Source organism: Prenolepis imparis, unplaced genomic scaffold (assembly GCF_030444845.1).
Source record: "Prenolepis imparis isolate NDT839.2.m4 unplaced genomic scaffold, iyPreImpa1.0 SCAF_8, whole genome shotgun sequence".
NCBI lineage: Eukaryota > Metazoa > Arthropoda > Insecta > Hymenoptera > Formicidae > Prenolepis > Prenolepis imparis.
Window position 1 is genome coordinate 11,187,046 of NW_028141166.1, and position 243,793 is coordinate 11,430,838.

Consider the following 243,793-nt stretch of genomic DNA (forward strand, 5'->3'; position numbering starts at 1 on the left):
ATTGAAGAATATTTTAGCCGAGAATAACTAGGACTTTAACAAGATTTTCAACTTCTATATTTTCTAAGAAAACAGATGCAGGTTCATTCTTGAGCACTGACGAGATCAAGAATTTCTCTCTCATATACTCCGAATTAATTATTAACTAATGAAGATGGCACATCAGAATATTATTAGTGCTTAGATGGAATTGAAGAATATTTTAGCCGCAAATTAGACTTCGAATTATGTTTCTTGATTTAACAAGATTATTTCTGCGCTTTTACACTCAGTTTCATTAATTGATAGTAATTATTTACGATTCACGATTGAAATTTTTGGCTTGGTTTGCAACAGCTAAATCGACTACGATCGCGATGTCGGTGATAGATTTTGACTGATGGTGGTCCGCGCATTATCTGACCGATCGCGAGTTATCGCTCTTCCGTATCCGGTCCGTATCCGAAGGGAAAACACACGTCTTTCCGCCTAGGTTGAGCCGACGGTGATGATGGGACTTTATACCATGATGGAACGGCTGTCCGAGTCCGGTAGATCTCACTGTCGAAATCGTCACGTCACTAACAGTTACCTGTGTTACCAGTGTTACTGGTTAACGATACGCATCTCTCCCTCTTTCTCGAACCGCGCCTCTTCTTTTCTTTTTCTTTCCCTCCTTCTTTATCGCCCATACTCTTTCAGATCCGTAAGCCAAATGACATCTTGTATACCGCATAATGGACTACGTTAGAAGAATAAATTATACGACTCTGGAATCTTTTCGAGAAGAAGCCCGACGTCCGGCTACGCGCTTCCCGGGGTTCTTGTTTACAAATATATTTGTTTATGGTGATAAATGCTCGTCAATTAAAGTTGCCAGATTTCGATTTTGTTGGAAATTGTGCTCGAATTGTATGACTAATTTTCCTCTGGAGTGTTGCGGAAGAAATGCATTTCAAGAACGTAACAATTTTTTTATAATTTGTATAATTAATAATTCCATCAGTTGACAAAGTTACATTTAAAACATTTTCAAGCAGCTGTTTTCCTGTAAAATATGAGACTCGTTATCGGAAATATGTATGTCGATACACGAACATTTCATAAGCTGTACAAATCATCTTTCGAGTTACAAACTACATCGTCATTACACCATTTCCGATTACCAAGAGAATATTTTCTCGCGTGAGAGATCTCGGTGGCCTCGAGGGAATTCGGGTTATCTACATCGCCCGTCGTCGACTTCCAAGATCAGCCGAATCTATGGGCATGATCTCAGTAGGAAGAGGAAAGCGATGCAGACGCGCGTCTAGTCGGACAAAAAGCGAATGGCGCTCGGTAAAGAGAGAGGCGCGCTTATAGTTTCGCGCCGGCTGACAGCTGGACAATCGCCAGGAGGGAAGAAGGGATTATAGAAACTGAGATTACCGTGGAAACGACTCGGCTCGCGGGTGCTTAACGGTAATTGGTGAGCGCGAGTAAATGCGCCGCGAGTGCGTGCACGAGCTCGCATCTACGTGCGTAGCTAGGGCGAGACTGTCTGAGAGAACTAATGAAAGTTAAGCTCTCTCAATTCTAATGTCCAAGATTTCCGCAGATTAATTTTATTTAAAAATTGTTTTTATTACGTACACTAGATGGAACAATTTTCTTATTTGTATAGAAAAGCTATTAGCCTCTCTATTTTTTAAAATAATGTTTCTATATTTAAAAATGTTAGAGAAATATATATTTCTTCGCGCGTTTCTCTTTAGAAAAAATATTTTTTAAAAATTATATTTGTTTTACTACAATTTTGTATTATTAATATAAAATTATGGCAAAACAAATTTTTAAAAAATGTTCTAAATGTTAAAAAATTTTCTAGAAATATATATAAATAAAAAATAATATAAAAAATATATATATATAATATTTTATAAATTCAAATAGTAATATGTATTCTTGCGCTGTTTCAAATCTTGAAAAGTCACCAACCTCTCATCCGGTGCCTTCCGCTCTCGTGATAGTTTCTCTCTCCGTGTATACGTCAAATAAATCGACTCGCAATGCGATATTCACTCACGTACCACTTTCCTTTCATAGCGCGTAAGCAAGCAAACGTACTTGGAAGTATGGAAAAATCGAAACCGTCCATCTGCCGTGTCGAACTCTGACCTACGCGCCTTCGCTTTCTATACGTCGCTACAGGTACCGCGGATCCGAATTATCCATGGTGAGCAGTCGGATGTCCGTTCTGCGGAAATAAGGCCTTTGACGAGGTGTTTATATCGCGCGTTGCCTTTCTCCCGCACGTATAATGGCACGTACGCTCATTACAATATGGACAGGATCATAATTGAGTCGCTACCATTGAAAAGAAAGAGAGAAAGGGAGAGACAGATCATAATGTTACATGAAATAATGAATAATATTTGAGAGATTATCGGAAAAGAATTTCCTTTTACGTAACGATTATTTGAAGAGAAAGTTATTCACAGATGTTTTATATATCATTTACGATGTATTATGTATAAATGATTAATGTGTAAATATTTTAGACGCTTGTATGCATGCATTCTATATTTCGCGCAGAAGTTAGTCATGATCCCGACGTCTCGTGCTTCCAACGGAAACCAGACAAAGAAGAAAAAATAAAAAGCGGGGCAAAATGTGCGAGGAAGAACTGTCATCCCGATTCCGTAAACTTTGACCCGTAACCGAGCTCGATTCTCGACAGTGATGCATCGCATCCTGTCGTTGTCCTGTATTCCACGGATGAGTTTTCTTCTTCTTCTTGTGCTCTCGCCCTTCTCCTCCTTTTTCTTTACTTCTTCAAGTGCGGCCTCTTCTCATTTTTGTTTTCCCACTTCCCTCGTCGAGTGCGTGGCGAGTGCACTGACTCATTGTCAGAAGGAGCGAGGGGCCTTAGTCAGTGGCTGGCATGCGTACATGAAGAAGAAGAAGAAGACGAAGAAGCGGCAGCAGCAGCAGCATACGAAGGTGAAGAAGACGAAGACGAGGAAGAGACTATTATAATAGAGGGACTCTGTCCGCCGGGGCGTAGGCGCTGCTTTTCGATTCTTTTTCTCGTCGATGCTTCTTCGGTCCGCCTTTACTCTGTATGTGTGCGTGCCCTCGTTCCATCTTACTCATTTTTCTACCCATCTTTTGCCCCTTTGTCTCCGATCAAGACTTTTGATAGTCTTTTTGGGTGAGATGCGCCGGTGGCGAGGGCGAAAATAACAGGCGCGAATGCCGAGGAAGAAAAGGAAAACCACGGAACAAACCCCAGTCCCATCCAAGGACTGTTTACCAGCTTAGCGGATCGAAAGATCAACTAAATATAAACGGATGATAATGTGATCAAGCGTCACAATGCACTTTAGCATTCCTTTCGAGCTCTCGCGTCGATTGGTAGAATGCAAAGTTAAATTATCATGACTTTAATGATGAGGGAATTTCGTAAACACGTTCATTAAATCTCTTCGGAATTTCGATAGTACGATGATTCAAATGGTATAATAACACATTAAATTGTAATGTCTGAGAAACAATTTAGTAAGAGTAGTAAATAAATATATGCTTTAAAAATCATTATTAAATTTTAGTATTTATGTCACCTTTCGCGAATTCATACTTATTTATTATAAAGAATTATTAAAGGAATATAACACGTATCCTTCAATAAATCTTATAAATAAACAAAAATTTGATTAATTAATTCCTGCACATTTTTATTAATTTTTTTAACTCTGCGTGATGCGACATTAAATAAAATACACAATTAAATGTAATATTAAACGCGCGCAAGAGCACTATTAGCGTTTAAAGTGAAGATTACCGAAGCTCGAACTAATTATTCACCACATCGTCTCTTCTTCAAATCGCATCTTACATTCGTATTTATGCGGACGTTGACGCGTCGCGGAGATGCGCGGCCGCCGAGCCGCTAATAAATGCGGTTGCACTTTCGCGACAGTGTTTTGCGACGCGTTTGCGACGTACCGGCTTAAATCGACCGACGAAAGAATACGGATCACAGAATTATTACCTACGTGGGCCATTGTTTGCGCTCTCATTGGCATTCATGGAGTACGCAGCCTTGCGTCCTATCAATGGCATAATACCCCGATGCTATTATGAGTTATCGCGCTATTGTCTATTCAGCAACGTATACCCACTCTCGGCGTAAAACGCCTTAATACGTTTTCCGGATTGCTTTGAATAATTTGGAGAACTCCTATAAGCTCTCGCAAGTATGTTCTGCGACGAATGCATCTTTTGCGATATGTTGGGTAATAGGTGCTTGGTTGAGCGGAATTTTTATCTTGATTGTCTCTTATAGTCTATATTTATATATTTGTCTAGGGTTATTTCGTGAGAAATAAAATTTTGAAACTGATTGCGCTCATAAATTTTTCGATTTAATAGATTTTTTCCACAAAATGTCATCTGGTGTACTTGAACATAAATTATTATCTTCAGTAATTGTTTTATTAATTATTTTATTTTGTACCGGCATTGGTCTTAACATTATATATACATTACATTTTTAATATCATGTGGCAAATATACCGTGTCCAAGTGTCATAGGCTATTTGCAAATTCATTTCATTTTGTCTGTTTCTACTCATTATTATGTGACATTAGGAGATAATTTTAGTATTGTTGCCAATCGTCATAATAGCGTGGCGAACAATGCGGAAATCGTCAGGAAGGTGCCACGGTAGCGTCGAAAGATAGACTAGGAGCTAGAGAGAAGAATCGCTTACAGAGTATGCGGTCGTTATCTCCGGAGAAAGAAAGAGAGAAAGACAGAGAGAAAAAAGGATAAACTCGTAAATCGCTGGAGGAGCCGGGAGCGAGGGAAGTCGCGGGAAAAATAATCACGCACGCAGTTTGGCGCACGCACAGGAAGGGAACAGTCTTGCATCAGGGAACAGTTACGTCTTCTCTCGCGAGAGAGACGTTTAATGCACGCGTGTGCGTTACGAGTCGTCCTCTACCCCCTCAACCCTCCAGCCCGATCGCGCACCGTGAATGCACGCCGGGGACAATTGCGTTTTGCGGCGCAGGGGAAAGGCATATCTGCATACACACGGCATAATACAATTTGCGATGCACGTTGTATCCTCCGCGACCGCGCTCTCGCCAACGCGCGTGACTACTACGTGCGTTACGCCGCGGCGTTGCGGTTCGCCGCTTGATGGAAAACGCACTTTTATCTCTCATCTCGCGGTATTACGCCTCCCCTGACGATTCAGAGCCCACCGTCTTTATACCTACGGCGCACCGCACGTGTCGAAGACCCGACACGAGCGTTCTCACGCATACGCGAAGATTCAAGCCCGGCGATAACTGGTCGCACCTCATTGTGCGCCGCGTGTGACACCGTGTGCTGTCATATTAATATATGACATATGTAGCTGCTGACGCGAGTTTCATATTCGTCCAGATGTTTCAAAGATATTTTGACAGTTCTATAATTATATCCAGTGTTATGTCAAAATCTGCTCTCATTATATGCTTAAAAATAATTTTTTAAATTTTTGGATACAAAAATATCTCTAAAAACATCCCCTTGCATTATTAATGTTTAATTTCCTGTTTATTTATCATTATAGTTCTCAAGACTATCAAAATTTAATTTTTATTTATGTGCAAAATTAAAAAAAAATCAAAGAAATATATAAAAAATACAGATTAAATAACAGCATTTATAGTAAAAAAATCAAAGATTGTATGAGAAAAAGGAGCAATACATTAATAATACTAAAATATGACTAAAAATTAATTTAATTTTTAATGTAATATAACTCCAAAACAAGTATATACATTATAATGTGCATTAAGTCTGAAAGGGTTGATCAAATAGACCTGATTGCAGAATTGCAAAAGCTTTCGGCTACATGTCATCCTGATATAAGAAGCAAGCGGTAATACCAGCGTCTAGGTTTTCTCGCTGATAATCCAGAGACGTATTTTCGGGATATAGCTTGCAGTCGCTATTACTGATTATACATGCCTTTCTCGCGCAAGGAAACGCTTTGTCAGGGTGTAGCGCCAGAAACAACGGGGCTGCCTCTTCCGTCGGGTCGGGTTGAATTATACACGTGGAGGCTACTATTCCCATTAGGTGGTCGTTACGTCGCCGTGGAAGGTAGCTCTCCTGTATCGCCGCATATAGAGATACGTAGATCTGCCGATGGAGTGATTTATAGATAAGTAAATTGATACGTAAGTAAGTAGATAAAGAAGAGACTGGTAATAAAAGATAGGTATTTTCAGCGCTATCCAGACGGTAATGATGCAAAGCGAAACGACTGTAAGACACGGCTCTTAGCGGTATTCGACGAGATTATAAGCAAAGCAGGGCTGCAATATGCAGAGGTTCGATGCACTCGCACGCTATATTGTCTCTCGTTGCTGTAGTATGTCGTTACGTGGTACAACAAATTTATCTTTATAGCGTGAAAATTGTATCTTTAGCTTACAATCGCATCTCTAGCGTTGACAAACTTGTATTCGCGTGAAATCTCTCGCTCGCTCATCAGAGGAAAAAATTTCTTCCCTCACCTGTAATTATAATTGAGTAAATGGGAGATTTACTTCAATTAAAGTCTACATAATCTTCATTTCTTTGTGTATGCAAGTATTCTGCTTGTACAAGATACGAAAAGTCATATCGTTCATCGTAACTATGTAGCGAGCAGCTACGTTATCTGAATCGAGAGACTTTTCAAGAATGCAACCTCCCGTGACCATTATGTACACGTTATCTTCTCCGCGTTTGCGCACGTTTTGTCTAAGAGTAGGTGTCTCGTTTCTCAAACTTTCGAATTTCCTTTCTAAAATTTTCACCGCGCCCGATTATCAGCGTGAAATAATAAGAAGTATAACTTATACGACACACTTCTCTCGATACTCGCGTGAAATCTGCGTAATGCCAGAGATATTGAATAATTTCAGAAATAACAATCATAATCGCGCGATAAAATAATGCAGTAAGCAGGCGTGCTGGGTGGAAAAGCTATTGTCTCTCATTCCGTCGAAATGCCGAAGATACTCGAGCGCCCGTCGAGCCTCTCTGCCCATGTCGGACGAGCGAAGATACGTGGGGAGAATGAACGAGGAACGCATCATAATCTTCAAACCGCATCGCGAGTATAATTCACCCTGAAGACAACAGCGCGAGAGTTGTTATGTAGTACGCGACGGCATCGTCCTGGCCCATCCCCCCGTATATGCGCGCGATCAGGTGGATGTTCTTCTCGAGGCATCCCCCGCGGCGACTTTAACGAGACAATTGGGACGCGAGAGGGCAGACCCCCCTCCGGGGGGCTCCGAAGTTCGACTCCTACGCATCGTCGACGAACGGTGGCGACGCGGCGTCGCTTCAACAGGGCTACCCTGGCGTGTCGCGACCAGGCGTGTACGCAATTTGTCTCGTCCTCGGATAATTACGCCATTATGCCTACCTTCTTACCTTCCAGTCTTCTACCCTCGTCTGGTCCCCTCTTATAAGGGATCACGCTAGCCGTCCACCTCCGTTTCGTCCTCTCTTTTTTCCTCATCCTCTATTGCTCTCTTCGTCTTCCTCTTGCTCGAACACAAAAGCTCCTTGTCCTTTAAATATTTTCTTCTCCGTCGCTCTTCCCACAAGTCTTCTATCTGATTATTCGTCTTCGTCTACGGTCGTCCCGAGGCACGCTATCTTAATTAATACGAGGGACACTTAGCTTGCTGCTGATTTATGCCATTCGTCTATACTTTATCTTTCTTCTCTTTCGTCGAGGATGATGTCATTCGTCGCCTTCGTATTAACGACGCGTTAATAACCATAGCTTAGAATTATCGCGGATTTGTCGCACGAGTTTATATTTGAACATATCACTTGTGCCCTAACAATACTTAATCTACGTAAGCTTGCTTAATTTTATTTCACAATTCTCTCTTTGATAAGTTGACAAGTTTGTGAAATTTTTTTTACATACATTATTACAAGTTATGAAAATTTTTTCGAGACCTTATTATTGCTATTAGAGAATCAGATGTTTACAACAAATGTTTTCTTTGTCCGTCGTGATTTGTATTATAAAGTTTGAAATAAACTATTCCAACAATCTTTGAACTATAATCTCATTTTTCACGACTCTCGCGATACTGATATATCTTTGCATATTTTTGTACCAATAATATATTTTTTCTTAGATATAGATCTGTAGATTTTCTTGCAAGCATTTCTGTACTGCATCGAAAGACTGCGCGTGGATTGAAAGAATAAACAGCTAATGGTTTCGACATTGGAAAGACACTATGTCGAGATATTAAACTGGCAGATTCGATGTATATGATAGCGCGAATTCCACCTGTTCGAATAACATCAAAGAAGGCCGTTGAAATAATTCGTGATTCGCGGTACCATTATTATGCGACGATTGCTCATAATTTTACGAGGTGTTAAAATCGGGGTGCGAATCTATGAACTGAGCCGCGAATATAATAATGCGCGAAGATCGTCGTAAAATCCGCTCTGCCCGGATACCAAATAGAATCGTATAAAACCGTATGGAGACATCTTTATTGGAGGCTCTATAGGACAGTTTAGAGATATCCTCAATCCTGCATAAATGTCGACTGGGTAAAATTTCCGATGAGCATAGCGATCTCTCGATAGCGGCGTTTGCGGCTAACGATGTGACGATCCTTGAATTACGAGCAGCGACCGAGCAATAAAATGTTCTTTCGAAAGAGTTAAATCGCGTGTGATGTAATCTCGCGACGCGTACAAGGGTTGATGACCGTATTAATGGGATAATTAAATGTTAACGGTACCTCACCAAGAAGATATATTCACGGAAATCGTAGAATTATTGGTTCTGCTTGAGATTCAGGCGAAACATAAAGTTACGTGTGAAATGGGATATCTCCCATTTGAGAATTATACATATATAATGTGAAATCTCGCTTTGCCATTATATTTTTAACATTTCGCATACTGAGGCGTTAAAAAAAATTAATAATGATAATTGCGATAATATTTCAAATTTTTACTTCCTTCGATTTAAGAGAATTAACTTTGAGTTTCAGTTTTGGACAAGTTTTAATTATAATTGATACGCGATTCTAATCATGCGCTGATTCGACTTCAACCCAGATATGAGAAAATTAATGACCATTACAAAATACACAGTTATTCATTTACGCGTTCATAATGAAATACAGACTTGGCGGACATTATTAAGAAGCGTGTTAGATCGTTAAGTAACAGCGGGGCGACTATTAATCCGGAAAAAAAAAATATCTCGCCTCTTTGTTCCTGGTGCGAGGTTGTCGCGGAATTAGGCGCGGTATCTGCCGTAATTAGGGATTACTACATTTCGCCAATTATCTCACTACGGTTAGGAACGACCTGTGTGGCGAACTCGGCGAGACAGGATTTATGGTCGTCGTGAACGCGGCCGTAGAGGAACAAGGTTCCTTCGTGCGAGCATCTAAAGTCGCACACGAAGAGAAAACGCGGCATTCTCTCTCTTGGTGTGCTATACGACCGGTCGGACCGATTCTTCCGCGCCGATAATACACATGTAGCGTCACCCTGACGTATTAAGGGCGCCGATTTCGGCGCGCGAGGTAACACGTGATTCACCTTGATGCACCACAGACTTGATGCCGTCATAAATCGTGAGTTATGGTATATCCCGCAACAGACTCCGAGAGTTTGACAAATTGCTACTTTAAAGTATTTGTCCCAGCGAGGGTTTTTGTGGTTTAATTGATAATTACAATAATTATTAATTATCGATAATATTCTCACAATAAATTAATGTACATTTTATAGATCTGCTTTTTAAAAGGGATGATAGATATTTCCCGAATACATCAAAATTCCAAAGTAGGTGTAAAGGACTCAAGTCCGTGTCTCGGCCGTATTAATTTTCCCTGACCTGTCGAGGTCAAACTCCACCTGTTTCACCTACCTACGTTCGATGGTCGGGCTCCGAATCGAATGTGATTTTGATTTCTCCGCTTTTGTGCACCGCTTTGAGCGTGGGCGAGGATCCCCGCGGTTCGCCAAGCTCGTCGACCTTCGTCGGTTCCAAGAAGTCGAAACGTGCGGCCGTATCTCATGCGAGAAAGGGGGATTTCGTGCACTTGGGGGCCTCTCTACGAATAATGTACACCGCCGTTGCTCATCGTCCAACCCCACGACCCCTGGGGATAGAGGCGATACCACGATTAGTAATCGCGTGTTACCACTCTCTTTCGTGCTCTTTCTCTCTTCCTTTTTCTGGCCTTCACTCTTGCCGTTCTTATCATTCCGTGTATGTCTAAAATACGTCGAATGTCCGCGACAAATCGTCTCAAGACAATCGATAAACCAACTAGCTGCTTACATGCATCTTTGGATCTTTCGGTATACTTGAACTTACGTACGAAGTATTAAAAATGATAAATTTATAATTGAGAAAAGAGAAAAATCTTAAGCTGTCAATTTTATTTTTGATATAATCATAGAGTTTGAAGGGGTTTTACAAAAGAAGATTGCGAATTAATTTATATTTGAGATTATTTATTATGATAGAGTGAAATCTCTATCATTAGTATTTATTATTAATTTACTATTAATTTGTAAATGAAATTTTGAATTTTAATTTATTTAAAATTCTTTAGTGATAGATACAAGATATGTAGAATTATTATAATAATATCTGCTAGTAAATGCGTCTGTTATGGAAATGTGTAATTACCACTTGTTTAAGAAGAGTAAAATTAAGCTTTGCAGAGGCGAGGCGCTTTTAAATTTGCAATTATCATGTCTCCCGCTGTTCGTCCTTCTGGATGGAACTCATTCTCGGAGACACTCATGATATGACCGTCTTGTTTAGCATGCACCAAAAAGACGGATGATCACAACCATATTTATCCACAATAGAGCCAATCAATGGGAGTTAATTATCGCGGACATCGAAGCCGCTTAACTCGTTATATCGATGATAAATCGGTGTCTCAGTATCAGAAAGCCGTCATTTTTTCTTATATAAAATCGCGTGTTTATGTCCTTTTATTCGTGACTTGATGAACAACGAAGGAAACACAAAGAAAAGCGAATGTATGTTTCTCCTACATTAATATAATGGACTGCAATTTTTCTGCATTATTATTTTTTCTTAACATATTCAATATTTTGATTTTCTTAGAATTACAAATTATCATAAAAAAATATATTGAGAGATGCACTATCTCCTGAAATATTTAATACATTTTAAATTATCGTTGTTAGATATTGTCCAAAAAATCTGAAATTAATTGAGGATGCAATTCTTGAAAATTTTGCTTTATGCGGACTAATAGTATGTTCGAAAAATTAATCAATGACTGAGCTTCGATTTTTTTACCAAAGATTGAGTGATGAGGGAAAAACGGAAGAAAGAGGAGATCCGCGCAGTCGCGTATATCTTGTAAATAGACACGTTTACTCGGACAGACCTTGTTATTTGCCAAAGCCCCTTATTAAAGGCCTTAAAGATCGTCGAGCACGCACTAAACCACTGCCTCTAAACTGTTCGCGCGATTATCGTTCCGTTTTGCAGCCGAGAGTGAAATACCTGATTCCGTTCAATGGCAAAATCCGACGATACTGAGCGAAATCCTCTACAAAATGATAAATCTCTCGGAACGTAATTGATAGATCTCTCGGACTTCCTCAAGTATATACGGCCGATTATATTAATTGAATATCAACGCGATGGATTTAATGAAGGCCCGGATATATCCACGTCGAGCGTTATACGAATAATTCGGAAAATGTCAAATGATTAAATGGATCTTAACAGACTTAATCCTTCAGTTTTACGGAAATATTTTAACGTTACGGAAATATACTATACTTATTGCGATTATAGGACGCTTTTATTGCGACGACTTTGATTTAATAAAACTGGTAATGGGGTTTTGTGATATATATCTTTCTATATTTCTCTAAAAATTCATACAATTGTATCTTTAACAGACAAGTTTTTCTTATTCGATGAAAAAGTAGCAATATTGTATCACTTTCTCTGTCCATTAAATTTAAGTACATTCGTATCTCTCGTGTGAGTTTACTGTTCTGTCTTTCGCGAAACCGGCAACGCCCGTTTTACATGCCGAAGTAATGAATGCCAGGACTGAAGCTTCGCACACATAGGGTCTCTTTTCTTTCCTTTTTTCTCTATTTGCGTCCTCGCCGCGTCTCCGTTCCCCTTCTTCGTTTCTCTAGCCATCTTTCTCTCAAGACTCGAGAGGTTTTTACCTTAACGCGAGAAATGGCATCGCGGGCCCTACATGGCAGCAAGTCGTTAACGCGGTGTCGACGGTTTTCTCCTCTTGACAGTCTCTCGGTATTGTTGGCGCCTACCTGCTTGGATTGCAATGACACTCCACCTATCAACCTCACCCTCGCTTCTCGGCCTAATAAGGCGTTCGTGAACATGAAGAATGCTTTCTGCGACACAGATTTCTTAGCGCATACAGTCACTGTCAGCTGCCAAAAATGTCTATTTTATAACGAATCAATAAGAAAACATTTTTAAAAAATAATGTATAATATGATACAGAATTAATATTTCGCATAGAAATATTTCTACCACATTTATAAGCAGCTGCTATCTTTTCATTCTACATTATACATTATTTTTTATACTATCTCAATATCCCTCAGTATCGATATATCGTCAACAATGTTTAACAGAATTTTTTAATTTGAAACCGACAATCTTCGCCAATTCAAGAATAATATACGCTGATTGTGTAATTCCAATAGAGTTTGCTGATATAAAACCATGTATTCAGGATAGAATATTCGCCAGAATAAAATCGCTCATCCATATTAAATTAAACAAAACGGTATCCGAGGTGAATGCAAGTGGATCACCTTTTCGATATCAATCTCCTAGTTCGACCAATATCCGTGTCTCAACCGTTCACTTAATGCATGAATATACTTCCATCATTGCAAGTCGCGATTAATGATGCGAAGTGCCGCTTTTTCGCCCTGTTAGATTTACTTAAGATATCCTCATGAACGGAAATCGTTAGAGTGATTTTTTTTTCTTAACATTATTGTAATTTAGCATAAGTATATCAATTTTTCAGTTTTTTATCATATCGATATATCTTTACTTTTATATATATTTTTACGTCGGTTTATGTCACTAATGGTATATAGACGCGATCATTTACTCTATTAAATCAATTTATTTATCTACTTTGTGAAATCTCCGGATTACAAAAAATGATCTCTTTCAAAATATAGACATAATACATCTAAATTATATATATATATATATATATATATATATATATATATAATTTATACATATATACAGAGATATATTTATAAATTAAAATCTACTTTCCATGTTTTTAATATTTGATATAAAATACCCAATATCGACTAAATTTAAGTACAGGATAAAGACATTGATATAAATATATTAATTAGAATATAAAATATATACACGGATATCCGAAATATAGAAAGATCTATTAGACTCAATATAAAAAAAAAAATATTCTTATTCTTATTTTTATCTTTTATTTCACAACACTCTCATGTACTTATTAATATAATTAAATTTAAAATTTGCAAAAATATTAATTCGTACACCAGCGAATATTTGTTTCGCGATCTTTCCTATTAATTTATCATATTAATTCATTATGCAATCGCGGGACTCGAAACTGAATCTCGATCACTAGACCTGGTGTCTCATAAGTCTTTGCTTACAATGTAAAATACTGCGACATTGGCAATAAGCATCATCTTCACAGATAACTAGCCAAATTTTTACAGTCGCTTTTGATATAAAAGCATAGGGTGTTAATTATCTTCGATATCAAACCGTGTGTTTGCCGCATATATTACGCAATACTACGTTAAAGATATTGTCCGATGATATATATATATATACATATCCTGGATCTAGTTCTGAGAGTTAAGGTACGTGCTTGCTTAGCGTATGCGAATGACTGACCGCTTATGCGATCTTGGAAAGGGCCCCGAAGGCCGACTAGAAGTTCTTTTCCTCGTTTATCCGCGAGTTATAATTCGTTCGGTCGTACCATGCGCGGCTCGGTGGCGGCGCACTTAGACGCGTTAGGTCCATCAGGGTCCACACAAGGCCCCAGCGGGGAAGCATGTGCATGCGATACGCTATACGCTAACCAGCGTGAAGAAGAGCATGAACGTTTCGCGTTGCACGAGATTGGAGCTCTTTGTACCAGGATTTATCATTATCATCGCGTTGGCAGATACGGAGGCGAGGCGGCTCTAAAAATTCCGATACGGACGTCATAAATTGAGGCCTGCTCTGCCTTTGCCGAGATATCCCACCGGCTATCGCGAGGCTGCTTTTACATAATTTATACAGTCTTCCTCTATTCGCTTATTCAGCATTATTTGATAAAATATTTTAGCGACGCGCGAACATGAGAAGCTTGAGCAATATTAATTGATATTTTATAATTGAGGACTTTACTTTAATTAAGTTTAATTATTGAAATTAATGTTGACATGATTTAACAAGTAATGATTTTACATTTTCATACGCATTATTCAAATTAATTTTCTTATGTAATACCAATATAGGATTAAAAGTATATTAATGCAGTACGATTACGAACTTTTAATACTAATGTTATTTTAATATCATAATTTTATTTTCTTGATCTGATTTTATTATATTTTACTAAGCGTGAAAATAAATATTTTTTGAACGAGTTACTTCTTAATAATAATCTTAGAGATATTAATGTTTCTCTTGCGACTAGAAAATTGACGAAGAGATAGATGTATTTTATAGCAGCTGGTCCGGAACAGACATAAATGCAAGTTCTTTTTCCTAGAGGATGACGTCTCAGACGCGGGTAATAAGCCGCTTCTACGGCTATTGGTTTCAATTTAATTAACGGCCGCCGGTATGCCGTAAGTCGCTAATTGCAAGGTACGAGGTGGCCAAGAGCACCGCGCCGGAGACACGAAGGGCGGATCGTTGAAAAGGATCGCCGATCGATCTTCCCAACGCTCGCGATTCCTTCTTTTTTTCGAGGCGCGATTCACCTCTTACTGATCTTTCCCGACTCTTCTTTACGACGACGTTCTTCCACCGACGAGTCTTTGTAAAGGACGAACCTTGTTCGTTCCAGTGCGTTCTCTCGAGTTTACCGCGACCAATAATTGGAATCGGGAGATACAATAACAGTGATCGGTCATGAATTACGCCAACGCGGGAAATAATTATTGGATCGTCAATATGTTGATTTAATAATTAATTCAGGCTCATATTTTAGGAAAACTTAGATTATCGGATTAATGTTTTAAAAATTATATACTTAATATATCACTTGTTTTTAATATCACTTGCCTTTTTTTCCTCTCTGTGTCTGGATAAACCGATGCAAGGACCGCGTGTGGTCCTGTTCACTTTTATATTAATTGCAAGCGTATACAAACTGACTGTGCAAGGCACATGTTCTAATATAATTATAATTAATATAATATAGTAGTATATATATATATATAGAAAGAAAAGCATCGCGAAATATGATGATATTAAGGCAGTTATGTAGCCGAGAGCGAAAAGAAAAAGAAAAAAGGATAAATAGGAAGAAAAGTAATGAGCCAAGTAATGAATTTCATTAAACACAACTCGCCTACGTAAAGACTTCGTAAACGCGGAGACTTATGCGCTAACTTATACTGTTACTTCGCATTGTGCTACTTCCGTTCGAATGTTGTTTTGCATCGCATCAATGCTTCTCTATTCTGAATGTATTTACGAGCGTCAACCATTTACTAATCTCCACGCTGGATTCGAGTTAAGTTCGACAATATTAGCATAACGCTAATATTGCAAATTATGTAATCGCGAGTGCAAAGATTACGGGATGCTAATAAAGATTGTCGATTTATCTCTACTAATTAATCGATCGATTGCGCGACAGATGTCGATTCGATGTTTGGTCGTTGCGTGGTTTAGAAAGCTAGCTGCTGTCTTCCACCACAATGATAATCGAAATAGAGCTTACAGATACACACACACACACACACACACACTTATATGATGAAGGGAAAGCAAATAAACAACCAAGATACACGTATTGAGATTGTAGTTTATAGCAAGCTATAACGTCGACATTTTTAGAGAATAATAATTAAAAAATAATTAATATTTAAACATAAAAACAAATTAAGATGTAGAATATTATAAAAAATGAAAATCTATAAACAAATCTTAACAAAAGAGCGTTTTCTTAATCGTTATTAAAGTATGACAAATAACTTGTATTGTGATTTTCCACTTCTATTATAAGTTGTCATACGTTAACATTGAGATTTTTCTCTTTTGCGCAGAAGCATGACATATCATATAATCGTATTAATTATTCTGCTAAGGGATTTATAAATAACGTGGCAAAACTCGATTAGAAAGAATGGCTCGCTGAATACGGATAAGATTATCGAATAAAAATCAATGTTAATCAGATAAAGGAAAAATGATGTAAGAATTCCAAATTAGCCTTACCTTAATAATTACGAGCCTTATGGCTTATCGTGGATTTAATATTTCAAACATATACTGACAATATCCTCGCGTTATTATTACGCGCGCTGAATTTCAAATCGCCGGAGGAAATTCAATAATTCTATAAATTATTCGAGTATATATTGGTATTATAAATTCACTCACCCGTATGCGTGGAAATCTCATAAACGACCGAGAGAGTCTCTCGAGAGCAGTTGCTTCCTGTCAGGCCGTCGTTCGCGATACACGTTCACCTTATTCGACGTTTTATAACTATTGACCACCTGCAGGTATGCGTTCCGGTAAATGGAATTGATATACCACCACAACACGATATCATAAACCATGTTGCGATAACAAAACGCGCTAATGCGTAACAACGTTCTCGTTCGACGAAATAAGCCTGTCTCGTCATTATATCTCGAAGTGAATGTGAATTTTACAGACTTGGCATAAGTAGAAATATAGTTCTCCCTATTTATGTCGTATGTGTTAGATTTTAGATAAAAATTACGTTTTTAATTTGTCATTGTGTTTTTTAATTTGTCATTTAAGAAGTGCATTTTTTTTAGTAATTGCAACATCTTAAAATAAAAATGCAAATTGTATTAAATTTGCGAAGAAATATTTTACTTTTTCTATATAAACATTATCGTAATTTTAAAGAAACGAACAAAGCAATCGGTTCATCCGATGAGTATTTCTTGGAGAACGCAGATTATCGAGAATGACAGTGAAAGTACGTACGACTTACTGGAACTAAATCTGATTGATCGATTTCTAGACATCAAATTGTATCGAAGAACGACGCAGAGCGCATTTCGTATTACTACACGAGTCGTCAAATCTTTGTAAATTAAAAAAAAACTTGTTTTTCCATTTATATCCATAATGTCAGTCTGAGTGTCAATCTCGGCTATATTTTCACATCGTAAAACCTGTCTCTTAATATTTTTCGATAGACCTGGGGGCAGCCTGTATAAATCATCAGATATACTTTTCTAATATGTATCTAATTTTTATTCGACCAGGTGTCACTCTAAACATTTTCATATTACGCTTCATAAATTTGAAGTTGATGGTCTATATCCGTAATAATGTGTGTCATATGGCTATGACACCTCGCGAAAATCAAATCAGCGGTCCAAGAGCGATGAAAAACCGATGATAAATCGATGATCTGCCAACGGGTTATTGGGAATATGCATTTCAGTTGCAAGTCCGCTCGAATTTAGAGCGACTATGCGAACGCATGTTCTACCTTATGCGCATTATTTATCGCGACGGATATATCGCCGATGAGAACAGGCGAGTCGTAATTCCTCGCTGATCGCCGCATGCGTGAGTGCACGAGTGCGTGAGTGCACGCGGTGCGGGTGGGTGGTAACACACCGCCGGGGAAAATGCCAGTGAAAGTCTATCCAGACGATCTCCTCGCTCCTACAAACGATTCTCGTCCCACGTGTCGCAGTCGGGACGACAATCGCTTCCTGATGAAGCGAGCGAGCGAGCGAACCATTCGATATCTCGCGCGCGGGCGGTTCTGCCGTTCAACGCTAGAGAGTCGTAACAATATATAATAGTTATCGTAATAGCGCCGTAATACGTGCCCGCTATTTTATGCCCGGCACTATATCACCGGTTATAGTTATCTCGCGTAATGATGGATTTTATATTCCCCGCGATCGTGTTCAATAACTGTTCCTCGAGTCGTAACCGCGTTGCGACACCGGTATCATTCAGAAGCACCGTATTAACATAATAGTCACCGCGACGTAATTACAACATTGTGAGAGATTGCAATAATTTAGACGCGAAAAATTGTATTCGCGAACAGTGCGCGAACATAGGACGGTACGCATTATGTCATTTTTTCCAATCGATCAGCTGAGACGAGATTGTTCGTATAACGACCAGGCTGATTAAAGAAAGTGTTAGAGATCAATATTTCGCTCTCAATTTTCAATTATCTGTAATATGACAATTATCTATATGACATAGATGTATCAGTAAATCGATTTAAGATTAAGAAATAGATTATTCCCCTTTTTATGAAATTATATATATTATCATTTTTTATTTACATACCTTTTTATATCTAATTATATTTTTTTATATCTATCTATATTTTTTATTTATATAATTCTTGAGTATTAATTAATATTTAAATTGTCGAATGCTATTGATTTTATACACGCGCAAGAAGAGTATTTTAAATTATAAAAGAAGAATATTAAAATAAAATAGTATTAGAGCAGTAAAAAAGAAATTAACTGTTGATAATTCTAGTAAAAATAATCTTTAGTTTAGATTTATGTAATAAGTAGTGATATAAGAATATCACACATATATTCTTTTTTTTTAATATCAAAGTATGTTATTTTATATAATTACTATAGCCAAAAAAAAATTAATTTTCGTTTGGTTGATTGCGTGGTTCTCTCGCGAATTTCGAGCTGTTTCCGAGAGAAATAATCAGCGTCTCAAATATTCGTAAGTGAGCGCGTGCGATAGGTCACAAACTATAAATAGTTGCAACAAAGAGATGTCAGGAAGCTGGGGCCGTGCCCATGTGCGGGGCTCAATCGGGAATTTTCGTCTGTGTATGCGCGAGCGTGCGATTATCTTCCTGGCGGGTTTGCGCTTCTAGGCGGGCACTGCCTAGTGCGCTGCTTCGTGGGTAGGCAGTCAAGGTGGGCAGAGAGTCAGGAATTCCTAGGTGTGCGAGAGTGTGTCTGGCACACATCGCCGCATCGCGTCCCTCCTACAGCCCGGAAACCCGGCGAGAGTTCTCCTCTCGAGGCCGTTCGCCGAGACTCGCAAGGACGTTACTGCTCTCTCTCGTCGAAGGAGAAAATACCCTTGGCGAGAAGCGGGATATCCATCCGGTAGCGTCGCTTATTAGCGGTTATCCTGTCCTAACATTAGCGCTTGCGTAAATGGATCTCCATCTCTTCGATTTATCTAGGTTTCGATCATCAGATCATCGCGATCCACTCTCTTAAGATTATAATTCAAAATTCTATTTTATAATCCCTTAACTATGGTTTATAGGTAGCCCCAAATTGATGCAATTTGTGAAATAATAATTATAATTATCTAACAAGCACGAGAGTTTTCTCTATCATCTCCTTTTTTAAAGGAGATCTTCTCGGATCTACCGTGTCGACAATAAATAGTCACGGCGAACATAAATTCTTCAGGAGGACACCATGCGTCATGCTAGATTGGTATCGGAGACGTGTTATCGCTTGGCTTTTTTTTTTACGGTAAAACCTTATGCATACTTTACGCGTGTATCTAAAAGGCAACTTTTCCGGCCCGGTCGGACGCGGTACCTTGAAATATATATCTTTCGGGCAAACAATAAGTCTTACAAGTTAGTTTAAAATTCGGATGGAAGAAGAATCTCTAGGAAAAAATTTGAAAACGCATTAGGTGAGTTTCCGAAACAAGCTTCTTTAAGTAAGTTACGGGACCGGCGCTCTTTAAATAAGCACTTGTCACTGAAATGGCTTGCCATGTTACTGTCGAGAAACTGAACGGGAGTGAATCAAAACAAATATCAATTTCATCTGTCACGTTTACGTCTTGTATCTTGAGCAACTTGATGGTATCTTTAACCGAGATAAATACACACTCGAATCTCCAATAGCGCACAAAGAGAGAAAGAAAGAGAAAAAAATCTTCGTTACGTCATCGTGGCGATATAAATAACAGAAAACGAGCCATAAATTATTCAATTATTCATCTTCATTCTTTAACTGTCAGGCATTAAAAAAGGATGTAGTGCCATTCGAATGAATGATCTCTCAGAATAATGCTAATTATTGTCTCTAATAAAAAATAGGAAGAAAGATCGGCACACACATCAATATATGTATACAAACAAATTATAAAATTACCCAACCAATTAATTCATAAATTGCTTATCAAATTTTATCGTTAAGATAAAAAGTTGTCCTTCCAATTTATATAGACAGATACTGTCATTCCGATCCGACGCGGCTAAAACATTTTCAGGTATACAAAGAAGAGAATTCACGCCGCAAAGTTAAGTTAATTGGACGAGTTAAGAGAACGCGCATCTTTTGGCCCCGCGTTAAAAGCAGATATGCAAGCATCCCCGGGGTCGAGGGACCAGAATTAATCGACATATTCGGCAAATCGAGAGCTTCGGCGGCGGCAGCCGAATGTTCCTCGCGGTGGAATTTCTGGAAGCCGTTTGCGTATCCCGGCAAATCGACGGAGATGGCAAAGGACCCCTCGAAAGAGAGGGAACCGCGTTTTTCCGAGCCGCGGTCGGATACAAAAGCCGACGTCAGTTACGCCGATAGAGAGATTCCATTGAGCCTTCTCGGGTCCCAGTGCGCTGCCGGCTGCGCTGGTTGCAATATCGACGAGCGACGATCTACCCAATTAGTAACCATCGCGAGCATCCATTAGCTCGTACCAAGTATCGGCCAATCTGCTGCCGGCTGCAGGCACGTTTCGCTACCTGTGCGTCCGTCATCGAAAAGCGCACACTTTATTGCATTATCTTTTATTACTGGTTATAATATTTAAATTTTTTAAACCCCCGTCTCTTTAATACAGTCATTCGTTGATATAAAAGTCCGGAGTCTTTTAGTATAAATTATACGAAATATGAAATCAGATTATCCAAAATAAGACTGCATCTTGTAACTCTGCATTTCAAGTATTTTTACGTAAATTCTTTATAGTCTTTTTTTTAGAAAGGTCATGTTTTATAAAAAAATATACTATATGCGAGACAGCATGTCGTTTTAAATATATATTTTCACGTTCATATTAATTAATATAACAGTCATTCATTGATATAAAAGTCCCGATCTTTTAATATAAATATATGAAGTCAGGTTCTCCAAAATAAGACTGCATCTTGTAAAGTATTTTTTATGTAAATTCTTTATAATCGTTTTTTAGAAAAGTCATATTATATTAAAAAAATTAAATACTGTATAAGAGACAGCTTGCAATTTTAAATAAACAAAATTTTTGCGTTCATATTTAGATGTGAACGTGCGAATTAATATTAAAACAATATATCTTACTATACACAATTAACACAAATTTACATATAAAAGGATTCTAATTTCGTATGTAATAATTAATTGCATAAAAGTGCAAATTTACGTGAATAGATAGGTTTCGACAATTATTGTGCACGCGGCTTAATTCCTGGCATGGCGGAAGACGGCTTTCTGACGCAGGCTCCTTTCGCCGATGCATCCGCTCTGCCTCTTGCCTTACCAGATTGTTGACCATGATTGCAATTAGTAACCCAGCGGGGGCCCTCTGTGCCTCGGATAGCCTCCGACAAGTTCCCCGGACCCTTCTTACCCCTTCAGCGACTAATACGAGTGGCGGCGTTTCTTTCCGGCCCTCACCGCCCCCGAGCACGTCAATCGGTAACCGAGTGCGAGCACGAAAAGTCGGAGGAATCGACGAAGACAACCGTAATGGACATTTGTTAAGGGAAGAAACAGGCGATAGAGGTCGGAACCTCATCGGGAGACATCGAGATATCGAATATATTTTGCGTAATCATCCGGCGTAAGATGCTGCGTTGCTCTTTTTTGCATTCCTTACACAAAGGATACATATTGTAAATAATTTTCCAACTTAAAAAGAAATTATATTATAAATTAATTTTTAGATGAAATTTGAGCGAGTATGTCCATTCTAGATTTTCGTCCTATTTGTGTGAATAGAATTCAATATATTATTTATATACATATGTTATTAAAATTAATTACACAAATATTAAAATTTTATACAAATTTCTGTGCTATAAATCTGTTTATGTCAATAAAAATTTAGATTAATCTCTCTATATAGAGTTCTGCAAAAAAAATGTTACACGTCTCGCAAATCGATACAGTAATCATGTATGGACAAATATACACAGACAGATCGTAAAGGAAGAGAAGGATCGGGGCAAAGTAGAAAACGACGTTGAAGAAGACGATATGCACGAGATCGTCGACGCGCGATACGCCGTATGCCTATGGATTAATTAAAAATGCAATAAACGCAGCACACACAGATGCGCAGGGTAAGATAATGAATAGCCGGAATATCTCTCTCGGAGTCGAAATTGCGAATGAAGATCTAGAATGGAGATCAACGGAGAGACCGGGGCAGACGCCGAACGATCGGCTCCCGCTCATCGGCTTCTCCCGAGAAATCGATTCGCCCTCGATATACATATACACACACGATGACTTCACCGCATACCGCCCGATGAAATATCGGAACGGCCTTTTATATGCAACGTCCCGATGGGTAGTTAACCTCCGTCGATCGTGTACGTATGCACTCGCGTGCACTCGCGACACGAATATATGCGCATACGCACGCTTCGTTTGCGTAGGCAGCGGTGGTAACGAACAATCAGCGATGCCCGTTATAACCGTGATTTTATGTTCCAATTTGCAAACGCGACTTTAAAAGCTCCCTGGATGTCGACAACCACATGGTACCACCATCATCGTCGGTTACCACCGATCTCGCCCCCTCAGATACCAATCGTAACGAGAGATTACGATAGAGCAGCGGAATATCGTTTATCGCGAAAATAATATTGCTCCTTCAATAATAGAAACTTCTCTGTCGGAGAACTTGGAAAAATCTTAAGAACATCTTTAATTAAATCTTAATCTTTTACAGTAAGGATGGGTGTTTTTCTATCGAATATTCCAATCGCATGGATTTATACTCTTTATATAAAATTTTAATATTCTGCATTCTTCGAATATATTCTAATATATTATTAATATTATGTTGGCTATATAATTGATAAATAATGATCACCTTTTATTATAAATTTTGTTTAATTTTTATTTTAATATTTTATTAATATTTACTTGTTAGCAGTTCTAGATTTCATTTTCTAATACTTTCAAAAACTTAAAAGGCAAACGAATAAATTTAATACACATAAATTTAAACTTCTACAAATATAAAACATTTATGTTTTATATTATATATATATATATATATATACATGTATACATGTATTTGTAGTATTTTAATTTAGATCGTAGCAATCTGATAATAATAACTGGTTAATTATTAAATCAAAAATTTTATGATTGTTTACAAGATATTTAATAAGGAGTCGAATATTGATTATGTAAAGGATTTTTATCGTTTAGAATTTATTTAAAAACGGTTGAATCTAAATTTGAAAAATAAAATTTATATTTGTTTATTGTGTTAAAAAAATAAAAATTATTTTTTGTTGTTTCGTTATTTTTATTGTTTTGTACAAATGTTTACATTTCGAGAAAAATAACACTGTATAATTATAATATTAAAATATAACTGTGTAATAAATAAATAAAAATAAATTACTACTTTTTGCAGCAATTTATTTTTATTTTTTTTTACTTACTAAATCTACACAAATTATTTATGATGTATTAAAATCACACAATTTTATTAATCTAGAAACTTATCAATTTTGAAAAATAATGCATATTTTGCGCTCATAACTATTTCCTCAATGATGTCAATTTCTTTATACATTAACAATTATCATTTATCTTAAATATTTAATTTAATTGTAGTTTTTCCTACAAACCATATATTTTTAGATACTGTTACGATTAATAAATGTGAAGTACGATATAGGCATACAATATTTCATTTATTTGCTACAATATTTTAATTACTACTCCTGATAATTAAACAGAATCGAAAATCTTTATGTAAAAATGTTGTAATTATAATTATTTTTTAAGTTACAAGGTCTCTTGTCAGTTATTTATTTATGTATAATTTTACATTTTATATTATAGCAACTTGCTGACATTTACTTGTTAATTATTAATAAGTTTTATGATATAAATGAAATATATAAGATTGTGTGTTATGTATATAAATAATTTACTAAAACATTGAGTAATTAATTAATTACTTATAACTATTTTGTAGTTTATAATATTTTTTATATTTAATGATAAATCTAGATGTAAGAAATAAAATTTAATTTTTGTTAAGAAAACAAAAAATATTTTATTATTTCTTTCCAAATTTTTAAATTTCGACTAGAGCAAAACTGTGTGATTATAATATTAAAAAATAAATGTGTAATAAATAAAAAGTAAATAAATTACCACATTTTTAGCAGAAATTTAGTATTTTTTCATATATTAAATTTACACAAAATATTTTTTATTGATTAAAATCACATAATTTCGCCAATTTTGAAATTTATCAATTTTGGAAAAAATCTAAAATATGAATTAATTTACTTGAAATTAAATTAATTAACAAGTAATATTTTAAATTAAAATACAGTTAATTTTTATTTTTTGAATAATTTTAAATTGTTTTGAATTATTTTGATAGAATGACAAATAAATATTTGACAAATTTTTATGAAGATAAAATAAATGTAAAATAAATGAATAAAATAACAATTTAAATTTATTCTGAATTATCTATTTCCTAGTATTAGTTAATTGCTGTAATATACAGTAATATTTACACATAAGAAGCTATGAATTAAAATTATTTAATCAGTAACAATATCACTGCAATAGATTAAAAATAACAAAGGTTACAATATGTATGTATTTAAGTACAGTTACAAATTTGCAAGTTCAAATTGTGCGTTAATATTGGACAACTCTGTTGATTTATAACACAAATTTGAATTTTGATAACAAAATACAATGATTATAATTATTTTTAATTATTACAACTACTAAGATAATTATAGCAACATTTTTAAAAAGATCTTTGATTACAATTAATTTGTAAAGGAAATTGTTAATGTATGATATCGAATGTTTTAATCTTTAGAGAGAAAGGTACATTCACATATGATCACCTTTTTTATGCTTTTAAGTTTTTTTTTAAATTTATAGCATATTTATGCATTGTCAGAAATTTAGATTCGATTTTAATAACGTACTTATGATATCTCATGAATATCATAAATCAATAAATTCTAGTGGCAGTATTCAAAGCATCAATATTAGCTTATCGTATCTTAATTCTCTGGAGGCTGTAAAATTAGACATATTATTAATATTAGAAATATAAGAATAACTCGTATACATATGTGTAATTAATAAAAATAAAAAAGGAATTTTGACACCCTCCTTTAAAAACATATTGTATGTACTTATTGTATAAAAATGAAAGAATCATAAAATCATAGGTTTAGAAACTTTTTCTTTTTACATTATTAACTATGTGTTTACGACAAACTTTATCGAGAACGTTAAAGGAAAGTGAATTTCTTAGCAGAGTCAATTTTTTTTGCTAATTTATTTAATTCTATCGACTTAAAACTTTTTGTTTAGATTTTTATTTAGATTTTTATCTAGAAAAATATCTTACAATTTTTGCCTATTCTCCTATTAACAACTACAAATATATTTTAAAATCATATTATTGCTTTGTATCACAAAATTCAAAATACTTAAATTTTTGAACATTTTCGACAATCCATGCGACAGTGGTACGAAATATGGATAATTAAAAAAATATATTATGTGCATCCTTTTTTTTAATGAAGTGTTCTACCCAAACTCTAAACAAACATATTTTTAACTCAAAAAAAGCATTTCTGAATTCATATTAAATCGAATCTTTTTAATTTTTATGAATAGAATATTCTTCTTCTAAAATTTGGCCATTTATTTCGAAACATTTTGTGTTTATAGCTGATTTGTACATACATATTATGCTTATTTTTAGTATGTCTCAGAACAAATATATTTGTATCGAGTTGAAATAGACTGTGTATGATTTATTATCTATATTATATTTACCTGTTGTATTTCTTCCACAAAAATAACTTCTCTGTTTTGATAACGGACTTGCTCATTGTTCTCAGCTTGAGGACGCGGATGAAAGAAATTTCTAAATAAGTTTTGCAACCAAGTGAACACAGTATTAAAGAAATTACGTAAGATATTGATAATTCTTCTGATGCCCTCAAGACCACTGTTATAATAAAAAATCATAAAATAATATTAAAAAATGTTTATAATAATGAGAATACTTGTAACAAATTATACAAAGCTTTCTATATTGCAATTAGTATATATAATTATTATATATAATACATATAAATTCAACATATTATATTCATTATAATTTTTATCAGCACTTTTATTATAAGACAATATGACATTTTGTTTAAAAAATTAAAGGTTTTGATTTTACTATCATCGAAAAGATAAACAATTGGCATTTATTCTTATTTTTTGTTCTTATTAGTTTGAATCAAAAACAACTATTCTCTCTATATTGCATTAATACATATACGTATATGTATTTACACACACAAACAGCACATATGTACCTACATATGTGTGTATGAATGTATGCAAACATGTATGCATATATGTATATCACACATTATAATTTACATCTGTATTTATCTAATAATTTATCTATTTTAATTTTGGTAATTTTTCATTATTAAAATAAATTATATATCGATAATAGTAGATAGATTTATGACTATTTTTCTAATTCAAAAATTTTTTTGTTTCCACAATTACCATTATTAATTGTTTCTTGAGTAATAAAATTAGTAAGTAAGAATATATAATGTAATAAAAGTTATTTTAATTTGCCCAATTGTGAGTTTTTACTAACAATAAATATAGTCTTTGTCGACTATGCATTGTTTATAATATATATAAATATAAATTTAGTATGAAAGTATTGACATTAATGTTAAAAAAAAATCGATTTACCGACATATCAAGTATGCACAAAAATACCCTGTAAGGATAATTATTACCACACTGCCGATAATTGTCAACCATATTTTTGTGCCATGGTCGTATTCAAAAAAAGGGAATTTGTTCGATTGTTTCAGTTCATAGTTCTGAATGTCATCTTCTGCATCGAATTTAGTATGTGTCTCATCAATTACTCCTAATACCGTAAAGACTAAAATATAATTATTAATAATTCAATAAATAAATTGATAAATTATTATCAATTAATTTATTTATTAATAATAAGACTACACAGATAATTATATATAGACACATTATTAGTAAAACAGGTTTGTATGTGTGTGTAATAAGATATATTATTATATTTTCCATAAACTCTTATTGTCAGAAGAATTATATAATATACATATATTGTTACGTCCCTAAATTTCATCCCTTAAGTGTATCCAGGAAATGGTCGCCAGAAATCCAGGAACGTAACATTATATACATATATGTAAATTGTATATCTTTTAACATTACATATAATTCTTTTTTTATATTTATTTTTCGATAAATGTTAAAAAAATATAGAATTGTAAGAAGCATGCAAACAATCATTAATTTCCATTTTTTATGATTTAAATTAAATATATTAATTTTAATTAAATAAATATATACAATATATATTTTAGTATTTTTATTAAATGACTTGTTATCTTACCTGATATGCATAACATAAAACCAATAATAGCTAATAACAAATTTAACCAATAGAAAACTGGTTTTAAAATACGCATTAACCTAGTAAAATGCATCGTGGACGTTTAATAATTTCCTATTTAAACTTCAGTGAGATTCGAGATTGCAGTATTATTTATCCACAATCTTTTCTATTCGGCTTTCGTTATAAATATCTCGATGTTGTATTAATCGCCTGTAAAAAAAATATTTGTTTTATATTTATATATGTTTTATATATTTATATATGTACTTGTCCAATAGCTCAGATTTTAAACAAATTGAGAAAATAAATTTTATAACGATGAATAAAATTGAGAAAAATATTTATGGTAGCATAAAAATAATCAAATAAAAGAATATATAAATAAGACTAAAAATTTGGATCAAGAAAATTAGAGAGAAAAAGAAGAATACAATTTAATTTCGTAAAACTTGCGAAAAGATTTATAATGTGAAAATCAAAGTAATCGATGAGATTTAATCATTTCACAATTTTTACTTAATAATAGGTAATTAATATTGTATATCATTGTCATTTTTTTATATTAAATTTTTGGTTAAAGCATAGACAATAATTGTCAGAATTAAAAGTGATAACCTATTTATGAAAATTAAAAAATCAATAATAATTTAAGCTTTCTTTCTAAATGTCTGTGAAATTGTGCGAAGGACAAAATGTATATTTCTGCTTTTGATGCTTAATAAAATAGCAACAACAACATGTATAAAAGTCATGGCAAAAACTTTTTGAAGATTCTCTATTTATTTTCGATAAAGCCGTTATTTTCCTCTTGAATTTCTTGCGTATAAATTATAATGTCTAGTACTCTTACAAACAATCAATATTATAATTTTTAATTAATATGACAAAATAATATGATAATTGTATCATATATAGATGATTGATTTAATTCCCAATCTCGATATACATATATGTTCAACAATTTTTTTACACATAATAAAGAAAGTAACAAAATTACATTAATAAAATATCGCATATTCTAAATAATATGTGATAATTAATATATAAAGTATTGACAAGTATCGAGTCTTTAGATTCGATATTAGAATATACATAGATTAGAATTTATACATGAATTTATACATGAATTTATACATGAATTATAAAAAATCGCAGTAAATTCATACTATTTTTGTATGATTTTATTGTACCAAAATTTATAACAAATATTATAAATTGCAAGAAAGAGACACTGAAGAACAACTCGACGATATACTACTATGTAAGATATACTAATAATTAATAATTAACTTTATAATATTATAATTTAATAATCTTACCAGATTGTATTTGAAATGATTGTCTCTAAGTTTGTTACACGTACAACAATGAAACTATGACAATGACGAACTCGCGTATGACTTTTTAAAAATATAAACGAGGTATTTATAAAGTGTTGATCCATTCGGCTGACTCTTATTGGCTATAGCACGAAGCTGTTTATATCTAAACGCTCTTAAGTCATTATCATCATATATCCTTTTGATAGAAATCTTGTTATTATATTGAAATTTTCTATTTTGTCGTCATATATATATATATATATATATATATATATATATATATATATATTTGCAGATTTTCTCTTAAATATTTTCATTCGGCCGCAACTCCATCGAATTAGATTATTGATATTCACATAAAGAAAGTAGAACATATCCGATTCTTTTACTATCAAGAAAGATGATAAAATTATTCAACAAAGATAACGTAATGTTTTATTATATAAATTACAAATTATTTGCAAATCATACAATAAAGAATTATTAAAATTTTTCATTTTGTCTCTTGAAAAATTTTATGTGTATGTGTAGGTATGCGTATAAATTTTAAATCCTTTAAAATTGTTTTCTTGAATTATTGATTTCTACATAATAACAGTTTTTTACATATTATATGCCAACTATACAGATAAAAAATACTAAAACTATTTTACAACAAAGAAAAAGTTTATACGAATAAAGATTATTTAATAAGCAATATTGAAAATTATCTTATTAATATATGTATATTTAATATTTAATATATTTAATATTTATATTTAATATTTACATATATATATTTAATATTTAATAATTATTTATTTTATAATTAATTAAGTTACTTTTAAATACTTATATTGCAGTCATCCGCCTATTGCGGCTCAAAAAATAAAACATTTAAATTGTAGATATTTTATTACTTCGTTTTTTATATATATAATTACAAAAAAAATATATAGATATATATATACAACTTGTCATTATTTTGTATTACCTGCATTATACATAATATTTGTTGTTGTGCATTGTTAATGTGACTGCTCTCATGATTAGTTATAGTGCGTGATACTAGTATCTAGATAAGTATAACTTATTGTTAGTATATGCATATTCAAATAATAATATGGAAGTTACTTGGAATATTTAGAAATTGAATTGTCGAGAGATATTGAATGCAAATTTTATGTCTTGTTTTATAATATCAGTAATCGTTTCTGTATCGATAATTATCTTTTATGTGTTATTAATTATGATTATTTTTAAGTCACGATAATATTCTTAGTTAATTAATTTTCAAAATTGTATTAATTATAATTATGTAATTCGAGATCCACTTAATTTTCACTGATTATCTTGATGGATTTTAATATCGATTATGATTATTTCATATTGTTTCATTTATTATAGATATGTACAGAATTTTTTACTTTTTATTAAAACTATTGTGAAATGTAAAAACTATTAATTATACCTAAAGTCTTCATCTTACTTATTTTTAAATTTCTGGAAACAATAATTTATATATTGTGTAAAATTGTGTAAAACATGTAGAAATATAATTTACAATCTTCTGTAGCAATAGAGAGGTTTGCATAAGTAAAATATAATATATAAAAATAAATTTACATAAAAACGAAAGTATATTGATATTAAAATTCTTAAGGGTCGCAAAGGGTTAATCGCCACTTCAATCGTTACTAGCGCTATTAAGAATTATCATGCTACCGACGTTCACTTTCGTAACGTAGAAATTACTCGCGAATTGAAAGTCGTTCCTGCATGATTAATGGACGATATACTATCGATCGTTGCTGGTCACGCACGAATTATATCCGTGACGATATCGCGGAACGATCTTAAGTTCTTTTCGGCGAGCGGAGAAGGATGAGCTTTATTCGCGACGAAAGAAAATTATAGAAAGAGGCGGTGGTTAAAGCATTCCATTAATGGTGTATAATTTACACAAACCATAAACATCAGGATCGAACAATAAACGTAAATAATTACCTGTATTCTTAAACTGTCATAATAAATTCCGCGCATCTATCGTTGCGCGACTCATTCTCTGTTCGCTCGTTGTTTTGATTGCGTTCTTTCATTGAATCCCCTAGGAATTTCTTCACGTTAATGTTACGCCTGTGTATTCTTTCTTTCCTTCTTTTTCTCACGCTTTGTTAAATAATTTTTAATATTATATTTTATAACGTTTAATTGTGCGCTGATTACGGAGCGCCTCGCATCACTACTATCCTGCCTTTAGTGTCGTTGCATGAATGATAATAAGACCGAGGCACATCAACAATATATAGTGTGCTATGTACCACAAAAACCAAACATAATGTTATTAGTTATTACTATTGTTACCGAAATGTTTTACGTACTGTATCATATATGTATGTATATTCGTGAAAAATTATAAAAGTATTTTAATTATAATTTTAATTATAATTTTAATTATAAATTAATTATTCATTAAACAATTGATGTATTACAAAGCTTTGTGTTGTGCTAATTATTCGATCTTGCGATTTGATTGTTTTACTGCGTGTTTTCGATCCGAAAAACAAATTTATACATTAATATAGATTTAAATCGACGAGATATTTAAAATATCGAAATATATATTTGATTTCAAGTATCGTTAAGTATCGTAAGTATCGAAATTACTGTCTGTAGAGATCGTAAGAAATAATAATTTATAATTGTTATTTCTATCGCTTCTATTCCTAGTTGAAATTATAAATGAATAAATTGCGAGAAATATGTATATACTTCGATATAAAATTGTCATTGCGATACAATTACAGTCGTTTTCATTTTGTATATAAAAAATTGATTTTTAGTGAATTATATAATAAAATAAATTATAAAAAAAGAGATACACGATTCATATTTCTAAAGAGATATTCTTTATCTGATACTCTCCTTACGTCACGTTTACGACCTCCTACGATACGGTATGCACCTGAAGAAGATCTAGGAGGAATTCGGGAAAGAAACTAGAAATGCTGCGCAACAAGATCTCGCGCGAGATTCATTTAGATCAAAGACTCAGAGCTGACCTGCGACTGACAAAACTTTGGATTTATTATGACGTCGACGACCTGTTAAGTAAAACCGAGCATGTATATATAGTCGACAGTGCAAAAGCAACAGCGGCACAAATTCAGGCGTAAATAGTGATTTAATTATTATAAATAAGAAAAATACTTGCAAAACTTTTTATAAATATTACTTATATAAAAAAGTAAGTATTTAATAAATATTTCTTTATCTTAATATTAATATGCGAAAAAAATATATGGACGTACGTATATATGTATGTGCTTTGTGTATATTACTCTAATTGATAAATATACATATTTAACAAACAACTTTTTCCACACGATAACTGTCGAATATAAAGTTACGAAAATTATAAAACTTTCTATCGAGGCAGCGGTCAGCACGTGCCTCGCTTCCGAATTGTTTCGGAAACTAATTTCTACGCAGAACAAGGAGCACCATCATGGTTGATACCGTCGTAACCAGAACCTTCCCGGAAATGAGATTAGTTCAGATGTTCGTTACATTCTCCACCTCGTTACCACCGCGACACGCTGGTAGAACTCACTCGGGGATTACATCCTGACATGGGGGAGATTTCCGATTATTTTTTTCCATCGGAAAGAGTTGCGCAGTAGAATAGCAGTGGAATTTAGATTATCACGAATACATTATCGTAACTTTGCTCCAGCGAGATTCGGATTTGATTGCACCGACAAATAATTTAAAAATTTAGAAAGTATTACAAAATATCAGCTATGTGGGCGATCTGTCACTATCATCTTACATTTGTCATTTGCTTTTAATGTGCCATTTTATATTAATATTGTATAATAATTTTTAAATTTTATTTATGTACATATTTAATAACATTAGTATTATTATTTGAATAAATATAGTATCTAATGTAAAAATCATTTCTTTTTCATTTTCAACGAATTAATAATTGGTGAGAAACAAACAAGTAAAGATGCAGCGATTTTTATATTTTATATTTTTTTTTATAGGAATGCAACTGTATAAAATTAAATCTTAGATTAATTATAATTTTTGACAAAAAAATTTAGAAGAAAACTTTTACAAGAAAAAAACATGTGAAGAAATAAAACGCACATACTTATAGAAAATACATAGAGATGTATGACATATAAAATTATAAATAATTATTTGTCTTAAATTTTCTGTTGCAAATTATAGATCGTTTTTAAACTGAATTCTTTATTGTGTCAATATATTTGTAGAATTGAAAAAACATTATTTATTATAATATAATAAAAAATATAGATTGAAGCACTCTCTGTGTATATGAATGATACAGAATACGTTCGATGACAGTTCAACAATGAACCTTAATAAGTATATACGATTAATAGGGAATATTGTTTATATAATTGTGACGAAATATTATTCTAGCATATATCGCATATTATGTGCACAGGTTGTAAATACGTAACAAATGCCACGGATGGGATTGGTTCGTTTGCGCGATGCTCGCGTTCGCATTCTTGCACGTGTAAGTATGTAACCAGGCGAACGTCGTTGTAACGCGCCACGCGAGATATCGCGTCGTTTAATTATTGTTACAATTAACAGCGGAGCGTATACTTTTTTTGCTCGCGAACGCGCGGCTATGTGCTATGCATGATAAATCGAACGCGCGACACGCAGACTCGTTATCGCTCCTCTCATCCCGGACGCGCATTTCGTCTCTCCTATAGGAACTGGTTTGTAACCGGTACAGCGGACGTAAACGACTTGGTCGCGTCCTATGGTCGATGTAAACCAACTGCTAAACTAGTTCCGGCTGCAGGAGAGCCGAAGGGTTCGCGGTGTAATCAAACTCTTGAATCGGGAATTCTGCATAAACCACGAGATCGGATCTCCGGCTGAATACGATGGCGAGCCGCCAGGACAAAACGCGCGTGCAGGGCGTGTAGACGACAGACACACGAACAATCCGATAATTACTAGTGTCCGAAAGTTTGCTGCTGTATAATTATGCGGCACGCCGCTGTGTGAAAAATCCCTGATGTAATGTCGCGTCTTACTCACAGCCCGGCCTCACACGATGAGATCTCGCGCGTGATGCAAAGTTGATATTACAAGCAAGATTTGTCGCCGATCTATTTGCAAATGAGATGTTTGTCCGAATATTAATTTCTCATTTATATAGTTTCCGCGGGAATATTTTCTATTTCTCGTGGGATTGTTTTTTGACCGCGCCATTTACATAAATCAATTTTTTTTTAAATGCAGGAACCTGTAATTATAATCCATGAAAGCTACTCTTCCTGAGAATATTAGTCGACTGCTTTTATCAAATTTAAATTCTTAATGCAAATTATTGCTCGATTATTTTTTAATTAATGGACAATTTTCTTTCATTCATTTTTCGTATTCGATAAAATATTTTGTTATGTTTGTTCAATTAATTATATGATGTATCGTGTTTGATATTGTATCGAGATTCTCTAATTTTTTCTTATATATATTATTTTTATTTATCATGTGTGCATGTTCTTCTTTATTATTTTTTAACATTATACTTATATTTAAAGAGAGAAATTTTCATCCACCCTTGAGCATGTGGAATTAGTACATAGTATATTCTAACTTATCCTACCAATATTTTATATTGTGCATTTTATCGATTCACCTAGATTCCGCGACTAAAATGTCCATCCCACCCGTCGCAACTTAAATAGAGTTTTAATGCATTCATCAATACTTTGCAGCGTCGACGAAACAGCAAGTTCGTCGCATCGTTATTCGAAAAATAGATCTTCAGTCCCCAAGATCGGCGATAAAGTTGATGACGATTTATCCGCGACTTACGTACGCTTGATTATGCTCGGCCATTAATCGATTAATCAATTAAGCAGCCGATTAATTATCGCGCGGAGAGACAGGGAGCGATATATAAGATACCGGTAATTAAATCGTCGCATCGAGTCCAATCGTACTCGAGAGAGATGAGAGAAAGCCGGAGAGTAGCAGCGCCCACAAATGATTTTGTCGTTACGACGTGGGACATCCCGGACCGGCCCTTGTACCCGGCTAATTAAGCCTTAGTCGTATTCGCGTGCTCCTTTTGCTTGTTGACGATCCTTCCGAGAGGCAGCCGACTTTTGGATCGGACGCGTCATCATCAAAGTTGATTTACATGGAACGATATCGGAGCGCGAGCGTTTGGTGCAAGAGTTTGACGAAACATTATTAAAAATTTGTACATCTTGTCGCGGCTTCATTGCATTTCTCGTTTTAATTGAACTTTGCGTTTTTTTTTTTAAATAATGCATGCTGGTTCTCTCTAGCTGCGTTATCTCTTTTGGGATTTGCGGGACCATTCCGATGCAGACTCGATGCTATATCGACAACACACGGTGTTGTGAAAAAAGTCCCGTAATTGCACATAAAGAGGGACAAGAAGCAAAACAAGTGTTGTTGCACCGCTAATAAACGATAATTGAGCTGCTCGTGCGCATCGGAAGCATCGTACATTGACTTATTAGCGAAATGTCTCTTCCAAGTATTTTCTAATGCAATAAAGTAATAAATATGTAATTTCTCGTGCTTATCGATGTTTACGCGCGATTAAATTTGAAATGAATAAAGGTGCGCGCTATTCACGTGTGCGTGATTATTTTATTGCTGTCATGTTATATTAGAGTTTAAAATTTTTCTGTATTTTTTTCCACATTTAATGATTTTGGATGCAATATTATTTTACTCTTTATTATTACTATATATATTGTTATATAATATCAATATTGCTTTGATATGCTAATGTACGTTATAACAATATTTGTTTACTGTTTGGTTAAAATCGTTACATTATCAGAATTTAATTATAATAAATTAAAATGTTATTGGAAGAATCACAAACTAGCAATTAATATTAATTAATATTAATTAAGAAATTGATACTTACTAACATATATATTTATTGTTAATAACAAGATTAATTATTCACACGTCTCGTATAACGAGTGTAATTCAAACAATATTTAATAAAATATCTTAATTGCAAATAAAGTACATTTATTTAAAAATTATCACCAACATGCTCAGATCCTTACCTAATAATTAATTATATACACAGAGTTTGCAAATTTTATTTCTAATTTGTAATAGAAACCTCATTATTGCAATCTTATTATTTTTTCTAATGCATAGTGCGATAAATGATAATGTTTGTTATTTTTTTTATGATATGATATGCTGAGAACCCCTGTCTTAGTAAAGTAAGACGATGAAGGGGGATCGTGTGCTCCAGTGTCGGCTATCGCGATAAGTGATAGCGCGCGAAAGAGCGTCGAAAAATCCACGTGTGTGTACAGTGTACATACACGGAGCTGTGCATGGGCGGGCGTGGGAACCGCAAATAAGGGCCTTATCGTCCTAAGAATGATAACGATTTTTTGCTGTCGGCAGCTCCCGAAGGGGAAATCGGCGCGAATCATTTAGTCGGGCGATCTGCGAATCCTCCCTGTCGTCGTCGTCGTCGTCGTGATGGAATTTCGTGTTTCCCCCCTATCGATTGTAAAAACGGCCGGAATATAAAACCGCGGTGTGCGAGCTTTCGTAACCGTCGGCGAGAGATCGATCGATCGCATCGTAAATCGACAACGCGACGTCGTTGTTACCGTTTCTTTTTTTCCGCCGATACCGCCGTTATTTGCTGATTTCGGCGCGCGATACTTCGAACAGAGAGGAGTTCATGCGTGAAGAGCGTTGTCCTGTTCCTTTCACCGCGTGTGTTCCTATATCCCTCCCATGGGAAAGTACACAAATTCGAAAGTGTAATGCGACTTGGATGTGTATCGCGGGCGATTACGCATGTGTATGTGCTTCCCATCAATGTCACACTTCCGTGGGATATATTCGGTATTTCATCTTCAGCTTCAAGGTAGCGTTCTTTTTTAGAGGCATCAAAATACGGAAATAAAATGTCACAAACACATCCCTTTTCATCTACAAAAGAAAAGAGGCAATTGGTAGTCTAGAAAATTATTGATAGTTAATCCTTACTATTGATAAACGCTTTATCTGTGGAATAAATCTTTCTTTATATGTAATGTATTTTAATGTATCTGGAAAGCATAAATGGAACATTCTGTATACGCAGTACCGTTACATATTTTCTGAAACTCTACCAAGATAGATGTTGCATGGTTTTATGGTCGTAATTATCTGATTATTGCGTATGAATCAATTTAAATTTACACACACATCTTTATTAAACCCTAATTGCTCCGTAATTTTCTCAGATCTTAATAGAAGCAGTTAAATGTGCGGGTATACATATATTGTACCTGTATATATTCTAAATGGCTAGTTCTCAGCTCGTGTACGATAGTCTAGCGTGCGCATCAGAATTGGCAGCGTGATTCGCTCGATGCATTCGGTGCATCCATCCGTGTAGCAGGCGTTTGGCCACTCGGCGAAACGCTCTCTAATTTACAAAAAAGCGCGAAAACGAACTCCACCATCTGGCGTCTGCCACTCGGGATTTGCGTACTTGAGAGCTCTCGTTCGTCTCCTCGGGGTCGTGGAACGAGGAGACCATAGGAGAGAAGACACACAACACTGCCTTGCTCGGGGCCGCGGGGCCTGTGATGAATTTCTCGCGAAATGTCTGACATTAAGCTACGACCAAGTTCAGCGCCCAGGGCGCGTGCCGTGTGGCACGTATATTTGTAATTCTAATGGAGAGAACGCGCTCGTGTGGCAGGCCCCGCTCTCGATTCTCTCTCTCTCTTTCTTTTTCCTTCCCCTTTTTTCTTCAGCACGTAATAGTCGAGCAGGAATTCGGGGCCCAGGGCTGCGGTCCTCCTGGAAAAAGGTGGGCTCTCTCCGAGATAGGCGCGGTGCGCCTCCAAGATCGTCCACGACGTCCACACCCACCCTTTAGCCCGGGATCCGCTTTTAAAGCCAAGGGCCGAAGCTGCTCATCAGCCGCGCCAGATCTATGTCGGCGAATCAATTCACGCTGCATCGTCTGCATCGCGTAACGCAACATTATACGAATCATGTCGCGCGTATCATAAATATTACGGAGGATTACACGCGATTATAAATGATTTTAGTAGCGCATGCTCCTGCCATGCACTGTCATTACTGTGATTAAGCACGAGATATATTGGAATAACTACGTTCTTAATAAAGGTCCTTCCAAAAAGAGATGTTCTTCTGCTGTTGTGTGCACAAGCTTCTTTGAAAAAAAGGAATGATCGAGGAGTTGTAAAATGCGAATTTCGGTTCTCTTCAAAACACTTTGTATAAAATAATTAATCGTCTTTGAATTTCAAATTATCGTTCTTTCACAATAACAAAAACATTGTTCGCGTTAAACTTCTAAAGACGTCGGCTAAGTGATCTCGAACGTGCAAAGTATCATTCGTCTCACGTATCACAATGTTTTGCCAGCGTGAACGATGCTGCGGAATCGCTTATCATCCGCACGAATACGTAGTGTAATTGAGCATGTAATTAAAAAAGGGCTTGATAATAGTCGCACGATAAAAGTTTCTCAAAGCGATCGAGCGCGCTATTAAATCTTGTAATTGAATCGACCAATAGGCGGGAAACGATTTCCACTCTCTCTCTCTTGTACCTTCACACTTATCTATAATCTTATAACGGCGAAAGACAGTCTTTTCGAAGCGGCTTCAATTTCAACGCGAAAGATCGCTCTTTAAGCCGCTGATAAATAAAAGATTATTGTGCCCTATTCAGCACGAGTGGCGAGCTCCGCGGGATCCCCGCTGGATAAGTGGGACAGCTTTACGCAAGTTTTTATATCCTCGGCATTGTCACTTGGGCCCCTCGTACCATCTCGTGCGGAGCTCTACCTGCCAACATCGCCGTTCCATGGATCTTCCTTTGGGCCGACCATTGATATACGTCGACCGTAAAAGCGCGCTGCCGCCTGATAATGCGCGAAGAGAACCATGCGGAGGTAGAGAAGGGCGAGAAAAGGGCGAGAAAGAAGATAGAGAGAAAGAGAGAGACTAAGAGACTGATGTAGGGTCGCGTCGATGATGGTTGCGGCGACGACATAAATAAGGGTCGTTGGTACGTGCACAGGTATAACTGTTCCCAAAGTGAGTACACACCGTCATGTATACCCCGTTGTCTTGTCTGCCTCCACGTCGTCCGGTGAGAACCGCCAGAGGCGTCTTCCTCGACGCGTCCGAAGATGATGGCGACGCGCCCATAAATGTGAGAGTAAAATGCGCGTTAAATTCCCTTTTGCGAGAGAGCTGCATCTCGCTTCCGCGATTTTACAAATGTAAAAACAAAATTTCGTCCTCGCGCTCTGACATTATAATCTATGCAAATCAAGATTCTCCGGAAGGAACAGTGTTACACAACGTCGTATTGATTTAGCATTTCGATTTTGTAGCTTCGGATGTTGACGTAACAGTTTAACTTATGGATTTATAGTTGCAAAATAATTCTTGAGAATTACGATGACGGTGAATGAAAGTCCAGAGTTTAGACTAGGAATATAAGACAAGCAAAATAGCAAATTTTGATAAACTCAAATTTGAAAGACGCCGTATAAAATTGATTGAAAGAGATATTATATGACATAAAAATTATGTTACACGTTATACACAAGTGCGCAATGTAATATACAAACAATATGCTAAAAATAACGAGGAATCTATAGAAACGTATAAACGCGCATTTGATTAACGCATATAATTTCTCACTCGACGAGCTGCTAGAATTTATTGATACATATCGCATAGTTTGTAGAGTGCGATAATGCGACAATTTACTGACAATGAGTTCCCGGTGACAGAAGCATTCAGTAGGCTCGGCGTAGAATTAAAAGATTATTAATTGGATGTGTGTTGTGTACCAAGAGAACCGCTCAGTGGGAACCAAATGATCATCATGAGCGGCGAGTGGGATGAGATAACGAACGTCAAGTCGGATTACCATATCCCATGGATTTCCATCCGAGTGCTGCCTGTTATATCGCCGACAATCTCTCCAGAATCTTATGAATTTTTTTTTCCTATATCAGTAAGTCTCTCTCTCCCACGAACGCAAGCTCGCGGCTCAAAGCCGCGAACCATCAAAGCCCGCGGGTGGCAACAGTCGCGTCTCTCTCTCTCTCTGTCTCTTTCTCTCTGTTTCTCTCGTATAAATTATGCCCTAATGAGAAGCAACGTGTCGAGCGATCGTAAAGGCCCAAGCCGGATGGCGCGTTACGATCGCGGGGGGAATCTCTCGTGGGATATTCGTGAAATTCCAAGGCGCGAGCGTTGCCAAAAGCGCCGTTTCACGATCCGTTAGTCGAATTAGCACTTGTTGCCTCAAATTATGATTTGACAGCTACTTCAGAGATGCCGAAGCGATCGTCTATTCGACGATTTTACGAGTATTATTACATACTTATAATGTGTTTTATGGAGCGATCGGAAAAAAAGACACGAAAAAGCGGCCTTCTTCTTCGTGTTTCTTGACCTGGTCGCGCGTATTTTGTGATTCTTACCAGAATAAAAATAAATTTTATTTTTAAATGTTTTTTTTCTGAAAACTTTATGAGTTTAATGTTTAAATGGACACACAGTTGCCATCTTTCAGTCGCTCACAAAACTCAGTCTACCATGTCGTGTAGGGTTTATAGTTGTCGGTGAAGTACCGTTAAAGTCAAATAAATTTTCATGTCCAATTTAGTTGGTCGTGATTACACTCAGGTTTTTTTCTAATAATATCAAACATTTCGAAAATGCTACTATCACACACATATAATTATATCTATAAGTTTACAACATTTAAATGGCATACATAAGTTGAAGTTGATTTAAAAACATCAAATACAAATTTAAAATAAATTATGTTAAAATAAGAATAATTATGAGATATTATTTAGAGAAAGATTATTTGAGAATAATATATAAGAAATAAATTAAAAGTTATTCTGATAAAAATTATGAAGACGAGAGATGTGTAAAGTAAGAGATTTTTAAAGTAAAATAATAGCTTTAAATATAAAAAATATAAAAAATTGCATTATTTATTAAACTAAACGTAAAAGTAACAATAATTATTTAACATTGCTCTATCGGTTAATATTTATTTTCAATTTAGGTACACCCGTTAGATGGCGGCAAGATATGTACGCTTTCGTTCAGGTAAGTTACTTGGTAATCTCGCTTCAGCATTCTTCAACTTATCGTATTCTGAAAATATAGATTTTCTGAACTTGTATCAACACAAGATACACAATAAATTATTTAAACATTGATTTTTGTTTTATATTTTCTAAATTTTATGTTTACTATGCGGCTGTAATAAATAACAATCTCTCATCATCATTATTACTGCAATGTGACTCGAACACAAAAGCTTTGAAAAAAAATGTTTCTAGCTTAGTTAATTATTATAGATAAATATTATAAGTACATGTATGATATACGCAAAAAGAATTATTATGATAATCTTTCGTTAAATTATAGAAACTGTTTAAATAAATAAAACGTTAACATTAGAAAAGAATTATTAAATGCTATAAAAACAAGTCACATTATTTGTATCACAAAATAATATAAATTGAAGAAAATAAAGAGGTAAATCAAGGTTAATTAATGTCAAGCCTGCATCATATATCGTTGGAATGAATACACAAAAACATTCGCAGTGAGGACTCCATAAAGAGAATTTTAAATGAATTAACTGTTACGTCCGAGAAGAGTTTCTGGCATGAAACCAAGTGAATCTTTCGAGCAAAGTCAATGTGCACAAGCTTTCACCAGAATGAGTTATACCTTCAGGCTATGATCGAATCTCTTCGTCGCTCTCTTCGAGATCGACTCCTCTGTTCCTCACCCCTTCCCACTCTTCTTCATAACCATCCGCTTCTCTTTCGCACTTTCCACCCGCGATCGAGGCGAGACCGACCTGCTTCCACCAGCAAGCGTTGATAGATGAAAATCATATTGTCATCGAGAACGATATTATCATTGATGCCTTGTACTTAGATCAACGCAGCGCTCTTTCGACAATCCTGTCATTAGGCTCTTATAATTACAGCCCGCACGCTCTCTTCTTCATTTTAACCTTCCTCTATGTAGATCTGCCTGTTTAAAATTACATGTTTCTCAAACGCGAAATGAAACGTTGAGGGAAAATAGAATCAGAGAACACAGCGCAATCAACGTTTCCAGTTCATTTCCGTTCGCTCAGGATTTATTTCAAGTTTATGCTAGAAGTCTAAGAACGATTTTGATTTTAAACTTGTTCTAGCACGCAAGTAAATTACAGAAATAAAGCAGAGAAAATAAAAAGAAATATAAATTATGTAAAATAGAAAGTACTTACTAAAAAGCATTTACTTCAATATCCTTTATATATTTGTCAGAAAAAAAATATTACTCTTATACACAAGGTTATATAACGTGTTGCTTCATCAAAGTCTTCATCAGCTGATCGCGTAGACAAAGTGTCGATTGCTTGCTCTAGAAGTGTATTGTGTTTTAGTCAATTGAATGATACTCAGCTTCTTTCCTCGCCACACGAGGAAAGAGACAACAACATGGCTCGGTCATGGGGTAAGAGAGGGAGAGAAAAAGAGAGAGGATCGCCGGCAGTAACTTGGAGAAGGAGGAGGAAGGCCAGCCAGGATGGTTGGTGATCGGCTTCGGATCCACGAGTGGCAGTTCATGGTGCGAGTAGCCGGCGTACAGTCAGTCACCAATTCCAGCCAGTCGGTATTAGACAAGCAGCTCCATTCGCGGGGCCGCTCTCGTGCCTCGATTCGCTCAGGATTTATTTCTCATTTTTTTACCTGTTTGCCGGAAATTGCGCTCTTGATTTCCGTTTCCGCAACGAGATCAGTTATTCGACTCGAGAGATCTTCGGAGTGGAGCGCGAACTTAGCAGTAAGTGCGCGGAGTGTCTCGATATCGAGTGCTGGATGAAGACACTTGTCTGGTATATAAGTGATAAAGTGTCGGCTGTACGAGGGTTCGAAGAGGTGCTCGAACGGGCTCTTGTTGGAGATATTCTAGAAGAAGCTACAGAAACCTGACTACGGATGGTTAACGTGAGTATTGTGTTAAGTTGAGAATACGTGCGAGAATGCAGTATACTTATTAATGATCTCTTGCATTAAATTAAACCTTAGAAAGATATGTTTAAGTTAATAAATACATATAAATTTTTATCATTTTTTATGTAATATATTAATATAGCTAATATTAATATAAAAGTAATTGATAAAACTAAAATATTTTATTTTAAAAATCTCTACAATGACGATGTTAAATTACATCAGCAGTAAATTACATTACATTAACAAGAAAAAGCATTAACGAACAATTGTACCAATATTTATGTTTCAATCATAGAGTAAATTTTAATGCTTTTTGTTGAAACTAAATAAAACTTTGGTGGCGAAGGATACTTAATAAATGCTTATTATAAAAATTAATTATAAGGCATTAAAAATATTGAAACCACGTGTTACATATACACAGATAAAACTTGAGATCTTTAAATTATTTTTTTTTAAATATTAAATGGTCAGAAATATTGTATTCTATTCTATGTCATTTTTTGTTTAGTAATACAAGTTTGATGGTTATCTATTTAGGCCTTGCTTTGAAAAAACGCTGGCCCACTTTTCTCCCCACTCTCTGTATAAAGATAGTTTCGACTTACGAAAGACTTCTTCATACTGCCCACATATCTCTATTTCAGCGATAGTTTTCTATGGAATTTCTAGTAAGGTGCGGCGAGCTATGTGACTTGAATGATTTCTTTGCGTGAAAGTCATTTCGCTCTGTTTGCACCGAATCTATAATAGCTAGTGAAATGGAAACTATTGGTCCCGCGCGTGGCAATTTTAGCGCGATAAAAACAAATAATATCGAAACAGTGAAACGACAGCAGTTTTCACCTTACTTTCGAGTGTGAAATATTAGCATCATCTCACCTAAAAAATCTTTTTCATAATTTTATTTTTGTTATAATTTCTTATTAGCACATTTTATATTTTTTTATAATATACATAGTATATAATATAAATATACATATTAAGTTTGAAATTATAATATATAATTAAATTGTATATGAAAATATAATTATTTACTAGTATGCTGATTTCAAAATTAGATCGTATTTGTTACATAATGACGGATTAAGGTCATAAATTATTTTTACATGACAGATTACTTATAATATTAATATGAGAAAGCTTGCAATACGTGATTTTGAATTTATTTAAACTTTAGAAACAATAATAAATTTTCTACTAGAATGGTTTCATGGATATGTTACGCTTCGTAGTGTAGTCCGCTATTTTAAACTCTAAATACATATACTGTTTACGATTTCTTTCATAGTAATTTCTCTTCTATATTTATACAATTTCCGATTTGGAAATCGAGTAGTTCTCAATTTTATATGCAACTCTGTTTACATTAATTAGCAGCCACTTTAGAAATTACTTTATTTGTAAAAAATATATTTCAATATGGTAGACTTTCTAAAATTAACAATTTTTTGTAACAATGTTCTATATTGTATATCAAAGCAATTTGATCTACAAAAAGATTTTTTAAATATTTATTTTTTATCTACACCTCTTTTGTTATTTATTTTAAATTAAATATTTATTACGTAATATATTAATATTTTTATTTGCATATTAAAATTTATGTGAAAAATAGTTTATAATATTTAAAAAATAATTATTACTACATCAAAAAAACAAACTGTCGTGAATGATATATCCGAGCTCTTTCATTGTTCCTGTAATTGCACATGAACTCAGTAATCTTGTTTAGCACTTAACTTAGATTACTGCAATGTAATGAGTTGTCCGCGAATGTAAGATATCGTTGTTGTGAAAGAATCCATGCGGCCCTGAAGTATTTTTACTTTCGAATGCGTCACCCATAACCACAAATCTCTACCTACGTTTTCAAACTCCGTCTCGAAGTCCATTAGCTTAGGTCAGTCATCTCGCCTTATAAGCGAAGAACATCCTCGTAGTGTATAATCTATGTAATATTTCTTCCGCCTAAAAAAATGTTGTCCTATAGAAAACGAAAAGAGGCGATTATGACATCTATTCTTTTGGAACACGTTTGAACCATGACGTCTTTATGACACTTATTATAACATCTATGACACGAGAAAATTATAGTTGTTGTTACTTCCGATCTCTTCTTCTTGAATATCATAAAGATATGACATAAAACAGACATAATAGTTGTGTATTCTTAAAAGAAAATTACTACGTTTGCAACGTACTCGTAATGTTTTTGCGTTTCGCTCGATGTATCGCTCGCATGCAATTATTATATCAGGGTGAATTAATTACGCGCTCTTACTCCAGCAATTAGCGCATTGACGTCTTAAATTTGCACAAGTTGCTCGTTGCACTTTCACGGCAACGAAATCCGTGCTAGAAGATAATCCGGTCGTCAAATGAAGAAACAAAAGAGAGAAAGAGAGAGAGAAAAGACGAGTTCACCTGTTTCCCCCCCGTGTGTTCTCGACATGGTCGAGGAACCTCGAAGTCGACCGGCGCCGTTTCTACTTCGTCGCCGCTACGAGATTTTCTGCCTCCCGCAAAACCGGGTCTTCTTCTCTCCACGACCTCGAAACACACAAATTATAAACGGCGCGAATGTCGCGAGTATAGGAACATCGATAGAAGAGACCGGTATAAGAGAGGACTGACATAAGGCAATTTAGAAACATCTCGACCTGCTAACATAAAAATAATAATTCTTGATTAACTGGTTAATATTTTAATATTTTAGACATTAAAATAGAGATACTTAAAAAATCCTTATTTTACATATAGAAACGACCGGAAATCATAAATACTTAAAGGTAAATTTGTCTTACATTTTATGAAAATAAATTATTTTTTTCTTATTATATTTAAAAAGATCTGCCCACTCAGGAGAGAGAAATTCCAATATTTAAATGCTAAAATAATAATCTTTTGAAAAATTATTATTTATATTTTAAAAAAATATTTTTGAAATAAATCTACTTTTAAATAAATAAATAAAACTAGTTAAACATAAATTTCGTACATAAATACTATTTAATATTAACTAAAAAATTGCATCTACTTTTATATATTTGTTAAATTATTAAGACGTTGAGATCTTTTATATAAAAAAAGTTCTTAAATTATTTTATATTGACACGCATATTTGAACGCATATCTCATCACAGCATAACAGATTCCGGTCAAGTCAAGAATTATCCAAGAAAGGATTGTAGAAAGTCGAATTTTTCAGATATCCTCAGATAGAGAGGTGCGTTCTCCTTGTCATTCAGAATTTACTGCTGCCAGACGCGACCCTTCCTCGTTCTCTCCCGCAAGTGGAACCGGCCGTAAAAATGCGAACTAAGAGAGGGCACGTCCTGCATATAGCCTCGAGATTTATTAATCTGCTATACATATATTAGCTGCCTCGCTGTGTGCAACGTATGCGTGTTGGATTACGAGACAAGACGAGCCGCATCATTACGCGACTCGAGTTTTACATTCCTGCGTAGGTGTTGTGGTTTTCTTGGTCGGTCGGAACAATACATATGTCTGCGATATTTATTTCTTCGTATAGTGGAAAGTCATCATATGTTTTAGCGGACGTATTCTCCCTGAGTTCATAGGACGTGCACTTACCTCATTCTTTTCCTTTCATCTAGCATCGCTGATAATTAAGTTTGAAACCAGGGATTCTAAAGTCTGGATATATTGAATTCTTGTATCGTGATATTGTTGAAGATAATTCGATGTGAGCATCGCTTGATGCGAGCAGCAGGAGAAGAAGAAATTGCAATTCGAGGCGAGGAATAAAGTAGAGAGGAATACGATGAACTCGAGACAAATTCAAGGACATTGAAAGATCTTGACTTGTTCTATCGATCCGATGAAAAAGAGTAAAACAGATGCTAGTTTCTCGAAAAGGAAATTCATCGTATATCTTTGCGTTAATAATTGTATGCATCGGAATTTTGCGTAGAATTATTTTGTTTCAATCTAAGGAGTGTTAATTTTTTGATGTAAATGTCCGTTTAAAACAAACAGACTTCTTTTAGCAGAAATTTCACTAATAGGCAACACAATATATATGACAAAATGTAAGATGTGATTGCCAGTCGAATTTTAAAAACAAGGTTAAGAGTATTTTATTGACCAACACTGGCTAAAGCAATAATTCTTTTATTACGACGTTTCGACCCTAAATTGGGTCCTCTTCAGGCTACAAAAATTGATCACAATACAGAGTCGTTAATACATTTAGATAACATTTTTGATTTATAATAGTAATATTGTAATTAGTAATACCTATTCTTTAATGTAACGTGGTAAACCCTATACGCACATGATGTTATGTTAGAATGTGAGTTAAACTTGACAGAATCATAGTCAGTATCAAACTGAGATATGGTGTTTATTTTTGACGTGTATAACTAACAGTAAGTCAGAGACATTGTTTTGAGAGCATTAAAAGTCAAATAATTAAAATAGAAATAAACACAATTACAATAATAAAGCTAAAGGACTCTATAAACCCATAATAGGATATGTATCGAAAGAATTATAAGTAATATTAAAATTGAATAATTAAAGGTAATTTTAATTAAAAATATAATTAAAAAATATAATTAAAAAATGCGTTGGATGGGACTAAAATATATATGTATAAATACTACGCTGAATAATTTTATTATGCTAAATAATATTAAGAATCAAAGATAAGTCATTTTTATAAATACGAAACATTAGCAAGCTTTATATGAAATATTATAGTTGAAACTTTTGACGATTTTTTAAGTCGATAACTAAAGCACACGCGGCGAATCAATCAGTTGTGAGTCAATCGAGTAAATCCGTTAACTTGCGGAAATTATTAGTCACTGGTCTCTCGGACCGTCGAAGGAAAGTGTTTCTCGGAACACGAGGATCGTTCAGGGTCGAAGGAGTCAATTGTAGACTCGAGAGAAGCTCTACGATTCAGGATCTATGATCGCGAAGAGTACAGCAACCTCGCTAGGATCATCAGAAAAATGTCTAAATGATCCCTTGCCGAGGAAACCCGACTCGTTGGGCGAGTCCGCGTAAATCACTATTCGTTCGGGATGAAATTAATGTCAGTTAAAGGATACTATGATGCGCGGTTGGCTAGTGCTGGCTGAAATCGAATTAAGCAGCGCAAGTTTCGCAGAGGATAACGATTTATGGCTTTTTACGAGCACCACGATGACATTTGTATTATTATATAATTTGTCACTCCTAAATACTGTCATATAGTTCACATGTGATTCATCGATTTATTTGAAATAAAAGTTAGAAACATGCTAATTTATATTCCACGATATTTTAATATCAATGACAGTATAATAATATTTTTATTAGAAGAGACATTCTGATTATTTTTCGTCATAAATAAATATATATCTATTTTATAAATAAAATAGATTTTTCTCTGATAATTTTAACGCGGTTGTCGCTCTTTTCGTAATCGTGATCAAATTTTTCATTACTTGGATCTTTAATTTAGAGTTAGAGCTTCGCTCTAGATTAGTCTACAAATGATTACTTTATACATTTAACTGTGCAAATATTATAAGGAAAACTGAAAAATCTCTCTTGATGTAAAAATATGACTTTATTGTTCAACGTTGCATAGCATTGAAGAATTATCTTTTTGCCACTCGATTTGTGGCTTCCTGAAACTAGGAAAACCTTGAACTTATCGAAGGCTACACGAAGTTTGCTATCGAGATAAGTCGGGAGAGCCTTGTCGCTGATACCAGACTTGACATAGAAGTGCATATGTAAAGGCAAAAAAGACGCGCGTGGAAAATCAAGAGTCGCGTTCCTCGATCGACCGAGCGATAATGTTAAAGCGCTTGCATAAATTTCCGGCATTTGCCAAGGGAAGTGGGAGCATGAACATGAACAGTTCTGCTTGCGGGTTGTCTGATTATTGTGCGAGGGGATCGCGAATGAAAGACCTCGCACCAAGAATCACGGGATGAACTATTTTGAGCAGAGGGGGGTTTGAACGATAACATTCAATCTTAATAAAATACTAGGGAATTTAGAGCGATATATGTATAGTTTGCAAAGTTTCTTAATTTCAATTTATATGAAAAATAAAATTTTATAGCTAATAATTTTATAGCTCTAATATCTATTTCGATGATTTTATTATAATTATATTTTTAATTAATCAAAGAATTTGTGAAAAGTAATGCGATAGATTTTGTACGTCTATTATCTCTACTATCTACTTATACTGTCGTGCTTAATGTTGTCCGAAGTGTTTACAAACGAATTTTCACTTTCTATGTCAATATATAACTCTACTGGCATAATTGTGTTAACATCGTACATTGCATCATACAGATGAAGTAACATGTAAACATTGATGTAAATTGTAGAAACAGTGCATAGCAGTGATATGATTAAAAACGTCAAAAAGTTACAGAAATAAATATATCGTCTAATAGATATATTTTATCATTCTATAGCATTTAAATTATCATATATATATAATTATAAGTTAAAACTGTTATTTACTGAAAATAATAATCATTTATTGAATTTACACATTTTATAATATTTAATATTCTCTTTTTAATATGTTTAAATAACAATAAAAGAAGGAAGAGAGAGAATTCTTAAATTTAATCGAAAAAATATAAACGTAATAAAAATAATCTTAATGTACGACATCTTAATGTAAAAATAATCTTATTTATAATATAAAGAAGATATCAATATTCTCTCTTTCTCTCTTCTTGATTATTTTATTTTGTAATTTTTATTTAACGCTAGTTTATTTGAAAACTGCTAAACTTATTGGCAACCTCTGATTTAAATAGCTAAAAACTTTCATCTCGAAAAGTTGCCTCGTCTCAAAAAGATTAATAGTACTCCAGCTCGCGCTCGCCCAATTTTCTGCAACGCCAGGCATTTGAATACATCTCCAGCAGCAACTTTCTAAGTTTCTAGTTTCGCACCGAGTGAAAATGCTGAACCGGGTGGCGTAGAAGTGTCGTGTCTTGAATTTCCGGGAGGGAAATCGCACGCGCACAAATTGTCGATTACGCAAAACCGCTCATGGAATCGTTTGATCCGCAAGAAAAATCGACCGAGACGATTATCTGAGGTGACACTAAAGCGAAACAGGATTACGCCTCTCGGCTTTCAGAGATAAGTCTTGACGTTAAGAAATGCAGCCGCAATCTGGGATATCGCGACGTCTCGAATTGCGTGGAGTCGTATAGACATAAAGTGTACCGAGTGAAGAGAGTTCTCACACAAGAGCAAAAGAGCGTTTGTGCCGAGGAGAGAAAGTGCTTTTGCCGAGAGACAGAACAAACAACAGGATCCGACAAATTATGCATAATCGAAATTACCGTCATTTTCCCTTTTTGTCGTTCGACTTTGTGCTTTAATGGCGCGAAATCAGTCATTACGAACTCCTGGTTTTGTGGTCGTAAACGCATCTGAAATATCATCACATGAGATACGATAAAGATTTAATGAAAATTACTTGGTGTCTTTGAGTGATTTATTTTACTCTTTCTCTCTCTCTCTCTCTGTCCGAGTAAATTTTTATTAATTTTATATTTTATTTTAGCTATATTATATATATAAATAATTTTAAAAAATGTAATTTAATGACAAATGATACGAAAAAATTATAAGTTAGCATGAATTTGAGATCTGAATGATTTATTTCATATAATAATGTCTGTATCTACTTTATCTGTATCTACTTCGTATGTATCTATTTTATTTGTGTCTTTCTATTTTGTTTGTATCCACTTTGTTTATATCTCCTGTGTTTGAACGATTTTATATATTTATCAAAAATAATTAAGACATTATCATAATTCTCAAAAAATTTAGTAATCGAAAAACCATATATTTTAATATTAATGTGAAATTCTTGAATTAAATGTTGCTTCTGGTTAATAGAAAATTATTATACTTCACGATTGTGCTACGTAATAGTAAAGTAGTCTGTTCCGATGTTTTGACGAGTCAGGCAACGGAATCTAGGGGGGCGGCATAATCGTGAAGGAAAAAATGGAGCGGATTATAATAGAGAGGGGAAAATTAGGGTCACAGTTCACGAGGTTACGAAGAGTGCTCGCTGTGTTGAGTACCGTTACATGAACATGCATAGCTGTGGCTTAGTCGTTTTAGCGTCTGAGAAGTAACATAAAGCTGATAAATAATTTTGCCTGTCAAAGATATAAGGTCATGCTTAAGATACTATCTGTAACTGCAACCCGCGCTTGTATCAGAGATAATCTGAGGATAACTCTTGAACATTCGAAGTACAATCTTTTTAGCATTTTAATTATTTTTATCGTTAATTTAGCGTTACTTGCTAATCGATTTATTTATTCAATATAAAGATTGCGTTGAAGATATAAAAATAAAAGCCATATTTACAAAAATTTAATACTTTGTTCGAGAACATAACTTCTTTCAGATTTCTATGTTTACCAGAGTAAATTGAAGCAACAGCTTTTAAGATATTGCTTATATAAAATTACTTGTTGGGATCTGTCATACAATCTAATTCTTTGAATTTATTACTTCTTGTATATTATATTATGCAAAAAGTTTGCTGATGTACGCTCAACTAGTTTGATCACTCGTTGTCGACCGAATGCGACGTTGTACGTCGATCAAACGACCGGTTTTGCTCGTTTTATGGAACAAAGTGAACGTAATAATACGTTTGCTTCGGAACACGTGACCGACGTAAGATTCTTCCGCCCAAGCGAGTCGCGCATTTGAAACGTTCTTACGGAGAGTGACGTGTCAAGAATCCGCGATAGGAAGGACGCAAAAGCCCTCGTATTTCCGCACCATCATCCGCCACTTCGCAGAGTCACGACGAAGAAGCGCGGCTTCTTCGCCCTGCGAGCTCTTCGCTCGAATGCGCCTGAGTCTCAAGGCCATATGTGCAAGCTGTAAAACTTCTTTAACCAGTAGAAAGTATACGATTACTCATCAACGATTACGCATCCCTTTGCTGTAAAAAATTCACCGTCTATATCTTTTCATTTATTCAACTTACTTTCATATGCGAGCTCGTATATTCATCATTAATTCTTTTGAAGTTTGCAACCGCTTATAAAATGTCTCATAATTCTTTGTGATGTAATATTTATCCAAACACAATCAAATAATTTTTTAAATTAATAAGATGGCTATTAAAATTTATATAAAATAAGTTATTTATAGGAGATTACCTTTGTTGATTCAGCGATTATTGAACCGTCTTGCAGTAAGGTTGTAAAAAGTTGCTGATGCTGAAAAAATTGAATGGCCAATGATACGGAATACTAATGCCAATATCCAGTTTTATTTCTTGAAGGCATCTAGGAAGATACATTCCAAGTCCATACATTTCTACGCGGTGAATTCCCGAGCAGCCGTCTTCCGCGAGTGCTTGAGCGATCTACTATACGTACGCCTTAGCTATATGATAGCTACCATACTTTCGTACCGGTCGAACTAGTTTCATGCTTGGTTCTCCAGCGGCCTTGAGGCACACGGATCACTGCGCGATGTATGTGTCGGTGGTTGTCGAGAAGGTCTTTACAGCTTGCCTCACCCGACGTGGACCACAGCGCGGATCCACTCCTTGGCCTTCCGCAATTTCAGTCATTATAACCGTACCTCTCATGCTGTCCTTAGATAAAGCTGCTTTGAGCACAGAAACTTAGATTAAGGGCTTTTTTCAAGATTTATAATGAATAAAATTTCGGAGGGCATTTCGAGATTCGTGTAGAAATGTTAACTTTGTGCTAACTTTTAGTTTCTTATTTCAGCAACAGAAGTGCTAATCTTGAAGAAGAATATTACAAACAATTATTTTAATGTCTTGTTATTAGTTAAAAATTATCTGTTTAAACGCAATGTATATTAATTCCAGAATATTATAATAGAGATAAAAAAATAATTTCAGAAAAGAATATAAAATTGTTGTCATTATTTTTTGTGTTCCATTTTAGCTTGTCAACTTATTTACAACTAATTATATAATATCAATATCCAAATAATTTTTAAAAAATAGGATAGTAAACAATTCCATATAAGCAATAATGATCTTTGGAACCATGTGATATTTTAAGATTATGTCAATGACGAGAAATAAATATTAAACTATGTATGCGAGGCTTGTTGATTTTGAATAATTTATCACGATGTGTGTAATAACGAAAAACAGCTATAGTGCAAGCGATATGTTACGAAAGGAATAGCTCGGATGTATATATGTATAACTCTTTGTGTTGTCGCGCGACGACAAGACACTCCTCAATATGGTATGCCAAGGTAGCAGTAGCTGGCAACAAAACAGGATTGTTTGTAGTACTAGAAAAAAGAAGAAAGAAAAAAACGCAACGAAGTCAGAGAGCGAGGAGGACCGCGTCTCGTGTCTCGCGCTAATTATTCGGCGCCGTTTTATTTTATTACGACTTTAATTGGCGTACCGCCGCGTTTTGCCGTTCGGTCGAAAATTAGCCGGCCTCGGAACAATGCACGATGAAACCGGAACGCGATGCCCCGATGAATGTAATTGACTATTTCGCAATATCGTGACGCTTTCACGACTACAAGCCGTGGGCGCGCACCTTCTCCCGCATTATCGCCTACGAGGTGAAAATATGTTATCAACGGCCGTTGCAAAACTTAATGACGGCGTTATGGTTCACTGAGGCGTGGAGGACATCTCCCTCGTCGTACAGAGAAACGTTCAATGGCCCGTCATCTCAATGGCTAACGTTTGTATATCCCACAAAGAGAGGAAGCGAGGACAGAATCTGTCGTTAAGCGAAAATGTTTATTAAGAAATTTATATAATGTTATTTTTCGAATAAGTAAAATAATATGATAAATATGTTTATCTTTTAAAGTAATTTTTTTAATCAATTTGAGATCGATATCTGAATATTATAGATTGAATTAAAGAAAAAATTTATAAGGCAAATTTACGAACTGCAAAATAAATAAGTAAATAGGTAAAGTTAATCCAATTAATTTTAACTTTCTAAAATCTTAATTTGAAGATTGCCAAAGATAAAATGTATAATTAACTAATTAAAGAATCAGAAATTCTATTGGTTAAAAAATGATAGAATAAAATAATTCCTACATAATAGTATCTGACTAATATTAGTTTATATGACTTAAAGATAAAAGAAAAAAAACATATATGTTCATAATATTTACATAATATAATAAATATGTATATTAAATATGTATATTAAATATGTATATTAAACACATTTCTTTTCACACTTCCTCATTCCTAGATGATTTATCCGTGCGTAAGCACGAGCTACCAGCGGCATAAGTATCGAACGTGTTAATAATCACAAAATAAGACATTAATATTAATGAATCGCCGATGTATGTGTATATTTTACAGGTAAATATCTCGCGCGAATATCCGGCGCGCCATCACGGGATATTTTTTAATTTCGCTTCGGCGATAGTGCCGTATCATTAAAGTTACACGAGCGAGCATCATCGCTAACTAAGCTTGGTGCAAAGTGTCGATACGGATTGCCGGTTATACCGCTAGAAAAATTATACGTACATACAAAGTATAACCGTGGACGTGGCAAGCGAGGCTAATCGTTGCTATTCATTCCGACTGAAGGCTTCACTCGTAAAGAGGTGTCAACGACTTTTTATTTCCTGCCAAATCTCTGCGGTGACAAAAAAAATGAGATATCGATAAACGTTGTCAGCGAAAACTCGACCTGAAGAGAGAGTGTTGATCTGGATGCAATGTGTTCGATGAGCTTGAAACGCATTATCGGCTAGAATATCGAGGTCGAGAGAACGCGCCGTTAAACGCGCGAATAGATATCCGTGAAAGTGATTTGTTACTTTTGTTCGGCTGACAGGATGTTATTAATGAAATTTTTAGAAGCAATGAGGCATACGCTTCTCGAGAGGCAAAATTTTGCGAGTCGCTCGATCGCTCGAGCGCTATCGAGAGATCTATAAAGGTTAACGAGATACGCTCGTGGGAAAGAATACGCGAAAGAATTTTAAATGTTGCCCGAAAAAGCATAAACCAGTATTTCTCTCTCTTGCTGTGGCGAAATACGATTTTTTTCTCGGAAATATCTTGATAATATTTCTTGAAACACTATGGATTTACTATTTAAGACTCTTTTAAAAAATTATCACGTGAGAATATATACGTAAAAAAGAGAAAGGTTTTACATTTTTTTCAAATTTACGAGTTAAATATATATATATCTTCATTCTCTCCCTAAAAGAAAATTTTAAAGTCAAGATTTACGATATACAAATTTTTCGTAATTGGAGACATCTTTGGATTTGTATCTCGGAATATATAGCGAGATTTTAAGACGTATCGTAAGATTATTTTGCGTGAGAATCCTCGGGAAGTTCCTTGTATTATCGTGCAATTTAAACGTCGACATTTGCTAATGCGCATTATTAATCGTCGCGAGAGAACCGCACTGCGGTATTTCAGGGAAGTTTTTGAACATCTCTTACTCTGTTAAAGTTGCGCCTTAATTACGAGAGAAGATGAAGAGAAGAATGAGAATGTGATATGTGGGTAGAGGTACTGTTAAATTCTCACCCTCTATTAGTAATGAACCATTAATATTAATTAGATGTAGCGTAATCTTTTAATTCAACTTAGCTAGGAAGCTTCTTTGTTAAGAGGATATTAAGTCTTTGTCTTTGTCTACATCTAAACAACTTCGAAGTTATTTCCATAAAATTCTGAGTAGTTGTAATTAGGGAATAGCGGTTATGACGCTTTGTTACGCTCGCGAGATCGAGAGATTATTTAAAGATAACTTAAAGTACATTACAATTATATATATATATATATATATATATATATATATATATAATCTATTAGATATAAATATATATATATATATATATTTATATCTAATAGATTTGAGCCTACAAATTTTTTGTTTAATAAACATAATATAAGTCTGTGTTTTATAGGATCCGCGGTTATAAAATATCGATATTTAATATTCTAAACAGAGTCAAAAATTAATCGTATGTTTTTTTAGTAATAAATTATATGCAGATTACTTTTATATCTAATAGATTTAAGCCTACAAATTTTTTCGTTTAATACACGTAATATAAGTCTGCGCTTTATAGGGTCCGCGGCTATAAAATATCGATATTTAATATTCTAAAGAGAGCCAAAAATTAATCGTGTTTTTTTTAAATAATAAATTATATACAGATTACTTATATATCTAATAGATTTAAACCTACAAATTTTTTCGTTTAATACACATAATATAATTCTGCGTTATATAGAGTTTGCGGCAATAAAGTATCGATTTTTAATATTCTAAACAAAGCCAAAAATTAATCGCTTGTTTTATTAATAGTACATTTTATGCAGATTACTTTTATACCAAATAGATTTGAGCGTACAAATTTTTTTGTTCAATACATATAATATAATTTTGCGTTATATAGTGTCCACGGTTATAAAGTATCGATATTTGATAAAAAGAGCCAAAAATTAATCGTGTGTTTTTTTTAATAGTAAATTATATATGCAGACTACTTTTATATTTAATAGATTTAAGCCTACAAATTTTTACGTTAATTGCACAGATTATAAGTCTGCATTTTATAGAGCTCGCGGCTATAAAATATTGATATTTGATATTCTGAAGAGAGCCAAAAATTAATCGTGTGTTTTTTGTAATGGTAAATTATATGCAGATTACTTTTATATTCATAATCTTTTAGCTTTATGTCTAGTTTGCGCTTTTCTACGTAATCGTTAAAAAATTTGCTTCTAATATTAATGTCATATGCGTGTACGATGAATATTTAGTTTTTTAAAATTAATATTATTGTTAACTTATATGATTATTATGATTGTTCCTTTTTGTTTGTCAGGACGTAATGAGCGAGTACGAACGAATCAAGCGTTCGTGCTTGAAACGAGGTGAGCTCTGGGAGGATCCAGAATTTCCAGCAACTCAAGCATCGGTCTTTTATCACCAGACACCGCCGTTCCAGTTTCAATGGAAAAGGCCGAAAGTAAGATCGCGTTTTTCTTCTTTGATTAATATAAATTTATCTTTTAACTACTTTCAATCGCTTTCTCTCTGCAATTAGCAGAATACATGAAAATGTAATTATATATGTACATATACATATGTAATATATACTTTGCATTAATATTTTCTTACTACGTATAATAGTTTATTTAGGAATTATAATTTAGAGAGATATATTCTTTACAAAATTTATCGATAGATATTAATATCTATCAGTTAAAAATGGCTCACACATATTTTTTGTAATTGGGCCACGAACATTAAAAGATGATTTATTCCATTGCTAGCTGATGCCATAAAACTGTTCCTTCGGGAGCAGTATAAAACTAAACTAGCTTCCTCGGTTCGCTCCAGTTCCTAAAGAACGGAAAGATGTGCGACGTAGAACTTAGGAACCGTAACGAAAACAGTTCGCAACCTTGACACGCAGCTCTGTCGCCTGCGTGCTTATAATTGTCTACTGAATAGAGTTATACTCTGCTTGGGGGACAAATCATATAACGGAACTACTCATTCTGCTGAAAGCTCTTATATTACTCTTAATTATCTTACTAACATATTTTCTGCACACATAAAACATTATTATTTCATTATTTATAAATATTTAAGTTATATAATTTAAATATTATATTATTGTAAAATGTTTTCTCCATTGTCTGTTCTTTTATAATTATTCATAAATCATTTAACTGATTCTTTACATAATGAAGATACTTATTTTTGTTTTAAATCAAATGCTGGGTTACCATCAAATTTAGACTTTTCGAATCTCATTCTTTGCAACTAAGAATGAGATCTCTCCGCGAAATAATCGCGATTCCAGGATATCGGAGCAGGGATCAACGATCCTGTGATGTTGGTTACGCAACCTGCACGATGGGTCGAGAAATGAGCGAGCGGCAGGTGAAGTCGGCGACGCGTAACCGCTGGTCTTTTCCGCTTACCGAATGAGACATTGCGTGGCCGTGCACCATCTCGTACGTGTATATATAATGACTAGAAGTCACTGACAGCCACGCATTCCTACGACAAGGTCAACAATTGCGTGAAACGCGTACGTGGCGTGTGTTGCGCTTTTAACACCGTCACCAAAGATTCCCGTCACGATTTTTCTACTAACCGGAAACGCGCGTCGAAAGAGGAGAGCAGCATTACGCCAGCGCGGGATGCAACAGTTGGAGAACAGTTATTTAATGTGACCCCTTTATGTATTGCGAAATATACGCGTTGGTGCTTCGTGTCGTTAATATCTGACATTTCTCTATAAGGTAACATAATTGAGGTGTGCATGTTATTTTATTGGATAATTGTTTCTCCGAATAACTTTCCGATTTTCTGACCAAAACTAACGAAATATAAATATTTTATGGACATTATTAGAAATTTTTTCAATTACAAAATTATAAATAATTGTATTAAAAAATTAAGAAAGCATATATTAATATAGAAGAAAAATTAAAAGTCATTTTGCAAATAAATTTCACTTGATTCTTAATTTTATCCTCGTAACTATTTTACATCGTGTTTTACAATACATATGTTTGTCTTAAAATGCATACCTCAATTGTTATTGAATAAATGATTTGAGAGATGATTTTGTTGGAATTTTATTTTAACAAAATCAGTAAAGCACGAATGATAAAAGATAATGTGAAAATGACTGCAATTGCTGTTGAACTAGCGTATCAAACGTGAGAGTGAGCACGATAATGAAAATATACACACAGTGATATTCGATTCATTCAGAGTCGATTAATTAAGAATAATTGATGAAAATGCAATAAACTAAGTAAACGCGCGCTATCTCATTCGGCTTCGAAGAATCTTCCAGGAAACGTTCATGTAGATCTAATAACAGGAAAGATTTCTGATTCATAGAGTCAGATTCATCAATAGAAAAATATGCATTGAGAATTCTTCATAATTTGCATAATACATAGAATCAATTTCATAACACGATGTTCCATTAAGACATAAATAATCAGATAAATATGTAATAAAGTTTTCGTGCATTAAAAATATTTTTCATTCCGTTAAGTTTAGCTTTATAACGTAACATATATTATATAATTAAAAATGATTGAAAATAAAATCACATTGGATTCTAAATTATTTCTCAATTATAGATTTCACAATTAATAGTTTTTATGAATTTAATGGATGTCTTCTTTTCTCTTTTTCTCTCTCTTTTATTATTGTTTTTATTATCTCATTAATATTTTTTAGCTGAAGTTTCTTGTCTATATTTTTTTTCCATGTTACAAAAATGTATTTTGATGTACAGTCGCCTAAATATAATTTTTATATAATAATTATTGATACTAATTAAGGTAAAACGAATTAAAGATTCTCTACTTCGTTTCAGGAATTGTGCAATCGGCCCATCTTTGTTAGCGATGCGCCTGCTCAGTTCGATGTCATTCCCGGGAAGATGGGTGAGTTATCTGTAAAATAATAATTACAGTTAGTATAATTATAGTAAACAGACTTGTGATTTAAAAAATTCGGGAACACACAGAGGAATGAGATAGAGAGAGAAGTAAGGCTGAAGAACATCTTAGAAACACCACTGGAGTTTAAGCGTGCATAAATAAACGATGCATGAAAGGCACCCACAAACGACAGAACTGGTCGTTCCGCTTTTGCCTTTTCTCCCTATCCTGACAGTACGGAATTCCCTCGATAGACATAATGATACGTTGTGTTCTTGCACGTGTTTGAAAACCTTGGCTTCTACTACCTAACTCCTTTTCTTCTTGCGCGACGAAAGGTTACGTGAGTTCACTACCACGGATCGGTAATCGAATATTAAATCTTCACAGTCGATTGTTCTTGAAAACTCGATATAACGTTAGTACATAATTGTTTATAGATGATTTAAAATTTAATAATATGAAAAGAGATAATTTAATAATATGAAATTGTTGAAAAAAGATACATATTCGAGAAGCGTTCGATTACATTATCAAGACATCAATTTTGAGAAAGTAAATTGATATATTATTATATATTTTTCTCTTCTGTAATAATAATAAAACAAATAGTATCTTTATATATTTTAAAAATATAATGTTATTTTATTATTATTGTTTTAAATAATATTATAATCACAGCTTTTTAATAAATTTATATTTTTATAATAATAGAAAATAATAGGTAATTTTAGCTCCTATAGAGATTTTAAAATATTTCAATATTTGTGCCGGTGAAACATATAATTGTACATTTTAAGATAGAGAAGTGTCATTTGATAAAAATTTGAAATATTTAAAATCAGCAAAAATAATATATCTTTAATGACATAACTTGATATACCTCGATTCACATAGAAAGCTGGAGTTTCTCATTCACAGCTGAAAGAGATGTCACGAATCCTGAAATTACTTCATTTATACTTTTAATGAACGCGAGAAGTAACAGTAATTGTTTTTATGAGCGATACAGGTTGAAGTTGTTATATTTCTTTTTTGTGCGATTCTGGTAAATAAATATCTAGAAGGAGATATATTCTGTTGCTTCGAAAATTGCTATGTACAAATGCTTCGAATTTTTTGTAATAATAAACACACATAAAATAACACTATCATTAACGGTTAAACAAGTTTTTCTGTAAAATGTATTATCGAAGTAAAAAGGACTAAATGTTTTCCTGGCATACTTGCAGATGTTCTAGAAGATTGATTTCTGTAAGCAGAGGAAAAGCAAAATACAGTAACGTAAAAACGTTGGTATTTTTATATTGCACGTTAGCTGTACGTGAGTAATAATTGCACTTGTCGTAGATGCTATCAATTAAGTAATTAAAGAACAGTTACAATTATGTGTGGTGTTACTTTGTGAACTGCCGAATATTATAGTTAAATACTATAATTAAATACACAATAGTTAAATACTAATTAATATATTATAATATATGTAACTTAATATGCAATAGATAATATTTGCAACTAATTAGCATTTGCTATAATTACACATATTAACAATATAATTATAAATCGAAATTTACGGTCGTCATCAGATTCTCTGATAAATGTAATATTTGATAAAATTATTCAGGAAACTCTACATATATTAATTAAATTAGAAAGTTGTACGTTTGTGCCAGATACTTGAACACGAAGTTTACTCGAAAACTTATTATGCTGTTAATTGCTAAATCATGAAAATAGTAACACTTACTAAATGTTACGTATCGTATCAAACGTTAAAGTAATTTCCTTATAATTATAAATGCCTGAATAAGATTAGAATGAGGTGGCAAATGTAACCAAATAAAATATTGCGCTTAAACTTTCTTCTCGATTTCTATAAAGACAGGAAATGAAACTAATTTTTATTTCAGTACTAATACAGATTGACAGCAAATATGAACTTTTTTTGTAATTAAACACTACTGTAATTATTTACAACAAATATGAACTTTTTTGTGATTGAACACTACTGTAATTATCATTACAAAGTTTCACATTCTTCTAAAGAATTCTCTACTTATTTTCAGGCGCACTTTGAATCCATTAAATGCAGAATTAATTATGATTCACTATTTTTTTAGATCACATAATATTTAATCAAAAATAATGTGTGTGCAAAAATGCATATGTAATTTATCTTGCACGAGATTTTTATTTTTTTAGAATTATATATTATATAATTATTACGTACATATTACTATTACAGGCTTTGCGTTATACTTTTTAATTCCATTAAATAACGAAATGTGCTTGTAGCTTATTGTAATATGTTGCAGCAGTGCTTCCGTTTTAAGTTTTTTCCCTGTTCTCGGACATTCACGAACCGACAACCTGACTAAGGAAATTAAAACGGAATACGACTTTACTTCGGACGACGCGAGTTATGTTGCACCGTGGAACGTTCTGCGACATAATCCCCTCTCATAGCTTTGCAGGTATAATTCACGAGTGTTGCATCGCGCCACCGGAAGTCAAGCGCCCTCGAGTAAGCTATGCGGGCGCATTCCTGAAGATATAACTGCGTTCGCTGTAGCGTGCGCGACTTGTCCCGTTAACGTGTATATACGCAACAGACACGCACAGTCAGGCAAAATGAGACATGTAATAATTTCGAATCGACCTATATTGCGACATCGTAAAATTTGGCGATTCATCTTTGCAGCCTTGCGTGTCGACACGCCCGCTTTCTGATCACAATCCCATCAATTTAATCAAAGTTGAGAAACATTTCGAGCATATTTCGAGTGAAATGCAATATATGGAGTAAATAATCATAAAAATTTAAGAAAATTATTTTACGTAATAACAAGAGAAGTTTCTTAACAAAATATATATATATATTTTTTTTAATTTGAACGATTATTATTATGTTTAGTCTCTTTCATAAATATATATTCTTATTTTATTAATCTAAACTACTTAATAAGCACATTGAATAATTAATTAATTTAAATTAATCAGAACATTTATAATGGCAAGATTCAACTATGTCATAATTCATATTTGCTTTAATAAATTTTTCTCTAGGAACTAATCAAAACGTATCACGAGAATTATTATCGAAAGTGGGCAATATGTGCAGTTTATTTTTATGTATTTCTCTTATTTTCTTCTCCTCTCTTGTTTGGAGTGACAAAAAGTTAAAGGTAAAAGCGAGCGCTCGATCAGCGATTAGGCCTTCGAAAACGAAAGTGAAGTGAGTGAATGTAACGAGATAGAGCTCAGTGTCGTTCTTAGATCCTACACAATTTTCTCACGACGTTACGTTCTTACGACACGTTCGATAAACATTACGGAATCATTTTATTTTATATGAAGAACTCATCAATCTTTAAAAAAAAACTGATTTCTCTTGATCGAAATTGTCACTATTTTGAAAAATATATTAAACTAAATAATATTTAACAAGAAAGACTAAATTTACGCATTGTTTATAGCGCTTGGCTCTTAATTAGCCTACTCCTCCTTTGCTTGTGGATGAATGTGCCATAATTACGCATTCATTAAAAATTTAATAATAGAAAGATAACATCATCACTTTGAAATAAAATTGAGCATATATATATGCTTCTTTGAAATGTTTAAAATTTTTCTTAGCCACAGAATATTAAATTTATAAAATTTTATGTGATTTTTATATTTTTTGTACGGCATTGAGTTTCTGTTAAAATTATTGAATAAATAAAGCAAATAGCCTCAAGAAAATATTTACTGCAAACATATTGCACATATTTGAATTATTTGAATAATTTCTCTTTCTCTCTCTCTCTCTCTCTCTTTTTCTCTACTTAAGAATTTCTTAAGACAAAATTCTTATTTTGTGGAACATTTATGTAGATTTTACAAACAGAACTTTTACCAGAATATCATTGCTTTTTGTTAACAGGTGATAAGTGGCTGGTATCGTGTTTGGGCGTGTTGCACCTTAGCAAGGGTCTATTCTACAGGGTAGTACCAGCCGACCAAGGATTCGGCAGCGGTGGAGAACCGCCGGGCTCACCAACCGCAGAATATGCCGGGGTGTTTAGGTTTCGATTGTGGTGGTGCGGCGCCTGGGTGGAAGTTCTCGTCGACGATAGATTACCGGCGGTTCATGGAAGACTGGCCTTCGTGCAGAGTCGCCATAGTGATCAGTTCTGGCCGGCCCTGCTGGAGAAAGCGTACGCCAAGTGAGTTTAATTGATCGTTTCTTCTTTTTTTACGTTCAAACTTTATGGACAGATAGGGTGGACAGATAGATATAAACCAGAAAGATCGTATCTCTAAAAGTATATAAAACACTCCTTTATTGATCCAAATAAAACATACGAGATGGGTTGATGATACTGATCTTCTCAAAATGCTTTCCAAATTAATACAAGAATTATATCTTTCACTTGAGATTGATATATGCACAGAAGGTTCCTTCCAACGTGCTTTTTAAATGACTCTGTGACGAGAAAATGTAGATTGCATTGAAATTTTCCAATTATCCAATTCAGACAACAAGTTACGATGTTCGTCGATCCGTAATCTTTAGATCTTAAGATCATGGGCATGGAAAAACGAGATACACGCGTGTTCTCGCTTTACCGGGGATAGTTTTCGAGCCACTTTGAGACGAATGGCGAACTGCCGTGGGCGGCGTAGGCGTTCACCAGGTGGCCGTTCAAGGTGAATTCGCGTGCGAAGCTCGACCTCGGTGCGTTCGATCGATGAACCTCGATCGCCATCGCCGCGGGTATACGTGAGATTGCGAGTGCGGATGGACCGATAGGCTGGCGCTGGCTAGCCTGCTCCAAGATACTGTTCTAAATTTAGTCCAACTTTAAGCGCGTGTTAGATATTGACATTTTGGTTAATCGTACAAAAAACTGAACTAATGAAACAATTTTCTCGAGTTTAAAAGATATCGCATATATTGCTGGATCTATAAAATAATCCGCGTATTGTTATCAATTGCATATAATTAAATAGAAAAAAAAAGATTTAGAAAAGCAATATTAACTGACAGTTCGAGAAAGTTTATCGGCCTGATTTGACATATAATTTCGCTCAAAATGATCTGGCACGGCTGTTGAGAAGCAATATTTAGCACGATACTCGATCTTATCGAACTTATGATGATGCAGAATGCATCGCAAAGATAAACGGTATATGCTTCGCTCGTCGTGCAAGTTGAAAAGCGGGGAGCAAGCAGAAGTCGAGCGTCCGTCCGGAGGACGGACAGGAACTTCATCTCGCGACTTCATCTCGCGAGGCCGAAGCAATCGAGGCGCGCGATCTCTCGCCACGAGATGGAAGATGGGTTTACGCGGACGGACGAACGACGATGACCGGTTCTGCCGGAGGTCCTTGCTCCTCTTCTTAATCTTCCTCTGATGACCCCCTACTCTTTACCGTCTCCTTTCCCTCGTTATCCCTGTCTTGCACGTATCCTCTGTTTCTCTTTATTTTCTTCTTTCTCTTCTTTCTTCTCTCTTTCTCTCTCGATTTCTTGCACCATCACGTATGAACCTCACTTGGGCGTTGCTCTCGAAACTGCTTGCAAAGTGATGGCGTTGAAAAGAAAGATAATTTCGTCCCTCGTTAAATAAAAGAAAAGAAACAACGATTGAAACTATTATCTAGCGATCCTTTTGCACTATATGTTGCATTTTACAAAAATTTTATTATGCATTTCTATACTCTTTTATTATGCTTATCTTGATTTGTCTATTATATCTTCAGATAATAGCAGTTACTTATTTCGATAAAACAAAGGATGATTTTCCCATCACGTGTATGCTTGGAAAGCAATTATTATTCTAAGAATATTATGTTGTATTGCAGAAATAATATTCCCGTGCCTTAGATATATAAAAGTATAATTATAAAATACGAATATATTATTTTCTACTCTATAATCTTCATTTATCCAAAAAAATTTTTAATAAGTAATATAAAATATTTTTCTATATATATGTATATAATACTAATTGAAAACAATTATAAATTACATTTTTATCGAATCAAACTATGGAATGTTTATATATATATATATATATATATATATATATATGTGTTGTAAATCAAGCAATCATTAAATAGAAGGTATTAACAAGTCCTTAATTCTAGTATAACTTTACGCAAGTTTTACACTCTAGCTATTTAAACAATAATGAGTTTTATGAATATGTGCTTTCGTTACGCTTGAGAAAGATCATGTACGTAAGTACCTGAAATAAAAAAGGACTTTACTGCTTTCTATAAAGAGCACGCTAAGGATATAGTATTTATCTAAATAACATTGATCCGCATAGATCTCGGTGTCTAATAAAACACCATACCTGGCAGACATGATATGCTCCCGGTCCCGGTCAACAACCGTGAACATACTTTGCTATAATTTCATCATCAAACGCGCCACTTTTGCGTCATAATACTGGATACACGTGCGTAACGAAAGATTGACGTGACTACGCTTGGTTTTCTCGGAGAAAGCAGAACAAGACAATGACGGGTTTCGAGCGGAAAAAATTATGTTATCTTCTCAAAGGATATGCATGCAAGAATGCATTAACCATATAAACTTTCTTACCCAAAATTACTTTTATAAACATATTATTATTTTATATTAAATCTAAAATAGAAGGAACAGTTTATTATTTTATCTTCATAGTGTGAATTTCTTATTAATAAGTATTTCTAATATTTTATAAGATGATAAAAAAATTTATGTACTTCTATATACGATGTACAATTCATATCTAATTTTTGTGAATTGTATATAACATAAATTTTTATAAAGCAATTGATATTTATTTCATTTTTATATTTCTGTGTTATTGTTACGCTAGTCACGAAGATGCATCGAGGTCGCGGTTCATTAATAATTAATTGCACGCTGCAAATTCCCCACGACTTCCGCTCGCGTCAGTATCGGAATGTACAGCTGCTAATTAATGATGTAACTCCGATCCTAAGCAACTTGAAAAGTTGCTAAAATAATTTTACATGCGGTAACATAATTTCCTACTGTGAGCGCCGATCGTAATTACGATTACGACGATGATTGCGCGGTGATGGAATATTATGAGTGATTCTACACATGAGTGTTGCAGTATCTACTCGTAGGAAAGTTATGCATGATAAGCTTTGCGCGATAATATTTATCGTGCAAAGTGTGTGCGAGTGTCAGGAAATACCGCATCACTTGTATGTCTGATAGTTTTTACAATGAAAAATTATACGACATAATTCTAGTAATTACAGTAGGGAATAATCGTTATATGCGTTATGTGCGAGCGATTACTGAAATAATAATACAGTCTCAGTCTAATCCTTGCTTGGGGTGTCTCATATCTGAATCGTGTTAAATCGGAGTTGAGTATTAATTGCCAAACACACCTATCGACGACGTAAGTTTTTGTATACTTGAGCTAGATTTAGTTTGATTTTTACGCAACTATATATATATATATATTCGCGCAGCGTTGTGAAACAGATCAGCATGTGAACTATATACGAAATATAAATGTGATTTCCTTCAGTGAATATTATATAGTTATATTAGAGAAATGTTTAATTTATAATTGTATTTTCACCACATTTTCAAATAGATGTAGACATATTTATTAGTCAGACTCTGTAGATATTTCAATAACGATAAATATTTACGTGTTGGTTAAAAGATCATAGAAGATAAAAAGAAAGGAAGAGAGAAAGAGGTTTCGCCGACCTTTTCCTCTGTCGCGATGACCTCACGTTAGAAAATCCGATTGATCCTGAAAGATCGGCTTTATTAAATCAGTAGCGGCATTGAAAATCGGTTAGAAAGCTTCTTCGCATGCCAATATATACAAGCAGTATGCGCAACATGCCTTCTCGTCGATTTCCATTAGAAAACTGCCTGGTGCTTCTTAGATCTTACTAGGTTCATGTCTCTCACGTTCGTTCGTTCATACATTTTATTCGTTAGAAAGTGTTGTCATGTTGGAAAATACCAAAACGCACGAACATGTTCATGAAATGGAAAATTATCATTTCGAAAATATCGTAGTAAAAGTGATTATTTCCATAAAACATTCCATATATGTTTCTATTTAAAATGTTCTATTATGAAATTATGCTTCGATGAAAAATGAAGAAAAAAATCTGTACATATTACATTAATTAATTTTATGTGTACAATTTCATAACTTTTTATATCGTTCTACTTGTATCTTGTATTAATATCAAATTTATCGATTATTATAATGCTTAGCTTGAGCTATAAATATTACGAAAATATACATTTTATTTTAAAGTTTATAATTTATGTAAAAAAATATCTAAATTGTTTAATTCTAGTATAATTTTATAAAGCAAAATACCATACTTATTCTGTTTAATATAAACTAGTTTTATATTCCTTTCTTACGTAAGAATAAATATTATTATTAACGATTAATAAATTAAGATAAAAAAGTGAACTCTTAGCCTTTCTGAATCTAACTTTCCACCTGTTAAAAGTGTACATTTACTATTTTATAACATTTTATTCTTGTAAAAAATGTATTTATATAAAAATAATTAAATTCTCCCATCAAACTCTATTAATACGTAGGTACATATGTACCTACATATGCAATATACATATAATATAATAGCAAATTTCCGCGATGGTTCTCGATAAACGTTTCGTCGGCTTTTTAACTCGCATCGAAGACATTCGACCTGAAAAGAAATCAGGCAGAGATATTTGGCTGTACGTGCTGAACATGCGTGACTCGCGGTACATACGTTATATAGGCAAACACACAGGCTCCGGATACTTTCACTCGGCAAGTAGTCGGTATCACTACTACTTGCCAGCAATGGATCGGAGGTCAGTGCACCGGTGACCACACGGTCCACGCAGTCGTATCCACGCGAAACGACCGCGAAAACACATGATATTCCGAAGGTGGATGATGCTCTCCGGCGCGGACGACGATTATTACGGATCCATTTGATTCGAAACTTGATATCATTAAGATCTGTTCGTCGTTCGCATGTTCGTATATATTAAAATCATGCCGAGTCATGCACGCTAGATTTACTGAGAGAGTCGAGTCACCTCTCGCCGCTTTCTACGCGACGGAGATACGCCGGAGATACTTATGTAAGGGAAAATAGACCGAGTTTGGTCCGGCCGGCCAATAGTAGGCGCGAACGCGAGAGGCTGTCGATCGAGAAATGAAATTTACAATCACCGGTTAAAAGCGCGTGTCGCGAAATGCGTAATACGACTACTTGTCCAATTAGCGATATTCATCTCGATCGTAGATACATAGCATGTTTGTAACCGGTCGACCAACATTTTGCTGTCATTTTTTGGTTTTTACCAAGAGTATATCGCGCGCTTCCTGTTTTTAATTATTATACTGCTTCTCATTTATGAATCTTTGTTTTGCCGCGTATTATTTTTCACATTCAAGTGCTAATGCAATTACAATATATTAGCACCCTTTTATTAATCAGTTTATTTAATTCATTATAAATGTAATAAAATATAAATTCTGAGACCTTTTAAACTTTTTATAAAGAAAAGAAAGTGAATCAATTATTAAAGATATATAATATTATATATATATATTTATTATTATATAAATGTATAATTATTTTTCACATTCAAGTGTTAATGCAATTACTATATGTATATTAGCACCCTTTTATTAATCAGTTTATTCAATTCATTATAAATGTAATAAAATATAAATTCTGAGACTTTTTAAACTTTTTATAAAGAAAAGAAAGTGAATCAATTATTAAAGGTATAAAATATTTTATATATATATTTATTATTATATAAATGTATAATTAATAAAGCATAAAAGAGGATAGATTATCTAAGCTTCCTTTTAAACTTTAATTTCGTATGAGCGAGAGATAAGCAATTTTACATTATTATCTAGTCACGCAACAATCTTGAAAACTTGCTGCTGTGAGTAAGATGCAACGAGTACGTAGTAATAACGAAAAACGATCGACGATTATGACGTAGTGATTGGTAATGGAGCGAAGCAAGAGTGACAATGACGTTGCGTAGTACATACATGCGTATGATTGCATCGCTCCGTTAGACAAACGCGGAACGGAAGTGCATCAACAGGCAAGCGTACTGCTAACCGTTGAGTAACAAAGTGACAGCAGTGAAGTTACATAGCGACCGCGGTGTAGCGCCTTCAGAAGGTACGATGACCTCTCCGCGGAAGCCTTGTTCATGTTGATTCTCCACATTTGCCAAAGGTGAATACTTCGGTCGGTTTGTTGAGCAATTAGCGGCGTTTCCGATGATACGTTCTTCAGATTTGTATCAAATCGAACACAAGGTGTCGAACGACGTAGCATCGCTTTTAGTTCGATCAGTAATTTTTAATCGATTCTCGAATGTGATTCTGCGAATTTAGATCTTCAATCTAAATTATTGTCAGAATTGATTTAATCGTGATTACATTAATCGCAATTATATTTCATAGGGATTAAGAAAATTCTCATATTTTCCTATCCTCAGATTCCAGATTTCTTGAAGAATTTTTGTTCTTTGAATTTTTTGTTCATTTCTTTGATCTCTTGATGAGTGTATTTAATTATCAAAAATTTATTGCATAATATTTATGAGAATGTTTCATAATAATTAAATTGTTATTCTGTTTTATTACACACACACACACACATAACAATAATTAAATTTGTTTTGCATCATGTATCATATATTTACTATTTATTGTATTTATGATGATTTATGATCATGATTGATATACCTTCGATCAATTGTTTGGTAATTATTTTCTTTAATGTATAATCAATCATTTGGATAACAAACTTTGCTGACTTTACAATTTTATGAGGTAGAGAAAAGCGAGTTGATTGTAATACCGATCCATTTATGCGATCAGAATATTCTTCCATAGGTGTTACGTATATTTTCCTTGGGAAAATACCCAGGTAACACGCCTCGATCGTGCGTGTGAATGGTTACGGTTTCCAGATTGGTTCGAATTGTGCGCAAACCGCACGTGCGTTAATAAAGAAGAGGCGTCGACGATGTCTGGAAGGAAGCGCGAGCTCCGTTATCTCCGGAATGCTAATTCCTGCAGAAACGGCACATGCAAGGAAGATAATATCGTCTCTATTCCCTTGATTCTACTTCGAGTTTCGACTGCTCCGCCGAGGATCTTCATGACCTTTTTCTTGCTCTCCTCTCTTTACCATTCCATCCTTTTTTTTATTCGCGCGTTGTATAGGTCAGGAATGATCTCGCATAAAATACCAATTACACGTTTCATCGGATTTTATATTGAAAGCTTCGTTATCGTTACAAGAGATTATTCCGATAACAGAGACTGCAAAAAGTCAATAAAATTATATTCCTCTTCGAGTTTTTTCCGCATAGAATATTGCTCAGAATGCATTTTTTAGTACAAGTATATTCGTTGTACGATATAAATATACATAATTCGCTAAAAAAATGTACTCTTTTTTTCATGTCTATTATATGAGAATTGTAAATAGATATTAAATATAATAATCTATTATATATGTGAAATAAAAATAATATTTAACAGTATCGAGCATCGAGATATATTTTAAGTTTGCCATAAATGAGAATAAAAATCGAGAAATTTCACTGAATATTGTTTTTCACTGGATGTGTATATATAAAAGTCATTACATTTCTTAAGTATGAACGTCTGAGTGTGATATTTTATCATCGATTGATTAAATTACGTTGGATATTTGCTGGAAATATTTATAATACTAACAGAGAAATTATGTTAGCAATTTACTCTTAGATAAAATTTTCAGTCAACAAGTGTATGTAAATATTTTTAGTTGAAAGTTGAATACGATATCGCCATATTTAGACTCCAATTTACCGAAGATTGATTTGATGAAAGCGGTACCAGTCTGTATAAAACAGTCCATAATAGTGCGTAGTGTATACCTTGTCAGCATCAGAGAGGTCACAGATGAAAAAAAATTCTATCCATCCGCTTTCCCTCATCCAGCGATTAAGAAAGTCCACATCGCGTTTTCTCCATAAGTACGTAGTGTGAGAAAATACCGATCAATCTTACCGTCACAATATATTCACGGCTGATAAACGATGGCAATTTTATTATGATTAATGCACATCATTTATTACTGAAGATCGACAAATATTTTTCTGTAATTTATTTATGTAGCCAATCATTTATAACAACGTCTTAGGTGGTCTAACAATAAGTAACACACCTGAAAAGGAAAGATTAAGTATGGACTAAATTATTTAGCGAACTCTCGAGTGTTATAAAATTCTCAACAATTGTGTAGATATTCTGTAAATATTTAATCTCAAGAAATATTTAGATTTTATTTTGTATAAAAATTGCTTTAGGAGAGCATTTAATATTCTTCTGACATATTCTATTGAGTATGCAACTACTGACGTGAAATTCCAGTTATTTACAACGATTACCAGCGTTGCAAGTGACATAAATTGCTACATTTCAACTTATAAAATAATTTTGATGTGTCATTAAAATTATTTTTAGACTTCACGGTTCTTACGAGGCGCTCAAATACGGCACATTGCTGGATGGTTTGTCCGATCTCACGGGTGGTATTACCGAAAGCATCGCGATTCGTCAGGATCCCACAGCCTGCGGACGAGCATTATCGAAACTTCTGGACATGACGTCTCTCATCACGTGTACAGTAAATAATAATCAACAGCAACAGGTAGAAGGCGTTTCAAATATGGAGCACAGGTTCTTCTCAACACTTTGCTCACGCGCGTACTTTTATCGTAGATACGTGCCAGCACGGAGAAGCTCGCTAATGGCATACAAATGGGAATCAATTATAGATTGTATGCTATTGAAAGGGTTAGTATATCGATGGCAATCGTATTCTCCATCAGCATAAATTATAGAAATAAGAGCGACAATAAAAGATATTTAAGAAAAGAAGATATACATATATTGATCCTGATGTTGTATAGGTAGAGACATTCGGAGGGGAAGCTGTGCAATTAGTAAAATTGAGGAATCCCCTTGGACCTGGTGGAGAATATGTTGGTGCCTGGGCGAGAGGTGGCTTGGAATGGGACGAAGTACCTGTAATGGAAAGGGAACGATTAGCTGTGAGAAATATGGCTGAAGGAGAATTTTGGTAAATAAGCGAAAAATTATAATTTATAAATTATATTGCAAATGATATATGATATCAGAAGATTAATTAAAGTTATACGATATGAAGAATTTATATGCGTCATCTTTTATTTTAGATATATAACTTGCAGAAACCTTTTTTTAGAATGAAATATCTCGAGTATATACATAGATTTCTCTAAATTAAATTTTTATGTATTTTTTACGGCTTCCAGGATATCATATTCCGATTTCGTTAAGACATTCACTCATCTGGAAGTAGTGCATCTAGATGCTGAAACTTCGAGAGACGAACCATCGTTACACAGCAAACACACTTGGCAAATGAAATTATATCAGGGAAGCTGGAGAAGAGGCGTCACCGCAGGAGGATGCCGAAATAATCAAGGTTTGATTATAATCTTATTTACTTCAAAAATTTAATCAAGTTGTATATAGAATATCTATATATAAAATAAGTACAATAATATTTTATAGAAACCTTTCATATAAATCCACAATTGCATCTTATTCTAAGTGAGATGGAAGAAGTTATCGTTTCGTTGAATCAGCATTCTATCATGGAGCCAAAAGTAAGAAGTCTTTACTTACGAAAATCGTATGGTTAACGTGTTCCCTTATCAGATAAACTCATCAAACTTTCGCCGTTTTAAGGTGATCGGCTTCACAGCGTACACGTTGCCGAAAAACAGTACCGAGTCGATAAACAAACAGTTTTTTAAGAAAAACAAGTCCTTAGTTAATTCCCAGTACACGAATAGTCGGCAGGTGAGCCACAGGTGTCAGCTCGAGCAGGGTGGTTACTTGTTGGTACCTACGACCTTCGAGCCGACTCAAGAAACGAGTTTTACGTTACGAGTCTACAGTAGTAAGCCTCTAAAACTCAAGTAGGTACATGCGCGCATTTACCGATGTCATATATGCTTTCACAAAGGATCGTATGGCCGAGTCGGTGCATTTAACGTACAGCATATATTAACTTATGCAAGCATATGTTATACGACTCTCGTTCACCTTCAATTATGGTTTTAACATCTTCTTTCGATCATATTTCAAAGAACGCATTTAAGTCGTCTCTCCGAGGCATACGCACTTTTGTGAAATGCAATAAATCGAAAATTTTATCCGCGAAAATTTATTTGCTATCTGAGTATTTTCGATTAGTTTTTCTTTTTGTTCTTCTTTACAATTTTTATGGTATTTATACATTATATAAATATTTTATTGTTATTAAATAATTTTTATACGATATCTCGAACATTTAGAATTTTTACATTTAAAATTAAAGAATGATTGATAAAATTTTTTTATATTCATGTACAATTTTTTTATATCTTAGATTATTAGACACACCGCCATCCTTAATGAAATCGGCAATTGTCAAGGCGCCTCCACTAGAAGGCAAAGGTTTCTCTCAATACGAAGCCGTATTTTTACAGCTTGCCGACGAACATAGAACCGTAAACGCTTTCGAATTGCAGGAGCTTCTAGAAGCCTGTTTACCGAATGGTACGCAATTCATCGTTTCTCTCTGTCCATCTTAAAAGATATAGAAAGTTTTATTAAGCAAAATGCACTAAAATAAAGTGCAATGTCAATCTAGATAAGCGTTTTCCTCTTGAATTTTCAGACTACATCAAAAGTTGTGCCTGTATGGAAGTCTGTCGGCAAGTAGTACTAACTATGGATGTATCCTTTCGATAAAAATTTAACTCAAGTGAATTTCTTAGAAATTATTTTCAATTTATTTCAAACATTTTTCTCAATGCTATATAAAATGTAAATGTGTAATTTATCTATAGATGTATTTGATAAATATTTGATATCATTAAAATATTATATGCTCAAATAATTGAATAAAATGAGTGTACAAATCGAGTATATTTTATCAGAATTTTAGATAAAAAATTTTATCTATCGATTCATCATATATTTGAATGATAAGGTACGTGATAAGAGTAATATTTTTTCCTTATAATTTCTACGTCGATAAACAGAGTTCCGGAAGCGGTCGACTAAAGTTCAACGACTTTAAGGATCTAATGTGCAGTTTAAAGTACTGGCAAGCTGCATTTAAGAATCACACGAAGGAAAAGACGGGTATACTCAAAGCGGAGAGACTACGAGATGCACTGTTGGAAGTTGGTACGTAAGAGAAAAAAAATGTAATATACATACACGTGCTGTGTGTGGAGAAAACATTCTATTTTACTTGCTCATGTACAACGAAGACTTCTCTATCTTAGGTTTCCAATTAAATACGGACGTATTATCCATCTTGATTCTTCGATACATGAGGAAAGACGGAACTCTTCGATTCGGCGACTTCGTTTCGGCGATATTACATTTGAGCGACGCATTTGGTACGTTTTCAGATGCTAGATTATGAGAAACCCTTCTAGTTTATTCGCATGCGCTCTCAGATAATTCGTATTAATGAAAATTACTTTTACATTTACTTAGGAATTTTCGAGAGCAAGGATCCTTTACAAAATGGAACGATAAAATTAAGTTTATCAGAGGTACATAGACATTTTAAAAAGAATATATAACATCTGCTGTTTCTCTATATGTTTATACATGTTATATGTATATATAAACTAAAAATATATTAAATTGCTTACAGTGGCTGAGATCGTCTCTGATGTGTTGAAGTATCAGTCAGCGTAGATCAATGTGTACCTTGTGAATCGTCTGTAAATAACATTCTCTTCATTTCAACATTAGACATAAGTTTTAGCCATATTAACGGTTAGCAATTGTGCCTATCGAATATTTTATATTTTGTATATATTATATATATAGATATATATATAAAATAATATCATTGTTTTTTTACATTACCGCATTGATCATCATTTCCTTATGTAATTATTATACGTTATTAAGAAGATGTATGATACGTCATTTTTTTTGTAAGATAATATCGCAATTGGCTAATAAAATTAAGTTTATTTTACATAATTTCTGCATATCTTTCATTTGATGCACATATTTAACCTATTCAATAAATTATGCTCTTTCTGATATATAATTAATTAAACGTAAGTATAATATAAAATCTTTCCTTTAATATTATAAAAATATTAAATGCATGATGTCGATCTTGAATTAAAAATTACTGTATTATTCGATAACAGAAATCACTCAAACATGTTTATATATATATACTTATTAAATATTTTGGCCTATACGTGTATCGGAAAGAAAGAAATATAGCAAACACACTTACAATAGAAACATTTATTCATATAGAATTCATTCGAGAGATACAACGGAAACTTTTAATATCCTATAATTTATCGCCTACCTCCAATGGCGGAGTGAGGTATAATCCGCGCAAGTTGATTAATTCCTTGTATATGTCGAGTATCCGACTCGAAATCCTCACGCACGATTCCAATCGAGGATTCGTCCTGCGCGAATTATATAATAAGTGCACACGAGACACAGATAGGTGGACGGCGATATGTGAAATTTCCAGAAACGAATTGACGAAAAAGAAAAAAAAAAAACGACTTTGTCCATGACATTCGTCAATCGTTTCAGGCAATCTCAAACATCCCGTCGAAGACTTTAGATGATGCTTTGATCAAGAAGACTACCTTCAACGGTAGATCGCAACATATTCGATATAATGCGTCGAAAAACACGTACGTTCATATCAATCAAGTACTCATCGACACTTGTCACTGCGAGCAATATATGTCAGATTCCATGTGTGCTTCTTGATGATTTAATAAATATCACTCCGAGCGTTGTCTCTCTTCTCATACGAAGCGAAATTTGTGCAAAACTAGAATGGCTCTCGCTGTACAAAATACAGAGTAGTTGTAACATCTCGTGACTTTTTGATATGTGCAAGTTTAAGTTTAAGACTAGCAGATACGGAATTATATAATTTACATTCATCGGCGATTTCAATCATTTAGGAGTATTGCGTTTTTTTTGGTACCTTTATGATTTTCAGAGAATTGTCGAGATAATGTTGGTATATAAACTGATCCTCAAATATATTAATTTTCAAATTATATACATATATATTTCTAAAATAATTGCAAGAAAAGATTAAATATTCGAATACCAGACAACAAGTTTTACGTATTAATTCAAAATTGCGGAGTCATTTAAGTGACTCCAAAATTAAAATTTATAAAAATGCAATCCTATACATAAACATGAAAAAGTATGAGATATTTTAAATATTTTAAAGACAAACGATATCATAATTAGATTTTTTCTAAAAATATAAATAAAATTTCTTAAATAATATATGATTTGTTGAACAAAATTAAGTTTCGATGTTTAAAAAAAAAAATCTATATCATGTAGAAATGTAAATATAAATAAAATTTTCGAAATAATGTAGTGTGATTTGTTAAATGGAGACAGATTTTAAGATTAAGCTACGGTAAATAAAAAATATCTATATATGCAAAAAAAATTTCACAGAGAATTTTGTTAAATTTTATGAAGCTGCTCGTAGAAACACGACGCGTCGATTCCTTCTTCTATAAACACTTCTTCTATAAACACCTTATGGAGTACGTGTTTTTGTCGGTGCAATGAGGGGAAGGAAGACGTTGAAAGGTATACAGCCGGGGTTCATAGTTTCACACACATATTACGATCGTTTCCAAGAGAGGAAGACATCAAAGTTCAGAAAGTTCAGTCGCGATGACGCTTTCTCTTCACGCGAATTATTGGATGGCGTTCCGCTTACCGTTCAGATATTTACATGATCGTGAAGACTCACAGTAGAATAGTAAATATCTTAAAGTAAAATGATCAGCATGTTAACGATTTATTAGTACCGCGGTACTGGTACTGAATAGAAAAGACTGTCTGTGTGTTATAGATAGTTTTACGGCGACAAGTAGATTATTTTAAAATTAATTATCTAATTTGTGAATTTTATAGTTGTAGCCGCTAAAAAAGGCATAATTTAAGCATTGAAAAAAAAATTATATCCAGTCAAATAATAATTAATATCAAATTATTAAATTTACCTTTAATTTTCGTAGATGAAAGGCTATGAATTTATAAAAAATCCTTGTTAATAAGAAATATTTGCTAACAATGTAATCTTTCTGACTACATCTCATTATATATCGCGTGAGAATGCGATATTTTTTTAAATAAAACATAATCGATAGTGGTTGCTCGTCGCCTTTGTAAGACAGGTATCGAGGTAGGTTTATTTTGAGCCTTTGCAAATGTCGACGATGTTTAATTGAGCATCCGCACACGAGGTTCGAAGAACTTTTGCGAGCATACAGGTGTAATCGAGATAATTGAATTTTCGCTTTGAGCTGGCGCTATCGTGTACCCCGGTTGCGGCCGGATAGCACTTGACCGTACCAATCTACGCGGAACGGCGCGTGCACACGTAAGATAATTTGCATGTCGTCGAGTAACCGATCGATCAGACTTCCGTGACCCTCTGCACGGAATTAATATCCAGGGCGCAATTGCCGATCGTGTCCGGCGAATCTGAAAGATACTCCTCGGACGGCGTAATTCCAGCTGTCCTCATGTCATCCCTCACACGTTCTACCTGGTGCAACAGTATTGACATTAATTATTCATATAATATTAATACCTATAATATTTTATAAAACTATCATTATTTACATTTAGACATTTATTTTAAAAAATATTATTTCTCGTTCTATTTTTTATTGCTAAAGATTATTACGGATGAACAGTAAAAGAGAAATAGTAATGATAAGCACATCGCGCGATGAAAATTTGTTATCATCAGTCTTGCCTTTTGCCAAATATTTATGGAAAACAATTTATGATCACTGAGAAACATTGTGTAATCGTGTAATGCAGTGAGACGTAGCGGCATGCATTGCTACGACAGAATTATGATGGTATTAAGGCACGTCAGAACGCCACGGCATGCATATACAACTGTACCTCAGACCTTAATTGACTCTAACCTGTGTGAGAACTCGTAATAAATTCAAGCCGGCGACTTTCTTTAGGTCAAGTACATTCCATTTGCCGCTACGGAGAAGTTCGGAGAACAGTTCGGGATATTTCGAGACGTCTTCAAGACCACGAGGGGTTCTATGAAGGAAAAAATCTTTTATACGAAATTATATGTTTTTTTAAAACAGCTTATCAATTATAAAAAATTACACTAAACACAATTCATTTAAAAATTACTCTGTAGATAAAAGATTAGCTTTCTCCATCGAAGAATTCTATGATTGTTGTACTTTGACAATTGAATTCCGGGTTAAATAATTTTTGTTGAAGCACTATTACATGCAAATTGTTCGAGGGGATCAGAGATATGATATTTGACATTTATTTCGAAATTATTCTCTCATTAATTAATTCGCCTCTTCGACATACTTGTTGATGCCGTCGAAATCCCCGCCGACTCCGATATGGTCCACGCCGATCAGGTTTCTAATGTAATATATGTGCTCAGCCACGTCCGAGACACTGGCTTGAGGTCCGCATTTCACGAAATAATTGTAAAACGTGACCATCACCAGCCCGCCGTTATCAGCCTGGAAACAAGTACGTGATGGTATAAAGAAGAGCCCGTAATTCCAACGTTCCACGATTTGAACGTGTTTCGCGCTGCCGCACCGGGAATTTCAAGCCAGTCCAGCCCGATGAAAGCTTGTGTAACACCTAATTTTCCGTCGGTGCACAGGGAAAGCTGTAACTTGGTTGTACCTTTGCCCCGGAAACGAAACGAGTACGAAACGACAGAGGGATCGATAGAAAATCGACGAGAAAGGAGACCTCGTTAACATGGTATCGTATTCCATACCATCGACTCGGTGCCGTTAATTTTCGACTTTGATAATTCGCCTCGTAACGAGCCGAGGCAAGCCGAGCGTTTCTTAATGAGGCACAAAACTCGACAATAGAGAACGAAATCGTTGCTAGTAAATGTTTCATGCTGCTACTCAAACTTTGGCCGTTGCTTTGGGATAATTACCCGTCCAAAAAGAGAGAGAGAGAGAGAGAGAGAAAAAAATAGAACTAGCAAAAAGAATTTTAAATTTTATCTTCGTCACGTTGTATTGTTCTTTTTTTGTGTCGCCAATTTAACTTTGCGTCTACGAGGTGCGAATTTTGACGCAAGAAAAATTTCCGATGAGAAATTCATCATTCTTATACAATTATTAATGCTATTATTGTACAAACAATTTTATATGAAAAGTATAAATTACAGTATAATAATTTTTATATAATTTTGAGTTTTTGTAAGCTATATCGTAATCGAAAAATTTCTTTTCTATTTCCTTTATAAGAAGCTAGGCAATTTAAAAAAAATAGAGAGAAAATAAAAGTAATGAAGAATGAATTTTATGGATTGTAGAAATGTCTGTATACTTACCAGCTGCTTAAGAATGTCGTCTGGCACATTTCTAGAGGAATTACAAATGGCGAACGCTGAAGAGTGTGAAAAAATGAGCGGCGCTCTACTGACCCTAAGAGCATCTCTCATGGTCGCCCTCGCAGTGTGGCTGAGGTCTATCAACATTCCAAGCCTATTCATTTCTTGAACTACCGCTTTGCCGAATGTCGTCAGACCTCCGCCTGGAAAATATATCAAAGTTATTTCGTTCTTTATGTGTGTTTTTTGTGAAATTATACATGAAAAAAGTTGTGATATACATCTCTCCGAGAAATCAGTTAAATATTATTAATACAAAATAATTATCATATATACTATCTAATCTTTATTTCAATATATAATCATTTTTTCATTAAGTAGAAAAATATTTTAATAGATTTCACGTGAAATAAAAGTTGAAATATATTTCATAAATTAGAAGAGAAAGAGAGAAAATGTACAAGTAGAGAGAAATATTTTAAATTTCCACCAAACTTTTGTTTGATATCTTAAGTAGTTGGGAGTGTTTATGAGATTAAGTTCGCGAGTTTTAGCTCCGCTAATTCTGAAAAGGATGTTTATTTCAAACTCGCGTTCAATTTACCATCTCCGTCGTCGTCTTCTACCGACGAACTTCTCGCCCACGGTGTGTTGCAAGTGTGTGTCAGCGTGAGGTATCGTACACCCAACTGGTAGAGCGTTCTTAAAACGGCTAAACTACTTCCTAGACTATGCCCACCCTCCACTCCAATCAGGGAGGCTATTCTACCTCGCCCGTGAGCTTCCAAAATCTCTAGAAATTAGAAATATAGTTGAATAAAGTTGTCGATTGCGTCAAATTATTTTCTGTAGAACGGCTGCTTTTACGTTCTGTTCTATATGTTTCGCCATTACGGCGAACAATACTCACCCCTCGTCGATGCAGCGAACTGCATGTGCTGGGAATATTTTTCTATGAGTCTTTTAATGAGATCTACCTGTTCTAGAGTCAACTGGACCGCGTTAAGATGCTGAGAATCGCATGGAACGTAGGCGGCCCAAAACTGAAAAAAAAAAAAAAAAATTTACATGATGTTATATTACTTATAGGTTTTTCTAAGAAAACGAACTACAGGACATTTACTTTCTTGCATTTTATTTTCAACAAATTGTTATAAATAATTGTCGAAAAGAATTGTCACACACAGCATATTTCTTTTTGACATATTTAAAGAGAATCGATAAAAACATATTAAGAAAAGTGTGTTGTAGAATGCATATTTAAAAATTTTAAATATATTATTTTACTTTTTAATCGTAGGTTGACAGATCGTTAATTAAAAACGAAAATAATTTGGACTATATATTATACATATAATACATTTTATAAATATATATTATATAATAGAAAAAATGTGCAAAAGAATGCAGTTTTAATATTGCTATGCAATAATGTTTTCACTTGATGTCAGAATGTAAATGATGTGAAAGTTAAAGAACGTTTAATCTTATTTAAAAAAGAAACCTAAATAAAAAATAATAATATAATTCAAAGAAAAAGTAATATCCCATATGAAATTGCAGTGTATTATCGAAATGGCTAAAAATAGTATCGACAATATTCTGGCGCCAGGAGACGCATTAGATCACTATATATGTATATTGGGCCATATGTATGTACATGTATGTATGAGTGTATATGTGTATGTGTGTGCGAGCATGACACGCGCTTAATGCTCGCATCATTCAGACCTAACGAGCTCTTGAGTGCTCGTATGCGACGATAATCGATGCATTCAATCCGTCACGCTCATAATATTGCCGACACCCAAAACCCGTCTCTAGCAGTCATCTCTAGCATAGCTTCCGGAAAATGATCGATAATCCTAAATTGCTTATTACATTGCACAGTGATATAATTCGTTTCTTAAATTACACGGGCGCTAATGCTGCCAGATTAATATTAACAAAGATTATCAAGTATGATAATGCTTTAAATTAAATATTTATATTAAAGAAATTTCGATCACTTATTTTAATTTTTATAATAATAATCATACTTCTTTTTTTTAATATTAACTCAAATTTTTTTATTGTCAAGACATTTAATATTGAATATTAAAAACTGCAATGTTCAATCATGTTTATAGTAATTACCTGACCGCCCACCATGCCTTCCCGCAATCTGACCAGATCGGTTTGACTCCAAGCGCTTTTGCTCCAGGGCGCGACTTGACGCAAGTCTCTGTCAAAGTCGAAGTCCGCCAGTTGATTGTGCAGGAAATTGCGGATGTTCCACGGTAAGTCATTGTGGCCGTCGATCAAAGGCACCTCGGAAAGAACCTGCCGAACGGTGTCCAATCGCTCACGCGGCGATGTCAGGAGCGCGAGCTCCCCATCCGCTGGACGTGGCCCGACTCTGCCCACCCAAGTGCCAATCGACAGTATAATCACGCTTACTGTCCATACACCACTCTGGCCGCTACTCTGAAATAAGAAATAACAAATAATGCGATTAATCTTCAAGTCTTGGCTACTTTTACGCAATAAAAAGAAGAAAAAAATTAATTGTCCATTAAAAAGGTTGTGAAATATGAATGTTTCTTTCATTGATAAAGATATATAGAGTAAATGTAGAGTATGTATTATATAATTGATTATAGTACAAAATCAGATTATTCTTATTTATAAAAACTAGAACAACACAAGCGCGCGCTACGCGCGCGCCATTCTTCAATTTTATATTAAAAAGAATGATATTATAAAAATGATATTTTTATATAAAGTTTGTTTAAATTTGATTAACATTTTTGGACAGAAATCAGATAATTAAAGCGTTAATTTGCTAATTAAATTTTAAAATAAAAATATGTTATAAAAATTAAAAATGTTATAAATAATATTACAAATAATATGTTTACTACTTAAAACTCGAATAATATATTTCATTGTGTGCAGATATAACTTTTATATATATAATACAATGTATTATCGAAATATACAAGCAATAAATTTTTGCCTATTCTTCGAATATCAAAAATCGATATTTTGTAGCAGCGGATCCTATATGGCGCAAACTTTTATTATATATCAAATAAAAGAATTTGCACGCTCGTATCTATTTAGTATAAAAATAATCTGCAAACAACGTACTATTGAAAAAAACAAGCAATAAATTATATTGGTTCTTTATATTAAATAAATACGAGCATGCAAATTATTTTATATAATATACATAATATAAGTCTGCGCAGTGTAGGGTTCGCGGCTACAAAGTTTTATCTTTAAATATACTAAAAAAGAAAAAAATTCATCGCTTGTTTTTTGTTAATAGTTCAACATTGTATGCAGATTACTTTTATACCAAACAGATTCGAGCTGACAAGTTTTTTTTATATAATACACATAATATAAGTCTGAGTTTTATAGGTCCGCGGCAATAAAGTATACATTTTTAATATTTCAATAAGAGACAAAAATTCATCGCTTGTTCTTATTAATAGTACATTTTATGCAGATTACTTTTATACCAAATATATTCGAGCTTACAAATTTTTTCGTTTAATACACATAATATAATTCTGCTTTATATAAGGTTCGCGTTAAAAAAGTATCAATTTTTAATATTTTAAAAAGAGCCAAAAATTAATTGATTGTTTTTTTTAATAGTACATTTTATACAGATTGCTTTTATACTAAACAGATTCGAGGGTACAAATTATTTCGTTTAATACACATAGTATATTTCTTCGTTATACAGGGTTCACGATAAAAAAGTATCGATTTTTAATATTTTAAAGAGAAACAAAAATTAATTGATTGTTTTTTTTAATAGTACATTATATGCAGATTATTACTGTACCAAATAGATTCAAGCCTACAAATTTTTTTATTTAATACACAAAATATGAATCTAAGTTTAATGGGTTCGCAGCTATAAAGTATCGATTTTTAATATTTTAAAATAAGCAAAAAATTAATCTTTTATATATTTCAAAAGTGTAATGTTTGCAGATTATTTTGATACCATAAGCATACCAGAGTACAACCTTTTTGTTCTAATATACGTAAAATGAATTCGCACTGTACGGGGTCCGCGGTTAAAAAATTTTAATTTTTAATATTTAGAAACGAGCCAAAAATTAATCTTATATATATTTCAACACTACATTATATGCACATTATGATGGTACCATCAGCATACCAGCGTACAAACTTTTTGGTATAATACACGTAATATAATTGTGCGCCGTATTGGAACAGCCGCTTAAAAATTTTAATTTTCAATATTTTAAAACGAGCCAAAAATTAATCTTTTATATATTTAACAGTACATTATATGCACATTATGATGGTACCATCAGCATTCCTGCGTACAAACTTTTTGGTATAATTCACGTAATAATATTGTGCGCCGTATGGGATCCGCGCCATATAAATTTTAATTTTCAATATTTAGAAACGAGCCAAAAATTAATCGTTTATATATTTCAACAGTACATTATATGCACATTATGATGGTACCATCAGCATACCAGCGTACAAACTTTTTGGTATAATGCACGTAATTTTATTGTGCGCCGTATGGGATCCGCGTCATATAAATTTAAATTTTCGATATTTAGAAACGAGCCAAAAATTGATCGTTTATATATTTCAAGAGTACATTATATACACATTATGATGGTACCATCAGCATTCCAGCGTAACAACTTTTTGGTATAATGCACGTAATATTATTGTGCGCCGTAAGGGATCCGCGCCATATAAATATTAATTTTCAATATTTAGAAACGAGCCAAAAATTAATCGTTTATAGATTTCAAGAGTACATTATATGCACATTATGATGGTACCATCAGCATACCAGAGTACAGACTTTTTGGTATAATTCACGTAATATTATTGAGCGCCGTATGGGGTCAGCGGCTTAAAAATTTTAATTTTCAATATTTTAAAACGAGCCAAAAATTATTATTTTATATATTACAACAGTACATTATATGCACATTATGATGGTACCATCAGCATTCCAGCGTACAAACTTTTTGGTATAATTCACGTAATAATATTGTGCGCCGTATGGGATCCGCGCCATATAAATTTTAATTTTCAATATTTAGATACGAGCCAAAAATTAATCGTTTATATATTTCAACAGTACATTATATGCACATTATGATGGTACCATCAGCATTCCAGCGTAACAACTTTTTGGTATAATTCACGTAATAATATTGTGCGCCGTATGGGATCCGCGCCATAAAAATATTAATTTTCAATATTTAGAAACGAGCCAAAAATTAATCGTTTATAGATTTCAAGAGTACATTATATGCACATTATGATGGTACCATCAGCATACTAGCGTACAGACTTTTTGGTATAATTCACGTAATATTATTGTGCGCCGAATGGGATCCGTGACATATAAATTTTAATTTTCAATATTTAGAAACGAGCCAAAAATTAATCGTTTATATATTTCAACAGTACATTATATGCACATTATGATGGTACCATCAGCATACCAGCGTACAAACTTTTTGGTATAATGCACGTAATTTTATTGTGCGCCGTATGGGATACGCGCCATATAAATTTTAATTTTCAATATTTAGAAACGAGCCAAAAATTAATCGTTTATATATTTCAACAGTACATTATATGCACATTATGATGGTACCATCAGCATACCAGCGTACAGACTTTTTGGTATAATTCACGTAATATTATTGTGCGCCGAATGGGATCCGTGCCATATAAATTTTAATTTTCAATATTTAGAAACGAGCCAAAAATTAATCGTTTATATATTTCAACAGTACATTATATGCACATTATGATGGTACCATCAGCATACCAGCGTACAAACTTTTTGGTATAATGCACGTAATTTTATTGTGCGCCGTATGGGATCCGCGCCATATAAATATTAATTTTCAATATTTAGAAACGAGCCAAAAATTAATCGTTTATATATTTCAACAGTACATTATATGCACATTATGATGGTACCATCAGCATACCAGCGTACAGACTTTTTGGTATAATTCACGTAATATTATTGTGCGCCGTATGGGATCCGCGCCATATAAATTTTAATTTTCAATATTTAGAAACGAGCCAAAAATTAATCGTTTATATATTTCAACAGTACATTATATGCACAATATGATGGTACCATCAGCATTCCAGCGTAACAACTTTTTGGTATAATACACGTAATATTATTGAGCGCCGTATGGGGTCAGCGGCTTAAAAATTTTAATTTTCAATATTTTAAAACGAGCCAAAAATAATTCTTTTATATATTTCAACAGTACATTATATGCACATTATGATGGTACCATCAGCATACCAGCGTACAAACTTTTTGGTATAATGCACGTAATTTTATTGTGCGCCGTATGGGATCCGCGCCATATAAATTTTTATTTTCGATATTTAGAAACGAGCCAAAAATTGATCGTTTATATATTTCAAGAGTACATTATATGCACATTATGATGGTACCATCAGCATACCAGCGTACAAACTTTTTGGTATAATGCACGTAATTTTATTGTGCGCCGTATGGGATCCGCGCCATATAAATATTAATTTTCAATATTTAAAAACGAGCCAAAAATTAATCGTTTATAGATTTCAAGAGTACATTATATGCACATTATGATGATACCATCAGCATACCAGAGTACAGACTTTTTGGTATAATGCACATAATATTATTGTGCGCCGTATGGGATACGCGCCATACAAATTTTAATTTTCAATATTTAGAAACGAGCCAAAAATTAATCGTTTATATATTTCAAGAGTACATTATATACACATTATGATGGTACCATCAGCATACCAGCGTACAGACTTTTTGGTATAATTCACGTAATAATATTGTGCGCCGTATGGGATCCGTGACATATAAATTTTAATTTTCAATATTTAGAAACGAGCCAAAAATTAATCGTTTATATATTTCAACAGTACATTATATGCACATTATGATGGTACCATCAGCATACCAGCGTACAAACTTTTTGGTATAATGCACGTAATTTTATTGTGCGCCGTATGGGATCCGCGCCATATAAATTTTAATTTTCAATATTTAGAAACGAGCCAAAAATTAATCGTTTATATATTTCAACAGTACATTATATGCACATTATGATGGTACCATCAGCATACCAGCGTACAGACTTTTTGGTATAATTCACGTAAATTTATTGTGCGCCGTATGGGATCCGCGCCATATAAATTTTAATTTTCAATATTTAGAAACGAGCCAAAAATTAATCGTTTATATATTTCAACAGTACATTATATGCACAATATGATGGTACCATCAGCATTCCAGCGTAACAACTTTTTGGTATAATACACGTAATATTATTGAGCGCCGTATGGGGTCAGCGGCTTAAAAATTTTAATTTTCAATATTTTAAAACGAGCCAAAAATAATTCTTTTATATATTTCAACAGTACATTATATGCACATTATGATGGTACCATCAGCATACCAGCGTACAAACTTTTTGGTATAATGCACGTAATTTTATTGTGCGCCGTATGGGATCCGCGCCATATAAATTTTAATTTTCGATATTTAGAAACGAGCCAAAAATTGATCGTTTATATATTTCAAGAGTACATTATATGCACATTATGATGGTACCATCAGCATACCAGCGTACAAACTTTTTGGTATAATGCACGTAATTTTATTGTGCGCCGTATGGGATCCGCGCCATATAAATATTAATTTTCAATATTTAAAAACGAGCCAAAAATTAATCGTTTATAGATTTCAAGAGTACATTATATGCACATTATGATGATACCATCAGCATACCAGAGTACAGACTTTTTGGTATAATGCACATAATATTATTGTGCGCCGTATGGGATACGCGCCATACAAATTTTAATTTTCAATATTTAGAAACGAGCCAAAAATTAATCGTTTATATATTTCAACAGTACATTATATGCACAATATGATGGTACCATCAGCATTCCAGCGTAACAACTTTTTGGTATAATACACGTAATATTATTGAGCGCCGTATGGGGTCAGCGGCTTAAAAATTTTAATTTTCAATATTTTAAAACGAGCCAAAAATTATTATTTTATATATTTCAACAGTACATTATATGCACATTATGATGGTACCATCAGCATACCAGAGTACAAACTTTTTGGTATAATGCACGTAATTTTATTGTGCGCCGTATGGGATCCGCGTCATATAAATTTTAATTTTCGATATTTAGAAACGAGCCAAAAATTAATCGTTTATAGATTTCAAGAGTACATTATATGCACATTATGATGGTACCATCAGCATTCCAGCGTAACAACTTTTTGGTATAATGCACGTAATATTATTGTGCGCCGTATGGGATCCGCGCCATATAAATATTAATTTTCAATATTTAGAAACGAGCCAAAAATTAATCGTTTATAGATTTCAAGAGTACATTATATGCACATTATGATGGTACCATCAGCATACCAGAGTACAGACTTTTTGGTATAATTCACGTAATATTATTGAGCGCCATATGGGGTCAGCGGCTTAAAAATTTTAATTTTCAATATTTTAAAATGAGCCAAAAATTATTATTTTATATATTTCAACAGTACATTATATGCACATTATGATGGTACCATCAGCATTCCAGCGTACAAACTTTTTGGTATAATTCACGTAATAATATTGTGCGCCGTATGGGATCCGCGCCATATAAATTTTAATTTTCAATATTTAGATACGAGCCAAAAATTAATCGTTTATATATTTCAACAGTACATTATATGCACATTATGATGGTACCATCAGCATTCAAGCGTAACAACTTTTTGGTATAATTCACGTAATAATATTGTGCGCCGTATGGGATCCGCGCCATATAAATATTAATTTTCAATATTTAGAAACGAGCCAAAAATTAATCGTTTATAGATTTCAAGAGAACATTATATGCACATTATGATGGTACCATCAGCATACTAGCGTACAGACTTTTTGGTATAATTCACGTAATATTATTGTGCGCCGTATGGGATCCGCGCCATATAAATTTTAATTTTCAATATTTAGAAACGAGCCAAAAATTAATCGTTTATATATTTCAACAGTACATTATATGCACATTATGATGGTACCATCAGCATTCCAGCGTAACAAATTTTTGGTATAATACACGTAATATTATTGAGCGCCGTATGGGGTCAGCGGCTTAAAAATTTTAATTTTCAATATTTTAAAACGAGCCAAAAATTATTCTTTTATATATTTCAACAGTACATTATATGCACATTATGATGGTACCATCAGCATTCCAGCGTAACAACTTTTTGGTATAATGCACGTAATATTATTGTGCGCCGTATGGGATCCGCGCCACATAAATTTTAATTTTCAATATTTAGAAACGAGCCAAAAATTAATCGTTTATATATTTCAACAGTACATTATATGCACATTATGATGGTACCATCAGCATTCCAGCGTAACAACTTTTTGGTATAATTCACGTAATAATATTGTGCGCCGTATGGGATCCGCGCCATATAAATATTAATTTTCAATATTTAGAAACGAGCCAAAAATTAATCGTTTATAGATTTCAAGAGTACATTATATGCACATTATGATGGTACCATCAGCATACCAGCGTACAGACTTTTTGGTATAATTCACGTAATATTATTGTGCGCCGTATGGGATCCGAGCCATATAAATTTTAATTTTCAATATTTAGAAACGAGCCAAAAATTAATCGTTTATATATTTCAAGAGTACATTATATACACATTATGATGGTACCATCAGCATTCCAGCGTACAAACTTTTTGGTATAATTCACGTAATATAATTGTGCGCTGTATGGGATCCGCGCCATATAAATTTTAATTTTCATATTTAGAAACGAGCCAAAAATTAATCGTTTATATATTTCAACAGTACATTATATGCACATTATGATGGTACCATCAGCATAACAGCGTACAAACTTTTTGGTGTAATGCACGTAATATTATTGTGCGCCGTATGGGATCCGCGCCATATAAATTTTAATTTTCAATATTTAGAAACGAGCAAAAATTAATCGTTTATATATTTCAACAGTACATTATATGCACATTATGATGGTACCATCAGCATTCCAGCGTAACAACTTTTTGGTATAATACACGTAATAATATTGAGCGCCGTATGGGGTCAGCGGCTTAAAAATATTAATTTTCAATATTTAGAAACGAGCCAAAAATTAATCGTTTATAGATTTCAAGAGTACATTATATGCACATTATGATGGTACCATCAGCATACCAGCGTACAGACTTTTTGGTATAATTCACGTAATATTATTGTGCGCCGTATGGGATCCGCGCCATATAAATTTTAATTTTCAATATTTAGAAACGAGCCAAAAATTAATCGTTTATATAATTCAACAGTACATTATATGCACATTATGATGGTACCATCAGCATTCCAGCGTAACAACTTTTTGGTATAATGCACGTAATATTATTGTGCGCCGTATGGGATCCGCGCCATATAAATATTAATTTTCAATATTTAGAAACGAGCCAAAAATTAATAGTTTATATATTTCAAGAGTACATTATATACACATTATGATGGTACCATCAGCATACCAGCGTACAGACTTTTTGGTATAATTCACGTAATATTATTGAGCGCCGTATGGGGTCAGCGGCTTAAAAATTTTAATTTTCAATATTTTAAAACGAGCCAAAAATTATTATTTTATATATTTCAACAGTACATTATATGCACATTATGATGGTACCATCAGCATTCCAGCGTACAAACTTTTTGGTATAATTCACGTAATATTATTGTGCGCTGTATGGGATCCGCGCCATATAAATTTTAATTTTCAATATTTAGAAACGAGCCAAAAATTAATCGTTTATATATTTCAACAGTACATTATATGCACATAATGATGGTACCATCAGCATACCAGCGTACAAACTTTTTGGTGTAATGCACGTAATATTATTGTGCGCCGTATGGGATCCGCGCCATATAAATTTTAATTTTCAATATTTAGAAACGAGCCAAAAATTAATCGTTTATAGATTTCAAGAGTACATTATATGCACATTATGATGGTACCATCAGCATACCAGCGTACAGACTTTTTGGTATAATTCACGTAATATTATTGTGCGCCGTATGGGATCCGAGCCATATAAATTTTAATTTTCAATATTTAGAAACGAGCCAAAAATTAATCGTTTATATATTTCAACAGTACATTATATGCACATTATGATGGTACCATCAGCATACCAGCGTACAAACTTTTTGGTGTAATGCACGTAATATTATTGTGCGCCGTATGGGATCCGCGCCATATAAATTTTAATTTTCAATATTTAGAAACGAGCCAAAAATTAATCGTTTATATATTTCAACAGTACATTATATGCACATTATGATGGTACCATCAGCATTCCAGCGTAACAACTTTTTGGTATAATTCACGTAATATTATTGTGCGCCGTATGGGATCCGCGCCACATAAATTTTAATTTTCAATATTTAGAAACGAGTCAAAAATTAATCGTTTATATATTTCAACAGTACATTATATGCACATTATGATGGTACCATCAGCATTCCAGCGTAACAACTTTTTGGTATAATTCACGTAATAATATTGTGCGCCGTATGGGATCCGCGCCATATAAATATTAATTTTCAATATTTAGAAACGAGCCAAAAATTAATCGTTTAAAGATTTCAAGAGTACATTATATGCACATTATGATGGTACCATCAGCATACCAGCGTACAGACTTTTTGGTATAATTCACGTAATATTATTGTGCGCCGTATGGGATCCGCGCCATATAAATTTTAATTTTCAATATTTAGAAACGAGCCAAAAATTAATCGTTTATAGATTTCAAGAGTACATTATATGCACATTATGATGGTACCATCAGCATACCAGCGTACAGACTTTTTTGTATAATTCACGTAATATTATTGTGCGCCGTATGGGATCCGCGCCATATAAATTTTAATTTTCAATATTTAGAAACGAGCCAAAAATTAATAGTTTATATATTTCAACAGTACATTATATCCACATTATGATGGTACCATCAGCATACCAGCGTACAATCTTTTTGGTATAATGCACGTAATATTATTGTGCGCCGTATGGGATCCGCGCCATATAAATTTTAATTTTCAATATTTAGAAACGAGCCAAAAATTAATCGTTTATATATTTCAAGAGTACATTATATACACATTATGATGGTACCATCAGCATACCAGCGTACAGACTTTTTGGTATAATTCACGTAATATTATTGTGCGCCGTATGGGATCCGCGCCATATAAATATTAATTTTCAATATTTAGAAACGAGCCAAAAATTAATCGTTTATATATTTCAACAGTACATTATATGCACATTATGATGGTACCATCAGCATACCAGCGTACAGACTTTTTGGTATAATTCACGTAATATTATTGTGCGCCGTATGGGATCCGCGCCATATAAATTTTAATTTTCAATATTTAGAAACGAGCCAAAAATTAATCGTTTATATATTTCAACAGTACATTATATGCACAATATGATGGTACCATCAGCATTCCAGCGTAACAACTTTTTGGTATAATACACGTAATATTATTGAGCGCCGTATGGGGTCAGCGGCTTAAAAATTTTAATTTTCAATATTTTAAAACGAGCCAAAAATAATTCTTTTATATATTTCAACAGTACATTATATGCACATTATGATGGTACCATCAGCATACCAGCGTACAAACTTTTTGGTATAATGCACGTAATTTTATTGTGCGCCGTATGGGATCCGCGCCATATCAATTTTTATTTTCGATATTTAGAAACGAGCCAAAAATTGATCGTTTATATATTTCAAGAGTACATTATATGCACATTATGATGGTACCATCAGCATACCAGCGTACAAACTTTTTGGTATAATGCACGTAATTTTATTGTGCGCCGTATGGGATCCGCGCCATATAAATATTAATTTTCAATATTTAAAAACGAGCCAAAAATTAATCGTTTATAGATTTCAAGAGTACATTATATGCACATTATGATGATACCATCAGCATACCAGAGTACAGACTTTTTGGTATAATGCACATAATATTATTGTGCGCCGTATGGGATACGCGCCATACAAATTTTAATTTTTAATATTTAGAAACGAGCCAAAAATTAATCGTTTATATATTTCAAGAGTACATTATATACACATTATGATGGTACCATCAGCATACCAGCGTACAGACTTTTTGGTATAATTCACGTAATAATATTGTGCGCCGTATGGGATCCGTGACATATAAATTTTAATTTTCAATATTTAGAAACGAGCCAAAAATTAATCGTTTATATATTTCAACAGTACATTATATGCACATTATGATGGTACCATCAGCATACCAGCGTACAAACTTTTTGGTATAATGCACGTAATTTTATTGTGCGCCGTATGGGATCCGCGCCATATAAATTTTAATTTTCAATATTTAGAAACGAGCCAAAAATTAATCGTTTATATATTTCAACAGTACATTATATGCACATTATGATGGTACCATCAGCATACCAGCGTACAGACTTTTTGGTATAATTCACGTAAATTTATTGTGCGCCGTATGGGATCCGCGCCATATAAATTTTAATTTTCAATATTTAGAAACGAGCCAAAAATTAATCGTTTATATATTTCAACAGTACATTATATGCACAATATGATGGTACCATCAGCATTCCAGCGTAACAACTTTTTGGTATAATACACGTAATATTATTGAGCGCCGTATGGGGTCAGCGGCTTAAAAATTTTAATTTTCAATATTTTAAAACGAGCCAAAAATAATTCTTTTATATATTTCAACAGTACATTATATGCACATTATGATGGTACCATCAGCATACCAGCGTACAAACTTTTTGGTATAATGCACGTAATTTTATTGTGCGCCGTATGGGATCCGCGCCATATAAATTTTAATTTTCGATATTTAGAAACGAGCCAAAAATTGATCGTTTATATATTTCAAGAGTACATTATATGCACATTATGATGGTACCATCAGCATACCAGCGTACAAACTTTTTGGTATAATGCACGTAATTTTATTGTGCGCCGTATGGGATCCGCGCCATATAAATATTAATTTTCAATATTTAAAAACGAGCCAAAAATTAATCGTTTATAGATTTCAAGAGTACATTATATGCACATTATGATGATACCATCAGCATACCAGAGTACAGACTTTTTGGTATAATGCACATAATATTATTGTGCGCCGTATGGGATACGCGCCATACAAATTTTAATTTTCAATATTTAGAAACGAGCCAAAAATTAATCGTTTATATATTTCAACAGTACATTATATGCACAATATGATGGTACCATCAGCATTCCAGCGTAACAACTTTTTGGTATAATACACGTAATATTATTGAGCGCCGTATGGGGTCAGCGGCTTAAAAATTTTAATTTTCAATATTTTAAAACGAGCCAAAAATTATTATTTTATATATTTCAACAGTACATTATATGCACATTATGATGGTACCATCAGCATACCAGAGTACAAACTTTTTGGTATAATGCACGTAATTTTATTGTGCGCCGTATGGGATCCGCGTCATATAAATTTTAATTTTCGATATTTAGAAACGAGCCAAAAATTAATCGTTTATAGATTTCAAGAGTACATTATATGCACATTATGATGGTACCATCAGCATTCCAGCGTAACAACTTTTTGGTATAATGCACGTAATATTATTGTGCGCCGTATGGGATCCGCGCCATATAAATATTAATTTTCAATATTTAGAAACGAGCCAAAAATTAATCGTTTATAGATTTCAAGAGTACATTATATGCACATTATGATGGTACCATCAGCATACCAGAGTACAGACTTTTTGGTATAATTCACGTAATATTATTGAGCGCCATATGGGGTCAGCGGCTTAAAAATTTTAATTTTCAATATTTTAAAATGAGCCAAAAATTATTATTTTATATATTTCAACAGTACATTATATGCACATTATGATGGTACCATCAGCATTCAAGCGTAACAACTTTTTGGTATAATTCACGTAATAATATTGTGCGCCGTATGGGATCCGCGCCATATAAATATTAATTTTCAATATTTAGAAACGAGCCAAAAATTAATCGTTTATAGATTTCAAGAGAACATTATATGCACATTATGATGGTACCATCAGCATACTAGCGTACAGACTTTTTGGTATAATTCACGTAATATTATTGTGCGCCGTATGGGATCCGCGCCATATAAATTTTAATTTTCAATATTTAGAAACGAGCCAAAAATTAATCGTTTATATATTTCAACAGTACATTATATGCACATTATGATGGTACCATCAGCATTCCAGCGTAACAAATTTTTGGTATAATACACGTAATATTATTGAGCGCCGTATGGGGTCAGCGGCTTAAAAATTTTAATTTTCAATATTTTAAAACGAGCCAAAAATTATTCTTTTATATATTTCAACAGTACATTATATGCACATTATGATGGTACCATCAGCATTCCAGCGTAACAACTTTTTGGTATAATGCACGTAATATTATTGTGCGCCGTATGGGATCCGCGCCACATAAATTTTAATTTTCAATATTTAGAAACGAGCCAAAAATTAATCGTTTATATATTTCAACAGTACATTATATGCACATTATGATGGTACCATCAGCATTCCAGCGTAACAACTTTTTGGTATAATTCACGTAATAATATTGTGCGCCGTATGGGATCCGCGCCATATAAATATTAATTTTCAATATTTTAAAACGAGCCAAAAATTATTCTTTTATATATTTCAACAGTACATTATATGCACATTATGATGGTACCATCAGCATTCCAGCGTACAAACTTTTTGATATAATTCACGTAATAATATTGTGCGCCGTATGGGATCCGTGTCATATAAATTTTAATTTTCAATATTTAGAAACGAGCCAAAAATTAATCGTTTATATATTTCAAAAGTACATTATATGCACATTATGATCGTACCATCAGCATTCCAGCGTAACAACTTTTTGGTATAATGCACGTAATATTATTGTGCGCCGTATGGGATCCGCGCCACATAAATTTTAATTTTCAATATTTAGAAACGAGCCAAAAATTAATCGTTTATATATTTCAACAGTACATTATATGCACATTATGATGGTACCATCAGCATTCCAGCGTAACAACTTTTTGGTATAATTCACGTAATAATATTGTGCGCCGTATGGGATCCGCGCCATATAAATATTAATTTTCAATATTTAGAAACGAGCCAAAAATTAATCGTTTATAGATTTCAAGAGTACATTATATGCACATTATGATGGTACCATCAGCATACCAGCGTACAGACTTTTTGGTATAATTCACGTAATATTATTGTGCGCCGTATGGGATCCGAGCCATATAAATTTTAATTTTCAATATTTAGAAACGAGCCAAAAATTAATCGTTTATATATTTCAAGAGTACATTATATACACATTATGATGGTACCATCAGCATTCCAGCGTACAAACTTTTTGGTATAATTCACGTAATATTATTGTGCGCTGTATGGGATCCGCGCCATATAAATTTTAATTTTCATATTTAGAAACGAGCCAAAAATTAATCGTTTATATATTTCAACAGTACATTATATGCACATTATGATGGTACCATCAGCATACCAGCGTACAAACTTTTTGGTGTAATGCACGTAATATTATTGTGCGCCGTATGGGATCCGCGCCATATAAATTTTAATTTTCAATATTTAGAAACGAGCAAAAATTAATCGTTTATATATTTCAACAGTACATTATATGCACATTATGATGGTACCATCAGCATTCCAGCGTAACAACTTTTTGGTATAATACACGTAATAATATTGAGCGCCGTATGGGGTCAGCGGCTTAAAAATATTAATTTTCAATATTTAGAAACGAGCCAAAAATTAATCGTTTATAGATTTCAAGAGTACATTATATGCACATTATGATGGTACCATCAGCATACCAGCGTACAGACTTTTTGGTATAATTCACGTAATATTATTGTGCGCCGTATGGGATCCGCGCCATATAAATTTTAATTTTCAATATTTAGAAACGAGCCAAAAATTAATCGTTTATATAATTCAACAGTACATTATATGCACATTATGATGGTACCATCAGCATTCCAGCGTAACAACTTTTTGGTATAATGCACGTAATATTATTGTGCGCCGTATGGGATCCGCGCCATATAAATATTAATTTTCAATATTTAGAAACGAGCCAAAAATTAATAGTTTATATATTTCAAGAGTACATTATATACACATTATGATGGTACCATCAGCATACCAGCGTACAGACTTTTTGGTATAATTCACGTAATATTATTGAGCGCCGTATGGGGTCAGCGGCTTAAAAATTTTAATTTTCAATATTTTAAAACGAGCCAAAAATTATTATTTTATATATTTCAACAGTACATTATATGCACATTATGATGGTACCATCAGCATTCCAGCGTACAAACTTTTTGGTATAATTCACGTAATATTATTGTGCGCTGTATGGGATCCGCGCCATATAAATTTTAATTTTCAATATTTAGAAACGAGCCAAAAATTAATCGTTTATATATTTCAACAGTACATTATATGCACATAATGATGGTACCATCAGCATACCAGCGTACAAACTTTTTGGTGTAATGCACGTAATATTATTGTGCGCCGTATGGGATCCGCGCCATATAAATTTTAATTTTCAATATTTAGAAACGAGCCAAAAATTAATCGTTTATAGATTTCAAGAGTACATTATATGCACATTATGATGGTACCATCAGCATACCAGCGTACAGACTTTTTGGTATAATTCACGTAATATTATTGTGCGCCGTATGGGATCCGCGCCATATAAATATTAATTTTCAATATTTAGAAACGAGCCAAAAATTAATCGTTTATAGATTTCAAGAGTACATTATATGCACATTATGATGGTACCATCAGCATACCAGCGTACAGACTTTTTGGTATAATGCACGTAATATTATTGTGCGCCGTATGGGATCCGCGCCATATAAATATTAATTTTCATTATTTAGAAACGAGCCAAAAATTAATAGTTTATATATTTCAAGAGTACATTATATACACATTATGATGGTACCATCAGCATACCAGCGTACAGACTTTTTGGTATAATTCACGTAATATTATTGAGCGCCGTATGGGGTCAGCGGCTTAAAAATTTTAATTTTCAATATTTTAAAACGAGCCAAAAATTATTATTTTATATATTTCAACAGTACATTATATGCACATTATGATGGTACCATCAGCATTCCAGCGTACAAACTTTTTGGTATAATTCACGTAATATTATTGTGCGCCGTATGGGATCCGCGCCACATAAATTTTAATTTTCAATATTTAGAAACGAGCCAAAAATTAATCGTTTATATATTTCAACAGTACATTATATGCACATTATGATGGTACCATCAGCATTCCAGCGTAACAACTTTTTGGTATAATTCACGTAATAATATTGTGCGCCGTATGGGATCCGCGCCATATAAATATTAATTTTCAATATTTAGAAACGAGCCAAAAATTAATCGTTTATAGATTTCAAGAGTACATTATATGCACATTATGATGGTACCATCAGCATACCAGCGTACAGACTTTTTGGTATAATTCACGTAATATTATTGTGCGCCGTATGGGATCCGCGCCATATAAATTTTAATTTTCAATATTTAGAAACGAGCCAAAAATTAATCGTTTTTATAATTCAACAGTACATTATATGCACATTATGATGGTACCATCAGCATTCCAGCGTAACAACTTTTTGGTATAATGCACGTAATATTATTGTGCGCCGTATGGGATCCGCGCCATATAAATATTAATTTTCAATATTTAGAAACGAGCCAAAAATTAATAGTTTATATATTTCAACAGTACATTATATGCACATTATGATGGTACCATCAGCATACCAGCGTACAAACTTTTTGGTATAATGCACGTAATATTATTGTGCGCCGTATGGGATCCGCGCCATATAAATTTTAATTTTCAATATTTAGAAACGAGCCAAAAATTAATCGTTTATATATTTCAAGAGTACATTATATACACATTATGATGGTACCATCAGCATACCAGCGTACAGACTTTTTGGTATAATTCACGTAATATTATTGTGCGCCGTATGGGATCCGCGCCATATAAATTTTAATTTTCAATATTTAGAAACGAGCCAAAAATTAATCGATTATATATTTCAACAGTACATTATATGCACATTATGATGGTACCATCAGCATACCAGCGTACAAACTTTTTGGTATAATGCACGTAATTTTATTGTGCGCCGTTTGGGATCGGCGCCATACAAATATTAATTTTCAATATTTAGAAACGAGCCAAAAATTAATCGTTTATAGATTTCAAGAGTACATTATATGCACATTATGATGGTACCATCAGCATACCAGCGTACAGACTTTTTGGTATAATTCACGTAATATTATTGAGCGCCGTATGGGATCCGCGCCATATAAATATTAATTTTCAATATTTAGAAACGAGCCAAAAATTAATAGTTTATATATTTCAAGAGTACATTATATACACATTATGATGGTACCATCAGCATACCAGCGTACAGACTTTTTGGTATAATTCACGTAATATTATTGAGCGCCGTATGGGGTCAGCGGCTTAAAAATTTTAATTTTCAATATTTTAAAACGAGCCAAAAATTATTATTTTATATATTTCAACAGTACATTATATGCACATTATGATGGTACCATCAGCATTCCAGCGTACAAACTTTTTGGTATAATTCACGTAATATTATTGTGCGCCGTATGGGATCCGCGCCATATAAATTTTAATTTTCAATATTTAGAAACGAGCCAAAAATTAATCGTTTATATATTTCAACAGTACATTATATGCACATTATGATGGTACCATCAGCATTCCAGCGTACAAACTTTTTGGTATAATTCACGTAATATTATTGTGCGCCGTATGGGATCCGCGCCATATAAATTTTAATTTTCAATATTTAGAAACGAGCCAAAAATTAATCGTTTATATATTTCAACAGTACATTATATGCACATTATGATGGTACCATCAGCATTCCAGCGTAACAAATTTTTGGTATAATACACGTAATAATATTGAGCGCCGTATGGGGTCAGCGGCTTAAAAATATTAATTTTCAATATTTAGAAACGAGCCAAAAATTAATCGTTTATAGATTTCAAGAGTACATTATATGCACATTATGATGGTACCATCAGCATACCAGCGTACAGACTTTTTGGTATAATTCACGTAATATTATTGTGCGCCGTATGGGATCCGCGCCATATAAATTTTAATTTTCAATATTTAGAAACGAGCCAAAAATTAATCGTTTATATAATTCAACAGTACATTATATGCACATTATGATGGTACCATCAGCATTCCAGCGTAACAACTTTTTGGTATAATGCACGTAATATTATAGTGCGCCGTATGGGATCCGCGCCATATAAATTTTAATTTTCAATATTTAGAAACGAGCCAAAAATTAATCGTTTATATATTTCAACAGTACATTATATGCACATTATGATGGTACCATCAGCATTCCAGCGTAACAACTTTTTGGTATAATTCACGTAATATTATTGTGCGCCGTATGGGATCCGCGCCATATAAATTTTAATTTTCAATATTTAGAAACGAGCCAAAAATTAATCGTTTATATATTTCAAAAGTACATTATATGCACATTATGATCGTACCATCAGCATTCCAGCGTAACAACTTTTTGGTATAATGCACGTAATATTATTGTGCGCCGTATGGGATCCGCGCCACATAAATTTTAATTTTCAATATTTAGAAACGAGCCAAAAATTAATCGTTTATATATTTCAACAGTACATTATATGCACATTATGATGGTACCATCAGCATTCCAGCGTAACAACTTTTTGGTATAATTCACGTAATAATATTGTGCGCCGTATGGGATCCGCGCCATATAAATATTAATTTTCAATATTTAGAAACGAGCCAAAAATTAATCGTTTATAGATTTCAAGAGTACATTATATGCACATTATGATGGTACCATCAGCATACCAGCGTACAGACTTTTTGGTATAATTCACGTAATATTATTGTGCGCCGTATGGGATCCGAGCCATATAAATTTTAATTTTCAATATTTAGAAACGAGCCAAAAATTAATCGTTTATATATTTCAAGAGTACATTATATACACATTATGATGGTACCATCAGCATTCCAGCGTACAAACTTTTTGGTATAATTCACGTAATATTATTGTGCGCTGTATGGGATCCGCGCCATATAAATTTTAATTTTCATATTTAGAAACGAGCCAAAAATTAATCGTTTATATATTTCAACAGTACATTATATGCACATTATGATGGTACCATCAGCATACCAGCGTACAAACTTTTTGGTGTAATGCACGTAATATTATTGTGCGCCGTATGGGATCCGCGCCATATAAATTTTAATTTTCAATATTTAGAAACGAGCAAAAATTAATCGTTTATATATTTCAACAGTACATTATATGCACATTATGATGGTACCATCAGCATTCCAGCGTAACAACTTTTTGGTATAATACACGTAATAATATTGAGCGCCGTATGGGGTCAGCGGCTTAAAAATATTAATTTTCAATATTTAGAAACGAGCCAAAAATTAATCGTTTATAGATTTCAAGAGTACATTATATGCACATTATGATGGTACCATCAGCATACCAGCGTACAGACTTTTTGGTATAATTCACGTAATATTATTGTGCGCCGTATGGGATCCGCGCCATATAAATTTTAATTTTCAATATTTAGAAACGAGCCAAAAATTAATCGTTTATATAATTCAACAGTACATTATATGCACATTATGATGGTACCATCAGCATTCCAGCGTAACAACTTTTTGGTATAATGCACGTAATATTATTGTGCGCCGTATGGGATCCGCGCCATATAAATATTAATTTTCAATATTTAGAAACGAGCCAAAAATTAATAGTTTATATATTTCAAGAGTACATTATATACACATTATGATGGTACCATCAGCATACCAGCGTACAGACTTTTTGGTATAATTCACGTAATATTATTGAGCGCCGTATGGGGTCAGCGGCTTAAAAATTTTAATTTTCAATATTTTAAAACGAGCCAAAAATTATTATTTTATATATTTCAACAGTACATTATATGCACATTATGATGGTACCATCAGCATTCCAGCGTACAAACTTTTTGGTATAATTCACGTAATATTATTGTGCGCTGTATGGGATCCGCGCCATATAAATTTTAATTTTCAATATTTAGAAACGAGCCAAAAATTAATCGTTTATATATTTCAACAGTACATTATATGCACATAATGATGGTACCATCAGCATACCAGCGTACAAACTTTTTGGTGTAATGCACGTAATATTATTGTGCGCCGTATGGGATCCGCGCCATATAAATTTTAATTTTCAATATTTAGAAACGAGCCAAAAATTAATCGTTTATAGATTTCAAGAGTACATTATATGCACATTATGATGGTACCATCAGCATACCAGCGTACAGACTTTTTGGTATAATTCACGTAATATTATTGTGCGCCGTATGGGATCCGCGCCATATAAATATTAATTTTCAATATTTAGAAACGAGCCAAAAATTAATCGTTTATAGATTTCAAGAGTACATTATATGCACATTATGATGGTACCATCAGCATACCAGCGTACAGACTTTTTGGTATAATTCACGTAATATTATTGTGCGCCGTATGGGATCCGAGCCATATAAATTTTAATTTTCAATATTTAGAAACGAGCCAAAAATTAATCGTTTATATAATTCAACAGTACATTATATGCACATTATGATGGTACCATCAGCATTCCAGCGTAACAACTTTTTGGTATAATGCACGTAATATTATTGTGCGCCGTATGGGATCCGCGCCATATAAATATTAATTTTCATTATTTAGAAACGAGCCAAAAATTAATAGTTTATATATTTCAAGAGTACATTATATACACATTATGATGGTATCATCAGCATACCAGCGTACAGACTTTTTGGTATAATTCACGTAATATTATTGAGCGCCGTATGGGGTCAGCGGCTTAAAAATTTTAATTTTCAATATTTTAAAACGAGCCAAAAATTATTATTTTATATATTTCAACAGTACATTATATGCACATTATGATGGTACCATCAGCATTCCAGCGTACAAACTTTTTGGTATAATTCACGTAATATTATTGTGCGCCGTATGGGATCCGCGCCACATAAATTTTAATTTTCAATATTTAGAAACGAGCCAAAAATTAATCGTTTATATATTTCAACAGTACATTATATGCACATTATGATGGTACCATCAGCATTCCAGCGTAACAACTTTTTGGTATAATTCACGTAATAATATTGTGCGCCGTATGGGATCCGCGCCATATAAATATTAATTTTCAATATTTAGAAACGAGCCAAAAATTAATCGTTTATAGATTTCAAGAGTACATTATATGCACATTATGATGGTACCATCAGCATACCAGCGTACAGACTTTTTGGTATAATTCACGTAATATTATTGTGCGCCGTATGGGATCCGCGCCATATAAATTTTAATTTTCAATATTTAGAAACGAGCCAAAAATTAATCGTTTTTATAATTCAACAGTACATTATATGCACATTATGATGGTACCATCAGCATTCCAGCGTAACAACTTTTTGGTATAATGCACGTAATATTATTGTGCGCCGTATGGGATCCGCGCCATATAAATATTAATTTTCAATATTTAGAAACGAGCCAAAAATTAATAGTTTATATATTTCAACAGTACATTATATGCACATTATGATGGTACCATCAGCATACCAGCGTACAAACTTTTTGGTATAATGCACGTAATATTATTGTGCGCCGTATGGGATCCGCGCCATATAAATTTTAATTTTCAATATTTAGAAACGAGCCAAAAATTAATCGTTTATATATTTCAAGAGTACATTATATACACATTATGATGGTACCATCAGCATACCAGCGTACAGACTTTTTGGTATAATTCACGTAATATTATTGTGCGCCGTATGGGATCCGCGCCATATAAATTTTAATTTTCAATATTTAGAAACGAGCCAAAAATTAATCGATTATATATTTCAACAGTACATTATATGCACATTATGATGGTACCATCAGCATACCAGCGTACAAACTTTTTGGTATAATGCACGTAATTTTATTGTGCGCCGTTTGGGATCGGCGCCATACAAATATTAATTTTCAATATTTAGAAACGAGCCAAAAATTAATCGTTTATAGATTTCAAGAGTACATTATATGCACATTATGATGGTACCATCAGCATACCAGCGTACAGACTTTTTGGTATAATTCACGTAATATTATTGAGCGCCGTATGGGATCCGCGCCATATAAATATTAATTTTCAATATTTAGAAACGAGCCAAAAATTAATAGTTTATATATTTCAAGAGTACATTATATACACATTATGATGGTACCATCAGCATACCAGCGTACAGACTTTTTGGTATAATTCACGTAATATTATTGAGCGCCGTATGGGGTCAGCGGCTTAAAAATTTTAATTTTCAATATTTTAAAACGAGCCAAAAATTATTATTTTATATATTTCAACAGTACATTATATGCACATTATGATGGTACCATCAGCATTCCAGCGTACAAACTTTTTGGTATAATTCACGTAATATTATTGTGCGCCGTATGGGATCCGCGCCATATAAATTTTAATTTTCAATATTTAGAAACGAGCCAAAAATTAATCGTTTATATATTTCAACAGTACATTATATGCACATTATGATGGTACCATCAGCATTCCAGCGTAACAACTTTTTGGTATAATTCACGTAATATTATTGTGCGCCGTATGGGATCCGCGCCATATAAATTTTAATTTTCAATATTTAGAAACGAGCCAAAAATTAATCGTTTATATATTTCAACAGTACATTATATGCACATTATGATGGTACCATCAGCATACCAGCGTACAGACTTTTTGGTATAATTCACGTAATAATATTGTGCGCCGTATGGGATCCGCGCCACATAAATTTTAATTTTCAATATTTAGAAACGAGCCAAAAATTAATAGTTTACATATTTCAAAAGTACATTATATGCACATTATGATGATACCATCAGCATTCCAGCGTACAAACTTTTTGATATAATTCACGTAATAATATTGTGCGCCGTATGGGATCCGTGTCATATAAATTTTAATTTTCAATATTTAGAAACGAGCCAAAAATTAATCGTTTATATATTTCAACAGTACATTATATGCACATTATGATCGTACCATCAGCATTCCAGCGTAACAACTTTTTGGTATAATGCACGTAATATTATTGTGCGCCGTATGGGATCCGCGCCACATAAATTTTAATTTTCAATATTTAGAAACGAGCCAAAAATTAATCGTTTATATATTTCAACAGTACATTATATGCACATTATGATCGTACCATCAGCATTCCAGCGTACAAACTTTTTGGTATAATTCACGTAATATTATTGTGCGCTGTATGGGATCCGCGCCATATAAATTTTAATTTTCATATTTAGAAACGAGCCAAAAATTAATCGTTTATATATTTCAACAGTACATTATATGCACATTATGATGGTACCATCAGCATACCAGCGTACAAACTTTTTGGTGTAATGCACGTAATATTATTGTGCGCCGTATGGGATCCGCGCCATATAAATTTTAATTTTCAATATTTAGAAACGAGCCAAAAATTAATCGTTTATATATTTCAACAGTACATTATATGCACATTATGATGGTACCATCAGCATTCCAGCGTAACAACTTTTTGGTATAATTCACGTAATATTATTGTGCGCCGTATGGGATCCGCGCAATATAAATTTTAATTTTCAATATTTAGAAACGAGCCAAAAATTAATCGTTTATATATTTCAACAGTACATTATATGCACATTATGATGGTACCATCAGCATTCCAGCGTAACAAATTTTTGGTATAATACACGTAATAATATTGAGCGCCGTATGGGGTCAGCGGCTTAAAAATATTAATTTTCAATATTTAGAAACGAGCCAAAAATTAATCGTTTATAGATTTCAAGAGTACATTATATGCACATTATGATGGTACCATCAGCATACCAGCGTACAGACTTTTTGGTATAATTCACGTAATATTATTGTGCGCCGTATGGGATCCGCGCCATATAAATTTTAATTTTCAATATTTAGAAACGAGCCAAAAATTAATCGTTTATATAATTCAACAGTACATTATATGCACATTATGATGGTACCATCAGCATTCCAGCGTAACAACTTTTTGGTATAATGCACGTAATATTATAGTGCGCCGTATGGGATCCGCGCCATATAAATTTTAATTTTCAATATTTAGAAACGAGCCAAAAATTAATCGTTTATATATTTCAACAGTACATTATATGCACATTATGATGGTACCATCAGCATTCCAGCGTAACAAATTTTTGGTATAATACACGTAATAATATTGAGCGCCGTATGGGGTCAGCGGCTTAAAAATATTAATTTTCAATATTTAGAAACGAGCCAAAAATTAATCGTTTATAGATTTCAAGAGTACATTATATGCACATTATGATGGTACCATCAGCATACCAGCGTACAGACTTTTTGGTATAATTCACGTAATATTATTGTGCGCCGTATGGGATCCGCGCCATATAAATATTAATTTTCAATATTTAGAAACGAGCCAAAAATTAATCGTTTATAGATTTCAAGAGTACATTATATGCACATTATGATGGTACCATCAGCATACCAGCGTACAGACTTTTTGGTATAATTAACGTAATAATATTGTGCGCCGTATGGGATCCGCGCCACATAAATTTTAATTTTCAATATTTAGAAACGAGCCAAAAATTAATAGTTTACATATTTCAAAAGTACATTATAAGCACATTATGATGATACCATCAGCATTCCAGCGTACAAACTTTTTGGTATAATTCACGTAATATTATTGTGCGCTGTATGGGATCCGCGCCATATAAATTTTAATTTTCAATATTTAGAAACGAGCCAAAAATTAATCGTTTATATATTTCAACAGTACATTATATGCACATTATGATGGTACCATCAGCATACCAGCGTACAAACTTTTTGGTGTAATGCACGTAATATTATTGTGCGCCGTATGGGATCCGCGCCATATAAATTTTAATTTTCAATATTTAGAAACGAGCCAAAAATTAATCGTTTATATATTTCAACAGTACATTATATGCACATTATGATGGTACCATCAGCATTCCAGCGTAACAACTTTTTGGTATAATTCACGTAATATTATTGTGCGCCGTATGGGATCCGCGCCATATAAATTTTAATTTTCAATATTTAGAAACGAGCCAAAAATTAATCGTTTATATATTTCAACAGTACATTATATGCACATTATGATGGTACCATCAGCATACCAGCGTACAGACTTTTTGGTATAATTCACGTAATATTATTGTGCGCCGTATGGGATCCGCGCCATATAAATTTTAATTTTCAATATTTAGAAACGAGCCAAAAATTAATCGTTTATATAATTCAACAGTACATTATATGCACATTATGATGGTACCATCAGCATTCCAGCGTAACAACTTTTTGGTATAATGCACGTAATATTATAGTGCGCCGTATGGGATCCGCGCCATATAAATTTTAATTTTCAATATTTAGAAACGAGCCAAAAATTAATCGTTTATATATTTCAACAGTACATTATATGCACATTATGATGGTACCATCAGCATTCCAGCGTAACAACTTTTTGGTATAATTCACGTAATATTATTGTGCGCCGTATGGGATCCGCGCCATATAAATTTTAATTTTCAATATTTAGAAACGAGCCAAAAATTAATCGTTTATATATTTCAACAGTACATTATATGCACATTATGATGGTACCATCAGCATTCCAGCGTAACAAATTTTTGGTATAATACACGTAATAATATTGAGCGCCGTATGGGGTCAGCGGCTTAAAAATATTAATTTTCAATATTTAGAAACGAGCCAAAAATTAATCGTTTATAGATTTCAAGAGTACATTATATGCACATTATGATGGTACCATCAGCATACCAGCGTACAGACTTTTTGGTATAATTAACGTAATAATATTGTGCGCCGTATGGGATCCGCGCCACATAAATTTTAATTTTCAATATTTAGAAACGAGCCAAAAATTAATAGTTTACATATTTCAAAAGTACATTATATGCACATTATGATGATACCATCAGCATTCCAGCGTACAAACTTTTTGGTATAATTCACGTAATATTATTGTGCGCTGTATGGGATCCGCGCCATATAAATTTTAATTTTCAATATTTAGAAACGAGCCAAAAATTAATCGTTTATATATTTCAACAGTACATTATATGCACATTATGATGGTACCATCAGCATACCAGCGTACAAACTTTTTGGTGTAATGCACGTAATATTATTGTGCGCCGTATGGGATCCGCGCCATATAAATTTTAATTTTCAATATTTAGAAACGAGCCAAAAATTAATCGTTTATATATTTCAACAGTACATTATATGCACATTATGATGGTACCATCAGCATTCCAGCGTAACAACTTTTTGGTATAATTCACGTAATATTATTGTGCGCCGTATGGGATCCGCGCCATATAAATTTTAATTTTCAATATTTAGAAACGAGCCAAAAATTAATCGTTTATATATTTCAACAGTACATTATATGCACATTATGATGGTACCATCAGCATTCCAGCGTAACAAATTTTTGGTATAATACACGTAATAATATTGAGCGCCGTATGGAGTCAGCGGCTTAAAAATATTAATTTTCAATATTTAGAAACGAGCCAAAAATTAATCGTTTATAGATTTCAAGAGTACATTATATGCACATTATGATGGTACCATCAGCATACCAGCGTACAGACTTTTTGGTATAATTCACGTAATATTATTGTGCGCCGTATGGGATCCGCGCCATATAAATTTTAATTTTCAATATTTAGAAACGAGCCAAAAATTAATCGTTTATATAATTCAACAGTACATTATATGCACATTATGATGGTACCATCAGCATTCCAGCGTAACAACTTTTTGGTATAATGCACGTAATATTATTGTGCGCCGTATGGGATCCGCGCCATATAAATATTAATTTTCAATATTTAGAAACGAGCCAAAAATTAATAGTTTATATATTTCAAGAGTACATTATATACACATTATGATGGTACCATCAGCATACCAGCGTACAGACTTTTTGGTATAATTCACGTAATATTATTGAGCGCCGTATGGGGTCAGCGGCTTAAAAATTTTAATTTTCAATATTTTAAAACGAGCCAAAAATTATTATTTTATATATTTCAACAGTACATTATATGCACATTATGATGGTACCATCAGCATTCCAGCGTACAAACTTTTTGATATAATTCACGTAATAATATTGTGCGCCGTATGGGATCCGCGCCATATAAATTTTAATTTTCAATATTTAGAAACGAGCCAAAAATTAATCGTTTATATATTTCAAGAGTACATTATATACACATTATGATGGTACCATCAGCATACCAGCGTACAGACTTTTTGGTATAATTCACGTAATATTATTGTGCGCTGTATGGGATCCGCGCCATATAAATTTTAATTTTCAATATTTAGAAACGAGCCAAAAATTAATCGTTTATATATTTCAACAGTACATTATATGCACATTATGATGGTACCATCAGCATACCAGCGTACAAACTTTTTGGTGTAATGCACGTAATATTATTGTGCGCCGTATGGGATCCGCGCCATATAAATTTTAATTTTCAATATTTAGAAACGAGCCAAAAATTAATCGTTTATATATTTCAACAGTACATTATATGCACATTATGATGGTACCATCAGCATTCCAGCGTAACAACTTTTTGGTATAATTCACGTAATATTATTGTGCGCCGTATGGGATCCGCGCCATATAAATTTTAATTTTCAATATTTAGAAACGAGCCAAAAATTAATCGTTTATATATTTCAACAGTACATTATATGCACATTATGATGGTACCATCAGCATTCCAGCGTAACAAATTTTTGGTATAATACACGTAATAATATTGAGCGCCGTATGGGGTCAGCGGCTTAAAAATATTAATTTTCAATATTTAGAAACGAGCCAAAAATTAATCGTTTATAGATTTCAAGAGTACATTATATGCACATTATGATGGTACCATCAGCATACCAGCGTACAGACTTTTTGGTATAATTCACGTAATATTATTGTGCGCCGTATGGGATCCGCGCCATATAAATTTTAATTTTCAATATTTAGAAACGAGCCAAAAATTAATCGTTTATATAATTCAACAGTACATTATATGCACATTATGATGGTACCATCAGCATTCCAGCGTAACAACTTTTTGGTATAATGCACGTAATATTATTGTGCGCCGTATGGGATCCGCGCCATATAAATATTAATTTTCATTATTTAGAAACGAGCCAAAAATTAATAGTTTATATATTTCAAGAGTACATTATATACACATTATGATGGTACCATCAGCATACCAGCGTACAGACTTTTTGGTATAATTCACGTAATATTATTGAGCGCCGTATGGGGTCAGCGGCTTAAAAATTTTAATTTTCAATATTTTAAAACGAGCCAAAAATTATTATTTTATATATTTCAACAGTACATTATATGCACATTATGATGGTACCATCAGCATTCCAGCGTACAAACTTTTTGGTATAATTCACGTAATATTATTGTGCGCCGTATGGGATCCGCGCCACATAAATTTTAATTTTCAATATTTAGAAACGAGCCAAAAATTAATCGTTTATATATTTCAACAGTACATTATATGCACATTATGATGGTACCATCAGCATTCCAGCGTAACAACTTTTTGGTATAATTCACGTAATAATATTGTGCGCCGTATGGGATCCGCGCCATATAAATATTAATTTTCAATATTTAGAAACGAGCCAAAAATTAATCGTTTATAGATTTCAAGAGTACATTATATGCACATTATGATGGTACCATCAGCATACCAGCGTACAGACTTTTTGGTATAATTCACGTAATATTATTGTGCGCCGTATGGGATCCGCGCCATATAAATTTTAATTTTCAATATTTAGAAACGAGCCAAAAATTAATCGTTTTTATAATTCAACAGTACATTATATGCACATTATGATGGTACCATCAGCATTCCAGCGTAACAACTTTTTGGTGTAATGCACGTAATATTATTGTGCGCCGTATGGGATCCGCGCCATATAAATTTTAATTTTCAATATTTAGAAACGAGCCAAAAATTAATCGTTTATATATTTCAACAGTACATTATATGCACATTATGATGGTACCATCAGCATTCCAGCGTAACAACTTTTTGGTATAATTCACGTAATATTATTGTGCGCCGTATGGGATCCGCGCCATATAAATTTTAATTTTCAATATTTAGAAACGAGCCAAAAATTAATCGTTTATATATTTCAACAGTACATTATATGCACATTATGATGGTACCATCAGCATTCCAGCGTAACAAATTTTTGGTATAATACACGTAATAATATTGAGCGCCGTATGGAGTCAGCGGCTTAAAAATATTAATTTTCAATATTTAGAAACGAGCCAAAAATTAATCGTTTATAGATTTCAAGAGTACATTATATGCACATTATGATGGTACCATCAGCATACCAGCGTACAGACTTTTTGGTATAATTCACGTAATATTATTGTGCGCCGTATGGGATCCGCGCCATATAAATTTTAATTTTCAATATTTAGAAACGAGCCAAAAATTAATCGTTTATATAATTCAACAGTACATTATATGCACATTATGATGGTACCATCAGCATTCCAGCGTAACAACTTTTTGGTATAATGCACGTAATATTATTGTGCGCCGTATGGGATCCGCGCCATATAAATATTAATTTTCAATATTTAGAAACGAGCCAAAAATTAATAGTTTATATATTTCAAGAGTACATTATATACACATTATGATGGTACCATCAGCATACCAGCGTACAGACTTTTTGGTATAATTCACGTAATATTATTGAGCGCCGTATGGGGTCAGCGGCTTAAAAATTTTAATTTTCAATATTTTAAAACGAGCCAAAAATTATTATTTTATATATTTCAACAGTACATTATATGCACATTATGATGGTACCATCAGCATTCCAGCGTACAAACTTTTTGATATAATTCACGTAATAATATTGTGCGCCGTATGGGATCCGTGTCATATAAATTTTAATTTTCAATATTTAGAAACGAGCCAAAAATTAATCGTTTATATATTTCAACAGTACATTATATGCACATTATGATCGTACCATCAGCATTCCAGCGTAACAACTTTTTGGTATAATGCACGTAATATTATTGTGCGCCGTATGGGATCCGCGCCACATAAATTTTAATTTTCAATATTTAGAAACGAGCCAAAAATTAATCGTTTATATATTTCAACAGTACATTATATGCACATTATGATCGTACCATCAGCATTCCAGCGTAACAACTTTTTGGTATAATTCACGTAATATTATTGAGCGCCGTATGGGGTCAGCGGCTTAAAAATTTTAATTTTCAATATTTTAAAACGAGCCAAAAATTATTATTTTATATATTTCAACAGTACATTATATGCACATTATGATGGTACCATCAGCATTCCAGCGTACAAACTTTTTGGTATAATTCACGTAATATTATTGTGCGCTGTATGGGATCCGCGCCATATAAATTTTAATTTTCAATATTTAGAAACGAGCCAAAAATTAATCGTTTATATATTTCAACAGTACATTATATGCACATTATGATGGTACCATCAGCATACCAGCGTACAAACTTTTTGGTGTAATGCACGTAATATTATTGTGCGCCGTATGGGATCCGCGCCATATAAATTTTAATTTTCAATATTTAGAAACGAGCCAAAAATTAATCGTTTATATATTTCAACAGTACATTATATGCACATTATGATGGTACCATCAGCATTCCAGCGTAACAACTTTTTGGTATAATTCACGTAATATTATTGTGCGCCGTATGGGATCCGCGCCACATAAATTTTAATTTTCAATATTTAGAAACGAGTCAAAAATTAATCGTTTATATATTTCAACAGTACATTATATGCACATTATGATGGTACCATCAGCATTCCAGCGTAACAACTTTTTGGTATAATTCACGTAATAATATTGTGCGCCGTATGGGATCCGCGCCATATAAATATTAATTTTCAATATTTAGAAACGAGCCAAAAATTAATCGTTTAAAGATTTCAAGAGTACATTATATGCACATTATGATGGTACCATCAGCATACCAGCGTACAGACTTTTTGGTATAATTCACGTAATATTATTGTGCGCCGTATGGGATCCGCGCCATATAAATTTTAATTTTCAATATTTAGAAACGAGCCAAAAATTAATAGTTTATATATTTCAACAGTACATTATATCCACATTATGATGGTACCATCAGCATACCAGCGTACAATCTTTTTGGTATAATGCACGTAATATTATTGTGCGCCGTATGGGATCCGCGCCATATAAATTTTAATTTTCAATATTTAGAAACGAGCCAAAAATTAATCGTTTATATATTTCAACAGTACATTATATGCACATTATGATGGTACCATCAGCATTCCAGCGTAACAACTTTTTGGTATAATTCACGTAATATTATTGTGCGCCGTATGGGATCCGCGCCATATAAATTTTAATTTTCAATATTTAGAAACGAGCCAAAAATTAATCGTTTATATATTTCAACAGTACATTATATGCACATTATGATGGTACCATCAGCATTCCAGCGTAACAAATTTTTGGTATAATACACGTAATAATATTGAGCGCCGTATGGGGTCAGCGGCTTAAAAATATTAATTTTCAATATTTAGAAACGAGCCAAAAATTAATCGTTTATAGATTTCAAGAGTACATTATATGCACATTATGATGGTACCATCAGCATACCAGCGTACAGACTTTTTGGTATAATTCACGTAATATTATTGTGCGCCGTATGGGATCCGCGCCATATAAATTTTAATTTTCAATATTTAGAAACGAGCCAAAAATTAATCGTTTATATAATTCAACAGTACATTATATGCACATTATGATGGTACCATCAGCATTCCAGCGTAACAACTTTTTGGTATAATGCACGTAATATTATTGTGCGCCGTATGGGGTCAGCGGCTTAAAAATTTTAATTTTCAATATTTTAAAACGAGCCAAAAATTAATCGTTTATAGATTTCAAGAGTACATTATATGCACATTATGATGGTACCATCAGCATACCAGCGTACAGACTTTTTGGTATAATTCACGTAATATTATTGTGCGCCGTATGGGATCCGCGCCATATAAATTTTAATTTTCAATATTTAGAAACGAGCCAAAAATTAATCGTTTATATATTTCAACAGTACATTATATGCACATTATGATGGTACCATCAGCATACCAGCGTACAAACTTTTTGGTATAATGCACGTAATATTATTGTGCGCCGTATGGGATCCGCGTCATATAAATTTTAATTTTCAATATTTAGAAACGAGCCAAAAATTAATCGTTTATATATTTCAAGAGTACATTATATACACATTATGATGGTACCATCAGCATACCAGCGTACAGACTTTTTGGTATAATTCACGTAATATTATTGTGCGCCGTATGGGATCCGCGCCATATAAATTTTAATTTTCAATATTTAGAAACGAGCCAAAAATTAATCGTTTATATATTTCAACAGTACATTATATGCACATTATGATGGTACCATCAGCATTCCAGCGTACAAACTTTTTGGTATAATTCACGTAATATTATTGTGCGCCGTATGGGATCCGCGCCATATAAATTTTAATTTTCAATATTTAGAAACGAGCCAAAAATTAATCGTTTATATATTTCAACAGTACATTATATGCACATTATGATGGTACCATCAGCATTCCAGCGTAACAACTTTTTGGTATAATTCACGTAATATTATTGTGCGCCGTATGGGATCCGCGCCATATAAATTTTAATTTTCAATATTTAGAAACGAGCCAAAAATTAATCGTTTATATATTTCAACAGTACATTATATGCACAATATGATGGTACCATCAGCATTCCAGCGTACAAACTTTTTGGTATAATTCACGTAATAATATTGTGCGCCGTATGGGATCCGCGCCATATAAATATTAATTTTCAATATTTAGAAACGAGCCAAAAATTAATCGTTTATATAATTCAACAGTACATTATATGCACATTATGATGGTACCATCAGCATTCCAGCGTACAGACTTTTTGGTATAATTCACGTAATATTATTGAGCGCCGTATGGGGTCAGCGGCTTAAAAATTTTAATTTTCAATATTTTAAAACGAGCCAAAAATTATTATTTTATATATTTCAACAGTACATTATATGCACATTATGATGGTACCATCAGCATTCCAGCGTACAAACTTTTTGGTATAATTCACGTAATATTATTGTGCGCTGTATGGGATCCGCGCCATATAAATTTTAATTTTCAATATTTAGAAACGAGCCAAAAATTAATCGTTTATATATTTCAACAGTACATTATATGCACATTATGATGGTACCATCAGCATACCAGCGTACAAACTTTTTGGTGTAATGCACGTAATATTATAGTGCGCCGTATGGGATCCGCGCCATATAAATTTTAATTTTCAATATTTAGAAACGAGCCAAAAATTAAACGTTTATATATTTCAACAGTACATTATATGCACATTATGATGGTACCATCAGCATTCCAGCGTAACAACTTTTTGGTATAATTCACGTAATATTATTGTGCGCCGTATGGGATCCGCGCCATATAAATTTTAATTTTCAATATTTAGAAACGAGCCAAAAATTAATCGTTTATATATTTCAACAGTACATTATATGCACATTATGATGGTACCATCAGCATTCCAGCGTAACAAATTTTTGGTATAATACACGTAATAATATTGAGCGCCGTATGGGGTCAGCGGCTTAAAAATATTAATTTTCAATATTTAGAAACGAGCCAAAAATTAATCGTTTATAGATTTCAAGAGTACATTATATGCACATTATGATGGTACCATCAGCATACCAGCGTACAGACTTTTTGGTATAATTCACGTAATATTATTGTGCGCCGTATGGGATCCGCGCCATATAAATATTAATTTTCAATATTTAGAAACGAGCCAAAAATTAATCGTTTATAGATTTCAAGAGTACATTATATGCACATTATGATGGTACCATCAGCATACCAGCGTACAGACTTTTTGGTATAATTCACGTAATATTATTGTGCGCCGTATGGGATCCGAGCCATATAAATTTTAATTTTCAATATTTAGAAACGAGCCAAAAATTAATCGTTTATATAATTCAACAGTACATTATATGCACATTATGATGGTACCATCAGCATTCCAGCGTAACAACTTTTTGGTATAATGCACGTAATATTATTGTGCGCCGTATGGGATCCGCGCCATATAAATATTAATTTTCAATATTTAGAAACGAGCCAAAAATTAATAGTTTATATATTTCAACAGTACATTATATGCACATTATGATGGTACCATCAGCATACCAGCGTACAAACTTTTTGGTATAATGCACGTAATATTATTGTGCGCCGTATGGGATCCGCGCCATATAAATTTTAATTTTCAATATTTAGAAACGAGCCAAAAATTAATCGTTTATATATTTCAAGAGTACATTATATACACATTATGATGGTACCATCAGCATACCAGCGTACAGACTTTTTGGTATAATTCACGTAATATTATTGTGCGCCGTATGGGATCCGCGCCATATAAATTTTAATTTTCAATATTTAGAAACGAGCCAAAAATTAATCGATTATATATTTCAACAGTACATTATATGCACATTATGATGGTACCATCAGCATACCAGCGTACAAACTTTTTGGTATAATGCACGTAATTTTATTGTGCGCCGTTTGGGATCGGCGCCATACAAATATTAATTTTCAATATTTAGAAACGAGCCAAAAATTAATCGTTTATAGATTTCAAGAGTACATTATATGCACATTATGATGGTACCATCAGCATACCAGCGTACAGACTTTTTGGTATAATTCACGTAATATTATTGAGCGCCGTATGGGATCCGCGCCATATAAATATTAATTTTCAATATTTAGAAACGAGCCAAAAATTAATCGTTTATATATTTCAACAGTACATTATATGCACATTATGATGGTACCATCAGCATTCCAGCGTAACAAATTTTTGGTATAATACACGTAATAATATTGAGCGCCGTATGGGGTCAGCGGCTTAAAAATATTAATTTTCAATATTTAGAAACGAGCCAAAAATTAATCGTTTATAGATTTCAAGAGTACATTATATGCACATTATGATGGTACCATCAGCATACCAGCGTACAGACTTTTTGGTATAATTCACGTAATATTATTATGCGCCGTATGGGATCCGCGCCATATAAATATTAATTTTCAATATTTAGAAACGAGCCAAAAATTAATCGTTTATAGATTTCAAGAGTACATTATATGCACATTATGATGGTACCATCAGCATACCAGCGTACAGACTTTTTGGTATAATTCACGTAATATTATTGTGCGCCGTATGGGATCCGAGCCATATAAATTTTAATTTTCAATATTTAGAAACGAGCCAAAAATTAATCGTTTATATAATTCAACAGTACATTATATGCACATTATGATGGTACCATCAGCATTCCAGCGTAACAACTTTTTGGTATAATGCACGTAATATTATTGTGCGCCGTATGGGATCCGCGCCATATAAATATTAATTTTCATTATTTAGAAACGAGCCAAAAATTAATAGTTTATATATTTCAAGAGTACATTATATACACATTATGATGGTACCATCAGCATACCAGCGTACAGACTTTTTGGTATAATTCACGTAATATTATTGAGCGCCGTATGGGGTCAGCGGCTTAAAAATTTTAATTTTCAATATTTTAAAACGAGCCAAAAATTATTATTTTATATATTTCAACAGTACATTATATGCACATTATGATGGTACCATCAGCATTCCAGCGTACAAACTTTTTGGTATAATTCACGTAATATTATTGTGCGCCGTATGGGATCCGCGCCACATAAATTTTAATTTTCAATATTTAGAAACGAGCCAAAAATTAATCGTTTATATATTTCAACAGTACATTATATGCACATTATGATGGTACCATCAGCATTCCAGCGTAACAACTTTTTGGTATAATTCACGTAATAATATTGTGCGCCGTATGGGATCCGCGCCATATAAATATTAATTTTCAATATTTAGAAACGAGCCAAAAATTAATCGTTTATAGATTTCAAGAGTACATTATATGCACATTATGATGGTACCATCAGCATACCAGCGTACAGACTTTTTGGTATAATTCACGTAATATTATTGTGCGCCGTATGGGATCCGCGCCATATAAATTTTAATTTTCAATATTTAGAAACGAGCCAAAAATTAATCGTTTTTATAATTCAACAGTACATTATATGCACATTATGATGGTACCATCAGCATTCCAGCGTAACAACTTTTTGGTATAATGCACGTAATATTATTGTGCGCCGTATGGGATCCGCGCCATATAAATATTAATTTTCAATATTTAGAAACGAGCCAAAAATTAATAGTTTATATATTTCAACAGTACATTATATGCACATTATGATGGTACCATCAGCATACCAGCGTACAAACTTTTTGGTATAATGCACGTAATATTATTGTGCGCCGTATGGGATCCGCGCCATATAAATTTTAATTTTCAATATTTAGAAACGAGCCAAAAATTAATCGTTTATATATTTCAAGAGTACATTATATACACATTATGATGGTACCATCAGCATACCAGCGTACAGACTTTTTGGTATAATTCACGTAATATTATTGTGCGCCGTATGGGATCCGCGCCATATAAATTTTAATTTTCAATATTTAGAAACGAGCCAAAAATTAATCGATTATATATTTCAACAGTACATTATATGCACATTATGATGGTACCATCAGCATACCAGCGTACAAACTTTTTGGTATAATGCACGTAATTTTATTGTGCGCCGTTTGGGATCGGCGCCATACAAATATTAATTTTCAATATTTAGAAACGAGCCAAAAATTAATCGTTTATAGATTTCAAGAGTACATTATATGCACATTATGATGGTACCATCAGCATACCAGCGTACAGACTTTTTGGTATAATTCACGTAATATTATTGAGCGCCGTATGGGATCCGCGCCATATAAATATTAATTTTCAATATTTAGAAACGAGCCAAAAATTAATCGTTTATAGATTTCAAGAGTACATTATATGCACATTATGATGGTACCATCAGCATACCAGCGTACAGACTTTTTGGTATAATTCACGTAATATTATTGAGCGCCGTATGGGGTCAGCGGCTTAAAAATTTTAATTTTCAATATTTTAAAACGAGCCAAAAATTATTATTTTATATATTTCAACAGTACATTATATGCACATTATGATGGTACCATCAGCATTCCAGCGTACAAACTTTTTGGTATAATTCACGTAATATTATTGTGCGCCGTATGGGATCCGCGCCATATAAATTTTAATTTTCAATATTTAGAAACGAGCCAAAAATTAATCGTTTATATATTTCAACAGTACATTATATGCACATTATGATGGTACCATCAGCATTCCAGCGTAACAACTTTTTGGTATAATTCACGTAATATTATTGTGCGCCGTATGGGATCCGCGCCATATAAATTTTAATTTTCAATATTTAGAAACGAGCCAAAAATTAATCGTTTATATATTTCAACAGTACATTATATGCACATTATGATGGTACCATCAGCATACCAGCGTACAGACTTTTTGGTATAATTCACGTAATAATATTGTGCGCCGTATGGGATCCGCGCCACATAAATTTTAATTTTCAATATTTAGAAACGAGCCAAAAATTAATAGTTTACATATTTCAAAAGTACATTATATGCACATTATGATGATACCATCAGCATTCCAGCGTACAAACTTTTTGATATAATTCACGTAATAATATTGTGCGCCGTATGGGATCCGTGTCATATAAATTTTAATTTTCAATATTTAGAAACGAGCCAAAAATTAATCGTTTATATATTTCAACAGTACATTATATGCACATTATGATGGTACCATCAGCATTCCAGCGTAACAACTTTTTGGTATAATTCACGTAATAATATTGTGCGCCGTATGGGATCCGCGCCATATAAATATTAATTTTCAATATTTAGAAACGAGCCAAAAATTAATCGTTTAAAGATTTCAAGAGTACATTATATGCACATTATGATGGTACCATCAGCATACCAGCGTACAGACTTTTTGGTATAATTCACGTAATATTATTGTGCGCCGTATGGGATCCGCGCCATATAAATTTTAATTTTCAATATTTAGAAACGAGCCAAAAATTAATCGTTTTTATAATTCAACAGTACATTATATGCACATTATGATGGTACCATCAGCATTCCAGCGTAACAACTTTTTGGTATAATGCACGTAATATTATTGTGCGCCGTATGGGATCCGCGCCATATAAATATTAATTTTCAATATTTAGAAACGAGCCAAAAATTAATCGTTTATAGATTTCAAGAGTACATTATATGCACATTATGATGGTACCATCAGCATACCAGCGTACAGACTTTTTTGTATAATTCACGTAATATTATTGTGCGCCGTATGGGATCCGCGCCATATAAATTTTAATTTTCAATATTTAGAAACGAGCCAAAAATTAATAGTTTATATATTTCAACAGTACATTATATCCACATTATGATGGTACCATCAGCATACCAGCGTACAATCTTTTTGGTATAATGCACGTAATATTATTGTGCGCCGTATGGGATCCGCGCCATATAAATTTTAATTTTCAATATTTAGAAACGAGCCAAAAATTAATCGTTTATATATTTCAAGAGTACATTATATACACATTATGATGGTACCATCAGCATACCAGCGTACAGACTTTTTGGTATAATTCACGTAATATTATTGTGCGCCGTATGGGATCCGCGCCATATAAATTTTAATTTTCAATATTTAGAAACGAGCCAAAAATTAATCGATTATATATTTCAACAGTACATTATATGCACATTATGATGGTACCATCAGCATACCAGCGTACAAACTTTTTGGTGTAATGCACGTAATATTATTGTGCGCCGTATGGGATCCGCGCCATATAAATTTTAATTTTCAATATTTAGAAACGAGCCAAAAATTAATAGTTTATATATTTCAAGAGTACATTATATACACATTATGATGGTACCATCAGCATACCAGCGTACAGACTTTTTGGTATAATTCACGTAATATTATTGAGCGCCGTATGGGATCCGCACCACATAAATTTTAATTTTCTATATTTAGAAACGAGCCAAAAATTAATAGTTTATATATTTCAAGAGTACATTATATACACATTATGATGGTACCATCAGCATACCAGCGTACAGACTTTTTGGTATAATTCACGTAATATTATTGAGCGCCGTATGGGGTCAGCGGCTTAAAAATTTTAATTTTCAATATTTTAAAACGAGCCAAAAATTATTATTTTATATATTTCAACAGTACATTATATGCACATTATGATGGTACCATCAGCATTCCAGCGTACAAACTTTTTGGTATAATTCACGTAATATTATTGTGCGCCGTATGGGATCCGCGCCACATAAATTTTAATTTTCAATATTTAGAAACGAGCCAAAAATTAATCGTTTATATATTTCAACAGTACATTATATGCACATTATGATGGTACCATCAGCATTCCAGCGTAACAACTTTTTGGTATAATTCACGTAATAATATTGTGCGCCGTATGGGATCCGCGCCATATAAATATTAATTTTCAATATTTAGAAACGAGCCAAAAATTAATCGTTTATAGATTTCAAGAGTACATTATATGCACATTATGATGGTACCATCAGCATACCAGCGTACAGACTTTTTGGTATAATTCACGTAATATTATTGTGCGCCGTATGGGATCCGCGCCATATAAATTTTAATTTTCAATATTTAGAAACGAGCCAAAAATTAATCGTTTATATATTTCAACAGTACATTATATGCACATTATGATGGTACCATCAGCATTCCAGCGTAACAAATTTTTGGTATAATACACGTAATAATATTGAGCGCCGTATGGGGTCAGCGGCATAAAAATATTAATTTTCAATATTTAGAAACGAGCCAAAAATTAATCGTTTATAGATTTCAAGAGTACATTATATGCACATTATGATGGTACCATTAGCATACCAGCGTACAGACTTTTTGGTATAATTCACGTAATATTATTGTGCGCCGTATGGGATCCGCGCCATATAAATTTTAATTTTCAATATTTAGAAACGAGCCAAAAATTAATCGTTTATATAATTCAACAGTACATTATATGCACATTATGATGGTACCATCAGCATTCCAGCGTAACAACTTTTTGGTATAATGCACGTAATATTATTGTGCGCCGTATGGGGTCAGCGGCTTAAAAATTTTAATTTTCAATATTTTAAAACGAGCCAAAAATTATTATTTTATATATTTCAACAGTACATTATATGCACATTATGATGGTACCATCAGCATTCCAGCGTACAAACTTTTTGGTATAATTCACGTAATATTATTGTGCGCCGTATGGGATCCGCGCCACATAAATTTTAATTTTCAATATTTAGAAACGAGCCAAAAATTAATCGTTTATATATTTCAACAGTACATTATATGCACATTATGATGGTACCATCAGCATACCAGCGTACAAACTTTTTGGTATAATGCACGTAATATTATTGTGCGCCGTATGGGATCCGCGTCATATAAATTTTAATTTTCAATATTTAGAAACGAGCCAAAAATTAATCGTTTATATATTTCAAGAGTACATTATATACACATTATGATGGTACCATCAGCATACCAGCGTACAGACTTTTTGGTATAATTCACGTAATATTATTGTGCGCCGTATGGGATCCGCGCCATATAAATATTAATTTTCAATATTTAGAAACGAGCCAAAAATTAATCGTTTATAGATTTCAAGAGTACATTATATGCACATTATGATGGTACCATCAGCATACCAGCGTACAGACTTTTTGGTATAATTCACGTAATATTATTGTGCGCCGTATGGGATCCGCGCCATATAAATTTTAATTTTCAATATTTAGAAACGAGCCAAAAATTAATCGTTTTTATAATTCAACAGTACATTATATGCACATTATGATGGTACCATCAGCATTCCAGCGTAACAACTTTTTGGTATAATGCACGTAATATTATTGTGCGCCGTATGGGATCCGCGCCATATAAATATTAATTTTCAATATTTAGAAACGAGCCAAAAATTAATCGTTTATAGATTTCAAGAGTACATTATATGCACATTATGATGGTACCATCAGCATACCAGCGTACAGACTTTTTTGTATAATTCACGTAATATTATTGTGCGCCGTATGGGATCCGCGCCATATAAATTTTAATTTTCAATATTTAGAAACGAGCCAAAAATTAATAGTTTATATATTTCAACAGTACATTATATGCACATTATGATGGTACCATCAGCATACCAGCGTACAAACTTTTTGGTATAATGCACGTAATATTATTGTGCGCCGTATGGGATCCGCGTCATATAAATTTTAATTTTCAATATTTAGAAACGAGCCAAAAATTAATCGTTTATATATTTCAAGAGTACATTATATACACATTATGATGGTACCATCAGCATACCAGCGTACAGACTTTTTGGTATAATTCACGTAATATTATTGTGCGCCGTATGGGATCCGCGCCATATAAATTTTAATTTTCAATATTTAGAAACGAGCCAAAAATTAATCGTTTATATATTTCAACAGTACATTATATGCACATTATGATGGTACCATCAGCATTCCAGCGTAACAACTTTTTGGTATAATGCACGTAATATTATTGTGCGCCGTATGGGATCCGCGCCATATAAATATTAATTTTCAATATTTAGAAACGAGCCAAAAATTAATAGTTTATATATTTCAAGAGTACATTATATACACATTATGATGGTACCATCAGCATACCAGCGTACAGACTTTTTGGTATAATTCACGTAATATTATTGAGCGCCGTATGGGGTCAGCGGCTTAAAAATTTTAATTTTCAATATTTTAAAACGAGCCAAAAATTATTATTTTATATATTTCAACAGTACATTATATGCACATTATGATGGTACCATCAGCATTCCAGCGTACAAACTTTTTGGTATAATTCACGTAATATTATTGTGCGCTGTATGGGATCCGCGCCATATAAATTTTAATTTTCAATATTTAGAAACGAGCCAAAAATTAATCGTTTATATATTTCAACAGTACATTATATGCACATTATGATGGTACCATCAGCATTCCAGCGTAACAACTTTTTGGTATAATTCACGTAATATTATTGTGCGCCGTATGGGATCCGCGCCATATAAATTTTAATTTTCAATATTTAGAAACGAGCCAAAAATTAATCGTTTATATATTTCAACAGTACATTATATGCACATTATGATGGTACCATCAGCATTCCAGCGTAACAAATTTTTGGTATAATACACGTAATAATATTGAGCGCCGTATGGGGTCAGCGGCTTAAAAATATTAATTTTCAATATTTAGAAACGAGCCAAAAATTAATCGTTTATAGATTTCAAGAGTACATTATATGCACATTATGATGGTACCATCAGCATACCAGCGTACAGACTTTTTGGTATAATTCACGTAATATTATTGTGCGCCGTATGGGATCCGCGCCATATAAATTTTAATTTTCAATATTTAGAAACGAGCCAAAAATTAATCGTTTATATAATTCAACAGTACATTATATGCACATTATGATGGTACCATCAGCATTCCAGCGTAACAACTTTTTGGTATAATGCACGTAATATTATTGTGCGCCGTATGGGGTCAGCGGCTTAAAAATTTTAATTTTCAATATTTTAAAACGAGCCAAAAATTAATCGTTTATAGATTTCAAGAGTACATTATATGCACATTATGATGGTACCATCAGCATACCAGCGTACAGACTTTTTGGTATAATTCACGTAATATTATTGTGCGCCGTATGGGATCCGCGCCATATAAATTTTAATTTTCAATATTTAGAAACGAGCCAAAAATTAATCGTTTATATATTTCAACAGTACATTATATGCACATTATGATGGTACCATCAGCATACCAGCGTACAAACTTTTTGGTATAATGCACGTAATATTATTGTGCGCCGTATGGGATCCGCGTCATATAAATTTTAATTTTCAATATTTAGAAACGAGCCAAAAATTAATCGTTTATATATTTCAAGAGTACATTATATACACATTATGATGGTACCATCAGCATACCAGCGTACAGACTTTTTGGTATAATTCACGTAATATTATTGTGCGCCGTATGGGATCCGCGCCATATAAATTTTAATTTTCAATATTTAGAAACGAGCCAAAAATTAATCGTTTATATATTTCAACAGTACATTATATGCACATTATGATGGTACCATCAGCATTCCAGCGTACAAACTTTTTGGTATAATTCACGTAATATTATTGTGCGCCGTATGGGATCCGCGCCATATAAATTTTAATTTTCAATATTTAGAAACGAGCCAAAAATTAATCGTTTATATATTTCAACAGTACATTATATGCACATTATGATGGTACCATCAGCATTCCAGCGTAACAACTTTTTGGTATAATTCACGTAATATTATTGTGCGCCGTATGGGATCCGCGCCATATAAATTTTAATTTTCAATATTTAGAAACGAGCCAAAAATTAATCGTTTATATATTTCAACAGTACATTATATGCACAATATGATGGTACCATCAGCATTCCAGCGTACAAACTTTTTGGTATAATTCACGTAATAATATTGTGCGCCGTATGGGATCCGCGCCATATAAATATTAATTTTCAATATTTAGAAACGAGCCAAAAATTAATCGTTTATATAATTCAACAGTACATTATATGCACATTATGATGGTACCATCAGCATTCCAGCGTACAGACTTTTTGGTATAATTCACGTAATATTATTGAGCGCCGTATGGGGTCAGCGGCTTAAAAATTTTAATTTTCAATATTTTAAAACGAGCCAAAAATTATTATTTTATATATTTCAACAGTACATTATATGCACATTATGATGGTACCATCAGCATTCCAGCGTACAAACTTTTTGGTATAATTCACGTAATATTATTGTGCGCTGTATGGGATCCGCGCCATATAAATTTTAATTTTCAATATTTAGAAACGAGCCAAAAATTAATCGTTTATATATTTCAACAGTACATTATATGCACATTATGATGGTACCATCAGCATACCAGCGTACAAACTTTTTGGTGTAATGCACGTAATATTATAGTGCGCCGTATGGGATCCGCGCCATATAAATTTTAATTTTCAATATTTAGAAACGAGCCAAAAATTAAACGTTTATATATTTCAACAGTACATTATATGCACATTATGATGGTACCATCAGCATTCCAGCGTAACAACTTTTTGGTATAATTCACGTAATATTATTGTGCGCCGTATGGGATCCGCGCCATATAAATTTTAATTTTCAATATTTAGAAACGAGCCAAAAATTAATCGTTTATATATTTCAACAGTACATTATATGCACATTATGATGGTACCATCAGCATTCCAGCGTAACAAATTTTTGGTATAATACACGTAATAATATTGAGCGCCGTATGGGGTCAGCGGCTTAAAAATATTAATTTTCAATATTTAGAAACGAGCCAAAAATTAATCGTTTATAGATTTCAAGAGTACATTATATGCACATTATGATGGTACCATCAGCATACCAGCGTACAGACTTTTTGGTATAATTCACGTAATATTATTGTGCGCCGTATGGGATCCGCGCCATATAAATATTAATTTTCAATATTTAGAAACGAGCCAAAAATTAATCGTTTATAGATTTCAAGAGTACATTATATGCACATTATGATGGTACCATCAGCATACCAGCGTACAGACTTTTTGGTATAATTCACGTAATATTATTGTGCGCCGTATGGGATCCGAGCCATATAAATTTTAATTTTCAATATTTAGAAACGAGCCAAAAATTAATCGTTTATATAATTCAACAGTACATTATATGCACATTATGATGGTACCATCAGCATTCCAGCGTAACAACTTTTTGGTATAATGCACGTAATATTATTGTGCGCCGTATGGGATCCGCGCCATATAAATATTAATTTTCAATATTTAGAAACGAGCCAAAAATTAATAGTTTATATATTTCAACAGTACATTATATGCACATTATGATGGTACCATCAGCATACCAGCGTACAAACTTTTTGGTATAATGCACGTAATATTATTGTGCGCCGTATGGGATCCGCGCCATATAAATTTTAATTTTCAATATTTAGAAACGAGCCAAAAATTAATCGTTTATATATTTCAAGAGTACATTATATACACATTATGATGGTACCATCAGCATACCAGCGTACAGACTTTTTGGTATAATTCACGTAATATTATTGTGCGCCGTATGGGATCCGCGCCATATAAATTTTAATTTTCAATATTTAGAAACGAGCCAAAAATTAATCGATTATATATTTCAACAGTACATTATATGCACATTATGATGGTACCATCAGCATACCAGCGTACAAACTTTTTGGTATAATGCACGTAATTTTATTGTGCGCCGTTTGGGATCGGCGCCATACAAATATTAATTTTCAATATTTAGAAACGAGCCAAAAATTAATCGTTTATAGATTTCAAGAGTACATTATATGCACATTATGATGGTACCATCAGCATACCAGCGTACAGACTTTTTGGTATAATTCACGTAATATTATTGAGCGCCGTATGGGATCCGCGCCATATAAATATTAATTTTCAATATTTAGAAACGAGCCAAAAATTAATCGTTTATATATTTCAACAGTACATTATATGCACATTATGATGGTACCATCAGCATTCCAGCGTAACAAATTTTTGGTATAATACACGTAATAATATTGAGCGCCGTATGGGGTCAGCGGCTTAAAAATATTAATTTTCAATATTTAGAAACGAGCCAAAAATTAATCGTTTATAGATTTCAAGAGTACATTATATGCACATTATGATGGTACCATCAGCATACCAGCGTACAGACTTTTTGGTATAATTCACGTAATATTATTATGCGCCGTATGGGATCCGCGCCATATAAATATTAATTTTCAATATTTAGAAACGAGCCAAAAATTAATCGTTTATAGATTTCAAGAGTACATTATATGCACATTATGATGGTACCATCAGCATACCAGCGTACAGACTTTTTGGTATAATTCACGTAATATTATTGTGCGCCGTATGGGATCCGAGCCATATAAATTTTAATTTTCAATATTTAGAAACGAGCCAAAAATTAATCGTTTATATAATTCAACAGTACATTATATGCACATTATGATGGTACCATCAGCATTCCAGCGTAACAACTTTTTGGTATAATGCACGTAATATTATTGTGCGCCGTATGGGATCCGCGCCATATAAATATTAATTTTCATTATTTAGAAACGAGCCAAAAATTAATAGTTTATATATTTCAAGAGTACATTATATACACATTATGATGGTACCATCAGCATACCAGCGTACAGACTTTTTGGTATAATTCACGTAATATTATTGAGCGCCGTATGGGGTCAGCGGCTTAAAAATTTTAATTTTCAATATTTTAAAACGAGCCAAAAATTATTATTTTATATATTTCAACAGTACATTATATGCACATTATGATGGTACCATCAGCATTCCAGCGTACAAACTTTTTGGTATAATTCACGTAATATTATTGTGCGCCGTATGGGATCCGCGCCACATAAATTTTAATTTTCAATATTTAGAAACGAGCCAAAAATTAATCGTTTATATATTTCAACAGTACATTATATGCACATTATGATGGTACCATCAGCATTCCAGCGTAACAACTTTTTGGTATAATTCACGTAATAATATTGTGCGCCGTATGGGATCCGCGCCATATAAATATTAATTTTCAATATTTAGAAACGAGCCAAAAATTAATCGTTTATAGATTTCAAGAGTACATTATATGCACATTATGATGGTACCATCAGCATACCAGCGTACAGACTTTTTGGTATAATTCACGTAATATTATTGTGCGCCGTATGGGATCCGCGCCATATAAATTTTAATTTTCAATATTTAGAAACGAGCCAAAAATTAATCGTTTTTATAATTCAACAGTACATTATATGCACATTATGATGGTACCATCAGCATTCCAGCGTAACAACTTTTTGGTATAATGCACGTAATATTATTGTGCGCCGTATGGGATCCGCGCCATATAAATATTAATTTTCAATATTTAGAAACGAGCCAAAAATTAATAGTTTATATATTTCAACAGTACATTATATGCACATTATGATGGTACCATCAGCATACCAGCGTACAAACTTTTTGGTATAATGCACGTAATATTATTGTGCGCCGTATGGGATCCGCGCCATATAAATTTTAATTTTCAATATTTAGAAACGAGCCAAAAATTAATCGTTTATATATTTCAAGAGTACATTATATACACATTATGATGGTACCATCAGCATACCAGCGTACAGACTTTTTGGTATAATTCACGTAATATTATTGTGCGCCGTATGGGATCCGCGCCATATAAATTTTAATTTTCAATATTTAGAAACGAGCCAAAAATTAATCGATTATATATTTCAACAGTACATTATATGCACATTATGATGGTACCATCAGCATACCAGCGTACAAACTTTTTGGTATAATGCACGTAATTTTATTGTGCGCCGTTTGGGATCGGCGCCATACAAATATTAATTTTCAATATTTAGAAACGAGCCAAAAATTAATCGTTTATAGATTTCAAGAGTACATTATATGCACATTATGATGGTACCATCAGCATACCAGCGTACAGACTTTTTGGTATAATTCACGTAATATTATTGAGCGCCGTATGGGATCCGCGCCATATAAATATTAATTTTCAATATTTAGAAACGAGCCAAAAATTAATCGTTTATAGATTTCAAGAGTACATTATATGCACATTATGATGGTACCATCAGCATACCAGCGTACAGACTTTTTGGTATAATTCACGTAATATTATTGAGCGCCGTATGGGGTCAGCGGCTTAAAAATTTTAATTTTCAATATTTTAAAACGAGCCAAAAATTATTATTTTATATATTTCAACAGTACATTATATGCACATTATGATGGTACCATCAGCATTCCAGCGTACAAACTTTTTGGTATAATTCACGTAATATTATTGTGCGCCGTATGGGATCCGCGCCATATAAATTTTAATTTTCAATATTTAGAAACGAGCCAAAAATTAATCGTTTATATATTTCAACAGTACATTATATGCACATTATGATGGTACCATCAGCATTCCAGCGTAACAACTTTTTGGTATAATTCACGTAATATTATTGTGCGCCGTATGGGATCCGCGCCATATAAATTTTAATTTTCAATATTTAGAAACGAGCCAAAAATTAATCGTTTATATATTTCAACAGTACATTATATGCACATTATGATGGTACCATCAGCATACCAGCGTACAGACTTTTTGGTATAATTCACGTAATAATATTGTGCGCCGTATGGGATCCGCGCCACATAAATTTTAATTTTCAATATTTAGAAACGAGCCAAAAATTAATAGTTTACATATTTCAAAAGTACATTATATGCACATTATGATGATACCATCAGCATTCCAGCGTACAAACTTTTTGATATAATTCACGTAATAATATTGTGCGCCGTATGGGATCCGTGTCATATAAATTTTAATTTTCAATATTTAGAAACGAGCCAAAAATTAATCGTTTATATATTTCAACAGTACATTATATGCACATTATGATGGTACCATCAGCATTCCAGCGTAACAACTTTTTGGTATAATTCACGTAATAATATTGTGCGCCGTATGGGATCCGCGCCATATAAATATTAATTTTCAATATTTAGAAACGAGCCAAAAATTAATCGTTTAAAGATTTCAAGAGTACATTATATGCACATTATGATGGTACCATCAGCATACCAGCGTACAGACTTTTTGGTATAATTCACGTAATATTATTGTGCGCCGTATGGGATCCGCGCCATATAAATTTTAATTTTCAATATTTAGAAACGAGCCAAAAATTAATCGTTTTTATAATTCAACAGTACATTATATGCACATTATGATGGTACCATCAGCATTCCAGCGTAACAACTTTTTGGTATAATGCACGTAATATTATTGTGCGCCGTATGGGATCCGCGCCATATAAATATTAATTTTCAATATTTAGAAACGAGCCAAAAATTAATCGTTTATAGATTTCAAGAGTACATTATATGCACATTATGATGGTACCATCAGCATACCAGCGTACAGACTTTTTTGTATAATTCACGTAATATTATTGTGCGCCGTATGGGATCCGCGCCATATAAATTTTAATTTTCAATATTTAGAAACGAGCCAAAAATTAATAGTTTATATATTTCAACAGTACATTATATCCACATTATGATGGTACCATCAGCATACCAGCGTACAATCTTTTTGGTATAATGCACGTAATATTATTGTGCGCCGTATGGGATCCGCGCCATATAAATTTTAATTTTCAATATTTAGAAACGAGCCAAAAATTAATCGTTTATATATTTCAAGAGTACATTATATACACATTATGATGGTACCATCAGCATACCAGCGTACAGACTTTTTGGTATAATTCACGTAATATTATTGTGCGCCGTATGGGATCCGCGCCATATAAATTTTAATTTTCAATATTTAGAAACGAGCCAAAAATTAATCGATTATATATTTCAACAGTACATTATATGCACATTATGATGGTACCATCAGCATACCAGCGTACAAACTTTTTGGTGTAATGCACGTAATATTATTGTGCGCCGTATGGGATCCGCGCCATATAAATTTTAATTTTCAATATTTAGAAACGAGCCAAAAATTAATAGTTTATATATTTCAAGAGTACATTATATACACATTATGATGGTACCATCAGCATACCAGCGTACAGACTTTTTGGTATAATTCACGTAATATTATTGAGCGCCGTATGGGATCCGCACCACATAAATTTTAATTTTCTATATTTAGAAACGAGCCAAAAATTAATAGTTTATATATTTCAAGAGTACATTATATACACATTATGATGGTACCATCAGCATACCAGCGTACAGACTTTTTGGTATAATTCACGTAATATTATTGAGCGCCGTATGGGGTCAGCGGCTTAAAAATTTTAATTTTCAATATTTTAAAACGAGCCAAAAATTATTATTTTATATATTTCAACAGTACATTATATGCACATTATGATGGTACCATCAGCATTCCAGCGTACAAACTTTTTGGTATAATTCACGTAATATTATTGTGCGCCGTATGGGATCCGCGCCACATAAATTTTAATTTTCAATATTTAGAAACGAGCCAAAAATTAATCGTTTATATATTTCAACAGTACACTATATGCACATTATGATGGTACCATCAGCATTCCAGCGTAACAACTTTTTGGTATAATTCACGTAATAATATTGTGCGCCGTATGGGATCCGCGCCATATAAATATTAATTTTCAATATTTAGAAACGAGCCAAAAATTAATCGTTTATAGATTTCAAGAGTACATTATATGCACATTATGATGGTACCATCAGCATACCAGCGTACAGACTTTTTGGTATAATTCACGTAATATTATTGTGCGCCGTATGGGATCCGCGCCATATAAATTTTAATTTTCAATATTTAGAAACGAGCCAAAAATTAATCGTTTATATATTTCAACAGTACATTATATGCACATTATGATGGTACCATCAGCATTCCAGCGTAACAAATTTTTGGTATAATACACGTAATAATATTGAGCGCCGTATGGGGTCAGCGGCATAAAAATATTAATTTTCAATATTTAGAAACGAGCCAAAAATTAATCGTTTATAGATTTCAAGAGTACATTATATGCACATTATGATGGTACCATTAGCATACCAGCGTACAGACTTTTTGGTATAATTCACGTAATATTATTGTGCGCCGTATGGGATCCGCGCCATATAAATTTTAATTTTCAATATTTAGAAACGAGCCAAAAATTAATCGTTTATATAATTCAACAGTACATTATATGCACATTATGATGGTACCATCAGCATTCCAGCGTAACAACTTTTTGGTATAATGCACGTAATATTATTGTGCGCCGTATGGGGTCAGCGGCTTAAAAATTTTAATTTTCAATATTTTAAAACGAGCCAAAAATTATTATTTTATATATTTCAACAGTACATTATATGCACATTATGATGGTACCATCAGCATTCCAGCGTACAAACTTTTTGGTATAATTCACGTAATATTATTGTGCGCCGTATGGGATCCGCGCCACATAAATTTTAATTTTCAATATTTAGAAACGAGCCAAAAATTAATCGTTTATATATTTCAACAGTACATTATATGCACATTATGATGGTACCATCAGCATACCAGCGTACAAACTTTTTGGTATAATGCACGTAATATTATTGTGCGCCGTATGGGATCCGCGTCATATAAATTTTAATTTTCAATATTTAGAAACGAGCCAAAAATTAATCGTTTATATATTTCAAGAGTACATTATATACACATTATGATGGTACCATCAGCATACCAGCGTACAGACTTTTTGGTATAATTCACGTAATATTATTGTGCGCCGTATGGGATCCGCGCCATATAAATATTAATTTTCAATATTTAGAAACGAGCCAAAAATTAATCGTTTATAGATTTCAAGAGTACATTATATGCACATTATGATGGTACCATCAGCATACCAGCGTACAGACTTTTTGGTATAATTCACGTAATATTATTGTGCGCCGTATGGGATCCGCGCCATATAAATTTTAATTTTCAATATTTAGAAACGAGCCAAAAATTAATCGTTTTTATAATTCAACAGTACATTATATGCACATTATGATGGTACCATCAGCATTCCAGCGTAACAACTTTTTGGTATAATGCACGTAATATTATTGTGCGCCGTATGGGATCCGCGCCATATAAATATTAATTTTCAATATTTAGAAACGAGCCAAAAATTAATCGTTTATAGATTTCAAGAGTACATTATATGCACATTATGATGGTACCATCAGCATACCAGCGTACAGACTTTTTTGTATAATTCACGTAATATTATTGTGCGCCGTATGGGATCCGCGCCATATAAATTTTAATTTTCAATATTTAGAAACGAGCCAAAAATTAATAGTTTATATATTTCAACAGTACATTATATGCACATTATGATGGTACCATCAGCATACCAGCGTACAAACTTTTTGGTATAATGCACGTAATATTATTGTGCGCCGTATGGGATCCGCGTCATATAAATTTTAATTTTCAATATTTAGAAACGAGCCAAAAATTAATCGTTTATATATTTCAAGAGTACATTATATACACATTATGATGGTACCATCAGCATACCAGCGTACAGACTTTTTGGTATAATTCACGTAATATTATTGTGCGCCGTATGGGATCCGCGCCATATAAATTTTAATTTTCAATATTTAGAAACGAGCCAAAAATTAATCGTTTATATATTTCAACAGTACATTATATGCACATTATGATGGTACCATCAGCATACCAGCGTACAAACTTTTTGGTGTAATGCACGTAATATTATTGTGCGCCGTATGGGATCCGCGCCATATAAATTTTAATTTTCAATATTTAGAAACGAGCCAAAAATTAATAGTTTATATATTTCAAGAGTACATTATATACACATTATGATGGTACCATCAGCATACCAGCGTACAGACTTTTTGGTATAATTCACGTAATATTATTGAGCGCCGTATGGGATCCGCGCCACATAAATTTTAATTTTCTATATTTAGAAACGAGCCAAAAATTAATAGTTTATATATTTCAAGAGTACATTATATACACATTATGATGGTACCATCAGCATACCAGCGTACAGACTTTTTGGTATAATTCACGTAATATTATTGAGCGCCGTATGGGGTCAGCGGCTTAAAAATTTTAATTTTCAATATTTTAAAACGAGCCAAAAATTATTATTTTATATATTTCAACAGTACATTATATGCACATTATGATGGTACCATCAGCATTCCAGCGTACAAACTTTTTGGTATAATTCACGTAATATTATTGTGCGCCGTATGGGATCCGCGCCACATAAATTTTAATTTTCAATATTTAGAAACGAGCCAAAAATTAATCGTTTATATATTTCAACAGTACATTATATGCACATTATGATGGTACCATCAGCATTCCAGCGTAACAACTTTTTGGTATAATTCACGTAATAATATTGTGCGCCGTATGGGATCCGCGCCATATAAATATTAATTTTCAATATTTAGAAACGAGCCAAAAATTAATCGTTTATAGATTTCAAGAGTACATTATATGCACATTATGATGGTACCATCAGCATACCAGCGTACAGACTTTTTGGTATAATTCACGTAATATTATTGTGCGCCGTATGGGATCCGCGCCATATAAATTTTAATTTTCAATATTTAGAAACGAGCCAAAAATTAATCGTTTTTATAATTCAACAGTACATTATATGCACATTATGATGGTACCATCAGCATTCCAGCGTAACAACTTTTTGGTATAATGCACGTAATATTATTGTGCGCCGTATGGGATCCGCGCCATATAAATATTAATTTTCAATATTTAGAAACGAGCCAAAAATTAATCGTTTATAGATTTCAAGAGTACATTATATGCACATTATGATGGTACCATCAGCATACCAGCGTACAGACTTTTTTGTATAATTCACGTAATATTATTGTGCGCCGTATGGGATCCGCGCCATATAAATTTTAATTTTCAATATTTAGAAACGAGCCAAAAATTAATAGTTTATATATTTCAACAGTACATTATATGCACATTATGATGGTACCATCAGCATACCAGCGTACAAACTTTTTGGTATAATGCACGTAATATTATTGTGCGCCGTATGGGATCCGCGTCATATAAATTTTAATTTTCAATATTTAGAAACGAGCCAAAAATTAATCGTTTATATATTTCAAGAGTACATTATATACACATTATGATGGTACCATCATCATACCAGCGTACAGACTTTTTGGTATAATTCACGTAATATTATTGTGCGCCGTATGGGATCCGCGCCATATAAATTTTAATTTTCAATATTTAGAAACGAGCCAAAAATTAATCGATTATATATTTCAACAGTACATTATATGCACATTATGATGGTACCATCAGCATACCAGCGTACAAACTTTTTGGTATAATGCACGTAATTTTATTGTGCGCCGTTTGGGATCGGCGCCATACAAATATTAATTTTCAATATTTAGAAACGAGCCAAAAATTAATCGTTTATAGATTTCAAGAGTACATTATATGCACATTATGATGGTACCATCAGCATACCAGCGTACAGACTTTTTGGTATAATTCACGTAATATTATTGAGCGCCGTATGGGGTCAGCGGCTTAAAAATTTTAATTTTCAATATTTTAAAACGAGCCAAAAATTATTCTTTTATATATTTCAACAGTACATTATATGCACATTATGATGGTACCATCAGCATTCCAGCGTACAAACTTTTTGGTATAATTCACGTAATAATATTGTGCGCCGTATGGGATCCGCGCCATATAAATTTTAATTTTCAATATTTAGAAACGAGCCAAAAATTAATCGTTTATATATTTCAACAGTACATTATATGCACATTATGATGGTACCATCAGCATTCCAGCGTAACAACTTTTTGGTATAATGCACGTAATATTATTGTGCGCCGTATGGGATCCGTGCCATATAAATATTAATTTTCAATATTTAGAAACGAGCCAAAAATTAATCGTTTATTGATTTCAAGAGTACATTATATGCACATTATGATGGTACCATCAGCATACTAGCGTACAGACTTTTTGGTATAATTCACGTAATATTATTGTGCGCCGTATGGGATCCGCGCCATATATATTTTAATTTTCAATATTTAGAAACGAGCCAAAAATTAATCTTTTATATATTTCAACAGTACATTATACGCACATGATGATGGTACCATCACCATACCAGCCTACAAACTTTTCAGTATAATACACGTAATATAATAGTGCGCCGTATGTGGTCAGACGCTTATAAATTTTAATTTTCAATTTTTTAAAACGAGCCAAAAATTATTCTTTTATATATTTCAACAGTACATTATATGCACATTATGATGGTACCATCACCATACCAGCCTACAAACTTTTTAGTATAATACACGTAATTTTATTGTGCGCCGTATGGGGTCAGCGGCTTAAAAATTTTAATACTCAATATTTTAGAACGAGCCAAAAATTATTCTTTTATATATTTCAACAGTACATTATATGCACATTATGATGGTACCATCAGCATAGCAGCCTACAAACTTTTTGGTATAATACCGTAATATAATTGTGCGCCGTACGCGGTCAGCGGCTTAAAAATTTTAATTTTGAATATTTTAAAACGAGCCAAAAATTAATCGTATATATATTTCAATAGTGTATTGTTTACAGATTATTTTGGTACCATAAGCATACCACCGTACAAACTTTTTGATCTAATATACGTAAAATGAATTCGCGCCGTATGGGGTCCGCGGTTAAAAAATTTTAATTTTCAATATTTTAAAAGAGCCAAAAATTAATTTTTTATATATTTCAACGGTACATTTTTTGCACATTATGATGGTACCATCGGCATACCAGCGTACAAACTTTTTGATCTAACAAGCGCGCGCTACGCGAGCGCTATTCCTCGATTTTATTGAAAAAAATTGATAGTTTTATATAACGTTTGTTTAAACTTGATTAATATATTTTGACAGAAATCATCTGATTAAAGCGTTAATTTGCTAATTAAATTTTAAAATGAAAATTTGTTACTAAATATTAAAATAATAATATTTTACAGATAGAATTTTCTCTTAGAATTTGATTAAAAACATTAAGGCTTTGAAGAGACTTTTAAAACACGTCCAAATAAAATGTTGTACGACTTACACAGGTTTTAATTTTCGCAAAAAACGTTTAAACTTTGAATTAAAAAATTAAGGTTTGTGTAAGTCATACAACATTTTCTTTGAGCACGTTTTAAAGGTCTTATCAAAGCCTTAATTTTTGAAATCAAAGTCTAAACAGTTTTCGCGAAAATTAAAGCCTGTGTAAAACGTAGAACATTTTTTTGGGCGCGTTTTAAAGATCTTTTCAAGACCTACAAAATGAGCTTTCAGAAAATGTTCTACGTCTTACACAGGCCTTGATTATTGAATTCAAATTTTAAACGTATTTTGCGAAAATTAAGGTCTGTGAAAGACGTAGAACATTATCTTTAAGCTAGTTTTAAAGATCTCTTTAAGACCTACAAAATAAATTCTCAGAAAATGTTCTACGACTTACACAGGCCTTAATTTTTTAATTGAAAGCTTAAACGTTTTTTTACGAAAATTAGGGCCTGGGTAAGTCGTCCAACATTTTCTGAGGTCTTATTTTGTAGATCTTGAAGAGACCTTTATAACACGCCAAAGAAAATGTTCTACGTTTTACACAGGCCTTAATAAACTTGAAAAGATTAAGGCCTCTATAAAGCTTAGAACAGAAAATGTTCTAGGCTTTATAGAGGCCTTAATCTTTTCAAGTTTAAACGTTTATCGGGAAAATTCAGCAAACTATAAAATTAAAATAGCAATATGTTGTGAATAATATGTTGTAATACCTTATCCTCGATTAATATTTTTGTTACAGAAACTGATTAAAACGTTAATTTGCTAATTAATTTTTAAAATAAGAATATATGTTATAACATTTAAAATAATAATATGTTAAAATAATAATTATAATTCCTTAAACTCGATTAATATTTATGACAGCTATCAGCTGATTTCTGTCAAAAAATGTTAATCGCAGATAAAGCATTATAACATATTATTTATAAAATTATTATTTTAATTTTTATAACATATTTTCATTTTAAAATTTAATTAGCAATGTAATGCTTTAATCATCTGATTTCTGTCAAAAAATATTAATTAAGTTTAAACAAACTTGATATAAAAACATCATTCTTTTTTATATAAAATCGAGGAATGGCGTAGCGCGCGCTTGTATTGTTCTAGTTCTTTTCTAAAAAAGACATATTAAGTCGATTCTTGTAAGTATTGTTGCCTCTTTTCCGCGAAAATATTAATCAAGTTTAAAGTATTATAACATATTATTTAAAACATATTATTATTTGATTTAATTTTATTTTGGACTAACTGTTAAACTGCTAGCTGCTAATTCTCGCGATGACAGCCTTTCGATGCTACGAATATAACACACAACGCAAATCGACAGAGAGCCAATCAGCATTGCGAAAAAGAGGCAACAATACACTTCGAGACTTTCGAGATGACTTCGATACATTGGAGAATCGACTTAACATGCCTTTTTTTAGATAGGGATCTATATATATCTATGTGCATATATATATGTAAATGTTGGAGAAAGATTAAAAAAAAATATTTTTCCTCATATATTACACTGCTGTAGACGCTGTGTAAAACGTGAACTTTCGCTCGAATGCTAGATTATATATACAGCAAATTCTATTATTATTAGAGCTCTTATCAAAGAGACTCATCAGACAATTTGTCAGACAGATTACCCAGCGGAAATATGAACGACTTCAATAATGGCACAAAGCGAGTTAATAAAGTACCATAAAAGTTTTTTTGATATATGTATTTAATACGGCATTCGCGCGCGCGAGAGAATAACGTATTGTTCCCGTGGGATTACCTCGCGTAATGAAGATAGACCGGGAAAGAGGGAAACAGAGAACACGAAGAGGATTGGTTCGTACGCAGAGAGTTCCGCGATCCACGCTATTTCCCGCCTCTTCCTATTCTATGAGAGGCCAAAGATCTCAGAAACGAGTGGTATTTTCACGAAAGGGAGAGACATACGGCTTTGATAGAGATTATAAATTATTAAGCCCTGTTCATTCAAGCAATGCTTTGGTGGATGTTTGCCCTGTCGTCGGGATTTGCAATTCACAGAACGAAACAGTGAATTATTTCTCGAGCAAAGTATCAAAGCCCCCTTGCTGTTCACTTTCCAGGATTTGCCCTTTTGCCAGTCAGGCGGGCTTGCAAACACGGAGGAAAACCGGTACACACGCGATGGCCGGAGTTTAATCTTCGCCGCGAGTAATCCGCAGGACGAATTGCGGTATGTTACCATGTGTTACAGGATTATATATGAAAGAACCATGCGAATCGCGTTTCTTTGTCTTGTATGTTATTCTGTTTACGAAACTGTTCATCCAAAGAAAAAACTGTAAATCGTTTGGAAAAGTGACTGATGGAATTTCTTTCCAACGATGATTGATTATCGAAAAAATTCATTCATCACGCGCCATTTGCGTCGCGGTATCTTCGATCTACATATTTATATGTTGTTGAAAAAGAAAACATTGATCTTTGAGTAAAATAATTACTTGTCCAAACGGAGTTAATCTCTGACACAGAGATAATAAATTTTTTGCTCGTTTTCTCGGATTTCACAGCGGCAGGATTGGATGCCTCGAGTCGAAAGTTGATATTGCACATCACAATCGTAGCGGAAAATGTTTGCTGCAAGAGAGTTGTGAGATTCGTGTACAAGAGGGATTAGCTCAACTCGGCTCGCTCTAGCCCGTGTACAAAAGAACGAAAATTACTTGAGTGCTGAGCAATGTCGTTTAACTGTATCCAATGGCTGACCAAACGGCGACCCGCACTACTCGTTGACCGCGGGAATGCGGTCTGTTCATACTCGGCTGCCCACACACGCCGTTTTCCGCGCCCTTCCGCCCGGGGCTCCGAGAGAGTCTCGACATTGTTTAAACTTCCGACGGTCTTACGGAAATATTTGCCCAGCGCTAACTTTCGTTGGCAATAATCATTAAGGAATTTGCAGCTTATCGCACTGTATTTTCATAGCACTTAACAATATTATTCCATATGCAGTTTATATATATAATATACGCGTCTTGGTACTTTGTCGTATAATTAAATAGAAATAATACTGCTATCAAAAGTTTTAATTATTAAAAATTTCCGCGAAGAAATAAATTGAAATATAAATCCGCAGCAACAAAATATCGATTTTTAAATGAAAGAATTTGTACTCTCGTATCTTCTTGGTATAAAAAAAATCTGTAAACAATGTACTATACAAACGATGAATTTTTGGCTAATCTTAAAATATTAAAAATCGACTCTATGTCGCTGCGGTCCATATGTGGTGCATAATTATATTATGTATATAATAATTTAGATAGATTAAATAGTACGAGTCAACAATTTCTTAGTATATTCAGTCCTTTCGTCGCGCAATTACTTAATTATAAACATAAAATCATTAATGCCAATCAAAAACAATAAAAAATTATACGAATTTTATAAATCGTAATTTTATTATGCGCAAAGTAAGAATATAGATAGATTAAGTAGTACGAGTCAACAATTTCTCACTACATTTAGCCTTTTCGTCGCGCAATCATTTCATCATTAACATAAAATCATAAATGCGAGTCAAAAACAATAAAAAATTTACAATGTATCTTATACATACATATTGTATATATTATATAGATATAAAGAATTTCGCCTAATTATTTTCATGCAACAAAATTATCTCATTATTTCGTCCTATGTCTGACTTAATCTATACTTAACTCCTTGAATGCGTAATGAGTATAATTTCCAGTGTATCTTATACATACATATTGTATATATTATATAGATATAAAGAATTTCGCCTAATTATTTTCGTACAATGAAATTATCTCATCATTTCGTCCTATGTCTGACTTAATCTAAACTTAACTCCTTGAATGCGTAATGAGTATAATTTCCAGTGTATCTTATACTTTTATATATATATATATGTGACATATATATAAATGTGTGAGTCAAAAACAATAAAAAATAACACGCACTTTATATATCATAATTTTAATATGCGCAAAATAAGAATGTAGATAGATTAAGTAGTACGAGTCAACAATTTCTCACTACGGTTAGCCTTTTCGTCGCGCAATTACTTAATCATTAACATAAAATCATAAATACGAGTCAAAAACAATAAAAAATGCGCCGTATAGAGTCCGCGATAACAAAGTATCAATTTTTAATATTTTAAAAGAAGCCAAAAATTAATCGCTTGTATATTTCGATAGTACATTGTTTACCGATTATTTTTATACCAAGCAAATACGAACGCACACATTTTTTTATTTAATACGCAAAATATGTATGCGCCGTAGAGTCTGCAACAACAAACTGTCGATTTTTAAATGAAAGAATTTGTACTCTCGTATCTGCTTGGTATAAAAAAAATCTGTAAACAATGTACTATCGAAATATAAAAGCGATTTATTTTTGGCTGGTTTTAAAATATTAAAAGTCGACACTATCTCGCCGCGGTCCCCATGCGCGGCGCGTACTTATATTATGTATATTTATGTTTTAAGAGAAGCCAAAAATTCATTGCTCGTATATTTTGATAGCACATTGCTTACAGATTATTTTTATACCAAACAGATACGAGCCTACAAACTTTTTCATTTAATACACAAAATATAAGTATGCGCCGTATAGAGTCCACGGCAATAAAGTATTGATTTTTAAATGAAAGAATTTGTACGCTCGTATCTGCTTGGTATAAAAAAAATCTGTAAACAATGTATTATCTAAATATATAAGCGATAAATTTTTGGCTGGTTTTAGAGTATTAAAAATCGACACTATGCAGTCCTTATGCGGCGCGTATTTATATTTTGTGTATTAAATAAAAGAATTAGCAGGCTCGTATCTGTTTGCTATAAAAATAATCTGTAAACATTGACGCATGGGTTGATTGTTTATATAAAATAATATAACATAATATATGTGTAATTTTTTTTGGTTTTCCTCAAATTTAATGGATCGAGTAAAGCATCGAAATGAGAAATATTTTAAATCTATTATGACATAATCTATTGCATAATAGTTAATAAAAAATGATTTAGTACTACGTCAATGATGTTGTTGAAATTTTACGTCTATCAATTTGAATAATTATATAATGCAATTCTGTAGGCGGTTGATATCGAATCTATTCAATCGTGTTGCTAACATTACAGTTCTCGCACGTGTCACGTTTAGCTTTTGCTATTTAACGACAAATCGATAATTATTTCATCTGCAGTTGAAGTAAATTTTTATAGTTTTGCGTGCGCGAATCCATTTCCTTTTACGGCATTTAATTTATGTAAATAATTTTATCCGTTCACTTTTCGGATTAAATTTCTCGCTACTGTCACAGCTGGTGTACATTAAAAAAAAGACATATAAAGAAATAAATATTTTATTTATAAAAACTTTCAAAAGGTTACTTAAGTTATTTAAAAAATTTAGAATTATCTTATTTTCCATTTTTGTAGCGTATATTTCTATTATAACAATACGGTAAATATTTAGACAAAAGAGAATATATACGATTAATAGTATAAAATATTTCGTTGATACAGCATTGTTCGTTGAGAATTATTCAAGAAGAATAGTCTTAAAGTGTCGCATTAAATATCATCTACATCAACTGAGCTTTCATTAAAGAGGTATTTTCATTAAAAAAATACATTTTGCATGTGGGCTTATAGTCTACCGTTAATATTCTTGAATATTAATGGAAGCGGAAGTGCAGAAAAGAAGTTGGGAAAAGAGACCAAAAAAGTAGCAGAGAAAAAGCGCTCTCAAACTGGCTTGCATCCAAATGCCGACTGCAATAATGGACCATATTAAAAGAAATGTGGTCGATGCGAGCCACCTCCTGAATGTGCTTAGATAACACGAGCATCAATGACATTCGAGGACTTAATTTATATAATTATTTATAATTATATATAAATTTTATGTATTAAAAATAATAAACAATTATATTTAGATAAAATGTTTTAATAATATATAAACATTGAATATATATGAACATTGCAAATATGCCTCATTTTGTAATTAGAATTCAATAATTGTTATCGATTATCGCGCGATTATTATCTATTTATGTTTGGATATTTTAATGAAAATTGTTATATACATATAAAGAGTATTATATATAGAGAGAGATACACACAGCTTTGTCACACATGTATTCCGCTCTATATATTTCGTTCCTCCTACATGAATAGATAATTTGATCCTATCTGCCTCATCGAATGAGCGGGGTTGCAAAGGGTTAAATTGGGCGGTCGATTCAATATTCCGCGCTCGTATGCGGTACCGCGATATTGCCCGTTTCATAATTAACGCGTCAATTTGACGATTGGCTCCGTTCGCGCATAAAAAGGCGACGTGCCGCGAATGATTTCAGTCGCGATTCGAATTTTAATAACTTTCTTGGACGCGAGCGCAAATGTAGAGAAAAAGAGAGAAAGACTTTTAACTCTCCGATACATTAACGTTCACGTCAATTTCTCATACGTAACATACGAGACGATATAATAAGAGCGTAGTTTGGTTACGAGACAAACGGTATCCGTGCGGAAAATGTCGTAGGGAATGTCGCGCATTATGGACGTAGAATTTTGTTACATTCGTTATTCAAATGCTTGAACTGCGTAGCGTAGCTTGTAAAGGGGTCATGCGAGACAAACTAGGTTTCGCGGTACTTTTAAGTTTCACCGGGAATATCTACCGCGTGCGAAGAAACGAGATAGGGAAAGAGAGAGAGAAGCGAGGGAAAAATTACTTTGTAGCTCCGTTTTTTCCCTCTCCGGGGACGTCGTAACGTTTGAAATTGCACGGACTGCCATCGCGGCTTGTGAAAGAACTCAAAAAAAAAAAAAAAAAATTCTAAAAAAACAATCGGAGAGATTCTCTCTCTCCTCTCTTTCTCGATCTTTCCGCAAGCCCAGCTTTGCCGGAGCCATTTCGCCGAGACTCGCTGCTGGAAAGAAAAATTACTTCGAGATGTTCTTCCAAAGACATCGTTCCGCTTGAACAGCGGCGTGCATTTTAACGCGTCTGGAATTTATATGGCATGAAGGAAAGGAGAAAATTTGCGAAATTTCTGCCATATGTCTTTCTTTGCGAAATTATGCCCACGCGAGATCGAAATCCATTTAATGAAAGTATTTTTAACATAAATTAGATTTTATATGACGCTTAAAACAAGACGTATACATATATTTTAGTGGCGCTTGTGCAAGGATCCTTCTTCTTGTGGGATTCTTTGATTTTTTTTTCAATCACGATCTTTCGAGTAGAGCTGTGCATGTAAGTGGAAACTTGGAGGTAAATGCGCGAGCGCAAAGCAAGTGAATCGGAAATTCCAGAGTCGCAATTCATGTTACGTGACTGACCGCAATATTTCATCGAAATTTCTCCAGAGATAGAAGCAAGGTGAAGATGATGGCGACCAATGGTCAAAGAAACGATATGTATGCTCCCGGAGCGTTGAATCTCAGTAGTGAGTATCAACGATTAAACACAAAAGCTTTATTAATCATATGGAAATATCCTCAAAATCCCGTCATCGTCACACAAACAAATTTCATTTCGTACGGAGGTATGATTATATTTCATAAATAATATTTATATATTAACTATATATACATATATATAATGTCGCACGAAATAATTTTCATTTATTTTTAAGCTGTTATGTGAATATTTGAACAAAATTTGAAATTTTTATAATTAAGCAACAACGCAAGCGGAAAATGTAAAAGTTGGAAATTCGATAATTTATACAGTAAATAAATGAGAAATACGCGACATTCTATATAGTATAATTTATTTAAACTGTTATGTGCATATTTGAACTAAATCTGAAATATATCTAATATATTTTTTTTTAATTTTATTCTGTTCTGCGTTGTCAAAAATGTCGCCGGTGCATATTTTAAAGCGGGAACGCGTTTTTCGCGTCACGGTTGCAATTTTTCGACGCGTCCGAGCGAGAGGTCGATATGATTTGCGACGGTCACGCATTACACATGTAAGCAAGGCGCGTCAGTGGCAATATTCTCGTCAAAACTATGACACTCCTGTCACACGATGCATTGTCGCACGCTGATCTGTCATGCACAGATATTTTATGATTCCGATATGATAGAAAGAAATGTCAATGCGCGTGTATAACGCTGCGAATAAATTATACTGCGTTACCACGTTCGCGATAATACAATGAAGCCGGTAAGTGGATTTGCGCGAATAACAACATGTATTTTTGTTACGGTGGCGATCTTTAGCCCTCTGGGAAAAAGCGGATGCGATTTTCACGCTATGCATAAGAAGAGAATCGACGAACCGACGTAAATGGATGGGATCGGGGCGAAATCCGGGGAAAAGCATCGGTCGCGGAAGCTCCCGGTGAAGCGTGATAGTCCTGCGAGAAAACATGGAGACAAAGGGACGGAGAAATCCGTTCACACGGACGGACCTTCCTTTTATTCAACTCTCTTCTTTTTTCTTTTATTTTTTCTCTCTCTCTTGCCGTGTGTTTTAATTCCCGGGTATACTCGCCGAATTGTATCTCTCTGGATTGTAGTGTTTCGTAATCGATATGGCTGTTTTCGGCTGACACATTTTCGCTCTGCGGCCGATAAATATTTCTCGTACACATTTCCGAGTTGGTTGCGCAACGCGTGTTAGTGTTTAAATTAATTTTGTAGATCACTTACAAAATAAATTATGCATGAGACTTTGACGTTGAGGGTTGCGGAGTCTGAAATGCGTGAGCGGAGATTTGGAATATTCTAGATATGATCCAGAAATAGAATAGATAGAGATGAGGTATTAATACTTCTATCAAAATTATTATTTTATACTGTATTATATTTACAATATTTATATTATATGAAAGATATTACATTTATCTTAAAATACTATATTAAATAATAATAAAAATAAAAGATTTAATTATGTTTTAATAAATAATTTTTGTTAAAAAAATTTCTAAATAGCTTCACTATCGTTTAATTAGGTATTTTCATCTTGTTTACATCTACAATAATTTTAAATGATTAAAGAACGGCTAGTATTATTTTATTCGAAATTTTTCATGATTCACACACACAACACACACACGATCTCGTTTCCGCGCATAGGCGAAGAGCGAGACACACGACCAAGAAACAAAGAATCGTTGACGGCAAAAGAATGGATAAAATCACTGCGAACTTTTTAGTCTCGGGCTCAGGAACTTTGTTATTTCCCTGGCAGAGGATTCATACGCAGCGAGCACTGCGGAAGTGCGAGGGTGCACTTTGTGCGTGTTGAACGAGGGATGGCAAGCGCGACATAGGAAAGGATCATATATTGGGGTGCAAAATGGCTCAATGCGAAAAGTTTGGGCGTGAAACTTCGAGATTGGAAATATTTCGCATTGCTATTTCTCTACTCCAGGAGCTGGAAGCTTTGCGTTCGATAGCTTTCGCCGGAATCCCGCGTAAATCAATAGATGGAAACTTTTTTCTCTGAGTATCACTCGTTCGTAATTTCGTAATTCCGGCGTATTATTCCGACGTGTAAGTATGTATGTAGCGAAAACCGATTGTATTCTATCTCTGATCATTTTCTCGTTTAATTTTAATTAAACTACAATTTTATTTATGTAGCTATTTATGTAGTAACTCTAATAGGAATTTAATATATAAAATGTAAAACAATACATTTGTTAAAATGATTAATAAAATATCGAAAAAGAGAGAGGAATAAGACGTATCATATTAAAATGAATACTTTTATTATTATTATTATTATTATTATTATTATTAAAATATTTTAATTTTTTTGAAACATATATAATATTTAGTATAATATATTAAATAATTATTCATATTTGCAACATTCAAATGGCAGTAATTTCATTACATTTCTCATGATATTTACACCGTCGGCCTTCTAATCATTAATGAAAGCTCGCGAAAGCTTTTGACGACGAGAAATATTAACGACTCTGGCTCGATAAAAAAATCGCGCTGTTAACACGGATTTGTCGCTGCTTTTTTCTGGTTACATCCTGTATATGCACACATAAGCTCCGCTTGAAATTAATTTCATTACGCTTTACCGCATGCTACCGGCGCACGATGCACGCGCAAAAGCACGATCGTAAACAAGCATTTCTAGCTCTTGCCTTCTCTCTTTCTCTTTTTATCTCCCGCGCTTTCTTTGCGCGTATCACGCATTCTCTATGTGCAATTCCGTGTAATTTCTTTCTTTTTCGGAGCTTGCGCTCGTTTACCGCTGCTAATTAGTCAGCTAACAAGTGTCTGCAGTCGCTCGTAGAGGACTGCATTAACATTACCGCATCAGATAAACGTACGCGATAATCAAACGATTGTTATATTTTTAAATTCATAACGCGCCCTTTAATTGCTTCGGTCAAACAATTACGGCCGAATTTATTCCCATTTTAAATCGTTGGCCGTTCTTTCTTTCCTCAAGCAATTTATCTCTGTTCAAAGAGAGCAATTATTTGGCGATCAACAGCAACGATCGGAAATCAAACTTGTTGGACACATACATTAATGTACGTAAATCCTAATTATAGTTCGAGCGGTTGCTATGGTCGATGCGATTGATTGACTTGGGAACTGACGTTAATTAAAATAAATCCACATTATGCGCGAACATGGCGCATAGATAGATTAGAATGGCGGATTATTGACGGGAAGTCGATCTGTTTTCTATAAAGCGTGAGAATATATACACACATTCACTCACACTCTCTGCGTAGTACTTTTTAAATACGACGGAATAAAATCTTTTTGTGTATTTTTACACATATGTTTTTTCAAACCACTTTTTTTTTAGTAGAAAAACGTCAAAAATCAAATCCCTTATCCGCAACGATCGAATTCAATTTGCGTAGTGATACAGTCCTAGTGATCAATATTCATCACAGACTCGATAAAAGTTCGTCTGAAACGTCGATACAACGTTATTATTTTTTCACTGCAAAAGCTGCAGCGAAAAAAAATGTGATTTCACGCGATATATAATATTGATTGTGCGTTAACTCTGTAATTTACTATCACCGCGCGATGCTACACACCATTATGTCGTAGGAAGTAACGGTAACGGATTGACGGGCATGAAAACCGCTTTGAGATACGGTAGCGAAGTTGCGCGAGTTTCGAATCGATGGTGGTAAACCGCATCTTCGACGCGCGAATCACGCGCGATCTAAAGTTCGTCGAACGATGCCGGAGGGCTAAAAGGAACTTGATTTCCGATAAATTTGTGGCATACAAGTGAGATCTCTTTTCAGAAAACTATGTCGATCGATCATGCATTTTCTTCGCCTCGTTGCTGACGATTACATAAATAAATTGAACTTGTGCTCATTAATTAATATTTGAACATTAGCTAAAAAAGTTAATGTATGTAATATACCTGTTATATACAGAAAATAAAAAAAATGTGTATGCATATGTTTAACTTAAATTAGTTTTAATATTTTTTTGATAATCCCATTAGTCACATGAGATTTAATTCATATTTGATCTCTGTTTTGATCGATACGAATATTGTTCGCGAAAAAAGATAAAGCCGTCTGACATCGATACAGAAATGGAATATTTCGAATCTTTATTTTTTAGGGACTTGTGGAAATGTCTAACTCCGCAAATGCCACTTGCATGAAGCACGAGAGACATGCGTCTTCGACGACAGTGGAACGCAAAAACACAAAAATGTTTTGCTTACGGGAACAGTCGATTGCACTCGTGTAACGACTTTCTGCAGTCGGATAGATTGAAATGTGAAAATAGTGCTGAGCTTTGTGTAGGCAAACAGGAAAACAAACCAGCCGGGTATCGGAAAAGCATATGGTGCTTTCAAACGTGAAATATTGTTGCATGGATTCTCTCGGCACGAATTTGCGCACCCAATTTTAGTGCTACTGCGGGTATAGTTATGGAAAAAAGAGAACAGGGTTATTATTTTTATCTACGTGACTCATTTTGTATTGGATAGAAAAAGTTATATTTATGACAACCATCACGCGGTGGTCATAAATTTTTTGTTATGCAAAGGCCCACTAAAATTTATATACAATATGAAGTAGATTATATTATTTATTTTTATATAAATCTCTACAAAAAATATTTTTACAAAAAGAAAATAAATATTTGACTATTTTGAGCTAATATTGTGAATTTAAAAATTTTTCATAAATATTTATTAATTAATAATGTTCTATTCTCGATATTATCTTTTTTTTTATTATTTGACTACTTGCACATATTTTTTTATTTCTTATATTTTATATTTTAATATATTATCTAAACCGCAAACACTTACAATCTAATAATATTTAGAATAGTATCTGCAACTTTTATGAATATTAAAAAATATAACAGTAATAGTATATCTTTTTTCTTTCTCTTTCTTTTTCTTTCAATAGTCATACAGAAATAGCTGTTAGTTCTTTTGCATACCCGACGTAATAATTTCCGCTTATTGATATCACAGGAAGCTACACGTATTGTCAAGTATAACTCAATATTATTCACACCGCAGGATATACCGCAGTATTCGAGTAGTAGCAGGACGAGTAAGGCCAGACACTCGCGGCGAAGTTATGCACAGCATTTGCCCGCGAGGACATAACTCTGTACGCAAAGTTGGCAGAGAACAGCGTCGGCGTCCCTTCCGTGCTAGAATAACAAACCACCCACGTTACAACTAGGAAGCGCCAGAGAGATGGATGTTGAATTCGATTTAAGCCAAACCTGTTAGCGTTCGCTTTCGCCAGAATTTTTTATTCATGCTTCGTAGGGAAGGTTGTGAAATGGCTGTAGATTGTTAGATATATTTTTAGATAATTTGGTTATTGCATGTTATATTCAAGATAAAATACAGCACAAATTTCCATTAAATCCATGTAAATACTTTATGCACGTGTCGTGTTAAATATTTTATCACATTATTACTTATATTGTATATTCACGATAAATATTATTTTATTTTCCTCGACTATTATAGTGTGACAATTTTATTTTCATTTTATAATTATATTTTTATATCTCCATTAATATTTTTTAATGATATCTCCGAATATCTCTTAATAACATTTAGTTTCAATTTTATTTTTTTGCGCTTTATTGATAACTAGAAGAGCGATAAACTAGTATCGAAATTGAGATAGATAAAATTAAATTGAATTAAATTGAGACATATATTACATTGATAAAGAAATAGAGAAAAAGAAAAATGTTATCGCGTTGTTGAAGACGCCCTGATGTTTTTTAGGCGGCAATATTTCTTCAGACAGAGATTAACGTAATCCTCCTGCGTTCCGGTCGCCAACGATATCGAGGAGCATACACCGAACATACACGCGCACAGTAAAATTGAAGTCCTACTCCGCTCCTTCGAATTCTGTGCACGCGAGATAGATCTGACATAGAAAGCGACTACGCCTGGTGCAGGACTTGCCTGAATATTACGTCTATACCTTAGTCCGCACCGCGTGTACGTGCCCTTATACAAGGTGCCGGGCAACCGGATTCGGCTGAAAATCGGGAAGTACGTGCAATGAATGTTGGGTTCTACGTAATATTCTTGGTGTCGGTAACGTGTATGCTGAGTTTGGAAAAAATTTTGATTTATCTCCCGAAGATCTGAATTCTTAATACCATTTTTCAATATACTTTATGCCGGAATTGGCAAACACGTATGAATTCGAAATTGGCAATCAATTCTCAGCAACATCTTGGCAGAAATAATATTATATAGAAAGTTTTTGTATATGTAATAAGTATATTCATAACTTGGAAGGTTGAGAATTTCTTATTGTTAACTAATATAAAGAGAGAATTTAGTCTTCATTATAATTTAAAGTTGAACTGACCTATATACTCACTTAGCTGGTTAGCAGTATCTTAAACGTTAAATATGTTAAAAGTTTCTAAAAAGAAAGCTTAATGCAGATTTACATTTTGAGAGCGAGATTATATATAAGATATAATTATATAAATAATTTAAAGATTGTCATAAAATTTATTTAATAATATACTTTGTTTAAAAATAATAATTACATTTTTGTAAAAAAGCTTATATATTTACGTGATTACGAAACATATGAACACATGTTATGGATAAGCCGATGTTACTCTAATAAATTTAATCGTCGATTAGATTATTCAAAGTTTAGTCAAAGCGACCTTTAATCCATTTACGTTTCAAAATGGTAGTATAATTGCGATTTACGGATATATACAGTAATTTTCCATCAAGAATTGTCGAATTATGCAGAATTCGTGATATTGCATTCATAATCCAAATAGTTCGCGGAAAATTCATTACGAGCAGATTCAATAATCTAACTTCATGAAGAGGGATGTAATTAAACGCCTTTTAATACTTCTATTCATAGAAATTGCGCGATATGCAAAATTAGTAGTCAATTGATCCCATCCCGTGTTTGATCAAACGATCAGATCATCCCATTCGTTATCTCTCTTTTGACTTGTCGAAAAGGCCAAATGCAACGAGCACAAGTGTTCGTTGCAATTTTCACATTCTAAGGGAGAACAATATTACGTAAATGCAACAAACAAGCCCACGTACGACATACAATAGATGCTTTAACTCAACTACACTGATTGCAAATCGATGGTTAAAGAGAAATGAAGTTTGTTAAGTTTAAAACTAAAAATGTGATGAATGTGCAATTCATTTATCGGAAATTCTTATATTGGAAGTTTTCTTTCGCCACGTTTCTTTTTTTGCTAATCGTTGCTATTGTCATGTTTTCAATCAACTGAACTTGTAATTCTCGCGATAATGATAAAAATACAAGTGTATAGTAGAATATATTTATTTGGCTGATTCAATATTCTACCGTTTTTTGCAATCTTATCGTATCTATGCCCTCCCTACGTAAAGTTTAAAAGTTTTTGAATATTATGATAAAGTAAAATCTAAAGTTATCAGTTATCATGTTCTATTATAATGGCAAATGTTTAGTTAATTAATATTTGTAATAAAATTAATAATCAACTTAGTCTTAAACTTTAAAAGTTTTATATTTATATTTAAAAAAATATATATAATATTATCTAATCTTCTAACATTAATTTGAAAATTAAAAAAAACGAACGCGAAAGTTTTAAGGAAGAATTCAATTCTAAAGATTATTTTGTTAGAAATAAATTAACATCTATGTAAAGTAGCTATTTTTAAGAGCGTATAATACATATTATTTTTCATAATATTTTGTGTTATTGGAAAATTAATATATAGCTTACTTAATAATATCATTATTAACTTGTGTGGGCATTTATAAAAAATTGATTTTACTCTATAAATAAACGAGCAATACATACGTATAGACATGTAGATTCTTCTCTTAAATATTTTTTTATATAAAATATTTTTTTAATATGTAATATATTATACATATAAATCATCATTTTTTTTTACTTAGTTCTAATTGGAAAATTTGACATCTAAAGAAACGTGTTCGAGTGGAACATTTCTTTTATCAAAAAAACTTGTCACTCTTCTGTGAATGTCCGCAAATTAATGGCCTATACTGTAATGCTCTCTCAGAATATCTCTTCATTGTTTGCGAAATCACTCGTTAGTGTTTAACAACCATGGGAGTCGAATTGTCGCTCATTATCGAAACTATTCTTTTCGTCGCTAAAACGCATCGCGACGTTTCACGAGGTTGTCAGCCATTCAGTTCAGTCATTTGGCGCGCGCTATCGTTTCTAATTACACATCACTCGCGTCAAAGTACTTGTCATTATCGAGCCCAACATCGTCTCCCCAGATTTCCGTATATTTCAAGTATACGAAGTTACGGTCGATCGATCTTCTTCCGTGTTCCAAGCTTTCCTCGGGCTGACTTAAATGCCAGTACTTAATTATTTAATTGTTGGCAAGGAAAGACGATCGAGCGGAAGAATCGGAAACGTGATGATTAACAGCTGCAGAGCCTCGCGAATGCACTTATGATAATAAGGCACCGCATATCTGCGATAATGGCGTTTTCGAATTACTATTGTCACCGAAAGAATCATTGCGAACGAGTATTTTTTTTTCCTTGGGATAAAAATATTTTATATTAATATACTTTATATTAAAGAAGACATACACACATATAAAGGATTCACAAAGAAGAATTTAAGTTATTCAAGTCTTAGACAGTAAGAAATAATAAGAAGTATATAGTTTAGAAATTCGTGAATTTAAAATCTAGAAAATTGGAAAGCAAAAGTTTGCTTAAAACAAACTCTTGTTTAAAACAAACTTTGTTTTCAAATTTAATATATTTCGTATTTTAAAAAATGTTGTTTTGTATGTATTCTCATAAAATATATAATTTAAATATTCAAATATCCTCTTCCCAGCATTTTATTATTCGAATACTTTCACTTTTAAAAGTTATAATATTTTTTAAAATTTGTTTTAATTTCAAAGTTATCAATCTTTAAAAATCTTTGCTTAAATATTTACAATATTCGCGGGGTATGATACTAAATCACATTGCAAATAGTTGCATTATTCAAATAATACAAATATATAAATATTTTTGCATTTTAAATATTAATATTAAAATTGTTTCAATGCTTATTCATAAGATTTAAATATGTATAATACTCTTTCGCCAAAAAAGTAATATGATATTATTCAAATATTAAATTATTAGAAAGTATCTCTGCCTATTTTAGGTTCTATCGCGATTCTTATGTTCTGATCGCGTTCTTAAGAAAATCATTAAAGAAATACCATCGAATTTGGTAATATAAATTATCGATTTTGTAAAACTATTGAAAGGACTCCACATAAACGTGATCGAACTTAGACGCAATTCCTGTGTACAACGGAAGTGCTTTAAAGCCTTCCCACCCCGATAATAATTCCCCGGAAAAGCCGAGTGGAAAAAAACGAGGAACATTTCGTGAAAGTTAGACACTCGTGACAAGGATGCGAAAAAAACGGCCAGGAGGAACGAAAAAGGATAGTCAAAGAGAGAAAGAGATAAAGTAAAGGCCACGAAACTTTTAAACGGGTCAGGAGGTCTTGTTCAAAAAGTCGTTCGCGAAAGCTACGCTCGCGATATTTTACAAGAAAATTCGTTTTTTCTCTCGAATCCGACAAAGAAACGTCTGCGGAAACTTCAATAATCCTCGCCCCGCCTGCGCGACTCAATATTTAAACAACGTTCCCGCCGTCCGATATTGTCTCGCATGAATGGACACCTCGCGGAAACCGATGTCACCGTAATAGCTTTCTTGTTCCACGGGGATCGGGTTAGGAAATCAGTCCCGATCTCGTCAGAACGACGCGACGTCGTATTTTTTTTTTACGCTCGTCTCTCCACCGACATATTAGATAGTCGCACGGCGGGAAATATCGATCGCTAATTTAATGCCTTTTCCGCCGAGATTGTATCAGAGATACTGCGATTTTTCCGGTAAAGTTTGTATATCAGACAATGTCAGGCATTTTCCCTATAGAGAGCTTATTCCCAGCGTTTAAAATAATTTAATATTTTTAACAAATGTTTTTCTCACAATACAGACGTTTCTCTCTTCTTCTGCTATATATTTTAATCTCATCTGCACAATATAACGATAATGATATTACTATAATAATATTATTAACTATAATAATATTATTTTGTTAACATTTTTTATGTATGTTTATAATAAATAGATCAAGCATATGTTTGATTTGATATAATAATATTTGAGTTTCTCTGTTACCTATCATGCATAAAATATGATGTATTTCTTGTAAATCATTTAACTTGACAGAACTCATTATAATAAAAGAAAACCTTAAAAAAATTCAAAGATTAAAAATATTTATCGGACTCTTTTTTTTCGTTATAAAATTATTTTAGAATTAAAAGATATAGACAGAAAGAAATAAATAGTCATAATCAATAAGGAATCTCGGATCCTCTAAATATTTTTATCTCAGATTTATGAATAATTCTGTTCTCAGAATCTTTTTTTAGTCGAGAAATAAAAATTTTTTTTATGTATTTTATTATCTATGTATTACTATATCACTTATAAGTAACTTATAAGTAATATTTGAGAGGTCCGATTCGAGATTAATGAGACATAACAAAACTTTTTTAATCTCAACATAAAGTAGTTCCAATCTCAAGATATTATGATACAATTTTTGTGATATAATTAATCGATTGAAAAAGAGCATTATAAATTGCATATATTGCGAAGCTTTTTTATATTAGTATCGCGCGATGATTTCAATATAGGTGTAATGGAGAGTATTTAGAAATCACACAAACCTCGTTCATCAGGAACATTGCGAGAAAGATGAGAGTGTGACGAGAGAGCTGCGTTTATTACTAATTGATAAGTCTGCGGCGTCACGTTCCTGGTGAATTAAATTATAATCTCGCCCCCGAACGTACATCGATAATGATAGCAGCGCTTCGGTCGCTTCGTTACAAAGTTCCGTTCAAGTGTGTCGCACTTTAACTCTCACACACACACACACACACACATACATGCATTCTTAACACGTAACATACGTTCAAGTTTCCGCTATTTGTCGACGACTTTCCCGAAGTTCCCAATCCTGGTTCTGATTTACAATTCTCCGCTTCTCGTCTAGAATGCCACACAGATCATACATATTTAACCGACATGTGACTCTGTTCGCTGGATAAAATTGTTCTCTCCCTCTTACTGCCGCTGCGTTACGTCGGTGCTGGTTACAAAACCTCGACAGACATTCCTTTATTTTATCCGCGGGAGAGCAAAGTACGGGCGAGAATCGCGCGGTATATCTTCAATTCGTAATCAAGTCGAACTTCAGCCTTACGGATGCTTTCTTTGAGATGAAAGGCACCATGTCTCTTACGGGACAGAATTCGGGACAGACGTCTCGTCTCTGTGCCAGAACATTCTCCTACTACTTTCACGGTTAGAATGGCTGAGACGCAGTGGTTTAAAGTTTACGTGACATGGCATTGATATCCGATTCGAATTTCTGACAGTGAATTGACAGGAGCAAAGATCAAGAAGAGATCATCTATTTTTAATTGGTTAATGTATGATTGATGTGATTATATATGATATTGAAAAATCTCATAATGCACTTTAAAAGTTTGAGAATTAAAGGTCTCGAAATATCTCGAATTAAAAATGACAAAATTGTTAGAATTTAAAAAATTAAATTAGACACTTAAAAAGCTAATATTTTTAATAATGTTAAAATAAATATTTAGTGACATTATAGAATCTATTGTGTAAATACTTATTTTTTTTATCACGCTAATAAAGTTAAAAGTATCAGCAATTTTGACAGCTAAATCAATTTAAATTAAATTTAATCATTAAAATTAAATTATTATTTTATAATATCTTTATAGTATATTTTTGATAAATTTATTTTCACTTTACTTGCGGCCGTCGCTCAACGATCTCCAGCACGGTGCCTACAAAATATATAAGGTGAGGAAAAGTATCGTTTATCAGGCAGAGTACGTCGATTTAAGCGCGTAGCTTAACGGTGCAGTTTTGTATCGCGCTCTCCGAAGTAGGAGGACGTGGGTAATCCTTTTTAGGGCGTTTGTCAGGAGCTTCTCTCCCGGTGCTCTCTTAGTACCGAGGTCTTTTAAAAGAAGTACCTTTTTCCTCGCTGCCACCTGGCGGAAGGTAATTCTTTTAAATATCCGTCGCTTCCATAAATCTCGACATATACCTGTGTGCATGCGCTCGCAAACTCGAATCGAGAAAAGTGAGAAAGGCCGAGCGATTATGAAGGAAGAGAGGTGCAGACGTGAATAAACGGCGGCGCAAATATAGGTCATTAATGTAATATGGTAATTTCGCACGAGATTTCAACGGAACTATCTACTACGATGAACTCATTCAATTCTAGGAGGCTTAAGTATCTTGCTATGTAACACAACGAATTAATTATTGATCATCAAAATCAAATTTTTTTGAATTTATTTAATATCGAATATTATATAAATGATTTGGTGAATATTACTGAATATTATTTTGATGCTTCGAAATCTTTTACTAAATTAATAATAACGATAAAAATTACAAAAATAATATAGCAAATGAAAAGCAGGATGCTTTATGGTTTGAAAGCAAAAGAAAGAAGAATTCTCTTTTCCTATCAATTACTACGTCTTCGGACTAGCTTCCTTCAATAGCAAAAGCAATTCGTTATTTATCAAGAGAGATACGTAACCGCGCGTTCGCAACGATAGCTATACATATATATTTCAAAGTATTGGATTCATACATCATACTTGTCGATACCTAGATATAGACGCTCTAACTGGTCAGGTAAGTTGTTCCAAACCCAGCATACACAATTTAGGCGAGAATGGCCAATGCAAATCAGCTTTATGCGGTAGTTTACATTCCAGGACTAGATATACAGAACGCATACGAAGATTCAAACAGACCTATCATTAGCGGGTTTACGTGAGTCGCCGCCACTATACAGTTACGGGGTAATGGAATGCACCGGTGTATATCGGTGGTCTCGAGATGGGTAATCGAAAACCGACCATACCTTACTCTCGTAATACGAGAGTGGTCGAACACAACTGCCGGAAGATCGTGCCAAAACACCGCTTTAACAAGACGATTTCATAACCGAGTGTCGGAGGTCAGTTTGTGCTCAGGCTTTTGGGTGGTAGATTTGGCCTTAATATTTTATGCGCTTTAGAATAACATGCAAAGTACACAAAATATGTTTTTTGATATATTTTTGTCGCATGTGCTGTATTATTTTGATTTAAGAAAAATTATTTAGAGATTACAAATTAATAAATGTTATAAAAATTATTTTCCTCAATTGATTTCTACAAACCAAGAATTTTGTTCTATTATACATATAGAGAGTTTTATTAATTCTCTTTCATTCTGCATTATCTTTTAAATAAAATATATTTATAAGATATTTGTTATAATGCGACATGCACGCACAGTTCGCCTTAATACATTTGCCTACATATTACCCGATGGCGCGATACAACATCTGCATAACTGCGGACGCGATATTAGTATTAAATCTCGGTATGTGCCAGCGGTGGCGAAACATTGCTCGCAATTAGATCGAGACGTTATACGACCGCTGGCCCAGTGCAATCTGCAGTTTGCAACTTCGGTCAAGTCGTTGGAAGTCCCTGCTTTCCTGTTACCGCGCGGTGTGGTCTGGGTTTACGCTACATAAAGGTACGCAAACCATGGGGGACGTCGTTGTATTTGCCTGTAAACCTCGCTTGTACGCCCTCGGAAGTCATTCGATGGACAGACGCAGTAAATTCGCTTTAGCGACAAGCTCGCGATTTCCAACTTGTTCGCGACTTTGGTCTCTGTTTCATTTTACTTGTGCATTGTCTTTTTAAAATACGCACGTATTTGCATTTAATGTATTTATCGAGTTTTCAACTTATTCTCAAGATGCGAGCATCTTTGTACGTCAAAAAGAATTTAGTTTTAAAACTTTTTACCCCTTGCTTCTGTTGTCTTCATTTAATATTATTTGATGTTAATTTATTATTTCTCTTAAAGAATGATTCTTAATGATATTTTTTCATAGAATATACATTTTATAAAAAAAAACAAGATTTTAGAGACAAAAAGAGAAATAAAGAGAAACATTTTTTTAATAAAAAATTTCTTTTTTCTTTAACTTTTAAAAAATATTTAAATGACACTGTAGAATGAATATCTGTTAGCAGATAATTTTTTTACTAAAAATTAAATTAAAATTCCTAATAATTTTTTCCAAGAGAAGAGTTTTACATTAAAATAAAAGTAAAATATAATATTTATTCGCGAATAAAAAGTATTTTGATTGTATAATATGTAAATTAATTAAAATCTCAGTTAAGTGCATTACGAGATCTCCATTAGAGATGTAATAGTTAAAAAATCAAGTAGATTCAAATCTAACATCAGCAAATACTCATAATAGGAAAAGAATTTAAAGAGATAACAAGCGATGGAACGCTAATAAAGCTCGGGTACTATTGTTATTCCTCCCGATAAAACCACTTTTTTCCTGCGAGAGACGTTCATGTGCTTAACTTCCCCCGGAAATCGTCTTCGTCGTTGATAGAAACGATTAGTGGAATTAATGCAAATCTCAGTGGCAAACGTGTCATTTACATGTCTGATTACCCTCAAGTCTCCCACCGGTTACATCATCATTGCCATATTTGCCCATCGGCGTTGATTGCCGGGTACGATGTCGCGGCCGCATAATTACATTCCTAATCACGTTAGTGAGAATTTAAGGGACCGAATCGTAAATTCGTAGTCGGTGCAAATTTCATGATAAATTTAATATCAAGTAAATTCAAAACTATATGTAAAACACATCTGTGAAAAGAAGTAAATAGAAGAAAGAGTTGATACAATGCTAATGTATCGAACATTATATATATATTTACATAAAGATTATTAAATCTTCTCTCTCGATATAATGACCAATAATATAAAATAATATATATCATAAAATATAATAATAATTACAAAATAATGTAACAATATAATTTATCTATATAAATTATAATATTATAAGAATTAATAATATATGTTTATATATGTAAATTTGAATGTTTTATACGTTATTCCTTATCTATTAATTTTTGCATGATTAACATGAGATTTAAGAAGAATTGTAGAAAATTTTTGCAATATTAATTTTTGAGAGAGAGTTAAACGCATGGGGAATTTTCGCGCGTATTGCAGCGGCGCCGACTTCATCCGTACTGATTATTGCTTTTTCATAAGCGACCGAGGCACTGGTAATTCAATTACCTAGTAATTTACCGTTGAGTAATTAAATTCTGCCGAGATGCTGGTGACGGGGACCAGTGTCGCTTACTTAACTAAGGATATTAGACGACAGAAGCTGGAATTTTGAACAATGTGCATTCAATAAATTTTTAAATGTTCTTTTTTTCATAAGATTGTTGAATGTAAAGAGAAGTGGGTATAGATTAACATACTGAATGCATTTATTATACACAGGATATCCAAGCTAAAATATATTTGAGGTATAAACATTAGAAAACAAATATGAATTAGTTTTTTCTTTAAATATTTTTATAAATGCTGAAAAAGAGGTCATTGTTTGACATAACTTCGCATTTTTCAATGTTCAATTTCTTGTCACAAGTCTAAAATATAATTTTTATTGAAGATTAATACGACGTTAACCAAAGATAAAGCTTTCTTTCTGCAAAAACTTTACGCATATAACTCAAATTCTTTATAAATATAAATAAACGAGAGCATTTTTTTCTCTAAACCTTTATGACAATTTTACATTTCGATTTGCCTATATTACAAATATTATTGCAACACAATAATATATGCACTCTCAACGTACAACGTACATTTATGTGCTATGCACGTAACTATCTAATATATTGAATTCCATTAAAAGCATTGAACCATTTTAAATATATTTAAATATATTCAAAATCAAACTACCGCATTTATAAATACTTTTACGCGCGATATCGCATTATGTGAATATAAAATGAAAGGAGAAAGAAAATATAATTCCCCCCTCGATTTTGCATCATATTACACAGCCGACAGTAATTTCACCAAAAAATTTAATTTTGCCGAAGTTTGACAGTAACTTCGGACAGAGCAGGTGGCGCGTGGAACAGGCATTTTTTGATTAATTTTATGAAGACAGGCAGATTCAAGTCTACGTCATTCGCAGGTTTAACCTCTCGCAGGGACTTGCGACGATTGCTTCCGCGCTGGGTCTAATAAATATTTCCCGGGAGAATTTAGAGCGCTTTTTCCTCCCTTCCCTTTCCCCTTTTCCATCGACGCGCTTCCTCTTCTCGAGCGAGAGAGTGAGATCGATCTCCGCGCGTAGCAGGTGCACCCGATAATCGGTCTCGTCGCACTTCACGATCCTGAAGAGTCTCGGCGTTGGGGAACTTAAGCGCTCCAGTCGATTGCTCCGGATGCAATTTGTCGCTTTCGAGGCCGGCTCGAATGAAGGACTCATCTCGCCTGCGAATCTCCGTCTTACGAGTTTGCGACGCGTCGCAAATCTCTCATGCGCCGCCGCGAAATGCTAAAACTTGGATTAGTTTGCTTTCAGCTCCCGATGTCGGTTCAACTAGCCACCCACGAGGCAAGGACGACGACGACGCGACGGGGTGGCTCGCGGTATGAAGCTGAGCGCCGATGTCGCTCTTGTTTCGCCAACTCCGCGCGACTCACGTCACCGCAGCTTGTCGGCGCGAATCTTAACACCAAGGGAACGCCCGGAAACTCCCAATGAAATTTACGATTAATCTGGTTTTATGCGTTCGCGAATCTCAAGGAAAGTAATTCTTTGGATTGCATAAATTAGTTACGTCAAACAAGACCAAAAAATAATTTGAGAAATCTCTTTAAAACGAATCATATACGTACTTATAGAACTTTGTATTTATATAAAAAAATTTTTTGCTTGAATAAATTAAAAATTTTTGAAGAATCGTATGCTACATACTTTGTTGTTGAATATATTTTATATATAATTGAATCTGCGAATGTGAATAATAATAATTTAAAGAATATATTATTAGAAAATTACAATTAAATAATGTATAAAAAGTTCAAAGACTAAAAAATACTGTTATTAAAAACGTATCAAATTTATGGTAAAATATTGAAGTCAAAATATTGGTGTAAATTGTTTTTGCAATGCAGATTCAAGATGAAACCTTATTTCAATTTTTGAATAACGTGCAAATTTTCTGTGCACGCTACATGAAAAGTTTCGTTTACATATATTCACGGTTTTTTTTATGTATATTATTCGTTTTTGCCGAAAGTCCTCGGCTTTCTTGCAGTCGATTTGACTCCGAGGAGAATTCCTCGTCCATCACAAACGGCCTTGATTCAATTGGTTCTGGGGATGGGCCAGTGCGCAACACTGGTAGATTTGTCCTTAACAAAGGACTCTGATTCGACTGTTCTATGTTCTATGTTCGCGACATATCTATGTATACTTGTACATTCAATCCACGTCTCATTGGCGAACGCAATGTTGCAAGACTGATGCACTAGTGTCTAGACAGTTAACTTTAGGATAATCGACTGAAAATGATGTTTAATCGGCGCATAATAGGATTCATGAATTCATTGATCACATTGTAAACGTTTGTGTGTATTTTATATATAATTTTTATAACTCTGTTATACACATATTAAAATTGATATTGTAATTAATTGATATATTGCGTATTATTAAAATTAATATATCAGAATTAATTTTATATACATTAAATATGATTGTGATAAAAGAATATAGTATAGAGAAAAAAAGTCTAGCAAATTATATATTTTAAATTGTATTTCATAAATAGTATTATTCAATAATATTAATTGATTAATTGTTAATAGCAAGAAGATGGTTCCGATCTATATATACATTATTTCCCTTACTTTATCAAATATCAATTTACATTTTCGACTACATTTTCGATGATCTTAAACGCGGGATATTCGTCACTATCGAATTCAGGGCAGGAATTTCATCTACGCCCTTTGAGTATTTCCATTATCGATCCTTTGCGAGCCTGCAATACTGAGGAAGGGCGGCGAGAAAGAATAAAAAAAAGAATAGTCGAGAAATTTTTTTCTCGATACAGTGGGCGCGTGAAAAATGCTGCTACTTATTTCTCATCTCTTACATTTAAAAAAAAAAAAAGACAAGATTATTTTTTGTAAAAAAAAAGCTGATTTAGACTATACCTTCTTTAAAAGCAATTTTAATTAAAATAAATTAACTTTATATATAGGAGAATGCATAAACAGAATTTTATCATAGTAAAAATATATAGCGAGAAAAGAATGTGTAGAGTATTTTTGTAGCTAATGGAGGTCTTTTGGGAATTTGGAACAAGTTTTGAAGTTATTGAGTATTGGTCTTCGACCAATTCTCTTATTTCATGTGTATATCCTTAAGGGAAATATTTCTCTGTTGAAATTCTCGTTGAATTGTTACTTAACTTTTGGAAACTAGTCGCGGTTACGTTCGCAAAGATGCTAAAATAATAAAAAAATTTTTTGAGAGCCCGCATTCACCCAGGATTATGTGAGTGCGTTCCTCTTGAATTCTTTTGTGTGAGTACGAGCCACGATTAAAAGCTTTAACATTGTTCGAAGCAAAAGCCCTTTTGTGCTTTGTACTGCATTACCGAATTGCACTCTCTTATTTTACGCGTCATTATAAAGTCTTCACTATAGTTAAAAATATTCTCCGTCTCTTGCAGTAGTTCGATGTATAGTCTCTACTATGCATTAAAATATTCTCGATTTTTCAGTTTAGCAGCCCGACAATATTCTTTCACGGTTAATCAAAATTGTTGGAAAAATTGCGTACATTGTGTTATCATTATTTTATGTATACATATAATGTCTCCTCTTATAGTATATATATGTATTATATATTTTATTTTAATAATGTGTGTAATTTATTGAACAGTGATTGTAATTATTATTGAATAGATATTATTATCAATATTTAACATGTAATTTGACAGTGCAATATTTGAGTACATTATTCTGCATTTTACGTTGCAACATCATTTTCTTGTGTAATTGCAATCGTACGATATTAAAAATTGTCTCTTTCTACAAATTCTTTCTACAAATTCTCGTTATATGTTATCACGATGTATTAATAGATGCATCTATGTGCTTTTATTTCTTCAGCAGGACTATGTACTCAATATATATATATATATGTATATATCTTGTATATATGTATAGAACCGTATGCACTTTTAAAGGGCCATTTACTTCGGTCCTCGTGCGTTGGTTCATGTCGTAAATCCAGCTGGTTTTCGCGCGTTTCCAGCATTTGGTAGAAGTGCCAGTACCAGAAGTAGGCGAGGAAGGGTTCATTTTCACGCAGACGAAGTGTTGTACGGTTTAATAACGATGGGTCAGTGCAAAAGAGTGCGGTACGATCGTAATAGATAAAATGCCAAAATGTCTGCACACACAAAGTCGGCGTAAGTATATAGATTGCTTTTATTAATCAATTTTTTAATAAGATTTCTTGATAAGTTTATATTTTAATTGTATTTGAATTATTTTAAGCTTGTCATCTTTTCTTGTCGACATAGTTATGAAATTTATATGCAAGCTCATGTGTAAAATACATTATGTAAAATTTTATCACGAAAAATTACGCTATTTAATATTACATATGCTTTTTTATGTGCTTTACAGTTTTATAACTTGAAAACCTGTTTAAAATTTTAAATTTTAAATGGATAATAATGTGTGCAGTTTTTGATACCGTATTCCTCCTCATAACGCATACACATTATATTCTATATTTCTTCAATTCAAATAATATAATTAAAAAATGTTCTTTTATTAAAAAATATACTACAAAAATGCGATGAAATGAATAAAAATAAGTACAAATTATTATTTATGTAAACATTTTCAATCTTTCTATTTTTTATATCTGAGGAAGTTTTCGAAAAGATATTAAAATTGCTTGCACGTAGATATTGTAGTATATGTACTATATACTATATACATATATTAATTGACACATGAAAAATGAAAGTGAGAATTGCGTGAGGTTGATAATAATCGAATTAAATTCTGTGTCGTAGAACAGCATTAACATGTTCGTGTGACATGTTTCAATTTCACGCGAAAAACGGGAGTGAGAGAGAGTATACACACACACACGGTTGTACCTTGTTCCGTGTAAGTGGAGCTGCGGCAAATATTTTCCAGACAGATGAGTCAGACTTTAACGCGATTATGATTCGGTAAACCGATACGTAACGCACTTTGTTGCACGACGTACCTTTATCGATTTTCTGTACCCTGCGTTGACAGTTTCTTTTTACGGATCTCATATTGCCTTCTCAATATTTTCCAGTGTTTTGAATTTCAATTGTCGATTAAAGATTAAGTTATTCTCAGCAGTAAAATTGCAAATTATGACGATAGCGCATTTAACATGGGGAAAAAAAAGAATGCAAAAAATTGCTTGTAAAGCACTGGAAAAATTGTAAATTAGCTAAAGATAAATTTTATATATATACATTAGGATGATTTTCATTTACTCTTGATCAAAATTTTTTTTTTCGAAAAAAAAGTTTAGTCAAGAGTAAATAAGGATCACTCCCCCTAATATATATATATAAATAAATATATATATAAATTTAATAAAATAATTTTATAAAAAATAATATATATTAATTTTATTAGATAAACTTTGAATCAATACAGTTAATACAATGTATAATAAATAATTTATTAAATTAATTATTTATTGTAAGATTATTTTGCAAAATTTAGATATGATATAAATAATTATCAAATATTGGCGATATATGATCTATTACCATATGAATCTGTATTAAATTCATAGGAATCCTAATTATGAAGCCAACAAATCCGCTTATTGACCATAATAATTTAGTTAGGGAAACAATACACAATCACTAATATCGAATTTAATTTATACTGCAAGATGCAATTACAATATTAATGTAAGTAATCAACAAAATAATATCATTCAAATTGATTGAATAACTCATTAGCTTTATTAAGCACATTGATTATTTAATTTGTATCAACAGTACGATGTGGTATAAAATTAATGTCATTTAATTATTATTATTATTAACAAAATCAAGTACAGATTTGTTTGCCGGAAAGAAACAAAAAAATGTAAATATGAAAAGCGCGTAAATATGGTCTTCATCAGTGTCCCTGTGTTAACAGAACATAAACACGGACATCGAATTATGTGAACGCCAGAATGAACATTGCGTGTGTTACGAATAGACAAGAACGTATATCATAATCAGCACTAATTTTAACGGTGCATGAGGTTGTCGCAACATTGTTCTATGTATGCGTATATAGTGTATATGTGTATCTTATAGCAAGTCTGTTATAGCTAGTTTTGCCAGTGTGCAAAATGTACTGTGTCCGCTTCTTCTCGCGTTAATTCCTTGGAGCAACACTTGGGCGAAATAGTATTAATTATAAGCTCTCGTTTGGAGTAATTACGTGTAACCGGCTTAAAGCGCTATTGTTGAAAATTTCATTTCCAATAACCACGTGAAAGGGCACCTGTGAGAGAGCGCAATGCTTTTAATGCAATGATACAATGTCCATTGTGCGAAGACGTTTCTCGCACAAAAATAAAAGCTTTGAAACTTATTTTGAGAATTATTAGACGTTTGAAAATTTAATTCCAAACAATATAAAAAATGCAAATTAAATTAAGTAAATAAAGTTTATATATATGTGTATGTTTTTTTCTCATTTCGTTTAATCTAATCTTATTACGCGCGCGAAACAAATTTATATTATTATAAACAAAGTATATTATTCTTTGATAATAAAATATTAACAATTGTAATGTATGCATAAAAATTATTATTGTAATGGATGCATAAAAATATATTAATATCTGCGCTTCCATTAGACTCACGCGTATATGTATATATATATATATATATATATATATATATATATATATATACACTAGCGGATCCTGACGTCGATAATGGGGGGGTTTTGCAAAATTATTTTATTTAATATTTTTGGTTTCATGATTAGCTTTTATTCCAGGATCAACGACGTCGATAGCTCTTTAATGTTTCTTTTTCTTTATTTATATTTTTTAAACAAATTCAGCAAAACTGTTTGTATTAATTTGCAAGGGGGGGGGAGGGGTTTAATCCCTCCCTCCAGGAGCCGCCAGTGTATATATATATATATATATATATATTATATAGATATAAAGAATTTCTCGCCTAATTATTTTCATGCAACGAAATTATCTCATCATTTCGTCCTACGTCTGACTTAATCTAAACTTAACTCCTTGAATGCGTAATGAGTATAATTTACAATGTATCTTATACATACATATTGTATATATTATATAGATATAAAGAATTTCGCCTAATTATTTTCGTGCAACGAAATTATCTCATCATTTCGTTCTATGTCTGACTTAATCTAAACTTAACTCCTTGAATGCGTAATGAGTATAATTTCCAGTGTATCTTATACATACCTATTGTATATATTATATAGATATAAAGAATTTCGCCTAATTATTTTCGTGCAACGAAATTATCTCATGATTTTGTCTTATGTCTGACTTAATCTAAACTTAACTCCTTGAATGCGTAATGAGTATAATTTCCAGTGTATCTTATACATACATATTGTATATATTATATAGATATAAAGAATTTCGCCTAATTATTTTCGTGCAACGAAATTATCTCATTATTTCGTCTTATGTCTGACTTAATCTAAACTTAACTCCTTGAATGCGTAATGAGTATAATTTACAGTGTATCTTATACTTTTATATATATATATATATATATAAAATATATATATAAAATATATATATAAAATATATATATATATAAAATATATATATAAAATATATATATATATAAAAGTATAAGATACACTGTAAATTATACTCATTACGCATTCAAGGAGTTAAGTTTAGATTAAGTCAGACATAAGACAAAATCATGAGATAATTTCGTTGCACGAAAATAATTAGGCGAAATTCTTTATATCTATATAATATATACAATATGTATGTATAAGATACACTGGAAATTATACTCATTACGTATTCAAGGAGTTAAGTTTAGATTAAGTCAGACATAGGATGAAATGATGAAATAATTTCATACACGAAAATAATCAGGCGAAATTCTTTATATATATATAACATATACAATATGTATGTATAAGATACACTGTAAATTAATTACGCATTCAAGGAGTTAAGTTTAAATTAAGTCAGACATAGGACGAAATGATGAGATAATGTCGTTGCATGAAAATAATTAGGCCAAATTCTTTATATCTATATAATATATATACAATATGTATGTATAAGATACACTGCAAATTATACTCATTACACATTCAAGGAGTTAAGTTTAGATTAAGTCAGACATAGGATGAAATGATGAAATAATTTCATACATGAAAATAATCAGGCGAAATTCTTTATATATATATAACATATACAATATGTATGTATAAGATACACTGTAAATTAATTACGCATTCAAGGAGTTAAGTTTAAATTAAGTCAGACATAGGACGAAATGATGAGATAATGTCGTTGCATGAAAATAATTAGGCGAAATTCTTTATATCTATATAATATACATATATATATGTATATATATAAAAGTATAAAATACACTGGAAATTATACTCATTACGCATTCAAGGAGTTAAGTTTAGATTAAGTCAGACATAGGACGAAATGATGAGATAATTTCATGCACGAAAATAATTATACGAAATTCTGTATATCTATATAATATATACAATATATATGTATAAGATACACTGTAAATTATACTCATTACGCATTCAAGGAATTAAGTTTAGATTAAGTCAGACATAGGACGAAATGATGAGATAATTTCGTTGCATGAAAATAATTAGGCGAGAAATTCTTTATATATATATATATATATATACACTGACGGATCCTGGGGGGAGGGGGGAAGTTTATCCCCCCCCCCTTTGCAAATTAAAAGAAACAGTTTTGCTGAATTTGTTTAAAAAATATGAATAAAGAAAACAAACATTAAAGAGCTACCGACGTCGTTGATCCTGGAATAAAAGTTAATCATAAAACCAAAAATATTGAATAAAATAATTTTGCAAAACCCCCTCATTATCGACGTCAGGATCCGCTAGTGTATATAATAGCATTAAACTTAGTTGCATTTAATTCTTTAATCATAATGTTGAAACTAGTAAATATTGCTTATTATTTATTATATATACACTGACTTGTAGTATTTTTAGTAACTTTATACTATTTTCATTGATTTACGCTACTTTCATTGACCTGCACTACTTAAGTTTACTGAATCTCATTACTTTATATCATTATTTTACATTTAATATTTTAATCATGATCCAAACCAATTAATATTGCTTATTATTTATTATTATATACATTAACTTGTAATATTTTTATTGATTTATATCATTTTTATTGACCTATACTACTTTCATTGATCTACACTACTTTCATTGACTTATATTACTTACATTTATTACACCATTATTTTATATTATCGTTTTGCACTTAACCCTTAATATTGTTAGCATTCTTTATTATTATATATTATATATTATATATATACATATAATATGTATACATATATACTATTTTCCGATTTTTTGTTTTTCTATTTTTTTTCTTGTGTCAAGCATTAACCTAAATAGCCAACCAAAATTTTTCTAAGATATTTACAAATTAGCATAATTAAATTAAATTTTAAAGTTTTTAAAGATCGAGTTACCGAACATGCATCACAATTAAGAATGAAAAGTTCAATTTTGTTATTGGTTTACATGAGTATAAAAATAAAAGCTTACAAGACTTCTTCCAAATGTGTTTTATATTGTTTACCATTTATGCAAATTTAAGAAATTTTTGCCAGTTACAAAAAGTTTTTCACAAGTGTCAAGCGAAACTGTCGATCACGACGTAACTCATCTGGGACACGCGAAAAAGATTACCTCTCTCAAGAGAGTTGCCACGGAACCTTCCTGTTCGAATTTTAGAAAGAGCGCCACGGGCGAGAGACAAAGTTTGATGTTGAGTCGATCGAAGAAAGTTGCGAGTAAATCCGATGTTTCCCGCAAAGATACGAAAGTAACGAGCGAAGCAATCTGCAGGGCTTTGCAGGGATTGAGCTACTGCGAAGCGGGGTGAGTTTACCATCGTGCAAAAGGAAACTATCTGAAATGGTTTGTTGGCAAAAACATTGCAATGTTTTTAAATGTTTAATTACATCGAATTTTATGCATGGATGTACAAAAATAATTTATAAAAGAATTATTTTAAATTAATTTACATTTTAATTGGTCATTCTCTTTGAATTAAAAAAAAAAAAAAAATCAGCAATTTAAATGATAATTGTTATTGCATAAAAGTTCTCGGAATACAAAGAGGAATTAAATTTAACAACGATCAACATTATAATAATATATAGCATAACAATTAACGATTCTACAATATCAAATAGAGACAACGTAATTTATTTTGCTGTATTTACTTCATGAAATAAAATTAAAAAAAAAAATATTATGTGTGTGTGAGTAAGTAAGGGTGTGAGTAAGTGAGTGTGTGAGTGTGTGTGCTTGAACAACTCGGTAAATATCACTTTGATATTTATCTAACACAAGTTGCATGTCATCAATCGTCATCCATGCAGACGTAACATCAATGTGATTTTTAAATATGAATGCGAATGCGAATACCGATCCTGGGAAAACCTGCTGCACCGAGAGTTGCAGCTTCTATACGAATGCGTGGGGCGTAGTGATATACATGATGCGTGCATTCATCCGTAAATGGTCTCTCTATCAATCGTTGTCGATATGACGTTTTGCTGTAGGTTTTGCGCGATATTTTTCGCCGAGTAACTCTTTTTCCAAGTCCTATGACTGACACGTTAAGCTCAGGCCGTCTAATTCTGTGCATTCCTTTCACACGCGATTTTGTACCAATATTATTTGACTTATCCCCATTATTTCGGTAAATTCAAATTTACTGTAAAATATTTATTTTTAACAAAATTTTTAATCTGGTATATAATTTTCTTATATTTGGAATATTATTTCTTATCAAATCAAAGTATATAGAATTGTATATAAATTATAAATATTATTAAATCATTTGTATAAATATAACATTTTTATTCAAAAGTACGAAGATTTTAATTGTGCAAAGATCTCCGCAAAATTATTTAAAACGTTTATGTTTCTTTAAAAAAATTTATTTTATATATCAATTATGTTAAGTAATTAAAGCAATTTTATATAATACCAAAAATAATAATTAATAACATTTAAATGTCATCTATAGCAATATATAATTATTTTCTATTAAATGTTTTATATAACTATTTAATTCTCATAAAAATATTTATGTTAAAATCTTTATGAAGTATAAAAATATTAAAAAGAAATGACTGTATACATTTTTTTTAAGTTTTTCAATTGCATATTATTCATAGGTTATTTTGCTGAATAAAACTTGTCCAAGATCAAAGATGACTTTGCAGTGCGCCGTACAAAGTATGTACGCGCCGGGATTTCATTTCCGGTTGCAGAGTGCCTCGGAGTTGGGCGAGCAACACGGCTATCTCGAGTTTCGCGATTCGGATCATCACGAGTGGAGCGAGGATTTTCAAAAGGACGAAACGGATTATCGAGAGTGGCACAATGCGAAAAAGGGTGAAGCGCTATCGCATTGTGAAAGTCTGTTGTCGAGCGAGATCAACCATGAAGATCAAGATTCTAACACCACGGATCCATTTTTAACTCATGAATTGTAAGTAACAGAGAGTTCATTTAATCTGTCTGGAATTATTTTTTTTTATAATAATATATAATAATAATAATAGAAAATAATAAAAAATAATAGAAAGAATACAAACTTTAACTGGCCGTGATTCTTCCCTATAATATTAGGTAGAATAAAATATAAGAGCAAAGCTCATTTTTTTCTATCATCGTTTAAACGTAAGCAGTAATTGCTAAGATTAGTTATATATTACAACATAATAATATTATAAGATTAAATATGGTTAAATTTCGGGATGATCTATACTGAATATATAACAATAACTACATATGCAGTAATGTGTAATCGTAATTATATACATATAGTAATGTGTAATGTGTTTTTGGGTTAAGCAGAAATAATAACTTTTATATAAAGTATAAGTAAAATTCATAAGATCCAAGTATTATAATATTAATATTATTAAAGAAACTTATAAATATAATAACAAGTAACTGCAGTAATTTCTGAAGTAACTTTTTTAAATAGAGAATTATCGCAGATATCAGCAAAAAGTTTGATTAAAAAGACATTTTAATTTCATCGAAAGTTTTTTATTAAGCGTTTAAGATATGTCGCTTTCAATGATGGTAAATCGACAACGTGAAGGCAAACGAGCAGGTGTTATCGAGATCGACCGTGAATTCTCGCGAGTTCGAAGTTGTTGGCGCCCAGTAGAGCCGAAATAATATTCTATCGATCGTGTATAATTCACAGTCATTTAACACAATTTGTAGGTTATCGCACGGAAGCTTTATCCTATTATTACCTTATCCTATCGTGCTACTTCCGTTAAGAGCACGAATCTCAGAATTTACTTTCTACGAGCATTTAATAACACCGACGTATGCGTTAATGTTAATTATTTTTTTAGAGACAAAAAATATTTTATTTATTTATATATTTATATATTTAATTTTGTAAATAAAAATGCTATCCTAGACATAAAATAATTGCAATTAGTAACAATAGAAGCTTGTATTTAACAATTTGTATTAATAATTTTATTATATAACTGTATCTTTACGTATATAGCGAATGTATATCTATGATATTGCATATTTTCAATGAAAAGCAATTTTGCTTAAAATTGCCTCGCTAGCTTAACGAGAAATTTCACGGTTACTTTTCCGACAATTTCCGCTCAATGGCTACTTCACCTGAATCGTCAAGAAACTGCGGAATAAGTAAACCCGCAATGCCCTCGCACGTTGCTGTGGCCGTAATTGAGCGCGGAGTGATTGCGGCCATTTCCTACAATTTCCGTCTAACAGATATTCACCAAAAAGATATCAACAAATCGTGAAAAGCGGTCGCATAAGCTACGGCAAACTGGGGCAAACTATCGAATCGATTGAGACAACTTTCTTGATAACTTCGTTGCCGCATTTGTCGCGAACTCAATCTCTTACGATAAAGCAACAAAATTTTATGTGTTTTATTTTTAATTCGCGCTATTTTATATTCGCGACTGAAAGCTGTCAAACTATCGATTATGGACAGAAATTTGCAGAAATATATATTTGATATTAGATGTGTTTTTTTAAGGATATATATATATATATATATGTTTAGCCCATCAAGTATTATATTAGTGCATCCGCTAAAAGCGGTCATTAATTATATAGATAGATAGTTGGTTTTATATGAAACTGCACTCGCAGTTTCTCTTGGATGCGGCTATCCGATCGTCAGCCAACCGTTTATCGTTCCTGCCTTAGCTTTCGTCCTTTTGTTTCTCCGGAAAAAAAGTTCGCGCTTGGAACTCGAGAAGATACGACGATTCTCTAGTGATTCTTATTTCTTTTCCCCGTGATTTCCGCCGATTCATCTCCAGCAGACTTGAGAGAAATCGCGGAGATCTGATCGCATGTTTTCCCTACTTTACAATCAATTTGTTCACATTCCTTAGACTCGTGCCATATAATCGTATGCCGAGACCGAGACTTTTTCGCGCTAATAAGAAACATTCCAAGTACATTGTTACTGCATTATTTAGAAGATCTCGATCGCCTGTCAGGTTTGTGTAATTATATTTTAAAATATTTGAATATATTTATTACTACTTAATCCAAAAATTTGGTTAAGTATTGATCGATTCTATTTGAATTTTATATTTAGATTTTATTATTATTTATATATCGATGCAATAAATAATGTGTTTGTTGTGTGTAAATATATTGGTATATTCATATTTACTATTAGTAAAAAATAATTATATTTTTCTTTGTCTATTACAATTTTTTATATTATGTACGTAAAACTTAAGTTTTTATAAAATTACACAACACACACACAACAGAAAAATCTTTATATCTTTATATAAAAAAATTTTAAACAATGATAATTTTAGTTATTTCATGTCTCATTAGAATTATGAAAGAATTTCAGCTTTAAAGTTATTTTAACTATTTTTTACAATAAAAGTAATAAAAAGTTTAATATTCAAATTCTAGATTTAATATTTTCAGAAGCTAATATCAATTTTAAAATAAATTATGAATAATGTTAAAATTTCAAAATTATTTTGGCAGACACATTTTGCCCGGAAGATTTGATCTGCGTACGAAAACTGAAGCGTTATTACAGCGACAAAGCATTACGAAAACTCGAAGGTATTTGCGGGAATCCAAGGGTCGGATTTTGCAGAGCGTAAAACATGTAGCGGATGCTAATGTTGATTTCGATTTGATCATTTGTATGCTGCTGCTTCGAGCATTGTGTGAACAAGTGATTCTGACAACGGCGGGTACAAATACAGGAATTGATGTTCGCACTTTTGTCAATATGGCTATTATCTCGGTACTAGCTGACCTACAAATTTTAGATCCGGTTACATTGGATGAACAAGAACGCATTCTATTTACTAAATTGGCATTAATTGACGGTATGTATTTTAAACAAATCTTCTTGTTTTCGTGAAGTGATAGTTTATCTCTTAATGATTGTCTTTCTTCTATTTGAAAATTTAACATAGAAAATTTTAGTTTTAATATATATCAACCTTCATAAAATGAGAACTCAAATATAGTTATTATATCTTGTATACGAGAAAGATTTTTAGGTATAATAAAAATTTTAAGTGACACAAACAAAAGCCATTTAATAATACTCGTAATATATAAGTATATTTTCTATTTAAATGTCTAATAAATTATCATTTTTTAGATGTTTATATACATATTCGTTTATATATAAATTCAGATGTTTATAGAGAATGATTGTTCAACATTATTATATCATTTTGTAATATGATTGTAATGTCGTGCGATCGATTACGAAATATGGAAATCGCATTACATGAATTTGCAGCGCATTATTTCTGAAAAATACCGAGATTGACTCGAAATAAACCATTATGTGCAAAACTTTCTATGATCAATACCTACGATGATATACATTATTTATAAGTTTGAATATTCATCGTAAATTCGTTAGCGCATCCGAGAAGCCGCGAAGTGGTAGCCTGCTCGAAACTTCGGCGAGATCTCTTCGAAGTGCATCGCCCGAAGTTCGGCCTGCACATTTTGACGCACTTGCACCATTGTTCGCCGTGGGCACTAGTCGGTCCAGCGCACCAAAGGGGCATCATTAAATTTTACCCTAACGTGAGAGAACGGATCGACGAGAAACTGCCAGATCTCAATACGGCTCAATACATTAAATCGGCCTACGTACCGGATGTGACTTGCCTTCATTTCAGAGAGGTACTGGACAAGGGGCTTATGTGGCTTGACAAGAGAAAGTTCAAGGCAAAGAAGGATGAATTGTGAGCAGGATGACGAACTGCTCGTGCAGCATATTAGCTAATTTCGTGTAAAGAGAGAAAAATGAAGAAAAAATTATTATACTTTATTATTACTTGAAATTACGCCATTTGAAATATGAAGAATAGCACAATTCATTTAAAAATAAATTTAAAAAATGTTAAAAGCATTGTGCATAGTAAAAAGAATTATATAATCTTATAGGGAAATAAATTTGATATATGTTTAAAGATTAAATTAGAAGAAAGAGTAAAAAATAAATTTTTAATACATATATTATGTTTTGTGTGTGTACTTTTTTATGTCCTTTGGTAAAATAAATTCCTTAATTGTAACTTTACTTTTTTGTTATTTCAAATGATGTAAAAGATTATTTTAATTATAACGTTTTAACAATGAGAATTTATAGAAATTGCGGCTTAATGTTTTGTGAATTGATGCAAGGATAATTAAGCGAGAGGATTTACAAACGGGCACTCAGTTACACTGAAAAGTATTGTTTTGATTAATTACCGTTATTGCGCGATTTAGGTTTAAAAACCCATAAACTTTTCGCAACTGGGGAAGTTTTACTGTGAATTCTGCAATAATTTACGACCGTTGGCCACCTTCCGCGCGTCGATGAAATTTTGATGATCCACAATTTCGATCCGCGGAACTCGCGTTACTCAGACGACTGCGTATCGAGAACGACAGTTAATTAACTCAATGAAATTGATTCTGTGGTATTAATTAATATTGCTAATTAATCCGATACGGCTGCTTTTGTCGGAAGTTTCTTTACAATATTTTTCAGGTAATGAATTGAAATTATCAGTGCATAAAGCTCGTCGGTCAATTTTATTGAAGTACTTTGTTAATGGCGAAATTGCGCACAGACTTTTTTCCGGATACGATAATTTTATCTATATAATTTTTAGAAATATTTCAACATGCTAAAAATGAAAAATTATAATTTCGTATTAATTGTTTATATATTATAAAATACAAAATATAAATAATAATAATAATGAAAATATATAAATAAATAAAGCTACTTAAATAAATTAAATAAATAAAGCTCTTCTTCTAAATAAATTGTTGCACATCCAATTTTTTTGCATCCATCAAAAGTAATCTTACAATTAATTGAAAATTGAAACTACTTTTGACATTCTTCACAATATTGCACCCAATTTTAAATTTATTTATATTGTTATAATAAAAGTGTTTTATGATAATTATCAGTGTTTTTGTGTAAAATTTTAAATTTTACGATGTTAAGCTATCTTATTATAGTTCTTATTACGTGAAAAAGCTTGAAGAGAGAAGCGTGCTTTAAACTACTATGATGATTTTTCTGTGCTACCTTTCGAGAAAGGGTTTAGATATTCTCGCGTGTGATCGATCCACAAGATCAGAAGCATATCTAGGGGTTTTCTAGAAAGGAAACATAAACCGTCCGCGGCGGCGGATATCGCGGACATAACGCGACGAATAAAGAAAGGAGAAAAGAGGGACATCGCCGGACGTTTAATGGACTTTTCGCCTCGCGGCATTTCGTCGTTCGTCGACGACTGCTGATTCAGCCTGAAAATTACGTCAGCTTCCTCGAGAGGATGGAGCACACACGGAAATTCCACGCCTTTCTTTTTCTCTTTGTTCACGAGTTTGTCTGCAGGTCTACAATGGCAACGACTTTTGTCGGCCGCCTTTTTTTTTTTACTTTCGCGTTCAAAGTAGAAACGATGAGTCGCCGATTTTATTAAGAGAAAATTTAAAAATATAATTCATTCGAAGTATTCGTAACAAATGGTTAGATGTATTCATTTTTTGATTTTGGTTATCAATATTATCGGCATCTAATTAAAAAAAAAATATCATCGCTTATAGTAATATAACTTTATAATAAAAGTTGGATATATGGCACATTAACGCAACTCTTAACGCAAAGATGAAATGCTGAGAGCGCTAGACATAGACACTCAGAAGTTAATGCAACTTTTACGATCTATTTTGCTCGCAGTCGCCTGAAGCGAAACCGCGAAGGCTCTTTTTTTAGCGAGCGCAATGACTGGGAACTTCAATTTTCTATGTCGCGGAAATCGCATTTGCGTCGCCGGCACTTTCGATAACCCTCCTTTAACGCAGCGCCTATTAATTGCTTAAAAGCCTCGGGTTATAGTGCCCCGTTAAGAACTGAAACATGATTATCGAGTGGTAATTAACGACCTAGGGTGCACGTTATCATAAATTATTCATGCATTGTGTGAATAGCAAATAAGTTTAAATTCGATTATTATATATAAAGTTGTTAGTAGCGAGATGTTGGGTGAACATGCAATGTGAAAAAAACTTCGGTTCAATAAAAACTTTTCTCAATAAATATTTTAGCGATAGAATTTTTCGTCCAGAATATTTAAAAAATAATTAAATTATATGAATTATTCTAGTAAAATTCCCTAATAATAAATACTATTTATTATATTTATAAATTTAATGTTTTTAAAATCTATTAAATGTAATTTTTTTTAATATTTCAATGCAATAGTTAAATGCATATATCACAGCAGAATGGTTACAAATAATAGAGATACTTAGGATATAGATATATTCAACAGATATTATTAAAACAAATATCCTGCAGCTGATTGCGATTCATTGACAGGGAAAATATCCGCGGGAAACTACGCGCTTGGAGGGCTTTAAATATTCGCAATGCCAGGGTTAACTACACGTGCGCGTATCCTCTATTCATTATTCCGTTACCTCTCTCAAACAATACATAAGCTCGACATTGTCAGGCTGATTACTCGGAAGCCGGTAATAACACCATATACAATACCGAATTCGCAGACCTGGGTCGCATCAATGCCTGGGCACTCTTCGGTGGCTACCATCACCGGGTGGCTATCCTCGAAACTGATAAATATTCATAGCTCACCGTGGTTGGCACGATTTCCTCATCGTAAAACGGCCGGATGACGCGGGCGAATCCGTGCGACAGTTCCATCGTTCCGCGTCGCGATAATCACATCTAGGTAATGCCATGTCCGCTTAAATCGTTCAACGCATCGTAATTGAACGTTCCATCGATTTTTTAGCAAATTAAGTAGCGACATTAAATAGCGTTCGAATTTTCGTTTCGCTGATATACTTTGAATTTTTCATATCTTACAATTAGAAAAATGTTATTAATGAGATATGATTGATAACGTTTAAATTAGCTTTGCGGAAATAACTAAAGAATCGATTAAAAAATTCATTTTTCATTATTAATATTTAAAATTACAGAGAGCAGTTTTATGATTTTTGAAATATTTTTCGATCCTTTTTTTAATTCACACTGCAATCGGATGTCTTTCTCTTATTTCCATCAGGCTATTGATTCCTTTTCGAACGAGAATTTCAATCTACGTACGTTTCCATTAAGTAATGAACTATTCTATTGCATAATTGGAGTCTAATGACTATACGCGCACGCACAAAAGCAGCATAGACGGCTTCTATGAACTCATTGTTACATTTTAATCTGATATTAGGACGCATACTGTACATTATAATCTAGGATTAACTGGCCAAGGCTAAATACGACTTGTGTATTCTGACTTCGTGATTTGGCAGACTCTCTGCGCCATCCGCAAGCCACTATATGTTCGATATTAATGGACTTCCTCTCTAGCAGAGTTAATATCCAAGAGCGGATTAAACTGGCAAAATTAAAAACGATGCTGTTCTGAATGTGTTGTGAAGCCATAAAGTTGAGATAATATTACATAAAAAGTATATTTGTATACATTGATATATTATTATTTCTTATTTCTCTAATTCTATAAAATATAATTATATCTTGTATGCAAAAATCTATGATATATGATATATTAATGTTTAATTATTAATAATAATCAATTAATAAAAGCAGATGTATAACTGTTTATTCACTAATAATAGATATTTTAATATATTTTCATTTTAATTTTAACATTTCAAATATATTATGTTTTTTTTTTGCTTAAAGCGGAAACGTTTTCAAAAATATTTAAAAATATAGCTATACGATAAAAAACTGATTTTTATGTAACTAAAGAAAGTAAATTATCGAATAATGTTTCTTATACTTTTTATATTTGCTGCTGCGTTTGTTCTATTTTTTTCGATAACAATATAAATAATATTTTCTTTAATGCTTCAAAATAATCTGATGTAAATAAAGATGCAAATTAATGTTAGCTCAGTGAATCAATAATAAGTAATAAATAAATGTACTTTATAATAAGAAATAACGCTGCTAATAAACAGGAATGGATTCTAGATAAAAAGTAGAACTTTTAATGAGCAAAACTTCAACGAGACGATGCGATCATATGTGACATAACAAATCGCCGTTAATGAGGCTAAATATGGACAAACATTTATCATCCCTCCGATTGGTGCTACTGGCATTGTAGGTCTCTCCTGATAATAATAGTTTGCTTGATCGTGGCGGTAATAGCTTTCTGCAACCGTAAATATTGCTCATGACATGTCTGTGATGATTGAGAAAAATGGATTTGTCTATATATAGCGTTCTGACATTTGTCGCAAAAATTTAAATATGTCAACATAAATTTAATTTCATCCGTTTCTATCGATCAATATAAAATATACAGAGACAGTTTATTTTATTATACAAAAATATTTTACAATTAAAGATTATTGCATAAAATATTTATGAAATTTGCAGTGTAATACACCGTATAACTCACTCACTAATAACTATTATGTGAGATAAAATAATGCGTTTGCTATTATAATTAATTTGTAAAATATGTATAAACCTAACTAATGAATAAATTTGAAATATTTCATAAATATAATTTGAACAAATATTTCGGAATTTTAGCCTTTTTTTTCAGACCGTTCGTCTCGAGTTCGCCATTATAGGTCGGCAGTGCGATGCTTCCGGCGAAAAGAGGGATAAAAAAAACTCGAAATGAATACGGCCCATCGAATAGAATAATGATGAATGCATATATCCCAATGGAGATGTGCAATTGCTGCTGCATTTATCACTACTCTTGTATGCTGACATTTACGCTTAATATGCTCAATGCACATCCTGTTTCTATTAGACTCCCTAAATGGTCTTTTAGAAATATTAGAAATTTCTAACTCTTATGAGTCTATACATCATTGTTATTTACGTCATTTAAACAACATTTGAAATATTAACAAGCTATTCCTGATAGAGATTAAAAAAAAATATTTTTTACTTATAATCTTACATATATGATAAAATGCGATAATAATAATTTATCCTAAAACTCCTAATATGAAATATACTTTTGCATTAATATTTGTTATAACAATAAATTTGTCGATTTTAATTAAAAATATTGATTTTTTACTTATATTTGTTTCACACTGCGCTAACATCAGATTATTTTTAAACATTCTAGAAAACATTTTATCTTTATTTCGTTCTATTCTCACACCGCTGTTTATCAAGAAAACTCAGAATCTAATTCTTTTTAGCATTGACTGCACACATTCGTCACCGCAGAAACACTTAGACCAGACAATGACATCTAATGAAAAGAAAAGGGTCACCGGTAAAAACTCGACGTACATAGGTAGGACGGCAATTCTCGTTTCAGCGGATTCAGTCAAGCCGGTAAAAGGATTAGTTTGCGGTGTCTTAAGCCGGAAGAAGTAATACAAAATACTAAAGCAGACCGAAGTGTACTGGCCATTTCTGTTACAATCGCAGGTTACAAACTGCATTCCCATAAATATCCGCAACGCGACAGTGTTGAAGTCGTTGAACGTGTTCGCCGGCGACCACGTGCGACAAATTGTGAGCCAGCTTTTGGCGAAATTTGCGCTCGGTAGTTTGTTACAGAGTCGGTTGAAAAGAAATCCCATTATTTTCACGCTCAAATTGCACCGGTGATTTTGCCCCGGCTTAAAATTAAAATTAATAAAAGAAATAAAGGGTGAGAATATTCGTTTGCGTGTATGCGATGCGAGTGTCTCGCAATAGACGATATAACGTTTCATATACATAAAAATGCATAAGTATGTATACACAGATCGATGCACTTGATTTCACTATCTGGAGGATATTTCTTTCTTAGAGACGAAATGGAATGTTGTATACGTGCTTTATATAGTTTTCAGAGTCATATAAAGCAAACGAAGTTTGTAGAGATTCTTCGACTTCGTTACTATCGAGTTTTCTGTCATTTCTTCTCGCGAGTTAAATTTTGAATTATCTTTCGTACGCGCGCTAAATTGAGAACTTTGTAATATTCTCTAATGAACAAATATTCTCGCTTCTTGCTAAGCCATTTTATCTTTGAGGCTTTACTTTCTGAAGTTCGTTTAAACAAGTTTTAATTACGTGAATTTGATTAATGCAATATTCTCTGAGAAGTGAAATTTGCACGCAAATGGAAAATCGTTTGTGTCAAACTTTGTTCAATGTCAATATTAAAACCTCTGTAATTTCTGTATTTACATTAATCTTCAGATACGTGCTTCAGACAAATTCGTAACTATTCTTCAATTATTTACTTTTTATCAATCATAAATAGAAATTATACAATTAACAATAAAATGGCAGATATTAACAATTTAATTTCTTATGTTTCTAAAAATAATATTTTTAGTGCAAAGAATTTTTGTAGAAATAAAATCTTCACATTCTTAAAAAGTATTATATCGTAGTATATATTTTTTATTATTTTTAATAAATAATATATTTATTATTATGATTTTTTCTCGACATGCAATTTAAGATGAAAATATTATAGAAAAAATAAAAAAAGAGTATTATAATATCACGATTTTAAAGTCAAATATGTAAATCTAAACTTTTTTCTTTCTAATAGCGTTATTTTGCGCTTATATTTGTTCACATAATATTACTTTTGTTATCATTTCTCTAACGTGGCTTTGCGCGTAAACCGGAAGAATCGCTACGCTTGCAAGCTCACCCAACACTACAACTCGTCATCTGGCGTCGCAAACAACCCGCGGCCGTTGCTTTACGCATCCAAAATGCACTCCGTCGCTCTCGGAAAGGAACGGCGAGAAAAACACGGCGAACGTATCGTGCTCGTACCTCCGTAAGTTTGCACGGATGCGCGTTCTCGCGTTGCTAACGCGAAGGGACTCATATTGTTCCTTTTTAATGCTTACGGCGAAGCAGGTCGTCCATACCTTTTTTGCGCGCTTTGCTTACCATCGCCAAAGCTCAAAGAAATCACAGAATCGGGGTCGCGGAGAGGAGGTTCATACAGAAATAAAAGCGATGAGAGAAACGATCAAGTTGCGCGCGACTTATATATATGTATATACATATATACATATAATCTATTCTATATATTTGCGATTTATTCTTTCCCATCCATCCTTTTTCCGGTTGCGCGATTCGTCCGCAGTGCTATTTGCCTTTGTTTTATCAAACTACATTTCTTTGTTTCTTCATTTGATCTTTTCCAAATGTGAAAATGTTTTGAAACGGATAGTTAAAAATAAATGACAAAAAAATAGGAAAATTATATTTGAAAAAAACATCCACAAAAACGTCCAGAATCAAGTTTGTTGAAGTATGTAGAAACGATCAAGTTGCGCGCGACTTATATATATGTATATACATATATACAATATAATCTATTCTATATATTTGCGATTTATTCTTTCCCATCCATCCTTTTTCCGGTTGCGCGATTCGTCCGCAGTGCTATTTGGCTTTGTTTTATCAAACTACATTTCTTTGTTTCTTTATTTGATCTTTTCCAAATGTGAAAATGTTTTGAAACGCATAGTTAAAAATAAATGACAAAAAAATAGGAAAATTATATTTGAAAAAAACATTCACAAAAACGTCCAGAATCAAGTTTGTTAAATATATAATATATAAGTATAATATGTGTAATTATTTTGCAAACAAGTAATAAATTAAAATAATAATAATAATTAATAATAAAATAATTATTAAATAAAATTTATTTATTTAACGCTATTTATTGATGAAAGATTGCGAATGCAGTAAGCAAATGATTTATAGTCTCAATTTTGATCGAGAGTCTTGATGAAATATTTATAATTTGAAGATTTCGAAATTTGACAGATATTACACACAATCGCGATTTCTAATATTAATATATATAATAATAATAATAATAAAATAATAAAATAATACAACTTTTCAACAAAAGGCGACCTTCTCATAACTATTTTCTTTGGTTCGTTTTCATCTTCCATTTTTATTTCGTTTTTTAGGACTCGCAACTCTTGACGTAGCGCTACATCCGGCATGTTTCCCTCATTACATCTGACTATCCATCATGCGTCTCAAACGTGCAACAGCACCGCACTCTTTATGCGCGATAGGTCGCTCCGTCAGCCGAGGACATAAACTGAAAACGCGGATGATTCAACATCGCATAATGAAGAAGTATCAATCTCGTATTTCGCGTTGGGAAAAATCTCCGAATTCTCGTAAATCATGCTTACGGTGCGCAAAATGCAAATGCGATAAACATCGAAACATGTGTCACGGCTCGATATACGATATAAATTTTGTGAGAACCGATAAGATTGTATAAAATATATTGATGTTATAACTTGTGATATTTGGACCGATTTGAGCTTACGATTCATAACATATACGGGTGATATAGATCACGTCTTTTCCAAACGTAATGTGTATTGTATTATTTTTACATGCATCATTTGCATCAATTATAACACACATAAATATTGTATCAAAAATAAAATTACGGTAATTATAAATTATTATTTCAATCATAATTATAGAATAAAATGTTAAAATTGTTAAAAAATATATATATATATTTAAAAAAACCCGAAACTTTCAATCATGCTATATATAATGCATAATATATATCGCAGTGTGTACGTCGATGTAGTTATCTTGTATATGAGAAAACAATGCTATCCTCTTTGCTCTCTACAGCAATAAATATATTTCCTTTTAAAGTAGCATGCATTCGGAACATGCAGATCTGACACATGGCGCATTGCGAAAAAAGAATAACTGCAGCAGAGAGTATCGCGGGTAAAAGATGTCTCAAACCTGTTTTTCTTCTTATGGACCAGAACACGAGATTCATGATACTTTTGAAACAGCGTTTATGATTCGCATCGGGTCGAATGGGTGATAATATTTTCCAGAGTTGTTTCGCGCTTTACGATCGTCAACGAGCGGCGACGAAGAAACGCCAAGAAATGCTCTGCAGGATAATCGATATATGTAAGAAACACGTCCGCGTGTGTAAATACGTTTATATGTACATACGGTGTGCGACAGGGTGGAATGATAAGAACGAGGTCGCGGATAACGCTGTTTTATCAGAATCTATAGGTGCGATTCTGTTTTTACGGGCAACGAAGTTATCAGTTGTAAGAGAGCCGGCTTTCTTCTTGTGAATGCAAAAGGTGTCGACGAACTGAATACCAATTGCGCGCGCGAGAAGGAAGATGGACTTGATCTCATCTTTCTTACACAGTACTTGGGGACTGTAGAATTTATTTTAATAACGCAATACGCTGCGCTTTGCGCGGATGCTGGACGAGCGCGTAAAAATGGAGAGTAACTCTCTCTCTCTCTCTTCCGTAGAGCGAGTTGCAGTAGATGGCACAATGACGGAGAAATTTAGGAGATAAGGTTTATATTAGAGCGGACGATGTATATATATGCGCTTCTCTGTCGGTGCTCCTTCACTCCTCTCTTCTCTTCTCTTCTTTCTCTACCTCTCTCTCATTCTTTCTTTTCTAGCTAGCGAGTTGGCTCGTTCTTTCGCATTCTCGCGGAAATGTCTCGAGACAGGGCGCTCTTGACACTTTTATCCCGTACATCTCCCTTACGAGGACGTTTCACGAAGGAATATCACGCCCATGAGGAACTTGTCCTTCCGTTGCCGGAGGTACGAGCAACGAACATGCTCCTGAATTATGTGACGCTTTCAATTTCATTTATATCACCGTGAAATATTCGTTTCCAGGACGGCGATATACCATTTCTGCTATATGTGCAATATCCCCAATTCATGCGAGTTAAAGTTCTTTATAACCCAGATATGTTTCTATCATTCTCAAAAAAAATATGATATAGTAATAAATTTTTAAAAATAATTCTTATTTGCAATAAAAAGATTCAATTTGATTATACCTAACGTATTATCATGCATGATATTTCTTGGAATTAAAATATGCAAGAGAAAGTGAGATAAAACAATAACATTTTAATTAATAATTATATCTTATTAAAAATACTGTTTTAAATGCAGTTACTCAAGAAATTAATCTGTTATAAGAATTTCATAATATATAACAAGTCTCTTAATGTAACAAAAAAAAGAAAAAAATATATATATTATATATAAATAAATAATTTATATATTGTCAAGTAAAAATTTAAACTATATATTTTTAAAATAGTAAATTTTAAAAGAAATTAAAAAAAATTTTTGAAACACTTGATCTAAAGTTCGTGAGTTATACACTGGCGAGTTTTTCGCAGGAATAAAGTTATACGCGCGCAAGTTTTATGCTAAAAATTAAAGCAGACTTGTAGAAACTTCCGCGTTGTTTCTCTTGAATCCGATAAAAGTGACGTTGACACGAACGACTTTAGAGTCAACTACCGCGCGAAAGCTCCGCGATCGCGAGAACCGTCTAGCGAGTTCGCTGAAAAGGTTCCCTACTTCATTCGGTCGGTGAATATTACAGCAGCCATTAACTCAGCGTCGTCTCTGCCTCGGGTTTGTTAATTTTTTAGAGGCCTCCGACGACCCCCTTGCGCATCTATTACGAGACTCATGTATGCCCGAACGAGCAACAGTCAGCGTTTCGCATTTGTGTTGCATTGTATACCGAATCCTGCATTCTCTGGGAAAAAGGGTTGCGCGGCACTCTTTCTCCCTGCGTGTTCATAAAAATAATTTGTCTTTGTACAACCGGGTTGTCGCGTCGCCTCGTGAAATATGCACGGTTATTTGTGAAACACAATACCTCTTAGTCCTTGTAATAGATTATGCGTAGAAATGTTTTTATCACACAAAATTTATTTTCGGCACAATATTTTAACCAAGCACACACACACACACACACATCTTACCATAATAAGATGTCATATATAATACGATATTATCTTTCATTACATATTTATATATAATATCATATAATCATCATAAATTTTGTGTTCAAAATTTAACTATTTAATTATTTATAAGTCATTATAAATTATTATAAATTATTGCTTGCGATAAATTTATCGATTATTTCATATTTACCGATCATTGAATTCTCAGCCGAAGAGATTGTTTTGTAATTGTTGTTTACGAGAAAAATAATTCACTAGAAATAATTTCTATCGTTCTACTACGGTTTCGTAAACAAGGTGCGGCAAATATGGCGATTACGAAAGATACGACTTTGGTGGCGTATGCGGCAGAAATCACGAGCAGAGCCGAGAAAATAAATTGCGCACAGTAACGGGCAACGAACGAAACGGCTACCCGAAGGTTTCCCGTGGGAAGCTTCGTCCTATGCCGACGAAGAGATCTTGGAAGCGAGAAACAGCGCGCGTGAGCAACAAGATATTAAAGTACAAATTCTATCAAAAATACGTTTTACGTACGAGACGAGATAAGTGATAGTGACGCTATCTCATATCTCGTATTTCAGGATCTCTAAATATGAATGTCAGAAAGACATTCATATTTTGCATTTTCTCAAAATACTGTCTGCAAAATCATGTGGCTAAATATATGTAAAATTTGTGTATTTATTATATTGCTCTAATTACGTTGACGATCCGCGAAATAACGCGTATCTTTCTATTTTTATAAATATGAGCTTAAAAACTTTGATTACTTAAAAGATATGTCATGGTATATATTTGAATATAAATAATTGAAAACTAAATTGTAAGCTGCTTTATATATTTGTAAGAAATTATATGCCGATCTCTCTGTCATAGAGGATCATTTTGTCGAGTCAATATTTGCGTAGCTGTCCGTATAAAAAGAAAATGATGTATCGATTATATATTCTCCTCTACAAACTCTTTCCTCCCATCCATCTACATCACTTCTACCGTGATTATCGTCACTGTGCACGCATCCCTGTACATCGGGTGGAACATTTACGCGCGGAGAAACATTGCTAGAGGTAAATTGTACCTGCGAGGGTTAAATCACGGGTGTGTACGGGAGAGGAAAACGCGCGAAACGGGCAACTTGATAAGCGATGCGCAAAAAGGAAGAGCACGGTATCTCACGCGGATACAGGAAGCACGTTGCTAGTCAAGTTCAAGCATACATACATCACAGAGAGGAGAATTACGCGTATATCGTTAAATTTCTGAGCGCGGGATGCCGCGGGCTGTTTTAGACGACGCGAGTTTCGTGCTGACGATGTCTATGAACAGCAAGGGGATAGAGAGTGTACTCACTTCTTCTCATATGAATACTGATGTAATATTATTTCTCAAGTTTCACCTAGGTTTACGTTTTCCTAGATTCGTTAGCGTTTTCTTCGTGTTTTTTTTTTCCCAGAAAAATAACACGTGCTTCTACTTATTAACAGTTTATTCTATTCGAGAAAAGTATTATATGTATATTTTAAATATAATATATTTTTATATACTGCCTTGTTTTCCAGGAATATATTTACTATGAAAATATTTGTCACATGTTTATTTTGTAATTTTAATAATAAAAAATATGATGTGATAAATATGACAAAAAACAATTTAAGATAATTGATTTTATGGTTGTGTGTCTTTCCTTTTTTGTTATCGTTTTCTTGATTATAAGGCTCTGCGCACAATAGAGAAAATATTAGGAATAAATATTAAATATTAGGAATGGGAATTATTTTAAAATAATAAAATCGAAAAAATTCTGATATATAAATTCAAATTTGGATATAAAGGGATCTTATACTCTTTATATTTTTATTAAAACTCCTTTATATCTCGAATTGTATTTGTATATCAGAGTCTTTTCGATTTTATTATTTTAAAATAATTCCTATTCTTAATGTTTAATATTTATTCCTAATATTTTTTTTATGCGCAGAGCTTAATTTTTTTCCTGTCACCTTTGTAAAGTTTCTGAGAAACAAACTGACGTTTTTATAGGCGGTTAAATAATTTCGAACTTCGTTTAAAAATGACAGGCATGCAAAGATTCAGAAAAGAAAGATTACGATGGTAATCTTATCCTCTTAGCAGTACTGAATTTTTGTAAAAAAAACTTCAAAGTTGCAAGATCAAATTGATATTGTTCCGAGAAAATTGGGACGTAAGCCACGCCGATAGAATGACATCACTATCGAGGATCTCGGATAGCATCGTCGATAATGAGCCACGGAGGAGTGAAACGTTAAAATTCAAAGAACCTCGAAGACGCTTGATCTCATTGGTACTTCGGCGTTCATGCAGATTATGTAACTCCATCTCGCTCTCGAACACGTCTCATCTATTGCTTCGGCTTTTCTCCTTTTAGTCTTCAATATCTCGATCAAGATCGAGCAAGCTAGTTACGTGCCGCAAAAACTTTCTTGCTGCGAGCGACACTTAAAGCGGAGATATAAAGAGATGAAAAAAAACAAAAAAAAACGGCGGAGACAAGGCTTTTAATATCAAATGGAGAAGCTAAAGAAAAGGAACAAAGAAAACGAGAGCCTTGCTACAGACGTGCGCGTTTTTCTTCGGGGTTCTTGAGTGGCTGATCGTATGTATGGTTTTACTACTTGCATGTAAGTTATACGTTACGTATATGTATTGTACTATTATGATCGAACGTTACATTTAAACAATTTAATATTATTATTTATAAGTAAATCCTTGTTTATATACAAGAAAAACGAATTTAAATAGTTAAATAATAAGAATGTTTACTAGGAAAATTTATAAAAGTTTTTAAATAATTTTGTGTTTCATAGAACTCGGTAAATATAATAAATTCTAGTATGGGTATTAATTTTCTTCTATACTAGATTCTCCTTCTAGTTGTTTTCAGTAGAAAAAAATAAGTTGATTACTTAAGCAATAACTTTGATATTACATATACATTTTATAGCGTCAGATGCTATGATATCGAAACAATTATTAAATCTTCATAAGGCACGAAGTTTTAGTTCGCAATTGTGCGAACATAACTTAGCGCAAATAACTCATATTAGAGGATACTTAAGATCTATCAGGTGTGCTAAATGCATAAAATATGAGCATAATTTTACGCTCACTGTAATATCGCTAAATGCGAAACTCGTGTTCTAGAAACTCAAGCTCGCTCTTTTTTTCAAAAGTTTATTATCGTTACATTGGTCGAGATAATTTAACTTTCATTACTCTTGATGTCTAATTATATTCTATTTGTCGTGTCAGATTATGCTATGTTTTCTTCTTGGGATTATTATAGCTCTATCTTTTCTTCTGGTTACGTCTGATCAAACTATACTTTTTCTACTGAACGTTACTGGAAGAAGATATTTCTTGTGTAGAAAAAAAATTGTAAACGCTGTAATTAATTTATCAGGTTTTTAATAAGAAAACAATTATTAAAAAATAAATAAAAATAAGTTTCTCGTAATCTATTAATCTGAAGGTAATGCTTTAATTTGTCAGAATACCTTGCTCAAATGTTTTCTTCTCTCTTTTTCATAATGGCTCTGCCTTCACGGATCCTTGTTATTACAATATTAATGACTCGCAAATTGTAACAAGTTGCTATCTACAACCAGCTGTTACACGTACATCGAGCTATGGTCTCGGAATTAATTTCGTGCTGTTCAGTATCGATCGGTGTACAAATGGTTTTTTCTCAAAGTGACAACTATATTTGGCAAATTTTTTTACACAAAACGCGAAACATTGCAATATTATTTTTCAAATATTGCAATATTATTTTTCACTCTCTTTTATTATTTGCGAAATATTAAAATAACTTTTGAATAAAGTATAAATAAATATATAAATTTTTGTAAAATGTGTGTCATATCTTCTTTTAGAGAGTGCGTTATGAAGAGAGATTTTATTCTTTACGTTGCGTTGTTATGTTTTTTATTGCACTTTGAATTCTTTAAATTCTTGTATTTATTAGATACTGCAAAGCTCTTAAATTTTCGAAATCCCCAGATTTTCAACTTCTTATATACTCTTATATACTCAGATCTCTGTATTCGCAAAGTACTTAAAGTCTGTTCTTTAAGTCTTCAAACCCCAAGAGGCTAAGCTTCTCTAGATCTTTGGATTCTCACATATTGAATGGTCAGATAATAGAGATCGCATTTTATTGCTTCTACTTCGACTTTCGTAAAGTATAACTCGTAAGCTCGGATATATTAGCGGATTTCGACGTTAATCGTTCTCGCGCAACACTATTTCGCGACGATAATTCGTACTACTATATCGTCCTTTTCGCAATTCCTGTCGACGTCGCGCATGCGAAACCCTACATCATTTACGATTCGCATTTAATGTAGCTCGAGAGCATAGCGTGCAATGTGCGTGCGCGCCAAACTCAATATAATATCGTTACATGCTGTCGTCGACCCATCCACGCGACGCAGCGTGTAATTTAATGTCGGCGCCACCGAAGCAACGAAGCCGCAAGAACGCTTCTGAATGCATTCACAAAAATATCCGCGCGAGCGAATTCATGCAGCATTTTGCGATGACGTGCGCGTTGTCGCGCGTATGCGAGCGAAGAGAGAGAAACGTAAGGATTTTTTTTTTACAAAATTTGCAATGGATTCGTTCCATGGTTACGGTGGTAGGCAACGGGGGATTTTTTCGAGTTTTTGCGAATTGCACGGTCGCGCTGATACGTCTGGCAGAGATATAAACGCGGCAACTTTGGTGTAAATAAAAAGCAGAAAATAGAAAGCACAGAGCTAAATTGCGAAGTCGATGAAACATGTGGTCGACGTAACAATGTATTGTGGATTATTGTGATGTTATCGAGAATATACATCAAACACACACACACACACATCCATATATATAGTATATTATGAATTTTTAAAAATTAATAATATTGCCATATGAATTTTGTTATGAAATGGCTTTTGTCAAATTATTAAATAAAAGTTGCTATGTGCTTAAAATTTGGTAATGCTTATGAATATTCATTAAAAAGTTGGCGATTAATTTATAATAGCAGCACAGATTATTTAATTTAATAATGAAAAATGTACTGTGGTGTGGTTCGCTGACAATCAATGTAAAAGTGAACACATATATACCCTAAGTTGGATAGCTATAACTATATTATATATTATATAAATATTCTTTATTTTCACAGCTTTCAACTTAAATACTTATTACTTATAAAAGCTTTTGTAATAAATATTTATTTTGAAATGAATAAACTTAAAGTAGATATTATACGATGTATTTACTTTACGACGCATTGTAAGTGAATAAAAATGAATCGATTATTATATATACTTAATATTATACACACAATATTATATTCTGTCAATTTTTTTATATTAAATATGATTAAAGTTAAAAAAGTTTGCTGCAACGTATAAAATTATATCGATTACCTTGAGTACGTTTTATCAAGTATAGTAAAGCAGAAATCGTTACATTTAACTTTATAATACCCCTCAATTAATATGTAAATTGGTGAAACTTGCGTAATACCCTTATGGTTCTAGAGAGCATTGAAAAATATAGATAAATCTCAGAATATTATGCAGTTTCTCAGGTGAAAAATAGAGAAAGATTGACTTTTTTGTGCATAATCTTCTTTTCTCTACAATTTGCATAATGCAATTATATAAAAAAATTTTTAAAAGTATTTCATAATGCTTTGATGTATACAATTTTTTTCTAATTTGTCTAAATTATGTAAAAGAAACTATCTTATGCAGAATTTGTGAGTCTGTCCTAATTTCCCGATACGATTCATTACAAAATTTATCAATGAAAAGATTATGTAATAATTTTTGGTATGGAGATTTTTAGAGCTATGTTTGATAAAAATTCTGTATATTTTTTTCTCTAATTATATGAAATAGTGGAAACTGTAGAAAATGAAGTCGAGTATAAGAACAAAACAGCCCAACTTTCTTCATTCAAGTGAAATAAGAGATGCACAGAAAGTACGAAGAGAAGAGGCGGCTTTCATATGCCATTGAAAATTCTTATTCCAACTCTCTCAGAGTCACGTTTGTCGTTATTACACCATTACACCGCTAACTGAAGTAGATATTCGGATGGAAGAACGAATCAGGAAAATTTTTGCAATATTCTTTAATTGTGCCAATCTTATCACGCGTTCGGAACCAAAATAATTCAAATGATTCTCGTAGTCAACATTTTATAATAGTGATAAAATTTAATATATTAATAATAATAATAAAACGATTTGTATATATAATAGGAAAAATAAAATAATGAAATAATAATGCAATTCTTTAAAATAATAATATCTCTTCATTAAAAAGTTTAATAACATACTTGATATTGCAAAAATATTTTTTTACAAATCTCAAAATTATTAAAATAAAGATATTCTATGGGTACACTTTATAATGTTGACAAATTTTCGTTTTAAGAGCGTTTTAACTTCAATTTATAAAATAAAATTCTTTAAGTGTTGTTACTGATTGGATTACTCAAAGCATCTTCGCCTCTATCTTATTTTATTATTTTGTTTATATTAGTTATTTTGTTCATTGTTGTTAATTATTGCCGATTTGTTTTCGTCGAAATTCAAGTTATTGCGCCTGTAATTATATATGCGGTTGAAACGAAATAGTCGAGAAAACAAGAACGAAAAATTTTTCTTTCAGGAAAAACTAAAAGATCAAGACGAGAACTGAGAGACTACTTCCACGAGTCATTGAAAGCCGGTATGTACTCTCTTGTTCAAGTTTTGCACTTGTCTCGTCGTTACCACGCAATTACAGCTGCAACAGCCGCGACGAGTGTTGTTTCGGTGTCGATATCAAAAGAAACGGTTTATATATATATATATATATATATATATATATATATACTTATGTGCGCTTGTTCCTTTTTAAATTGCTGTCCGATAAAAAGTCTGAGAGAAAACGACATCCTCTGCAACTTGCACGAGCGAGAAGATTGTAAACTATAGCTAGCTTTTCTGTGCTCTGATTCACAGCAAACTATCTTTCCTTCATTGTTAGAGATCTTAAAAAGTACTTGCGTGGTACTCTCGAATTTTTCGAGAAAAGATAAAATATATAATTTAATATATTATATTTTATCGGAGATATTATTTAAGATATAATATATTTAATATTCAAGCACAAGAGACAATATGTATATTTGAAAATCAATCATTCTTTTTGATCGCATTTGTATTAATAATAATAAAACAATGTTTCTTTTTTCTTCACATTTTAACGTCAATATAATATTAATACTAAATTGCCTTCAACATCAAATCACGATCAATACTTTTACGAACTTATTTCTAATAAGTATATATAAAGTATATATAGCTATTATGTTATGCACAACTATGATATTTTAAAATTATTTTTAATATAATATTTTAACTCTTACCGATACGATGCGCAGCGGCAGAGTTGTAGTACACACAAAATTGATCTGTAAAATACAAATGTATTTAAATTATATAAAAATGCTCAAACTAATATTTTAAAAAGTAATTATTGCACGTAATTAAATGTTTCGTACATTTAAACAAATATTTAATAACAGATATTTAATAAAGTAAATTACATACATATAATTTAAAAAAATATATAAATTTTTAAATATAAAAAAAAATAAATAAAGATACATTTATACAATATAAAATATAATAAATAATTAAAAGGCTAAATATTTTAAATATTGTATATATGTATATATGTACACTGAGAGAATTTTCTCTTAGAATTTACCCTGAAAATCATGGTAATCGTGGGACAATATGAAAGAATTTTATGAAAATTTCTCTGATTAATATTTATCACAATAAGAATAATAATATCTATCACAATAAAATATAAAACATGTTTGATTAATTTTACTAAACTGCATAGTAAAATTAATCAAAGATATTTTATATTTTATTGTGATAGAGATATTATTATTTTTATTGTGATAAATATTAATCAGAGAAAGTCTCATAGAATTCTTTTCATATCATATTGTCCCACGATTACCATGATTTTCAGGGTAAATTCTAAGAGAAAATTCTCTCTGTGTACATATTTTACTTATAATTATTAATTATTATAAATTAAATATTTAAAATATTTTAAAATAAAATTCAGAATATTCTTGCAATTGTGCAAAATATTATATAAATATATGCACATATATTATACGAAAAAGTAAATAAAAGTAAATTATTATCATGAAAATAAACGAGCAATTATAATTTCGTAAGTAACATATAATAATTTAAGTAAGTTTTAAATAAAATCTAACATATATATAATAATTTAAAGTATTTTCTCACCTTATGGTTGCTCTATGCTTGCTATCGTTGCTTGATGCCTGCTCAAGCCTCGTTTTTCTTTCTTCTTTATTGCAAATCATCTGCATGGCACTCACGAAACATGCACGATATTCACTCGCGAAATCACGCTTGAAAAAAACTCAGCCCGCGCAATTGATTCTCCCGCGACAATTATTTGTAAGCATATAAGGTTATTCATCAAAGTAGATATTTCGTGCGATTTACATTTTAAATAGAAATCGAAACAACAGGAATAAAAATTATAAATTAAATTTTATAACCTTTATACGCGATAGTTATTTCTTTAATGTTTGAAGTTTAAATTCGAATGTATATCTCACGTTATGCTTATATATTTAATACAAGTTTCAAGATCGAACAATTCAAGTGATGAAAATTTATGATGCAAGTGTTTCTATTAATAATTAATTTGAAAAATTCAGAAAATATTCCGCATGAGTTTATTTCGTAATGTATTAAATATTTCGTGGCGACGAGAATAATTAATTGTCGTACCCGGTATTTTGCTTTTGCTTCTCGCAGTGTGTGTATAACGTACTATTGTTTACGTACCGATGCCTTGTTGTTATTCACGCGGCGAGAGGCGAGACTCGAGTGAAGGCAGCGGCATGTCTCCTCGAGAAACACCATCATTTTCTACGAGTTTCACATCTAGCTATTATCACACATCAATTTGCGAGGTTAATTTAATTCGCGACGTCTCACGTACGCGATCGAAATCTATTGTGCGAATAGTAAGCAAAATTTCCGAAATATTAATACATTCCGCGAATATTATCATTAATTCGTACATTTATATTCATGGTTAATATACGTTATAACATAAAACAGTAACAGTTTTTTTGAACATGTAAATCTATAATGAAAACTAATTTTACGGGAGAACCGAGTTGAATCACTATTGAAGATAGAAAAGCTTTATTAATGAACGATAATATATAAGACGTACTTGTCCAGCGCGCACGAATATTGTCGGAATAATAACCTTTTCGTTCTACCGGCGCGTCGGTTCAGTCCTCTTGTTTATCCCTTCTCAATGATTTGCGTAGTGGGGGGGCTACCTCTCCATACCTCTCCGCGCCCCGCAGCGCCACGCCGCGTCACAATGTGTCACGACGCATACCAAGTGAAGTGTGTTGACAAAAGTAGCGTCTACTGAACTTTTCATCGAGATATATATTCTCGCAGCAATTTATGGCCGGTAAGATAAGACCACTTTTAATCAGCAAAGGCCATTAAACAATTAAGAAGGAGAAGACAAAAGTAGCGCCGATATTTCTTACAAGTGTATTGAAGTTATTAGCTACAGAGATAGACAGGATCGTCGCGGCGAGTATAGCGTGATGTTGTCAGCTGTTGTTAGCTGTTTGCGTCAAGTGCCGAGAATATCGTAGCATCGTGTAAAGTGCCGCACGCATGCATAATTATCGTATCCTGCTAATTAGTACGCGTCCGATCGTAATTAATAGTACTTTCGCGAGCGAGTGTCGTGGTTATTTCCGTGAGTGTTCCATGAAGTTGCAGTAAAGGATGAACGACAGAGCAAGGAGTCGAGAGATGCATCGGGCGGAGTATTGAGGTTAGTTTAGTTTTAGATTAAAAAATCAGGTAATATAACGTATAATATAATAAAGTAGCGAGAAGAAGAAAGTCGAAATATCAGTTGAATAATATAAATATATACATGTATATATATTTATGATACATAAATATACATGTGTATATATACATACACATACATGTATATGTATATGTACATGTATATATATATATGTACATGTATATATATATATATATATACATATGTGTGTATGCATGTATGTATGCATGTATATATATATTTATATTTATATTATTCAACTCATATTTCGACTTTCTTTTCCTCGTTGCTTTATTTTTTATTATATTATACGTTATATACACATAAATATATATAATATACATATATATATTTAAATATTATATATATATATATAATTTTTAAATACTTAATTTATAAATATATAAAACATTAAAATACCTTTAAGATTTATAATTATTTGGATTATTTATATAAAAAATTAAAGAAAGAAAAGAGAGTAGATATTTTTACTTATAATGTTTTATAAAAGTTTATATTGAAGAAGATTTTTTAGGAGATGCTTTTAGAATACAACTTTTTTTTTATTACATGTCGGTTTAAATAAGCAAATCAAAAATTTAATTGTGCGCAATAATTATTTTCTAAAGTATTAATTATTGTGAACCATTTATTATAATTTGAATATATTTGTATTTTATAAATCAACATTGTGTAATTTACAATTTCGCTGATGCACATCATATTGGAGTGCTAAATTATTTTTGTTATATTTTGTGTATTAATTCATATTTCACTATTTTGATCTAAACGAGCCTTTTTCTGTGTTTTGGATTAAATTATTTTTTCTTTATAAGATAATCTTATATAAAAACACTTTAATAATACATATATGTATATACTTATCAATATATATTTTTTGCTACGTAATTCAAAAATGATTGAAAAGAAATTTTTGATATAAATTAGAATGTCAAGTTGATTGGAATTTTTAAAAATCTTGATCGTTATTAAACTATTCATTAAACTATTAATTAATTTTATAATTAATGAAAAAGTAAATATTTCAATGTGTATTTGATTTTATATATATCATGTAAACAAGAATAAATATAATTACATGTAATATATTGCTCGGATATAAACACGTTGAAAATTAATTTAAATTAAATTATATTAAATAGCGCGTTTTTTTTATAAATATCTGATATTTTTAAAATCTAGAATGTGGATTACTCGCGATTCTAAGAGAAACATTATAATATAAATAAATTGATACACAGAGAGAATTTTCTTGTAGAATTTACTTTAAAAATCATGGTAATCGTGGGACAATATGGTATGGAAAGAATTTTATGAGAATTTCTCTGATTAATATTTATCACAATAAAAATAAAAATATCTATCACAATAAAATATAAAATATCTTTGATTAATTTTACAATGCAGTTTAATAAAATAAATCAAACATGTTTTATATTTTATTTGTGATAGATATTATTTTTATTGTGATAAATATTAATCAGAGAAATTCTCATAAAATTCTTTCCATACCGCATATTGTCCCACGATTACCATGATTTTCAGGGTAAATTCTAAGAGAAAATTTTCTCAGTGTAATTAAATGCATGAGAGAAAATTATTACCTATTTAAATACAAATTAGATACACATGTATATAAATTTTTACAAAAGTACGCACACATATTCCTCTCTTATTTTAACCTCGCAACTATGTATTAATTTATTTCTCATAGATCAAATGATCTATTTTCAATAAACATAAATCAGCATTATGTATTTAAATTCCTCGAGTAAATTTGAGAGAATGATACGACTTCATTTTGCGTGCAATCACTCATTTACCAACTGTCTAACAAATTTGGGCGGGCTCGCAGCAAAAATGTTTGCCTCGAGGCGTGGCGGAATTTGATCGAGTTTGACGATGCAGTTCGACATGCGGTTCGGTATTTAGACATGCGTATGTGGCAGCCGAAATTGCATTATTTGTACATGTACGTACAAGCGTTCGGCGAACGTGTACGCATAAATCGCGCTCTCGTTGACGCGCCACGATGCGTGACGCACGCGGACACGCGTGTTTTACGAAGTTTCATTGTTGGCATGCCTTTCCCCCCGAAACATCATCAGTTCTGCGGTATAACAGTTCGTGTCCTACAGATCCGCGTGGCAGATTTACGACTAGGACGCGCTGTGCGGATATGGGTTTTTTATGCCGAATTAATGATGGTATGAATTTTTACCGAAATGAAATATTAAAACGCCAACGAGGTACACAGCCGCGAAACTGTCGCGTCGCTTCAGCCCCCTATAACATGACCCCAGTCATGGTAACACGACCAACATCATGCAATATGCGAGTTTGATTAACGATTTGAATAACCTAAATGAGCCGAATATTATAATTTGAATGTAATCATGTTTCTAATTTATATTGCAATATAATTATTTATTATTAACTGTGTATAAGTTACTATGTATATTACTGTGTATTACGTTTTTGATAACATCGCGTAACATATGTGGAATTTATTTGAATAATTTAACATATGTATAGTTAATTGCTTAAATATTATTTGAACTCGCATATTCTCGCACATTAGATCAGTGAAAAAATATTACCTGGCGTTTGCGTATGTATGTATATATGCAAATGCTGTAACTAAATTTAAACAAGCTTTGACAAAACTATTTTTATATAAAGTAAGTCACAAAATAAGAGAAAAAAATTGATTTCAAATATAAGAAAACATTTACTATAATATAATAAGACTGTAGATTAGTAATTTTAACAAAACTAAATTTTTTTATACTAACATATTTTGCAGTAATTAATATATGAATAATTAAGCGTCTATAAATATGATCTCAGGTGTCGGCTATTTGAGAATTGTTTGCATATAAAATTTTCATCTTAGAGATACGCGAGGAAATACAAATTACACACCTGCTACTTAACTTGAATCTCCAGATCACCGCTGGTTTACCATGCATCAGAGATGGATTTACGCGGATCAAATATAAATTAGGTCCGAGTTACGGTGCGGTCGCGGAACTAAGTCCGGATATACGCGATGTAAATTCGCGCGCATCGCAATTTCGGACCTGATCTACACGCGAGAGTCGAAATGCAGGTGATGCATGCAACCTGGCTGGCCTCGGGTTAATGGTTGGATTAAGTGCGATGCAGGTGCCGGCTCGATTCGAATTAGGATTGCATTCGCTCGGATTAAACGTAAATCAAGCGCGGTTTACACGCAGTTTATATATCTACTGAATAGACATCAGTTATGAATGACTACGAATTGTGTGTTAAGAGTATTCTTTATTCTCGTATATTTTTCAACTAAATATATTTATGAAATTCTTTTTAAAAATGTAATTCTAATATATAAACGCGTAATATATAATATACAAGTGCGTATACAATGCAATATTTATTAATTTATACTGCTATATTTCTTCAATTTAAACGTTAAATAATTTCATCACTAAATATTTTTATTTTATAATATTAAATATCTCATGGCTCTTTCAACATCTTTTGCCCGAGATAATGTTATTAATTTATTAAGAGTTATGAATTTAATTGTCAAAATTTCCTTTTAATATTGAATTATTCCATTTAGGAGAGATTGAAATAATTTTTTTTAATTTTTAATGTAAAGTTTATACATAATTATTAATAATTGAAAAGAAAATCATGTTACTACCATTTTAAAGCTACTCTATTCTTTTATGGAAATCACGCGCGGAGAAGTTCGATAATCGCGGGGTATTAATTAAAACGCGGTGACAATGCGACGTGTTTTTCTCGGACCAAGTACAACGCAAGAGAGAGAGAAAGAGAGAGAGGGAGAGGGTTGGGGGCGAATGCGGTGGTTCCGTTGGCGTTGCACTTTGGACGTTCCCGGTTATTCATCCTGCGGGGAGTTATTAATGGCCGGTACCCCACCGGGGTGAGTCGGTAGCGGCGGCATTTATTCACTTGCAATAATGGTATCCGCAAATGAAACATCCGTTTTATGTGGAGAAGGGGAGAAGAGAGAACGCATCGTTGTTGCGGCATTACTACGATCGGGACAAAGATGAGAGCAATTGTTGCGGTAATTGTGGTGGGAGAGCATGTGTTTTCAATGCTCACATAGGTACAATGCAGTTTCCAAAGTTTACATAGGTTTCTAAATTCGATCTCGCTTTGTGTAACACAACGAATAATGATTGCGACTAAAATGAATAATAGACTGCAAAGATTGTCTTATTGTCTGGACAACTAATTTTATTTTAAAGAAGAAAGTTGTGTATAATTTATATTAATTTATATACATATTTATTTATGTAAATATTTTATCAAGTTGATATAAAAATGTCTAATATTTTTAGTATAATTATGTTATAGTATTATCTTTGCATAATTTGATTAAAAGAAGCTCTCTTGTTACAAAAATAAGAATAATCTCAGGACGAGAATAAGCTTTTAATGCTTGATCAATTTATGATAATATTAATTATGACGGGCAAAATTAATCAACAGCAACGTTTAAATATTTTGCGTGCAAATATTTGCCATCGGATATTTAAATAAATATTTTCTTTGAAGACCGAAAGTGACCGTACGATATCTTCTGAATCTGTTCTGTCCGCGCGACATAAATATTACAAATGAAAGCAGAGAGGTGGAGATAAGGCGAGTTGGATGTCTTGTTTTATTCGAGGGATCTCTTCCGCGTTCGAGATTAAAGAACGCGGAGCACGGGACTGCGAGAGGATCATAGTTGCGACTGCGGATTTCTTTTATGAAGATTCTCTGAGCATCCCTCGGGAGATATTAAAGGACCCGGTGCAATGGGAGGAGCGGGGGTCTCCATTGGGGTCATTGTCCACGTAAATATGAATTAACGACGTTCCACCCGCAAAGCTTTTTTTTTTTTTTTTTAAGAGACACAACTGTCTGCGAGATAAAGAGAAACGTGTTATTTTTGACGTCGACAACGTAACGTAAAGCGATCGAAAAAGGTAGGAAGGGATTTTGGAATGTTTATTTTGAATGTAATTTTATATATCGATCCCGACATCTATTCCGACAGTTAATTTGTATTATCGCAAAGACTTTGGGCAAAGAGATAAAATCGATTGAGAGCGGACTTAATATCGTGTTATTTGATTTACGACATACGAACTTGTTTCTCATTGTGATCGATTTTCTATGTGAAAACGCTCGCGGAGGTCAAATGGGGCGGCGACACGTTAACGGCGACAACGGTTCAATTAGTTTAATTCAAATAATCGGAGCGGGTTATGTGCCGGATTATCGAGGTAGCGTTAAAAGATAATACGATGTTATCAGCACGCGTAATGGCAAATGCAAATATCGATGACTTGTCAATGATGCATAAATTAAAGTTGTATTGTATTACCATTAATCGCACTACTGAATAGTAATACGTGCAATAGTTCATTAGATATTAATTATCGCTATTTTATTTCCTGTAACTTCGCGAATGATATAATTATAATTATATTATAAAATAATAAAGAGAGAGAAAAAGAGAGAGAGAACGAGAAAGTGAAAGAAAGAAAAACTAATTATTTATAATCATTTATATTAATTCATTGACTTCTGAAGCATATTATACATTATGTAAGACATTAATTGATACAATTTTATATTTGTTTGCTAAGAAAAAATATATATTAGTTATTGTAACTATTAAACAAAGAGAGATGAAAGAGGAATTTATTAAAAAATATTGCTGAAGAAAAATTACTCGGAAAATTCTAATTAAAAGTCGAGCGCGTTTCCTACGTTAAGCTTAAATTTCACGAAGACCACTACATCTCTTGCAGACCATTTACAGTGGGTCCACAATAGGTGATTTAAGCCCTAAGCCTTAAGAAATTGACCAATCACAGTCGAGTTTTCTCCTCATACTTGACTGCGATTGATCAATTTCTTAAGGCTTAGGGCTTAAATCACCTATTGTGGACCCAGCATTATAACATGATTTTTTTAAGGATGCGACCACAGCCTCGCATCCTTGGAACCGCGTGATCCCCGAGAAGCAAGGTGCTTTATTGATCTTAGGCGAATGGCACCATGGGGTTCGCCTGTATTAGAGGGTTCATCGTAGTTGCGGTGATGCTGCCAGGTACTATTGGGTCGCGGGCTTTTCCAAAAACATTCGCCTTCACCCCTAATTTCTTCTTGATATTTCTCCCCTTTCAGAGAAACTTTCTTTCTTCGTGACGTATTGTCAAGAGATAAGCTTGCCAGATAAAAAGACTTAATTTTAAAATATAAAGTATAAGAACGATCAATGAAATCGCGATGACCTCTTTTAAAATACAATCTTAAATATTACGTATCTTTTTCTTCTTTCAAATTTTTTTAGTAATATACATATATATGGATGTATATATACATATATATATATTTATATTTATATTTATACTTATATAACAAAATGATGAAATGTACACAGAGAATTTTCTCTTAAAATTTACCCTGAAAATCATGGTAATCGTGGGACAATATGATATGGAAAGAGTTTTATGAGAATTTCTCTGGTTAATATTTATCACAATAAAAATAATAATATCTATTATAATAAAACATAAAATATATTTGATTTATTTTACTATGCAGTTTAGTAAAATTAATCAAACATGTTTTATATTTTATTGTGATCAATATTATTATTTTTATTGTGATAAATATTAATCAGAGAAATTCTCCCACGATTACCATGATTTTCAGGGTAAGAGAAAAATCTCTCAGTGTATATATTTCTTAACTGAGATTCTTAAAACATCTTAAAAGAGATTATTTTTAAATATGCATAACGGATATAAGGGATTTATAGTTTAAAATAACTTATTTTTACTTATTGTTAAATTATTGTTAGTCTAAACTTTTTTACACTTAATATAAAATAATATTTTTCATCGATTTTTATATTCATTAAATATTATAATTATTGATGATTGTAGCTAGGCAATCTATTAGCAATATTCAGTCACTTATTAATTTTTGATTTATTTTTCTGATGACAGCTACACAGTAAAATGCAATAAATTTTTACTCGACTTTCGATCGCAAACGTTCCTTTCGCAACACGTATTCCACGCGATGGAAATTTGGTTGAAACGTGCGGGGGTTTAATCTCGGAACGAAATTAATCTCGAAATGTGCCATTTCGTGCGACATAAGAGTGGGATTTATCGACTTCTGCTTCAAATTGCGAATGTGTATGTACGCGATCAGGATTTGTACCACTTTCGACACCTGCTGCTCCTTCTTCTTTCCCCGCGGTCTGCCTGCCACCCCGCCGACGAATGTGCGTATCTAATGTACCTGGGGAGGGAAAGGCCAGAAACTTGAGGTGTTAAATTTTACGACATATCCCGCGTATTTACGATCTCACGTTTTCGTCGTCGTCGCAGTAATCTTGCTACAGTAACTCGTCAACAGTGTCGAAGCATTCGTTTATAGCACTGGAAATTAAGACTAGTAACTGTAACAATATTCACGATTACTCGTCAAACGAAGACGTCATTATGTAGCTAAATGAGATTATCTTGGATACACTCCTGTTTTATTATATTTCTTTAAATCTTCATTATTTGTTTCAAATTAATTTTTAAGTATACTCAATTATCATGAATTTATTATCCTTATTGTGTTTTTACGATAAAGCACATATGAATTTTTGCAACTTTATTATTTTTCTTCTGCATTTATATTTTTTCAACTATTAAATTCGGGCGGGGTTTTTGGTTTGCATTAGATAAATCTTTAATGGCTTTTAGCATACTTGTGTTTGCATATGGATGAATTTTTAGTAATTATCAAAAATTAAAAATGCGATGAAAATTGATGCAATACGCGAAAATTGGACCTTGTTCTGCAAGAATCGCCGAGTATGTTATGTACGGACATTGAAATACACGCGCGGTAAAAAAACACGCGATAAATCGTTACATCGGCACTGTGTTGAATAGTGATCGATTATTCGCGTTGATTAATAGTTGCAAATATCGATTAGTAGAGATAACCTTCCGTGGATATTGCAGAAAGCCAGTGTCGACGAGAAGTCATTTACAAATATTGGCACCTCACTAAATTTAGTTTCTTATGGACTAGTTTAATGTTTCCGAATGATACATCTGATTAATGTTTCTTAGATATTATTGCTAATTACAGCAATCGATTAATTTTGTAATTATATATTTATTTTTTTGCAATTATATGTATATATATACAATGTATATGTGCATATATAAACGTTTTAGATGCATCTACACAGCAATTCACTTATTTATTATTTAATTTTGTGCTTTATGTTTAATTTATTATATGTGTTGTTTGCTTAATAATACATAATTTGTAAATAATTTAATTTACCTTTAAAACTAGATACATAAATTTTATATAATATGTATAACTATATAAATTGAATGCGCAATGTGAATTTCACATTGTTATATCAAAGCAGTGAATAATATTGGACTTTGCTCTTTCTCTTATAATACATATTGATATCAAGTTATGAAATTTAATTATTTTACTGAAAGTAAATAATTGCTATTGCATGTAATAACCCTGCATTTATAGTAAAAATAATGAAAATTACATCTATGCGAATTAAACAAAGAATATTTTTGTCTTTATATATCTTTAACATACAAATATAAAGAAACGCACACATACATACATATACGTTCATACATATACATAGTCTTTTTCTTAAAATTTTTAAAAAATTAATATAATATTTGATATAATGCGCAGAAAATTATAGTTAACGTGCAATATCTAATAATCACGAGTAACTTGTAATTTCCTGTTTATAGCGTGTTTATACACATCATAAAAATATTTTCGTATTACCACAGCGGCATAATATTCGCGTTCGCGTAGCTTCACCAGTTAAGCCACTATGAAGGTTTACAGTGAAACCATAACAGAATTTCCGGCACACACCAGTTAATCGGAAGATCATATACTCGGGAAGCCGTTTTGCATTTGCTGCGTGGATAAGCGAATACGACAGCAATTGTTTTTACAGAAAATCAATTCACAGAGAGAAAAACGATGGCTGCGTGTAACGCAGTTTTGTTCAATGCATCGAGAATTTGCATGGAAATAATTTTTGTCTTTACTTTTTTTTTACCTTTTTTATGTTCATTTTTATGTTCATATATATTTTAATATAATTATATTATCAATAAAATAATTACAGAACAGATTTCTGTAAAAAAATTAGAAATAGTTTATTAGAACAGAAAATCAGAACTGAAAGTTAGAACATTAGAAATAGTTGTTTTTACAAAAATTTCGAGTTTACTTATTTTTATTAATAAATATAAAATAAATAGTAAAATGCAGCGAATATTTGAAATATTACACAATAGATATTCTTCATCGTAATAAAGTGCAAAAATAACAGTAATTATTTTTTGATATATTTGCCAATATTTTCAATATTGATGATATATAATATAGAATGCGTATAAAAAATGAATGTTAAAGTCCATAAATGATATTTTCTGTTAGAAAATAGTGAGTAAGCCGATTGCATTACATGACGTTTGCTTCTAATTCTATGAATCGCAATCTTAATCTTCGGGTAAAGGTGTAAAGGATGAACAAAGTAATAGGATTACGAGACTCCTCTTTCACCGCGTATAAGCTATCGATTATGTAGCATGTTGTTTCAAGTATATAAAGAATCAACGTATTGCAATATTACGGACTCGCGATAACTATTTGAGAAACTCATGGAGAAAACAAGAGCCCATATCTTCTTTCCTTTTTCGATTTCGCTCTACAAAATGATAAAAGTTTTGCGACCAAAACTTTGTACTTTTGGCGACACTTATACGGCTACGTCGCGGTTGTAAATATTTGTCAAGTAAAAAGATATCGTTGGGTGAAAGATATCCAGAAAATTGTATTATAGCACGACGTAAAAATACAAATTTATATATATTTCTATGTATATATATATATATAATTTTATACTTTTATATTGAAATTTCTAAATTGATTAAGCAATCCGTCATTTTTGCGAGATTAATATATTTTGAAAAATTACCATCAAACACGCACTTTATGTGCAATGAAATAAAAAGTTGTATAATAAATAGATATAAAAAGTCGTTATATTTAATTAGAGAATATTTTTTATGAACTAGAGTTAATTTTTCATTTTTCACGTGGAAATTTTCAGCGAAAAAAATTACCTAATAAATTTTATTTGGCTTTCTTGTTCCTTTACAATCTTTGACGATGCATGTGTGTATGCGACGCAGTAAATAACTTAATGATAATAAATTATTTTGCCTGCGATATAGGACCGTAGGAACTTTCTCTCCACTGGTAATGTCCTGGACAAGGGTGCAGCCTCATGGGAGGCTACGCCGAGAGTCGTATGTATAATATGTAACACGGGCAATGTCACACGTGGGAATTCACACGTTTCTGTAACTTGTTTCTTATCGAGAGTGTCCGTAAAGAATTCTTACCATTCGTATTCCCGTGAGACGTTAGCCGCTCCCCTCGTTCCTTCTCTGGTCGCTACCAGAAACCCATATTTTTAACGTGTCTGGAGAAGAGCACTTATCTTCCTTGCAGTTTTCTCTCTCTCTTGATTTACTTTCTGTCGCGTTGACTTCGTAAGAATGTGAAAAATTTCATCAACAACGGTACGGAATAAAGCTGGGATTGAGCAGGAATTGCGAGAAGCTCAGATTTCGCAATGCATATTGCAGATACATACTATAGTGAATTTATTTGTGACAATGGAAACTTCAATGGAAACGTGACGTTAAACATATTTGACGTTAAATATATTTCTCTGCTAAATACATATAGGATATTTCTTTCTCTTGATTTACTTTCCGTCATGTTGACTTCGCAAGAATGACAAAAAATTTCATCAACAACTCAGTACGGGATAAAGCAGGGATTGAAATCCGTATAATTTCGACGAGCTCAGATTTCGCAATGCAGATACACCGTAGCGAATTTATTTGTGACAATGGAAAACTGCAATGGAAACGTGATATTTATGACTAAATATATTTTTCTGCACGCTTTTTTTTTATATTGAAAGTTGAACAAGCTAAAAATATATCTAGTTTCAATCTTTAAAGTAAAATTAATTCCTGGTTTCAATGATTTTAATATTTTTGAATAAAATATAAATTTATATATATTTTTAATCTTATTTTTATATATATTTTTAATTTAATTTTATAATTTAAATTACATATATTTTATATTACGGGATTGTTACATTCATTAAAACGTAGAATTATTTATAATATAATATTTGCGGTATAATGCGTTTCGTTTATTAATATTTTATTTAAATATATAAACATAACACTTAAAAATGGAAAGTTAATATTACAATTTGTAATAAAATATACTTTTTATCTATAATCAGTTACTTTTCCTAAGAGAATTACACAGGCAAATTGGTATAAAACAAGCAAATTGAAACTTTGATATACAAAGCCAAAGGATTTTCTGCGGCATATAATTCTCGGAAGAATACGAATATCCTATTTCCCCAACCAGAGTAAATTATATTTCAAGCTTACGTGAAAATAACAATGTGTATTATTGTTTCTCGAGTTGTTTTATAATATGTCTTGTCAAGTATGAATGAAAAAAATTAAAGAGATTGTGCGTGCTATGCAGAAATGTCGATCAATACGTAATGTGATGTTTATAGAAAAGGAAAAAAATGTATTTGACATATTTTTTCAGATAATTATTCTCTCTCTCTCTCTCTCTCTCTCTCCTTCTTTCTTTGGATTATCAATATAACCATGCAAATTTTGTTAGTCAAATTTTACTCAGGATATTATTCAGTCGCATATCGTCGAATTATTATTCGTTGATGCATATTTTCTCATTTTGACCCTGGTTCGCCTGGAATACCATCGAATATTCGATCGCGTGACAGCGACGTTTCATATATGTATATACACGCTCGTGTATACATTGTATCCTGCAGGATGGATAAAATGCGCATCATACATATGTAATACGAGCAAACGTGCAAGGCATACGAACGGGCCATCCTGTATATCACAGAATCCTTGCCAGTATTACACGAAATCGCTATTCCTTTCGATTCCGGGTGCTTCGATTTTCAGAGTTTCGCTCAGCAGAAGCGGCTCTGTAAGCTTCGATTCCCGAACGGAGGACTAAAAGTGAGATAAATAATATTATGTAAATGTAAAAGAGATCGTTGGCCTTATGCTACGACGATGAAAAATTGCGTTAGAAGGCAACATTGAGAATTTTAATGTTACGGTTATTTATTTCAGAGTTTAACATATATACGTAGATCATATAAAAATAAATAAAAATAATAAATTAATTACAATAAATGGTTCTCTCTTTCTCTCTCATACAAACTGAAATAAGTAATAATGAATAGTAATACATATATATACGATTCTTTTGTGTGCAATTAAATAATAACAAAAAATAATACAGAGAAATAAGATGTGTGAAGATTATATTATTCGTAAATTAATTTGAAAAAATTTGTGATATAAAAAATTTTTAATTTTTATTTTATCAAATTTTAATTTTTGCTCAGCGTTATTGTACTCGCTTTTCTGTATCTCGAAAGCGATAGCGACGGCATTAACGAAGGGGGTGCACCGCGACTTAAGCTTTAGTGCGAAGTTCAATTCCGTAACTTCCGCTCCCATCGAGCTCGCTGAAGTAGAAATTTCTGAAACTTTGCCTCTGTGCCCAAAAATATACTCTATTCTCCTCCGCTATTGCGAAAGTTAAAAATGAGCTTCTCACGAGTTCGGCACACGAACCCGAGCAACTTTCGGTGTCAAATGAAAAATGAAACAAAAAGTCGCGGTTTTTCGCGAAGTTCGATAACTTTGCAATTTATATTTTTGGCGACGAAAGAGCTCGCATGATGTAAATCGCTAAATCAAAAAAAAATCAAGTTAATCGGAGACTGCGAGTATACGATAAACAAAAGTTCAAGAATATATATAAAATCTTTTTTATTGAATATTCTCTCTAAAAAAAATATAGATCGCAATAGTGAGGTCTATCGCGTATAAAAGACGTAATATATTTTATATCGAATATATATACATATATAATATGAATATAACGTATAATATGTCATTCACCATACGCCATCAGATTGTATAATACATATTATAATTTCTTATCAAAGAAGAAAGCATGTCACATTATATTGGAAAAAAATTTCGATAAAGATATAGATAATAATCTAAATATAGATTGAATAAAAATTATAATATTATAAATATAGATTGAACATGTGTGGAATTAAGTAAATTATGCAAAGTAAATTATATTCTGGAAATTTACATTGGAAAGGAAATTGCTTTTGATAATTAGTAATGTATGTATACGACTACCTATTAGTATTCTAGATCGGACTATTTTGTAGATAGATCGTAAACGCGAAGAGCTACTTTTTCTTAAGAGAAACTTGCGCGAGCTAGAAGAATATGGTTATTCAAAATCATTGTTTGCTTCAGGTTGATGTATAAGTCGAATTACGAAGTTTTAGATATCAAATTAATTTTGGATAAAAGTTTCTTTCGAAAAGGAAGGATCGCAAAAATGTTCTTTAATCTAAATTGCTATTATTATAATCTATTTTACATATCATTTTTATACAATATATGATAAGCAATTACATTGAGAAAATTAAAAGAAATTAATTATATTATACAATATTTTTATTTATATTAAATTATTTTTATTTTTATTATATTTTTAGTGTGTTTCAAATATTATATATTTTTTCATTATTTCAATATTGACAGAAAATGTAGTTTATTATACATATACAATATATTGCAGAACGTAACATATTAATTTACCCGAAAAGCATTTCAAGCAACATAATATAACGGAAGCTTTAGTACAATCTTGCTTGAATGTATTTAGTTCAAATGTTTATTTTATATACCACGTCATATCGTTAATATTTAGTCGTATATATTGGGAAAAACGCAAATGCAATGCTTAGCGATTGTCGACGCGCGCACACACACAAATTAAGAATTATTTATAAAATTATTTCCATTTCGAAATATTATAAAAGCGGCCCGAAATTACATGCAATTCACATTTATCCAATCGTGACGCGTCGCCCATTTCATTTTCCTGGAAAATTATACTGCCGTGGTTCCGAAATAGTCGACGCCTCGGCGGAAGTACGAGCGATGTTTATGGTTTCCTATCTAACAACCACAATAGCCGTGCAATTACATTTACACTATCGGCATAGGCCACTGCATGCACAATTTTGTCGACTACGAGTTTCCACACTTACGAGATGTAGTACAAACGTGTTCTATATTATTATGCAACTTGTATGATTATATAATCAGTTAATATTATAGTGAGGCTTAATATTTTTATTTTGGAAGAGATACATAAAGATCTTCCTAATAGAATGAGGCATAATTAGTAATTAACAAATATTGATTTTTTGTTATGATACAATAACAATATTATAGCTAATGTATATAATAATTAATAATAATTACAACTTTTTAATAAATTTTTGAACATATTTGTGAGAGAAATCTCAAATTATAATTAAAAAAATTTTGAAATTTTTCCACGATTTTCCCTTACAATAAATTTTTAACATAAATTAGAATATTTATATTTCTCTCAATTAAAGAAACAAGATTTTATTTTGAGATAATTTGATGCTTTCTGTTGGTAATACTGTTCAACGTATATTAAAAAATCTCAATTTACATACATTTCCTTGATGTTACATACAACTTCTATTCATTACTATCACGAACCAACATTAATTGTACTACAAGGCTAACGGATCGAAGGAAAGGGTGCACGCTATTGGATATACACGATCCATCAGGTTCCGGATGTAGGTTTTCGCGGATACCTAGTTACGGAATAAATTAATGACCGCCGAATTTGCTGTTCTACAGTACATAGAGTTTGTATATAATCGCGCTTCCTCTCTCTCTCCCCCTTCTCTTCTTTCCCCAATATATAGAATATTGAATCGATATTCAAACTCTGATCGGGGGAATATGTTATCGTAACTTAAAATTAATTAACACATAATGCAGAGACAACTATATACATACGTATGTTGGATTTACTCATAATATTATACAATCATATATTCTTATATTAGTTATTTTTAGTGTCATATATTCTTAGCTTATATATATATATTGTACATTTATTTATTTATACATAAAAGCAAGCTATGTGAACCTATAGCACCCGACTTTTTAATAATTAATTTTTTAAAACGGAAAATGATAGCATTTCGTTTGTAGTTGTTTGTAGTAACAATAATTTCGTTTGTAGTTTTATCAATTAATAAATAAAAAAAATTTTTTAAATGACTCGCACCCGACATTGAGATATCGCAAATTCGCTTGCGCAGTCTTCTTTAGAATCGTTTGTAGTTGTTTGTAGTGATTTTCCTTTCGTTTGTAGTTGAGCGGTTCAAAAGTTATAAACAATTGTTTATTCGTCCAAGAGGTAAATTTGTTAATTTTAAAGATATCGCAAATCCGCTTTCGCAGTCTTCTTTAGAATCGTTTGTAATTGTTTGTAGTGATTTTCCTTTCGTTTGTAGTTTAGCGGTTCAAAAGTTATAAACAATTGTTTATTCGTCCAAGAGATAAATTTGTTAATTTTAAAGATATCGCAAATCCGCTTGCGCAGTCTTCTTTAGAATCATTTGTAGTTGTTTGTAGTGATTTTCCTTTCGTTTGTAGTTTAGCGGTTTAAAAGTTATAAACAAATTTTTTTTATTTATTAATTGATAAAACTACAAACGAAATTATTGTTACTACAAACAACTACAAACGAAATGCTATCATTTTCCGTTTTAAAAAATTAATTTTTAAAAAGTAGGGTGGTAGGTTCACATAGCTATAAAAGCACTGCTCTTATTTAATCTCTATCATTCTATAATTCTACATTTCTACATCTCTATAATTCTACATTTCTACATCTCTATAATTCTATATTTCATATCGCGTATTGTTTTCTGATAAGTAAGCAATGAACAAATTTCTACAATGGCATACATTTATCGTTCATTATATAATTATCTTAGTATTTATGCGGCCGATACATTTTGCATAGCCGTGAGATATTCCGGCACCTTATTTTGCGACCATTATTATTTTGTTTGATTAGCTTAATTTGTGGCTGAGAATGCGCCACGGCCCAGACGCGATAACGCTGCGGCTCTGTTGGGGCTACATTCTGGCTTTTGCAGTGATGGAAATGCGCAATGGACCGCACGTGACCTATGCATTGCAATTGTGTGCGGTTACATTGTGCACAAACAGCACTAAAACAAAGAAGGCTGCACTGAAAATTACTAATGTCCCGTGCGAATTGTCGGACATTATGTAATATATCATTGACTGACAAGAATCAAATTAAAGATCCATGTATGTTATTACCATGTTTGCTATTTGTTTTCCATGTTCTCTTTATTCGATATTTTTAATATAGGCTTTTTTAAATGTTTTAATTAAATTTTAATTACTTAAAAATTTTGTATTAGAAGCGATTTTTTAATGAGATTTTATCAGAAGAGAATGATTTATTTATATAATTCTGAAATATATTAAGTATTGGGGCAATTTGTAAATAAATAAATTTATCGGGCCAAATCACAAATTTTTGTATCTTCACATTTTTATATAAAAATAACTTTAAAGATAAAAAGAACTTTATTTGCTATTAGAAATTTATATTTAGATAGAATTTAGAAAATTAAAATCCAAGAATTTTCTTTCTATCTAAGGATCTTAGAAAATTGTTAAGACATGTAGACTTTTTGATTTAGATCAGAGATAAAAATAAATAATAAAATGTATATTTTTTACAAATTTTTAATATTTTTTATAATAATTTTGAATAATAAGATCTTAAGAGCGAAATTCTCGTTAAATACTTTTCTGTTTTGCTTTTAAGATAGAGTCTAAAGATAACTTCTTTCTTCTATCTTTTTCGTAGATCTTACTTTTTTTCAGAGGTAACTTCTAAAAAGAACAGTAAGATATTTGCATAATGACATAAGGGAAATTTCACGGCTGTGTAAATTTCACAGATGCACGTGTGAAGATGTTCACATTCTTAGCCTGACAGTAAAAATTACTGTTGTTATATTGCACATCTATACATTACTTGTTTATATTGTACAGTATATGTATAAAATAAGCGTAGGTAAAATAAATGCACGCAATATACGTTTAGTCAATGATTTGAAGGATTTTTTTACGATATAATTTAAAAGAAAATGAAAAGAAAAAGACGAAGCATCTGACTATGAATGTCTTCTAATTTTACTCAGATTTGCGACATGACGTCTCCTAATGTGCTATCCTTTTGTTTATCTCGCTCGACAAATACAGCTGCATTAAAGCTATAATATTCGTTTTTATCGAGTGCAATTGCTTTTTTATCGTACTTGTTTACCACTTTGCAAATGGGCTACATTTACTCTCCGACTATCAACCCATTATACGATGGATACGAGTTGGTGATGCATAATTCTGGGATTTCGTTAAAAATAAAAGAAGATATATATTTATATATACTAAAAATCTTTAAAAATTTCTTTATTCCTAAATTCCTTTATTAAACAAGCAATGAAGATGCATATTAACTATCTTTGCGATAATATTTCATAGACGTATCGGGCTAAAAACAAATTGTTCACAAGACTCAACGCATATATATATATATATATATATATATATATATATATATAAAAATAGATAACTCTATTTATTCTCGAAAGGATCGTTATAAATATATTAGAAAATTACGTTTCGAGAGAATGTTTGAGAGCGTTTTAGAGTAGGTGAGCTTACTTTTCACGCTAGTCTGAGGTTACCGCCCTCGCTATTTAAGACAACTTAATACCCATCAGGGGGCCTCGCCTGCTGCACAATATGTGCTACGTGTTGAACATGTTCTGCACATGTATGTACGCCGAAAATACAGCGAGCGCAGAACGATGAACATGGATGAGATATTGCGCATCATCATTTAACAAAGCTTTTGACAGAATAATTCGGAATAATTATACCGTAATCCGCGAGAAAAATGTTGCAGTGCTTTTTGTTATAACAGGTGCAGTTGCTATTTACGTAGAACACAATAAAATATTTCTAATTATTTTGTTCCTATTATTCTTTTTCCGTTTTCTTTTACAAAGTGAAAAAAAGAGAAAATATTACGCTTCTTAATTTCTTTTATGTCTTTAATTTTTTGTAATATAATTCAATAAGAGACAAAACACTCAATTTATTCATTAGTAACATATATTTATACAATTATACAATATTAATAATATATAGATCACTATTATTGTGTATTTATCTAACTAATATAATACAATTTTTAGAATGTTATGAATGTCTGATTAAATTTACATTTTGCGAAATGTAGGTTCTTTTTCCATTGAGACCATAGAAATTTATGTCTTGATGGTGAAGGAAAACAGCGAAGGGTTTCATGACTAGTTAGGAATTGTGGATTATTCCGAACGACGAAAACACATCGAGCTGTCCAAAAGTTTGAGTGTCGGGGAAACCTTTTTCGATTAGATCACCCGGAATCCTCTCGAAAATTTTGCTCGGATCTCGACAACATTGTCGCAGATTCGAATAAACAACGGATCGATGCGACATGCTTTCTTGAATCTTGCTCAGATAGCTCAGCTTTCGGTTATTTGTAGTTTTTCCGCAATTTCCGATCTATTCACAAAAGCCGCAAGCGATGCGATCATTTATAGCGCGCGATCAACATTTTGTAATTTTGCCAAAATATCGCAACGCGTCAGAGAAGTTTGCACAACAAAGAGACGTTTATTTTGCCAGGTTCGACGGGAATTTGATAATTTTATAATATTATGAAAGCTTTGACATTGGTGAATTTTGCTCGATGCTTTTCAGCGACAAGATTTTACGTTTTCTCATTTTTCTCATGGTGCTCAAAGTAACTTGCGAGATCTTTGATAAAGGATATCCGAGATTGAATTTTCTTACTCTACTTTTTTACAATCTTTTGTTAATATTCATACTTGTAACTAAGTATATACATATATACATATATCTAAAGTTAAGTTAAAATGACATGATTGCCATTAAAGTATTATAACATATTATTTAAAACATTATTTTAATTTTTATAACATATTATTATTTTAAAAATTAATTAGCAAATTAACGCTTTAATCAGCTGATTGCTATCAAAACATATTAATAAAGCGAAAATTTGCTAATTAAATATTCTAGCTTACATATTTATATTTATATTGTGTATGTTATAATTTGCTAACTAAATTTTAAAATAATAATATGGTAAAAATTATAAAATAGTAATATGTTGTAAATAATGTTATAATACCGTATTCTCGATTAATATTTTTTCTTTCTAAAGCTATATCTTTTCGAACGAATCTCCTTCGAGTTTTAATTAATTATTAATATTTTTTAAGTCACACATGTATATAGTATCGCGCGCGCTATTAGAATGAAGTTGCCGATGTTTGTAGCGTCGGCCATTACCGAAACGCCGCGAGTATCAGGCAGTTCGAGCTGCGTCCCGCTGTGATTAATTAGTAAGCATAATCGTTAGAAACGATTTCTAATCTTTGTATTGTAATATTTATCAATCGCATATCATAATTTCAACGTTAATATGTAGGCGTAATTGTTCGAAACGGATATTTCGCGAAAAACTCGATGCAAAATCTCTTGCCAACATAACCCAACTTAAACTGTTGTCGCGCGCGCGAATGTGTTGCGATCCGTGGATATATCTATCGTTAATTCTAGCTTACATATTTATATTGTATATGTTATAATGCGAAATAATAAGATTATTCTAATATAAGTGTGTATTTTATTTGTTACAGATAGTACTGCGATACACAGTGCGATTCACGCGTCGTGTCGGGAGTGCCGTGTAAAGTGTCGCGCGTCGGGAGTGCCGTGTAAAGTTTCGTATATCGGGAGTGTCGAACGATCGTAATTATTCGTGTTTTCGCCAATGTCGGGAGTGCTACGAAGAATGACAGTCGACCAAGAGAGGAGGAGGAGGTCCGGGGAGGCATCGGGCGACAGCGGGGCAACTATAAGGTATGCAAAATAAATATATATAACATTTCTTTTTTAAGAAACACATAATTTTTGTTATATTTGTTTAAATATCTATCTATATATATATGTATTTTATTTCTTATTACAGGTAAGGATTATTGCTCAGCTGCGCACGAGTTTGACTGCGAGATCTTCGAGTGCTGAACGAATCGTTGCTTCGTTTGATAGTTTTCGTATCGTTTTTTCTTATTGTGCAATGTACGCGAAATATGCGTGTGATTCACGCGTCGCGTCGGGAGTGCCGTGTAAAGTTTTCGTGTCGGGAGTGCCGTATAAAGTGTCGAGCGATCGTAATTATTCGTGTTTTCGCGAGTGTCGTGGATGCTACGAAGGACCGAGAGAGGAGGAGGAGGCCTGGGGCGGCATCGGGCGACAGCGGGGCAACTGTGAGGTATGCAAAATAAAAACATTTTTTCCTAAACTGCATTGTTTATGAGACACACATGTATATGCATAATTTGAATATTTTCTTTTCAGATCCTTGTGCTGTGTACTACAACTCTGCTATTGCACGTATCGGTGAGTGAAAAATTGTTTATTTTATAACATTTTTATAGCGCTAAGGGGAGTGTATGTAGCTGGCGTCTCATTTTGTGGAAACTCATAAATAATTAAGAGTTAATAAATAAGTAAGCCAGAATTTTTAATTATTTATGAGTTTCTATGAACTGAGACGCCAGCTTCACATACACAATTCTGTGTTATCTAGATAAATTTGATTAAAAATTTGACGTTTTTATGAGCACAATTATAAATGCTCACTCGTTTTTTTGATTCACTATTATCTATAACTCTGTTTAAAATAGTAATTCAATGATTTTTACATACTTTATATATAGATTGCAATTTAATATGTGAATTTTTGCAATTCAAAATCCGTTGCTTAATTCGTCGTATAATTCACTGTTTATTAGCGAAATAAATTACTCTCTTTTTTTTAGTCTTTTGTCCTTTGTATGATAATGAAATTTGAAAACTTCGTAATTATGAAATTCAACCAAGACCCGGATACTCGCTTTTTAAGATTCACAAGGTACTTTCGCGACTGTCGCGCGAAGTTCTCGCTAATTGAATTTTTCGAAGCCCATGGAATAATTTGCATTTATTCGCTCATTGCTATTCAACGCTATGTCTATGTACAATATCTCTTCTTTCATATTGAATGTTTTTTTTCTTTCTCCGACTTCAAGAAGTTCAAATATACATACGCGATATAATCTCGTGCTTACTTGAATCAGCTTTATACTTTATCAAGTCACAGTGTCATCGAAATGGAATTCGCGTTAATTAAACTTTTTATTTTTATATCGTAAAATATCGATACTGATGTATGCAATAAATAATAATTGCAAATTAATATAAAATAAAAGAAGTTAAAAAGTTAAAAATAAATAAAACAACGAAAAGTCCTATTGTACATTAGATAAGTACATAATACTAAATCTTTAAAGTCATACAGCTTTTCACCTGAAAGCTTAACATAATCAAACTATTAAAAATATAAACTCGGTGTACAATAAAATAAGATGTTGGAATTTCTGCAAGAATATTGTGCATGAAATTTTTAAGCGCTTTATTTTTTCGCGTACTCGAGCATCTCGACGTAGCGTATTTAATTACCGTATAGACAGAGGGAAGAAGCTTTAGTCAGGAAACGGAATCCGCAGAAATATTAAAATAATTGTCAAACATTCCGCCCGACAGTCCAGCAGTGCAGCGCGACGCCCGTTCATCGACGTAGTAAAAAGCGAAACGTTCTCGCTTCCGGTTTGCGCCTAGAGCTCGTTTCCCTCTCTCGCACTTGTCAGGAAAAGAGGCCGGAAAAAATTTCCCGCTTTTTGCATCCGTTGCGAACTCCGTATCATTCCCTGTCTCTATCTCTCGCTCTCTCTTTCGCGTGTGCATGCGGCTGTTATTTTTCATTATGTCAAGGAGTTTCCACTTGCCGCGTGGCGTAACGGGTCTTGTTTGAGAAAATACATCTTTTTTCCGGACGGCGAAATTGATCGTGTACACCGGCACGTTCTATAAAATCCCACCAGAAACTGTCGCGTACGGAACTGCATACCGTCTTTGAGCGCGATAAGTCATGGTGTAAAAAGTCAATTTAACAGTACATGTAGGAAGAGCAACAATGTATTTTGCAAGATCCGACAAGCTCTTAGATCAATTTAAACTGATTTTTCGTAAGCGTTATTGAAGTAGTTTTTGAATTATAAATTAGAAATTTTCATGCAGTTATATAGAATATATAACCTTGACACACACATTTATATACTCTTTTTACAGTATTTTAATGTAACATTTAATTAACTGAATATGTAATATGCCTATGCATTTTTATAGTTTAGGTATACCTTTCAACAACTTGTATAAGTAACATAAATTATGTACTTAAAACTGACTAGATTATATTAAGATATATATAATTTTATTTTTATAATTTTGCTAATTGTAAGTCAATGATGTTAGATTATTTAATGGACAATTGAGAAGCAGGCTCTAACAAGTGTGCTTTTTTTATAAATAAAAAATATATAAAACAATTATATAAATTCATGTTTAATAGACAGTTGAGAAGTAGGTTGAATATCTGTTCAGGAAAAGCATTCTTATACGCGAGAGAAGTTTATACAATTTTTGAGTTGTAGAAATATCTTTCTCTTTCTCTCCGAATTTACGGAATTATCTCTAACTATTCTATGAAATTATATGAAAAGTAAGAAAGTTCAGTAACCGAATTTTATTGCTCTTAAACTCGGAACAATAATTTCTTATGTAAAGACGATTTTTAAAGCAATAAACTTGAGTCATTATGGAGCGAGAGGAATTTAATAAAGCAACTCACAATCTCTCACGCTTTAAGCAAATAAATCTCTGCGATGAGAAGAAGCGTAAAAAATCGCTGTTCTAGATATGCTTACTCGAATAAATAAGTCTAAGAAAAATAAAGGCTTCATGTTTTTTTCGTGTAGACAAACAAAGAAATAGCTCCGTCGCACGCGTCTTTTCTTCTTTTTCATTTCGCAATAATTTCCTCCTGATTTAACGCTCCTCATTTCGTTCGCCTTCTTATTGGCCGCGTAACATTAAAATTTATAGATAGTGTTGGACGATGGAGTTAGAGAAATTACTCAGAGTACACGCCTTCGCGTTCTTCTCTTTCTCGTCGTCTTATAACAGGTGAAAAGGGAGAACCGGGAAAGGAACCGACGCGAAGTTACATTCTACCTTAATTCTCGCAATACTGCCGAGTTTGTAACATTGAAATATTTCATTTAATTATAATTCGTTGTAAGTAGGAGGACTCACTGGACTAAAACCAGTATATATAACATATAACTAACGCAACTCTCATACACGTTATGAATAGTAATGAGAGATAAATTATGAAGAATTCGTTTACTACGCAACGCGCGCGTTGGCCAAATTAGTACGATGAACTAAATTAAATTAGCTCGCAAAAGTATAGTTGCGGCTCTTGTGTACGATAAATAAACGAGGCGCTTTCTATTGTATGTGCCACTTATATCATGCTTTCATATATACTCTCACTTATATACTCTTGTATAAAGAAGAGTTTATGATTTTGAACTTTAGTGCAATGCATTGTAATAATTGATTAATTATTGTAAATCTTTTTGATCCTAAACTTATTAGTACTTATACAAACTCATATATACATGCAATTACGAAAATTAATCAGCGTTAGCTAAAGATTTACGTCAAGAACTTATAATCAAGTCAAAATGATTAATGCATGCTATAAACGCAAGTGCCTATCTTTTTAAAAATGAAAATATCTTACGAACAATTTGTGATGTATCACATGATATATATAAAATATTCCCTGCAGAGCCTAAATCATTCTCTAATGGCATGTTGCGTTGGTTATATTATATACACTCAAGCAAGCATATTATAAGCGTTCAAGCTATTCTAGTAAGAGTTAAATTTAATAAAAAAATTTTAATTCTAACAAATATCTTATATATATGTATATATATATATATATATATATATATTAGTTTTGAAAACATACAAACACATAAGCCACTAATTTGATGATGCTAAAGTTTTTCGAATGTAATACAGTTTTTAATTTCATGACGTTAAACTTTATGGGATACGATATACATTTTGAGACAATTTAAAAAAAGTCGTGATCGATGATAGATTTGGGTATATTATCTTGAAGCCAAGAGAGAAGGTATTTCCGGGCTAGTTAATGGCAAGAGAAGCATGAACAACGGACGAGTAAATGCACTCGAATATTTAAGAACCGTTCAAAATGCGGCCTCTGCTGCATGTCGTCTGCTCGCTCCACAATTTTCTTCCCTTATTTATTCTATGGGCAGATTAGCATTAATTGTGGCGAACTATTACGGATGGAAAAAAAATGCGAAGTAACCCGGTTGTTTCAATCTGCATCCCGCGCAAACTGTCGCGGTCTTTTCGTTAAAATGCATTATGTCCGAGTTTGCATCACTTTTTTTTTATTTGGAATTTTATTAACTTTAAAAGTGCGAGCGTGTTCAGAAGAAGTTACATCCAATTAATTTTTACCATTTATCTTTGTTATTATTATAAAATAAGTTCTATTCGGAAAGCTTTAAGATTTTTATCTTTTTTACGTATTTTTAAAACTGTAGCTTTTATCTTGTTATAATTTCTTCTTTCTACTTGTTGCCGATTTCAAGCAGAATAAAATTTTTTATTATATTTTTTTATTATTTGCAAAAATGATAAAATGTAATACGTAAAATATTTTATGGTCAATGATATTAAAAGATAGAAAGAGAAAAAAAATAACCATTGTTTTGATGAAAAACAGAAAATGTAATTTAATTTAATTAAACTTGTTTAACATTGATTAAATTGAGGAATATCTGTGAGTTTATACAGATAATTCTTCGTTAAAAATGTTTATAGTGACAAAGTTTTACACGGAATATTATCTCAAATTATTTAAATATACGAAATTAAATATACGAATTATCCGTTTGACGAAATATAGATTGGATAACTTTAAATGTAATATCTTTCTCCGGCATAGACTGTACGAGATTTTATTATTAAGTATATACTACTTATTAAAGAATTTTACTTTGCTACAGAGAAAAATTTATCAGAGAAATACATTGGAGAATAGTAACGTTTAATTATATCTTATGCAAAGGAATTCTTTTTTACAAAAGATATTTTTTTTCCGCGTTATATGTCAAACAAGAAGAATATGAAAAAGACATAATATATTTCATATTTTAATTTGACTCAAACATATGTGTGTTTTGTTATATTTATTTAATTAGTGAATTCAGTTAATAAACTTTTATAACTAGTATAAAAAATAAAAAAATTGCGAACAGAACAGAATTAAAAAATTTGCATCTTGCAATTTTGGCAGAGACCTCCTTGTACTAAAAATGAGACGCGTTTAAAGAAATATATTCTAACAAATACAACATCCGACGTTATTCAACGTAATTTCCGGTGTGTGATGATACCCTAATAATGACTTGAATAACATAAAAGTGTTAAATAAAAGCTGTTCAGTTTATACTCGGGCGACCGTCACATATTTGTACGCCATTAAAATTTCCTGCAATTACATGGGATTACTGCCGCCTGTGCAAACTTCTTCGGTGTACGAGCACATTCGAGCCGGTTAAATATGCGAGTATCCTGTGAAATTTCTTTTTATCGTTGTGTGTGCACAACAGCAAATTTACATAAGTTGCAATTTCAAGCCTCTTAGGAAACGATTATAGGACTTTTAAATGCTTTAATTGTTCTAACTTATCGCTTACTCTTTTGAATTCTTTTTTTAATGTAATATGTCAGGAGAACGTAATACAATAAATATACAAATCTTATACCATGTTGAAGAAAGATATGTATACAGTAAAGTATCAAATATTTGCATAAAATAGGTCATGATATAAAACAATGGCGAGAATAAAAGAATAATTTATTGTTTTACAATATTTTACAATATTAGATAAATGAGAAATAAGAAATTGCGCAGAGAATTGTGCGTTCATTTGACACTACCGTCAAGATCGATATATTTCTTGCTCTTTTGTTAAGTTTCTACGGGTTTAAGAGTTCCAATTATCGTCTACCGTAAGAACGGTAACACAAGAAAGCGAAAACTTCTAAACGTTGCCCAACACTTCACGGGCAACAAAGGGTTAAGAATATTGATAAATGAAAAGCGTCCCTCTCGCTCTGCACAGAAGCGAAACTGGAATAGCGCAATATCGGATTTCGCACGACAAAGGGACCGGAGGAGGTCAAAGTGTTATACAGCGGTATGAAAATACGAGAGAGCGACTATTGGAGAGAAGGGAACATGTTCTTTTTTTGCTAAAGTTTCGCGCTGCAAAAATTTCAAAGCGCGCGGTACGTATATCTCTCTTGACAAACTTATTCTATAAGAACGTAGCGTTTATCCGATCTAATTAATTCGTTGCGCATTTTTTTTCTAACTAAGCGACGAGATAATTAGCGCGAGTGCGATTAAGTACCGAGAAGAGAAATTGAATTTGCAACGGTCGGAAAACGCGAATCTGTTTTCATGTCATTGAGATACTCTCTCCGATTAAGTAAAATGTAGCCAGTTGCTTATGCTTCTGTGACTAATTATTGTATAGCGTAGGAGATATTGTGCAGCATAATGAGTTATTAGCTCTTAAAAAGAACGGGTTTTTATAATTTTTAAAAATTTTGGTAATTGCGTATCAATTTCATTTTTATTTTACTTGATTGAATTTGCAAGATTTCAAGAAAATTTGCTTGCTGTTGCTAGTTTTGTGTTACAGAGAAAGTTTTTTTTTTTCTTTCTCTGTATATATCATACAGATTGCATTCAGTTCACTAGGATTTATAAGAATATTAAAGAAATTCAATTTGTGCGATATAATAAGATCGAAGCATTTTCTGGGATTTAAGTTATATAGCCTAAATTTTTTACCGTTACGTATAATTGATTAAAAGAATTAGCGAGATCGTTGTTCTCTCTCTCTCTGTAAGTCATTTAAAATTGCAGACTCGAATTCCTTTATTTCTCGTACTATTAAATCTAGTTAGCAACGAAGAGTACACGCGCGCGTTTTCTTCGCGAATCTTTTTCTCTCTCTAATAGTAGGAAAGCATTTTAGCGAACTATTAATCAAACTTATATTCGCGCGTGCTTCTTCCTCAATAAGAGAAAATGACCGAAGAATTTTCTGAAATTACAAAGTGAAGTTCCACTATTTGGCGCTTTTGTTGAAAAGAAGAGCGATCGAGGTGCCGAAAAACGCATTTACGACGATCGGGCGAGATCGAGCTGACTTACATGGAGGAACGTTCGCCTCGTACGTCATTGAAATTCCCCGCAATTACGCGAAACATACGGCCGGGAGAGCATTACCAGTGGTGCAACGAACGACTTCTTCGGTATTCGAGTGCGTGGGAATTGATGTAATATGGGTCGTTCTTGCCATCTGGGAATCTCTCGCTGGAATACCATAGCGCTGATTTCTTTCATTGGTTACCGCTTTGAATTTAGAGTACCTGCTCATCGAACGTCGTTTTAAGCAAATTCGTCCGAATTTCGGGATCTTGCTGTTCGCATTTGTAAATTAACTCGATGACATTTTTCTGCATCTCGTTCGGAACTTTATATGTCTCCTTTCTGAACTCCTGTGTTCGCTGTTCTCTTCTGACCACGAATAATTTATTTTTACAATTGAAAAAAATTTCATTAAAAATATTTTCATTTTTATTTTTGAAATATTATTTTTTCCTTTTTTGTCCTCTCAGTTAAAATTGTTATTAAATGATTAGCATAGAATTATCTTAATTTCATAATAAAATCTGGCATTATTTATGGAATATGGATTAAATCTTTGTAAATGTAATATACTCGAGCGTAACAACATTGACGATAAAATGTCAGAACCGTTATTCATGAGCACAACATTATCGACCACGAAACGAGATGCAGCCACGTGCGGCGCGTAATAAAGTTGCAAAATAATAACCGTAACGTTATCAGCGAAATTTGTGTGTATCAAAGACAAATTGCGTCGATGTATCGTCCAAAATACCGCGTGTAACTCCAACACATTACAAGTCCAACCAACCATATAATCGTTTTCGATGTATCTATTTTATATATGACACTGTATGTTTTATAATGACGCAAAATCGGAAACCGGTGCACGCTTTGAACCAATTAGATGAGAATCTATTAATTGACGAAAGTGTATTATTTACCGTCAAGATATCAATAATATATCAGTAATTGTTTGATTTCTGAACATTGTTAACATAATAAAGTTTCTGTCAATCTTTTATAACCAATATTATAATTATATTATAGATATTTTCATAATTTGAATAATGGGTTAGCTGTTTCTAACGATGATTTTATATATAAATATATAAATAAAGAAGCGTTATAAATATATATATATATATATTTATAACGCTTCTTTATTTTTCACAAATAGAAGAAAGACTTTTAAAATATATATACAATATATACATATGCATATCATTTTAAACCTCTCATAATAAATTGTTTAATTCATATGGAAATCAAGCATTTAGATAATATGTAGAATAAAATAGATTCATGTTTAATTAAAAAATTAATCAAATGTTAGGCATAGTTTTGACAATTGCGTATGTCAATGCATTGTGTATTTAGTCACAAAAGCGCGGCACATTTATTATTTGGCATTTCTCGCGAAATACGGTTGAACTGTTTTTACAATTCTCGTGTTAACATTGAAAAAGTCAACTTGCCCGGCTCTCGGGCAGTTCCGGGTCTTCGGTTTTTGTGTATCATCTCCAATGAATCGTCGAAGCACGCGACAAAATCTGGCGTAAAATCGATACGGGGTCAGCTCGTTAACTGTTTCGCGTGTAGCAAGAGAAAGAGAGATAACAATTAAGAAGAAATGAGTTACGAAGAAATTGCGTCACACGACAGGTGATACTTCCCGTGAGCCCCGTAATTGCGAGGCATTTCAAGTCCCGAACAAAAGCTGGTGCAAAGTCGAATGCCCAAGGTGAAATTGTGATAGCGGACAGAGAAAAGTTAACATAGAGTACAAAAGAACGGAAGGGAAGAAAAAAATGTAAAACGCATGAAAGAGAAAAAGTGAGAACAGAAATAGGAGGAGAAAAGCGGAAAATAGAGCGCGGGAAGAAAAAAAATTAAAGCATGATGGAAGAAAGTAGTAAAGAACGGAGAGAATTGCATAGGTAGAAACAAACTAAAAGAACAGAAAATGATGATGCAAAACGTGGAAAGAAAAAAGAAAGTTTATAAAAAACGATGAGGGAGAAAACGAGAATATCAAAGTAAACAAATAAATAAGAAACAAATAAAAGAAAAAGAAAATACTAAGAAAGCAAAAGGAGTCGAAAGAAAGCAGTGTAAAACGTAAAAAGAAAAAGGAGAGTAAAAATAACAGATTAAAAGGGAACTGATTCTGAGGAAGAAAAGGGATAACGTATGAAACAATAGCATCGTAGATAAAAAGAAAACTTGTATGGTTAGATGCAAAGGAATAGTACAAAGAAAAAGCGAAAGATATGAGGAAGAAAAGTTTGGATAAAAGGAAAAGTTATGTACGAGTATGTGATTATTTTATTTTAAACAAGAGATAAAACATTCAAGAAAAAAATCACAGAAAATAATGAGTAAAACGAAAAATATAAAACAAGAAATAACGTAAGACGAGAAATAGAAGATGAAAAGAAAAAAAGAGATAGAGAGAAAAAGAAAGAAAAAGAAGAAATGAAAAAAGAGGATCAAGAAAATCGTATGTCTGACAATATCTTGTAATTACATTAAATATTATAAAAGTGAGAAAAGAATCAGAGAGGGAGAGGAGAGAATAAACAAAAAGAAGGAGAACAAGAAAGGAGAAGCGAAAGATATATAAAAAGAAGGAGAGCAAAAGGAGAAGAAAATCATATGCTCAACGAATATCCTTGCCGGCTTTATGCTTGGCTTGAAATCCGGCTGCGAGTTCAGACGAATATTCATGATAGATATGAAAAAGAACGAGAAATCTTATATTTGTGCGAATATTTCGCGAAATAAAAATGCAAGAGTTAAATCGATGAGCAAAGAAATTGCGATGATTCGTCAGCTGACGAAATATGTATCGGATTTATTACATGTTCTATATTTCTTTTCTGATTAGCTTACGAAACTTTCTGCTAATTTTCTTACTGCGAGATTTTCTGCTAATTTTTGGTTGCCTCATATTGCTATATTACTTATATTACGATTAAAAACTGTACACACACACACACACACACATATACACAAAACTTGCAAGATATTATTTTAAGCATAGGTATTGAAAAATTAGAAAAGTATATATAATAACAAAGATATTATCGGATATCAGATTTTGATTATCGAGTTGCTAAATAATAAAAAAGAATTTTGGTAAATTAAATTGTGATTGATTTTGTTAAATTAAAAAATTGTGTATAGATAATAAAAAATATTTTTAATTTTAGCTGGAGATTTTATTTTAAATTTAAATTAAAGATTTGATTGTTAAGATACATTAGCAATAATTGTCTATCTTGTTAATTAAAATTCGATTTTCAATTTGGTAGAGATGATGGAGAAATATTGCGTATTTGTCTTATGTGTGATTTAATATTTTCTAAATTAATTCTTTTTCTGCAGTACGATATAATTTATCAATTTATCAAAACTTTATGTTTGTTTATATAGTCTAATTTGAAAATATATAATATATAATTATATATTGCGATTTGCATTTAATATGTATACACGCAATGCATGTAGCTGCATATTAATGCGTATTTAAATGAGCTTGCATATCAGGCAATTACGTAATAAACAGACACACAATGTACTCTGACCTAACTAGCATAATAGTGTCCGAGAAGCATTGCGTGGACATTCTGGATATTTGGACAGACAATGGCACATCTCGGGGACATTCTGTAAACGTTTGAAACACTTAGATACACAATGACATGCCTAAGGCGTTTCCTGAAGATATCTGCAAACCGGACAGCTGGCTCAGTTAAGATGCATGTCGGAGAATTGCAAGCGTGTATTAATGCCACGTAATTATGCCAGGGTATTAATGATATCTAAATTCATCTTTGAAATATAAGTTAGCAGAAATGTTTTTGTAAGAAATATTTCTACATTTTTTAATCTTAATTCTACATTTTTAATATAAATTATACATATTTTGTCAATTTATAATATTTATAGTATAATATTATATAATAATTTTTTATATAATATATATATATATTGAAACTCTATATTATTTTCAAGAGAGCTTTATACACATATTAAGTAATTTGTATATAAAATTAACAAATATTATACAATAAATCGACGAGTTATGTTGTCGCTCATTCATCAATGATTCATGAAGTGTATCTTCTTCGTATCGGGATCAGATACACTCTGCTCGCTCGCTGCAGCAAGACATCGGGCAAACTTGCGCGTGCTTCAGGATGCATTTAGGGAATAGAAAGACGCTCGTAGAGGTGTTCGCGATATAAAGGAGCTTCGAAACAATTGAGTACATTGGAAATTTTTAAGGCGAGGAAAGAATCACCTCTGTGGTGACCTTTTCTCTCCGGAGACAACGGACAAATTGTCCTACCTCGTAGCCAATTTATTACTTTCACTGTCGTCTAGTAGAGTCGTATCGCTATCACAGCCGTTCGATAAATAATTCCGAGCGTAGGATTATCGCGTATCTAAATCGGTCATTGCAAGGCGTATCTAAATCGGGCGCGATATATGCATTCGAGATTAATTTACGATACCCTATTTAGATGACGTTGATGAAATGTATGTTATATTACAGTAACGCGTACCAGCTTTCGACAGACCGTAAATCAGACAACGTTGAACTATGCATGCGAGTTTTCTGAACATGAATCGAAAAACGATATAATTATCTATTAATGGCCGCGTTCGCGAATTCATGAATTATTCTTTGAGAAATAGGAGTATCGATCTGTTTTTCTGGATTTTATGCAGTAAAAGAGAAAAAAGAAGAGAAGAAAGAGAGTAAGAGAGAGAGAGAGAGAGAGAGAAGTGCGTCCTTAAGTAGAAAATTATTCACAAAATGTAACATAAATAATATTTTAGAATAATTGGTAAAGAGAGAGAAAGAGAGAAGACATTATATTTAATTCAATATTTAAATAATTTTTGTTAATAAATTAATTGTCAATATTAACAAATTATCTCTACATTTGATTAATTATACATATTATATCAATTATATTCAATTATATGTAATATTATAAATAATTACTTATTGTTTCTCTTTTCTTAATTTTTTTTTCTAAATTGTTTATTGCTAACAAACATATTAATAGAAAAATAATTAAATAAATAAATTGTTTCACAAAATTAGAGGTAGTCGTTATTACGTTCATTTTCTCTGCGCGAAAATTACATTGTAATAAATATCGGACAGATTTTCATTCGGATTTTCATCTCAAGCCGCCGTTGACGCACCTGCTCACTGTGGATCGTGAGTCGAGGTAATGGATCATAATGGATGATTTTGTAACATTAGAAACATTATATATTCACGCATTTGGAACAAGTACGTTAATTTGCGGCTTGATAAACGATCCGAAGCGGCCGCGGGCGTCGCGACATGATATCGACGAGAGTAGTATTAAATTTTGTATTTTCTCTCTCCGGTAAATGCTACTGGAGGAACAACAAGCTCGTTATTGCGGTTAGACGATAACGCTGTATGAAGGATTTCGATGAGAACCTTATAGTTTAATTAGGTTAGCTAAAACTTTGACGGTACGGAAACATTTCCACCAACAGCAATCGATAGTCGTAAATAACTGGATTTTGTTCATGCTATGTGTCAGTCGGAGACCTCGGGGAAACCGCTATAGCATCGGAGCATGTAATTCTTTAAATCCTTTATTCGATCATTATCTGAATCTTGATTTAATAAAACAAGACAAGAGATTAAAATTTTGTATGAATTTTATTTTTATATTATGTATAAACTATGTGAACCTAGCACCCTAGAGACCCGACTTTTTAAAAATTAAACTAATTAAAAAGTCGGGTGCTAGGTTAACATAGCTCACACGACGTATAAAACTCTTACGTTTGATATTTGAAATCGGGGGGGAAAAAAAAACAGAAAGTTTTATATCATATAACATCATGTATATATGAGCGTTTGGACAAAATTATTTAACAAATCTCGCTCGAATGAGTTATATTATACGCGCATATAATATGCAATATAATGTACATATGCAATAATAATGAGAAAGTGATTTTTTCCGAGTCTGGCGATTAATCAGGGATAGAAAGTAGCACTAGTCAGCCGATTTCAGTGATTATCCGTCCGATATAAGCGACAATAGTAACGCGTCCGAACTCTTTTCATCCCTGCACGCTTTTATTCCTCGTTCGAATAATTTCGACAAATATCGCGATAATAGCATTAATAATGTTATTTCTTACAATTTTTAAAAAATTTTATTTACAAATATTTAAATAATAAATTCTATTAATAAAGTAATAAAATATTATTCGCACACGACGAGCTATGTGAACCTAGCACCCGACTTTTTAAAAATTAATTTTTTAAAACGGAAAATGATAGCATTTTGTTTGTAGTTGTTTGTAGTAACAATAATTTTGTTTGTAGTTTTATCAATTAATAAATAAAAAAAATTTTCAAAATGACTCGCACCCGACATTGAATAAATATCGCAAATCCGCTTGCGCAGTCTTTTTTAGAATCGTTTGTAGTTGTTCTAGTGATTTTCCTTTCGTTTGTAGTTGAGCGGTTCAAAAGTTATAAACAATTGTTTATTCGTCCAAGAGCTAACTTTGTCAATTTTTAAGATTTTTCAAATCCGCTTGCGCAGTCTTCTTTAGAATCGTTTGTAGTTGTTTGTTTTAACCGCTCAACTACAAACGAAAGGAAAATCACTACAAACAACTACAAACTAAAATAAGAAATTTAAATGTGATTGACCTTTTTAAATTATTTTTTTTTATATTATATTTTTATTTTAAAATTTTTACAATCTAGATTAATATAATATTCCAGTGAATATTTAATAATTATATAGTTTCTTATATAAAAGAACAAAATTAAATACAAAAAACATAAATATAAAAAATTAATATGTATTATATATATATATAAATTATTTTATAGAAGACTCATATATTATTTAAGACTTTTACGGACTTTTATATTTATTTTCTTGAAATTTTTTGATATATCAGCATTTAAGCGATTCGATTTAAAGGCGATATGGTTTCAAGAACCGATCGATCGCTCAATAAAGCACCAGAAGTCGGTTCAGAAGCTTGCTCGCTCGCAGGGATTATAAATCAAGACTCGATAATGATCCGTAATAGATGGTTTCCCCTGCTTTGAAACGGCCGAGCCTGCAAAAGTCGCTTGAGAGACGTGGCATAACGATTATTCATGCTTACCATCTTTCTGGACGTTTCGCGAATTAAGTCCTTCGACGTGCCGTGAATCTCGAGGTCGCCTGGGATCGCATCGCGCCATTCGCGCGATTGCGAGGAACAGCGGGTTGAGGAAGGTTTTAGTACAGAAATCCGATTTTAAAGTCGGATTTCTATTTTTCGATTACCTCGAATGAAGCCGCGATATTAACCACACCAGGTAAATCCAGTTTGTAATATTAAATTAAAGAAGGTTGAAATAGGGTAGAAACTGATATCAATATACATATATATTTGCTATTATATATAAATTTGTGTGGGATGAGAGTGAAACATATACATATAGTTCACATACATATAATCTATAGAATTTATAAATACCATTGGAATAAACATAAAATTTAAATAAATTGATCAATATAAAAATAAATATAAACCTTCTCTTTATATATTAATATTAATATAAATATAAAAATAAACATAATCGTCATATAAATATAAATGCATATTTTAGAGCTCAGCAATATATACGTACATATAATATAAATATATGTCTCATATATATTTATTTTCTTTCCTTTTGAATGTCGAGACATCGATATAAATCATTGTGTGTGTGTGTACTTATTGATTTTCTAAAATGAAACCGATCTTGCTTTGCTATAAAAATGAATGTATTCCTATATCACATTTTTTGCATGTTGATGTTACAGTACTTCTTTCTTTTATTCTGAGAACGGCAAAAGCATACAGACTTTAATTTATTGTTAGTACAAAAAATGCTTAACATTTTATTAGGTCACTTATATCTGCACTGCGGCAGGTGCGATATCGTCTCGTTCAATTACAATCGCGCTTAAAAGTTTCCCATCGATCGAGTATCTCGGGGCGTGCGATCGAGGGTCGATCGATTCGTTAATCCTACCAGTTCCTAGTCCGGGGATAACATCGGATTTCCGCGGTAGCGGATAGAAAGTTTCGCCGCTGGTATGTTTTGCACAACTCCGCGTCTGTCTTTGATACTACAGGTCGCGTAATTCATGAATAAATAAGACACAACTTTCGAGAAACAAGCTAACTGAAAGACGCACACGGAGATGACGACAACGACGATGATGACGAGACGACCCGACGTGAGGAGGAGGATAGAAGAATCCCGGAAATTCAGCGCGACTCCAGTTGCCGTCTTGCTTCCTGTGTGACCCGCAGATCCTTCTTATTTTCCGACCTCTTTTCGCCGGAATGCACCCACTCTCTGACCTTTCCGCCTGGCTTCCCTTCGTTCTCTATCCTCCGCCTCTTGCTTTCTCCCGCTCATGATTCCCCGAGAGGATGGCTTCGAAATTTTCATATATTATGCAAACATCGTTCTCTTTGACTCGATGTCCTTTTATTTTTATTTACTCATCCGTCTATTCCGCTGTTTCATTTCGCATTACAACATTTAGTGCTTTCCAATTCTGCGTCCAAATTGCACTTTGGCAATTGATTGGGTGAATTTTTAGTATTTTTTGTATTTGTTTTAAAATATACTGTAAAGATAATTTTTTATATATTTTATTAAATAAAAAATATTCTTTTATAATAGTAAAAATGCAATACACAATAACTTTGTAGAACGCATTAAACTATTCATTGTGATTCAGATAATTCTTATATCTCTATAATCACGCGGACAAAATATTTATGTAATAAGTCAGTAGCTTAAGCTAATATTTTTCGTCATTTTTAAAAATCTCTAAAACCGTTCGTCGAGCACGAAATCTCGTTACTTCGATAAAGTCGCATTACTTGAGTTGCGCTCATTCTTTTTCAAGGAAATCAATTTCCGCGAATAGAACGAGAGCTAGAGCTATATTTAAATCTTTATCCGCATTTGTTAGCAAACTCGACCGTAACCTTTCCCCGATATTCACCTCAGGGCTGCCGATTCAAATGCAATTCACTTTGGAATGGTCTCCGCGTATTTATTATCTCGTTTTTTCGTAATCAATGTGCGTTATATTTTTTGTCTGAGCCGCGGCGCAGCTTCTATATCTTTCAATCGAGCTTTTGCAGCGTAAAATTAAAAAAATAAGGTAATACTTTCCACGTGCGGATATTATACTTTTCCATTTAGTGTCCCATTCGTTATTAGTTTCGTTTTCTGCCTCTTGCACTTTCCTTCCCTTCCTTAGCTACAAGAAAACATTTTTCGACCCCGCCGCGCGTGCCCGCTAAATCATTTAATTTTAATGGAAAAAAGCACCGGTCAGCCGTTTTTCTCAGCACGTCCATAATTCACTCAAACGATCTGAAATTTATATTTCATCGGGGAACGAGAAGAAACTCGCTCTTCTCCCATGCTGCTTTCGCAACCATAAAGCAGGAGTGCCTTATAATCGAATCATATTTTTCAAAAGCAGATAATGATTCTTTACTTAATCGAGCCAATTCTTTACTTAATCTAAACTAATCGCGCGAATAAGAATCATTATTTACAAAATATAACATAAATATATATAACCAATTTTTAATAAAATTATAAATTATTCTTATTTTTTTGTTACAAGTAAGATTTTTCTCAAGCTATTATAGGATATATATGTTAGAAGATAAGAAATTACAATAATATGCAGAATTTTGCAATAATGTATTTTCTGTAAAAAGAGTAGTTTTGTAAATAACTCTATTTCACAAAATTCGAGACATTTATAAAATTTTTTACGCGGTATAAAAAGTGTATGGTTTTCATGGGTTTACTTTTTCCTGTTTTATGTACTTTATTAAATTAAACAAGAATATGCTTGCAAAAAAGTGTAGATATTATAAAAAAAGAAAAAAAAACAATATATATATAGCACGTCTTAATATCTTGTAGAAAATTAACTGTTTTGCTAGTAGAAAAGCTAGCTTTATAAAAAATTAACTATCTCACTGAATTTCAGCGTATCTTCTTCATTTTTCAATAATATCAGAGATATAAAATATACCAAAGCATGTATCATCAGCTCTAGTTGAGAGCATACTAAAGTATAAATTTAACGTAGTAGGATATATAAAGTGGAAAGAAATTGAGAGTTATAACGCTACTTTCTTTCTAAATTTAAAAGTAGCACAAGCATAGTGGAGAACTGTTTCTTCTTTATATATACACACTCTTTTATACTTTCTATTCATGGTCGAATAGAAATAGTACTGTTACTTTTTCACGAGGGTAGCAAAGATTTCCGTATGTTCATATAATAAATTATTTAAAATTATTGCAACGTGATATGCTGAAAAATTTGGCTCACTTCAACTTGCGAATTGCACACATGACACATACATATATAATATTTACGAGTTTTATTCAAATTTTACATCACGCATGCCGACAATTTATTATGATAAAAAACTATTCTTATATCGTTTATTCTGTGACTAGAGATATTGTAATATCAAAATATAATTTATACCACGGAGTCAAAAAGCGTTTGATCATTTTACGCGAGAGATGAAAGTGATCATGAAATACATTATATCACATCCCAAGTTTTCTCGTTTCTCATTTTCTCAATGTTCCATGGGGATATAGCATAATGTTTTACGGTAACTCTTCAATCAGCTCTCTGATCGCTATGAATGGTAATGGGGGCTTTCGTTCAAGCGGAGCTTATAAGGCGCAGCGAAAACTTTTGCTGCACCCGAGTTAATTACAGAATGCTTATGAATACTTCGCAAGGAGCAGCGAAAATCTCTTAATCCTTTCCCACCTGATAGTCCCCACGCGTTACGTTCGTGCGAATCTTTTTAGTCGATTAGCGTGATTACATTAAACATGCAAATCCATCGATTCGACGATCGAGACTTCGACAACGCGAACTTCTCAGGCTGGCAACCAATTTCCCATACCCTCTTCTTCGGATTTGTCGTAAAGACTTTTTATAGATGTCAAATAATCGGAAAAGAAGGGAAGAGAGAAACGATATCAGAGTCAGCACTTCGATCCGAAGTATATATGTACATATACATATATATGTATATCGTGAAAAAATAAAATAGATAATGATTGTATATATGTACATACATATATATATTAGGGAAGAATAACAGTAAATATATATACGCAAAACATGCAAACCTAAAAGAATGTATTTAATTTTAACACAGATATCTTGCTAATAAGATAATTAAAAAGAAATTGATTTCAATTATTCGCAGAGAGAATAATGAAATGCATCCGCTCAAAATTGAAAACGAGATCAGAAACGGAACCAGAAAAGAACAGTCTTGTTTTTGCAATCGTTTCTTCACTTTAGCGTTTTATCTTTCTGCCCGCGACGGACAGTTTCGTAAAATTTCTTTCGCCTTAAAGACATAATTAACGTTACGCTTAATTGTCACATTTGATCGAAATTTTGAATAAAAGTCTCATTGAGGTATTGGTTTCATTCGCATTGCATGTTCGAAACGGAGATGCAACGACAGAGAATAGCCGACCGCGAATATAACAGAATATAATTTTGGGCGACCCAATTCGCCGAAAATGTAAGAGGATTATGAAAACGCGTCGCGCTCGCGAGAGTCTGAATGATTATTTGCGCTCGTGCTGGCGAACCCAAATAAATTACTTGCGGTTCCAGTTGGAACGCCGCGCCCTGTCGCGCCGAACGATCGAATGCTGGGTCGGATTGTGTCGTAAGTAGGATTTGTGAGTTATTACAGTATTACAAATCCGCGTCATGGATTCGCCAGTAACTTGGAGTCTGAAGATATCGTTTCGCTCAGACACTAGCAACGTAATCAGAAATGTAAATTATTTGAGATATTAAGCGCGTGATAGATTTTCTATTGCATTTTTATAACGAAGGTTAAAAAAGTTACGGCAGCAGATATGAGTCGTAATGCAGATTATGGAAAATAATTTTTAAATAAAATATTATTTAGAAATTTATTTTCTATGAGAATAATGGAATAGATATAAATATATAAAAAATATATAAATATGTGCAAAAGTTGAAATTATTATAGGTATATATTTTCAATATTATATATAATTGAAATAATAATTTTAAGCAAATTTTCTCAGAGAAATTTTTATGTAAAATAATATTTAAACTTTTTCGCATTAATTATTGCCAATATTATTTCTAAACTATTCATCGAAACGTAACTCGCAAAGCACTCTGCAACATAGTTCCGTGGAACAGGTTACTATTCGGTGACGTTTCCAATCGCTTGAAAGAACACTTTGACGCCAGCAACTTGTGCGAGGCAACACATACGGTGAGACTAGGAATTTCAAAGTTTCCTAATTTACGGCTTGCCCCTATAACCACTCTAGGTATGTTAGAGTCCCTTTAAATACTATGTATAATTAGCCAGCATCTCTTGCTTCTCTTCGCTTATGCGGGAGATCAAAGATCGACTTAGTCAAACATCGAGAGTAATTTATGGATAAATGCGATTTGATTTTCTCACTTGTTTTCTTTCTTTTTGATGGAATAAATTTTTGGAATGTATTTGTCTTTTAATATTATAACAAGAAATACTAGGAGAGAAAACTAATATTTCCACTTGGATTTTCCCTTTGTACGCGTTTCTTATTATATTTGTATCGATCCGAACGGGCTAAAAGGATACGCGCGGATCCCTTCGCAGAACGATTTTCTAGTTAGGCGTACTCTATTTTTCCTTTATGACGCATTCGGCGCGTGTGTAATACCTCTTTCTATTACGTGTCTGACATAAAACTACCTGGATGCAATCCGCGGTAATACCGGCACGGGCGAAACGCAATACATATGCTAACGATATCGTCGCGCGATTTATGGACAAGCGATACAAGATGTTCCGCTTGAACCGGAGGGTACCATCCAAGTGCGTCTCGATAGACGGCGAAGTATGGTCGCTCGGATGGAAAACGGGGGATTTCGATCAACGAGGGAATACATAATTAGACGGCCGACATTGTACGAATCGCGCTGCGCACCCGCTCGGCTCTATTCTCGCTCGATCTGAGTTATCGATGAGATTCTGTTGTCGACTAAGCTGTCAAGCACTTCTCTGTTTAGGTTTATTTATTTCATCGACGTTATCTGAATTTTTTTTATTATTACATAATAGTGAAATTGCATTCAGGAATTCGTTGTTAAAACTTTCATTTTGCTATCAATCTTACAAATAAAAGATAAACTGATTTTAATTATTTATAAAGAATGGTTTTGAATTAAAATTGTATAAACTAAATCATATCATAGGTCATAGATTAATCGTAAAAACCGCAAAAATGTAAAGCGAATGTGTTTTTCAATAGAAAATTTATTTTTTATAATATGTTTAATGATATATTTGACAATTTAGCTTGTAATTCCTAAAAAATAATGCAAAAATTTGTCTGAAATAATTTGTAGCCTAAATTCAACTTGTTTCCATAATGAGTAACACAAGATACAAATAACATAAATTTTTCTAATTATTTTACATAGTAAAATGCTATTTCATCTAGTTATGTCGCCACGAATTATATATAATAAAATAATATTGCATTGGCCTTAATAGTATAATATGTATACATGTACATTGTATGTACACTGAAGGTGTATTGTTAATGTGCATTTCTCTCTCAACAAATATTTTGAAATATTTTTTTAAAAGATACATTTTGCATTAATAAGTAATTTACTTTGAATAAAGCAAAACAACGAATAAATAAAAATTATATTTTGTTTGTTATGTCAAAGAAAAAATAATTTTCTCTAAAGATATGTTGCAAAAGCTCGAGTTTTATTTTTCTTCATATAAAAGTTATTTTAATTAAAATGTACTTTATTTTATGAAATTTAAAATAAGGGAAAAAATACATACGTAAACAATACTTATGCGTGTCTGCTAATTTCACTTCTATGTAAACGTTTGTAGAATGTTGTGTAGACGTGCTCTGTTGGTTGTAGCAATGCTATCCGCATACAACTCCAATTTGCATTGCTAATATAAATATCAAGCTTGAAACACACAAGATAACCTCGCAGATTCCAGCATTCACCAAAGTCTGAGCAAGAGCAGTTGCTGATTACGTTCTTAATTGGCGGTTTCTTACCTGCGTGTTTCTCATTTTCGCGTTGTTTCACGCATTCATGGATCACTGGAAATGCCAGACCTTATTCTCATTTTAATTTTAAGCACTTGCAAACTCTCGACAATTAAAATGGGATTGCAATTACGGGAGAAGTTATTTTCCATGAGCGATGTTTACAACGTAGAATCAGAGATACTTGAAGCTTAATTCACCGCTTAAAGTTTTAAAACGGAATTTTTTCGTCAGACACGAGATATGCAATTTATCTTGGAGAATGCTTCGGTTTTTTTCTCGTCGACACCTGTCCGGAACTTTCCAAAATTTCTCGCGCCAACTAAAGTTTAAAGCGAAGTATGCCGTGAGTGTCTCTTAAGCATTTTTCTTTTTTTTTTCTTTTTAACCTATGTTGGAAACTATCAAGCGGAAAATCTTCGGCAAGTACCGACGTGTTAGCCGTGCAAATAAAATTTACCACCCAAGTTTGCGGTCGAATTTATATAGTACGTGATAAGTTTCTGAGTTTATCATAGTGTGCATCTTTTAATAGGCTCGAGTAATGGTTTAACATTATGGTTCAACATTACGGAGAAGACGTAGTTAAGAACCCCTAACCTCTTTAAGTTTTAGAATAATTCTGTTATCATTTCTATGATGACACGGAAATAATTATGCATAAAAGATTAATGATTATTAAATTAAGTTTAATTACATATGTGGAAAGCATAAAAACTTTAATTTCTTATTTCTAAATTTTCTATTACAGCTCATGAATTAAGTCGAATAAAATCCGTAATTTAAACGTAATTATATTTTTAACACATGGAACGTAATGTGAAAAAATTACTTGAATATTTTGCATAGAATCTAAAGAATGAACTAAAAAAATTACAAAAATTATATTACACACATGCAAGTCAGATTATAAAATTTACTCGAATATTATGTTAGAGCTCATATTTAGATCATTAGATAATACAAAATTTAAGCATCATCGATTAAGTCATTCCCAAGTACTGCAGTCAGGGACACTTTCCAATTGGAGTCGGCTAAGTTAGCGGAAGTTATGCCACTCTGCGCTCCAACTACCATGGTTGAAAATTCGCCCAGGGGTATTATGGCGTTGGTGTCACGGGGTCGACAGACACCGGAGAACTAACCCACTGTAATTCCCCAGATGATTTTAATCCGTTGTCACTTAAATCATTCCTTATTAGAAGTTTTGTCGCATTCGAACATTTCATTTAACTTGTTCTGTAGAGGCAGTTAAAGACTGGCATTACTCTTAATTAGACTTTCGGAATAAATTTCCTAAATTTCCTTGATTGTTATACGAATCTTTTAGAAATACCTGAAGTCTGATAATACAAAAATAAATAATTTAAATACATATTTTATTATATTAAGGCTGATGCAACTTGTGCTTACAATATAACTCTTTTTTTTTATTTGTAACATGTGAACCGGAAATATATAACATACATACGTATAATAAACGTACATCAAAGCTCACAGGTGCATATGCTAATGTAAATTTTTAATTAAAATAATTAGTTAAGTTTTAATTAAAATAGTTAGTTAGTCAATTGCTTTTAGTTAATCAATTGCAGACATTAGTTAGTATAAAACAATTAAATCTCGAAAAGGCGAAAAGTTATATTATGTCACGTGCTCGCTCAATGGAAATCGCGCGATTGTAACTTTGCTGTGTAAGTTCAGTAAATAGATGAAACAATGACAAGCAAATTATCAGATTATTTATTTCATGATCATAAAAATTTCTTTGATATCTTTGAAATTAACAAAGCATTTTACAATTTATTTTTAAAAATATAATTTAATAATAGAGAACTCTATATTTGTAGAATATATAACGTATTTCTTGTTTAAATGCTTTCAGTGCATTTTAGTCTAATATTATGTTTGTTTACTTAAATGGAGGTAGAAATGATATAGTGTGTTTATAAATATATATCTAAATAATTTAAGAAGTCACATCATTTAGAATTAAAATTAATATATAATGCCCATTAATTGTAAAAAATGGAATTTTATACTGCAAGTTTTATTAATATTTTCGTAGGTATCTAGATAAAAAATTTTCAAGAATTGTTAAAAATTATTAATCATTGATTAGTGTGTTTCTCAAATAATTATTTAAGGTGGATGACTGTTTAACACGAGTTTAACATCATGTGATTTTCGTATATTCTCCTATAATCGCAATATTATAATTTAAAATAGTAAATAGATATAATGCAAAGAATTATTTTAATTTATTTGAGAATATCTGAGTTAAAATTTTTCTAACTATTGTGTACAGTGTACAATATATATTTTTACGTAATACTGATTGACTCACAAATTTTAACATTTTCAATTTGCATGTGTTTGCAAATACTCCCTGATCTGTATTTGTTCTGTCGAGTTTCGCGAGTCACGCAGAAAAACATTACGAGATGAAAGAGAAACTTTCCAGAAACTAAAGTTTCCTATTTAAAACGATTACCAGCTACAAAAGAAATTTTACAATTACACTTACCCTCATGGTCGAAGCCTCACATGGTCCCACCGACGCTGAAAAACACCTTCAGCCTGCAGTGGGTTTGCGTCTGTCACCCATCCGCCATACTCCGCTGTTGTTCAGAAAAACAACCGATGGGCGTCACTTGTTTTTGCACGAGACAATTCTCACACCCGACTCCTACCTTCAATCTTTGATACCGCAATACTCGATACGAATTCTTCTTGTACGTCCAAATTTCACGTGTAGAGTTTGCATCCAATCTCTATCAAACGTTCATTCAAGTTTTACCTGACATATCGCAAAATTGTTCGGAATAATTGCTAAAGTAAATTGAGAGACAAGTCAAATATAAGTTAATCGAACGAGTTCACAGATGGATAATAATGTAAAACGACTTTGGAAAAACTTGCGGACGGTTAAGAAGATTTTTATACAGTTTCGACAACTCTCGTTTCTCTTTGCGATGCGCTCGTAGCGATTTACGAGAGAATATGATCTGTCGAAAGCTCGAACGCAAACTCAGAGATCTGCCGGAAACGTGGTCCGCGAAAACTCTTGCGCAGCATCGAACCGAGGGAACGAACGACCGGGTTGATGCGAGGTCGTGGCCCGGCAGCCGGCGACTGGCTGCTGCTAGAAAGCTCGCAAGCTCGAGCCAGTCGGCCTGGCTAGGCGCAAGCTCCCTACTACGCGGCCTCGAAACACCCAAGCGAGTACAACGCCGCGCATCTATCGCCCACCCTCCGCGAGAGAGAGTTTCTTCTGGCGAGTCGCATCACCGAGGAAAATGCTGCCAGATATTTGGCAGCTTGCGGCGCCTTAAAGCTGCGCAGGATGCATTCGATTTCTGTCCTTTTTATGACATTGATGCACGACAGAAATAGAAACTTTTTGAAATTCGATGTC

At 32.6% G+C, this 243,793-nt stretch overlaps 2 protein-coding genes across 3 annotated transcripts; one reads left to right on the plus strand and one right to left on the minus strand.

The window, feature by feature from the left end:
* Window positions 1-42,984: 42,984 nt before the first annotated feature.
* Calpc (calpain C) lies at window positions 42,985-75,986 on the plus strand. Its single transcript, XM_083044058.1, has 16 exons — window positions 42,985-43,382; window positions 57,288-57,431; window positions 59,817-59,886; window positions 63,809-64,091; window positions 72,441-72,627; window positions 72,699-72,773; window positions 72,890-73,059; window positions 73,274-73,446; window positions 73,536-73,630; window positions 73,713-73,945; window positions 74,398-74,567; window positions 74,689-74,747; window positions 75,056-75,203; window positions 75,305-75,421; window positions 75,522-75,580; window positions 75,685-75,986. Exons 1-16 carry the CDS (start codon window positions 43,374-43,376, stop codon window positions 75,709-75,711), a joined length of 2,019 nt encoding a protein of 672 aa, XP_082900184.1. The 5' UTR covers window positions 42,985-43,373; the 3' UTR covers window positions 75,712-75,986.
* Window positions 75,987-76,286: 300 nt separating this feature from the next.
* On the minus strand, window positions 76,287-243,521 carry LOC145939407 (dipeptidase 1). Of its 2 annotated transcripts, XM_083043689.1 has the most exons (9): window positions 242,903-243,521; window positions 196,078-196,122; window positions 82,567-82,896; window positions 81,341-81,473; window positions 81,035-81,223; window positions 80,431-80,633; window positions 79,428-79,588; window positions 79,007-79,136; window positions 76,287-78,615 (listed from the first exon to the last, which is right to left on the minus strand). In XM_083043689.1, exons 1-9 carry the CDS (start codon window positions 242,906-242,908, stop codon window positions 78,484-78,486), a joined length of 1,329 nt encoding a protein of 442 aa, XP_082899815.1. In that variant the 5' UTR covers window positions 242,909-243,521; the 3' UTR covers window positions 76,287-78,483. The 2 variants fall into 2 exon arrangements, with proteins under 2 accessions (XP_082899815.1, XP_082899816.1); XM_083043690.1 differs by lacking the exon at window positions 196,078-196,122.
* Window positions 243,522-243,793: the final 272 nt, after the last annotated feature.

What these genes read in the sequence shown, in the direction of transcription:
- Calpc (XM_083044058.1), top strand. An exon ending in TGTCATTCCCGGGAAGATGG is followed by an intron (nt 59,887 to 63,808) that starts GTGAGTTATCTG and finishes TTTTGTTAACAG; the next exon opens with GTGATAAGTGGCTGGTATCG. An exon ending in AGATGCACTGTTGGAAGTTG is followed by an intron (nt 75,204 to 75,304) that starts GTACGTAAGAGA and finishes TCTCTATCTTAG; the next exon opens with GTTTCCAATTAAATACGGAC.
- LOC145939407 (XM_083043689.1), bottom strand. An exon ending in TGCCGCTGCGCATCGTATCG is followed by an intron (nt 82,897 to 196,077) that starts GTAAGAGTTAAA and finishes TTCTTATTTCAG; the next exon opens with AGTAGCGGCCAGAGTGGTGT. An exon ending in TATTACGAGTTCTCACACAG is followed by an intron (nt 78,616 to 79,006) that starts GTTAGAGTCAAT and finishes CTGTTGCACCAG; the next exon opens with GTAGAACGTGTGAGGGATGA.